At 43.1% G+C, this 281,395-nt stretch overlaps 7 protein-coding genes across 7 annotated transcripts; 5 read left to right on the forward strand and 2 right to left on the reverse strand.

The window, feature by feature from the left end:
* The first annotated feature begins 2,109 nt into the window (after positions 1-2,109).
* On the forward strand, positions 2,110-104,572 carry LOC115510160 (ubiquinol-cytochrome-c reductase complex assembly factor 1). The gene is made up of 10 exons (XM_030309717.1): positions 2,110-2,192; positions 16,758-16,856; positions 26,324-26,419; positions 27,853-27,960; positions 36,180-36,252; positions 44,209-44,266; positions 59,801-59,909; positions 92,965-93,042; positions 100,014-100,127; positions 103,062-104,572. Exons 1-10 carry the CDS (start codon positions 2,169-2,171, stop codon positions 103,194-103,196), a joined length of 894 nt encoding a protein of 297 aa, XP_030165577.1. The 5' UTR covers positions 2,110-2,168; the 3' UTR covers positions 103,197-104,572.
* Positions 104,573-116,180: 11,608 nt separating this feature from the next.
* On the forward strand, positions 116,181-123,584 carry FAM83C (family with sequence similarity 83 member C). Its single transcript, XM_030309726.1, has 4 exons — positions 116,181-116,791; positions 118,980-119,147; positions 119,356-119,480; positions 119,986-123,584. The coding sequence occupies exons 1-4, from the start codon at positions 116,279-116,281 to the stop codon at positions 121,424-121,426; spliced, it is 2,247 nt and encodes a 748-aa protein (XP_030165586.1). The 5' UTR covers positions 116,181-116,278; the 3' UTR covers positions 121,427-123,584.
* Positions 123,585-123,617: 33 nt separating this feature from the next.
* Positions 123,618-130,040, forward strand: EIF6 (eukaryotic translation initiation factor 6). Its single transcript, XM_030309720.1, has 7 exons — positions 123,618-123,728; positions 123,958-124,076; positions 124,194-124,279; positions 125,842-126,017; positions 126,569-126,745; positions 126,944-127,125; positions 129,769-130,040. The coding sequence occupies exons 2-7, from the start codon at positions 123,970-123,972 to the stop codon at positions 129,776-129,778; spliced, it is 738 nt and encodes a 245-aa protein (XP_030165580.1). The 5' UTR covers positions 123,618-123,728; positions 123,958-123,969; the 3' UTR covers positions 129,779-130,040.
* Positions 130,041-130,558: 518 nt separating this feature from the next.
* MMP24OS (MMP24 opposite strand) lies at positions 130,559-132,410 on the forward strand. Its single transcript, XM_030309724.1, has 2 exons — positions 130,559-130,752; positions 130,837-132,410. Exon 2 carries the CDS (start codon positions 130,840-130,842, stop codon positions 131,005-131,007), a length of 168 nt encoding a protein of 55 aa, XP_030165584.1. The 5' UTR covers positions 130,559-130,752; positions 130,837-130,839; the 3' UTR covers positions 131,008-132,410.
* Positions 132,411-134,069: 1,659 nt separating this feature from the next.
* MMP24 (matrix metallopeptidase 24) lies at positions 134,070-165,674 on the reverse strand. The gene is made up of 9 exons (XM_032592761.1): positions 165,546-165,674; positions 158,484-158,632; positions 154,340-154,456; positions 152,519-152,823; positions 143,124-143,285; positions 141,123-141,337; positions 138,497-138,635; positions 136,768-137,034; positions 134,070-134,407 (listed from the first exon to the last, which is right to left on the reverse strand). Exons 1-9 carry the CDS (start codon positions 165,672-165,674, stop codon positions 134,070-134,072), a joined length of 1,821 nt encoding a protein of 606 aa, XP_032448652.1.
* Positions 165,675-203,382: 37,708 nt separating this feature from the next.
* On the reverse strand, positions 203,383-209,577 carry PROCR (protein C receptor). Its single transcript, XM_032592577.1, has 4 exons — positions 209,321-209,577; positions 206,920-207,171; positions 206,205-206,483; positions 203,383-205,957 (listed from the first exon to the last, which is right to left on the reverse strand). The coding sequence occupies exons 1-4, from the start codon at positions 209,397-209,399 to the stop codon at positions 205,842-205,844; spliced, it is 726 nt and encodes a 241-aa protein (XP_032448468.1). The 5' UTR covers positions 209,400-209,577; the 3' UTR covers positions 203,383-205,841.
* A 17,657-nt stretch (positions 209,578-227,234) lies between these two features.
* On the forward strand, positions 227,235-258,709 carry EDEM2 (ER degradation enhancing alpha-mannosidase like protein 2). The gene is given in 12 exon segments (XM_030309719.1): positions 227,235-227,424; positions 227,637-227,747; positions 229,577-229,616; positions 233,216-233,321; positions 238,308-238,433; positions 241,256-241,467; positions 243,241-243,382; positions 244,905-245,029; positions 252,207-252,351; positions 255,874-255,995; positions 258,156-258,467; positions 258,469-258,709. Coding segments are annotated over 12 exon segments (1,734 nt in total). The 5' UTR covers positions 227,235-227,317; the 3' UTR covers positions 258,655-258,709.
* Positions 258,710-281,395: the final 22,686 nt, after the last annotated feature.

Here is a 281,395-nt window from a genome sequence, read left to right on the forward strand (position 1 = left end):
TATGCTGTTATATTAGTTTCAAGTGTACAACATAGTGATTTCACAACTCTACACGTTACTCGATGCTTACCATGGTAAGTGCAGTCACCATCTGTCACCATACAAAGTTACAATATTGTTTTTTTTTAAGTTTATTTATTTTGAGAGAGAGAGAGAGAGAGAGAGAGTGCGCGAAGCAGAGAGAGAATCCCAAGCAGGTTCCATGCTGTCAGTACAGAGCCTGACGTGGCGCTTGAACTCACTAACTGTGAGATCATGACCTAAGCCAAATTCAAGAGTTGGGTGCTTTAACTGAGCCACCAGGCGCCCCACAATATTATTGATTAATATGTTGTACTTTTCATCTCTGTGACTTATTTCATACCTGGAATTTGTTTAAATGTTTATTTTTGGAAGAGAGAGAGAGAGAGAGAGAGAGAGAGAGAGAGAGAGAGAATGAGCAAGGAAGGAGCAGAGAGAAAGGAGGACAGAGGATTCGAAGTGGGCTCTATGCTGATAGCAGCAAGCCTGACAGCAGTGAGCCCGATGCTGGGCTTGTACGTGTTCTGAGCCGAAGTCAGACACTCAACTGGGCCCATAACTGGGATTTTTTTAACCTCTTAATTCCCTTCACCTATTTTACCCATCCCCCCGCCCCCACTGGCAGCTACCAGTTTTCTGTATTTATGACTCTGTTTCTGCTTTCGTACTTGTTTTGTTTTTAGATTCCACATACAAGTGAAATCCTATGGTATTTGTTTTTCTCTGTCATACTATTTCACTTAACATAATACCCCCTAGCTTTATTCATGTTGTTGAAGATGGTAAGATCTCAGTCTTTTTTATGGCTGAGTAACATTTCATTGCATATACCCTACATCTTCTTTATTCATCTGTGGATAGACACTTAGGTTGCTTCCATATCTTGACTATTGTAAATAATGTTGCAATAAACATAGGGGTGCATATATCTTTTTGCATTAGTGTTTTTCTTTCTGGTAAATACCTAATTCTTTCGTTTCTTGAAATAAACCCTTATTCTTTCCTATCTCGGGACTCTTGTCCTGGAATCTTTCTTCCCTCTCTCATCCCCCAACATTTGCTGATAAAATAGCATGTTCAAAGTCACTTCCCATGGCTAGCTCCTTCTCATCCTTTGGGTCTCAACTTACATGTCACCTCCTCAGAGAGGCCTTACCTGGCCATGTTATCTAAAGTGTAGTTTCCCATATTATTCTCAAGTTTAGCTCTTTGTTTCCTTCAAAGCACTTCCCACGATTTTTAATTATTTTATTTTTTCCTTGGTTTATTAGATTTTGTGTGCCCCCTTCACCAGTCTAGAGCTCCACAAAGCCATTATACACATCTGTTTTGTGACCAGCACATAGTGAACATTCACTGGGTCTTCGTTGACTGAATGGAGAGGAAGTCTTTTAACATCCTGCCCCTCTGCTCCCAGTCAACCCCAGGAGCATCTACTGCTCTTGGGATACAGTGGAAGAGGTCCACCAGCCAAGGTGATTCTCTCCCACCTCCTCAAGAAACTCCTTGTATCCTTGATTCCTTCTTCTGTGCCTTCACCTTCACAATTATTTCCTATCAAAACTCAAAGATGTTCACATTAAACAACCAACCGGCCAGAAACCCCAAAAGTTCCTCTTCAGGCCTCGGGTCAGCATGTGACTGCCCTCTTGACTTTCAGGACTCAGCTGAACACTCTCCTGTGTTCCTCTACAACAACTTCTCATACTCGTTTTTTGGGAGCTCTTCAATATTGGGATCCCCCAAAGTCCTGTTTTTTTTTTCACCCCCCAGTGAAAAGGGGAGGTATTCCCGTGGGGGAAGAGTCTGAGAAAGAATTCTGACAACGGGGCGCTGAGGAGTGAGGCTGGGTGAGGGAGAAGTAAGTGGTTAAGGAGAGAGCTATGAAAAGCGCAAGGCTATTGGTCAAGGAGGACAGGTGCAGCGGGGAAGACGTGAGTCTCTGTGACGTGTCACAGGGGTAAGACAGGGGAGAACGGGAGGCGCGCGCCAGGTCGGGGAAAGTGCGCGCTCTTGAGCGCAGGCGCCTCTGTGCGCCTGCGCTGCCGTTGCCAGGTACCGCCGGCGAAAGGACAACTTAGACAAGGGGAGGGGGCAGCGGGGACTCCGGAAGGCCACTCTTTACCCGGAAGTGGTTGCAGAGGAACATGGCGTTGCTGGTGCGAGTCCTTGTGAGTGAGGGAGTACTTTTCTGCGGTCGCCCCCAGGGTTGGAGTCGGAAAGGGCAGGGCGGGAGAAGCTGGAGGAGAGTGCAGGAGGGGAGCTTGGGTGGCAGCGAGGCTGCGCGGTCGCCTTTCTGCGGGGAAACTGAGGCAGCTGCCCACTTTCCCCTACCCTCGGTTTGGTGGTGGCTTCCCCGTTTTTGGAGGAGGGAGAGAGTGACATCGGACCCAAATCTGGCGAAGTTTGCTTTTCCTCACTTACCTCTTGCGACCGCTCTCCCTCAGGGAGAGGCAGCACGTGGGGGCACTGATTGGAGTTTTCGGGAGGCCTGGGTTCCTGTTTCTGTTCTGTCACTGATTCCCAGTGTGACCTTGGGCAAATCACTTTCGGGTCTCAGTGTCCCGACGGGAAAAATGGGGACGTTAATCTGCAGTTCCTTCGGTTTCCGAGATTCTCTGGGTTTGTTTCCGAGACCAATCAGTAAGACGATTCTTAACTGTACAGTTAAGTGGAATACTGTTTCAGGTCATGAGATTGAAAGCTGCACGCAAACCGAGCTCATACTCTGCCGAGCACAGTGTATGGCACACCGTAGGTGTTCAATAAATGTTGAAGGAATTAACGAAGTGAGGAAGGAATTACTTGACTTCTTAGCACTCTTGTGAGAAACTACGGCCCTTGTGATTCAGCCCTGTCCTTCTAGCATACTCTGACATCTGGGAATTCAAGGAGAAAGAAAGTGGCAGCAGGAAAAGGTTAGGATGATACAGAACCTAGTTACTAATCATTGAGTGATGGGAGGGTTTATCATTTTAGCTAGTCTTTCAGAAATTGGGTCAAGGACATTGTTTTTCGTAGCAGACACTGCCCATTCCTGCCTCTGGCTATCGTGTGAGTTATTTACACTTCTGTTTCTAATCTTTTTATATATGGTTTATAAGAACTGCAATTTTATGTCTTGTATTTCTTGTCAGCCTAGCAAAGTGCGGTACTCTCTGTTCTGCTCAGTAATTGTTTGAAGAATAGCTCATATAACCTACAGAAAGATTCACTTAGTGAAGTAATTGTTGATGCCAGGGCAGAAATTGATTCAGATCTGAGAACTGCGGGAGAAATGGCAAGTAGGATGTCCTAAATTATTACACTTTTAAGATGGATATGTCAGGAAAAAGATGAAAAGTTTATTGGGCTATATACCTGAAAGGAACACCTTGATTTATCTTGGAAGTTAGGGCCTGCCTGATATATTAAATATTCTTGCCCCTGAGTGTGTGGACTGTTGCAGGTTTATTTCTTCTTAGGTGGTAGCATCCATAGACACCACCTAACTGCCCTCTATTTGTCATATTTTTTGCTATTTATTCCTTTCTGCTCATCCTTTTAGATAAAAAGCAAGTTTAGATAAGGAAAAGTCACTTTTACTTTATACTATGAATCTTTAAAAGTTTCTTATTATATAATGTGCTGTGTGACAAAGCAATGGAATCTCCCCTAATACTAGTTGAAAGTGACAGTAAACATGAAAGCAGCAGATATTTATTGATTACCTATTCTGAAGAGGCATTTGGGTTAGGTGCTGAGGAATTCACAAATATAGGGAATCTACCTTCTAGGAGTCTGAAGAGCCTTGGTTGAAAGTGTGGCTCTGTTACTTATTTTGTGTTACCTGGAGCCAGTCCCCTAACTTCTCTGAGCCTCAGATTTCCTTAACAGTAAGTTTGATAGGATTGATCTGAAAATCAGTTGATACAGGTGACATTTAAGTGCTTTTCTTCTCTTCCTTTTAGTTCAGCACCTGTTTTGAGAGTACTGCATTCTGGGAACTATCCAAGGAACTGAGGATGAAAATCATAGACCTCTGCCTGAAGTTTATAGTCTAACAGGAGAGACAGAAAAGAGAACTCCTAATACAATACTTGAAATGCTGTGATAGAAGTTTGTACCAGGTGCTATAGGAGCAGAGTAGAGACATACTAAACCAGCTTGAGGGTAAGCATCCATCAGGGAGTGATGCCTGAACTAAACGAGAGCATTAGAGAAGGGGAAAGAGAGCATATGCTATTAATGCCAGATAACCAAGAACTGTATGTGACTCTGGCTTGACTTGGGCACTTATGGTGAAATGGTAGGATTCAGGGCCTTGTGTCTCATGGTTAGGATTAGAGGTTTATCCTGAGGCACAGGGGACCCTTTGAAATGTTTTAAGCAAGGGAAGATTTATTTTTAAAGTTTTTTTTTTTCAAATAATTTTCATTTTTGGATTTTATTTTTCAAATAATTTTCAAGTTGAAACCAACCCAATCTTCATTTTAAAGTTTCTCTCCTGCCTATAGTATAAACCACTGGGGTACTTCTATAGGCTGAGACCCTGAGTCCTTCAAATGGGTTGAGGAGTTGCATCATGGGTAAACTACAAATGCACACTGAGGAGCTTTGAATAGTGTGCAACCTAACGTGAGCTGATAGCAGCTCAGTGTCTAGGCTGGTTTCCTGTGGTTGCCAGTTTGCGCCTGGCCCTGGAGACTGGGTTCTAGGACAAGGTTATGCACTCCCTGACCTTTTGGTACTTGTGCTGGATACAGACAGGTAGTCCTTGATGGCGATGTATACATATTACTTGGTGTCATCTATCATGCTGTAGATGGCATCTATGTCAAAACTTCTGTTTTTAATGCAAAAGAGTTTGTTTTTAAAGGGTTTTTTTGATATTTACTCTTTTTTCATTTAAATTTTTAAAGTTAAAGAATAATTGATGTACAGTGTTGCACTTATTTAATTATATAATTTGATAACTGTTTAAAAAATTTTTTTTAATGTTTTATTTTATTTTTGAGAGAGAGAGAGAGAGAGAGACAGAGTGCAAGCAGGGGAGGGGCAGAGAGAGAGGGAGACACAGAATCCGAAGCAGGCTCCAGGCTCTGAACTGTCAGCACGGAGCCAAATGCAGGGCTCAAACTCAGATCATGACCTGAACCGAAGTCGGACGCTTAACCCCTGATAACTGTTAACATAGGTATACACTTGAAAAGCTATCACCACAATAAAAATAATGAACATATCTGTCAGTCTCCAAAATTTCTTTGTAGTCTTTTGCAGTCCTTTTCTCCTCTTCTCTCCTGCAACCACCACTGATGAGGGGAACACTTTAGTTTCTTTCTTTCTTTTTTTTATTAAAAAAATTTAAAAATATTTATTTATTTTCGAGAGAGAGGCAGAGTGTGAGGGGGGAAGTGCAGAGAGACAGGGAGACACAGAATCTGAAACGGGCTCTAGGCTCTGAGCTTTCAGCACAGAGCCCAACACAGGGCTCAAACTCATGAACCATGAGATCATGACCTGAGGCAAAATTGGACACTTAACCAACTGAGCCACCCAGTTGCCCCTAGTTTCTTTTATCATTTTTAAATTGAAATTTACAAATTTCATTTTGAAAGTGTAAAAAAAGTAAAAAAAAAAAACATATAAACACTTACATCCACTAGGAGATTTTTGCTTTAATATATCCCTGTAGCAGTTGTGGAAGGATCAGTCAGAGTGGGCTGAGTTTCGGGTCCCAAAGTCCAGCCAGAACTATTCACGTAATCCTGGAAGAAGTAGAAGGCCTGTACTAAGAGGAGGCAGGGAAAGTGTGGTTATAGAGGAAGGGATGATTTCAACAAGTATTGAGGAAACAGAGTCTACAGGGTTTGGTGGAAGGTTAGATATTGAGGGTGAGGGAGAGGGGTGTCTAACAGTGAGTCCTAGCTCTGCCTTGGATGACTGAATTAATATAGCAGTGTCCTTCACTGAGAATATCCAGTTGGAGATGGTGGTGTTTTATTGTTTGTTTTTAAGTAGGCTTCACACCCAGCGTGGTGCTTGAAGTAACCACCCTGAGATCAAGACCTGAACTCAGATCAAGAGTTGGAGGCTTAACTGACTGAGCCATCCAGGTGCCCTAAGTGTTTTTTTTTGTTTGTTTGTTTTTTTGTTTTGTTTTGTTTTTTTAAGCAGCTGGTGAGTTGGTGTTCAGGAGAGACTAAGCAAGCAGAGATATAGGTTGTAGTTGAAATAAGATGTTGAGTTTTCCTGGGGAGTAATATGGATAGCTAACATTTATAGGGCACTTACCATGTGGTAAGCACTCTTGTATACTGTATATATACGTGAACTTAATCCTTACACTAGCCCTTTGACAAGGTAGGCACTATTATTTCCCCCATTTTAAGGTAAGAAATTTGAACCACAGAGAAGTAATATTCTTGAAACATTCTCATTAGTTTCCCCTTATTTTTTTTACTCTTTTTTCCCTTCTCCAATAATGGGTTTAAGAAGGAAGAGGAAGCTAAAACATTGCTATTGCTAAGTAGCTCCAGCAGAGGAACTGGATATTTGAGTAATACAGTGGGACTTGTTTATGGTTTATGAGCTGTCCTGGGCATTGGTGGTCATTTTTGCTTTATTTTGACAGTATTAGAAACCGCAGAAAGCCACTCTTGTGCTAGCTAGCTATTTATTTATTTATTTATTTATTTATTATTTAAAAAAAATTTTTTTTTAATGTTTATTTATTTTTGAGAAACAGACAGAGACGAAGTGTGAGTGGGGGAGAGGCAGAGAGAGAGGGAGACACAATCTGAAGCAGGCTCCAGGCTCTGAGCTGTCAGCACAGGGCCTGATGCGGGGCTTGAACTCACAAACTGTGAGATCATGACCTGAGCCGAAGCAGTCGGTCAACTGACTGAGCCACCCAAGTGCCCCCACTCTTGTGCTTTTTAAAAAAAATTGTAGTCAAATATAGATAATATAAAATGTACCATTTTAATAGTTTTTAACTATACAGTTCAGAATGGTATTAAATGTATTCACATTGTTATGCTGCCATCACACCGTCATTCACAGAACTCTTTTTATCTTGCAAAACTGAAATTCTGCCTATTAAATGATAAATCATTATGCCCCCCTCTACTTAGTCCCAAGCAGCTAGCATTCTTTCTGTCTTTATGATTTTGACTACTGTAGGTACTCATATAAGTGGAATCATAGGGTATTTGTCCTTTTGTGACTGGTGTATTTCACTCAGCATAATGTCTTCAAGGTTCTTCCATGTTGTAGCATGTGTCAGAGTTTCCTTCCTTTTTAAGGCTAAGTAATATTCCATTGTATGTATAAACCACATTTTGTTTACCCATTCTTTTGAGGATAGACACTTGGGTTGCTTCCATCTTTTGGCTATTATGAAATAGTGCTGCCACTATTTATATCTTTTCAAGTCGCTGTTTTTACTTCATTTGGGTATATATTCAGAAGTAGATCATATGGATCATATGGTAATTCTATATTTAATTTTTTGAGCATTTGCCATTTTATTTTCCACAGTGGTTGCACCAGTTTACATTCCCACCAGGAAAGCATAAGGGCTCCAGTTTCTGTACATCTTTGTTAATGCTTATTATTTTCTTTCTTTTTTTTCCTTCATAGTGGCCATCTTAATAGGTGTGAGGTGATATCTCATTGTAGTTTTGATTTGCATTTCTCTAATGATTAATGATGTTGAGCATATTTTATATGCAAGTTGGCCGTTTGTATATCTTTGGACAAATGTCTATTTGAGTCCTTTGCCCGTTTTTTAATTGAGTTGTTTGTTGTTGAGGAATTTTTTTTTTTATATTCTGGAATCAGTGCCTTATCACATCTATGATTTGCAAATACTCTGTCCCATTCCATGGGTTATCTTTTTACTTTGTTGATAGTAGTCTTTGATGCACAAAAGTTTTTAATTTTTTTTTTTTAATTTTTTTTTTTCAACGTTTATTTATTTTTTTGGGGACAGAGAGAGACAGAGCATGAACGGGGGAGGGGCAGAGAGAGAGGGAGACACAGAATCGGGAACAGGCTCCAGGCTCTGAGCCATCAGCCCAGGGCCCGACGCGGGGCTTGAACTCACGGACCGCGAGATCGTGACCTGGCTGAAGTCGGACGCTTAACCGACTGCGCCACCCAGGCGCCCCAAAAGTTTTTAATTTTGATGAAGTCCAACTTAACTATTTTTTCTTTTGTTGTCTGGGCTTTGGTGTCATAGCCAAGAAATCATCGCCAAATCTGATGTCATGAAGCTTTTCCCTTATGTTTCCTTCTAGGAGTGTCATAGTTTTAGGTCTTATGTTTAGATCTTTGATCAATTTTGAATTAATTTTTGTATATGGTATAAGGTTTTATTGTATTTTTTATTATTTTCCTTGTGTTGCTGTGGTGATAACAATTAACATCTTGATTTATAACAATCCAGTTTGAATTAATATCAACTTAATTTCAGTAATATATAAAAACTTTGGGGGTCCTGGGTGGCTCAGTTGGTTAAGTGTCTAACTTCAGCTCAGGTCATGATGTTGTGGTTCAAGCCCCACGTTGGGCTCTGCACTGACAGCACAGATGGAGCCTGATTGGGATTATCTCTGCCCCTCCCTCCTTCCTCTTGCCTCCATGCTTGCGCTTGCGCGCACACACACGCACACACACACATGTGCGCGCGCACACTCTTTCAAAAATAAATAAATAAACATTAAAAAAAAAAAACCCTGTGATTCCATTTAGCTCCATTCCTTCCTGGCTCCCTTGTGCCATTAATGTCATTCAAATTATATATTTAAACATTGTGTGCCCATCAGCATAGATTTACAATTTTTGCTTTATGCTGTTGCCTTTTAAGTTAAAAATAAAAATAGAGGAATGCCTGGGTGGCTCAACTGGTTGAGCTCTGACTTCATCTCAGGTCATGATCTCACTGTTTGTGGGTTTGAGCCCTGTGTCGGGCTCTGTGCTGACAGCTCAGAGCCTGGAGCCTGCTTCGGATTCTGTGTCTCCCTCCCTCTCTGCCCCTCCTCCTCTCACACTCTGCCTCTCTCTTATAAATAAAACATTAAAACAAATTAAAAAAATAAAAATAATTAAAAACAAAAAATATACTTATGCTGTATTTTTTTAATTTATCCAAGTAGTTGCTTTTATCTGTGCACTTTATTTCTTCATGTGGATTTGAGTTACTGTACTGTCAGAGGTCTCATTTCAGCCTGAAGTTCTCCTTTTAGTGTTTGCTGTAGAGCAGGTCTGCTGTTGGTTTTCTCAGTTTTTGTTTATCTAGAAAGTCCTAATTTTTCATCCCATTGCCTTCTGTCTTCCATGGTTTCTGAGGAGAAATCAGCTATTAATGTTATCAAAGATCTCTTGTACATGTTGAATAGCTTCTCTTGCTGCTTTCAAGATTCTGTGTTTTTGTTTTTCAACAGCTTGATTATGATGTCTTTTTTTAACACTTTATTTATTTTATTATCATATATTATTTATTTAAAAATTTTTTTTAAGTTTATTTATTTTGAGAGCAAGAGAGCTCTCAGGCAGGGAGGGGCAGAGAGAGAGTGGGAGAGACAGAATCTCAAGCAGGCTCTGTGCTGACAGCAGATGCAGGGCTTGAATTCATGAACTGTGAGATTATGACCTGAGCTGAAACCAAGAGTTGGACGTTTAACCAACTGAGACACTGATGTGCCCGTTTCATCTTATTTTTGAGAGAGAGAGAGAGAGAGCGAGCGAGCACTTGTGTGTGTACCACATGAGCTGGGGAGGGGCAGAGAGAGGGAGACAGAGGATCTGAAGCAGTCTCTGTGCTGATAGCAGAGGGCCTGATGTGGGGCTTCAACTCACGAACCGAACTGTGAGATCATGACCTGAGCTGAAGTTGGATGCTTAACCGACTGAGCCACTGAGGCACCCAACATATCTCTATTTATAGATTTCTCTGCATTTATGCTATTGGAGTTAGTTGAGTTTCTTGGATTTATAGATTGATGTTTTTCATCAAATTTAGGATATTTTCTGCCAGTATTTCTTCAAATATTTTTTGTTTCCCTTTATTTCCTCTTGTCCTTCTGAGACTCCCCTTATACATATGTTGGTACATTTGATGGTATCTCGTAGGTCTCTGAAGCTCTGTTAAAATTTTTTCATTCTTTTTTCTTTCTGTTCCTTAGTTTGGATAATCTTGGTTGATCTATTTTCACGGTCACTGATTTTCTCTTCTGCTCAAATCTGCGGTTTAACCCCTTTAGGGAAATGTTCATTTTATTTATTGTTCTTTTCAACACAAGAATTTTTTTTTTTTTTAATAATTTCTCTGTTGATATTCTCTATTTTGTGAGATAGCATTCTTATACTTTGCTGTAGTTCTTTAGAATGGTTTCCTTTAGATTATAAACATATTTAGGGGTGCCTGGGTGGCTCAGTAGGTTAAGTGTCTGACTCCTGATTTTGACTCTGGTCATGATCTCATGGTTCATGGGATTGTGCCCTGCGTTGAGCTGTGCATTGACAGCGTGGAGCCTGCTTGGGATTCTCTGTCCCTCTCCTGCTTGTGCTTCCACTCAAAATAAATAAACTTTAAATAGTTTCACAGTCTTTGTCTAGTTTATCTAACATGTGAGCTTCTTCAGGGACAGTTTCTGTAGATTTTTTTTTCCCCTTCTGTGTATGGACCATGCTTTTATGTTTCTTTACATGTTTCATACTTTTGTTTGTTTTTGTTTTTTGTTTGAAAACTGGACATTTTAAATAATATGTGGCAACTCTGGAAGTCAGGTCTGTCCTTTCCCAGAGTTTGTTATTTTATTTTTCTGTTTAGTGATATTTCTGAATTAACCCTGTAAAGTCTATATTCTTTGTTGTATGGTCTCATCTCAGTTAGCTTAGTGGTCAGGTAATGATTGGAGACTTCTTAAATACCTGGAACCAGTAAGTCTTCTGTTTTTTGCTGAAGGGCTCTGTGCACATGTTGTGGTACACCATCAACAGTCTTACAATCATTTAACATCTCTGCCTTAAATTTCACTTCCTGCTTGTGCAGAGCCTCAAGGTTAACCAGAGGTCTCAGGTCTTTCCTGTTCTTGTGCACAGCCCTGTGCATATGCGTGGCCTTCAGATTCCCAGGAATATGTCATACCTTTTCAAAGCTCATTCTCTTGCTTTTCCTTTTAAGCTTTTTTTGTTAGCCTATTGTTTTCTCCATGTATTATCCATTGCCTCAGGCAGTTATGAAGTTAAACAGTTGTTTTCAATGAGTGCTCCTGCAGAAATGTTTTTTTCAGTTTTTTCATGTTGAATGAGTTTTACATTGGATGGAGTCTTCTAAAGAGCTACTAAACAGATCAAATAATGCCATTTCTTTGCAAGTAAGGCTTTAAGGACCATCAACCCTGTTCCGAAGTCAACTTTTTTCCAGAGACCACTAGTTCTTTTTAGTGACTAGTACTATTTAGAAACCAAGTCTGGATGCTGGATGTGGTCATTGCTTCCAGGACTTATCAGGACAGGAATAGGAAGCACATGTATGTGTATACATTTACATAAACACATCTATTTCTGTATTTGTCTATACATATTAATAACCCATACCAATAACTCTAAATTCATACTAGTATCTTGGGGTTTATTGTACCTTTCTGCCTTTCTATAATAGAGATTTTAATGTACATAATAATTAATACATATATTTACTGATATGCCCAATCTTAATATATTAAATGATTTGCTCAAATCTTTCCCGGATGTAATCAATCTTTTTTTTTTATATATACATTTTTTTTCTCAACTTTTTTTTTTTTTTTTTTTTTAATTTTTGGGACAGAGAGAGACAGAGCATGAACGGGGGAGGGGCAGAGAGAGAGGGAGACACAGAATCGGAAACAGGCTCCAGGCTCTGAGCCATCAGCCCAGAGCCTGACGCGGGGCTCGAACTCCGGAACCGCAAGATCGTGACCTGGCTGAAGTCGGACGCTTAACCGACTGCGCCACCCAGGCGCCCCTATATACATTTTTTTTAATGTTTATTTTTGAGAGAGACAGAGACGGAATGCGAGTGGGTTGGGGCAGAGAGAGAGCGAGGCACAGAATCCAAAGCGGGCTCCAGGTTCCGAGCTGTCAGCACAGAGCCCGGCGCGGGGCTGGAACTCACGTGAGATCATGACCTGAGCCGAAGTCGGACGCTCAACTGACTGAGCCACCCAGGCACCCCGTAATCAATCTTTTAAAGCTCAGATTGGAACCCCCAACAAAGTGGGAGGAGGCAGAGGATTCAGTAACGATGGAAGGAATTGTTGAACATTCTCTGCTCCTCTGGTATGTCTAAGTATCCTTTTGTATAGCATGCCACTTCATAATTTGCAGGATAGTTTGCTACAATAGTGTTTATCCTCTGGATTATGGAATTAAATTAGTATCCATGGCATTCAGACTACAGGAACCAGTGAACATTTACAGAGTAGATTTGGTGACTATGGTTGATCTTCATTATTCAAGATTCTGTATTTTTGAATTCATTATACTTGCTAAGATTTATTTGTAATTCCCAAATCAATATTCATGGCACTTTTAATGATCATTTATGGATATGTGCAGAGGAGTGAAAAATTGGAGCTGCAACATGCAAGTCCTTGCTGAGGTCGATATGCTGACTTATTTCAGCTCTTATACTGTAAATAAGTATTGTTTTCACAGTCTATTTAATGCTAAAGTTTTTGTATTTTTGTGCCTTGTTGGTGATTTCCCTGTTTAATATGGCCCCTAAATGTAGTTATCTAGTGTTACTAAGTGCAAGAAGGCTGTGATATTCCTTATAGAGAAAACTTACGTGTTAGATAAGTTTTGTTCAGGAGTGAGTTACAGTGCTATTGTCCATGAGTTCAATGTTAATGAGTTAATTGTATATTTATAAATAATAAGATGTCTTTAAAGAGAAACACACAAGGTTATGTATTGATTAGTTTATGAAAATGTTGTGACCAGAGGCTTGCAGGAACCTAACCCTGTATTTTCTCTAGGAGCAATGGTTCAGTATTTGCTAACTCAGTGTTTATAGTCACTTTATAAAGCAAAACTACGGAGAATAGGAGAATGGACTTCCTGTAAAGCCTTTTCCAATTCATGAGTAAGCCAAGGAAAATACTATGTACAGTATCTTAAAAAACACATGCAGCAACAGGCTGGTCAATGGACTGATTAAAGCTGTAGTTGAAAAACTGGTCTGTCAGAATATTTTGAAATACAAATGTAAAATCACCTGCAGTTAACAATATGTACAGAAAGTAAAAACATGAAACCTGTCTTTAAGATTTTGGTTTTGAAGTGTTGGTGAGGTAAAAAGACAATAAAACCTCTTCCCACTTAATAATGGTGTATATATTAGCCTAAGTTAAGGCAGTAATTCTAACCATTGGAAATGGCTGTAAATGTTTTCCTGAACTTGGAAGTTGAGGTTTGCTAATTGTTATAGGCCTGATATGTTAGTACCTTTAAGAGGGAGCTAAGTACTTCCACAGATTTTTAAAAATATCTTCCTTTCTTTTTCTTTCTTTCTTTCTTTTCTTTCTTTCTTTCTTTCTTTCTTTCTTTCTTTCTTTCTTTCTTTCTTAGAAATTTTTAAAATTTATTTTTGAGAGAGAGGTTGAAAGAGACAGAGAGAGCAAGCAGGGGAGGGGCAGAGAGAGAGGGGGACAGAATCCGAAGCAGGCTCCGGGCTTTAAGCTGTCAGCACAGAGCCCGACACAGGGCCGAACCCACAAACTACGAGATCATGACCTGAGAGAGCCTAAGTCAGACACTTAACTGACTGAGCCACCCAGGCCCCCCCACAGATTTATATTTATAAATTAAGTACTGGGAGAAGTAGGAAGGAATATGGACCAAGTAGAGTCAGTAGAACCAGTACCTGGAGTCTGGGGAGACCTTTTTTTTTTTTTTTTTTTTTTAAAGATTATTGATTTATTTTGAGAGAGAGAGAGAGTGCAAGGTGGGAAGGGGCAGAGAGAGAGGGAGAAAGAGAATCCCAAGCAGACTCTGCACTGTCAGAACAGAGCCCAGTGCAGGGCTTGAACTCACAAACTGAGATCATGACCTGAGCTGAAACCAAGAGTTGGCCGCTTAACGTTCTGAGCCACCCAGGTGCCCCTGAGGAGACTTTTTGAAGCTAATGAACTCATGGGTTGGGGAGGAGGGAAGAAGAGAGTCCCAGAGGAACTGACTAGAAGGGAATTAGCTTGTGTGGAGAGGAGTAGTAATTCCCAAACCAGAGAATCTGAGTCAGGTTTTGGAACTGCTGAATGGAGAATACAAGGCAGGGTATGTAAATATAAAGATGAGTCTAGAGGGGTCTAGTTGGTCAAGATCAGGTGTTGATGTTTGATTAAAGAGGCACTTGGAGGCACTGCAAGCTTTTGAGAAAGGGAATTCCAGGTTAAAAACAATATTTTAAGAAAATAGTTCTTTTTTCTATGACAGTTTGCTGGTGAAAGAGAAGCTTATTTACATAATTCAGTAACAGTTGTTAATAACAGTAATGATGCTTTTGTGTGTATTTTAGTATTCTCAAGGTGCTTTTACATATGATCCTTGGAACACTCCTGTGAGGTAGCTTTTATTATTCCCACTTTACATAAGGGAAAATGGAGGTCCAGAATGTTGAGTAGCTAGTTCAGGGTCACACAGCTATTCAATAAGAATCTTGGGATTCAAATACCCTTTCTGCTACATACCCTTTCTGCTCAGTTTCAATTAAGGGTTTGAACAAGAGTTGTTATTGTAGGATTGGAGAAGGAAAGAACAGAGCTGATTGCTTCTTTCTTCTAATAAGAACTGATTTAATGTATTGGCATAAAACCAAGTAGAACCAAAATTACAGAGAAAAATTTTGTTGACGTGGGGAAAAATATGATGAAATTCTTCAGAAGATCTTCCAAAAGTTTGCATTGTTCCTACTTGTAATTTCCTCTTACTTCCCCCTGCCTCCCTTGGCTTGAATCTGCAGAAGTTTCATCTTATCCCATATTTACATTTTTAGGAAAGGAACATCTAACAGTGGATGATTCTGGCAAATGATTCAGCATTAGTAAACAAAAAGCCAGTAATGGTCTCTTATTTGAACATTATCCCAACAGATCGAACCTCAGCTGAAATAAAATATTTTGAAACTTTACTTTTCATTTGAAACATAAGGTGTTGTGAGTAGCCTATTAAAAACAGTTACACAATTTTAAAACTGTGAGACACTTTAGAAGGCCTCTCTACGTTTAAAATTCCTGCACCTTTCTCCATGTACATTATCCCTGTCACTTGTTGCCCACTCATGAGGAAATGGAGATTCAGATTCAACTTAATATTTATTGAGTTGGACATGTTACAAGGTACGTTTGTTGATTTTTCTTAAGTCCTGAGAAGTAGGGATTTTTTTCCTTTATTTTATAGAAGAGACAACAAAGGCTTGTAGCTTTCAGTGGAGCCAAGAGTCAAATCAGTGTTTTCTGATTCCAAGTACGTGGCTCTTGCCACAATACTATACTGTGTTTTAGTTGTTTCAAGACTAGTTCATAGAGTGTTAGAAGATACTTTGGAGATATTCCTTTTACCCTTTCACCCCATAAATGAGCATGGATCCTGAAGTTGGGCTGTCTGGGTTCAGATCTTAACCCTGCCATTGTATTAACTTTGTGGCCTTGGGAAATTCCTTATCCTATGTATACCTCAGTTTCTTTATCCATATAAGTGGGATAATGGCAATATTCCTAGGTCATTCGGTGATGATTGTGAGTTTTAAGTGAGTTTATATATGTAAAGTACCTAGGAAAGTACCTGTCACAGAACAAATGCTCATAAGTATTACTAATAATTGCTATAAGGAACCTGTGCATTGTAGAGGTTAAATTACTTGTAAAGATCATATTAGAATAGCTGAGTTAAAACTGGAATCCAGATCTTTGACTCCTAGTATTGTAGTTTATGTTTGGCAAAGTGTTTTTAAATAATTTTATATTCAGCCCTCATTGTGGCCCTATAAGTTTTATATAGGTCAAATGAAAGAGACCCTTGGATCCCTCAGAGTTGGTTCCTAGAATAGACATCTCCAGTCCTGTGTACACGAATGCCATTTATACAGTGTGATGTATTTCAGGTTCATAAAATAGAGTAGGCTTCTCAGGTAGCAAGATAGCTCTTCCTTTCCCCAGCCCAGCCTTTCACTTTGGCCCAGAGACCTTTTTGAGGTTGGTTAATACCCTAGGGGGAAACTGAACTTCAGTCATTAACTCTAACAGCCATTTAATCTCTCTCTTTTGTTTTGGAAATCAATTTGGCTTAGTGTTTTCCTACCCTAAAAATGTCAGCCCTAGTTTCTTCATCCTTTTGGGGATGACACTGCTTACTATAAAGGGATTCTATGAAGATCAGATAAATCAGTGTTTATGAAAAGGCATTGCAGACTCTCAATTTAAATGATAATCTAATTGTAAAATGCCTGAAGTCTGCTTATTTTGTTACTCTCCTGAGAGGGAGCCCATGTCCCCCTGCTTGAGTCAGCCTTTACTAGAGTTGCTTTAGTCCATGAATCAGGAATAGGTAGGGGTACATTTTATCCTTGGAGAGATGAGCAGGAGGAAGCTTGTTCCTGGCCCTGTTTTGGAAGTTCTCTTTTCATGTACCCTGTTCTGGCAGAATTTCTAAACTTCTACTCATGGAGTTGGATATAGATTCTTGACAGCCTTTTTTTCTTTCTCTAGAGAAACCGGATTTCCCAGTGGGTTCCAGTATGCAGCCTATTGGTACCTGTGTCCTCTACACAGGCACAGTGGGGCAGGGCTCTGTCTGGTACTTTCCAGGTAAGGTTTGTTGTTCCTTTGCTTGGTATGAAAACCTTAGTGTTTATTTTCAAATGTCATATATTTATAGATTAGCCAAACAAATTGTGTGATGGAAAAACCTCATGAGACCACTTCTGGGTCTCTGTGGTGCCAGCTCAGGACTGATTCCTACAGTATGGTGTCTAGGGCGTTGCTTCTAAATACCCCAGCAGTGGAACTTAGCCTAGGATACCATGCTACAGTCTGATGATTTTTACTGTTGGGAATGTTTCCAGATATTCATCTCAGAGTTAACTGCAGGTTTCTTTTTGTAGCCACATTGTGCCACTTTTATTTGGGGTAAGAAATGTTTCTTCCTTTCTTTTTTTTTTCTTTTTATGAACACAGAATCCAAGGAACAATTATTTGAGGCCTTTGTTTATCATTGACCACATGATTCATTACTTTGGACCCTCTTTGAGAGTTTTTTCTCCTGATTTTTGTTAATTATACAAATAATTTAGTAATAAAGGAAATAAAAGTCACCCATGACCTCAAACGTGAAAACATCTGCTGGTTTTTTTCCAGTCCTTATGTAGGACTCCAGTGTGTGCATACTAATTTTTTCCGTAGATACCTTAACAAATATCCACAGAATTTTATTTTCTGGTGCCTTTTCACTTATTGGAGCAGACATTATTCATGTTAGATAGATTGCATAATTATATTTTTTGATGGCTACATGTTATTCTATTTACTTAGACTTTGATACTAAAATTATTTGCAAAAAAATTTTTTTTTGTCGTAGGCTTTAGTGTAGTTACTATTTCTTGATAGTTTAATAAATTTTTACTTTATTAAAGATGAATTCCTAGGAGGGTATACCCTGGGTCAATGAGTATAGGCAGTTTCTCTCTCCAAAAGGTGGTTTTAGTTTATATTGCCATCAGCAATGTATATATAACTAGTTTTCATTAACTTCCTCTAAATTGGGTGTTTTAAAAAAAATTTTAACAGGGTAGAAAATGTTATCTTGTTTTGCTTTGTATTTCTTTATCTGTCAAGGTTAAACATTTTTCTGTTTACCAGTTGTATTCCAGTTTCCATATATGGAAAATCATATATGCTTATATCTTTTCTCCATTTATCTATGGGAATTTATTCATATAAACTCTTACCAATTTATATGAATTCCTTCTGTAGCCATTAACTTCTTTTTCATATGTGATGTGATTAAAATTATTTTTGATATATTATATAATTTATTCATATAAATATATTACAACTATTTAAAATATAGTGTAATTCCCCCTAATTAGTGTGTAAACCTTGCCCTTCTGAGGACATGTATTGTTTGTGCCTGTATTTCCTGAGCTCACTAACCCTGGCACGGAGTAGGCACTGAATGTATGTTGAATGAATGAAGAATATGCCTATACAGAAGAGGCATCTACTTTTTGTAGGCATGCAGGTATTTCTTTTCAGAGTGGGTGACATTCTGTTACTTTTTGTGCATGGAAAATTTTAATAGAATTATCATAGAGTTCTAAGTCATTTGTTTTTGTGTGTATATAGTTGGTGGAGGGGGGAACTCATTGTGTGAATCTCTGACTTGTGCCTCATTCTTTGAATCAATAAACATTTATTGACTACCTAATATGTATCAGGTACTATATTAGGTTCTGAGACATCATTATAGCAAAACATCCATGTAAATAACTTAGAGTGCTTTATGTCATGCTGACAGGATATAATTTTAGCCAGGGTAAATAAACGAGACATGTGCTTTATTGGCACATCTTCCCACTTCGAGGACCCCTGGTTGGAAAACTCTGATTTTCCTCAGGTACATGTCTGACTAGGAGGCGTATTTAGTTCAGAATTAAGAAGAGCTTTATGTTAATTAGAATTGTGGTGTCATGGAATGGGTGGGCTAAATTTTTACATAGTAAATTTCCTGTTACTGGAAATATTCAGGCAATAGTTGGAAGAGTGTATACTAAGGGCATGACATAAAAGAAACCTTCATTTGTTGAGTAATAGTATCACATGATCCTAAGATAATGTCCTAGGCTGTTAACCAGTTTCAAAAAGTGAGGGACGTTGTATTCTCATCTCTTTGTTTTTTTTTAAAGTATTTATTTATTTATTTATTTATTTATTTATTTAGAGAGGGAGGGGCAGAGAGAGAGAATCTTAAGCAGGCTCTCCCCGCTGGAGTCAGTGTGGAGTCCAACGCAGGTCTTGACCCCACAAACCGTGAGATTATGACCTGAGCTGAAATCAAGAGTTCAACACTTAACCAGCTGAGCCACCAGGCACCCCATCATGTCTGTCTTTCCTACATAAACTTAACATTGTGTCATATTTTGGGGTGCCTGAGTGGCTCGGTTGATTAAGCGTCTGACTTTGGCTCAGGTCGTGATCTTGGAGTTCATGAGTTTGGGTCCCAAATTGGGCTTGCTGCTGTCAGCACAGAGCCCACTTTGGATCCTTTCTCCCCCCGCCTCTCTCTCTGCTCCTCCCTCGCTGTTTCTCTCTCTCTCTCTCAAAATAAATAATAAACTTAAAGTTCTGTCATATTTTGGTGAGTGTACTCAAATTTTTTTTTATTTTGAAATAATTTACACCTACAGAAAAGTTGTAAAAACAGTAGGGTTCCCAAATACCCTTTGTCTAGCTTTCTCTAATGTTAAGTGTCTTATATAATTATAGTGTAGTTATTGAAACCAGGAAATTAACATTGATATAATGCTATTAACTAATCTATGCAACTCAGTCCAATTTTACCAGTCTTTTCTACTAATGTCCTTTTTTTGGTTCTTCAATTGGGTTTCTTATAATTAGGTCATGCATTTTTGGCAAAAGTGATATTCCCTTCTTAGTGTAAAATATCCGGGGATATATAATGCCAGTGTGTCCTATTACTGGTGACATTGACTTTAATCACTTGATTATTAAATTGGTGCCTGTCAGGTTTCCCTACTATGAAGTTACTATTTTCCCTTTTGTAATTAGTAAGTACCATGTGAGCAGATACTTAGAGACTATGCAGATATCTTGTTTCTCATCATACTTTTGCTCACTACTTTTAGCATCCATCAATAGTTCTTTTTTTTGTTGTTGTTAAGATACATAACATTAATTAATTATTTTGAAAGTTGTAGTTTAAAAAAACCCACATAACATTAAATTTACTATGTTAACCATTTGAAGTATATAGTTTAGTAGTGTGAAGTATATTCACATTGTCATACAATAGATCTCTTGAATTTTTTCATATTGCTGAACTGAAATTCTACACCTGTTACACACTAATTCCACCCCACCCTACCCTTGGCAACCACATTCTACTTTCTGTTTCTATGATTTTGACTATTTTAGATATTACATATGGGTGGAATCATATATTATTTGTCCTTTTGTGACTTATGTTGCTTAGCATATTGTCCTTAAGGTTCATCCATGTTGTAGTATGTGACAGGATTTCCTTCCTTTTTAAGGCTACATAATATTTCATTATATGTATATACCACATTTGCTTTGTCCATTTTGATGGATATTTGGGTTGCTTCCACATCTTGGCTATTGTGCATAATGCTGTATTAATATAGTGTGCAAATATCTCTTCAAGAGCCTGCTTTGAATTCTTTTGGATATATACCCAGAAGTGAGATTGCTGCATCATGTGGTAATTCTGTTGATGGTTCTTGACTGCAGTAATCATTACTCTGGTGTTTGTATAATGATCATTTTCTATTTCCATCATTACTACTATATTTATTGCTTGGAATTGTACTGTAAGGAAGAGGTGTCACTTCTCCATTTATTTATTCAACTATTTATATGAGTATGAGCTCATAGATATTTATTTCCTTCTATGAGTTATAATTTATTATGCCTATTATTTATTTTGTTGATCAGATTGTCCCAGGTTTGGCTGTTAGGAACTCCTTCAAGTTCCTTTTCTACATGCTTTCATTATTTTTGAACATTCTTTACTTCCTAGCACCACAAGATGTTTCAGGTTTATCTTGTATTTTCTTTGCTTTAGTCCTAGATTCAACAGTTTCTCCTAAGGAGCCCTGATTCCTTTAATTGGAGAATGATATTTGGAATGTTTAGAAATCCACATCTTTGTGTTAGGTGTGCATGAGCATATGTTATTGACCCCTATTTAGGTTTTTGAAAGCAGCTTGATGTAGGGGAAAAAAGATAGCTCTGAATATATGTTTAATCCCTTAATGAACTTTACTTCTTTGGGCTTAAGTGTCCTCATTTCCAAAATAGGAAAAAATACTACCAACCTTGCAAAATTGTTGTGAGATGATGCAAGTAAAACATCAAGCATATACGTCCTGGGCATATAGGAGAGCTTCAATAAATTGTAACTGCTGTTTTGTTGCTATTTGTATGTTCATTGCTACTTGGGTAAATTTCATCCTTACTGTATATACTGAAACAAACAAAAATATTGTCCTAAAACTACCTTAAGCAAGTTGCAAACTCTCCCTAGTTCTTAGTTTCCTCATCTGTGAAATGAAAAGTTTGGACTTAGATCTCAGATTTCTTCCAGCTCAAGTGTTGTTATTCTGAGTTACTCCTTAGTTCTTCAGTTGCTTTTTCTCCAAGCTAAACATTTTAGCCTTTCATTTTAATTCCTTTTAACCTTTCCACTAGGACCTTTTATTCATCTCTTTGATCACTCCTGTGGTTATTTTCTGGACTTCTCCAGATTGTCCTTCTATTTAAAAAAAAAGAAAAAAGAAGAAAATCTACCTAAGTTTTATTGAGTGCCGACTCTATGCCCAGAATGATATTGAGCAATGGGACAGAAAATAAAAGAGGTGTAAGGTAGACTGTGCCTTGGTAGAGCTTTTTAAAAGAACAGATACATACACCCACAATATTCAGTAATTGCTTGAGTCCTTCCTTCCTTTCCTTCCTTTTTTCTTTTTTCCCCTTCCTCTTCCCTTCCCTTCCCCCTTCCTCTTCCTTCCCTCCTTTCCCTTTCCTTTCCCCCTTTCCCCTTCCCTTCCCCCTTTCCTACCCTTCCCTTCCCCCTTTCCTACCCTTCCCTTTCCCCTTTCCTACCCTTCCCTTTCCCCTTCTCTCCCCTTGCCCCTTCCTTTCCCCCTTTCCTTCTCTTACCTTTCCCCTTCTCTCCCTTTTCCCCTTCCCTTCTCTCTTTCCTTTCTCCTTCTCTCCCCTTCCCCTCCCTCCTCTACCCTATCCCCTTCCTCCTTCCCTTCTCTTCCTCTTTCCCTTCTTTTCCCCCTTCCCTTCCCTTCTCTTTGCCCTCCTTCTCCTCCTCCCCTTCCCCTTCCCCCCTCCCTTCCTCTTTCAGATCAGGGAGGTCTCTACTTTTAGAATTTTTTGAAAACAAAAAATAAAAGTGAAATCTTATATTCATTTTAATGAGGGGCTGTCTGCAAAAGAGTATCTATCATTGGCGTTGTCTGGAGCAGGTCTTTGCATTTATGTTATGCATTGTAGTTTGCTTATCTTTTTCACATTGTTTTATTTGGTTCTCAAAACAAATTTATGATAGGCAGAGCTGGGGCTTCTGACTCAGTGTTTTCTCTTCTACCATACTGTGCTTTCTCAACTTTGTCTTCTCACTCACCTTCTCTATCCTGCCCACTTCTTTTTTTTTCTTTTTTTTCTTTTTTTTTTTCTTTTTTTTTTCAACGTTTATTTATTTTTGGGACAGAGACAGAGCATGAACGGGGGAGGGGCAGAGAGAGAGGGAGACACAGAATCAGAAACAGGCTCCAGGCTCTGAGCCATCAGCCCAGAGCCCAACGCGGGGCTCGAACTCACGGACTGCGAGATCGTGACCTGGCTGAAGTCGGACGCTTAACCGACTGTGCCACCCAGGCGCCCCTCTTTTTTTTTCTTAATTACTTTTTGATGTTTATTTATTTTAGACAGAGAGAGAGAGTGAGTGAGTGAGCATGAGTGGGGGAGGGGCAGAGAAAGAGGGAGACACAAAATCTGAAGCAGGCTCCAGGCTCTGAACTGTCAGCACAGAGCCCGATGCGGGGCTCAAACCCACAAACCATGAGATCATGACCTGAGTCGAAGTCGGACACCCAACCTACTGAGCCACCTAGGTGCCCCCATATCCTGCCCACTTCTTAAGGCTTCTTTGTGAAGTCTTTTTGGATGACTCTAGGTAATTCTTTTCTCCCTCCAAATTTCTGTTGTTTACACTGTTCATTACATACCTTTAATCATTTTTGTACATTTTATTGAAGTATAATAAAAATACAGAAAAAGGCATAAATCATAAGTGTACAGCTGAATTAATCATTACAAAGTGAGCTAACCAGCACCCAGATCAAGAAATAGAACCCTAGCTCCTTGATCCCCCCAGTCACCACCCATAACCAAGTTTAACCAGTCTTCACTTTGAATATCATAAAATAATTTTATCTTTTAAACATACAGTATATACTCTCTTGTGTTTGTCTGCTTTCATTCAACTTTGTTTTAGAAATTCATCAATATTGTTCTGTGTAGTTATAGTTTATTCATTCTCATTAATGTGTAGTATACTATTATAAAAATATACCATGATTCATTTATCCATTTATCCACTGATGGGTACTTGGATTATTTCCAGTTTGGGCTATTATTAATAGTGCTGCTCTGAACATTCTTGTATATGTTTTTTTGTAAACACATTTCTGTTGGGCTGTATACTTAGAAGTTGAATTGCTGAGTTTTATAGACTGTGCATACATTCAGCTTCTTTGGATACAGCCAAATAATTTTTCAGAGTGATTGTACCATTTTACACTTCCACCAGAAGTGTATGAGAGTTCTGGTTGCTCTGCAGCTTTGCTAACACTTCTGTGTGTGTGTGTGTGTGTGTGTGTGTGTGTGTGTGTGTGTGTGTTTGTGTATGATCTTTAACCATTTTAAAATATGATACTTGGTTCTGTTTCTTGTGTAGTGAGTCTTCTTTCTTTTCTCCACAAGACTATGAATTCTTCGAGGATAGGGATTGTCTGTATTCTAAAACTGGACATAAAGACTGGCATATTGTGTGCATTTAATAAAGGTTGGGTGAGTGCAGCATGTATGCATGGCATGTATGTAGATAAAGACAAGAAGGAAATAAGAATAACCATGTAAGTGGTTGAGTTTGTTCATTCAACACATGCTTGAGTGTTTCCCATATCTAACATGCTATACTTGATTCTGGTAATATACCTAGTTTCTACCAAAACTGTTTTTAGATAAAATGGTCAGAGAAGGCCTCTTTGAAAAAGTGACATTTGAATATTTCAGAGTAGTTTTTTCTTTTGCAAAAGTTATTTATTGGTATATTTTCAATTTAAATAAAGGAAAAAATTGATGTCTTTAAAGGTCAAGGGAGTCTTTTTTGAGGGGCAAGTAAGTAAATGTGTGTGTTTATATATATGTGTAGGTATGGGGAAACTAGGTGGTGTCCTTGGTGTTAGGTACTTGGGTACTTCAGTAGTTCAAATAGTGTTAAATGTTAGCTCATGAATAATGGTCAGACAGAAATACAGCAGTTGGTGAGACAGTCACATAGGGAATCCATTGGTTACTCCTGGAGCTATATAATCTATATATAGGATCATGTAATCTAGTAGAAGAGAACTTGCTAGTTGCAATTGTTGTCAATTGTGTTCTTTGGACCTGTTTTAAGTGCTTTGTGTTCTAGGTAGACCATTACGTTGATGTATGTGATGTAATGGGAGGTAGTCTGCATTTAGTCTGTTTTACAAAGCCTATTTAGTACCTATGAGTTAAAGCATAAGTATTCCTGGGACTGAACAGAAGAATCCTAACTAGTTTTTTAATATCTTTATTTGGAAAGAAAAGTAAATGGTAATTCTTGATTAGAAATTCCATCTTTCCCTCATTAGCATTAAAGAAAAAAATCATTTTCATTTCATGTGTCTCCTCTCTTCTTGGAATAAACCAGAATTAAAGGGGTGACCCTCCTTCTGCTTCCTCTCACCCCTTTTTTGGTAAAGGTAATATAATAGTATTGAGATTTTGGAAACTATATTCCTGAATTCATCCATAATTCTAATTTAACAACATAACTCTTTCATTTCTGTATGTTTCTTTCTAGAGATGCCCATATACGTTCTTGTTTTTACCTATAATTTTATACATATAAGTGTTTCCATGTTGTCAGAAATAATGAGCTTTAATGTAAACTATGGACTTTGGGTGATAATGATGTGTCAGGGTAGGTTCATCTGTTGTAACAAATGCACCACTGCTGGGAGATGGTGATAGTGGCAGATAAGTGTACAGAGAAGGGGTTTATGGGAGCTCTCTGTATTTCCTCCTCAATTTTTCTGTGAAGCTAAAGCTGTTTGAAAAAATAAAGTCTATTAAAAAATCTCAGTGACTACCTGATTTTTCCATTGAATAATTTTACTGTAATTTAATTAACCATCTTATTGGAAATCTTACTGGACTTTTTTCCCCCCCGAGTTTTCACTCTTGTGAAAAATGCTACAGTGAGGCTCTCTTACTTGAAAATTTTTTCCCTTAGGAATTTATTTTCAAAGCTATGTTTATTAGTCTTGATTTTTTTTAAATTTTTTTTAATGTTTATTTTATTTATTTTTGAGAGACAGAGAGAGACAGCATGAGCAGGAGAGGGCAGAGAGAGAGAGAGGGAGACCCAGAATATGAAGCAGGCTCCAGGCTCTGAGCTGTCAGCACAGAGCCTGACGTGGGGCTTGAACTCACAAGCCGTGAGATCGTGACCTGAGCCGAAGTCAGCTGCTCAACCGACTGAGCCACCCAGACGCCCCTATTAGTCTTGATTTTAATACCAACCTAATAGTGTTATGGTGATAATTAAATAAGGTAATACATGTAAGGCGCTTAGCATAGTACCTGGCACATGATAGTTGAAAATAATGGTTATTTTATTGCCAAAGTGCATTCAAATGCAATGTGAACATAAAAGGGAGGCAATTCTGATCTGAACAACAGTAATTTTGGTGATGATGGAAGTTTCCACTATTTATTATTTTGTGAAAGGTACTTTACATGTGTTATCTTCTTTAATCCTCCCTACAACTGAGGTTCAGTAAGTTGCTTATGGACACCCAGCTTGTAAGTGGCAGAAGCAGGTTTTAAACTTAAAATGGACTGTTAAGAGTCTTTCCCCCCCCCCATATTCCACACTGCTACTAATGTTTAGATAGGTATTTATTGCAATTCTGGTTCCTAGAATTGACTCAGATTTATTTAGTTCCAGGTTTCCAGGACAGAATCCTTTCATTTATTCATGTATCTAGGAGATGTTTATTGAGTATCTACCATGTATCAGATACCATTTTAGTGCCCATCTTGCATTCGTTTGGTGATCACATGACCAGGAGCTAGGTTAAACAAGGTTGGAAAGATACTATGGTCTTTGCTTTGAAGTAGCTCTACTCAGATTAACTAAGTGAATGCTCTCTGTTGCTTACATCTGTTTTTTTTTTTTTAATCCCTAGTGGCCTCAGATAAGCCAGTCCCTAGCGTGTGGTGGATCAGAACAGATTCCTGGGATAGATGTACAGTGGAATAGGAAGTATCATACCACAAATAAGGTGAGAATTATTAGTGCTTTCTACATTTATAGATTGTTTCCCACAGGTGTTCTTGTCTGAATCTCAGTGAAATTGTTAGCTGGATGAGGAAAGGAACTTTATTGAATGCAGAAAGTGAGGCTCAAGGAAGTGAACTGACTTGCCCAAGGTCCCAAGGATAAGTGATAGACCAACTGAATATTTGATTGAACTTAAGGCTTCTGATCCAGTGTCCTGTATTTCTTCCACTGTAGTGTCTTGCTTGGAAAACACTATTATTTTTTTAATTTTTAAAAAATGTTTACTTATTTTTGAGAGAGAGAGAGAGAGAGAGAGAGAGAGAGCGGGAGAGGCGCAAAGAGAGAGGGAGACACAGAATACAAAGCAGGCTCCAGGCTTGAGCTGTCAGCCCAGAGCCCACGGTGGGGCTTAAACTCAAAAAACCATGAGATCATGACCTGAGCTGAAGTCAGATGCTTAACTGACTGAGCCTCTCAGGTGCCCCTGGAAAACACTTTAGAGAAGAAAGTTGTTGTGGACTTTTTATGCTAAAAATAAAATAATATTTAACTTTTGCGGAATTTCTTTCTTATTTTTTTTTTAGAATTTTAATTTATTTATTTTTAGAGAGAGCAGATGTTCACAAGCAGAGAAGAAGGTAGAGGGGGAGGAGGGAGAGAGAGAGAGAAAGAGAGAGAGAAAGAAAGAAAGAAAGAAAATCTCAAGCAGACTTCATGTTCAGTGTGGAGCCCGACATGGGGCTCAATCCTGTGACCCTGGGATTATGACCTGAGCCGAAATCAAGAGTCAGATGCTCAACTAATTGAGTGAGCCACCCAGGTGCCCTCTGGAGAATTTCTTATTGATTATATAGCCTGCCTTCATTTGGAGAGGCTTAGCATTAGAATAAGTTTTTCTTGGAGTTTATTTGCAAACTATAAGACTCATATCTTCTATAGTTATTAATAAAATTTGTTATGCTAAAAAAATATGAGTTTAGAAACATTTATTCAGTGCTTGCTTTGGGTGACTATGATTTTGAATGACTTTTGACTGCTTTCAGACAGTAGTTCTCTTTCCTTTTCCTGTTATGTCAAAAACATACAACATTCTTCTCAGAATTCTTTGGGAGATGAGGGTCAAGATATCCTTTTAAAAGTATTCTTTTCCATAGAATTTTTATTCTGATAGCCCAAATCTATCATTTTCTAGACATGGGTTCATAGGCATATGGTCAGTGAGATGGCTCTGAAATTTCGAGGACACATATCAGATAGAATTCCAGATGTGTTTGCATTGAGTGATAAGATGCCCAGAAAAATGAGAATTAAAAATTCTAGGTGGAAAAAAAAATCTAAGCAATAAAAATGCGCTTGGGCCTAATGAGAAACAAAAGCATTCGTTTTAAAAAAATTATTTTGCAACTAATTTTGTCCCTTCTTTTGATTAAATAGCTTTTTACTACCAAGGATTCCCCACAGCCTGTTGAGGAGAAAGTTGGTACCTTCACAAAAATAATAGAAGCCATGGGATTTACAGGACCTTTGAAATACAGTAAATGGGTAAAAGTCTTTTTAAGTTCTCATTTTCTTTTTGGGGCTTTAGTGCTTTCTGCTCCTCATAGAAGATTTTTTAAAGCTTCTGTTTTGCTTTTGTGAAATTCATATATTATTTTGAGAACTTGAAAATGTGTTGTCTCCCTCCACCTTCCCATTCTAAATCTATGTAACATGTGGGGCTGAACTACTCCCTCATTCCTTTAGCCTGATTCCTTAGAAGTATCTCAGTGCAAGCTAAGACTGGGCTTTCCAGGATCTTGTTACATGATATGCCATACAAATGAGTTCTAAGGAAGTAGATGGGCCAAATGTTCTGAAGGGCAGCATTCTTAAGAAAATATTACTCTCTGATTAATCCATATTCATAAATCATTTTTTCACTAGGTCATTGTAGTGATTTTTGTTAAAATTTTATTAATAAGCATGTTTTATTTTATTATTTTTTTTTTAATTTTTTTTTTTTCAACGTTTATTTATTTTGGGACAGAGAGAGACAGAGCATGAACGGGGGAGGGGCAGAGAGAGAGGGAGACACAGAATCAGAAGCAGGCTCCAGGCTCTGGAGCCATCAGCCCAGAGCGTGACGCGGGGCTCGAACTCACGGACCGCGAGATCGTGACCTGGCTGAAGTCGGACGCTTAACCGACTGCGCCACCCAGGCGGCCCCAATAAGCATATTTTAAATTAACTAGTCAATTCTGCAATTTATTGTAATTCTTATTATGGAGGGTTATTTGCTAGCTGTATCATTCCTAGTCAAGCCTTGGCCTAGTACGTTATCTGTTTTATAGTAATTGCTATATATAAATGAATATCTTCTCTGCATCAGGTGCATATTGCCCGTGGGTTTTTATAACATGCCTCTAACTAATTAAATAATAAACATTAATCATTGAGTTTTTCTCAGCCCAGTTATCTCCTGATGCTGGCATTTCTCTCTATTTTTTATAGCAGAATGCCTTTTAATGCTTTTCAAGGGGTGTTAGAATATTGGATAAGCCTAATCAGTCATAAGTTCTGTATTAATCAAAGCAAATCAATGCAAAGCAGTAAGGAGGGCTTTCCTAGAAAACATAGCTTTGCCCTAAATGATCAAATAATGACAGTTATACCATTTAACAGGGTGAATTCAAATTAGAATTTGAATTTTATTACAGACTTTACCTTGTAGTTTCTTCTTGGAATGTCTGGCTCTCTTCCTAACAGTTCTCATTGCAGCAAGTATAGGCTTCTCTCTGTATCTCCTTTTTACATAAATTCTGAAAAGCAAATCGTGATTCCACAAGCATATTAAAAAATTTTTTTTTAAGTTTATTTATTTATTTTTGAGAGAGGCAGAGACAGCACAGGTGGGGAAGGGCAGATAGAGAGGGAAAGAGGGAACCCAGGCAGGCTGTGCATTGCCAGTGCAGAGCCCAGTGTGGGGCTCGAACCCATGAAACCCGAGATTATGACCTGAGCTGAAACCAAGAGTCAGATGCTCCAACCGGTGCCCCAAGCATTTTGTTTTTAAGGGCTTTGAAAAGTATAGAAGATAACACACATCAGCACCTAGGTAGCTCAGTCGGTTAAGTGTCCAACCTCGGCTCAGGTCATGATCTTGTGGTTCGTGAGTTTGAGCCCCCCCCCCACCCCCCCCGACACACACACACACACCGGGCCTCTGTACAGACAGCTCAGAGCCCAGAGCCTGCTTCGGATTCTGTGTCTCCCTCTCTCTGCCCTCTCCTACTCGTGCTCTTGCCTCTCCTGTCTCTCTTCAAAAATAATAAACATCAAAAAAATTAGAAAAAAAGATAACACATATCCGAGGTATGATGATGTTCTTGAGACCCTAAGACTATGAAGTGCCTTCTTAATCATCAGTGAAATATTATTATATTCATTAAAGTTATCTTTTTTACATCTTAATTTTTTGGCAAATGATAATCATTGGTATATTTGGTAATGTTTTTAATAAGAATCTTTTCCCTTATTAAAAAATGTTTGTGATTATGGCATTTGGATTTAAAAGCTAGTGTATTTTGTTTGAAAGTTAGAAATTAATTAAAAGAGAAGGGAAATGAGAGCAGAAAGAAAGAAAAAAAAGGGAAAAATTTACTGTTTTATTTATTTCTTGATGGTTGAGTTCCACTTGGTTGCTACCATTGCTTTGTCTAGTCTGTTTTTTTATGATTCCAGAGGGAAAGTTGGCTACCATTTGAAGGATTACTAATCATCAGGAAAATTCTTCACTGTTGTAGTTTAAGTTAGCCTTTGATTTTTGTTGGTTCCTTTGTGACCTCAACAAAGTGCTTAATATTTGCATTTTAAAGTCTTTTGTGATGTGGTAGTGTCTACTTTCTGTAACTTTTATTTTTTTTAGTTTGTGATAGAAACATCAAAGTATGACATTCTAGTAAAATATAGGTGGGAAAACATAGGTATAACTTTCCATTTTGAGAGATTGCAAGCCCTTTCAGCAAATGTTGACTCAGAAATCTATGGCTAGACCCTTGGATTGGATTGCCCTGGAAAGATTCTTTGAGTTTTGTGTTTTCGTATGTCTTTCATTAGGGAGAAAAATATCTGCTTGACGGCAATATCAACCGTCTTTCCTCCATTTTTTTTTTCCGTAACATTTTTTTTTTTTAATTTTTTTTTTTTTTAACGTTTATATATTTTTGAGACAGAGACAGAGCATGAACGGGGGAGGGTCAGAAGGAGGGAGACACAGAATCTGAAACAGGCTCCAGGCTCTGAGCTGTCAGCACAGAGCCCGACGCGGAGCTCGAACTCACGGACTGTGAGATCATGACCTGAGCCGAAGTCGGCCGCTTAACCGACTGAGCCACCCAGGCGCCCCTTCCGTAACATTTTCATGTGTAGTTTCATTTTTCTTCTAGATTCATATTTAGGAATTTAAATGTAGCTTTTCCTTACCTATTTGTCCTAAAATAAACATTCTTTCCCATTATCTTTATGTGGCAGTATCAGATAAAACAAGGACAATGTTTATCAGGTTCAGCCATATGCCATAGAATAGGCAGTTTCCAGATTAACATAAAACCAAAAATTCTTTCTGTTCAGAAGGACACTGACAAACTGGAATGTACTCAGAAGTGGGCAGTGAGTTTTGTGAACGCTTCAGAAAGTGTGTTGAATGAAGAGTGGTTGAAAGAAATAGGAATGCTTAACCTGGAAAAGAGAAGACATGATGACGGTTCTTCTCAGGTATTTGTAAAAGAGAGAGGAGAGGAGAGAGAGACTTAATCTAACTAAGGTATTCCAGTGGGCAGTGGATGTTTCATGAATGTTACATGAAGCAGATTTACATTCAACAAAACAAAAATCTAACACACAGAATTGTCCTTTCGGGGGATAGGTAACCTCACAAGGTCATTGGACTTGTTTTAACAGTGGCCCAGATGGTTGACTGTGAATCAAGAATGTTGTAGAAGGAATTCCAGTATGAAATAGAAGGTCCAAATGACTTCAAAGCCCCTCCAACTCACACAGCTGTTAGTGCAAACTTTTTACTACATTCATTTTTCATCTTGTAAGATGGTATGAGATGCCTCAGTCAGTGGGAGAGCCGATTTGCATTTCTTAAAGCTGTCTTAGGTGCTTGTGTTTTCATCAGGTACACTGATGAGGTCTTCCAAAGTTAGAATGAAATAAACATGAAGTCATCTGAGAACCAGAACAATCTGTATTAACAGGATGGAATTTAGTCTGACCTACCTCTTTAACTTAAATTACTGTGTGAATCTTGAAGAAATCCTTTCCCCAAGTTATTTCCAGTCCCTCTGTGATGGTCTTAGGGGACTTGCTTTAGACATTTGTCCAGGCTAATGGCTCACCCAAGTATAAAGGTTTGGCTTCACTGCAGGAAAAGCGAGGAACTATAAAATGCTCCTGATTGCCATATTATGAGCGCTGTGTAAATGCACTGGCCAATCTGCTGAGGTCTTCATTATTTGTGATGAAGGCTTTCTTCATGAACATGTGAGAAAACCTTCTCAAGGGATGACTTGAGTCTTGGTGGCAAATCTGCCTTTCCTCAGGCAGAATAATTAATTATGAACTTAGAGGACTTTCTGTATAAGAATCTGAAGGAAAATGCGGAGTTAAAAATCAAGAAATAGACCATTAGGAATTTTACTTAAATTGTAAATGTGTTGATATTTATATACCAGTACCCATATTTGACAGATATTAATTTTTACCATATTTGCCTTAGTTTTGTTTTTTCCAAGATAAAATTTTACAGAAAAAACTCCAGCCCATTTCTCCTTTCTTCCCTTCCATTTCTTCCCTTCTTTCTCCACCGAGATAACTACTGTTCTAAAGTTGGTTTTTTGTCATCCTCTTGTAAAATTCTGTTCTTTTGCCACTCATATATTATCCATAAACAACATATATACTATTATTTTGTGTTCATATATAAACTATATAAGTGGTATCTTTTCAACCTGTTTTTATTAGTAAACATGTTTTTGAGTGGAGACCTGATTTTTGTCATTTCAACTGCTGATTAGCTTCACACTGTATAATGAAACTACAGCTTAACTATTCCTCTACTAAAGACACTTGTTTTAGGCTTTTCATAATAATAGTACCATTTAAATTGTGCAGGAGTTTCTTGAGAAAGAGAAATAGAATTATTGGATACTAGTGTATGAACATTTTTAACAGTATTTTTTTTTTAAGATTTTATTTTTAAGTAATCTGTACACCCAACTCACAACCCCAAGATCAAGAGTCGCATGCTGCACTGATTTAGCCAGCTAGGTGCGCCATTAACTTATATTTATCAGCTGTTAAATTATACTATCAGTTGTTATATCAGTTTATATATCTGTAAGTAGGATTTAAATGTTCAATACCATTTCCATCGCTTGATACAGTCAAGCTGTTTAATGTTTACAAATTAGATGGTGTGAAATGGTATATTTTAATTTAATTTGCATTCCTTTCGTTACCAGTAAAGTTGTAGTCTTCTCTATGTTTATAGGCAAAAAAAAAAAAAAAAGAAAAAAATTATAAATGTGTCTGTAGTCGAAGTAGGCCATAAGTTTCATGAAAGCAGGAGTTTTTGACTTCTTTGTTCACTTCTGTATTCCCAATATCCAAATCCATGTCAGGCGCTGAGTTGGGTACTCAATAAATTATTTGTTGACTGAAGTGAAGAGCTAACAGATATCTTAAATGCTCTGTCTTGAGAATGGAAATAGGCCCTTCAAAGCCAAAGGATTAGGATGATCATATTAGGATATCATTAGTTTTAATGATGGTATAGACCAGTACTTCCCAAAATGTGTTCTGTGTCAAATACTCCCAAGAGCTGCAGATGTTAGCAAAGGTGAATAGGCTTCTTTTTTAGCCTGCTGATATGGTGAATTACATTGATTGCTTTGTGAATGTTGGATCAGCTTTGCGTTCCAGGGATATATCCCAGCTGGTCGTGATTTATTGCCCTTTTGAAATATTGCTGGATTAGGGTGCCTGGGTGGCTCAGTTGGTTGAGTGTCCTATACTAGATTTCAGCTCAGGTCATGATCCCAATGGTTGTGGGATTGAGCCCTGCATTGGGCTCTGCGTTGAACGTGGAGCCTACTTAGATTCTCTCTTTTCCTCTGCCCCTCTCCCCTGTTCATACTTTCTCTCTCTCTCTCTATCTCTCTCTCTCTCTCTGTCTGTCTCTGTCTCTCTCTCTCTTTCTCTCAAAAAGTATATTGCTGGATTTGGGGTACCTGGCTGGCTAAGTTGGTAGAGCATGCACCTCTTGATTTTGGGGTTGAGTTTGAACCCCATGTTGGGTGTAGAGATACTTAAAAATAAGAAATCTTAAGAAAATATTGCTGGATTTGATTTGTTAATATTTTGCCAAGGATTTTTACATCTATGTTCATGAAGGCTATGGTTCTATAATTTTATTTTCTACTGATGACTTTGGTTTTGATTTCAGGGTAATCTTGGTGTTATAGAAGAGCTAGAAAGTATTCTTCCCTCCTGTTTTCTGGAAGAGTTTATGTAGATTTAGTATCTTTTTTTTTTTTTTTAATGTTTATTTTTGAGAGAGAGAGAGACAGAGTGTGAGCAGTGGAGGGGCAGAGAGAGAGGGAGACACAGAATCTGAAGCAGACTCCAGGCTGTGAGCTGTTAGCACAGAGCCTGACATGGTGCTCGAACTCACAAACTGTGAGATAATGACCTGAGCCGAAGTCAGATGCCCAACCGACTGAGCCACCCAGGCACCCCTCTTTTAAAAAAAAAAATTTTTTTTTTTTAATGTTTATTTATTTGGAGAGAGAGACAGAGTGCAAGCAGGGGAGGGCAGAGAGAGAGGGAGACACAGAATCTGAAGCAGGCTCTGGGCTCTGTTGTGGGGCTCGAACTCTCGGGAACCTTGAATCATGACCTGAGCTGAAGTTGGACGCTAACCGACTGAGCCACCCAGGTGCCCCTCCTTTCTGATTCTTGATACTGCTAATTTTATCTTTTCTGTTTTTTCTGTCTTGATCGGTTCTACTAATGTTTTGTCAATTTATTGATATTTTCAAGGAACTAGCTTTGGCTTCTTTGATTTTCTGTGCTATTTTTCTGTTTCCAATTTATTGGTCTCTGATCTTTATTATATCTTTCTTTTTGCTTGCTTTTAGGTTAATTTGCTTTTCTTCTTTAGTTTCTACCATGGGTTTGTTTAAATTGGCTTCTAATGCTGATTTATTCCCCATGTAGGTATGTCTTTTCCAGTTGTTATATGGTTTATTGTTTCCCCCTATGTGAGCTTTACTCTGAAAGCCTTAAAAACATGACAGATATCAATTAGCAAAGAAAAAAAATCTTAATTATAATTTGAGACATAATCCTTCTTTAATTTATTCGAGGTATTTCTGCCCATCAGAGACACTGTTGTTTTGACTCTAGATTGTATAGATAAATATGACCATTATATAGTATTGGGTATAGTATATTTTTGGTGACTTTGAACCTTAAAACATAGCTTTACTAAATTCTAGATTGTTTTGTCTTCATTTGCTATTTCATTCTCAGTTTGTGTAGATTATTTAGTCTGCATATTTGCGTTTGTAATTCTCTGTCATTTTAAGAAAAAATAAGCTTCTATAAGCCTTTGTGGATGGGCTAATTTATTTAATTCACAGTCCTTAGAAATACTTCCTTACTTGAGCACTGAGTTGGTCTTCAGGCCTACAATTCACCTCATAAAATAATTTATTTTTCACTTTTAGATTTATTTTTATGAAGGCATAATGTACATACAGTAAAATATACAAATCTTAAGTATGTAACTCAGTGACTAAATTAAAACCACCACTCAGATCAAGATTCTAAGAGAATTTGGGGCACCTGTGTAGCTCAGTTGGTTAAGCATGACTCTTGATTTCAGCTCAAGTCATGGTCTCGTGGTTTGTGAGGTCAAGCTCTTCATCCGGCTGTCTGCTGTCAGCTCGGAGCTTGCTTCAGATCCTCTGTCCTCTCTCTCTCTCTCTCTGCCCCTCTCCTGCTTGTGCTGCTTGTGCTCTCTTTGTCTCTCAAAAATAAATAAACATTAAAAAACATTTTTTTTTTAAAGGTACTAAGAGAGTTCTTAGTGCTTGGGGAATAGTAAACAGTTGATCCTTTTACTGTATTTTATTTTACATTCATTAAAAACCCTTATTTGTAAGCACAGTCTTCTTAATCAGCAAACTATAAACTAGGGAAAATATAGAAAAAATGACCGCTTCCCCAAGGCATAAAAAAAAAAAAAACTTTTACAGAATGGATAGTAGTGCTTCTGAGGAAAGATTGAAGGATTGAGAGTTTTTGTTTTGTTTTTGTTTGTTTGTTTGGCTTGTTTGATTTTGGTCAGAAGAATGGGTAATTTTTCAAGTAAAGGGTTTCAGATTATAAAGTTAATGTGAATGATGCTGAACAGTGGTATAGAGGCTCAAATGTGATGAAATGAGTTGAATTAAAGGAAAGATTTCATTTAAATATTGGAAAAATCTTTTTGACATTTTGATGCTAACATAAATATAAAATTGTTTTAAGTCTGTGAATGGTTGGCTTTAAGAAAAGAAATAATTGATGTTGGTTAAGCTGTTAAATCTGCCTAGTGACAGGTTTGGACTCATCATTCTAGTTAGACAAATATAAGATTTTGTGTCCTACATCTAATAGCATTAGAATCCACTTGGTCATATCTTGAGTTTGGTTTTATTTTTTTTGTCTAGAAAATTAAGATTGCGGCCCTGCGCATGTATACTAGCTGTGTGGAGAAAACTGACTTCGAGGAATTCTTTCTAAGTAAGTTACTGTTTTTGATAGTTCTGAAAAGGAAAATGAATCTACTTTTCATGGGGTGCCTGGCTGGCTCAGTTGGTAGAGCATATGACTTTTGGTCGTGAGCCCCAAATTGGGTGTAGAGATGACTTAAAAATAAAATCTTTAAAAAAAAGATTCTACTTTTCATTTTTAGACTGTTAATATCTTCGTGGAATAGGTTTTGAGTCATTGGTAAAGCAGTTTTTTCTGCATAAAGTATATATAAAAGCTGTTTATTTTTCTCTTTTAATAGAATAAACAAAGGCCAAAGAACCCTATAGATTAGACATTTAACAAGTTTGAAAAAAAAAGAAACCTAAAAATTTGTCCGCTACTTTGACATTTTTCTACACATGTATCTTTTACGTATGAGTAGTCATAGTAAAACAAATCCTGTCTACTTTCTGGATGTTTTACTTAGCATTTTGACATGAAATGAGCTTTCTGCCGATCATTGCTATTTGTTTCTAGTTTTTAATTGTTTTGGTTAATCCTGGCATATGCCTAATGATTTTTTTTTTTTTCTGTTGAAGGATGATTAGGTCAAAAGGTACATATAATTTTATTATTTATATCCCATTGATAAATTGCTTTCCAGGGCACCTGGGTGGCTCAGTCAGTTAAGCATCTAACTCTTGATTTTGGCTCAGGTCATGATCCCGGGGTTGTGGGATCAAGCCCGTGTTGGGCTCCATGCTGAGTGTGGAGCCTGCATGAGATTTCTCTCCTCTCTCTCTCTCTCTCGATCTCTTTCTCTCTCTCTCTCTCCCCCCCCCTCCCTCCTCCCTCTGCCCTTCTCCCCTGCTGGCACTCTCTCTCTTAAAATAAAAAAAAAAAAAAAAGAAAACTTGCTTTCCAAAGAGTTTTAACTGGTTTAGACCACCATTAGCAGTTGATTATATCAATACAGTATTCATTTTGATGCTGTAAACTGTTTGTTATTAAGTTTAGTTAAAGCAGATACTTATAAAGTAATTGGTAAAGTTTAAGCTGTTTCCAGTCCTACAGATTTTGGAAAGAAATGTGTGTGCTGTGTACATAACCACCATTACCTGCAAGCCACAAACACCTACTTGATATTTTTCACAGACAGCAATTGTTCATATATAATTATGTTAATAACAAGGAAGATAGGTAGATGCAGTTTTGATTAATAACTATTTTGGATTTTTAAAACCAAATGCAAGTTGTTTTGGTGATTTTTACAATTTCAGCAGATTGATGTTAATATTAGAAACTTAAAATACCCTACTGAGTTGTAATCCTGATTAGGGTCTACCTTCTGTTCTTATTTATTGAAGTGACAAAGCTTCCCTGCTTCTTTTTAATCTCTAAAAATTTCTCATTTGGGGAGAGTTTAGTCTGAAAGAGAAAATATTTTCTCTGCTTGATGAAGAAACTATTGATATTAGAAGTTGGATTTTTCAATACTTCTTTAAAGTTTATTTATTTGAAAGAGAGAGCACGAGTGGGGGAGGGGCAGAGAGAGTTGGGAAGAGAGAAAGAATCCCAAGTAGGCTCTGCACTGTCAACACAGAGCCCAATACAGGGCTTGAACTCACAAAACTGTGAGATCATGACCTGAGCCAAAACTGAGTTGGATGTTTAACCAACTGAGACACCCAGGTGTCCCTGGATTTTTCTTAAGTGGTTTTTGGAATACAGTCCCCAATTATTTTTCATCAGATCTTTTTTTTTTAAATGTTTATTTTGAGAGAGAGAGAGAGACAGAGACAGAGAGACAGAGAGACAAGAGCCTGAGCAGAAAAGGGGCAGAAAGAGAGGGAGACACAGAATCTGAAGCAGGCTTCAGGGCACAGAGCCTGACGTGGAGCTAGAACCCACAAACTGAGAACATGACCTGAGCCAAAGTCGGATGGTTAACCAACAGCCACCCAGGCGCCACTCATCAGCTTCTTTCTTTCTTTCTTTCTTTCTTTCTTTCTTTCTTTCTTTTTCTTTCTTTCTTTCTTTCTACTTATTTATAACTGTTTAGTTTTAGAGAGAACGTGCATGCACAACGGAGGGGTAGAGAGAGAGAAGGAGAGAATCCCAAGCAGGCCCTATGCTGTTAGCACAGAGCCCAACATGGGCTTGATCCCATGAACTGTGAAACATGACCTGAGGCAAAACCAAGAGTCAGACACTGAACCAACTGAGCCACCCAACACCCCTCATCAGATCTTTTTAAAACCTCATCCTCAGATATCTATTTAATATTTGATTCATAAGTAACTCATAAATTATTTATAATTATTTTGAAGGATGTTTACTTGCTATCTGTCTTAGCCAGTCTTCATTATTGAAGATCCTTGAGTTAATATTATAGATTGCATAATGAGATTATATTAATATTTAAGGTAACATATTATGTTTCAATTTATATAATCTGTTGTAAACTATAAAAATAAAAGTTTATAAAATTATTACCATTATATTTTAATAATTCCATTTACATGATATACTTTTACATTTGTCCATTTAGAAGTTACAAAGCCTTGTAGGATAGGAAAGGCTTGTATTATTTTCATTTTTATTTTCTTTTCAGAAACAGTTGAAACTTAAAGAGACTACATGATTTCCCAAAATGCCTAGCTAAGGCTTGATCCTGTGTTGTCTAGGTTAAAGGCCAGAAATTTTTCCACTGTACATACTGCCTGTAACATACTGCCTATGAATAAATGTAATTGTAAATTATAAACTGTAATCCATCTTAATGTTTTGTATTTTATTGTTTTTAAATGAAACTCCTCCAGGAGATATTCTATTAGTATTGTAACTGATGTTTATGTATTAGAGGACAAACGCTTCATTGAGCTTTGTTCTAGCTTTGCCTTTGAATGTTACCTGGGGAGGCAGTACATTTTTTCAGTGACACCCCACTTACTTAAGTTTTTGTTTGTTTGTTTTTGGGTTTTTTGTTTTATTTTTTTTATTTTTTTTTTTTTAAAGTAGGCTCCCTGCCCAATGTGGGGCTTGAATTCATGACCCTGGATCAAGAGTCAGATGTTCTACTGACTGAGCCAGCCAGGTGCCCCTTGCTTAAGGTTTTTTGGACTCAGTTTTGAGAATTGCTTTTTTTTTTTTTCATTATTATTATTAAAGAAATTTTTTTAAATGTTTATTTACTTTTGAGAGTGAGAGACAGAGACAGAGTGTGAATGGGGGAGGAGCAGGAGATGCAGAATCTGAAGCAGGCTCCAGGCTCTGAGCTGTCAGCAACAAAGCCCGATGTGGAGCTCAAACTCATGGACTGCAAGATCATGACCTGAGCCAAAGTCGGACACTTAAACTGACTGAGCCACCCAGGCACCCATTCATTATTATTTTTAATGTTTTATTTTTGAGGGTGGAGGGAAGTGAGGGGTGGAGAGAGAGGGAGCCCAGAATCTGAAGCAGGTTCCAGGCTCCCGGCTGTCAGCACAGCACAGCACAGCACAGCACAGCACAACCCCTGATGTGGGGCTCAAACTTATGAACTGTGAGATCATGATGTGAGCTGAAGTCAGACACTCAACAGACTGAGCCACCCAGTGCCCTGAGAGTTGCCTTTTAGACTTACAGCTTGTTCATTTGTATGCGTCCATTGTGGTCCATCTTGTGTAATTTTGGTAGGTTAAATTTAAAATCAAACCATAGTGGTTCCAAACTGTGGCAAGTGAATAAAAAGGGATCCAATCTGGTAAATACCATTTTGGAGGCAGATAAATATCTATGAAACAATGAGACTGACTTTCTTGCATCTTCTTTTTAAAAAAAAAATTTTTTTTAATGTTTATTTATTTTGAGAGAGAGAGAGAGAGAGTGAGAGAGATAGAGCACCAGCAGGGAGGGCAGAGAGATAGAGACACAGAATCTGAAGCAGGATCCAGGCTCCAAGCTGTCAGCACAGAGCCTGATGTGGACTCGAACTCACAAATGAGATTATGGCCTGAGCCAAAGTCGGACGCTTAACTGACTGAGCCACCCAGGTGCCCCTTGCACTTCTATTTTAATTTGTTTTAATGTTTATTTTTTGAAAGAGAGAGAGATAGAACACGAGGATGGGCAGGAGAGAGGGAGACACAGAATCCAAAGCAGTGCTCCAGGCTCTGAGCTGTCAGCACAGAGCCTGAAGCGGGGCTCGAACTCACAAACCATGAGATCATGACCTGAGCCGAAGTCGGACGCTTACGACTGAGCCACCCAGGTGCTCCCACCCTTGCATCTTCTAAAGAAAGATTCTAAAAGTAGGCCAGATAGTTTGGGGTAAAGGAAGAGAATATATATTGGTTCCAAGATTACACCTGTATTATTATTATTTATTTATTTATTATTTATTTTCATTATTTATTTTTGAGAGACACAGAGAGACAGAGCATGAATGGGAAGGGCAGAGGAGGGAGACACAGAATCTGAAACAGGCTCCAGGCTCTGAGCTGTCAGCACAGAGCCCGATGCAGGGCTTGACTCACGACTGTGAAATCCCGAACTAAGCCGAAGTCGCGCTCAACGGACTGAGCCACCCAGCACCTCCAAGATACACCTTTAAAATGGCTGTTGCTCTCTTGACTTTTGGTATTTAAGACTTGACTTTTTTTTTTTTTTTTTTTTTTTAATTTTTTTTTTCAACGGTTATTTATTTTTTGGGACAGAGAGAGACAGAGCATGAACGGGGAGGGCAGAGAGAGAGGGAGACACAGAATCGAACAGGCTCCAGGCTCTGAGCCATCAGCCCAGAGCCCGACGCGGGGCTCGAAACTCACACGGACCGCAGATGCGACCTGGCTGAAGTCGGACGCTTAACCGACTGCGCCACCCAGGCACCCCGGACTTGACTTTTTAGAGTCCTGAGCATTCAGTAATTTTTTAAAAGGATAGAGAGGCTTAGGTAGCTCACACTATCAATCCTCACTCTTCCAACAAAGCGAAGCCAGTGTTAATTGAAGATTGTATATAATGAGTTGTTCACTAACAGTGTCTTGTGAATAAACATACGGCCTATAATAGCCTAGTGGGTATGCACCCAAGTATATAAATGCACTCTCGTCATCTCCAAGCGCCTGGTGTTCAAAGTGGGGTCTGTATCCAGAGGCCTACCATTGTGGGGTCTGACTGGTGAACCTGAGCCAGCCACCACCTGTTGTTTTCAACAGGTTCTGATGGTTATATCATTTGTGACATAAATGAGCGTACCCTCTGTGAGCATACATGGTTTGCTACTGGTCTTCTGAGATCAGTACTGTTAGAAGAGCACTTGGAGCAGAGGGGCCATCAGTAAAGTTTAATTCCATACTGCCTGAAAACTGCTTTGTTTTTAGCTCTTAAAGACTTACTACCTTGGAGAGGAGGCTCCTTAATGAGTAAGTTCTGAGTCAGTGATTGAGGTTCATCATTTTTTGACACAGTCTTAAATAGTGACCTATTTAAGATATTTTAAACCCTAGTGTTTAAATTTCACTGAGAAACAACCATAGTGAATATTTATTGAGTATGTATTAACTATTAACCATTTTGCTAAACGTTTTACAGGCCTTATCTCATTTAGTCCTCACAAATCCCTATAAGGTAGGTTCTCTTGTTCTCCCCATTTTTACAGAGAAGACAGCTGAGGCACAGAGAAGGCTAAATAACTTTACCCAGAGTCAAATAGCAAGTAAAGGTAGAGTCAAGGTTTTGAATCAGGAGTCTGACCCTAAAACCTGCATTAAACAAACAACTGTGTTAATACTGCCACTCCATAACAGCAATGAATTATTTAATTTTATCCAACTTGGTAGTGAGGAAGAAGTACATAGCCTCAGAAAATAATGCACTGAGTGTATATTGTTGCAAGAGTGTGATCATGGCAGAAGACAGTAACAGATTTTAGCTTTGAAGTGTTTAAACATAGTTCATTGAGCTAAAGATCTGCTGTGCTTTTGTGTTGCTCATGCTCAGACATTTAGTGGTCTTGTTTTTTAGGGCTTTACTCTGGGTTTTCTGTTCTGACCCCCAGTGGATACAGGGAGTCAATATGCAGCTCTTTTCCCATCCTCAGCCCTGAGCCGACCCCCAGAATGGAAAATTGTGACCCAAGTCCAGCTGCTGGCCTGTCTTTGCTTTCCAGCCCAAGAACTGATTCCCTCTCTGAGAAAATTGGAAAGGCTCCTGGAGGCTGCTGAGAAACTTTGATGTAGAGGTAGCAATTGAACAGATTGTCCTTTAGAAGCAGCCAAATTTCATTTTCCAGATTGAAAGACAGACTTCCAAGAAAACTTTTCTTTTTAATGTTTTGTTCTAGCATCCAAAAAAGACCCAACTTCAGATCTGGGCTTGAGAGTTTCTCATGGCTATTCTTGTTCTAGGTGGAGGGTGGTTGGCCCACTCTCAGATGGCATGTATCTTAATAGCTGTATGGTTGGCCAGGCCAGCCTTCACCTCCCTCCTGCTGGGTTCCAAGAGGAAGTCCACTTGACAACTGCTGGGCACCTCCAGTACACTCACCAGAGTATTTTGGTGTCACTTTGTGACGGACTTGGACTTAAACTCCTGCCCAACCGCGAGCTTGTTAATATTGTGGCTGCCCTCAAGTTACTTAGCCTTTTTGAGCCTCTAAATGAGTGTTATAATACCTCCCTTCAGGGTTAAAGTGAGGATTAAGTGAGAAAATTATTGACATGACTAGCAGTGGACCTGGCAGGAATTATGGGCCCTTAGTGAATGTTAGGTTCTGATTATAGTGTTAGAGAAGCGGTTAGTGATTAAGAACATGGTGCCTAGAATCAAGCAGATCTGAGTTTGATCCCAGGTGTTTCATTTCATGGCTGTGTGACCTTAGGCAGTTGTCATGATCTCTAGGAGTCCATTTTCTCACCTGTCAAATGAGGGTAATATTAATACCCACCTCATAGGCCTGGTAGGATTCATTGAGCTTATGCCTGTAAGCACCAATTATAATGTCACCATAGTAAGCCTATAAGGAATTACTGCTCTTTTTATTACTGGCGGTGTTAGTGTCCCACACAGAGGTCCTACCCTGTGTTTCTCTTCGAATGGCCCCTTTGTGTTATCATTTAGTACGTTGTTACTTCATTGTTTGCTGCAAGGCAGTATATCCCTTTTATCTTGAGTCATTTCTCCAAAGGACTGATTGTACCCGAAGGGCCTGCATTTCCCACTGTTACTCATTTTCTTTGTCTTCTTGCTTTTGCTTTTCTCCCTGTCATGTAACAGGGTGGGCATATTCAGCATTCAGTGGAGGACCCCTCATCTAGCCAGGGGCATTTCCTAGAGATCTGAGAATTGAGAGGTTTGGATGGCTAAGCACTGACCTGAGTTTTGGTAACTTAAAGCCCAGTTTTATCATTCCTACAGGTGATGAATGGCCTTTCATTAGATATAATCTGCTTTTTTATTCAACTACAGCTCCCTACAGCCCCATTTCTTTCTCCTGGTCATTTATTTTGGACGAGTCATTCAGCATTCCCATGTTCCTAGTACACTGGGTCACCTTAAGGAAGACAGGAAAAAGAAACTAGAACTTAGACTTAGCAGGGCTCAAGTAAAAAAAGCCTGTACTTAATTCGGGTAGGCAAAGTAGTGTCTTCCTAGCTTTCCAGAAGAATTTGAGACCAGGAAGGGAAAATAACATGTAAGTTGGAAGGAACCATAGAGATCGTCTAGGCCACATTATACAAAGTGAGAAAACAGCCTCTGAGAAGAAAAGTGATTTGCCCAAGGCCACACAGCAAAGTGGTAACAGGGCTGGAACTAGAGGGCTGGTTGTCTGACTGCATTCAATACTCTTTCAACTCGTAGTCTTATTCTGTGGTTCTCCTGGCCCTCTCTATGGTAGTATAATCACAGAGCACTATAACTGCCATATATTTAGTTGAACAGATTCCTACCAATATTTAAAATATAGGCGATATTTCTCCTCTGAACCCTCACATATTTATACTTTATTATTATTTCTAGGGTGTCAGATGCCTGATACATTCAATTCATGGTTTCTTATAACTCTGCTTCACGTCTGGTAAGTGAGCAATTTAAGTGAAGTCACCAATTTTTTTTTTTTTTTAAACACTGCTGACTTGTAAGGTATAGCCTTCAGCAGGGCTGAATATATGAAATGGCAGTTGTTCAGGCATTAAAAACTGTTCCTTTCATTTTAATAACTAATGTCTTAAAGCACATTTTTACTAAAGGTCAAAGCATAGTCCCAGAAAGAAACCTAATATTGTAGGCTTTCTCAAAGAACACCTACCCCAGTGAACATGCTATCAGTATCTCTTAGAGACTCTATGAGCTTGGATGGAAAGTTCTCTCCCTTGGCTGTTTTAGGAAAGTTCACATTTACGTAAAAGTGGTTTGAATTGTGAGAATCCGTGGTCATTTTCATTGCTGGTCATCAGAAACTTATAACAAATTATAGCACTGACATTTACGCCTGTACCTCTAAAATGTGCATACAGGTTAGATTCGTGCCAGGTTTGTTGCGTGTAAAAATATTTAACACCTTAAACAGTATATTTTTCTTCAGCTGCAAATTAAGTAGCCAAAAAAATCAATTTTTCATCTAATGTTACACAGTATTAAAGGTCAGAAGGATATAGGAGAGACGTTGAAGTGGGGGCTGGGGAATGCATTTATTGAACTGCCAGATCTCAGGAAAGTAAATTCTGGAGAACTAAGTTTACTACTTGACCATAGTGAGTATCTGAGGAACGTGGGGAATGGTTGCCCTGTCAAAAGGACCCTTGTTTGAGACTGCCTTCAGCTGAGCTTTGCATCACAGAACTGACTACTATATAAAGACTTCTTGGTTTTGATCACCTCTGAAATATTTCTCCTGAACTCACATAGTCACTGAGATTGGCTAAGGGGCATAAGGTGGCAATTTATTTTATGTTATTTTTTTTCTAAGCGAGTACTTCATTGAGTGCACACTGTGTCCTGGGCAGTTTGCTGGGAACTAGCTGTGGTTCTCAAGAAGCCCACAGTCTAGTGAGGGAGATAAGACATTTAATTTTTTTCTTTTTCAAAATTTTATTTATTTATTTTGAGAGAGAGAGAGCACGCACGCGTGCAAACACGGGGAGGGGCAGAGAAAGAAGGAGAGAGAGAATTCCAAGCAGGCTTTGCACTTTGAGCGCAGAGCCTGACGTGGGGCTCAGTCCCATGCACCATGAGATCATGACCCGAGCTGAAATCAAGAGTCAGATGTTTCATAAAAAAAAAAAAAAAAAAAAAAGAGTCAGATGTTCAACTGACTGAGCCACCCAGGAGCCTCAGGAGAGAAGATATTTAAAATAGTCCGTGACAAATTGGAGAATGGCTAAGTTCTGTAATAAATCTGAGTAAGTAGTGCCCATGGGATCACAGAGGAAGCTGCAACTATCAAAACCATTACTAGTTCTGCCTCTTCTTTGAAATGTACCATGTCTTTTAGTCACATAGCTGTGAAGGCAAACTACCTTCTGTCTGAATGGTGAAGGTTAGGAAAAGGCTTAGGGAGGGCAGCTGGGTATACTGAGAGGAAAACTACTTTTTCAAGAGGAGAGGACTGCAGAAGTGGCACTGTAGAATTACTCACTGGAAAGGTGGGAGGGTTCAGAAGAGGCGAGGCTATTCCCAGAGGAGCTCAAAGATAATATTCAGAGCTTGTATGAAAGGCTCTTTATTGCCTATATAACTAGAGGTATCAGAGTGTTAGAGGGAGTGGATGGCAAAATCAAATATATCCCTGTGACCACGTCCCAAGGTCAATCCCTAATAGTAGCCAGGAGAACCTTGAAACTACTTACAGTTCTCTCAAGATAGCCATCGTTTCCAGACATGCTTGCTGTGTCTTCCTTGCTGAGGTTGGTTTCATTTCTCAGAGGAATGGGGAGTACTACTATTACCAGTTAAGTAGGGAGGGAAGCTGTCTGCTTCAAATCTACATTTGGTCTCCCTCCACCCTTTCTCTTTAGTTCTCACGATCTGCAGTCTTCAGTGGAATGAATCAGTAGCTTTCCAGTTTGAATCAACAAACTTTTATTGGGGACCTACTGTGTGTTAAGGACTGTGGGGCTTTGGAGAGATGGGTATGACATGATGTGCATTGTCTAGCAGGTAACAGGCAGGAAGTATACTTTATGGCAACCTTTCCCACTGAATTCCTCTACAAACCTGCCCCAGACACTTCAGACAACTGGCTGTCCTCAAATACTCCCATGTCCTTGCTCATATGTCCTGGGTGTTGTTCCTGATATTCCCTAAACCTAAAATGCCCATGTTTTCTCTGATAGAAATTCTCCTCACCCTTCATGGTACATCTCAATGTCATCTCTGCCACAGAGCACTCTTTATCCAATACTGCCCCCCACGCCGCAACCACCACCAAATTTGGATTTAGTTATACTTCCTTGTACTTCCAGAGTATCTGCTTGTGCCTTGGGCACAGCACTTCTTTCACCGTCATCCATTATAGGCAACTGTACTTCCCTGCCTGAACTACAGTTTTGTAAAACTTGTGCTGTTTTGGGGCCCACTTGTGCTGTTATCCTCCAAGAAGAATTGGGGAGACTTTCTCTTCTAAGGGGTAGGGGTATTAGGAGGAGTAATCATTCCACCCAAGTCTGTGGAGAAGCTATGTTCTTCCAGCCCTGTTCTCTTAGCCTGAAGCTCCAAGAGGGTAACTGAAAGATAGCCAAGTCCAGTATTAGAAGGCCCAGTGGACTTCCTAGAGATGTATAGGGTTGAAATACCTCCTGAAGGTGGTAGTATGAGGGAGAGGTTGGGAGGCTTAGAAAGCAGTCATAAAAGTAGAAAGAATCTGCCCCATCCCCCAAAGGGGGGAAAAAACCCCTACTAAACAGAATACCCTGGCAGTGGACTTTTCAGAAAGCTTGCTTGGGTTCCCAAGTGTGATGGCTCCCTGTTGGCCTTTAGAATAGGGACAGGATTTCTCACATCCTTTTAGTTCCCCTGGAGGAGGGTTGATGATTCCCTTATTCTATCTGCCTTCTCTAGTTCCCAAGTTTTTCTGTGTATGTCCAGTTTCTAGAGGGGCCTTATCAGTTGTGTATTCACGTGAACTTGTAGCAGCTGCAATGACTGTGTGTCCTTTGTCTTTGCTGAACAAGGTTAGTATTGAATGTGGCTGCTGAAAAATTGTTGAGAGAGGTTGCTGTCTAGGCTTTCCTGCATCCAAATGTGTACTTGATAAAAGCAGGCCTCCTCCTCTGTTTACTGTCTTGGGCAATGGCACTGCAATCCATTCAGGTGTCCACACCAGAAACTGGGGAGACCTCCCTGACTCTTCCCTTACCCCCCTCATCTGGTCAGTCACCAGTCACCCCTTCAAACTTTTTTGCCCATGACCCACAGTAACAAATGAATTTTACTTTGCAACCCAGAACACACATGTCTCTGATACTACAGTTTTGTAAAACTTGTCCTTAAAATGTCAGATAATCTCTGATATTTTCTATTCCATTTGAATTCATTTTAAAGAAAAAATTTAACATGTGACCTGTTAAATTGATTTTACTGGATTATAAGAAACAGTACTTGAAAACTGGTCTTTGGCCTCCAACTTCCATCTTCACATGCCATTGATCTTCTCAATACAAATTAAATTAGCATGCATGCACATGCACACACACACACACTCTCCCTAATGTTCTCCATTATTCTCAGGACAAAGTATTTCTTAGCATGGCATTCAGATTCCACCAAATATGCCACCCCTGCTACTCTCATATGGTACTATTCTAGGTACTGCTATCCCCACCACTCCCTCCTCTGCAAGATAAAACAATATTATATAATAGAAATACCAAGTTTTCTTCTGTCCAGAAAGCCCTTCTCTCTCCTCTTTACCTGACAAAACTCCTGTTTTTTCATTCAGTATCTAACTCAGGTATCACTTCTGTTTGAAACCTTCCCTTTCCTTTGAAAGCGAGAGTTAGTTCCTCTTCTGTGTTTACTTAGTATTTTAGGGACCTCTATCATAGCACTCACCATGTAACATTTTATGTTTTATCGTATCAGTCTTCTTTGTGGATGGTGACTTTATTGAGAGCAAGAATTATTTTTATTTTTGGAAAGATATGAAAATGAGATATTACTTCTCACAGTTCTGTGTATTACTCTTAATTTGTATCAATAAATGTTCATCAAGTAATTGATGTTCTCAGATCTAACTTGACTCGCACGGCATTTGGAAGGGTCCTGGCACTGTCTTTTGGTTGGGTGAGAGTGGCAAAGCTCTGCTCCTGCTTAAGTTTCTCTGGGTTGTTACATGTATGTAGCTGGAATTTATGTTGGCGTTACAAGTGTTAATAGAGTTGTAGAGACTCCTCTCAAATTTGTCATGGAAACACTAGTACCTTCTAAATGCAGAAGTTAATTTTAGAAGATGGAATTGGATAAATAAAATTAGAGTATGCCTATGATGGAGATGGAATGTGGAGGGAGTAAAATGCAGTTTGTATTTTAATTTTAATTTTTTATTTTTTAAATTAAAAAAAAATTTTTAATGTTTATTTTTAAGAGAGAGAGTGTGAGTGGGCCGAGGGGCAGAGGAGAGAGAGGGAGAGTCCCAAGCAGGCTCCGGCTCCAAGGTGTCAGCACAGAGCCCGATGTGGGGCTCAAACTCACAAACCATGGAGATCATGATCTGAGCTGAAGTCAGACAATTAACCGACTGAGCCACCCAGGCGTCCTGCAGTTTGGATTTTTAAAAATTATTTTAGGGGCGACTGGGTAGCTCATCAGTTAAGCGTCCAACTTCAGCTCAGGTCATGATCTCACGGCTTGTGAGTTCGGGCCCCTCATCGGGCTCTGTGCTGTCAGCTCAGAGCCTGGAGCCTGCTTCAGATTCTGTCTCTGTCTCTCTCTACCCACCCCTCTGCTCACACACTGTCCTGTCTGTCTGTCTCTCTCATATATAGATAAACATTTTTAAAAAATCTTAAAAAAATTATTTTAAAGTCAGGTGTGTCATAAATATAATTACCAAGCCCTTTACATATGTTATCTTTTATTTATTTACATGTATTATCTCATTCATTATACAACTACTTTATTCTTGTTTTATATGAGGGATCAGAGGTTTATATATGAGGGATCAGAGGTTTAGAGAAGTCAAGAACTTGTCCAAAGAACTAGTTAGTACATGGTGGAGAGAAAATTCTAAGTGTGGATCTGGCTACTCAACAGTGTTAAGTGCTTTCCTCATTGGTAATTAAAACTACCAAAGTAATTAAATAATTGCTGATTGATACTAATACTATTTAATATTTATTAATACTATTTATATTTAAAGTACCTGCTTATTCTTTTTTTTAAGTTTATTTAGAGAGAGAGTAAGCAAGTGGGACAGGGGCAGAAAGACAGGGAGAGAGAGAATTCCAAGCAGGCTCCGAACTGTCTTGAATTCATGAATCTTGAGATCATGACCTGAGCCGAAATCAAGAGTTTGATGCTTAACTGACTGGCGCCCCAGTACCAGCTCATTATTAAACATAAATCCATAAAATTTTAGGGGCACCTGGCTGGCTCAGTCTCTGGAGCATGCAACTCTTGATCTCAGGGTTGTGGGTTCTAGTCCTCCATAGGGTGTAGAGAATACTTTAAAAAGGGAGGAGGAGGATGCTGCCTGGGTGGCTCAGTTGGTTAAGCGTCCAACTCTAGATTTCATCTCAGGTCATGATCCCATGGTTCATGAGTTCAAGTCCTGAGTTGGGCTCTGCACTGACAATGTGGAGCCTGCTTGGGATTCTCTCTCCCTCTCTGTCCTTCCTCCATCACACAAGCTTGCACTTTCTCTCTCAAAATAAATAAATAAACATTAAAAGCATCTTAAATCCATAAAATTATTACATCTGTTCTCCAGTTGAACCTGTCCTCACAGGGCCAGAGTGTGGGAGAGAGATATTAAATCATTAATAGAATACAGCTGAAATAGCATGATGAGAGGAAATGGCAGGGAGAAGAGGGTACATAATTTAGATGGGGGATGGGTCATTCAGGGAGGGCTTCACTGAAGAATGACATCTAAACTGATTGAGTAGAAGTTAGCAAGTCAAAAGGTGCATGAAAAGCATTGCAAGTAAAGAGATCTAGTGGTTCAATCCTTTTACCAGCTGGGCCCTTTTTAAATACGAAATTTTATACCCAGTCACCATATATGCATAGATAAAGAATTGCTGTTTGGGTTGAGGAAGTGAGAATGACCTGTTCACTCAGGTCTTCACAATGTATGCACTGGTAAGGGACTCTTATGTAGCTCTGTGGAAACTCAGACCACAGTTTAAAAACCACAGATCCAGTTCAACCCTCTCATGATTACAATGGGGAGACGATTTTGGCAATTTTAAGGAATTTGTTCACAGGCCTCTTCATCTGTAATGGAGGACCTGAGATCCAAATCTGAAGCTAACTGCTCCTTCTCCATTCAATACTTGGCTTCCTGCTTGAGTGTTCCCCTTTAGTGGTCATGGAGATGGGGGTTTCTTCCCGTGAATATGAACAGCATGGCACTGATCGCCAATGATACGAAATTGTTTCTTGGTACTCACTCTCTTTGTCCTGGGAGAGGCCACAAGTAAAGTAGACCTGAGAACAGTTCAGAGTGATAAGCTCTGTGTATAGCAGACCCACAGATCTTATGGGAACACAGGGGAAGGGGGACTGCCTGGGGATTGTCAAGACAAGCAGTTGCATTGGCCTCCTGGGATCTAGAACCAGAGGACATGGGATCTTAAGGAGTTATTAGGAGATTAAGAAGTAATTGTAAGCTACTTTTTAAGATACTCCAGGTGATTAAGATTGATAATCACTGATTGATAATCAGAAACAGGACAGAAGGGAAACATTTTGTTATTTGTTTTTTACTCTTATTTTGTTTGAGAGAGAGAGAGAGCATAAGTGGGGGAAGGATAATGGTGGAGCAGGGAGAGAGAGAGAAAGAGAGAGAGAATTTTAAGCAGACTCCATGCCCAGCGAGGAGCCCAACTTGGGGCTCGATCCCTCAACTGTGAGATCATGACTGAGCTGAAATCAAGAGTTGGACGCTCAACTGACTGAGCCACGTAGGTGTCCCTGTTTTATTTTTTAATTTAAGATGGGGAAATACTGGAACATTTTTATAAAGTCTGGGGGAAGAAGCCTCTGACAAAGAAGACAAGGAAATAAATTGTGCAGGTGGGAAGGGGTTGGAAAACAGACTGGTCCCAGTCTCAGTCCAGCCAGAGAACTGCCCTTGGCAGACACTCCCAGCCTTTGTAAGAGGGCTCTTCAAAATCGCCACAGCAGTTTTGATGCAGCTGTAGGGCTTTCAAGCTCATGCTGGATTCTAGCAACTTCAGATCTGCTATATATGGTGAGCCCTGGCCATGTGCACATCCTTTCTCTCCCTCCCCCAGCCAGTCATTCTGTTCAAACACACAAGTAGCTTTTGCCCAAACCAAAGGCCTATGCAGCATCATTTTGTCAACACCGCATAAACTAAAAGCACTGGTACCTGCTACCCAGGAGCTTGGTCTCTTGGGTCCGACAGGCAGGCCACAGGCCGGGTGTAGTTTTTGGAGGAGGCTCACTGTCAGGTGAGATGGCTTCAGGAAGTGCCTCACCCCACTTGTCTGTTTGCCCACAGACGGTCCTGTGGCCCCCATGCTCCCCACATAAAGGTTAAGCTTCATTGGGAGGGAGTTTAGGAAACCAGGTGGAGATAGCCATGTACACAGCCCCGGGAAAGGGTAAGCATGCCAGCTCACAAATAAATAAACTCATTCATTAGCACACTGCTGAGGCTTGAGTGTGGGCATGTAGGCTCTGCTTCCTTGGCCTCGGCTGATGGCAGAATAAGGGAAACAAGCTATGTGAAAGTCCCCTTTGGGATTCCTTCATTAGCAGCCAGAGTGACAGACCTGTCTTGAATGCCCACCAGTCTTCATTGAATTCCAAATCAGATCCACTCTGAGCAGCTTATAAACTACCATGAGGGAGAAAGAAGGCCAAACACAACTGGTATTGTCAGAAGGCCCAAACAGAGCAAGTGGGACGGGATACTCGGAGCTGCCAATACATGGCAGGAGGTCAGTGTCAAGAATAACAAGAATTCTTCCCTCCCAGATTTAGGTAGAGAGGAGGAAAGCATGGCTAGGACTGTTGTTCCTTCGAACTCTGCAGGCAGTGTCGCTGCCTTCTTCCTTGTCTGATCTAGCAGGGAGAGGCTCTTGGAACTGTGCTGTCACAGAATGGGGGAAATAGCTGATAGGGACACTGACCTGGGAGACACTGTGGCTTAGGGGAAAGCAGAAGTTCAGGCTTCATTCTAGCTCTGCTCTTTTAAGTACTTAAGTAATTATAAAATACATTTTAAGACTTTCCAAGGATTAAGAAAGGTGATCACTAAAGGGAGAAACAGGATGGAAGGGAAACTTTCTAAAAATTTTTTATTTTAAGATAGGGAAACACTGAACATTTTATAAGTCTAGAGGTAGAAGCCTTTTTAAAAAAATTTTATTTAAAAAATGTTTTTTGGTGTTTATTCACTTTAGAGAGAGAGAGAGAGAGAGAGGGAGAAAACGAGTAGGAGAGGAGTAGAGAGAGAGGGGGACACAATCCGGAGCAGGCTCCAGCTCTGAGCTGTCAGCACAGACCCCGATGTGGGGCTTGAACCCACAAACCATGAGATCATGACCTGAGCCGAAGTTGAACACTAACTGACTGAACCACCCAGGCACCCCAAGGAAGAAGCCTTTTTACTTCCTTCTCTGCTTTCCTCAGAGCATGAGTGTTCTTTTTTGTGAAATGAGAACCGTTAAACTAGGTTGAAAGAGTGAATGCAAATGCATTTTTGAGTGACAAGTCTGATATTAGAGGGCGCCATCAGTGACAGTAATCATTAGTATTATTTGCCTTAAGGTAAAATTTTATCTTAGCCCTTTGTCTTTTGAAACTCCTAGTGAGTGAGTCTTTTTCCCCTTTTCCCCTGTCTCTGTGCTTACCTTTCAGTGATAGTTGGGAGTCAGGACTAGGGCTTGACCACTCCTTTTTTTCTTTACTTTGCTAGCTGAGTTATTTGCTTTCCTTATGTGTAAAAGATATCAGTATTATTTATGAGCCACTGGGATCACTGAGAGACAAGGATGTACTGTGAAGCTCAAAACCTCAATAATAAGTTGTGGGTTTAAGAACATCATCAAACTTGGGAGGGGTAACTGGAATTGCTCCTAAACAGAGAGTAGTTTATATACAGACTAAGTCCACACTCAGGGTAGGTGCTTAGTAGATACTTGTTAAATAAATGATTAAATTATTTATTTAATAACAAGAATGTTTTTATTACTAGAGTCTCTCTTTGTAAAAAGATTTTTAAAAGTAATCTATTTTTGGTCACCTGGGTGGTAGAATTGGTTAAGCATCTGACTTTGGCTCAGCTCATGATCTCATGGGTACATGAGTTTGAGCCCTGCATTGGGCTCTCTGCTGTCAGAGCAGAGCCTGCTTTGGATCCTCTGTCCCCGCCCTCTCTCCCCCTCCCCTGTGTGTGTGAGCTCTTTCTTTTTCAGAAACATAAAAAAAAAAAGTTTATAAAAGGTAAAAATAAAAAAAATCTATTCTTTAATTTTTTTAATGTTTATTTATATTTCAGAGAGAGAGAGAGAATGCATGCACGCACTCGTGAGCTGGGGAGGGGCAGAGAGAGACAGAGACAAAATCTGAAGGAGGCTCCGGACTCTAACCCACGAGCCATGAGATCATGACTTGAGCTGAAGTTGGATGCTTACCACCCAGCTGCCCCTAAAAATAATTTCTTTTTTGAGGAGTTTTAGGTTTGAGCAGAAGGTTATCTCTCTTTAAAGTTTATTTTGCATTCTTTAAATTTTTTTTTTTTCAACGTTTATTTATTTTTTGGGACAGAGAGAGACAGAGCATGAACGGGGGAGGGGCAGAGAGAGAGGGAGACACAGAATCGGAAACAGGCTCCAGGCTCTGAGCCGTCAGCCCAGAGCCTGACGCGGGGCTCGAACTCACGGACCGCGAGATCGTGACCTGGCTGAAGTCGGACGCTTAACCGACTGCGCCACCCAGGCGCCCCATTAAGAGCAATTTTTATTATGTTTTATTTAGCAGGGAGGTGTCTCCCCCTCCCCCGCCCCACTTTCTTCTCCACTTTCCCTAGAACAGAGCTCTGAAATTATGAAGTTGAATCAGTAGTAAAATGTAATTTGGCTTCTCAACATTTAATTTAAACATTTATTATGAGGAATGTATCCATGATGGAAATTGAAATAGAGCTATCCTGTTCTGTTACTTAAACCTAGTGTTCTCAGTTGTTGTGGAATGTAGTTTCCTTAGTGACTCAGACTTAACTGTTGTACAGTCAGAGCCTGTGACGGGTGCTGGCTTTGTTTTGTGGTGGGCACCAGGGTCATCATGTCTTTTTCGTGTTTGTTTGCCATTTTGGATTTGCTTCATTCATTGTCTTTTCACCTGCCAGTGTACTTTAACCTTTTCTGGATGATTTGGGGGGGTCCTGGTAATGCTTAACTGTAATTTGCCAGACTGTCTTTGAGTTGCGCTGGGTTGTTGAACCTCAGTTGCTGTGCTATTGTGTGTGTGTGTGTGTGTGTGTGTGTGTGTTTGTTTTCAATATATTTTTGGTTTCTTTCTTTCCTTTTAGGCTGCCAATAGTTACTTTTTGTTGTTGTAGGTATTCTTGCCTCAAGTTAGCCAGTCTTCCTCTTCTGATAGGCTTTTTTTTTTTTTTTTTTTTTTATTTTTTATTTTTTTTTTTTTTTTAATTTTTTTTTTTCAACGTTTATTTATTTTTGGGACAGAGAGAGACAGAGCATGAACGGGGGAGGGGCAGAGAGAGAGGGAGACACAGAATCGGAAACAGGCTCCAGGCTCTGAGCCATCAGCCCAGAGCCTGACGCGGGGCTCGAACTCACGGACCGCGAGATCGTGACCTGGCTGAAGTCGGAAGCTTAACCGACTGCGCCACCCAGGCGTGATACTAGTTTTGAAACTATAACTGCCCTTGTGAAAATTAAATGAAAGAAAAAGAGAGTAAATGGATTCTAAGATATGTACTAGTCATTAGAGGCGGCAGAAAAACAGTACAACTCTGGGACAAGATTATCAGGGTTCAGATCTCACCTATAAATCTAGTGGTTTGTAACTCTGGACAAGTTACTTCTCAAAGACTCAGTTTCCTCATTTAAAAAGTCGGGACAGTAGGAAGACCAGCCTTGGACTACACCAAAAGAAAAATCTTTTGCATAGTGAAGGAAACCATTAACAAAATAAAAAGGCAACCTTCTGAATGGGAGGGAGAAGATATTGACAAATGATCTATATGATAAGAGGTTAATGTCCAAAGTCTATAAAGAACTTCTATGACTCAGCATTCCACCACAAATAAATAATCCAATTAAAAATGGGCAGAGGACCCAAATAGACATTTTGCCAAAAAAGACATGTAGATGGCCAACAGACACATGGAGAGATGTTCAGCCTCACTCATCATCAGGGCAGTGCAAATCAAAACTACAGTGAGATAACACTTTACAGCTGTGAGAATGGCTAGCATCAAAAAGACAAGAAATAACAAGTGTTGGCGAGGCTGTGGAGAAAAGGAACCCTCATGTACTGTTGGCAGGAATGTAAATTGTATAGCCACTGTGGAAAACAGTATGGAGCTTCCTCAAAAAAATTGAAAACAGAAATCCCATATGGTCCAGGAATTCCACTACTGGGTATTTACCCAAAAAATGAAACACAAATTTGAAAATATATATGCACCTCTGTGTTTATTGCAGTATTATCTACAATAGCCAATATATGGAAGCAGCTGAAGTGTCCATTCGTAGATGAATGGATAAAGAAGATGTGGTGTGTGTATATATATATATATATATATATATATATATATATGCAATGGAATATTACTCAGCCATAAAAAGGATGAGATCTTGCCAGTTTCCACAACAAGGATGGACCTAGAGGGTATATGCTAAGTGAAATAAGTCAGAAAAATACAAATACCGTATGACTTCACTTATGTATGGAATCTAAAAAAACCAAATGAATAAACAAATAAAAAGCAGAAATAGCTTCATAAGTACACCGAACAAACTGATGGTTGCCAGAGGGGAGAGAGGTTGGGGGATGGGCAAAATGGCTGAGGGAGGAGTAGGAGATACAGGCTTCCAGTTTATGGAATGAATAAGTCATGGAGATAAAGGATACATCATAGAGAATATAGTCAAAATGGTATCGTAATAGGGTTGGATAGTGACAGATGGTAGCTACACTTGTGAACATAGCATAATGTATACTTTATGGTCTGAGAAAATCTGTGCCTTTTAAACCTCAGAAGGCAGGTGTATTAACAAACTACAGAATTTTCAAATAAATGAAGAATTCCATTACCTCACTATTGCTGTTGATGAATTAACCTCTGACGACACTTAAGCATCAAAACACAGTGTCTTTTCAGGTGAGAGGCTGACATGAGTGATTTGATTAAGAAAATTTTATGGAAAAGGACTATTGAACTTTCCCTGGTTTGTTTCTGCTTTGGAATACATTCTGTATCATGTGAAGAAGCCAAGTCTTTTTCCATGACCTGTTTTTATTGTTATAAAGTATTATTTCTTAGGCACTAACTGGGTTCAGAGGTTACAAATTTAAAATCACAGCATAAGCCAATCTCCTGGTTGGAAGGGATATTAAAGATCATGTAGTCAACTTGTCAGATAGCTGAGTTCTCACAAAGCATTTATTCACTCTTCAGAAGTAGGCACGTTCTGTGTCTTGGGCTTATTCATTCCATCATTCAAATCTCCAGAAACTTCTGCTAGAAAGTTATTGTTTTCAGTGCTCAGTGTTGAGTGATTCTTTCTTCCCCTGTGGCTTACCCTTTGATTCTGACTCTTAACTCTTGGACAAATAGTCTAATTGCTTTCCTACAATATTTAAGGCAACTCACCTGTTTTTCTCCAGGTTATAGATCTTCTGATCTTTCATCTCTTCCTTTTGTCTCTTAAAATATAATATTCAGGGGCACCTAGGTAGCTCAGTCAGTATCGCTTCTCGGCCTTTTGGCTAAGATCAAGTGTAGGTAGCTCAGTCAGTAGAGCATCCAACTTTGGCTCAGGTCATGATCTCGCAGTTCATGGGTTCAAGCCCCACATCAGGCTCACTGCTGTCAGCCTATCAGTGCAGAGCCTGCTTCAGATCCTCTGTTCCCCTCTCTCTGCCCCTACCTGCTTGCACTCTACCACCCAAAATAAGTAAATATTAAAAAATAGATATGTATATATAAAATGATATTCAAAACTCTGGGCAGTATTTCAAGCAGAGTGACCTGTGCTGAATGGAACAAAAATGTCACTTTGCACATCGAAGATATTGTATTTCCATTACTGTATCTAAAATCACATTTATTTGGGGGGTAACCTCATCATTACCTTGACATCCTTTGAAGTCAGTTGTCAACTTAAGCCTATAAGGCTTTTTCACATGTAAATGGGCATGACTCACCTATCTTGTACCTACAGTTCTTTTAGACCCAAGGGCAGGACCTTAGGTTTATCACTGTTCAAATTCATTCTGTTAGATTCAGCCCATTGAAACGGTCTCTTGGAGTATTTTTGGTTCATGGTAGGGTCATCCAACATATTTGTCTTCCTGCCCAGCCCCTTGTCATCTGCAAATTTGGTAAGTATGTTTTCTTTTCTACATCTTTAGTTGTTAACAGAGATGTTGACACAGGCCAGGCTGGAATCATTCCATTGTGCCATACGATTGCTAGTAGATTTTAATGGGCAAGATTTTTTTTTTTTTTTAACGTTTATTATTTTTGAGACAGAGAGAGACAGAGCATGAATGGGGGAGGGTCAGAGAGAGGGAGACACAGAATCCGAAACACAGCTGTCAGCACAGAGCCCGACGCGGGGCTCGAACTCACGGACCGTGAGATCATGACCTGAGCCGAAGTCGTCCGCTTAACCGACTGAGCCACCCAGGCGCCCCTAATGGGCAGGATTAATTGTCAGTTTAGATTGACTATTCCATAACTATAGCAGGAATTATCTTTTGGTGAGTAGCCCAGTTGTAGCTGCTTAAAAATTTAAATAAGAGATAATATGGGGCGCCCGGGTGGTTCAGTTGGTTTAGTGTCTGACTTTGGCTCAGGTCATGATCTCACGGTTCGTGGGTTCGTGCCCTGCATTGGGCTCTGTGCTGACGGCTCAGAGCCTGGAGCCTGCTTCAGATTCTGTGTCTCCCTCTCTCTCTCTGCCCTTCCCTTGCTCGCGCTGTCTCTCTCTCTCTCCCTCAAAAATAAAGATTAAAAAAAAATTTTTTTTAATTTAAGTAAGAGATAATAGAAATAGGGATGTTCATTGAGATTAGGAACTAGTTTGGAAAGTTGATGACCCTGTTTATATTCTTATATATAATTAAGTATAATATTATATTTACTATTTAATAAAATAAAATATAATTCTTATATTCTTATGGAAAGTCTTAAGAAGAGAGCTTTATGGGCTAATTAGAGGCAATGTGGTATAGGAGAAGCCCTAAACTTTGCCCTGAGATGTTTTATTCACTTACTTATTTAGCAAATAATTACTAAGTGCCTACTATACTTAAGCCCTGGATATAGAATGGTTAAAAATAAAAAAAAATTCAGGCTTCATCTTTGCCTTCAGTGGAACTTATATTCTCATGGGGGAAATGATTTGATAATTACATAGGTAAAATCATCATACTTTCTGTGATCTGTGTTCTAGGTAGGTGCCATGCCTAGACACACACCTTGTGTGTATTGTGTATGACAAACAACACAAGTCATATATTTAATTTAAACACTTCTAGTAGCTCCATTTTAAAAAGTAAAAAGAAATATTCTGAAATTAAGTTTAATAGAAGGTTTCATTTAACTCAGTTATATTTAACTCCACTTATATGAAATAATATGTAAGCATGTAAGCAGTATAAAAAATTTGAGATATTGTAGTCTTTTTGTTGAACTAGATCTTCAATCTTAAACTTATACCACATGTTAGTTGGAACCAGTCACATTTAAAGTGCCTAATAGCCACACGTAGCTAGTAGCTTCTGTGTTGGACAACACAGCATTATACCCATCTTTACAGACTACTCTATGGTATTGGGCAAATTACTTTCCATCTTTAGGACTCCTGTTTTCATTCAGTAAAATGACGGATTTTGACTTGCTTATCTTCTAACAATTAAATGTGTGTCCTTTTCATGTATGAGAGTGCCTTCTGAGGTACTGTAAATAATCTCTCTCTTGATCTGGGTGTTGCTTACATGGCTATATATAACATGTAAACATCCATCAAGCTATATACTTAAGATTTGTGTGCTGTTTACAGTATCTGTGTTATACCTCAATAAAAGTGTTGTCGTTTTTTTTAATAAGATCATTTCCAGTTTTCTTGATTCTGTGTTCTTTGCTGAAGTTACCCATTACACATGTGTGATATAAAAAATGCAAACAACCAGTTACTCTTTATGTCTTTTTCCCATCCAGGATGTGTCTAGTCCGAATGAAACAGGAAGGCCGGAGTGGGAAATACATGTGTCGTATCATAGTTCATTTCATGTGGGAGGATGTTGAGCAGCGTGGCAGAGTCATGGGGGTAAGTAAATGCTATCAGATTCTGGTCCCGGACAACTCCAATGAGGGATTGCCTGACTTGAGTTGAAGTTTTATCTGTGGTAGAAGGGCTTTGCTTTTAGATTTCTGTGTAATGCTGCCTAATGTCAAGTGGTAATTCAGCTAGAGTTGCTTCTGCTTCTGTGGAGACTGACATGCCGTGGACACTTTATGTGTTTGCACACATTATTATGGTTTGTCAATGTGAGGACATCCTGTGCATGGAAATGAAATTGTTAAGCCCAAATAATGGTGGTAGGAGGGAAGGGATGGGTTTGTTGAATGGAGGAAATCAAATAATAATTGAATTTTAGGACACTATGCCTTTGACACCAATTCAGTGTTTGAACCAGTTCTCCTCTAAATTAGTTTTGATGGAAATACCCTGGCATTGGGCCTACACTGTCCTCAGGAACTGAAAAACAAGTCCTTCATCGCTTAACCTAGGCTAATTCAGCATCGTATCTGCTGAAAATGTACATTAGTACATTTAATAATTAACCTGAGAAAGGAGAATATATAGCATATATATAACATAGAAGGTAATGATAATAGAAACATGACACCAAAACATTAGAATACAGTTGGTTATACAAAGAGTAATCTTTTCCTTTGTATATTATGTGTTTTTGTGTCTAGACCATATTTTAATAGATTGTAATCCTTGTTTTTTTCCCATTTCATTGCCTCCCAGTTGGGACCATCTAAAGCAGAACCATCAGAAGGGGTCATGAAATGGGTTAATTTATTTTTTGTTTTTGTTTTTGGTTTTTTTTTTTTTTTTTTCATTACAAAGTTCTCCCTATGGGCTGAGGAGTAAACAAAGTTTATGTATGTATTATACAACTCATACATATTCATAGAATAAAAATCAAAGAGTAACAAGCGTTTAATGTAGAAACAAGTATCTCTTACCCAGGCGAGCTCCCCCAGAGTAACCTTTGTTAATAGTTGATGTGTATCCTTCTGGTTGTTTTCTATACAAATGCAAAGGTATAAATGTATATTCTTTTAACACAACACAGATGGGCTTCTACTACACACAGTTTTGCATCTTGGCTTTTTAACTTAATATATATTAGATATGTTTTTACTTTACAATTATTTTTAAAATTCAAAATATTTTAACTGAGATTGAAATCTCCATACTCCTCAATCTCATTCCTGGCCAGTTATCTCCTTTCAAGAAGTAGTTACTGATCCATTTTAGTGTATATCTTTTAAGGCTTTTTTCTGTGTAATTTTCTTACAGAAAATATGTAGTATTGGTTTTGTGTTTATATGTTTTATTATACATGATATCATCCTCTATGTGCTAATGTGTAATAAATATGTACTTAGTTTTTTCACTCAACAATATGTCTTGGAGGTTTTTCCATGTTGCATAGGAGTTAAGTGGGAGGTTGTCCCCCATGTTTTATTTATAGTAATTATTTTCACACACTCCTATGTTATTGTCTGATGGTATCATGTGCTTACTCTTTGTAAAATTGTGGTCTTTGAGACTAAATCATGGAAATGATGGTTGCCCATTGAGAGCGTATTTCCAAATTCTCATGTCTTTGGAGGAACTGCATATATAGGAAGCACAGAGGACATGGGTTTGTTTTTAGTTGTCTTCAATAACATTTACATGCCTTTCTCTGGGACAATAGAACGTTGGCATTTATGTTCATTCTAAGATGATAGCATATGTCAGAGTTTTATCTGCTATCATCATCATCATCATTTGTTTTGGAGATAGTGTGGATTGACTGTCTTTGTAATTGTGTTCTTTGGTTCCTTGTTCATGTGACTAAACTTTCTGCTGTCTTTGCTGCCCAGAATGGATCGTCAGCCTTTAAGCTATATGTGCAGCTTGGTGTTCTGCATGCCCTCAAGTACTTACTGTCCAACGCTGTGGCAGCACACAGTGGACATGGGTGGTGCTGCCAGTTTCAGATCACTTAATGGTAACCAGTGACACCCCTGGCCAGCCAAAGCCTTGGCTGTCTGACGTACAGTGACACAGTAGCTCTTCTATTAGTTAGCTTGTTTTTCTTATCACTATTGACTAAACCCTGCTGGACATTGGACTGCTGGAGCCATGTGGGCCACAGCTGTCTACAACGTGAATAGCTTCATGAACCATAGGTACTGACTTTTGAACTATGGAAACCTCTTAGTTATTACCCTTCCACCATGAATTTCCTTTGGACCTCCATATATATCTCCATCACAATCTCCAACACTTTGAACCTTCTTCTGTGTTACTTTATAATGTCACTTTTACTTGACTGCATGCTTAATGAAGGCAGGAGACCTGTCTTAATACTTTTTTGCTTACATAGTAAACATCAGATGAATAAATACTTGTTGAATGAATGAATTGAACTTAAGCCTCTGGAATTCTATTTTAAAGCCAACTTATCAGATAGATGATACTTGATTTATTTGTTTCTAGTCCACATATACATCAGTGCAGTCCTGCAGGAATTAGTTTTTCCTCTGCACCCCCCTTCCCATTTTATCCAACCATTCTTCTTTCTGAATTGTTCTAGATATGGTGCTGCCCTACAGAGAAGTGTGTTAGATCAGTGTCTCACTTTTTATGTGCCTGTAGTCCACCTGGGGATCTTGTTAAAATACAGATTCTGATTCTGTAGGTTGGGGTGGAGCCAGAGACAGAGAGTCTACATTTCTAGAGAGCTTCAAGTGATGCCAGTGCCACAGGTGGAGCAGGGTGAGAATGGGGCAACCACACTTTGAATAGTAAAGTTTTCGATGATCCATAACACTCTCACAAGTTACAGACTTGTGAGTTCACCTGCATGAAGAGAAATGCCAAGCCCCAGTTTAGTTACAAAGACTATAAATAAAAGATGGTGGTTTAAAAATAACAGAGGTTTGGAAGAGTTGGGAAATTACTATTATTGCTTTTCTGTTTTAATTGACTTGATCCTCCCCCACCCAACTCATGGTATAAACAGGCAGACTCCCTTTATGCAGGCAAGAAAATTGTTAACTACTTCTCTGTTGTGAGTGTGATTGTATGTATAGAGGGGGTCTCAGACTTCTGTGTGCGTACAGCCTACAGAAATGGGAAAGTTAGGGACATGTGGCTGGAGAAAGTAGTAGGGAGCCAGTGTGGCTTTGTTCTGACCCTGGCTGCCAAGTCTTTCCTCTTCTGTGCTTCAATTTCCTTAAAAAAAATGTGGATTATTGGGGTGCTTTGAAAATCTGTGATTTGAAGGTGGTAATTTGTAAATCTTTCTCTGTGTAATTTGACATCCCAGGTGTACATCTTTAAGAAAACTCATATAAAAAGTAGAATTCATAAGACTGATCAACGAAGTGGTGATTTTTTACATGCCAAATAATTCTTAGAGGCTATTACTTTGAGTGGAGCCATTTGCAATTAATGATGAATCAGAAATTTGAATCAAGAACTCCCTTGAAATTAGAATTGCAGTCTCATTTAGTGAGGACATTTTCATTTAAAACATTTTTGCTTTTTATCGGCTTTTAGGAGCCCAACTATTGTGAAAAACAAGGCAGACTCATATATCATTAGTGAAGTCGGTATAAAATATAAGTGTTAAATTTGAGGTTACAAAAATCACATCAATAATTTAGAGCGTTCTAACTAAAAAAAAATTATTTGGGATTTAAACATATAAATTAGCTGTGGAAATAAAGTTCATTATATCACCTCATCTGGTCTTGTTTTATTTCATTAACTGGTTCTTAAAAACCTTTGTGAGCTGAGTTGCAGCTGAAGAGGTTGGAGACCATTTTTCCTTGGGCCCTTGCCTCACTCCTGAGTGTTGGTAAGAGTAGAGAACTAAGACTTGACGCAGCTGTAAAAACAGACAGCGCCTTTGGCCTCAGCACTTTCTCCTGGTGCAGGCACATTTCAGATGTAAATTTCACTTTCTGCCTCTCCTACTAATGAAGTAAGTTTCTTTTGCTGGGTTTGCAGCCAGGTGTGTCCAGTCTTGTGGCTAACCGGGGCGCTTTAGTTAATTTTTCCATTTGTGACATTTCAACCAAACTTAAAAAACAAACATAAAAATTAGCTCAAGGCAGTGGCTCAAAGTGTTAATGGTAACCTTAGGCTGGCTAAACGACTTCCTCTCAGTTCTGCCCTGCCAGACATCTCCACCTTGTGGCTTACAATGAGCAGGTTTAAGCTTTCCAAGCTTTGGAGACGGGTGGGAAGGAGTAGGTAAGAAATTCCAAGTTTATCCTTATCAGTGGTCCCTGGCATGCCAGGTGTCTCCTCTGGACTTCAGATGATTTCTTGCTAGCACCTTTCCAGAATAAGGATGAACCTCTCATCACTTCAAGGTCTTCTGTTCTCTTCTGTAACAGAGCTGCTTCATGGGGTGGTGCAAAGGGCCTAGAAAGAGGTGGAGGAGCTGTGGGCTGAACTGGACTCCTTTGTAAAATTCTACTTTGCTTTTTAGAACCAGCATTTTGCTTTGCAAGGTCCTCTGTGATCATATTCCAGACTACCTTTCCAAACTCATTTCCTCTAGCTCTTGGTGAACTGTAAATATGTGAAACCTTCTAGCACATGTGCCTGGCACATAGGAAGCACTCAATGAGCATCACATTCCATCCTTGCTTCACATACTCTTCACCCCAGCCAAGCTGAATGCCTTGGTCTTCCTGTCTTGTGTCTTTCCCCGTGCGGTACTACTCTAGGTTGCCTAAACACCATAGCCCCAATTCCTTTACATCCGTCCACCCCATACTAGAAGACAATCCCAGCTGTCCCTAGCTGGAAGTACCTTAGTAATTTATATGTGCCCTTCTTCTGGCTCTTACTATTTTGTATCATTGTTACTAGTGTGTATTGACCGTCATCCAGGTGAATTGCCTGGGGGCTGCATCAGTTGTATCCTTTGTATTCTCCAAAGTGCTTGTCATTGCCCCTTGGCTGAATGCTTGCCCAGTAAATAACTGATAACAGAAGACCATTCTGGAAGCCCACTGGATGTATTGGAAAAAGTGTGGTGGAGAGGTATCCTTTTTCATTTTGAACATATGTGTTTGCTCTGTTAGTCTTAAATATTGGAAGAAAAAGAAATGAGAAATTGTTTCCTTTACCCTCAGTTTTTTTTCTTTTTCTTTTTCCATGCTTTCTGATCTTCTAATAGATTTGACTTAAAAAACAATTTATACATGAGGCATTTTATGTTTTTAAACTAACAAAGATTTTAAATCTATAAAGGATGGTAAAAATAAGAATTACACATACTTTAGTTTTTCTGGAAATTTTCTTCCAGGCTGCTGTAATTCCATTCCCTTCTCCTTCCTACCTCCCCACAAAAATCTTCAAACTTCTGTTTTATTACCAGGAGGTAAAAATTTTGCTATCCTTTGCATCTCTAGGTCAGAATTAAAACTCGCTGCCAAAGGTATTGTTTAAAAGGCAAGGACCACTTTTTGCTGCCAATGATATGAATAGTGGAGTGTAAATACAGAGCAATTCTTAGGGCTTGAGGCCTTTAAAATAAGACATGTTTGGGGCACCTGGGTGACTCAGTCGTTTAAGCGTCCGACTTTGGCTCAGGACATGATCTCACAGTTTGTGAGTTCGAGCCCTGCGTCTGTGCTGACAGCTCAGAGCCTGGAGCGTGCATCGGATTCTGTGTCACTCTCTGTCTCTGCCCCTCCCCCGCTTGTGCTCTGTCTCTCTCTCTCAAAAATAAATGAACATTAAAAAAAAAAAATGTAGGGGCGCCTGGGTGGGTCAGTCGGTTGGGCGGCCGACTTCGGCTCGGGTCATGATCTCGTGGTCCGTGAGTTCGAGCCCCGCGTTGGGCTCTGCTGACAGCTCAGAGCCTGGAGCCTGTTTCGGATTCTGTTTCTCCCTCTCTCTGACCCTCCCCCGTTCATGCTCTGTCTCTCTCTGTCTCAAAAATAAATAAATGTTTAAAAAAATTTTTTTTAATAAAAAAAAATTATATTTATTTATTTATTTATTTATTTATTTAAATATATGAAATTTATTGTCAAATTGGTTTCCATACAACACCCAGTGCTCATCCCAAAAGATACTCTCTTCAATACCCATCACCCACCCTCCCCTCCCTCCCACCCTCCATCAGCCTCAGTTTGTTCTCAGTTTTTAAGAGTCTGTTATGCTTTGGCTCTCTCCCACTCTAACCTCTCTTTTAATTAGCAATAATTGCGCCTTGGATAAACCTCATTGGCTACGATACTGCCACTGCGCAAAAGCTTCTAACCTCTCTTTTAAAATTTTTTTTTAAATAAGACATGTTCTCAGAAATCAGTCCTTCTTTTGGGAAGTTTTTGTTTTTGTTTTTAAATATCCTAAGCTGGGGGGATACCTGGGTGGCTAGTCTTTTAGGTGTTGGATTCTTGATTTCTGCTCAGATCATGATCCCAGAGTCCATAAGGCTCTGCGCTGGGTGTGGAGCCTGCTTGGTATTCTCTCTCTCTCCCTCTGTCCCTTCCCCACTCACAAGTGCATGGACACTCATGTGCACGCGCTCTCTCTCTCAAAAAAAAAAAAAAAAAAATTAAATGTCCTAAGCTGTTGGAGTGGATATTTGTTTATTAGGTGAGAGAAGCCTAAATTCTTAGAAGGCAGAGCAATTTCATTTTGGGATTGGCTCATGAACTTTAGCAGGGTCCAACTGAGATGTATCTTTAGTAGATGCATTCTTTTTTTTTTTTTTTTTAATTTTTTTTTCAACGTTTATTTATTTTTGGGACAGAGAGAGACAGAGCATGAACGGGGGAGGGGCAGAGAGAGAGGGAGACACAGAATCGGAAACAGGCTCCAGGCTCTGAGCCATCAGCCCAGAGCCTGACGCGGGGCTCGAACTCACGGACCGCGAGATCGTGACCTGGCTGAAGTCGGACGCTTAACCGACTGTGCCACCCAGGCGCCCCAGTAGATGCATTCTTTACACAAGTTTCCTAACCTCAGGTCTTAAGAGGTAGCAAGAGTGCTTGGAGTACATGCTTTAGGCAGTTTTGTCACTGATCAGATGCCTGGGAGCACACATTCGGAATGCCAGTCTGATGGCTTGGTTGGCCTGTCCTTCTGGGTTGCATATTGGACTCACTTTATTTCAGGGATTGTCCCTGAAAAAGAAGTTATAAACCTTTCTGAATTGAATTTAAATTGAATCTAATTCTATCTATGCACACGATCATTTATCTCTCTCATGGCTGTTTTTACATCCAGTTATAGATTGTGAATTAACTGAGGTCTGATTCATATTTGTTTATCTTTGTATTCCTATGGTACCTAAAATGGAGCTTTATACTCAGTAGGCATTAAGTAAATGTTTCTTGACTGAGTAAATCGGTAAGTGAATATGATCCCCTTTGTTATCTTCTGTTTCCCTCATGGAATTTCTGTAGGAGAAAGACAGTGAACTAATTCCATTTTGAAAGCCCTGGCTGCCTTGGTGCATGGACACCTAGGATACACTTCTTAAATACTCTTCATACTCCCAATTCAGTTCATCATTTCAGAACTGTTTACCTCTCCAATCTATCGTATATATATATATATATACACACACACACACACGATATATATATATATATATATATATATATATATGTATGGATATATATATGTATATATATATATGTGTGTATATATATATATTCATTCATTCATTCATTTATTGTCTCCAGTCTCTCTAGGTGCCCAGTTCCCTTTGACATCTTTTGTACCATAGATTCTAATACTGCTTAGACCTGTGTGTACTGAGCACCCCGCCATTTTCCACATCTCCCTTTCAGGGGTTAATGGTTCTTCTAAATAAATCTCTGGGAGCTCCTGGGTGGCTCAGTCAGTTAAGCATTTGACTTTAATTCAGGTCATGATCTCACGGTTCATGGGCAGCATTGGGCTCTGTGCTGACTGCTCAGAGCCTGGAGCCTGCTTCAGGTTCTGTGTCTCCCTCTCACTCTGCCCCTCCCCTGCTCGTGGTCTTCTCTCTCTGTCTCTCAAAAAGAAAAACAAAACATTAAAAATAAATAAACACATCTCCCTCAGGAGACGGGATAAATAGCTCCATGAACCTGTTCTTCCTAGGTTTCTTGTCTTGCTTCTGCTGTCATCTCTATCAATCCAGCACCCCCCCCCCCACTGGAATTCGTAGTCTTCCTCAACCCCTGCCTCATCCTCTGCACCCAAATTGTCCTGTCACTTTTCTGCCGAAAATATCTTTGGATTTTATCCTCCCTTCTGTTCCATTGCTTATATCCACCCTCATCATCTCTCCTTTATTGCACATGGCCTCCTAACTAGTTCCTGGACTTTCTCTACTCTAGTGAACCCTGTCACCACATAAACCACCAGAGGTTTTTCCAATTTCTACATCTGATTGGATCCCTCCTCTGTCTAGAAATCTGAGGAACAAAATTCAAACATCTTAGCAATGGTATGTAGAACTCTTCATAGTTATATAGGAAAATGTTCTTAGAAGATACAATATTTAGGATTGAAATGTTTTGATATTTTCACATAGTTCAGCAAAAGAAAAAAGGGTGTGTGTGTGTGTGTATGTGTGTGTGTGTGTGTGTGTGTGTGCGTGCACAGAGAGAGACATGAAGCAAATATTACAAAATATTAACAATTGTGAATCTAAAAATCATACAAATTTTTGTTTTCCTACTCTTACATTTTTTAAGTTTGATTTTCAAAGTGAAAAACGGGACGGGGGGGGAAGAAATCTTCATATTCTAGACCCCGCCTACCTCTTTAGTCTGATTGCCAACAAACCCCTAATACACAAATGTTCATGCTCAAGTGCGTCTACACGCACACATACATGCCAGATTGTCACTGATGCTATAGTATGCATTTGGATAGTACCTCTTACACGCAGCTTTTCCCAGCATTCCCTCCCCCACCATAATGATTGGTATATTTGGCCACTCCCTTCTCTCTATTGCTGTAGCACTTTGCACAAACTTCTGAGAGAGGACTTACCATGATCTACTGTAATTGTGGGTTTGTGTAGGTCATGCCCATTAGATGGGATGAGGATCCTAGGATTCTTGGTGTCTTACACAGAATGCCTGACACAGTCACCCCTCAGATACCTGTTGAGTGAACACACGTCCTTGCTTCTATTATTAGTGACTGGGCAGCACTATCTTTCAAATACTGACTTAATGAATGGTCTCTTATCACACCTCGATTCAATTTCTCTGACCACCCTCTCCCCGAAAAGAGTTTCATTTTTCTCTCCCTGACCTCCCTCCTGGGTTCCTTGGCTCTCTCATCATTTATATTTCTAATTCACTTTATAGGATAAATGAACCTTAGGATGTTAGATGGAGTGCCTCAGATATCTCTCATTCAATGGTTCTCAATCTGAAGGGGCTCAGATGTGGTTATTTTGAAACATCTCCCCAGAAAATTTCTGATGTACATCTCAGGGTGAGGACTATAGATCTGGTCCCACTGTTTTAATTTATGTGGTGAGAAAATGCGGTCCCAGAGAAGTTAATTGATTTGCCCGAGGTCTTGCAGCTAGAAAATAGCAGAATGAGTACCCAAACTAGGGGATGCTGGTTCCCAGTCCAGTATCCACTTTATTATACTGTGATCCCTCACCGGGGGTGTGGGCGGGGGATCAGTTTCATGGTAGTTTCCTTCTCCCTGGTCTTCTTACCAAGGACTTCCAAAGGCCAAGAGGACAGCTTTTCTCGAATCTCGAGGCATTCCATTTCTTCAGCACAGTCCCCAGGCTGAGGCCCCTTTTATTCAGACTTTCTAATCCAATACGGCAGAGGTTTCCTACTCAACAGGACTAATAGAGATTAAGGGGAAAAAAGGACAGGTGAGAATGCTAACAATGTTCTGAATTTGTTTCTTTTTCCAGCATTTAGAGTCTGAACGTCTCCACATAGTCTGAATTTGCCTTAGTTGATTTTACAATTATTTTTCAGAGACTCCTTGGTTGTGTTTTTTTAAGAGTAGAGGAACACGGAGACTGAACACTGTGCTAGGAGAAGCTGGGCTAGGAGACTAACAAAGGCGGTATTATACTGTGCGCTGCCGACCCAATAAATGAATTCAGGAGACACCTAGATGTGTTTCTCGTGGAGGGCGTGAGGGGGAGGGGTCTGGTGAAAAGGCAGAAAGGTGGGATTAAAATAAATTAAAATGGGGCCAGCATGCTGGATAAGGGGACAGCCTCTTCCTGTTCCCACTGTTGCTTAAGATTTTTCATTCTGTTTAGTTCAAAAGTTAAAACTAGTCTTTAACCATGTACTTCATACTCTCCCATCCCCCACTTTCTTAACATCAGAAAAGAATTTAGTTGTAAAACTATTTCAGTCTGATACAGCAGTGTTTATTGTTTGAATGCTACATCTATTGGATGTCTTAGACTATTGAAACTGGAAAGGAACCTGAAATAAACTAGTCCAGAGAGTTTCAAAGTGTGGTCCTCAGACCAGCAGTCTCAACATCATTTAGGAACTTGTTAAAAATGCAAGTTTAGGGCTCCACCCTGGATCTGCTGAATCAGAAACTCCGGTGGTAGGGCCCAACAATCTGTTTTTTGGGTTTTTTTTAAACGTTTATTTTGAGAGAGAGAGAGCACGCACACAGGGGAGGGGCAGAGAAAGAGGGAGAGAGAGAATTCCAAGCAGGCTCTGCACTGTCATGTTGAGCCTGACGCAGGGCTCAATCTCACAAATTGTGAGATCATGACCTGAGCTGAAATCAAGAGTCAGACACTTAAATGACTGAGCCACCCAGGGGTCCCACTAGCAGTCTGTTTTAACAGACTCCCCAGTTAGAGGGCCACTGCTCTAGTCTCATCCTGTCATTTAACTGATGGAGAAACTGGCTCAAGGAGAGCTGGATAAATTTAAGTTAGAAATCAACTAAAGAGAGGAGCTCAAGTCTCCTGAGTGCCAGCTCTTACTGTTCTCCCTGCTGAGGGGAGCAGGGTCTGGGCATGGGCAGGTGCCCTGTGAAAGAGGATTTCAGCATAATACAGAAACGTAGTAGCTAACGTTTACCTAAAACTTTCTCTTTGTTGTGCACTTTATAAATACCATATGAGTTTTACATTTACCACAATCTTTCCTGTGAGGTCATATATCTATCCTTGTTTTATAGATGAAGACACTAGAATCAGAGGTTAGTTATTAGTTTCCTGTAGCTGCTGTAACAACTTACCACAAACTTGGTGGCTTAAAACAACACAAATTTATTCTCCATAGTTCTGGAGGCCAGAAATCAGCTTCACTGGGCCAAAATCAAGGTATTAGCAGGGCTGTGCTCCTTCTGGAGGCTTTAGGGGAGACTCTGTTCTTTGCCCTCTCCAGCTTCTGGTGGCTGCTGGCATTCTTTGGCTTATGGCCACATCACTCCCTCTGTGGTCATGTTGCCTTCTCCTCTGCTATCTGGGTCTAGGGGACTTCTGCCTCCCTCTTATATGGGTACATGTAATTATATTCAGGGCCCACCTGAATAATTCAGGGTAACCTCCGTATCTGAAGACCCTTAATCTAATCATAACAACAAAGTCCTTTTCCCCCATATAAGGTACATTCCCAGGTTCCAGGAATTAGAATGTAGATCTCTTGGGAGACCATTATTCCACCTACCAGTAAGGTAACTTAACCAGTCTTACACAGTAAATATGAGCCTGGATTGGAACCCAAATCTGCCAGACTCGAGAGACCATGCTCTTAATCACTACCCTGTACTGCCTGAAAAGGTCATCATCACTAGGAACTATGGCTCTAACATAAGCATTGAGATTTTTAACCCAAGTGTTGTTTCCTTCTTCCTCTATCTTGTATAACATTACTTGTCACATAACACTGAAGTATGCCTGTATGTTGGTCTGGACTCCTTCAGTTAAATTGTTAGCTCCTAGAGGGTAGAGATTGTATCTTTTTTCTTCCATTTAAAAAAAATGGAGTTATAATTCATCTACCATAAAATCCACCATTTTTAGTATATATATATATTTTTTTAATTTAATTTTTTAAGTAAATTCACAGTGTTATGCAACCATCACTGTCTTATTCCAGAACATTTTCATCATCTCAAAAAGAAACTCTGTGCCCATTAGCAGACACTCCCCATTCCTTTTTTCCCTCAGCCCCTGACAACCCCTACTCTACTTTCTGTCTCCATAGATTTACCTATAATGAGGCATTTCATATAAATGGAACCATGTAATATGTGGCCTTTTCTATCTGTCTTTCACCTAGCATAATGTTTTCAAGGTGTATCCATGTTGTGGTGTGTGTCAGTACGCCATTCCTTTTTTTTTTTTTTTTAAATGTTTATTTATTTTGAGAGAGAGAGAGAGAGAGAGAGAGTGTGTGTATGAGTGTACAAGGCAAGCCGGGGAGGGGCAGAGAGAGAGGGAGAGAGAGAATCCCAAGCTGACAGTGCAGAACCTGCCTTGGGACTCAGTCTCACGAACCTTGAGATCATGACCTGAGCCGAAATCAAGAGTCAGACGCTCAACTGACTGAGCCACCTGGGCGCCCCAGTTCTTCATTCCTTTCTATGGGGTAGTCTATTGTATGGATATGCCACATTTGATTATCCATTTATCAATTGATGGACATTTGGGTAGTTTTCTATTTTTTGGCTTTTATGAATAATGCTGCTGTGAAATTCATGTAAAGGTTTTTGTCTGAACATAGGTTTTCAGTTCTCTTGGGTATATTACTTAGGGGTGGAATTGCTGGGACATACAGTGATGCTAGTTTAACTTTTTGAGCAACTCCGGTATTGCATTTTGTATCAAGTTATTTGAATTTCAGTGTGACATCTATTGTTATTTGTTTGTAACAAATAGCATTCTCATAATATGTAGTCTTAATCATATTTCTCATCTTACTGCCAAAAAATTTTTATACCTGTAACTATTTACAGTAAAGAGAATGGATGGTATGGTATAACGGAGGGAGTTCTGGCCAGCATGACCACTCTCTGGGTGAGCTCAAGTAAGTCAAATCACCTCACCTCTCTGGGGAGGAGAGCTAGATGATTTCTAAATTCTCTTCCAGACTTAACATTCCGCAACTCTGTGAGAGTCTGAAAAGCTAGCCTTGTGTTAAATCCCAGAGCTTGTGTTCTGTTTTTTTAGCAGTTCATCATTCTCTGTCTGATTTCTGTTCCCAGACACAAACAAGGTTTTACCCATCTATCCATCCATTTTATTGTGGCCTGCTAGCTTCCATGTACTCTGCTAGGCACTGGAGATACACAGATGATGAAGATACTGTCCCTGGCTCCCCAGTCTAGTAGGAAAAGACAAACATATAAGCAGGTGATTACAGTATTAAGAGATTGTGATATTTAAAAATTGCTGAGAAGGCCCAGAGGAGAGAAGCTTGGAGTAGATGACATTTGGGTTGTATCTTTTCAGATAAGTGTTTGACAGATGAGAGGAACCTTCCAGGCAGAGGAATAGTATAGGTAGAGGCAGGATTGTGTGAGGACAAAGCATGTTTGCCTTTGTATGGTGACTTTTGTCCTTTTCCTGCAGTGCTGAAATCAGACTCTCTTTATACAGACTAGCTCCATTTTGAGATCATTTTGGGTGTCCAGTATTCAGAGACTCCTTGACTCAAAGGTCTGCAAAATAACATATTTTGTCTAAGTCCTGGCCACCTATAGAATTTCTTCCTCCCCCCCCCCCCCTTTTTAAGGGCACTTCAGACTCAATTTCAGAGTAATGAAGTTCCCTAAGTGGCTAAGGAGCCTTGATCAAGATTTGGGTTTTTTCTTAACTTAAGCTTAGTTTGGGCTCTTGCAAATGCCCTCTGGTCTCCCTGAGGGTTTTAGTTACATAAAAATATTAGCAACATAAAATTTTACAATATGATCAGCACAGCACAAACTAAATTTCTAACCTTTGACTAGAAACATATATGGAAGGCTTTGTGTTTTAAACTGCCCCCTTCCCAGCCTCCTAGCCTTCATGAGAGGTCATTGTACAGCTCTTTCCATGGTCACTGTTCTCTTCCCTTTTACTGGAGGGCAAAACTAGGGCAGAGAAATAATTTTTATTCACTTCTGAAAGGTTACAGTAATAAAGAAACTCTTGTTAACATCAGAGAACGTTGCAGCCAAGAGTTTTCACAGTCTGGCATTGTTTATTTTACATGTAATTTGGAACCTTCTGCACTCTTAAAATATTGGCACAAAAATGTTTTAACTGTTGAAGTACTTCATTGCAAGCAGCAGTAGTGTGGTGTCAGAGGGGCAGCAGGGCTCTGGAGAGCCATTTGCCCTGTTCCTGTTGGAGAGAAAAACGGTGTAAGCGTGCGTGTGTGTGTATGTGTGTGCACATACACGTTCACTCAAGTATACATGAACCTTTTTGCATTTAGAAACAAGAACTTTCTCTGTCTTGATGAACTTATATGCATACCTTTACTTAACAATGAGAGTGGTAGAACAATCCTGTTTTCCTGTTGCCAGGGCTACCAGAAAGTACAGAGCTTCCCTTATTTAGGTATTTGATATAATTTTTCATTATCCTCTCTCTCTCACACAGACACTTTATTACTTAACTCTTTTCTCTTACTTTTTTTTTTCTTTTCTTCTTTTGGTTGAGATGTATACTGTGGGCCAGATTCTGGCAGACATTTTACAGATACCGTCTCAATCACAAATTGCCTGGTTAGAGAGGTGAGTGTACCCATTTTGTAGCTGAGGAGAACTGAGGGGCAGAAAAGTTGAAGAACTTGGCTGTGGCCACCACAAGAAGTCACAAGCCCAGATCTGACTGACTTTCAAACTTTCGCTCTTTTGGCCATACCACATACCTTTTGTTATAAGCCAACTTGAACTTTTTTTGGAAGTAGGTAGAATATAAGAACAAGTGAATGAACTCATGACTAACCTATCCATTGATAGGAGTAAAGTCAGTTGTGTTGATTGAGATAGTAATAGAAGTACCTGGCTCCATCAAAGGGCTGTTGTTATTGTTGATGTTGTTTTGTTAGGTTGAAATTAAGATTTGAAAATAATTACAGAAGGATCCCATTATTAAATGGGAAGAATACTGGCATGGTGATTGGGCATCTATAGTTCCAGGCTCAACTTTGCTCCTAGAATTTGGAGGATCTTCTCTTTTCCCCCATCTGTTTCATGTCCTGAGGTCTTAAAATAGAGCTATTTATATTAACCTAGCCTTGCTCAGATCCAGGGATTCCCCAAGGCTGATCATGCTCTCTCTAACCTATCTGGTCTGTGAACAGTGGCCTCATAAGCTCTTCTTCCTCCAGATCTTTCTTCCTTGGCCTCCAAAGTGGAGCCTTGGCAAAAGAGGCAGAGGTTACCCCCACCAGGTGAGCTCTGTGAGCTCTGTAGAGGTATCACCAAGCCAGGCCCTTCTCTAGCCAGGGATCTCTAGCAGGGGGCTCCTTCCCCTATAGGAGTTCTATCTGGCTCTGAGAAAAGGATGCTCTGCTGTCATATATGTATGTGTGTAACTTCCCAAGCACTTACCTCTCATCACATGGGCTTTGGAGCCAGACAGACCTGGGTTCTAATCCATGCTGTGCCATAACCTTGAGATCCTAGGCAACTCTCTTTACCTTTCATTGTCTACATTTCTTTCTCTATAAGATAAGTCACACATAGCATGTGACTTAAAAAATATGATGCTAGTAATGACTTAGTACAGTGCTTGGCACATTTTAGTCACTTGATAAAATAGGCACTGTTTGGAACCTTTCTATGGCACCTAGCGTAGGCTGCCTTATTTGAAGATTTATGTATACATCTGTTATGCCTCACTGGATTCTGACTTTCTGGAGGACAGAGATCATATCTTTCATCTTTGTCTCGCTTATTCTGCCTGGCATAGGTCATGTGCCTTGCAGGCACTCAGTCGAAGTTGGCTAAATCTGTTAGGATGACTTGGACAGAGCAGGGTGGGCATGAATATTTTAGTTTCTCCACCTGAACTTGGGGAAATAGTAACTCCTTATTTTGGAGCCTTTGAGGACAATTTAAAACGATATGTGTGAAGTGTTTGGAGCCCTTTGAAAGGAGGGTACTGGGGAAATTAATGGTGTTTTTGCTTTTCTTGGGAAAGCCCTTTGTGGTTCCTAGTGAATAAATTACTTGGAGTGAGTTTTCTAACACCTCCTACTCTGCCTTTTTTTTTTTTTTTTTTTTTTTTTTTTAAATAACTGTCTGCTGTACTGCTTCTTTTGCTCTGACTTACAAAGATATATATTTTTGGTTTTGGACTTTTGACCTCTTTCTGCTCCCAGGAGAGAAATTTCTATCAGAATAATAAAAGGTGTAAACTGTGTGTGTTGCCCCTTTTGTGGGCCTTGGGTAGTTCAGCTGCTAGGGTTAAGAATCAGCAGGCTTGTGGTTTGTGCCTGGTTATGGGGGAAGTAGGAGACGGTTCCCATTAAGCACTCCGTGGCATTCTCTGTGTCTCCCACACTACTCCTTTCATCCCTGTCCTATGCCCTTTTGCTGAGATTCTTTGGATTTCAAATGAATTCTAGTGTCTATGGTATTTTGAGTACAGATAATTTATGACTATGCTTCTTCTCTTTCAAAGACAGAAGGTGTTTATCATCTGCTGTGCTTTGGGTCCCAAGCTGAGTTGCCTGCCAAAGAGGATCCTCCTTCCGGAGGAAGGAGAGGATGGGAGAGTTGAAAAACCACTCACTAGTCTTGGAGTCAAAAGAGTAGGGAATTAAACTTAGTTCCACCATTAACCAGCAGCTTCAGGTTGAAGAGACTAGACCAGATTATTTCTAAGAGCCCTTCCAACTTGAAAAAAATCTGAGTTAAGAGTTTTCCAATCCAGGGTAGTATTCAAAGTAGGGGAACAGCAGTTTACCAGACTTCCTACTTATTCTGTAAGCTTCTTTTGCTCTCTAGCCCTGAAAGAACTGGCCCTTTTCCTATTATCCTCAGCTCAGAGGCCCAGAAGAGACTTGAGTGGATTTGGGGACCAATTTGGGGTTTGTAACATGCTGGAGTTGTGGTCTGAAGCCGTGGGTAGACATGGATGGCAGAAGAATTCCGCTTGGTGGTGACGGCCAGGAACTGTGTAAAGGAAGTCCAGACTGCTCTGGCTGATGACAGGAAGCCCCATTCAGGGCTAGCCCTCACTGGTCAGAATTGCAAAGCAGTCAGTTTATATTTTGTGTCACTTCAATGGCCGGCAATCTCCTAGAAGTTTGATAGGCACAAAGATGATCCTCATTTAATCTTTTCAATTGAGGACACTTAGTCCTGGCAAGAAAAAAATGGCTTGTTTGGAGTCCTATATTAGTAGTAGAGCAGAGATTAAAACTTACCGCTGATTGATTTCTTTTCTTTTCTTTTCTTTTCTTTTCTTTTCTTTTCTTTTCTTTTCTTTTCTTTTCTTATTTTAAGTTTATTTATTTATTTTGAGAGAGAGAAACAGCCTGCAAGCGAGGGAGGGGCAGAGAGAGAGGGAGAGAGATTCCCAAGTAGGCTCCACACTGCCAGTGCAGAGCCCGACGCAGTGCTCAAACCTATAGACCGTGAGATTATGACCTAAGCCAAAATCTAGAGTCAGACACTTAACTGACTGAGCCACCGAGTCAGCCCCAACTCTGTTCTTTTCATTACATCATATTATTACCTTTGCCATTCCCTGGAGCTCCCATATATACCCTCCATTTACCTTCTTGTGATACAGATCTCTTTTGATCCTTTTCTCTTTAGGTCAGTGTTCTAGTGTCTAGCACAGTGTTTAGTACATAATAGGCCTTTATCAAGTGTTAGTGGTTGAGTGAGTGAAATCACAAAGTCTATTCCTAACTCATTATCAGAATGAGAATCAGCGGGCTCCCATCCTATCCCCACATCAGGACACCATACACAGCACTGGGCAGTATTCATATTATGAGCCTTGAATGACAGGATTAGGGCAATAGCACTAAAATTATTATCTAACATTCTATGTATTTTATTTTGCCTATTGCCTATGTATTTTATTTTGCCTATTTGGCCTATTGCCTATTTCACAACAGGCAAGTACATTCTACTTCCTAGAATGTAAGCTCCAGGAGTTCAAGTATTGTCTCTCTCTCTCTCTCTCTCTCTCTCTCTTTTTTTTAAGATTAAAAAAAAATTTCTTTTTAATGTTTATTTTTGAGAGAGAGAGACAGAGACAGAGTGCGAGCAGGGGAGGGCAGAGAGAAAGGGAGACACAAGATCCGAAGCAGGCTCCAGGCTCCAGGCTCTGAGCTGTTAGCACAGAGCCCGATCCAGAGCTTGAACCCACAAACCGTGAGATCATGACCTGAGCCGAAGTCGGACACTTAGCTGACAGAGCCACCTAGGCACCCCTTAAGATTTTATTTTTAAGTAATCTCTACACCCATTGTGGGGCTTGAACTCACAACCCCAAGATCAAGAATTGCACACTCTACAGACTGAGCCTGCCGAGCAGCCCTGTATTGTCTCATATTTATTGCTATAGCTTCAACTCCTAGAACACTGTTTGGGGGATGGTTAACACTGAATATACATTTGTTGATGATGAAGGCACTATTGAATTTCTTTTTCCCTTCAGGTTCAGCATCATTATTAATTTTATGGGTCTATTAAGGATTGTTTTATTCACTTATTTAGGGAACATTTTTAAAAATTTTTTTTAGTGTTTATTTATTTTTGAGGAGAGAGGCAGAGTGCGAGTCAGGGAGGGACAGAAAGAAAGAGGGAGACACAGAATCTGAAGCAGGCTCCAGGCTCTGAGCTGTCAGCACAGAGCCTGATGCGAGGCTCGAACCCACGAACCACGAGATCACGACCTGAGCCGAAGTCGGACTCCCAACTGACTGAACCGCCCAGGTGCCCCATATTTAGAGAACATTTAGGGAACATCCTCACTGTGTGCTAATCGGCAAATGCTGTTGGTAGAGAGTGCACCAGAGAGATCTTACAGGGCTTACAGTCTCTAGCCTATACCAAAAAGAGAAATGAAGTTGAATTTTTCCTGGGTTAGGTTCTAAACGAAATAGATAAACAAGTAAGATTTGAGTTCACCTGTTTTTTTGCTTGTTTTGTTGTATTTTTGCTGCAGCCTTCTGGAGAAGCTGGCCCAGCCCAGGGCTGAGTGTGATGGTGAGATGGTACTGGAAACTAGGCAGCCCTCAGAGGCTGAAGAGAGGGATGGAGACTGGCAGCCCTGGCTCCAGTGGAGGAGTGGGTTGGGTTTGTAACTTGCTTTCTAAGGCAGAATCAGTGGTTGAGAGCCCTCGGGCACCAAAGCCAGACTGGGCTCAGATGCCATCCCAGCCGTGTGACCTTGGGTAAGGTCCTTAGTCTCTGTGCCTCCATTTTTTTTCTCTGTAAAATAGGGATAGCTATAGTACCTACCTCACCTTAGAGCATTATGGAGGTTTAAGAGAGTTATCACGTGTGAGAATTTTTGAACAGTGCCTGGGGACCAGGCAGATGTTTGCAGATACTCATTTTGTTACTTATTGTTAAGTATTTTTATGTCACATGGTAATGTAGAAAGAAAAAATAAAGGCAGTTTTACATAATTTAGATGGAAAAACTGAGTTTCAGAGATTTGTCTTTGAGAGTCACAAGGTGGCAAAATGGAGCTGACTGAGCCCAGAATTTACTTAGATTTCAAAGCATTTCTAAGGTCTGAGTGGGACTTGTTGAAGACAAATCACTAGAGAGAGCAACTCTTTAACAGATACAGCATTCCAACTGAGGCTTTCTTTTTTCTTTGGATAAAATGTTTACCCTTTTAGTAACCTTTTACTGAAAAAAGAGGCCAAAAAGAATTAGCTTATAGAGACAAGTGTCCATTCCATTTCCTGGGAATCTGAACGTTACTGTTTGTCTCACCATTGACCGCCTCATTACTTGTGCAAGAGTACCTCTACTAGAATTCAGGCTCAGCCATTCCCAGGATACTTCAGCAGGATTCTATCAGGTGGATGGCAGTTCTGTTTGAGCCTTAAGACAAAAAGAATGTTGGACTAAGAATCAGATGACATTGTTTCTCTGAACATCTTGACCGTCTATGAGCTGGGTGATAATTGGTAAGTCACCTTTCTGACTCATTTCTCTCCCTCTACTCTCTCCCCCTGCTCATATGCATTTCTACATTTCTACAGCAGGGAACAGCCTCTTTCTCAGGTTACCACAGGATCAGTGTTTTGGAAATTGTATGGTTCTGAGCAATAAACAGTAAGGAAACAGCAGTGAAAGACCAGCATTCTTTATGACCTGTAGAGAACAATGGAAATGTCCACCTTACTGTTTGGAGCTGTATGTAGACTTGGTCTGACCTGTTTGGGGCTGTAGACTTTGGTCTGACCTCCTCTCCTCAGCTGGAGTCACTAGTTAACATGTGTGATTCAGTTGATTAGGGTGGCCCATCTCTTTTGCTCCCCATTACTGCAGAGAAGGAGAAGACAGGACTGTTTTGTAAAAAATGCTAGAAATCTCAAGATTGGGAAGGGCATAGATCCTCAGGAAATGTTTTCCAGGCAACATGATGTCTGTCTTGGAATTGCTGAGTGGGAAAGGATTGTGGCTGGAGTCATTGAGCTCAGTGTTGCCTTCAGGTCTTCTGGGATATTTAGATCTTCAGTACACAGGACAAGTGACAGTGCCCAGGCTCCATTAGCAAAGAACTTACTAATTTGTTAATTATCCATTTTAATCTGTTTCGTTTATAAGTCTGTGCTTTTGAGATGGCTGGTTATTGATGGGGAACAAGCATCCTGTAGTGTTCTACAGTCCCCAGTCTGCCTAAATTTAATAAAAAGTCATTTAGGGGTGCCTGGGCGGCTCGGTCTGGACTTCGGCTCAGATCATGATCTCGTGGTCCGGGGTTCAAGCCCCACGTTGGGCTCTGTGCAGGCATCTCAGCTCAGAGCCTGGAGCTGCTTCAGATTCTGAGTCTCCCTCTAACTTTGCCCCTCCCCACTCATGCTTTGTCTCTCTCTCTCTCTCTCTCTCTCTCTTTCTCTTTCTCTCTCAAAAATGAATAAACATTAAAACTTTTTTAAAAAAATCATTTAAAAAGCAACATCATGCCTGCAGCTTTTCTGCACTTGTAAGTGCAGTCATGAGGTCCATGGTGCATTTGGGAGCCCGCAAGTGTCTCTGGAAACCTAAGGTGTGTCAGCATCCTGCTGACAGTAATCAGACCTCATGACTGCAGGTAGAATGCAGAGGCCCCAGAGGGATGATATCCCTTGACTGGTAGTGAACAGATTACTGGGAACGGGGATCAGCTCTAGGCCCTGATGTTCTGTACTCCTGCGCCGCTGGAGACGCCTGCCGGGCTCTAGCTAAGTACACATCTTGCTCATATTACATCTTGTTCAAGTAAGATTTTCCATTACCACAACACAGGAGACATTGAGGGCACTGTGATTGCTAAAACCCTACAAGACTGGTTGTCTGCCCTTAGTGCTACCAGGGTCAGAAAGTCATCAGCTTATGATTACATATAACTGTTATATTCTTTTTTCAGCTAGCATTCAGTGAGGTCTGATTATGTGCAAGTTATGGCCTCCTCACCTTTTCCCCTCCACGCCCACTGCTGATCCTGCTATAGACATTTCTCTTAAAAGCATTCCTTCCTCTTTATTCCTGTTGCCATTTATGCTAATTCAGTTCCTTACCAACTCTCACACCATTGCTGCAGCCTCCTCTAGTATTCCTTTTTTTTGAGAGAAAGAGAGCACGTGCATGTGCACAAGAGTGCACGTGAGCAGGGGGAGAGGGGCAGAAGGAGAGAGAATCTCAAGCAGGCTCCATGCTCAGTGTGGAGCCCGACATGGGGCTCAATCCCACAACCCTGGGATCATGACTGGAGCCGAAATCAAGAGTCATATGCTCAACTGAATCACCCAGGCACCCTATCTCTTCTGGTGTTCCTGCCTCCGGTCTTTCCCCCAACTTTGTGGTCTGTACTTTATACTTCTAGGGTTAATTTTCAGGAACAAATCCGTCGATGCAACTTCCCTGTGCTTAGACCTCTTCATGTGGCATTCAGGGCCATTTCCAGTCAAACATATACTGACTGCCTTTCTCCAGTTCTGCCTTCTGCTTCTTCCCATCATGGCATCTCTGTTACAGATTTTTCTCTGAAAATGCAGTATTTGTTCACCTCTCTGTGGCTTTGCACATACCATTCTTTCAGTCTGAAAAGTAATAATCCCTGTTCACCCTTTAATATCTAATATAATAAATGTTGCTTCATCTCTGAAGCCTCTTAGCCCTGAGACTCACCATTGCCATTTTTTACAGTGTGCTAGGTGTTATAATCATTTGTGTGTGGAATCTCTTTCACATGAGACCACAGACTTCTTCAGGATAGGTACTATGTTTCATTCATCCTTCATGTCTACTGCATACCGTAATCCCTTGAATATAGTAGGCACTCAGTATATCCTTATTGAACATGTACAAGGCAGTGTAGAATTCTGCACCCAGACAGCTTACAGTCTAGCAAGGAATATAAGTTACATCATGAAACTACTGCTCAGAATGGGATAGGTATTGTAAGAGAGGCTTTAATGTATGTACATGGTTAAGTCACAGATTGAAATTCTTGTGTGAGAAGAATCATTTATAATTGAAATTTTCTTTTTTCTTATTGTAGTAAAATATACATGACATAGTATTTGTCATTTTAACCATTCATAAGTGTACAATTTGGTGGCATTAAGTGTATTCACAATATTATGTAGCCATCACCTGTCTATCCCAATTTTTTTATCATCCCCAACAAAAATTCCCTCATTTCCACTTCCGCCAATGCCTTGTAGCCTCTATGCCTATCCTAGGTACTTCATATAAGGGGAAATCATACAACATTTGTCCTCTGTCTGAGTTATTTCATCAAGTGTAATATTTTCTTTTTTTTTCTTTTTTTTTTCTTTTTTTAAAAAATTCTTTTTTAACGTTTATTTATTTTTGAGACAGAGAGACAGAGCATGAATGGGGGAGGGGCAGAGAGAGAGGGAGACACAGAATCGGAAGCAGGCTCCAGGCTCTGAGCCATCAGCCCAGAGCCCAACGCGGGGCTCGAACTCACGGGCCGCGAGATCGCGACCTGAGTTGAAGTCGGACGCCTAACCGACTGAGCCACCCAGGCGCCCCTCAAATGTAATATTTTCAAGGTACATCTATGTTGTAGCATACATCCATTTCATTCCTCTTTAGGGCTGAATAGTATTCCATTGCATGTAGATACTACATTTTGTGTATCCGTTCATCTGTTGATGTATGCGTAGGTTGTTTCCACCCTTTGGCTATTGTAAATTATGCCGTTATGAACATTGGTGTACAAATATCTGTTTCAGTCTCAGCCTCGATTCTTTGGGATATATACTTAGGAGTGGAATTGCTAGGTCATAGGGTCATTCTGTGTTTAACTTTATGAAAAATCATCAAACTATTTTTCACAACACTGTACTATGTGACATTCTCACCAGCAATGCATGAGAGTTCCAGTTTTTCTACATCCTCCCTAACACATGCTATTTTCCTTTTTTTTTTAATTATAGCCATACTAGTAGGTGTGAATGGAATTGTCCTTTGCTTATACTTCAGGTAATTGTCTTACAGATTGGTTCTACCTTGATTTGGGTCATAAATGACCATTAATAAATTAAAGTGTTTTCACTTCCCAAATCTTGTATTTAACAACAGGAAACCAAATCCCGATCAAAACTTTCATGTACTGGCACTTGTTAGCAGAGCATAAGCCGTTTCTTAAACTTGGAAGTATAGCAGAAGGGCACTTCTTAGAAAGTTTCCTAGTTAGTCTTCCATAGCGCTTGTTACAGAGCAGGCAGGGATCAAAGGTCTGGTAAAGTTTAGCCTGTTCACCTGAGAGACACTACTATCTCGTTAGAATGTTCAGTGAGAGGGGCACGTGGGTAGCTCAGTCAGTAAAGCATCTGACTTCAGCTCAGGTCATAATCTCACAGTTGGTGAATTCGAACCCGCATTGGGCTCTCTGCTGTCAGCACTGGGCCTGCTTCAGATCCTGTCATCCCCTCTCTCTTTGCCCCTAACCCGCGCTCTCTCTCTCTCTCACAAATAAATACACATTAAAAAAAAAAAAAAAAAGAATGATCAGCGAGAGAGGAAAAACTCAATTGCCCACTTTGTGTTTTCTTACCCTGACAATCATGAAGTTCTTTCTCTGTTCAATCAGAAGCTCTCCTCCTTACTTCAAACTTCTATATAAGTATTTTGACTTCAAGTCTAGAATGCTAGCAGATGGTAGTCATGGAACTAGAGGTGGTCTTGAAATATTCCAGTGGAAGAGACTGCTCTGAGAGAGGTGTGGGATTTTAGAGGCCATGTGAGGACACACTGAAAGGATGGGAGTTGGGCCTCTTCAGGCTACAGTAGTGTTTGGAAACCATGAAAACAGCAGCAGCAAGTACACAAATCTGCTCAACCCTTCCCCAAACCCTTGTACTCAATCTTTGTATTCAAGGGAGCTTTCCTGAAATTTGTAAAGGTGGATGGACGTCACTAATACAAGAGGTAATTATGAGGAATTACCATATTGTGTAATTATGGAGGAATTATGAGGAAATACAAGAGGTCATTAAGAGGAAATACTGTATTGATTCATTCTGCAGACATGTGCTGAGCAGTGCACCATCTTTGCCATCAAGGAGCTCACAGTCTAATGCAGTGAGGGAGCGTGGGGGGCAAACTATAAACAGATTAGGAAAATAGTACAATATGCCTTCCTGGTGGAAATATTAAAAACCACGTGAATGAAAAAGCAACAAGCTTTAGGGAACTTGAAAGGCTTCACAGAAAATAAGGTAATGCCTCTTGTGTAAAATGAGGACAATTGTACCCTCTTTTAAGATTGAAAGCTTTTAATACAGTTGCTGGCACATGGTTGGCATTCAACAAATGTTAGCTAATGTTGTTATTATATTATTATGGAGAGGTTATATTGAATTGATGAATGACAATATATCCATTGATTGCAAGCAACAGAAACTGACTTCAGCTAATTTAAGCAAACAAAGGCATTTATTGGAGGCTAACTAGTGCTCACAGAATGGAAAGGAGAGTTTAACAACGGGCCTCGGGAAGCTCAGGGATTGTAGTATTAACTGACAGGAACTTAGTACAGTCTCTTTGGGATGATCCAACTTTAGCTGCCTTTTATCTTTGGTTATCTCTGCTCAGAAGTAAGAGTCAGATTAGGTTAGCTGGGGCTCCTCTGCCCATCTCTGTGATGAAGGGACAGGTTTCCAGGGTCAGCAGCCTGCCGACTCTTAAGAAGTTGGGGAGGGGTAGATCTGGGCCCTAAGAAAGGGATGCCCAGAGTGAGTGATACTCACCTCAGGCAGTATTAGAGTAGTACTTCCAAGATCTGCCGATCCATTGAGACTGATGATGGAAGCAAACAGGCCAAGTCATGGTACAGCCTCTGGGTGTTTCTTTCATCTGTAGAATCATGAATGTCCTGGCTTGTGACCAGTGGTAACCCAGTGTGACCATACCTGTCTGATACGCTTCATTGAAATTTCTCTGGTTTCTCCTTGTTTATTCTTAAGTATGGTAGCTAAAACAAAGACTCTTGACTATTACAGTGATAGAGGAAAGAAAAGTTTTTGACCTTTGTACATGGAATTTCTTTTCATATGTCCACGTTACTTTAAAATTTTCTCATTTGTCAGTTCATGATCAGAGATCTGCTCTGGGACTTTATTATAACTACATATGTAGTCAAACCCTTCCTTCATCCTGTGATTTATTATTATTTTGGCCTAGACATGCCACTGTGTATTTGACCTTGTTGAATCTCTTCTTGTTTCTAGGATAACTTTTCAATAATTCATAGTTCTTTGCATTTTACTCTTGTTTTTCAAAGTACCAAAATTAGCAGTTTTAACTTTTTTGCTTGTGTGATTTCTCCATTTCGGATATGATTCATCAGAAGCAGAAATGTATGACATTTTAGGGAAGACACTAGATTTAGGGTCCAGCTGTCTGAGATAAAAGTCCTAGCACTGTCAAAAGCAGGGTGTGACTTTGGGGAAAGTCATTTAACATTTTTGAACTTTTGTTTTCTTGTTTATAGAATCAAGACAACAGTAGCAGTTAGGCTGTGAACTCCTAGAAGGGCAAGGTTATGATTGTGAGGCACAAATAAGATTGTATATGAACTCATTATCAAATCAAATGTGATATGTGATATGTGTTCATGTTACCACTACCACTATCGTAATTATTATCAGCACACATTTTCAGTGGAGACCCCAGAGTTATTTCCTTTAGAATTTGGTGCTGTGCTGTCAGTGCTGTTGTTAAAAGTGACTCTTTGAAGTCTATGTTAATATAACCCCTATAACTGGAGTATGCATGAGACTTGTCATGTGGGATGCAATCAAAAATTTCAGAAATCAGAGTAGATTATAGCTGTTACCCTCCTCTTATCTGTATGTTCTGACATAGAAGCAAATTCAATTGGTGTGGGTAGTTTGATCTTCCCAGGACCATAAGGTCCCTCATCAGCTCTTTTCAGCATAGTTACAGACTTACTGAGGTGTTTGAATGCCTTGTCAAGTGGGTAAATGACTGTAATTTTCAAGGATGGCTGGCTCTTGCTTTGCTGTTTTCCAAGCCTGAGGAAAAGGCTCCTGTACTTTATAACCATCAGAAATTAAAGCCAGTGGTTCAGCAGGTATGCCTGCCAAACCACGTACCTCATTTTTTATGACACGATCAGGCTATACAAATTTTGAATATGCAGATTCCAAGCTGCTAGGCTGGGATTTTTTAAATAAGTAAGTAAATAAATAATGTATGGATGTATATATGTATTTGGAGACAGCGTGCGAGAACGGGGAAGGGGCAGAGAGGGAGAGAGAATCTTAAGCAGGCTCCACACTCAGCACGGAGCCCAACGCGGGGCTTGATCCTAATAAGGGGCTTGATCCCATGACTTTGGGATCATGACCTGAGCTGAAATCAATAGTCGACTGCTCAGCCAACTGAGCCACCCAGGTGTCCCAATAAATAAATAATTGAAAAAAGGCATTTCAGTGTAGTAAGCTTCTCTGTGCCATTAAAAGTTGGAAATCATTTATTAAAATGAGATGTAAGGATTATCTCCTGTTTTAGGTTGGCTTTTCATCACAGCTGAAATATGCTTTACTCAGATGTTCACATCATTTTCTAAAGAGGGAGGAAGACATTGAAACTGTCCATCTTTTCATGTTTTATTATTTTTCCTTTTCTTCTTGGTATTAATACAGTTTCCTCTGGATCTGCCTAACACACACATACACACAGCAGACACACAGAATTTTATGCGTTGTATTTTGCAGTCATTGCTAAAAGAGCCTCGGTAAATCATTTAGTCATAATGCAAGTGAGTTATCTGCACCCATGTATTTGGTCTCTCCATATACCCTTTCTCTCTTTCTTTCTCCTCTCACCCGTTTCTGTGTGTTTCACATAATATTCTACAGTGAGCTCATTTCTAAAATTAAGTTTAATAGACTCGTTGATGATCAATGCACATTAGCCTATTGCCATGCAATCAGTGTGGCCCATGGTGTTGACGCTGGAAAGCATTGCTGATGCCATTTCTGACTGCTAGAAAGACCTGACCTGCAATCTTTTGTACTGTGTTGTAGCTTTATGATGAATTTGGTATATTTCTTATGCTTTAGTCAACAACTCTAGCCCCATTTTATCATTTGTTCATTTCAACAAATTCTGTTTTTGTTTTTGTTTTTGTTTTTTAAAGATTTTGTTTTTTAAGTAACCTCTACGGCCCAGTGTGGATCTCGAACTCACAACCCCCAAGATCAGGAGTCACATGCTCCGCCATGCTCCACCAGCCAGGTGCCCAGATTCCAACGAATTCTTATTAACTTGTTACTGTTAGCAACTTTGCCTCAAGCCAGTGGCTGCAAAGCTTCTTCTTACCTTTCATGTGCATCAGTTGTGTTGTCCATACCAGCCTTCTTCCATTCTGTCCTCTCACATCACAGTCACACCATTGCTCCCTCCCCTACACCTCCACCCCCGGCCCAGTTTTCCCAGAAATGAGGCTTAGCTTACTAGCGATGTCTGATAGATATCAGTAATTGGCCACTGATGACCCATCGGGTGACCCATCTCTAGCCACCATTGGAATTGGGAATCTCTGAGTTGTGTTTACCCAAGACTCTATTAGCTGTTCTTAGTCCTGCCTCTACAGATCACCTAAGTTGTAGGTACATGAAGGGTGGCCACATTATTTATTGTGTTTGTTTCACCATAGATAGCATTGGAGTCAGACTGCTCTGTGTTCTGATTTTGACCCACTGTTTCCTAGCTTCTCAAATGTCAGTTTCCTCTTCTCTAAAGTGGGGATAGTAACAGTACCTGTCTCACAGAGTTAGTCATTGGGAAGGATTAAGTGAGCTCGCATGCTTGGAGCTTTTTGCATGGTTCTTGGCACATGGTAAACAGTGAGCAATGGGACCTGTTTCTGGAATTTTTGTGGCACCATAGACTGAGGAGAGAGGAGGCTTTGCAGAAGGTATAATTTATAAACTATGTCTTAGAGGATAAGAAGGAGTTAGCATCCCAGTAGATAACGAAGGCAGAAAGATTGCCAGCAACAATATGCTTAAGAGAGCAAGGCGTATTTGTGGAAGTAGCACATAGTTTGCTCTGACTGAAGAGTCAGCCGAAAGTGGGGAGGTGGGAGGAGGTGAGGCAGGAAAGATGACCAAGAACCAGATCACAAAGAACCTTGTAGAGCTCATGGAGGAGTTTAAACCTGATCCTCCGTCATTCCCTCCATCCACATAATCTGGTTCCTCTGTTAAGCAGTCACATAAACGTCTTTAAGAGCAGCAACAGCAAAAAGGGGAAAGAGGGCAGCGAATTGGCCTCAAATGAACTGGCGTGTCTTTAAAGCTAATATTCCTCCTTGCGAATACGATATTAATTAAACATGTGCCTTGCAAGATTCATTATTGTTTTGCTTGTGTTCCCTGTTGGTTGTCTCATTCATTAATCTGCTGATTAGTAACCCTGAACTCTTGCATCTCCCCACCCCCTTTTTGGCATTCCCTTTTTAATATACTATGCTGTTCCCCCTGGGACGTAAACTCCAGGACCCGTCCCTGGCCTGCTCGTGTTTGTTTTCTTTGCCCCTTGTGCCTGCCTCTGCTATAACATTTGTAGTATGTGTTAAGTAATCCTTAAGGTAACATTTTTATTATGTCATAAAAAGTGCATGGCAAATATATTATAACTCATGGACTTTGTTTAAAAATGAACGGATAATTTATTGAGTGTGTTACATGAGCCTTGCTCCCCTCCCCATTTCAGCTGAGACGCTGCTCATTTAGCCTCGCCTCCTATTGAGTGCTCCCACCCTGTGACATGCTGGGAAAGCAGACCCATGGTTGGCTAGAAATGACATCATAGTTTATGTACTCAATAAAAATTTAATTAAGTCATTACAGGAATTGCAGTCATCATTTAACCCTCTGATTTCTTCTGTTTAGTTTATTATTAAACATTCAGTAATACCAGTCACCAAATCCTGATGGCTTATAAAATATCTGCATGAATTTTAATAGCTTAAATAAATGGGAAAATATGAGTAACTGATATAAAAGGAACCTTTTCCTTGTGGTGGTACTGTATGTATGGGTTTTTTATGAAAAGCAAAGCATTATGAAAAGGATAAGAGTTTACTAGGAGAACAGCCCAATGCTATCTGGGAGGAGTTTCTCATTTGGTTTGTCCCATCTGTGTATTCATGGGCAGGGCGCTCCCTACAGAATCATCTGGCAGTGGGGACACAGAACCTGCACACCAACAAACAAAAGCTTCAGTGAGGAAATAAAATCCCAACAGAGGTTCACTGGAGGGAATATCCAGCTCCCTGCCTGTAGCTGCTGGACTGGCTAGAAAGGCCCCTTTGGGATGAGTCCAGTAGTTCAGGAAGCTGTTCTCACTCACCCTCACCTGTTGCCTGCAGATCATGTGTCTGCACTGATCGAGCTTCCACCCTCTTCCAGGAAGGGCCCTTTTCATGATCTAATCCAGCCTGGTGATGATATCTGAAAGCCATTCCTAGCTGTGGCTGCTTGCCATCTCAGTTAGAGAGGAGAGGGAGAGGCAACTGGAGTTAGAATATGGGACTGGAGGTCCCATACATACAGGTCACTGGAGTTAGAATATGGGACTGGAGGTAGCTGGAGCCTTGCTAATAGGGAATTCTTGTCCCGCTGTCCATTCTTCCTGGGTCATAGCCAGCCAGAATGCAGGTGCATCCCAAGAGGAGAAAGTGTGTATGTATGTATGTAACTGGACCTTGCTGAAAACTGAGGTTTGCAGATTAATGTGTTGGTGATCGCTGGAAATGCCCTACAGATGGTGAAATAGGTAAAGCATTCATCTAGAAATCAGGTTCTAATCCTGGCTCTGACATTAACTTTATGTGTGACCTCAGACAAGTGCCTACCCCTTTTTGGGTGCCAGTTCACTATTTCCTCAGAGGAATCGAGCTAGGTGATCTCTGAAGGGCCTTCCAGCTCTACAGCTCACTAGTTAGATGCAACACATAAACCAGTTCTGCTGAGCAGGTTCAGTGAATGTTTGCCTCAGAGAGATTTGCCTTTGTGTTTGACATCCCTGACGTCTGTCGGTGGCTCTGATTTTTCTTGCACGATTAGGAGAATAACTTGTATGGGAGTAGGGAGAGCTCCAAAATGGGTATCAGCAGGTGTGGGTTGTAGTCCCATCCTCATATTTCAGAAGGAACGAACTCTAGCTCTGGCTTGTTTCTGGACTCTTCCTTTCGCCTCAGCCCATTCTGGAAGATGGTGTAAGAAGTTAGGCAGTATATATTTTTGAAATTTCAGAAACATGCAGGGTACTCAAGCAGCAAAAAAGGGGAAACAAAAGGGTGTCATTGGACAAAACATGCTATGCTTGGCGCTCAGACCCTGGTAAGGATGCAGTCATCCACCTGCCAGTCTTAAACCCTGCTCTGGGCCAGGCCCTGGACTAGGTGTCAAGGGTGCCAAGGTTAATCAGACAGAGTTTGTTATGACCCTTGAGTAGCTCACAGACTAGTGGGAGAAACAGGTACATAAGCAACTCTAAACCATATTGTGCATCCAGAGGAAGAGTGTGGACAGAGCTCTGGGAACATGAAGGCTGGAGGTCTGATTTGGCTTGGGTTGAATGTAGGAGGGAAAGGTCATGGATTGTACTACCAGCTGCATCCAGTCTCACAGTTTCCAGTCTTGAGTGTCACCATTCTCTCTTCCTTTTGAAAATTATCCCTGACTATTGGAACTGGTTTTAGTTTTTGTAAATAAACCAGAAGGTATTACTCATAATTCATTGCATTGGCAGAGCACTTTACAGCTTACTGAGGCTTTCGGCATACATTGTTGAATTAATGAATGAATACGTGCTCATTCACTTGCTATTTAAACCAGCGATATGTGCAGGGCGTTCGAAAGGCAAGGAAATAGACTCAGAAAGGTTATTGGATTTGCCCAAGATCGTCACATCCTGTGAATATAGCGGAATTAGAACTTCAGCCCAGGTTTTCTGACTAAATCCAGGTCCTTTCACTACTTCTTTCTGCTCTTCTTCAGAGACCAGTTATGAACCACAGGATTAAATCAATCAGTCTTTGGTTTTTTGATCCAAAATAAAATCATCTTCCTGAAGGCAGGAACCTGATGAAATATAAGCACATGGACTTTGGATTCAAAGTGACTGGATACTCATCTCAGCTTTATCATTAATTTGCTGTGGCACCTTGGGCCAGTCACTTTACCTGCTTTAGGCCCAGTTTTCTTTGTCCATAAAAATGTGACTATAGCACATCTACCACCTGAGTTCCAGTGTCAGTTAGAGGAGATGATGTCCATAAAGCACGTGGCGCATACCAGCTGCTCAGTAAATGGTCAGGATTGTTAACCACAAATCTTACTCTCCATGTAAAGTTCCATATAACTTTTGGCTGTTTCTAAAACCTGTCAGTTTAAATACTCAGTGCTTATTGCACATTACACCAGGCTTTCTGCTCTGCCCCAGCGAGGAATGAAACAGAGACCCTGCTCAAGCATATTCCTAGAGGTCCGGAGGTCAGAGTTTTGACCCTACTGAAGACATTTGGTGAGGGCCCACCTGGCCGTTCTCTGAGATGAGTTCCTCCATGGTGTCAATGGTCTCACTGCAATTGTATTTGAAAGCAGTCTCTCAAGATTAACAGCCTTACTGCTTCAGCCCAACTTGTTCTCTTCTCCTCTGCATAGCCTCAGGGGCTCTCCTTTCTCCTCCTGTCTCCTGGTCCTGCCTCTCTCCCTCCTCTTTGCACCTCTGACAACTTCCTTCTTTCACCACCACAGGCTCCCTTCAGTAGCCCTTCGACATTTCCTAACCTGGTTCCACCATACCTTTCCAGTTTCTTCCCATTTGCCTTCCCTGGCACTTCCCAAATATTTTCTTCCCTGCCTCTGCACCTTGGCACACCATGTTCCCTCTGTCTAGAATATCCTCTCTCCTTCATGGTCCACGTAAGTCTTACCTCCAGGAGAACTCTTTCCCTGCTCCCAGAGCAGAGATCATTTGTACTAAAATTCCTCTATTGCTCACCACTTCTGGAATAGAATTTGAGGTAACATACTGCAGTTTGTTTTTTACATACCTGTTTTCCCATACTAGACGGTTTGCTCCTTCAGCTGAGAAACATTTCTTACACTTTGTGTTCATAGGGTCTAGCAAAAAGCCTGACACATACCTGTGGCTCAGTTCACTAAAGTGACTTACTGATTTGTGTAATTTAGGATCAAAACCTAAAAGAAACTGTCAAATGGGGGAGGGGGAGAATCCAGACAGATCAGGGAAATGAGGGTGGACTAGCAGTTCGCTCTGTTAGGGGCCTTCTCTCTTTGTTCTACTAAGAGTCTATGATAGTTAAGAGGCAAAAATCATATTTTTTGTTTCTTTCCCCTTTTTTCATACTTTTGTTTTTGTCATTTTGTTTCTGTAGGTTAATTCTTATATCCTGAAGAAGAATATGATCCTTATGACAAACAATTTCTATGCAGCCATCTTGGGATATGATGAGGTAAGGTCATTTGCCAAGCCTTAAGCAGAACATGGGCTTCCCCCAACAAAAGACTTTTTTGATGAGAAACTCTGAGGAAACCTTCAAGGGGACATCGTCACTCACTACCCACTATTATGGCTTGGTATTTATTTCCTCATCTTCATTGACTTGGCAACAGGAATGACTCTGCCCAGAAGTTTGCCTAGTGCTTGGGAAAGAAAGCACTATAGAATATGGTCAAATCATTCAACTAGAAGCATTTCTTGAGTCCTTGTCAGGTGCTGGATGTAGCGACAAAGGCAAATCAGTCATTCTCTTGGCCCCAGGTGCCACCAGAGACAGGAAGACACACACATGTAAACAGCATGGTCTGCCAGACAAATCACACAGTCTTTTAACTTTAATTATAAAAGCAATCTGTAGGGGTGCCTGGGTGGCTCAGTCGGTAAAGCGACCGACTTTGGCTCGGGCCATGATCTCATGACTAATGAGTTCGAGCCCTGCATCGGGCTCTGTGCTGACAGCTTAGAGCCTGGAACCTGCTTTGGATTCTATGTCTACCTCTCTTTCACTCCCTCTTTCACTCCCGCTCACGTTCTTTCTCTCTCTCAAAAGTAAATAATACATTTAAATAATTTTAAAAATGAAATAAAAGCAATATATACTCATCAGAAACTCATAAAACTGTACATAAGTGGTTGAAGTAGAAAATAGAAGGCCCCTTTCTCTCCTGCCCAATTCCCTGCCCCAGAGGAAAACTTTGTTAATAGTTTACTGGGTGTCCTGCCAGACATTACCTTTGCATGCACAAGCACTTATATATTTATTTTCTTTACACAAATGGAAGTTACACTACATACACTATCCTGTACCTTGCCTTTTTCAGTGAACAATGTATCTTTGACATCCATCCATGTCAGAACATTTAGATCTGTCTCATCCAATTTACCATTTAAAAAAAATTTTTAATGTTTATTTATTTTTGAGAGAGAGGGAGAAGGAGACACAGAATCCGAAGCAGGCTCTAGGCTCTGAACTGTCAGCACAGAGCCTGATGTGGCGCTTGAACCCACAACCTATGAGATCATGACCTGAGCCGAAGTCGGATGCTTAACTGACTGAGCCACCCAGATGCCCTTCAAATTTACCATTTTTAAGTGCACATGTCAGTGGCCTTAAGTACATTCACATTGTTGAGCAACAGTCACCACCATGTGTTTCCAGAACTTTTCCATCTTCCCAAACTGAAGCTCTGTCCCCCTTAAAACCCTTACTCTTCCCTCAGCCTCCTCCCAGGCCCTAGGAACCACCACCACCTACTTTCTGTCTCTATGAATTTGAATACTCTTGAGTGCCTCATGTTAGTGGAATCATACAGGTTTTATTCTTTTGCTCCTGGCTTACTTCACTTACTGTAATGCCCTCAAGCTTCATCCATGTTAGAACATGTGTCTCATCTTTTCCCCCTAGCTGTTACTACAGAAATTTCAAACACATCGAAAAGTTGAAAGAATGGTGTAATGAACACCTATATGTGCACTGCCAGTATTCATCATACCTCATCTATTTAACAAAACATGTGCTTTTATGCTCATTTTGTGGTGACCTCCAGATTGAATGCAAGCATCACCCCTTCTGGGAAACAGGCCTGGATCCGCCCTAGGCTCAGTTCCTTCCACCTTCCCTGGACTCCACTTGCTACATTAGTGTTAACTGTCATCCTGGCTGGGTGGGGACTCCTTCTGGGTAGTGGCAGTCTCTACTGTGTTTGCATTTCTACTGCCTAGTAGCATGATACTTGGCGTGTGGTAGGGGAAGAATGAGGAAGGGAGAAAATGCACAAAGGATGAAAATAGGAAACTGGAGTTCAGGCTGGGGGAAGTGTCATCAGCCTGAAGATAATAATTAAAGCCAGGAGATAAGCTTACAAAAAAATTAAGGGATTTGGTTAGGATCTTGATTCTCAGTCTGCCAGATATCTTCAGTTACCGGAGAGCAATTTAGATAGCATACCACACATTGAACCATAGCCTACCACACATAACATTGATTGAACATGAGCCTTGCAAGAGTGGGATGGGAGTTGAGAAAAACTGCTTAGATCTACACATTGTTTTTTTTTTTTTTTTAATGTTTATTTATTTTTTGAGAGAGAAAGACAGCATGTGAGTGGGAGAGGTGCAGAAAGAGAGGGTGACACAGAATCCGAAGCAAGTTCCAGGCTCCGAGCTGTCAGCACAGAGCCCAACACAGGGCTCAAACCCACAAACTATGAGATCATGACCTGAGCTAAAGTAAGACACTTAAGTGACTGAGCCATCCAGGCACCCCTACACGTTAATTGTTAAATTAGTTGCATTCTGACTTCAGAAAGCTTACAGTGTATAGAAGAATGAGACTTAGAATTGAAGAAATATAACTATTAGTTAGCATTTTTTTTGAGTTCTTTATTGCATATGGCTCAGTTGATTCCTTTCACCAATATTAATAAAGGTGTTCTGAATTGTGTCTCTTTTCTGTCCCTCCTATCCCAGTCCATCCTGGCAGAGCCATCTTATAGACATGCCTGATCACAAGAGTCACCTGGGGAGCTCTTCAAATCAAATTCTTGAGTACCTCCCTGAAGGTTCTGGTTCAATAGGAGTGAGGCCTGGTATTTTAGCAAGCACCCCAGGTGACTGTTTAGAGTGGGAAAGTTTGGGAAATATACTAATTACCTGGGGCACTTTTTAGAAATACCATTGTTTGGCCCCTATCTCCCAAAAGTTCTAATTTAACTGCTCTAGGTGGGCATCTGTTGTGAAAGTTGCCCAGGTAATTTTAATGTGCATACAAATCACCTAGGTAAAACACAGATTCTGACTCAGCAAGTCTGGAGTGAGGCCTGAGATTCTGCATGGCAGACAAGCCGCAGGTGACATGGTGCAGCCATCTGCAGACCACACTGCGAGTCATGGGTTCGAGAGCTGTCCTAAGACTAGTCACATGCAGCTATTTTGATTTAAATTCCTTAAATAAAATTGAAAATTCAGTCCCACTGGCTACATTTCAGGTGCTCAATAACTTTATGTGGCTGGTGGCTGCTCTACTGGACAGAACATTTCCATCGTTACAGAAAGTTCCATTGGACGGTGCTGTTCTACAGCACCCTTTTCCTAGAATGTTGCTTGGGTTGTGCCCTGACAATGGCCACTTTTGGAACTTTCCTGTTTGCTACTCCGTTAGGTTCAAATTCCTCCATGGAATTTCCAAGCCTTCTGTCAGTGGTCCCCAGTGTGACCTATCCACTGATATCTCCCATTGTTTCCTAGTGTGTAACCTTTCCAAAGTGAGGCCATTTGCCCCACTGCCCCACAGACATGCTGTGACTGTCTGTGCCTGACTGAGACTCTCCTGGACAACTAGGTATGGAGGGCAGTAGCCAAGTCTGTCAGCTTTGGGCCTGAATCAGGCCTTGTAGATACTCTTTCTGTAAATGTTCAGTGAATTAATATATTCTCTCTTGCTTAGAATATCCTGTAGCTCTCCAAATATTCTCTATTCTCTAAGGCCTCCTTCTCCACAAAGCTTTCCCTGACCTCTCTAGATCTGTATTTGTTTACTCTGAATTTCAATATCATCTATCCATCCATCCATTAACAGGTATATATTAAATGCCTACCATGTGGGATGCACTGGGAATGTATTGGTGAATAAAACAAACATGGTCTGGTTCTTTCCTACTGGAGCTTACCTTCTAATGGGGAGACAGGTAGTAAACAAGTAAACAAGCAAATAAATATCTAATTTCAAATAGAGTGTCCTGGAAGCTAAGACTGAATAATGAGGAGCCAACCATGTACAGAGTATACATTGGAGTCACCCTATACAGATTGGCAGTTGTTCATTCTCTAGGATTTGATCCTGTGCTTCTATTTAATGTGCACTAGCTTTGTCCCTTCAACTAGATTGCAAGCTGCCTGCGGGCTGAGACCATTTTGCTGTGATACTGTGTTCTCAGCATCATGCTTAAGCACATAGTGGTGTCACAAGTCAGTCTTCTCTGAGTGAGACTGCCATTCCAAACCCTTAATCATGGGGCGCCTGGGTGGCGCAGTCGGTTAAGCGTCCGACTTCAGCCAGGTCACGATCTCGCGGTCCGTGAGTTCGAGCCCCGCGTCGGGCTCTGGGCTGATGGCTCAGAGCCTGGAGCCTGCTTCCGATTCTGTGTCTCCCTCTCTCTCTGCCCCTCCCCCGTTCATGCTCTGTCTCTCTCTGTCCCAAAAATAAATAAACGTTGAAAAAAAAAAATTAAAAAAAAAAAAAAAAAAAAAAACCAAACCCTTAATCATAACCAGGACCTTCGAGCCACAGGCTTCCTCTCAATTACTCTAGGCCTAGGTTTCTTAATCTCTGAAGGATGCTGCTTTTTTGTGTTGTGAGGCAAAATAAGTAGGCCCCTAGTAGATTGTGGGAAGATTACTCTGCAAACTAATATTTGGCTGCCAAGTACCCTTTTTCCTTTCCTGCTTTCTCTCTGACTTACTGCTGGTTTGGTGGAAAGAAAGCTAAAGTTGGGTTTATTGATTTATTCAGCCAGTTTCATTGCACTCCCACTCTGTGCAGGTACTGTGTCCTAACCAGAGTTAGTCAGGCACCATCCCTTGACTTCACAAGTGTGTTCTGGTCCTAAGTCTACCACCATTTAGCTAGATAACCTCTAAGCCTCTGTGTACTTATCTTTCTTTCTTTCTTTTTTTTTTTTCAACGTTTATTTATTTTTGGGACAGAGAGAGACAGAGCATGAACGGGGGAGGGGCAGAGAGAGAGGGAGACACAGAATCGGAAACAGGCTCCAGGCTCTGAGCCATCAGCCCAGATCCTGACGCGGGGCTCGAACTCACGGACCGCGAGATCGTGACCTGGCTGAAGTCGGACGCTTAACCGACTGCGCCACCCAGGCGCCCCTGTGTACTTATCTTTCAAATGGGGATAATAGTATCTGTTCTTCTCAATATACATAGGCATTAGGAGCCAGGTATGTGAAGGTACTCTGACAGCGTGGAATAGTCAGGTTGTTATCACTGTTAATCTGAGTCCTGAGTCATCCTTTTCTTTCTGACTGATTATGGACTTGCCCCTTCCCAACCATCTCACCCACTGCCAAGGGTGCCTGTTTACAGCAGGCCATGGCTCCCAGGGCTTTCACTGTCCTGTGCTCTGTGCTCATACTCTTAAGTCCTCACGACACCTGTTCTCACGCCTGTTCCTTCCCATGTAGCACATGTAGGTCGCTTCCAGCAGCACTCTGGCATGTGCCCAGGGCTCTGTGGACACAGGCAGGCTGTTGGGTTAGCAAATAACTTGGAGAATGGTGATGTGCCTGAGCTTGTCCTTGGGCCCTGTCCCCATCTGCCAGAAGAAGCTGGTTCTCCTGACTCAGCCATTGTGCCAGCACAGTCTCTTAAGCTGTGGAATTGTAGGGGTGTTTAGCAGGGAGCATTTGGAACAGGTAGAATGTTTTTCCACCAAACTGTCAGCACCCTATCCTAGACTTGGCCCTTCCTGGCAGCAGGCCTGAAGTCAGACCTCATATGCTGCCCTGTCCCAGAGACCAGTCCACAGCATCACATTGAATACACGATCTGGGGTCTTTGTGCAGTGATTTGCCATTTACAGAGCCTTTCATGGCCATCATCTCCAAATTCTCACAACAATGCTGTGGGCTTGGTCTTACTGTGTTTGTTCAGCTCATGAGAAGCTGAGACTCAGGAAGGGCTGGCTTTCAAAGGGCCACACAACTATCAAGTGACAGAGCTGCTGTTTGAACCTAGGTGGTCTGATCCCTAGATCTCACTGTTGTTTCAACCATATCCACAGCTGCCTGCCAAAGCAAGCTCCTGGTCTTTGTATCTGACTGTACTCCACTTAACAGAGTACCTTTACATGATCTCACTTTCATAATGCAAAGATGCCGTATGTAGGGAAAGCATTTTCATCTCCGTTTAATAGAGGAGCAAGTTGAGACTCAGGTGTATTGAATTGCCCACCATCTCTGAGCTTCGTAGTAGCAGAGCCAGGACTTGATCCAACCTTATGACTTGTAAATCCCAGCCAGTGCTTTGTCTGGTTCCACATTACCTTGGCACCTGGACAGAGCAACTTCTTGGGGCCTTTCCCTTCAGTCACCCTCACCCCAGGAAGCAGGAACCTCCCCTCTCCTTCCCTTAGAGATCCAAACTAGTAAATGGCCCTAGTCCATGGCCCAAGTGCCGATTAGTCTCTGATATTTGGACTTCCCAACAGAGCCCCTGTCTCTGCTGGGAAGGACAATGTTAGGCACACATGCACACAGTGTCTGAGCATGCCCTCTGTGGCCCATGACAGTGAGCCTGTTCCTCTACTTGAGGAGAGGCAGGACAAGCCATGGCCAACCCAGAGATGGGTGACAGTGAGGTCATGGTGCCTGGTTTCCTTCCCCGGAGAGCCGGCTGCCTTGCATATGTGTCCATGCACTAGAAGATAAGGTGCAGTGTATTCCCACCTCTGTTTCTGGGGGGAAATACCCCCTCAGAATACTCTGTGCCTGTTCCTTGTGGACGGTGGTGGGAGCAATGTGCCACTGTTTCTCTTCTTAGCTTCACAGGTATCGCTGGGTCGAGTACAGTGCAGGAGAGTAGAGGGAACTGTAGCCTGGGAAGGCGACCAGACATAAACCCCATCTCTGCATCAATCTTAGCCAGGCACTTGGCCCCTCTGGATTCCGTGTCCTTCCTTTGTATGAAATGAAAGGGTTGGATCAGATGCTCTCTGAAGACCTCTTCCAGTTCTATTGTGTAGCTGCCCTGTTCCTTCTTGTGGTGTATATAAGGTCCACAAGGCCTTTTTGTGGTATCTGTAAGGTCCTTCCAAGCCAATGCGGTGCTTGCCATTATGTTTACAATAGTCCCAGCTTTTGTATTGTGGCTCTGCCATGGTCCCCAGGAGACCAGTTGTCTTCTGTGTTCCAGGGAATCCTTTCAGATGACCATGGGCTAGCTGCTGCGCTCTGGAGAACCTTCTTCAACCAGAAATGTGAAGATCCTCGACAGCTTGAGTTATTGGTGGAGTATGTGAGGAAACAGGTGAGCAGCCCTACACCTCTTCCAGAGGCTCATGGAAAGCAGGTCCTTCCTGAGGTCTGTGGATGCTGGACTTTCAGAGGATCATGAGAGGTTGAGTTCCCAGAGGCCAGTCTGAGGGAATTCTGACCACATCATGTCCACACCAGGCACTGATAGAGAACAGCTTCTCTGTATCCAGCCATGAGCTAGGCAGGGGGTGGGGAATGGGATAGAAGAAGAAGAGGCGCTGAGTAATCTCCTGCTTTCAAACACTTTTAGGCGTTCATTCACTACACATTTGATTGTCTGTTGTGTGCCCAGTGCAGTGGGAGACCCTGGTGTGCATAGTACTGTAGGATATGGGAATGGGGTACAGTGCAGTCGCCCACTGTAGCCCTCTCTGTGCTCACATTGAAGCTTCAAGGTTCATGTTTCCTGTTTCTGATTTCTAGCAGGACTGGGCTCCAGGTAGAATTCCACAAAAAACCCTCAAGCCTCTGCCCACTGAATGCTATCCACAATCAAACAGCGTCCTCCTACTTCATTCCCCATCCCCCTGGTCCCCCAGGGCTCCCTAAAACCAGAGCTTCTAAGAGAAAACTCCAGAGTGAGGACTGCTTCACTACATAGTTTTTCTTGAAACCATGGCTACTTCACCTCTTGATCTCTCTGCTCCTTGATCCTGTATTGATGGGAAATCCATACTTTATAGACGAGTGAGCTGAATGGCAAGGAAGAGGAACATAGAGGCTTTTCCAGGGTCTCCCAGTGAGTCAGCCTGCACAGCTGGCCTAGAACCCCAAGCTGGTGATTCATGTAGCCACTAGAAGCCTTAGCTGCTCCAGACAGCTCATCAGCTCAGGCTGTCCCATGAGTCACATCTCTGCTTCATGGGCTTGGCCTCTGGAGCTGAAGGGGCCTCACCCCACAGTTATTCTCTTATTCACCTGTGTCCATAGCCTTTAAGCCTTCAACAGCCAGGGATGGGAAGGCCAGGCCCTGGCTCTTGGGTAGAAGCCAGCAGGAACAGCTTGTTGATGGCTGGAAAAACCACACAGTGGGGCTTTTCAGACCCAGAGGGTAGAGAACCCCAGAAGCCAGGACTTCTGTTTGACCATTCTTCAAATCTGCTAGAGCTGGAAGAAGGCACTGTGGCCAGGGGGCTCCACCCACACAAAACTCTTGAGACTCACTGTTGACTGGACTCGCTGTCAGACAGAAGTAGCAACTGGCAAAGCAAATGCTGTGTTTTTTTGAGAGACCAGCCCAGCTTTTCCATCTGCCATGGTGGGCTTGTGGCAGAGGCCACAACAAGGGCACAGCTGGGACCTCTCTGAGGGCCCTAAAAGAAAGAGTTACCACACCAGTGCCTCTAGAAAAAATTCCATATTGTCTAGTGAGAGGCAGGCAATAGAAAAACAGTGATAGGGCACTTAGGGAAGCAGGGAGCTTTCATGGGACCCAGTGGTATCAGCAAAACTTCTGAGTACCTGCTGTGCCAGGCACTCTCCTGAGAAAGCAGAGATTCACAGGACCCAGACCTACCCGCGAGCCAACTTATGGTTTGGTGAGGAAGCCAGTCAGGCACAAGCTAACCCTGGAATAAATCAGTCTGTGATGTGATACAGGGTAGAAACAAAGGCTGTGAAAGGCCAAAGACAGGCAAGACTCAGTGTAAGTTAGCAGCTCAGGAAAGACCAGGAGGGGCCCTGAACAGATTAGTCCTGTGCCATGATCCTGGTTGGTCTGGTGGGTAGCCCAAGACCCAGTCAGAGGTTATGTTGAGATTTTCAATGCTGAAGATGGGCAGAGTGGCTGCATTAGGCATAGAAATGGAGTTGTTGGAAAGAGGAGTGTATTTTAGGGGAGATAATGGGTCAGTTGCTCTCCTTGCACCGGAAGACAGCATGATGTATAGAAATCTAGACCTGAGGTATATGTGAGAGACTGAGGTTAGGTTTCAGGGTCAGCAGCCTGAAGGTGAAACAACAGGAATGGGAATTCTTGGAAGAGGAGGATGATCCAAAGCCTAAGATGGGGCCTCTGGACTTCCATCCCTTCTCCTTTTCTCCCAAATGCCTTCTCACCCCACAGTGGAGTCTCAGCTTTCTGAATACAATGCTTACTCCTGATGTGATCCAGCTCCCACTGTAAATTTTGCCTGTCCCCTTGAAAGCATTTCTCATTCCTCTGTTCTCCTTACTAGCAGCAGCGAAGGTAATTCTCCCAGAGACCACTTTTACCTCCTGAGACTTGGCTTCTCATTAGATCACCTGCTTCTTGTGGAACTGCCCAACCTCACCTTCCCTGAAGCTGCGCCCATTGTCCATCACAGTTGTCCCTTCTCCACATTTCTCTCAGAGAAACTGCCAGTCGTCATGGTGGGTGAAGCTGGGCCCACTGGCAAGCATGGCGGCCCACTAATCATGTGGTCAAGGCCCCAGAAAAAGTTCCAGCGACTAGCAGTTACAAGCATTTAATCTTTTCGTGAGTCCTGTGGGGGTACACGTTACTATTCCCTGTTTTCACACAAGGAGACTTAAACCTCAGAGAAGGGAATTGGCTCACTTTGAGTAACATCACTACCCTGAACGGACAGATAAACTTACACACACATGCACACATCCCAAGGACATGTCTCCCCCAATACATCCTCCCTGAAAAGTTCTTGCAGTCCAGAAAGTCAGGGCTTGTGTGTCTGTTTTGGTTATTAGAGGTATGATGGGGGAATTCTCTAAAGCTTTCCCAGTGAACTTTCCCAGTGATTAGTTTCTCCCAACCCTCTCTAAGGAAATAATCTGGAAGATCAGAGACCTGCTGACTGGGAGCTGGTATTGTCAGAACCCCCCACAAACTCCCTCCCCATCCTCTCCATTGGAAGACTGATTCCTTCTGCCATCTCATGTCTGTCCTGCCCTTGTCCCTGCCCTCTGTTTCTTGCTGTCCCTGTTGCAGATGCAGTACCTGGACTCCATGAATGGGGAGGATCTGCTTCTGACAGGGGAGGTGAGCTGGCGCCCTCTAGTGGAGAAGAATCCTCAGAGTGTCCTGAAGCCCCATTCCCCAACTTATAACGACGAGGGTCTTTGATGGACTGGTCCCTCTGAACAGCTGGCCAGCTGGCTTTGAAGAACTGCCAGGAGAGAGGTGCTTGTTTGGCCCAGAACCCTGCAGAAAGTGGCCTGAACTGACCTTTGAACAGCATCTGTCAAATACCTGGCCCCATTTGTGTTGATTTTCCTTTTAATATGCCCAAGAGCCTGATCTGGTGGGGTACAGTGCTGGGAGAACCCTTAGTTCTTCTGAGATATCCTCTCCCTCAAGAGAAGCCCTGAGCAAGAGCTCCCCAGCACACACTCCCCTAATCCCCTCCAGTAACTATGTGATTGACAGCTTTTCCCAAAGGCTGCAGAGGGATGGTGGTAAGTTAGAAACGGTACACTTCCACCAAGGGCCCACCATGGCAAAGGAGCAGTTTGGAATGCTGCTGAGTCAAGACGGGTAACCACACTCTGTCCTCTGGTTTTGAGCCATGGGGTTGAGTTGGCCATTAAAAGACACAGAGACATATCTCTGCAATGACTCTTTATTCTAGGGTTTTTTAGAAACTTATCTGAGATGGCATTTGCCATAAGCTGAGGAGCATCACCCAGCTCAGAGACAGGATGGGGAGAGGGTCAAGAGGATCTCTGCTGCTGTTCTTGCCTCCAGTTCATGGAGATGTCACTGTTGTGGCCAAGGCATAGCCTGCCAGGCTCCGTCCTCTGGGATCCAGGAGGCTTCTGATGGCCAAGGGGCTTGTCACATCCTGAGTTGTTTGGAAAGAAGACCCAAGAACATAGGCCTCTTTGTCACTTCCCTATTGAATGGGGTGAGGGACATGCTGTCTTTTCCTCTCTTGACTCCTTTATGTGAGATACTGGGGCAAAGAGAATATTTTTTTCTGGCTTAGTTGTACCATCCCAGGGCCCAACCCCATGCCCAGCTTTCTAGCTCCTTCCTAACTTCTAGAGCGTGTGCTACAGAGCCACCTCGGTCTGTGCTCTTGAGGGTCAGTTGCCTCCTCCCTGAGTATGGGTCATCTCTTGGGGGATTTTCTTTGCATTGAAGGAAGGGGGCGGGGAACCATATTGCCCCTCCTTCCCCCATCAAACTTCCTTCATTTAACTTGCTATAAAATGAGTCATATAAAGAAATTCTATATGGGTGAGGTATATCCCACTTCTGTGAAAACATTACAAATCAGACCGCCTTCTCTGAGTTTATTTAAGATGCTTTTGTTGCAAGCGGAGTTCTAGAGTGAAGCCTCCTCTGTGTGTGTGAGATAATAACACCTTGTAACTCATTACAGCTGGGCACTATTTACATAAACCAGAGCTGAGCCAGGCAGGAATTTGCTGATTAATTTATTTTTAATGGAGTGAAGTATACCATGCACCAAAATAAACTTTACTGTGTGTACCTAACTGCTCCTGGAATGGATGGAAAAATTAATGGAACAGATTTTGGCTCCCAACTCCACACATTAATTCATATATAAAAGTTACTTGAGCCTTAACCCATTTGCTGCCCAGGGCAGCTCCCCAGCCGCAGATCCCAGCCCACAGCACCAGTTCAGCTACTGGGCTTGCATGAGAATCACAGAATTGCAGATTTAGAAGAAACTTTAGAGGTCTCTTAGTCCAACCCTGGTCCAGAACTTGACTCCCTTTCTCAGCATCCCAGTTGGCCTATGTTCATACAGGCCGTTTATGAATGTCTCCAGCAGCAGATGGTCCTGCCTGCAGAGCCAAGTCCTGTCTCCATAAGATGAGTAATCATCAAACACTGCAACTTGTAATACGGAGCTGTGTTTTAAAGAGCCAAATTGGATCTGTCATGTTGGGGATGTCCCAAAGCCCTCACTTCCTGCCTGCCGGCATCTTTCACCGAGTACATGACCCCCTCCCCTTCAAGATAAAATCGAGGCTCCTCGAGGCTGCAAGGCTCTTCTTAATTTGACCTGTGCTTGTTTCTGAGTCTCTAACTCATTTCTTCTCCGAGGAAACTGAACTATTTGGGGTTACCTGAAGAGACCACCCTGTATGTTTCCTCTACCTGGAATCCTTGTTTCCTCTTCAGACTAGAGAAATCCTGTGTGTCCTCAAATACCCACTCCCCATCCTACCTTGACTGTCCCAGGTGGAAACTAGTTTTTACATACACACCCTTCATCCTGCACCATTAGCTCCCTCAGAGTGGGCACTGTGAAGTCAGTCACCTTTGTTTTTCTAGTGTCCCAGGAGTGCCTGACTCATGGTAGGCATCAGAATAAGCTTTGCTAAATGACAGAAGGAATGAATGACTAGATCATCAGTCATTATTTGTACAAGCCCAACAAAAAAAAGTCCCTTTCTGGATCATTCTCTGACCCACAGTTCAGCTTATTTTAACAATTCAGTACAAAGTACCTCCGTTGGCTTTTGCATAGGAATGAGAGCTAAATGTTCTTTCTGTAGCTACATGTTTTTCTTTCTTTCTTTCTTTTTTAAGTAATCTCTACAATGTGGGGCTCGAATTCATGACCCCCAAGACCAAGAGTCAACACTGTACGGACTGGGCCAGCCAGGCATCCCTAGCTACATGTTTTTCTACTGTAAATTGTTGTTATACAAAACAAATGAAGGATGTTTCTTGCCCTCAGGGAGAATACTCTCTAGAAATAATTTTGTCATTTATTTGTACTCTGTGTACTTCCTGAAAGGATCACAGCAAATTAAGAGACACAGTTACAATAAAACTGCAAAATGATTAGAACAAAGGTTAAAAGATAAGGTGCAAATATTGGGAGGCGGGGAAGGGAAATAATCATGTTAGAAAACCTGTGCTGCTAAGGTGGCTCAGTTGGTTGAGCATCAGTCTCTTGATTTTGGCTCAGGCCTTGATCCTGGGGCTGGGGATTGACCCCTGAGTCCGGCTCCACCCTGAATGTGGAGCCAGTTTAAGATTCTCTCTCCCTCTCTGCCTCTCTCCCCTCACTCAACGCTGGCTCTCTCTCTAAAATAAAAATTAATAGGGGGGCGCCTGGGTGGCGCAGTCGGTTAAGCGTCCGACTTCAGCCAGGTCACGATCTCGCGGTCCGTGAGTTCGAGCCCCGCGTCGGGCTCTGGGCTGATGGCTCAGAGCCTGGAGCCTGTTTCCGATTCTGTGTCTCCCTCTCTCTGCCCCTCCCCCGTTCATGCTCTGTCTCTCTCTGTCCCAAAAATAAATAAACGTTGAAAAAAAAATTAAAAAAAAAAAATAATAAATAAAAAAAATTAATGGGGCGCCTGGGAGGCTCAGTTGGTTAAGTGTTCAACTTTGACTTAGGTCATGATCTTGTGGTTCATGAGTTCGAGCTCTGCATCGGGCTCTGTGCTGACAGCTTGGGGCCTGGCGCCTGCTTCAGATTCTGTGTCTCCCTCTCTGCCTCTCCCTCGCTCATGCTGTGTCTCCAAAAGAAACATTTAAAAAATAAAAATAATAAGAAATAAATTTTAAAAGTTAAAAAAAAAAGAAAAAGAATGGGGTGGCTGGGTGGCTTACTCAGTTAGACATTCAACTTCGGCTCAGGTCATGATCTGGCGGTCTGTGAGTTTGAGCCCCGTGTCAGGCTCTGTGCTGACAGCGCAGAGCCTGGAACCTGCTTCAGATTCTGTGTCTCCCTGTCTCTGCCCGTCCCCCTCAAAAATATTAAATAAAAAGAAAGAAAGAACCTGTGCTGCTAATAACCAACTTTCATAGGATTTTTGGGGTAATTTATGAAGTGGTTTTAATGCATTTTCTCACAGCAGTCCTGTAAAATAGGTATCCTCATCATTCTTATCCCCTTTGCACAGGTGAAGGGACCAAGGGTCACAGAGACCTGGAGGCTCATCCAGACAGAGGAAGAAGGGACCCAGGGTGCCCTGGTCCACATCTTCCAACCCCCGGGTCGTTGTTCTTTCTCCATCCCACACTGCCTCCCACAGGTTAGCAAAGAAATCTGCAACAATATAAAACCGTGCTCTGAGATTCCTGGCAGCCAAAAGCAGAAATGGGAGTCAACGTTATATAGGTCCCATTGTCACATAAAAGGAAGTACACTTCTTCATCAGAAGAAATAAATTGTTTCTTTTCAGAGAAGAACATACATACTGTATGGGTTATAAATGAGAAACACTGAACAACGTGAATAGTACCTCTTAAGATTTCAGTTTTGCCTAAAAGTTTGAGAACCATAAATAATTGCTGTTTCTTACAACAAGCTGAGATTAAAGCCAAGGCCACAATTCAGCCAGTATCTTTTCCATTTCTGTTTTTGTCTCAGACACTGCTTGGTATTTTCACTTGTTACCACTTTTAATCCTCAGTGACAAATCTGTGAGGTAAGTGTTACTAAACTCCTGTTACCATTGAGGGAAACTGCATGAAGCTCAGGGGGACCCAGATTTACTCTGCATGCAGACTCAGGTGGTTCTGTGACCCGAGTCCAATGCGTTTGGTTTTAGAAAAGGAATACCAGATGGGGAAAGGAGCAGTTATTGCTACAATTAAAAAAAGTAAAAAGAAACATGCGATATTCCAGCCATGTGGGTTTATGTAGACACATACACACACTAACAGGAAATGTCAGAACAAGGGGGTTAGACATCAGAAAAGCCTTGAAGGGAGTTGGGACATAAGGATGGGCAAAGTTTAGGTAGGTGGAAAGTGAAACAGGAAATGAGCTGCCCAGGAAAAGGCCCAGAATAGGAAGCCCTTCAGATTCACGTGGTCCAGCTGAGTGGTTTGCTAAGGGAAGAAAAGGTTGCAGAGAGCCAGGTGGGGCCACAAATGGGGGTAGCCTGGGTAATACAGCATCTGGCAGGCATTCTCAGTAAGGGCTGTGTGACCTGATGGGAGTGGAGATGTTCGGTGGTGTGCAAGGTGGATTGGCTCAGTCAGGAACTAGCCAACTAGGTTTGAGGGCCTGGAGGGTGATTGTAGGAATTCAAAGGGAAGTTGAGGGGCTCCTGGGTGGTTCAGTCGGTTGAGCGTCCGACTCCTGGTTTCAGCTCAGGTCATGATCTCACAGTTCATGGCATCGAGCCCCATATCCGGCTCCATGCTGACAGCATAGAGCCTGCTTGGGATTCTCTCTCTGCCCTCTCCTGCTCACACTCATTCTCTCTCAAAATAAATTAATAAAATTGAAAAATTAAAGGGAAATTCAAACTCCAGAAACATTTTTGAAGAAATCATCGGGACTTGATGCCTCCCTGCTCTTGGAGCCTGAAGAAAGCACCCTGGAGCTCTCCTGGGAGCCAAGAGATGGCAATGTTGGGCAGAAGAGGGAAACTCAAAAAGAAGAATCTTCTGTATTGTGTTTTTTCCAAGTGCTAATTACATTATCCTATGGGATAGAGCAGGGATTATTGCCCACATCGTATAGTAGGGGAACAGGTTCGCTGAGAAGAAGCCACTAATTGGTGCAAAGTGACTCTGTAGCAAAGCTGAACAGTCTCCTGTCTTTTGAGCCCTAACCCATTGCTTTTGGTGTGTGTTGGTTATGTCTGTATGGGGGCAGGTCTGGTGGAAGGTGCCCCAGGGAGAGCAAGGGCATAGAGAGGGGCTGAACCTTGGGAGATGATTAGGATAGAGGGACTAAGGACTTTGGACTTGTCTTGGGTATAGAAGGACACTTGAAATCATGAAAATGGATGAGCTCCCAGAGGTAAAATGTAGAGGGTTGACCAGGAAGTGGGGTCAGTGTGGGAGAAAGCATCGGGGGGGGGGGGGGGGGGGGGGGGTTGGGTAGGAAGAGCAAGAACCAGCATAGGAAGTAGAGGCTGAGGTAGAAGCCAGGGGAGAGAACTTCCAGAAGGAGGAGGTTTTTAATGATGCATGCTGCAGAGTAGGGGCCAGGGAGTAAGTGAATGAGGCTTAAGGGTTTTAGACTATTCCAGGAACAAGATTTTTGAGAGAATACAGATATTGCAAAGGATTAAGAAGGCAGGGTATCTTGATAAGTGCCTAGCTGAAAAGAAATGGAGGAAAATTGGGCAGGAGTTAGGAGAGCACGGTAAGAACTAAGGTATTTAAAGCACAGAAAAATGATGTGCATGGGCGGGTGAGGAGGAGTCTGAGTAAATGTAAAGCACCCAATGGAGTAGGAAACTTCCCGTTAAGTGTTAGGAATTATGAGATCCTTCTGAAAGTGGAAGCCTGGTCTTGAGAACAAGGGCCTGGCTTTGGAGGGGAGGAGGGAACTTTTCCTGTGACCAGAGATTGGAGTACAAATGGGGCACAAGGGATTTCTGAGGTGAGGAGGCTGAGAGGGAAAGGGCAAGCTCATGCTGGTCTCCAGGGAACCTGGAGTTTACCGGTCATTGGGGTGAAGGGGAAAGGAAAGGGAGCTAGTGGGTTTTTGGAGAGTCCGAAGTGTTTGAACTCTTCCTTTGGGAGCAGCCCTCCTGTAGTTGTTGCCCTGGTTCTGCCTATTTCTAGCCTTCCCACAGAATCCCACTATGGCTTGTCCACTGCACCACTGGTTTGGCCTTAGGCAGGGGTAAGCCAGACCCTGGGGCCCTGACCATGATCGTCTACCCACGCACTCCTGTCCCAGTGTTAACCAGCCATCACAAATCATCTGTGGCTTCCAGGAGACTTCCCTTGAGCTATGCTGATGAGCCTAGGACCTACACCCTTCCCAGGTCAAGGGCCTCTCCCCCCCCCCCCCCACATCTACCATCCATCTATTGAGGGGAGAAAAGGTCCTAGAGATCCTGAATGGAGAATTCCTAGAAAGGGAGTCTTCAAGTACTGACCTGTAATGTCAAACAGTGATGGGGGGTGGGGGGGTGGGGGTGGGGTGGAGTGATGGAATATGTAAGTGCTAGAAGAGAACTGGAGACTTCCAACCCCACCTTCTTACTTCACACATGGGAGGCTGAGGTCCTGAGAAATTCAAGTTTTTGCCATTGGGAACCAGAACCATAGGCCTCTGCTGGCTTGTTTCTTCCCTAATTTTATCTCCCCCTGTCCAGAAATGGCTCCTTAACCTCCCAGTCACCATGTGAGAAAAAGCCTGCCACAGGGCTGTACCCTAGTTGGGGATGGGGGGTGGAGACCTGGTTCCTCTAAGGTTGCAGAATGGGTCATGAGCTGTAAACCCCCAAAGCATTTCATTTATACCTTGGTTTAACCTGTGGCTTATAATTATTTATGAGTCTGCCTTCCCCACTAAACTATGAATTCCTCCAAGGCAGAGACCAAGTCTTACTCATCTTTGAGCCCACAGTGCTGGCTTAAAGGATGCATTAAATACATGTTGGGTGAACTGGATGGACAGAGGGAGAGGAGGTGATGGGATAAGACGGGGAGGGTGAGGTGGCTAGACCAACAATGCTGGGGGCTTAAGAGGTCATTAGATAATATCTCTTTCTTCCTCTCCCAAGTTCAAAACGAATTGAGAAATAAGACCTAAGAGACAGGGGCACCTGGGTGGCTCAGTCGGTTAAACGTCCGACTTTGGCTCAGGTCATGATCTCATGGTTTGTGAATTCAGTCCCCATATCGAACTCGGTGTTGTCAATCAGAGCCCGCATCAGATCCTCTGTCCCCTCACCTGCTCATGCTCCCTATCTCTCTCTCTCTCAAAAATAAACATTTAAAAATAAAATAAAAAAAAAAAAAGACCTAAGAGATATGAAAACAGTGGTTATACCAGTATTTCTGACAAAGCTGATTGGAGAATGTAGCTTTCACTCTCTGGCCAAATGGACTTGTTAATATCCTAAAACTAAACTTACTCACCTCTACCCCCAGAAAGAGCAGACCTCTTCCTCCCCATTACAGGGGCAGAACCTCCTCTGGAAGTTTGCCATGCAGGTGAATAAAGAATATGCTACCTTTGCCTACCGCAGAACCAAAGAAAGAGAGAGGGAGGGACGGAGGGAGGGTGGGGGCAGGGCAAAAGATTGGAGTCCAGCTCCTTCTAAGCCACCAATCAGACTAGCCATTCCTTCCTTGGAGAGGAAGAGTGAGTGAAGAGAAGAGAGGGGGCAGTCCTCTCCTACTTCTTCTCCTGGAAAGTAGAGTAGAAATTCCCTCCCCTTACAGAAACAGTGAGAACAAGTCTACAACTGGATGGGATAAGGTGGATGAGTGGGTTGTGGGAAGTTGAGGGAAGGGAGACACCATCATCACAGTGTCTGTAGTCTAGACCCCAGACTCGGCCACCTTTACAAAATAGAATGCCCAAATTCTCGTTCTTGTGATCTGCCTGCCAGAATGCTTATCTGTGTATGAAGGGTGAAGAGAGGACCTTGTCTCCTGTGAGCTGGAATAAGAGGCCAAATCTCAGAGCCACACTCCACTGACGTGGCCAGAGGGCCATGTTCACATTCAGAGCCAGCCTTTGGTCTAGAAGGGGTCTGAGACAGACCAAAGTAGCTCCTCCAGTGGCTGCTTCAGGCCTCTTTTGTCTTCAGGCCTCTACTTGAGCCCCTGCCCTTTCATGGCCTGAGAAAGCTCTAGAATCCAGCATGTACTAAACTACTATTCCTTCTCTTGGTCAGGCACTTGCCATAAAATAGCCCATTTATGGGGGGCCTGGGTAGCTCAGTTGGTTAAGCGTCTGACTCTTGGTTTTTGCTCAGGTCATGATCTCACAGCTTCATGGGTTTGAGCCCCACATTGGGCTCTGCGCTGGCAGTGTGGAACCTGCTTGGAATTCTCTCTCTCTCCCTCTCTCTCTGCCCCTCCCCCACTTGCACTGTCTCACTTATTCCTCACAAAAACCTGGTGAAGGAGGTGATGTTGGTCCCATTTTACAGATTAAACCACTGTGGCTCAGAATTGTGATTGTTCCATTTGCTCATTAAGTGCCAGAGCGAGTGGGACCTCCTGAAGGCCCGTGTGGTGCTCAAGAACAGTGAACCACACCCATGTGGGTTGTTCCTGTGAGTCTGGTGCTTCACTCTAGAAATCTTGCCAACCTTTCACCATCGTCTGGACAATGAGAGCCAGCAGTTCAGCAAGGCCCTCTTCAGAGTGTGGCTCCAGAGGCCTTTCTGGCAGCCCTTTCCCTGCACCACAGCCCCCCATCTTCCTTCAGTAGCCATGCCCATGCCCCTCTAGCCCTCCAGCCCGGAATGTCATTCTGCACATCTTGGAGTCTTTCTCACCTTTTTATATCTTCACCGCTTGTTCCTGTGTCTCTAGCTCTTAGGTCACTTTGCCTTGATGCAAGGGATTTGGGCACAGCCTGGCTCTCCTACTTTCTGCTCCTCCCAGGAATACTGTCACCCCCCACCCAGAAGTGCCACATAAAAGGTACGCGGCAGTGCTGGCATCCGAGCAGCCTGCATCTAATGGGCTCCAACCATCCCCACACGACAGTCATCTGCCCAGGCGCCACCTGGCTTATAAAAGACCACAGACAAGGTGAAGTGGCCCCCAGGATGGCAGAATGATGCCAGGCAGGCGCCTGACACGTCCCCGGGACAGGAAAATATTTTTCTTCCCTTTAATAACGGTTATTAAGGGGCCTGTGCCAGCACGCTGCCGCCAGGGTCCAGGCTTTGCTATCCGTACGGCTCCTACCACTCTGGGTCTCCAGCCCAGGCCCAGCCCTGAGGCCAGGATATACCTGTCTACCCTCTGGTTGCCCTCTACCCATTCAATCCAATGGGAGGGGCTAGTCTTGCCACCTAGGGGATTTGATTTGACTTACACGCTTTCATTATCAGCGTGTCAGGGATACCTTGGAGCCCTTTTCACTTCAATTCATTGTCTTCCTGTCTCTGCCCCGCTCACTTGACCTCCCTGTGCATGCACCCAGTACCACACTGCAGAGTTAGGGTCAAAGACCTACCCCGCTGCACAGTCACTCATGCACACAAACAGATCTTCACCCAAACATCACACAAATATACATACACACATGCAGACACAGGTAAATGCACACTGACATATGGCTAGATATTTAAAGACAGCCAAGCAGACATACAAACAAAGCAGATAGCATGTACATGTACATTACATGCACAGGTACAGCTATGCATGGGCATGTGTATATATATTGAGTTGAACCATATGAAATTACTGATATTCAGTGTTGGGTTTTTTTTGTTTTTTGTTTTTTTTTTTAATTACAGAAATAGAATCGTGCCTTGTTGGCTCAGTCTAAAAGCACATTACTCCTGATCTCAGGGTTGCAAGATCAAGCCCCATGTTGAGCATACTGATTTCACTCGTTTTATCTGGTCTGTGATCATGTTCAGGCCAGACACAGGTCCTTCTATGTCCACAAAACTTCACACAGGGCCTAACACATTCGTGGCAGGGGGCAGAGGGATTTAGGGGTTCCCATGTCGAGCTGGGCCCTGGGACCCAAGATGAATGGGGCTGGGTTTAAAAAAAAAAAAAAAGAATCTCACACAAACATCAGCATGGAGGGAAATATACAAAACTCTAGAGCCAAATTTATACACCTGTGTTTAAAGAGCATTATTCACAATAGCCAAAAGGTGGAAACAACCCAAGTATCCATCAGTGGTTGGATGGATAAACAACGTGGTATATACACACAGTGGACTATTATTCAGCCTTAAAAAGGAAGGAAATTCTGACATGTGCTACAACATGGATGAACCTTGAGGACTTTATGCTAAGTGAAATATGCCAGTCACAAAAGGACAAATCCTGTTTGATTCCACTGAGATGACATGCTTAGAGTAGTCATATTCATTGAGTCAGAAAGTAGGGTGGTGGTGGGGCACCTGGGTGACTCAGCTAAGTGTCCAACTTTGGCTCAGGTCATGATCTCACAGTTCGTGGGTTTGAATCCCACATTGGGCCCTCTGCTGTCAGCACAGAGTCTGCTTGGGATCCTCTAGTCCCCCTCTCTCTGCTCCTCCCCTGCTCACTCTCTCTCTTTCTCTCTCAAAAATAACATTTAAAAAAGGAAAAGAAAAGAAATAGTGGTGGTTACCAGAGGCTGGAGGAGAGGAGGGAATGGGGAGTTGGTGTTTAATTAAGGGTACAGAGTTTCAACTGGGGAAGATGAAAAAGTTCTGGAGATGGATGGTGGTGATTGTTGCACAACAGCATGAATGTACTTAATGCCACTGAACTGTATACTTAAAAATGGTTAAGATGGTAAACTTTATAAGTCTTTTTCCACAATTAAAAATAGTTTTTATAAAAATAGCCAACAATATGTATCATCAGATAGATGTGTAAACATTGAGGGATAAACACAGGAACCCAGCAACACAGAAACACCCTGTCTCCCCTCTCAGGAACAGTTCTCCAGCCCAGATAAGGGCCCACTTCTATCCGCAAACAAATCTGGAGATAAGGCCCTAATGAGGGCCCTGCCTCCCGGATACCCCTACAGCTCATTACCCTCCCACGGTCTGGCTCTGTTTACCCAATCTCTTACCCTTCATGTAATCCCCCACCCCCACCCCCGGTGAAGGACCTCCTTAGAGCATCTGGTGTTCCAGTGTCTGCCCCTGCCTCTGGAATGGGATGGAATGGCCCAGCATCTCACCTCTTGGCCTTACCCTGACCCCTGGGCCCCTCACTTCTAGGATCCTCAAAGACCAAGCCCCAGTCCCATTCATCTTGGGTCCCAGGGCCCAGCTCGACATGGGAACCCCTAGATCCCTCTGCTCCCTGCCATGAATGTGTTAGGCCCTGTGTGAAGCCTCGTGGACATAGAAGGACCTGTGTCTGGTCTGAACATGATCACAGACTAGATAAAGCAAGTGAAATCAGTATTATACTGGGTTGTGAGACGTGATGTTAGGTCTCCTGTTGTCCAGGCCATCCTCATTGGACCTCATCCCACCTTAGAAGGGTAGCACCGTGAGTTGGCACTGTGCACTGTTGTGACCACTTCTGCCTGGCCTGCCTCCCTAACTAACTGCCATCTACTGACCCCTCTTCTCCAGAGCAAAGCCTCTTACTCATGCTACTGAGGACTCTGGGACTGTGGCCCTTGTTAGGGGCAGAGAACAGAAACTTGCCTACTCTGTTTGCCTCCTGACCTTGCAGTGTGCCCCCATTCCTCTAAAACAACCTTTCTTATGAGCCATTTAATACGCAGCCCCTGAGGTGGGGAGGAAGAATGTGGTGTGGCCCATGCCAGGCCAAGCCATGTGGAACATTTCTCAGGGGTGGGCCTGGGTCCACCGTCCCAGGTGCATCGGGGTACTTGTAAAAAAGCAGGCTTCAGAGGTTTACTCAGATTTTCTGGATTTGAATCTCAGATGGGTGAATCCTGGGGATCTGCATTTTAACACTCCCCAGCTGTTCCTGGGGACTAGGATAAAAGCCACTGCTGGAGATCCTTGGAGGATGGACTCAGAGCCAGGGTGGGGGGTGGGCAGCGGACTGTGAGTGTCACACTTAGGGAGGTAGAGAGCGGCAGAGCCATCATGGGAGCAGATGGGCCCAGACGGGGGACAGATAGGTACTGATGTCCTTGACAGCTCTGTGTGACGCCCTGTTCAGTTATTTAGGGCCTGTATGCAAGGTGTGCCAAGGCTTGTGATATCCACCGTGGTATGTTTAGGGTTATGGCTTGTCTCTGAATTAACATTTGGGTCAGTTCACATGGGTTTGATCGAAACGTATGGTCTGCATATGACATGTCAGCCTATCTACTTGTGTGTTCACGTCTTTATCTCGGTATCTTGAGTCATTTATCCACCCTGGTGCGTGTGTGCGCGCGCGAGTGTATGTGTGTGTGTTGTGCATGTGTGTGTCTGAACAGGACTGGGCCCCTCTGGACCATAATCCAACCTCTATGGGGGCTCTGGAAGGTCAGGGTTTGGAGGAAACTTGCTGGGAGCCTGGTGGGGCTGGGGCAGGTGAAGGTGGGGTGGTGCCAGGGTGGGGGTGGGCAGGAGTGCGTGCTAAGGGCCTGGCACTGCCATTTCCCTGAGCGGGCGAGTCTCAACAGCAGGCAGACAGGTGAGGCTGACCCGACAGGTTCCAGAGGCCAGGGGCAATGGGGCGGAGCATGGCTCTGATTTAGGGTGGCAACGTGTTGGGGGCCCTGGCACATACGGGGCGGGCAGGCAGGAGGTGGTTCTATTGGTATCTTCTTCCTGCTGCAGCCGGCCCAGGGTGCAGGCCATGGAGCCTACTGGAGGGTGAGGGCAGCCAGGTGGGCAGGAATGTTTGGAGGCCTAGGGCCTGGGGACTTGGGGGCCCAGGGCATGGCGGGACCCCTGCGGGGCCGGGTGGAGGAGCTGAAGCGGCCGTGGTGGCGGGAGTCCTCACCGCTGGTGCTCCAGCACAGTGAGGCTGCCCGGCTGGCGGCCGACGCCCTCCTGGAGCGGGGCGAGGCCGCCTACCTGCGGGTCATCTCCGAGGAGCGGGAGCTGCCCTTCCTGAGTGCTCTGGACGTGGACTACATGACCAGCCATGTGCATGGGGGCCCTGAGCTCATCGAGGCCCAGGGACTGGAGGCCTCAGGGCCTGACCGCCTCAGCTTGCTCTCTGAAATCACCTCAGGCACTTACTTCCCCATGGCCTCTGACATAGACCCCCCGGACCTGGACTTGGGCTGGCCTGAGGTTCCGCAGGCCACAGGCTTCAGCCCCACCCAGGCTGTGGTCCACTTCCAGCGGGACAAGGCCAAGAACATCAAGGACCTTCTGCGTTTTCTCATCAGCCAGGCCCGCACGGTAAGGGCCTTATATCTTCAGACATTCATTCCACAGATGTGTAAACTGAGACCCAGGGAGGGAAAGGGACCAACCCAAGGCCATATAAAGCAGCTTAGGGGCAGTACTGGGACTAGAACCTCTGGTCTCTATCAGATCACCAGCTCCTAGAGGGTGGGCATGTGTTTTATTTACCTTGGTAATCCCTTGACACTCAAGAGCATTACTCACCAGACACCCTAAAAATGCAGGCAAAATTGGGCATATTGCTAGGAGGGATCCTCTCTGCATCTTTCTTGGGAGAGAGTCCATGGCCTTCATCAGATTCTTGGAGAGTTTATGCTCCCAAACTAAGAAGTCCAACCTTGATGAACATTTGAGTCACCCCCTTGACTTATGGAGGAGGAAACTGAGGCCAGAGAGGGGCTGGCACTTGCTCAGGAAGGTCCAGTCAGTTGGTGAAATAGAGCTCAGGGGGAGAGAAAGGGGCCCTGACTCAGGCCCTGGACCCAGGCTTGGCCCTGCCTCCTGGTGCACATCCCCAGCTGCACCTCACCCCTCGTATACTGTATCTCCAGCTGGGCCTGAAACAGGGAAGAAGGCACTGGTGCCTGGGCCTCAGCATGGCATTTGAGGGCCAGGATGATAGTTCTGCACCAAAAGGGAAGAGGGGTGGGGGCTTCTGGGCTCAGAGATGGGGAGCTGGGGCTCAGGAGAAAGAAGAGGGGGAGGAGAGCAGGTCCCATGGTCAGTATCTGGGAAGGCTCCAGCCACAGACTAACATAGCTTCATTCCTGAGCCCTGACCTCCGACTCAGGAGGCAGGGGAATGGATCAGATGACCCCACAAAGGATTTGAGGTGGGTTAGACTCAGTGTCTTTGTCTGGGGGAGCAGCCTGCTGCAGAGATCAGGAGCCAGCAAGCTGGAATCTCCCAGGTGCCTCCAGAGCCTCCTTGGCAAACCTGCCTGTGCCCGAGGCAGGGGAGGGCCAGGCCTGATTAGCACTGGGAATGGGGTTATTAGTGAGGTGGCTGCTGTTTTCACCCCCGGCCCTTTGATCTTTCTTACCTGACCTTGTTCCCCCCACCCTCAGCCAGGCCTGTGCCGTGGACTAGGGCACCCTCCAGCACTTGCCTCCTCATCCTCATCTAGACCCTCCACCTCTGGGCCAGGAGCCAGGCTTCCACTCTGGGCTGTCACTGACTCTCAGAGTGACCTTGGGAAGGGCTTCCTTTTCCTGTGGGCCAATGTCCTTGTTTGTTAAGCAGGCAGCAGGAAAGGAACATTTATTGAGCTTCTGTTGTGTGTTGAGTATTTTCACATTGAATTCCTCATAACTATGAGATGTAGCTATCATTATCTTCATTTAACAGACGAGGAAATTGAGGCTCGCAGAGGTGAAGAAACTTGCCCAAGGCTGTATCACTAGAAGTAGCAGAGTGCAGATTTGAACCCGGTTCTGTCCGGCTCCAGAGCTGCAGTGCTTTGCACCTCTTGCCTCAGCCTGGACGACAAAGGTGGTTCTCACAGCAGATATATGCAAAGGGAAGAAGGGGCAGTTGGGGGCTTGATGGTGTGAGGGGGTTTTCAGGGCTTCTGTGAGGCAGTCCATTAGATGAGGAGACCACAAGCCCCAGTCCCTCAACTGAGCAGAAAACTTGGTCTCACTTGGCGTGGGTGGAAGTGACGGAGTCTGTGGGTATAAGATACCACACTAGACCTCTGTAGCTTTGTAGGGAAACTGAGGCAGGTCTGGCCAATGGCTCAAAGCCCCCAATAACTGGCCTGCAGCTCTAATTCTTGAGGAGGGAAACTTTGACAGCGCTAGGGCTGGAGCTAGTGGGAGAGCATGAGGGCCTGCACTGGGAATTGGGGTCTAGTATCTGCTCCTGACTCCTTCCCTACTCTTGGCCTAGGTCTCCTCACAGACATCTTTGAGAAGCCCATGACAGATAAACCCTCTGTCCCCAGAAATATGCACACCGAAGCTTTCAAACGTATTTTGGGCATTCAAGACAGTGGAACGCCCTCTGAGTCTAAGTTAAGAACCTCTGAGCTAGGTTGTTGCTAAAAGCCCTTCCAGTCGATGTTCTCAAAGGCTCTGGCCTCCTGCTTTTAAGCCCAGTTCTCTTTTCCTGGGACCTCAGCCCCCACCCCTGGGCTGGGCAATATCCCAGGCAGGGCTGAAATTCTCCCTATGTCTTCCAGGTGGTAGCTGTCGTGATGGATATATTCACGGACATGGAGCTTCTGTGTGACCTCATGGAGGCCTCGAGCCGGCGTGGTGTCCCTGTCTACCTGCTTTTGGCTCAGGAGCACCTAAGGCACTTCCTGGAGATGTGCTACAAGATGGACCTCAACGGGGGGCACCTGCCGGTCAGTGAGGGACAGGGCGGTAACCAGGGGGTGGGGTGGGGAGTCAGGGAGGGCAGAAGGGTCAGTAAGCATGTGGGGGGTGGTCAATGGGAGTGGGCAACCTGACTTTCCTTAGCTGCTTAAGGTTAGAGACTGCAAGGGATTTAGATGTGGCTTGAGCCCCATTCTCTCAAGGTCACCACCCAACCTACCTCCCTCCTTGGCCCAGAACATGCGTGTGCGGAGCACATGTGGGGACACATACTGCAGCAAGGCCGGCCGCCGCTTCACAGGGCAGGCCCTGGAGAAGTTTGTTATCATCGACTGTGAGCAGGTGGTGGCAGGCAGCTACAGGTGAGCACAGGAACAGGGGAGAGAGGGGCGGGGGGCTGTGCCACCGGCTGGTGAGGGCACCTGGGATCTGGCAGCTTGAATTTACCTTCATCCACCCAACCTTGCAACATGGACTTGACGGCTACCAAGTGCCAGACACTGTGCAGGCCTCAGGGCATAGTGGGGGGGAAAGACAGCCCCCCACTGGGCCCTGGAGGAGCTCACTCTGTGGAAGGATTACTTTAATGCCTTTGGCATATTGCACCTCAGAACTGGAGGGACTCCAGGGACTCTCGTCCCCAGTCCATTTTACAGATGGGGAAGTTGAGACCCTGAGATGGGAAACCATGTGCCCAAGTCCTCTAAGCTGAGTTAGGACTAGCACAGACTCTGAAGTCAGAGCTCTGTCGCCTCACGTGGGTCCTAATGGTGGTGGAGTTGTCTTGGTATGTTCACCTGGTTATGACTCCCCCCCCAGCCCCAGGCTCCTGCACTTTGCCTTCTGACCTTGACCCTCTGTTCCCAGCTTCACCTGGCTTTGCAGCCAGGCCCACACTAGCATGGTGCTGCAGCTGAGGGGCCGCATCGTGGAAGACTTTGACCGGGAGTTCCGCTGTCTGTATGCCGAGTCTCGGCCTGTGGAGGGCTTCTGCGGTGGTGAGGGTCCCGTATCTCCCAGGGCACTGTGTCCTCCCACAGTGGCCCTGGGCTTCCGGCCCAGTGTGTTGAGCCCTGCATCCTCCTCACCCTCCAGCACCAGCCTTAGCAGCATCAAACGCTCACCTCTAATGGACCACTCCTCTTACCTCAGTCCACCAGGAGGCGGTGGCTGCAGTGACACGGGTATGGGGTCCTCATCCCTGGGCCCTGCCTGCCGCGGGGCCAGTGGCCAGCCCTCTCTGAAGCGCCAGCTGTCTGACCCTAACCATGGCTCCCTGCCAGGGCCCTACAGGTCCAATCTAGGCAAGTTGGGGGTGTCCCCATGGTCCCAGTCCTCCCCTGCCCTCAACCACAATGGTGCCAGCCCCTTGACCCTGGCAGTGGGGTCACCTATGCTTGCCCGCCAACGCCCCCTCCTCCCCTTCCCCCAGGGTGTTTCAGCCCTATCCCGGCTCCCAGAGAATGGGCTCCTGAGAAGCCAGGAGTCTAGTCCCCAACGAAGTCGCTGGGTACCTAGCACAGCCCTGGAGACAGTGGAGGAGAAGAAGGTGTCTCTGAATCAGAGCCATGGCCAGTTGGATCTCCTTGTCCCCTTCCCCAGAGCCAGAGAAGCTGGAGGCCCTGATTCTGGGGTTGACCCCAGCTTGGGCTCCTTCTGGCCTGGAGAGCAGGCTCCAGAGGACAGGCGGTTGTCCCCAAACCAGAGATATAACCAGCTGGATCTCCTGCCTCAGACCCAGGGTGCTGGGGGTACCCCTGAGTCAGGTTCCCCCAGACCTGGCAATCAAATTCCAGAAGACAAGAGGCTGTCCTCAAACCACAGCCACAGCCAATTGGACCTCCTGGTACAGTACCCCAAGGCTGGGGGCTCCAGAGTGTCCCCTGAAGCCAACTCCTCAGCCAGGGCTGACAAGCAAAGTCTTGATGAGCGACGACAGACCCTGGGCCACAGCCAGCTGGACCTCATCACAAAGTTTGGCCCATTCCGGGGTGAGGGGCCTGGGCCCAGTGGTCTCCCCAGACCAAGCCCTGCTCGAAAGGCTGGAGTGGGCTCTGGGGATGAGAATAGGCTGACCCTGGGCCACAGCAAGCTGGACCTCATTACCAAGTATCATCAATTGCAGGGCACCAGGCAAGGACCTGACCCTGGCCTCCCTGAGGGCCCCACAGGTGGCCATCACAATGGCAGTAGCAATGGCCTGTCAGGGGATGAGAAGCGGCTGACCTTGGGCCACAGCAAACTGGACCTCATCACTAAGTACAACAAGTCCAAGTTCAAACTTCTCCGAAGCCGCTTTGAGTCCTAGTTCTGCTCCCAGCAAGGACATGTCCTTCCTCCATCTACTTGGATTCTAGATTTACTCAGGTTCCAGACTCTGGGGTTCTCCAGCAGGGCTGCATGAGGAGCAGAGGGTGTCTAGAAGCTCAAGTCAGATACTCACTGAATTCAGAATTCTTGTTTACACACACACACACACACACACACACACACACACACGAAAATAGAAACCACAGTACCTGCCATTTGCCACTGTGCTGGGTACCTTACACAGGTTAATTCTCATCCTTCATCCTCACAACATTCTACAAGATAGACCTCTAGCAGGTATACATTTCTAGGATCATAGGTACTATCTTCCCTATTTTATAAATGTGGAAGCTGAGGCCCAGAGAGTTTGATGACTTGCTTGGAATCAGATCCAAGTGGAACCAGTAGCAGAGCTGGGGCCCAAACCCATGTCCCTAATGCTTAAGATTGTGTTTTTGCACAGACATGACACACCATTATCAACAGTTCACATGTCCCCATGCACACAAAACACACACATCACAGAGATGCCCCAAATGCCTGTACAACACACACAACACCCTGACAGGGTTCATACCCACAAACTGAATACCCATTGACACTCAGTAAGTAAACAAAGGTCCATGTGATAAACCCAAACACTCAGAATTCTAGTTACAGGTACTCAATAAATGTAATATGGCTAAATGAGTAGCGAAACAAAATATATGCATTCAGTGCACACTGTAGACCCCTCAGGATCCACAGACAATAAATATGCACATAACCACATACACACACCATACACACACACATAGGTATGCACACAGCAACCAGTATCTTCTTTGGCCTAAGCTGTGTACCTACCACAGGGCTGACAAGTGAGTCAGACTCAGGCCCTGGGAGATAAGGATAAATACATAAACCAATGGCAGGCAAGACAGAGCTGTATCTAACTCAAGGAATCAGTGGCAGGGGGTGGTGACAGTGGAGTGGTGAGGAAAGTTTCAAAGGAGGCAGACTTTGAGTCAGCCCTTGAAGGATGGGGAGGATTGGACAGATGGAGGAGAAAAGGAATTCCTGGTAGAGGGAAGCAGGTGAAGAGAGGCCAAGGACAGGACAGGATGAGTGGGTCTGAGATGAACTGGGGAGGATATAGAGGGTGTGGATACTCAGACTCTGACACACACACACACACACACACACACACACACACACACACACACACAGAAGCATAGGCTCCGATAGGTTTTTCGTCTTTTCCTGAGCTCACCACCAGCCTGGGACAGTTTACACAATACAAGTCAATAAAGGCAGACATGCTATGACCCAGCAGCAGCCTGGTGTGTCCTGAGAAAGGTGGAGTTGTGGAACTTCACGTTGAGGGCTGGGGAAGAGCCAATTGACCATTCAGGCCAATTGTGGAGGGCTCCCTGAGGGAGACGGATGTTTGCAGAAGGGCTGAGGGGAGGACAGGGCTCCAAGCCCCCTCTACCCTCATTGTGACATTCTGAGAGGCCTTGGGGCTTGTGTAGACTCTACAAAATGTAGATCAAGTTCATCTCATCCATGAGAGCAGGTCCCTTGAGTGCTACCATCTATCTCGAGGACATAGTGGCTCCTGAGTGAGTGACCAAGGACATGCATAGTGGAAGCCAGTCAGCATCCACACCACTGCCCATCTGGACCCTCCTAAGACCCGGTTTCATCCATCCTTCCCTCTCTCCAATACCTTCTTCAGACTGGTTTCTTCTACTTCTTGGCCACGTCTCCTTCTCCGACCTTTGTCCTGGTCTCATTTCTCCCTACTGGACGCCTCCGTGGGTGACTCATCCACCCCAGGTTTCAGCCCCAAATCTCAGCCCTTCACTCTTCCCTGGGCTCCAGATTTGGCCTGGACGTCTGTCCCAAACCTAACGCTCGGCATGTCACTTTCCCCACACCTACTCTTTCTCCTTAGGCTTTACTTCAGTAAATACTTCCATCATCAACTTGCCTTCTTCGAGACATCGCTGGCTCCTCCTCTCTTATGCCTCGCATCCAACCAGCCACAGGTCTCGGTCAATGGTACCTCCTAAAAAGCGCCTGAATAAATGAATGAAGGAATGATTGGATGAGAGCATGCGTGGGGCGGGGCCACGTGGGGTCCAGACCGGAACACTTGCAATCATAGACTCCTCCCAGAGGGTGGAGCTACGGTGGCCGCCTGCATAAGCGGGGCACTCGGCTTTCCCGGAAGTCTCTCTGGGCCGAGGCGGAAACGGAAACCTACCTAGGGCCGAGTGGAAGCTGTTGAAGCGTGCGGGGGTTGCTGTCGTTTGGTGAGCGGGTGTGGAGGGACGCCGGAAGGGACAGTTCTGGGCTCCCCGCGTCTTGAGTGGTAGTCGGAGGATTCCGGGCTAGACAGTCTAGAGGGGTCCAGTGGGCGGGACCTGAGATTTGAGGGGCCAAGAGGGGCGCGGTCGCGGCGGGCCCTGAAGGGCTGAGGCCGGGAGACCCGGACCCACGGCCGGGAGAGGATTCGTTGGCCCTGAACTCCCGGTCCCGCAGCCCTTAGGCCTCATGGCGGTCCGAGCGTCTTTCGAGAACAACTGTGAGATCGGCTGCTTTGCCAAACTCACCAACACCTACTGCCTGGTGGCCATCGGAGGGTCGGAGAACTTCTACAGGTGCGGTGGGAGCTCCGGTGTCTGCTGGCAGTGGGGTGGCTGGATGGCTGAGAGGGTGCTGGGAGTCGGGGACTCAGACCCCTCAGCTCCTTAACCACTGAATCCACATCCCTACAGTGTGTTCGAGGGCGAGCTCGCCGATACCATCCCCGTGGTGCACGCGTCCATCGCTGGCTGTCGCATCATCGGGCGCATGTGTGTGGGTAAGCCAGACGCTGAGCGAGGGAGTGGATCCTCCCAGAGCCTTTAATTGTAACCTTGGAGGGGACTTCTAGTGACCCTTGGATTTTCCGGCTTTCATCCATTATCTCCAGAAACTAGAGAATCTCTCTGGCCTGTGCCGGACCCTGTTTTTAAGTGCTTTCAGATCAGGGACTATCACTGGCAAAAGCTTCTGGATCATAGGAAAACAAATAACATTAAGTGCTTTCACTCTTAAACTTGATTTCAATCCTTCTTCACGAAGACCCTGGCAGGCAGGCCTTATTGGCCTAATCTGACTAATGATGAAGCCAAGATTCAAGGAACCCAAGTGACTCACCAAGTACCACACCTTCCCTCCACACCTGGGAGGGAAGATGGAAATGTCCTCTCTCCCTTGCCACTGACTCTGGGCAAGTTGCTTCCTCTTTCTGAGGATCCAGTTCTGCCTCTACAAAATGACAAGCTAAGATTCTGGGTCATCTTGTTCATTATCCATTTAAGTCTTATATTGGCTTTACCATGTCTCTGAGTGGCATCCCTATCCCACTCCCCTACTTCTCAGCACTGTTGAGTCTGGCCATTGGTCCTTTATTTGAGCTGGATCTGTCTCCCTTTACTGTGACCCCTTACTTCTAGTTCTGTTCATTGGGGTCATATGGGAGTTTTTTTTTGTTTGTTTGTTTTGCTTTTCTTAAATCATAAGCCTGATGACCTTAGCCTCTGAGTATTTTCTTATTCAGGCCAAACACTCTTTGGCCCTAACTATGACCTTTGGACTTGTCGCTTGGTGTTTTGTTTTGTTTTTTTTTTAATATATAATGGGTGTAACTCAGAGTTTAGAAGTTCAAGAGTTGTGTTCTTGTGGAGGCAGGCAGAGGTTTAGTTATTGTTGTCACAATATAATTGTAGTTTGTTCATTCGTATTGTGTTTTGTGTAAATATACCACATTATATTCATCCATTTTGTTGACAGTGGGCATTAGGGTAGTTTTCAGTTCTAATATGAATAGGGTTGCTATGTCTTTTAGTGAACACATGTACATGTTTCTGTTGGATGTGTAATACCTAGGAGAGGACTGGTTGGGCACAGGGTATGCGGATATTCTATATAGTAGGTGATGCCAGATAATAATCTGAAGTGGTTGACCAATTTACACTCCTATTGGTTGTTCCATGTATCTTTGCCAGCATTTGGTATTGGCATTCTTTTAAACATTTTAGCCATTCTGATAGGTGTGTAGTGTTACCTCAGTTTTCAAGTAGCAAAATATATAGCTAACGCCAAGAGCTCCTCTTGTTAGTCCTGGTCCCCCCTGGTTGATGATGGCAAAATGGGCAGGGTGTGTTGGAACAAATTCCTGGGCTGTCTCTGGCCTGCCCAATGGGACTCCTGGTCCCCTGGGTGTTGTATGGATCAATGGGTTAGCGGGCTGGGGTCTGGGCCTAAAGCTTTCCTGGGGACACTGACTGGGCTGGATTGTATCTAAAACCCCCAAAGCTTAGCAGGCTACTTGTGTATTTGTGGTCCATTCTTGCCCCACCCCCTAATTTGGATCTCTAGGGAACAGACATGGTCTCCTGGTGCCCAACAACACCACTGACCAGGAGCTACAGCACATTCGCAACTGCCTCCCAGACTCAGTGCAGATCCGGCGGGTGGAGGAGCGGCTCTCAGCCCTGGGCAATGTCACCACTTGCAACGACTACGTGGCCTTGGTCCACCCAGACCTGGACAGGGTAAGGTAGCCCAATTTCGCCCAAGAGTCACAGGACCCGCCTAGTCAGTGGTCAGTCATTGTTCTTGCCTGTCAGGCAGGACTTAGGGGTGTCTCTTGTGGTTTCTCTTTATACTTGGGCTCTCAGATTTCAGGCACTCATTGGAATAGTGATAATAGTGATAATAGAGGTGTGACCAGTGCCAGAAAGAAGCTGAGGAGGGTATTAATCCTCCAAAATCAGGGAGACTGCTCCGTCCCATCCTGCAACCAGGACCAGGAGAGATGATTGACAATTGAACTCTTGAGTGTGGGTTAGAGGGAAGAGGGTGATGTGGAGACCAGCCCCTGCCTCCTCAGGGCATGCACAGCTATTAGGGACTCCATAGCTGGTCTAGACTCTGCTCCAACCTGTATTTCCTGGTTTTTCTGCATGAAGCTTCCATATGCAGCTAGGTAGCAGAGGGATGAGGGGCTTAGGGAGCCAAGCCCTGGGTGGTTCTGGGTGTGGAGGGCCCCTGGTTCCTTGACCTGGAAGTTCTGGGCCCTGAGTACAGTGCCTTTGGCTAACAGGAAACAGAAGAAATCTTGGCTGATGTGCTCAAGGTGGAAGTCTTCAGACAGACAGTGGCTGACCAGGTGCTAGTAGGAAGCTACTCTGTCTTCAGCAATCAGGGAGGACTGGTACATCCCAAGACTTCAATTGAAGACCAAGATGAGCTGTCTTCTCTTCTTCAGGTCCCCCTTGTGGTAAGCATTCCTTTCTCTGATCTCTGTCTCCTCCTGAGGCAAATCCTTTGCCTAGCATTAAGGATCTGAGTTATTATCTGTCACAGTTTGCGATTGGGGATGCAGGTCAAGGAGCGGGGTTTGGGGATAGTCCTCGCCAGGGAGTGGCAGGACTGTGGCTTTTGGTGCCATGATCCACACTGAGCTCTCCCTTGGCAGGCAGGCACTGTGAACCGAGGCAGCGAGGTAATTGCCGCTGGGATGGTGGTGAATGACTGGTGTGCCTTCTGTGGCCTGGACACAACCAGCACAGAGCTGTCAGTGGTGGAGAGTGTCTTCAAGCTGAACGAAGCCCAGCCTAGCACCATTGCGACCAGCATGCGGGATTCCCTCATTGACAGGTATCTGGGTCTCTCTTCTGCCTTTGGAGGGTAGAGGAGGGAGATGCCACCTAGGATGGGTCCACACTGCATTCATACTGGTAGGTCCTTGTGTGTGAGGGCACACCTGTGCATTGCTGAGCAGTCACAAGGTACAGCCAGTGAGCATTGCCTGAGTATCTGCTCATCCCCATCTTTGAAGACTCAGCTCAGTGTCCCCTCTCTGGGCAAAGCTTCCCTCTGGTCTGTCTTATTTTCTCACTGACCACATTGTTTTGTAGTTTGTGTGTGCTTGTGTGTCGGTGTCCCCAGCCAGCAGCCCAGAGCCTGAGACCAAAAAGAGCTGTTTGCAGAGGGAAGGAGGGGAAGTTGCTCTTAGAAACTAAGGAGACCCTAAAGGACTTGTTGGGGGTGGTGATTGCATCAAAATCACAATCGTCTGGATTTTTGTGGGTTTAAGAAAAAAGTGGGATCTTGGGCCTAACCCTGGAGGTTCTGGGGTATGAGGCTCTGGAATCTCTTTTTCCTTTGGAGGAGCAGCAGGTGCTGATATTTACCTTTTCCCATTGAGGATTCTTCTCAAGGCATGCCACACCCAAGTATCCCAGCAATCTTTATGAGGATAGAAACCCCATATGCCCATAGTAGAGCAAGTACCCAGTGACAGACCCCCTACTTTACAACAGGCAAAATTACCCTTCATTCTCCCTTCTTCATTCATTTGTTCATCTGATGTTCACTGAGCCCTGTCGATAGGGCTCCATGTAGGATAGGCAGGCAACTTAGCCCTGTGTCCTGCCTCTAGGAGCTCACAGTGTAGCCGAGAAGTTGTAGAGGCCACACATAACTCTTCACTGCCTTCAAAGAAGAGATAAAAGGTGCCTTAGGTGGCTCAGGAAGCTCCAGTGAAACACTCTGGTATCCCGGAAGGTTTTGTCGGGGGCAAATCATTTAGTCTGGGCCCAGGGGAATGAGTAGACATTTGAATATGCAGAGATGGAGTAGGAAAGCACTTCAGACAGACCCAGAGGTGGGAAAGTATGGAGAGTGTGAAAGGGCAAGGTAATATTGTCAGAGTGTCAAAGACCCTCAATTCCCATGTCAAGAAGTTTTGACTGTAGGCCTGTGATTTTGACCTTTAGTCTATGTTGGGATGCTTGTTAATATAGATTCCTGGCATCACCCCCCAGTTACCAATTCACTCTGGAGTGAGACCCAACCATGTTTGGTTTATTTTAATAAGTTTCTCTGGGTAATTCTGATGGGGAATCAGAATTGAGAGAATAGTTGAAAGGGTCTGAACAGGAAAGTGGTACAGTAGTTCTGTCATTTGTTCAGTAACTTTTTTTTGAACGTGCCAGAAAATTGTGATTTGGTGAATAAGATATACCCACCCTGCCCTTGTGGAACATAGAATCTTACAAAGAAGGCAGTACATACACAATCATTTAATTAAAGGACAAAACAACAACAACAACACCTTTTAGCCTAAGAACAGAAAGAAATTTTTGCAATCTGATAATTGGTACCTACCAAGAAAACTACAGCAAATGTTGTATTTAATGGTAAAACTTCAGAAATTGCTCTTAAAGTCAGGCAGAATTGCCCACAGTGACCAGTACTGGTCAGTATTTTGGTGGTTCTTGCTTATGCAGTTAGGTAAGGAACAGAAATGGATACTGGAAAGGAAGAGCCAAAACTCATTATCCTTCTTTGGTTTTGAACCTGTTGAGTTTGAGGTGCCCATGAGAGCTGATAATGAAGGTGTCAGGTAGTTGATTAGAAGTATGTACTTTAGGGGCGCCTGGGTGGCTCAGTTGGTTAAGTGTCCGACTTCAACTCAGGTCACGATCTCGCGGTCTGTGAGTTCGAGCCCCACGTCGGGCTCTGGGCTGATGGCTCAGAGCCTGGAGCCTGCTTCCGATTCTATGTCTCCCTCTCTGTCTGTCCCTCCCCCGTTCGTGCTCTGTCTCAAAAATAAATAAATGTTACAAAAAAAAATTTTTTTTTAAAGTATGCACTTTAGTTTTATAATTGTACATGTATTTTATATCTCCTGTAATTTTTCTTTTGTTAAATGTTTATTTTTGAGAGAGAGTGAGAGACAGAACATGAGCAGGGGAGGGGCAGAGAGGGGGACACACAGATTCCGAAGCAGTCTCCAGGCTCTGAGCTGTCAGCCCAGAGCTCTATGCAGGGCACAAACTCACAAACCATGAGATCATGACCTGAGCTGAAGTCAGACACTTAACTGACTGAGCCACCGAGGCTCCCCTGTATACGTACTTATTACCTCCAGAAAGAATGTTCTGGCCTCATCCCTGCCACTGAGGGATTTGTGGTCTGGGCACATCCCTTCTCTTGTGAATCCCCTTACTCCCTTCTCTGATGTTTGCTGGACTTGAGTTCTGAGGCTCTGGTTTGTGATTGATAACAGTGAACAAATTGAGTTGAGTGGGGAAGGAGTTACTGTTAGTTTTTAAGCATTGAGAGTTCTGACTGGATTGTGACTCAAGGAAGCAGTGTAATCTGGAAAGGGCTCTGAATGTGGCTCTTCAGGGCTGAGCTGGAACAAAGGGGTGAGGGTGGAGGCAAGCATCTTAAGAATAAAGGGTGGGGTATGCTCTGAGAAGCACCTACTGACAGTGTTCCTTCTCTCTCTAGCCTCACCTGAGTTACCTTCCATTGCTGTTCTGCGGGTTCCTGCCTCTGGACTTTGGCTCCCTCTGCCCCACCCAGCCAGGCAGCCAGTTGGCAGAGAACTGACTGGGAGTGAGTGGCTGAATGCCCAGCTCTTCACCTGTGCCCATCTCCTGAATCTACAGTTACTTCAAACATCTGCCATGTTGTGCTGTCTGTCAGGCCTTAACGGCTCCTGACTGACCACTCTCTTTCCTGTACCACCCCCATTAAAAGGCAGCCTGGCTATTCTTGAATGTGTTGTTTGGGGGCCTCCACCTGCAACCCTCCTTCCCTAGCATTGTTCTGGGGGAAAGTGGGTAGGACACACACACACACACACACACCCCTCCCACCCACCCACCCCCACCCCCCCAGTCTCACAATTTCCCACCCTCCTCCCGGGATCATCAGGATGGGGGTTGATGATTGTCCCAGGGCAAGAGGAGGAAGCACTCTCTACTGTAGTTCTAGCCTTTTCCATGCGACTTCAGTCTCCTACTTCTGGGGTTGAAGAGATGAGAATGTTCCAGCTCTCCTCTAGGCCCGAATGAGGACCTGTAAGGGGTCTGGAACACCTGGCTTCAGGGCAGTCTTGTCTTCTTTGACCAAAGTGGATGGAGATTGCTGGCCTGGCTGCCAGGTGCCATGGAGATTCTCAGAAAACTGGCAGGCGCCTTCCCTTAGCTACAGTGCCTGTGGAGCCAGGAAGCGTCTGGATGAGTCCTTTGTGGCTTGCGGGGGCGGCTCCTTCAGTCTCTTGCTGTGTGCGGGGCGGGGCCCCGCGATGTTGGAGCAGCATTGGCCAGTTACTGGTGGGTGGGGTCGGGTACGCAACCCCGCAGCAGCGGCTAGGGGGCGGGGCCTGCGTGCGGTGAGGTCACGACGCCGGCTCCTCCCAGCGCAAGTACGCAGGCCAGCGGAGTGCAGTCGCCGGCTCTGGGACCTTGGAGACCCGTGGCTCGCGCGGTGAGAGAGGAGGGTCGGGCCGGGGCGTGGCGGGACGACCGGGTCGCGTGCAGCTGACCCGCATCTAACGGCTTCTCTTTGCAGACGATGGGTGCTCGGCTGAGCGGCGGCCAGGGCGCCCCAGAGCCCGTGCAGGCCCAGCCCCAGCCCCAACCCGGGGCGCCCGAGGCCCCTGATCGGCCCCAGCCTGAACCCAGTCCCTGGGGGCCACTGGACGATGTGCGCTTCCTCATCACCTGCACCTCCTGGTACTGACTCGACACCCTCCGCAGTTACTGCCAGCTGCCAACTGTCGTTGTGCTGTTATGTTCCTCTGTTGTCCTTTTCCAACCCCGGCGCCCAGGACAGGCTCGGAGAGTCGAGGAGATAGATCACGGAGGACTGGAAGGAGGTCTCGGCAGGGCCTCTTCGGCAGCCTCGCCATGGGGCACCGGCTCGCCTCTAGTTCCTTCCGAATTTGTTCGCTTCTTAGCCTGCACCCAAACCAGCTTAAACCTTCGTGCTCACCCCCACCCTACAGCTTCTCCAGCCGTCTGGGTTCTGGGGCAGCCCTCCCTGGCCCTGGCTTCCAGAACCAGGCCAGGACTCCTGGTAAGACCCCAAGACTGCTGACCTCACCTCCTCTCGTCTGTTCCTTATTGCTAAGAACCGGGCTGTTGCTTTTGTCCCTGGTTATGGCACCATGTGCCTTGGCTTCGGAGAAGACCTTGCCACCCACAGTGACCCTCCCTGTACTTCTCCTGGGGGGGGGCTTGCTCTGCCATCCTGGATCCCAGTGAGGCATTATCAGGTTGTGTTCCAGGAACCCCAGTAACACTGGGCCTCTGGGGCCAGCCTTTTTGAGAGAGGGGACATTTGATTGCTGGGCTGGTAGATGAGATGCATGGGACAGTTCCCAGACACCCCAAAGCACCCTGTTCCCCCTCTCCTAGAAGTTTCTTAAGGCCACTCCCAGAACCTGATCCTTGTTCCTATATCCCAAGAAAACAACACACTCTGTATTTTTGTTTTATTTAGAAATGATTTAAAAAACATTATACAAAGGCTGATCAGTTTAAAATGTGACCGACACTGAAATGCTGTGATATTCCCCGGGCCGAGGGGAAGCTGGGCTCTGGGGTCCCCAGTGCAGTGCCCCTTTGTCTGTCTGCCCTGTCCTGGGGTGATGGACAAACAGATGACCACAAGACAGGAGAATCTGAGATTGGAAGCCTCCAGGCTGAGCCCTCTCTGGGCCTGGCCCTGCATCCCTCACATCTGCAGCCTGAGCTGCCTGCCTCCATCTCCTGCTCTTTCTCAGCTGGCCTTGGTAGTACCAGGAGCCAATGGGGAGCCTGGGGAGCCTAGAGCTTTCAAAAAGAGAGAGCACCAACCTGAGGAGTGGAGAGGGACCGGGAAGGGGAGAAGGGAGGCCAGGAAAAGATGGATAAAAGAGACACTTCTCATCTCATCTTGGACCCTAGAGGGGTCCATAGGTGGGGACCCAAGGCCCAGCCAGCCCACCCGATGGCCTGGGCAAGAAACAATCTCTCTGTGCTTCATTTGAGGGCACGGTGAGAGTTACCCTAGGCTTCCCAGGGCCTGCACGAGTTTCATGTGAGTGGACAGGTATGAGCTAATAAAGTGCTTTGCAAAGTATAAAACACTATACAAACCTATGAATCACTAATATCTCTGCAGTTGTTCCCCACCCACCCTAGGGAGCCCGCCCTTGGTCAAAATGAGAAAAGACAGAAGGATGATGCCCGGGAACATAGTGGACCCACATAGGTGCCTCTGGGACAAGAGAGATTTTGCTCAAGACAGCTCCCAGGGCAATAGTAGTCCCTGTCTGCTACAGGTTAAGCCAACCCAAAGCCCAGAGGCCACAGGGTAGGGGCGAGACCCATGCAGGCCCAGAGGGCCAGAGTGGCATCGGAGACTCTGCCAGCACCCTGAAGATGTACCACCTTTTGGCTTTGGCAGAGAGCCAGTGGGCATCACTGAACCCATTAGTCTTGCCTAGGGCTCTTCAGTGACAAACAGGGCTGCCTCCACTGGGTTGGAGTGAGGCAAGCTGAGCCCTAGGAATTCCAGAGACTGTGAAGGATGGGCCCCTAGGATTGGGACTGCAATGCAGGCAGATGGGCCCAGTGAGCAGGGTTAGCAAGGGCCAAGCTTGTATAAACACTGCTTCCAAGCTGAGAGATTGAGTTGGCCTCAGGGTAACTGGGGGTGTGGGCTCTGAACACTTGAGAAGGCTGCCCTGGGCCCATTACCCCCAAAGCCATGAGAATGTTGGCCTGGAGCCATTTCTGCCTCACCTAGCTAGTCAGGCTGAGCCCCAGGCCATAAGCAACAGGGCTGGGGACTGGGAGAATGGGGAGAGGGACAGAGAAGTGGAGGATAGTCAGAACTCAGATCAGCCTCCAGAGATGGGATCAGCTCCTGCCCCAGACCTTTAGCCTCATGAGCAGGTCCAGCTCCTGGGGTGTCTAGGCGCTAAAGTGGCCTTAGCAGCACCTTGGTCCTTGTCTCCTGGGGAAGGGCTGGCCACGCTGGCCTCATCACCAAGATAGTCACCTCTAATTCACCTAACGCCTCAAACAGCCTTTGCAGAATGGGACTTTTAAAACAGTAGTAACAGGACATTTAAATATTCACGACATGACAGCTGGGTCCTTGTCAGACCCCGCTGGGCCACAGCACTGCCTGCAACATGTGACCCTAAATCCTAGATCTCAAAGGAGACCCTGATGTGGAGCAGGTTTCCTGAGGGATCTGCTGTATGCCAGCAGCGGAAACCCGGGCTTGTTGCCCGCCATGTTGGCAGCAGGGGTCTTGTAGCCTTGGAGGACAGTGGGGTGGGGGCAGGGGGACATCTGACCAGCAGGTGTTGGCAAAGGGGGACCAGGATTGGTGGCATCTCCCAGAGGGGGCTGAGAGTGCTAGTGCTGGCTTCCACAGAAGGTGCTGGGTCCAGCCAGGAACAGAGCTGTGGTGCCTCATTGATAACCACAGGATGCAGTGACCACAGGGCCTCCTCCTGGCATGGTCCCTGCCTCCTGATGGGGCCTGGCCTATTCCCTTGCGTAGGGAGCAGTTCACCCAGGACAGAAGGCTGGCAACTGGCTGCCAGACACCCACCCTGGGGCACAGCCACCATCACTCCCTGCCTCATGCTCAGCCTAGGCCAATGTACCTACCACTTCAGCTGCACGACCCCTGGCCTAGGGCCCTTCTGGCCCCGGTGGGCAGTGGCCAGAGCTGCCCCTGAGACCCTGATGAGGAAGGGCCTGGCTGGCCAGACCGAGTGGACAGAGAGGGCTCTGGGCTGCTCACACCCACTCCTGGACTGGCCGCTTATAGTAGGTGACAGGCTGAGGGCCTGCCTTGTTCTTGAACTGGAAGATGGTGTAGACCAGCACCAGGATGCAGAGGGACAAGATGCAGGGGATGACCACAGCCACGGCATTCACAGAGCCTGGTACATCATTGATGGTCACCATGATGTCCACATCGTCCTGGGGCAGCCGCCGCTCCTTCCGCCGTTCCACCTCCTTCTGGTTGCAGCCCATCCAGTCACGTAGGATGTTGCGTGGATAACCTGGCTCCACACTCAGTTTCTGGTTGTCAAACTTCCAGTAGTCCCGGCCCTTGTAGAAGTAGGTGTAATCTGCAGAAACATGGTCCAGCATCACTACTCCCAGGTACTGCCCTGCACCTGCTCTGGGCCAGAGTGAGAGGGCATAGGGTGCTGTGGCAGTGTGGAAGAAGGACGCCTCTCCCACCCTGGCGTCCCAGAGGAGCTTTGAAGGAGGGGTGGGCATATGAAGTGGTGGGAGCAGCGTGTTGGGTCGCTTGCAGGTGGGGGGAGGGCAGTGTGTAGCACACTCTGCCAACAGTGTGACAGGGTCTCGGAGTGTGACCTGCACGGTTGCAAAGAGGTGCGCCCAGGACCTGGAGCAGCCTGGCCTGTCATCTCACAGGTGCCAGGAAGCCACTGAGGGGCTTTAAGTAGAATTGATAAGTTCAATTTGTGCCTCCCTACCTTATAACCCTCCCCTCCACCCGCCCATGTTGGTGAGATCAAGTTCCCAACTATGGCTTGGACAGCACTGCCTTCATAGCTCTAGAGCCTCAGTCTAGCTTCTGTTTGAGGCAAGGGAGGCAGGGAGCCAGGTTTCTCCTTTGGTTGACAGCGGACACCACCTTTTCACAGTTGTGGCTTTTCTTTGGCTTGCATCACAACACAGATGCAAGGTCTCTGGGACACTGCTGGGGAAGAGGCTAGAAAGAAAGGAGGTGGAGACTGGGGCACCTGGGTGGCTCAGTCAGTGAAACATCTGACTCTTGGTTTCGGCTCAGGTCATCATCTCACAATTCATGAGTTTGAGCCCCTTATCGGGCTCTGTGCTGATAGCCTGGATCTTGCTTGGGATTCTCTCTCTCTCCCTCTCTCTTTGCCCCTCCCCTACTCACACTGTCTCTATATCTCTCAAAATAAATAAACTTGAAGAAGAAGAAGGAGGAAGAGGAGGAGGGGGAGGAGAAGGAGAAGGAGAGGGAGAAGAAGGAAGAGAAGAAGAAGAAGGAAAAGAAGAAGGAGGAGGAGGAGGAGAAGGAGAGGGAGAAGAAGGAGGAGAAGAAGAAGGAAAAGAAGAAGGGGGGGGGGGAGGAGGAGGAGGAGGAGGAGAAGGAGAAGGAGAAAGGAGGTGGAGGGGCTGGGCAGCCACACCAGGCTCCCAGCAACAGCCTTCATGGCCCAGACAGTGTACAGACAGCAAAGCAACTCAGACTCTCCTATTGGTTGGCTCCCCACTCTGGGACTTTCATTGGCCAAAGTCCTTGATGTCACTTGTCTCTGAGGCTCCCAGAAAGCAAGACCATGTGTGTAAAGCATCAGGTACACAGGAGAGCCATCAGTAGCAGCTCTTCCCCCGAGACTTTTGGCTTTCTTACCAGTGACATCTCCTTAGAGAGCCCTTCCTGACGAACCCTCTCTAATGGGCCCTCCCCAGCACCCCCCACCCCCACCCCCACCATAGCTCTTCGGCTGCATTTCTTTCCCTTAGAACATTTGCTGCCACCTTAGTTGTTTTCTGCCTCTAGAATGGGAGCCAGGGATGCAATGCAAGTCTTATTCTCTGCTCCTTCCCCAGCTCTCCCACAAAACTTGGCTCTCAGTAATCATTGTGGAGGGAATGGATGACACCTGTCATTCTACAAAAACTAAAACACACCAACAAGATGATGATGATGATGATAGCAGCTAACTCTCACTTGGCATGGATCATGTGCTAGGCATTGGTCTAAGTGCTCTACTTAATTTACCTTAGTCTTACAAATCCCAATGAGGTAGGTACCATTATTATCCCCATCTGATAGATGAAGACATAGAAAACTTAAATGGTTTGCTCAAACTCATAGTAAGTGGTGGAGGCGGGATGTGAAGTCAGCCAGCCTCCAGAGTCTGTATTTTTGACCAGATCATGGGAAATGTATTTAACAAACATTCATGGATTCCTGCACCTGGCAACACCCAGCCCCTCTTCTTGAGAAGCTTCTAGTCTGCTGGGAAGCTCCCAGCCTGGCCTCCAGGAGGAGCTTAGAAAATGTCTCATAAATAAAAAAGGCTTCTCTTTCCATCTTCCTGCCCTCAAGCCTTGTTTAAAAAAAAAAAAAAAAAAAAAGCACCTTTGAAAGCACCTGTATCCATCATTGATTTTCAGATTTGATAACTCGAGGAAGCCCTAGAGTACATCTGAGGTCCACTATTTGAGAAATGCTGTCTGAAAGAGTGAAGTCAGTCTATGAAAACATCTCTCAAATGTGAGTCATGTCTGCAGATGAGAGCCTGGCTTGGTAGCTGGTAAGAGAATTAATTTACTGTGTGAACATGGGTAGATGTGAGGCAGTTGTCCTTACCATTAGACACCGTTTCTCAAACTTGGATACCCTGAGAGTATGCCCATGGGCCCTGTTGGGACCTACATAAAATCGGGCTACTCCCCACCCAGCCAGGCCCTTACGTACATCCTTCCTTGCTGATGAAGGCCCCCTGGGGAGCCTGTGGGATGCCCTTCCACACAGTGATGGGCTTGGGGTAGCCAGGGTCCGTGGCCCGCCGCTCCTCGCTGTAGCGCCAGTACCGTTCGCCTTTGAAAAAGTAGGTCTTGCCCACAGGTTCCCAGCGCAGAGCTGTGTCAATGCCTTCTCGGGGCAGACAGCTCCCCAGCTCCCCCAGGCTGTGGGGGTACCCAGGCTCCACCGTCACCTCCTTAAATACCCAGTACTTGTCACCTGTAGCCAAGAGAAACCCAGGATCAGCCTTTCCCAGTCACTCAATGCCAGAGGTTGTGGCTGGTGCCACTTGTCCATCTTTTGCTAGGACTGAAGTCATTCACAGAGCCACAGTGTCGGGGGAAACAGTGCAAGGCCTGATTGACAGCCTCTCTGGGAGACTGAGGCTCCTTGGCCCTGGCAGAGCATGGGGGCAAGAAGCCAGAAGCCAGTCACTGCAGATCTTGGGCAACCGGCCCCATGCTGCCCAGCCTCCGTGCCGCACCCTCTGTTCGTTCATGTGAATTTCTCCTTAACTCTCTCTCAGGCGTCCTCAGCCACTCCTGTGGCTTTGCATGCCTTAGTACACCCCACCTTCCACCAGTGACACCCAACTCTGAGGGCTCACAGCCACTCCCACTGGACCTGAGCCCCAGACCCAGGAGCCCTGACCCAGTGTACACCAGCCTCTGGACATTTCCAGGTCTGCTTTCTGGAATTCGTCACTGCCTCCACAGTGTGCTCCCTCCCTCCTCACCTTTCTGCCCCCCGGTTCCCCAGCAAGAAACCTGGCATCACTTTTGACCCTCTCTTTCCTTCTCCCCTCCATGTTCAGCCTCTCAGGAAGCCTTTTGCATCTTTTAGCTGTCCATCTCTGGCCTCACTGGTCCTCCCTGGTGTGGGCCTTGTTGACTTGCTCCCTCCCCTCCAGTAACCGACTCCGAAATGGCCTCCCCACCTCTGCTCTATTGGATTGCTGCCTGCCCTCTGGCTCTCTGCTGCTCACAAACACCCAGTGGACACCAGTGTTTCTCTAATGGGTCAAGACTGCATTCTGGCCTGGCAACCAAGGCTCCTTAGGACTCTCCCTCACTCTCCCTTCTAGGCCACTGCTCACCGCTCTCCAAGGTGGGCCTCCATGGCTGTCCAGTGGGTCTTCTAAGCTTTTCCAACGTACATGCATATCCCCACACTACTCTATTACCCATGCTTTCCCTTCCTCTTGGACTGCCTTCCTCACTTCTCACTAATTATCTGTATCTTACCCTTCTGAGGCTGGGCCCATCTCAAGATAATTGAAGCGAAGCAACCCAGCCCTGGGTGGGCATGCCATACATGCTAGCTCCCCTGGCTCCTTCCCTGACCTCTCCAGCCAGTGTGACCTCCTCCCAACCAACTCTTACAGAACTGATGGGATGGCCTTCCATGGAGCACTGTACCTGGACGTGGGTGAGCCTTGTCGTCCCACCAACCTGGGAACATACAGACCCTCAACAATTACTTCATGACTTGATTCCCCTGGACTGTGCTTGGCCTGCCTGCAGGGATTAGTCCTGTCAGAAGTCAGTGTCTCTGGTAGGGCTAGAGGGGCTCTTGGAGGGCATCTGCTTCTCACCCTGCCACTTCCAGTGTACAGATGGGGAAAGGGGGTCCCAGAAAGGGCAGGGAACTGTCACAGTTCTCTTAGCACAGGCTATATTACCTTTGAAGAAGACAAATCTTCCATCAGCCCTTTCATAGGCTGCATCTATGCGGGCAGGCAGGCCTTTCCAGAACTGCTCAATCTGCATGGGGTAGCCCTCTTGTACCCGGTTATTGCGCAGGCGCCAGAACCAGCGATCCTGGGGGGTAAGGGGAGGAGAAAGAAGCATGGCAGGCCCTGCCTTAACTTAGGATCTCAGCCTTGGGGCTCAAGCCCAAATAACCCAAAAGCTTCCCCTGGGCCCAGCCTTGCAACCCTCCGTGATGTCTGTCTATCACATCTAGCTTCCAATGCCCTGAGGAAGACAGGATGCCCATTAACTCTCTTCATATAAGCCTCCTGAAGGTTCTTGCTGTCCAAGGGGCTATGAGACAGACAGCAGACTGGCCTGGTGCAGGGATGAGGTGGGGAGGAGCTGGAAGGGATGGTGCCAGGGGCCTGTAGTGGCCACATGAGGGCAGCAGAGAGTCACTGACATCAGTGAGCCACTCACAAGGCTGGCCACCGAACCTGAGCAGAATGCCCTCCTCACCCTCTGGCTCCATCCAGCAGGGCGAGAACCCTGGGAAGCAAGCTGTGGGAATCCCTCGAGACCTGGGTGTGAATTTACTTCACTTAGCACTGCATGACCGTGGGCACAGTACTGCAAGCACCTCACCTACAAATGGGGGTAATGTTGGGGATCAGAGGAGAGGTAATAGGTAAAGTACCTAGAACAGCACAGGGCACATGGTTGATGTTAAATAAATGGCAGCTCAGTAGGTCAAGAATCTGATGAAAGCCCTCTTCTTCAAACTAGTGTCTTGTGCCAGTACAGCCCTTGGCTGGTAGGCAATCTGTGCAAGGCCTGTAACCTACCAGGACCCTCAGTGTAAATGGGGATGATAAAAGGGGCACCTGGATGGCTCAGTCGTTTGAGCATCCGACTCTTGATTTGACTTAGGTCATGATCCCAGGGTCATGGAACCGAGTCCCACATGGGGCTCCATGCTGAGCACAGAGCCTGCTTGGGATTCTCACTCTCCCTCTGCCCCTTTCCCCTGCTCATGTGCGCTCTCTCTCTCTCTCTCTCTCAAATTAAAAAACTAAAATAAAATAAATGGAGATGATAAAACCCAGACTTGCCTAGGAACCGTTGAGTGGGGGGATCAGAATGAATGTGATTTGTAAAAGATGGTACAAAAACTAGAAATGTTTTTTTCAAGGTGTTTTACAAAGCACTTTCATGTTGTTTTTAAAACTTTAGTTTGACTTGCACAAGTCTATGAAGTAGATTTGATATATACAGAGTCTTTTTTTTTTTTTTTTTGAAAGTGAGAGACAGAGACAGACCACAAACAGGGGAGGGACAGAGAGAGAGGGATACACAGAATCTGAAGCAGGCTCCAGGCTCTGTGCTATAAGCCTGATGCCAGGCTCGAACCCACGAGCCACAAGACCACGACCTGAGCCAAAGTTGGATGCTTAACCAACTGAGCCACCCAGGCATCCCAAGATATACAGAATCTTGAGTAAGGCCAGTGACTTTCCTAGAGCCACTCTGTGAGAGGCAGGATCAGTGCTGACCCGTGTCACCTGATTCTTGCTCAGTCCTCAAAACTTGCTGGGAGAGCTCCCTGAGGGGAATGGAGCAGCCCCGCACAGCCACCCAGTGTGATGGAGACACCCTGACCAGACCCCTTTCCGTGGAGGGCTTGTTGCCCTGGCGGCCCGCAATGTGGTCAGCAGGCTGTTTTCAACTGCAGGCCTCTCTGGGGATGGCCTCGGCTTCAGCAAGCTCCCCCAAGGTCATGCCCCTTCTCATCCAATGACTGAATGAAGCAGGAGGTACAAAGTGCCAGCTATTTGGGGCCCTGTGTGGGATGACTCTGATGGGCCATGCTAGCTATAAAACTCCCTGTAGGGGTAGGCCACTCTGCAATGGTCCTAGTTGCTGCTTATATTCTCCTTCTGCCCAGTCTTACTTCCTTCCCTCCTACCCACAGATGTTGATCCCAAAGGTACTTTTTAATCAAAATCCTGCATTCTCAACACTGTCTCAGAGTCCACTTCCCTGGTAACCCAACCTGTAGCATACCAACCAAACGTGCTGCCACCCAGTCAGCCCGTGGCCAATGTGATAGGACCAGGACAAGTGACAAGATGTAGCCTGGCCAGCTTTCTATCAGGCATCCCTCAGTCCCAGCTTCTCAGCCCTGGCAGGATCTGGAGACAGACTCTGCCATTGCCATGTCAGCCCCTACTCCAAGCTGCTATCTTCATGGCCATGCACTCATTTAGTCTTCATACACCCTTCATTAAGGGAATGACCCCACTTTCAGATGGAGACACTGAGGTCCAGAGAAGGGAGACGACTTGCTCAAAGTCGCTGACCAGCAGGTCTCCAGCACTTTCCCCCAGCATTAACCCCTGGGAAGGTATAAGATCACCAGTCTACCCACCTCCTCTTAGAAACAAGTCAATTCGCCCGGCAGCACCAGAAAGGGACCCCAAGTCCTGGCCACTGGGCCAACTCCTGTCCAGGCCCAAAGCGGGCCTAATCCCAGAGCAGCAGCCTTCTCCTGCTCCACAGAGGGGGAGCAAGTGGGAGAGGACCATCTGGGTGTCACCAGTTGACTGGCCCTACCTTAAACACAAACATCTCGCCTCGGAAGAGTGCCACTGTGTTGAAGTTGCCATCACAGATGTTGGGTTTGGCGCCCGGTGTGGACGGCCGGTCCCCGAGGGGCGGCCGAGGTGGCCTGGGCTGGCGCTCATGTTTCCTCTCACTTGGTGAGTGGATCCTGCGGACGGGGAGCGTGGGGAGGGGTCTGGTGGGCTCCAGGGGCTCAGCTGGGGGTCCTGCAGAGAGGGGCTGTATCTTAGACAGGGTCAGCCATTCCCTGCCTCCCGCTGTCATTGCTTCATCATCACCCTGGCAGCTGAGGTCTGTCACCCTCCAGCCTCCTGTTCCCTCTCCCACTTTTTACTTCCCAATCTTTGAGAAAACAGATGAAAATAGTCATTAAATGGGAACTCTCATCTTTCCACCCCCGAATCTGATATCTTCTCTTCTTCTCTCCTGTTATAAGAGAGAACATGTCCTTTCTTGGGCTCAGTGTCCCATACCATCATTCTCTGCTCCCTCTACACATGCCAGCCTCACTTTCTCCCCTTCGTTCCTTATCCCACTCCAGGACAGCCTCTGCCCTGTCATCTACTGAAGCTGCTCTGTCAAGATCTCCAATGACCTTCATGTTGCCAAACCCCAGGGTTACCGACTCAAACTTTGATGTGCATATCAAGATCCAGGGATCTTAATAAAATGGGGATTATGACTCAGAGGGTCTGGGCGGGGGGTGGGGGTGGGGCGGCTTGCAATTCTGCATTTCTTCAGGCTGTTAGGTGATGCCAGTGTTCCTGGTCTGAGGCCCACACTTTGAGTAGCAAGATCATAGGAGCACTTTTCCAGGCCCCTGTTCTGTCTTGGTTTTCCTTCTACTTTATGGGCTGTTCCTTCTCCACTTCCTTTGCTGGCAGCCTTTCCTCACCCACCCTACCCTAAAGGTTGGAGTGCTCCTGGGTGTTCTCTCTATTTTTGTCCCTATGTCAGTTTTCTCCCTTGGGTTGCATATTAGGGTCACTGGGAGAGCTTTTAAAACTCATGATGCTCAGAAGACACCCCAGACCAAAGAGAAGCCAATCTCTGACAATGAGAGCATTTTTAAAATGGAAATTCCAAGGTAATTCCAATGAGCCCCCTAGTCACAGATCACTACCTTAAGTGATCTTGATTCCCTGTAGAGAGGGGAGTGGGGAGGTGCCCAGGTTCATGGCTTTAAAGACCCTCTATGTTGGAGCTGTCCAATAGGATGTTCTGTGATGACAGAAATGTTCTATATTAGCACTGTCCAATACAGTAGCCTCCAGCCATTTGTGGCTGCTGAGCACTTGAAATGCGTGACTAGTTGTTAGTGTGACAGAGGAACTGAAATTTTAATTTTATTTAATTCTAATTAATATAAATTCAAATTTCAATAGTCACATGTGGCCAGTGGCTATAGATTGGACACCTAAGATTCCAAATCAATATCCCAGCCCAGCTCTCTGAGCAACAGACTGGTAAATCCTATTGCCCCACAATTAGAAAAGCCAGAAATCTTGGTGTTGTCCTTGACCCTCACCCCCATGTTGGATCTATCAGCAAATCCTGTCCATTCTACTTTCAAAACACCTTGGTCCCTACCTCCCCTGTCCAGTCCTCCACTGCCTCACTTATGGAGATCCCGCCCATCCTCCAGGGTTCTGGTTGGGGCCATCTGCTCTCTGAGGTCATCAAGGCCTCCAGAAGTGGCCCTCCTCCTGTGCTTCATAGCCCAGGGGCTGAGGCGGCCTGGGCTATGCTGACATACATTTGCTCAAGCAAACTGGTCTTCCCATCTCAACTGACTTGACCAAAACAAGGCCTTTGCATTACCAGTGTGAACAGAGAACTGGGAGGGAGGCATGGTAGCAGGCCTTTTATATCTTATCAAAATATCAGCATAGCCTCTCCTTTTTTCTTGCTTAAGAAAACAACCCACTCAGGCAGCTAGTCACAGCCCAGCCCTTAAGAAGGAGCAGCAGCCCCCTCTCCCCTGCCACACACCGTAGATCTTCTGGATGCCCTGGAGATCATCCTGAGGCAGTTTGAAGTTGTGTGTCTCCATGTACTGGTAGAAGGGCGCCATGATGGCGCTGGGGTCGTTGGAGTGCTCCAGTCCTAGCGCATGGCCCAGCTCGTGCACAGCCACCAGGAAGAGGTCATTCCCTGTGGAGAGGGGAGTGGGGAGGTGCCCAGGGCACCCACTTAGGTATCAGTCAACCCATTGCTTCAGCCAACACTGAGCATAGGCTTTGTGCCAGACCCTGTGCTGGAGAAATCATACACAGTCCTGCCTTTCAGAACTCTCGGTATAGTGGGGGATTTGGAGAGAGAAACAAAATAAGTGAGATTAATGTTCCAGGTGCTTTAATAGAAGTCTGTAAGGGTGGAGTGAGGATTCTGAGAAGGGAGGAGTGATTTAAACTTGAAGGAAGATGTGCAGGGAAAGCTTCATAATGGTGAAGTTTACCTCAAGTCTTGAAAGATAAGAAGTTAGTCAGGAGAATGGATTCAGAGGGTAGGAGAGGGAGGGGTGGGGGTGGCATTCCTGACAGAGGGAACGCTAAAAACAAGATCCAGGGACAAGCAGGCTCATTCCACTTGGCTCTGGAACAAAGCAGGAGGGGAGGGCAGAGAGAGATGAGGTCAGCCAGGCTGGCAAGTGGGGTTCTGTGATGCCACGCAAAGGAATTTGGATTGGCTTCTTGGCCAGTGGGGGGTTTAGGGCAGGAGTGGGGGTGGTGACATGATGAGTCACTCTGGCTGCTCCGCGCTGAGGAGGGCTGAGAGGGGAAGGAGACCAGAAGCAGGGCTTCCGTGCGCTTTTGGGAAGAAGGTAGAAGGGTCTGGGTGAGAGATGAAAAGGGCAAAGCCAGGGCAGGGAGTACGATGAGCAGAGGGGAGGTCTGGGGGTGGCAGGCTGGCAGTCAGTGTCAGGAGGTCCAGGGGCAGGCAGGGCCCTGATCGTGAGGTGGCTCTCAGTCCAGCAAGACCTTAGTTCTGAAAGAACTGAACCTCGGCCAAGATCAAGGCAGGGACTCAAATGCGAGTGAAAACAACAAAGTCCAGGTGCCGAAAGTGGGACACGGGATTCCGAGCGCGAAGCTGAGGCAGCAACATGGCACAGTGGTCATGAGCGTGGGCCCCTGAGCCAGATAGACCTCCTTCGTTTCCAGCTTTGTGAACTTGGCCAGAAGGTCTACCTTCTAATCTTCAATATCTTCATTTGTAAAACGGGGAGATCGTACCCCTTTCATAGGGTTATGTGAGGATTGGATGAGGTAATATGTGTGAAGGGTGTGGCACTGCACAGGAGCTGTTGTTACCAGACATCAGATGGAAGCTTGGTGCCTGGAACAAGCCCATCGACCAGAAAGGAAGCATAAGGCCAGTGGGGTTCCAGCTACCAGATTTTCTTAAGCCAACTCCTCTGAGCCTCTGGATTGGGCCTGGGACAGAGCAAGGCCTGACTTTGGGGGGATTAAGTAACCCCAGCTTTGGGAAAGAAACACAAGAGACAGGGAGTTGGGCAGGCTGTCATACTGATAGTCCTGACCTGTCTGTCCATTTGAAAACTCTTGCTTGCCTTGACCTTTGGCATTTGAGCTCTGCCTCTCATTGCCCTGCCCTAAGGCATGTTACAGCTCATTCCTGTCGGTTCCGAGTGCAGGGGAGGCTACCAGGGACCCAGGAGGTGGTCAGGAGTCCTAGTGCCTACTTTGGCTCTGGTGTCACTGGCAAAGTTGCCCAGCCCAGCCCAACTGAGGGACCCATGAGAATCAGATGGGACTGAGGATTGTCTCTGGCCATTTTGGCTACGGTCTCGGAAGAGAGAAGAGCCTTATGGGGCAGACCCCGACGCAAGCATGCCTGCCGCTCTGCTGACACCACCCGTGTCTTCAGCAAAATGGGGATGGGCAAGATCAGTGCAAGGTTGGCCAAGAGCCTGGGGCTGGCCTTCTGCTGGGGAAGGGCAAGCTGGCAGGAGGAGGCCAGGCCGCCCCCAGTTCCTTCCTCGGGTCCTGGTTCCTCTGGCACCGGGGAAGGGTGAGCTCATCTCTCAGCTCTATCCCAAACAAAGGCGGCTGCTAGAGCCAGCGGAAGGCAGCTCCGCTTCCTGGGGGCTGGTCCTGCCTAGCTCTGCCTCCTGGCCTATTCTTCCACCTTCACAAGCTGTTCGGGCCTCTCGTCTGCTGACCAGGCTCTTCCTCAGGGGGCATCCACAGGGATCTCCACTGGGAACCAGGGAGCAGCGCTCTGAGTACTTGGCAAGAGTCTAAACCTTTGTCCTCAGCCTGTGTCTGTTACTCTGTAGCCTCTGTGCCTGGGTCCCTGCAGAGAATAGGAGTAAGCCCTTGAAGGAAAAGGGACTGTGGGTTTATTCCAGGGACCAAAAAGCAGAAAAGAACTGGGGGAACTGGCATCCTGTTGCACAGAAGCCCAAGAGACCTGCTAAGTGGGGGCTGCTCTGGGGAGATGGAAGGACAGGGACGGGCAGAAGAACTCCCTGGAGCTAGAGAGGGCAGAATGCTAGGAAGGCAGAAGGATGGAGAATATCCCAGTGCTTAATAGGCAGGTGGCTGTTAGGGTCTTCACTCTCCAAGAGGGTGAGAAACAAGGAAGCGGAGTAGTCAGAAGTGCGGTCTGAGGGAGCCAGAAGGCCATGAATCCCAGCTCTGCCATGTTGCAGCAGTGTGACATTTTAAATCTCTTCTTCTGTAAAATGCAGGGAATAACGGTACCTGCATTCTAAGAATGGGGGTGAAATTAATGGGGCAAGGTAGGCAAAGTGCTCACATCTGCCTCCTGGCACAGAACTACAGATCACTATTAATTAGCAGGGTCACATTGAGGTATGTGAGGGGACCAGCATCCCCAATAGGGAGTGTTCCTGTGGGCTGGGAGCTCAAGTCCCAGCAGGGGTCTCCTAGCAGGTACCCAAAACTCTTACTCAACTATCTTTGCTTCATTTCCTTCCTGTGGAACCTCCATACTTGATCAGTCCCATCTCATCAAGCCCTCCAGCCCCCCAAAGGCTATAACATTTCCTTTTGCCTCCATTCTTTTGCCAGTGCTGTCCCCTCTACCCAGAATAGCCTTACTCCTTCAAAGTTCAGCTCAGTGCCACATTTTCCAGAAAGACTTCCTTGATTTCCCCCACTGGCAGTGAGTGATTCCTCCTCTACCCTCCCAGCAGTTTATCTGAACCATCTTTATGGCACTGATCACTTTCCACCATACGTTACAGCCACCAGCACACTCTCTCTTCCGCTCCAGGGGTGTGAGCTCCTCGAGGGCAAGCTTTGTGCAGCCAGGATGGAACAGTGCCAAACATTCAGTATTTTTCCAGGTGTGGTTCTTGGACCACCTGCAGCATAACCACCTGGGGCGATTACTAAAAATTCAGAGTCCTGGGTACATACCTGGCTCTGCCACTTACTATGTGAGTTTTTATAACCACATGGAACTTTACATTCCTCATCTGTTAAAGGGATATTATGATCCCTGCCTGGTCTAGCTCCCAGGGTCGGGGGAGAGTCACAGAAGTGATTGCAGAAGAACTCTACTCTGTGAAGGGCTGGTCTCAATGATGCTTCCTGTCTTGTCACCTTTCTCAGGGCTGGGCTTCCTTCTCATCAGAGCTTAGTGAACTCAGACATCACTGTTGGACTCCTTGAAAAGAGATGAGGACAGAAGGTGCCTGGAAGCAGCCCCTGAAGCCAGCTGGAAGGTATGGTGGGCCAGACTGCCCTTCACACAGACTCCAATGACGTGGAGAATCAGGATCACCCTTACACCCTTATAATGCAGTGGTTCTCTAGGAGAGCCTTTTAAACACATAGGTGGAGGAGCTTCTGATTCAGGAGTTTTGGGTTAGGACTTAGGCAACATTTTTTGTTTTTTAAATTAAGTTCCCTCAAGTGAATTTTATAGTGATTGGCTCAGGCTGACACACCTGAGCCAAGCACTCACCCTCAGCATCACTAACAGTGGGACAGCCTATATCATACGTGCTTTCTAACGTGATGCAGAAGGGAGGACCCAACCACTCCAGAAGCTCTTGCCAAAATGTGAATTTAGTCAGGTCTATAGGACTAATTACCAATATTCAGGATATATGAGGAAGGGAGATGTGTTAAAAGTGAATCTGAATTTCATCAAGCCAAATGAGTGTACTGTGGACAAGTGACAGTTTTTTCAACAAATATTGGCGGGGTTGGGGGTGGGGAAGCGAGCTGACTATTGTAAGTGAAAACAGCGTAAGAAACATGTCACCCATGCAGGATGTGTGGATATTGTCTGGATCCTGATGCAAGCAAACAGCTGGAAGGGACATTTTTGAGGCGATTTTGGGAAATGAATACAAACAGGAATTGGATTTTAAGAAATTATTGTTAATTTTGTTGGGTTTGATAATGGTTTTGTGGTTGTGTTAAAAATAATCTATTTGGGGTGCCTGGGTGACTCAGTTGGCCGAGTGTCTAACTCTTGATTTTGGCTTAGGTCATGATCCCAGGGTTGTGGGATCAATCCCTGTGTCAGGCTCCTCGCTGAACATGGAGCCTGCTTAAGATTCTCTCTCTCTCTCTCTCTCTCTCTCTCTCTCTCTCTCTCTTTCTGCCCCTCTCCCCTGCTTGTGCTCTCTGTCTCTCTAAAATATATAAAAAGAATTTTTTGAAAGAAAATAATCTATGAGAAGATTTGAAGGAGTAAATGCACCCTGATGTTTATAGCAGCACTATCAATAATAGCCAAACTATGGAAAGAGCCTAAGTATCCACCCACTGAAGAATGGATAAAGAAGATGTAGTGTGTATATATGTGTGTGTGTGTGTATGTATGTATGTGTATATATGTATGTATATACATATATATGTGTATGTATATGTATATATGTGTGTATATATGTATATATGTGTGTATGTGTATGTGTGTGTGTGTATATATATAATACACATACATATACATATATACATATATAATTATGTATATAATACATATATATACACACACACACACACACATGCAGTGGAATATTACTCAGCCATCAAAGAGAATGAAAGCTTGCCATTTGCAACAATGTGGATGGAGCTAGAGTATATTATGCTAAGCGAAATAAGTCAGTAAGAGAAAGACAAATACCATGTTTTCACTCATAGGTATAATTTAGGAAACAAAACAGATGAACATATGGGAAGGGGAAGAGAGAGAGAGAGAAGCAAACCATAAGAGACTCTTAATGATAGAGAACAGACTAAGGGTTAATGGAGGGAGAGGGGCTAGATAGGTGATGGGCATTATGGAGGGCACTTGTTGTGATGAGCACTGGGTGTTGTGTGTAAGTGATGAATCACTAAATTCTACTTCTGAAACCAATATTACACTGTATGTTAACCAACTAGAATTTAGATAAAAATTTGGAAGAAAAAAAATAATCTGTTAGGGCTATGTCCTAAAGTATTTACAGATGAAATGATATTGTGCCAAGGATTTTCTTTAAAATACATCAGCCAAAAAATACAAGTGGCAGGGGGAGAGTAGATGAAATAGCAGTGACATCATGTTGGTAATTGCCGAAGCAAGGGGATGGGTGCCTGGGGGTTCATATTATCATTTTCTCTTCTTTTGTGAGTTTGAAGTTTTCCATAATGGAAATTTAGAAGAGAGAAGAGAGCCAATAAACACAAAGTTCCCAGGAGGCTCCATCCACTCCCTCAGTGAATTTATGTGAAAATTACACGAGATAATATACAGGTGCTCCATAAATCTTGGTTCCTTTCATCTCCTTCCAGAAACCATCCTAGGGCAACCTGCTGCATCAGGGGGTCTATTGCCATAGTTAGGAACTACATCTGAACAGTTCATGCTCAGTTTTCCAGAGCATAGAAAAGTCCCAACTCTTGTCCAAAGAAGACATTGGCCGTCTTGGACTCTCTATCAGAATTGGCAGATGTTCATTGGGATGGGATAGGACTGGGAGGATGCTGGGATTGTGCCTATCCACAGGTCCCAGCTCCTTCCCACATGCACTCCCAGAAGTTCTTGGGACTTTGAGACTGGGCCCAAGGTCTCCAACAGCAAGGAGTGCTTTCGGGCAGAACAAACCTCAGAGCTGGGAAGGGGAGGGCCGGGTTGTTAAGAGTATCTTCCCAGTGCCTCCTTTGGCCAAGATTCCTTTAAGAATTCATTTGTCTCTATCAGGGCTATAACTAAAATCTTGCCAGCTAACAGTCCCTGCCTGGCACGTAACAGGGCTCAAAAATGTTAGTTTCTTTTCCTCACACTTTATCAGTTAGCACAGCCAGCCATTCGTTGACACCGATTCAAGAATAAGCATGGGAGAAAGAAGAGGTGTTCAGAAAGCCAGGAAACACATTCAGGACATAAGGAAAGGGATACCAGGGCAGAGGAAATGGAGCTGGATAGGAAAGAGGACCAACATTTGAAGAGGGCAAGGGACAAAGAGAAATACGACAGTTGCGTATCTTTGCAGAGGCTGAGCCTTGGCCAAAACACTTCCTGAACCATCCTTTCACAGATGAGCCAAGGGTTGCCGATCCTTGATTCATGCATGCAATGATATGAAATGTTCTCAAGGAGGCTGTCCTCATCCAAAGACACCAGACTCAGCCTCTGAGGAGACAGGCCTATACGAGTGTGCTCTCAGCCTGAAGCATAGCCTAAGTAAAAGAATGCCCTGTGTTTCCCAAACTTGCCTACGCTTAAGAATCAGAGTGTCCAGGGGTAGGGCTTGGGAATCTATATATATGACAAGAAACCCGGGTGATTCTTATGATCAGGCAAGTTAAGGAAACTCTGAGGATAAAGACAGTGTTTCTCAAGGGGGGATGGAACACGTATATCAGAAGTGCCTGGAGAATTTATTACACCAAGTGCAGATTCCCAGGCCTGACCCCAGAATCAGAGAATCAGAATAGCAAGAGGTTAAGGGCCTAGAACCTGGCCCCTAACCTGGAATGTGCTTTTTTAAACATATATTTTTTTTAATTTTTAAAAATGTTTATTCATTTTTGAGAGAGAGAGAGAGAGAGAGAGAGAGCAAGCAGGGGAGGAGCAGAGAGAGAGAGGGACACAGAATCTGAGGCAGGCTCCAGGCTCTGAGCTCTCAGCACAGAGCCTGATGTGGAGCTTGAACTCACAAACCGTGAGATCATGACCTGAGCAGAAGTCGGACACTTAACCAACTGAGCCACCCAGGAGCCCCTAAAAAGATTTCTGGGTGATTCTGGTGTGCCCTGCAATTTGAGAACCATGAAAGTTTAGCTTGGTAGCTGAGAGTATGTGCTTCAGGGGTGTCTGGCTAGTTCAGTCAGTAGAGCATGCAACTCTTGATCTCAGGATTGGGAGTCTGAGCCCCAGGTTGGGTGCATAGGTTACTCAAAAAAAAAAAAAAAAAAAAAAAAAGAGTATGTGTTCCGGAGTCATAATACCCAGGTTCAAAGCCTTACTTTCACCAACTATGGGACTGTAGATAGACTACTTAATGTTTCTACATACCTCAGTTTACCTATCTATAAAATGGAGGTCATAATAATAAATACATACTACATAGTATGTGGAAAGCACTTGACATGGATCTTAGAATATCATCAACATGCTAATCATTATCTGTTCTCCCTAAAAGCCAGAATCCTCTATCCCTTTCTCCTCCGCACTCATCTCCGCATTTTCTTGGTATTTTTGCTACAAGCTTCAGTACAGTCTGCTTTGTGACAGGGTTACTTATATACACACTGTCCCCCCCCCCCCCCACTTAGCTGTGGACTACTAGAGGGCAGAGAGCATGTCTTTTTTAAAATGTTTGGAGCCACCCCCCCACCCCCCACCCCCCAGGCCACCAGGCTGTGTATCATGTTACACTAGGGTTGGAAGGGAGCTTAGAGATCACCTAGTCCAGTCCCTCATTTTTATCTAGCTAGCTAGCTAGCTAGGTAGCTATTTTTAAAGAGAGATGTTATTTTTTTTAATGTTTATTAATTTTTAGGGGGAGAGGAATAGAGAGCCAGTGGAGGAAGGGGCAGAGAGAGAGGGAGACAGAGAATCCCAAGCAGGTTCGGCTCAGTGAGTGCAGAGCCCGGTGTGGGGCTTGAACCCATGAACCGCGAGATCATGACCTGAGCCAAAATCAAGAGTTGGATGCTTAACCGACTGAGCCACCCAGGCACCCTCAGTCCCTCATTTTTTATATGAGGAGATTGAGGGTGAATCATTTGCCCGGAGTCACACAGCCAGGTTGTTGAGCAGTGGTTTGAGCCCTAACTACCCACTTCCAGCTTTGCCATTCCAGCCCGAAGCCTTTCATCTTAAAAATGGACATAATGAGGGGCGCCTGGGTGGCGCAGTCGGTTAAGCGTCCGACTTCAGCCAGGTCACGATCTCGCGGTCAGTGAGTTCGAGCCCCGCGTCAGACTCTGGGCTGATGGCTCAGAGCCTGGAGCCTGTTTCCGATTCTGTGTCTCCCTCTCTCTCTGCCCCTCCCCCGTTCATGCTCTGTCTCTCTCTGTCCCAAAAATAAATAAACGTTGAAAAAAAAAAATTAAAAAAAAAAATGGACATAATGAGGGGCATCTGGGTGGCTCAGTTGGTTGAGCGTCTGACTTTGGCTCAGGTCATGATCTCACGGTTTGTGGGTTCAAGCCCTGCATTGGGCTCTCTGCTGTCAGTACTGACCCTGCTTCAGATTCTCTGTCCCCCTCTTCCTGTCCCTCCCCCACTTGTACTCTCTCTCTCAAAAATAAATAAACATTAAAAAACATTTTTTTAATGTAAAAATGGGCATAATGATGTATATTTGCCTGCTTACTAAGCAAGTGCTTTAGGAGTAAACACTGATGGAGAATGCTTTTGCAACCTGAAGAGTATTGTTACTATTACTGTACAATACTGACTCTGGTTCCATATAATACTCATTGAGTCACAGTGGTGAGGAGCAAGTTAACCAAGGATGTTAGAGTAACTATGGGGCCTGTTATTCACCCATGAGGTTGATATAAGGGAAAGAGAGTAATGGTATCTCTTAAGATGGCCTTTGAAGCCACTATCAGGCCAGAGCCTACCACTTTCACACCCCACTTTCAGCTTTAATGGCTTTTTTTACCTTTTTCTCAAGCCTCTGATCCATTACTTTATCTTCTTATTCATGGCCTGACCCCTCCCTCTTGACTCAGCCCCCTTAGACCATTTACTAAGTGATCTGGCTCAACTCCGGGGCCCTGGTCCTGAGGGACCAGAGACCTCAGTTCCCACCCTCCTAGGTTCTTAGTTCTTGGACATGAAGTTACAGGGCAGGAAGCTTATCTATGGCATCCCAAGTTCTTCCTCAGGACTTCTTTCCCTGAAAATCCAGGACTGACCCCCTGTCCCCCTCATGGCCTTACCATCATGGTTGGCATTTCCTAGTGTCCATGGCTCATCTGAATCAAAGTGAGTGTCTCCTCCAATCCCTGGGCCAGGAAAGTAGGCATGGGCCAGGAATCCCCCTTCTCCATCAAATGGGGAGCTGTCGCCATGGAAACCAGAAGCAAAGAAGATCATGATGTCTGCCTCCTTCCGGTCACTTTTGATCTCATGATATGGCACCTCTTCAAAGGTCAGCGGGGTCACCTTCTGCCACACATCAAAAGCCTGGCGAATTGCTTTCCGTGTGTCTAGCTCCCCCACCTTTGGGGTGTAGTTGTGAATGCTGGTAAGAGAAGAAAGGATCATTAGGGAGGAACAGTCAGAGTCAGAGGCTTGCCGAGCTAAAAGGGACAGCAGAGACCACAGGGACCAGTAATCTTCACATTTTGAACCCTAGAATTCTGCTGAGGTATCCCAAGGGTTGAAGAAGAGGCTAGGTGGGCAAGGCTCTGGGTCCCCACCCCTGCCTCAGTCAGAGCAGCTTTGCTGTGATCAATGTTTTGTATCTGCACTCTCACAAAGTTTGTGTTGAAAACAGAATTCCACTTGAGCTTGCAGAAAAAAAAAAATTAAGTTCGTGGATAGCATTTTCTAAGTTTTAAGTTTTTCTCCGAATACACAAAGCATATGTATAGAACATTTAAAAAGGTATAGAAATACTGAAGCAGTGGAGGGTTTAAGTGAAACATCCCTTTTAAAAATGTTTGGCACCAACTACTTGTCTACTGCTTGTCTACCTAGGATATTGGTATAGAGTGGTATCTGATTTCGTCAGTTATAGATTTAGCTATTGAAGGTTACAGCAGCCATATTGAATGGTTCTCCATAGCAGAACGTCATTACTCCTGGGTGCTCTGCCTCCTGAACACCTGGGCAAGGATTATTCACCCATTCTATAGGTAAGAAAACTGAGGCCAGAGAGGTTGAGTAATAGAAGTTAAGGTTAGAAGCCAGTTCTTTCTCTTGATTCATTTTACCACTTCAGGAGACCTTAAGATCTATCCAGTTTCTAACCCAGATTCTTCTTGGGTTTCCTTCTTTTGTCAGAATTCTAGAAAAAGCCTGTTCTGGTTTCTATAGCTCATCAGCAGGAGAGCCCTTCATTCTTCAGCTTTCAGGATCTCTGTCTTAGATCCTACCCCTGAACCCAAGGCATCCACTGAGATGGAATCAGAGCCTTGAGAGGTGCCAGCCAGAGCCCAGCTGAGCCTGCCCTATGCCTGGCCTTTCCTGCAGCCCTACTCTGAATTCTGCTGTCTGAGTCTGCTGTGATGGGCTCCGCCATCCCTGTCCTTGGTCACTGGTCTGACTTGGAGGCTGATCCTCTTCAGCCCTTGGTTTCCCCAGACACTTCAGGAGTGAGTCTGCTAACAACTAGAGCTCTGCTGGGAAGTTTGGGTGAAGTCTGTCAGGCTAAGTGGAGAAGGGATCCAGATAAAAGGAAGTGGGGTTTGGCAAGCAGTGATAGGGAGAGTGAGTTCAGCCATGGCTCTTTATCACAGCTGAGAGTTGCTGAACAATCCCTATCCCACTTTCTCAAAACCGTAGGACTCTAAACAGGACACAGCTAATGAGCCCCCAAAGGACCAAATAAACCTGAAGTTCGAGATACGGCATCCTCTGGAAGCCACAAGGGGCACAAAGTGATAGGCTTTCAGCACCTGGTCCTGATGCCCGCATACTTGGCTCTCACCCCGATCACAGACCCACCTACAGCGTGAGCCTCTGAAACTCAGGCCAGGACAAAACTGAGTGTGGGTGGAGCCAAAGCCACGGAAGAGGAGAGGTAGTCAAAGCACCTGTAGGTGATGTGTTTTTGTCTCCACTTCTGTCCAGTCAGGGCATAGCGCTTGTTCCTCCGCCTACGGCTTAAGTGGGGGTGATCAGGGACACCACAGCGGGGTTTCTTCATCCACCTGGGCAGAGAGAGGACACACACACACACACACACACACACACACACGTGTTGTGGTCACTGGACACTCTAGGAAGGCATTGCAGTCTAAATAGCAGTGTGCATCCTGATGCTAGACTCTGGGGCCCTGGCTCTGAGGGGTTCCCCCACAGGAACACAATAGACTGATTACTTAATTCATTCATTTACAATTGATTATGCTGACACAGGGCTGAATTAGAGCCTGGGAGTCAGAGACACAGGCTTGATGGTTCTAGCTCCACCACTAATTGCAGGAGCCCAAGCAAACGATCATTGTGAACTTCAGTTTCCTCCTCTGCCACACGAGAATCACAGCTCTCACTGTTCTTAGGTTATAGAAAGCCTCAAGGAGGGGGTATATGTGGAAATACTCTGTAAATGGAATTAGATCACATCACTCCCTGGTTTAAAACCCTTCAATGATTTCCCCCAAACACCTAGAATAAGATCCAAACTCCTCACATTGGTCCACAGGGATGCACACAATCAAGCTCCTGTCTACACGTCAGACGACATCTTCACCCTCCTTCCCCCTCATAGACTCTGCTCCAGCCACAATGGCCTTCTTGCTGTGTCTTGCACATGCTAAGATTATTCCCACTTCAGGGCCTTTGTTCCCTCTGCTTTGCGATGCTCTTCTTCTTCACATGGTTTGCTTTTCATTAAGGTCTCTGCTCAAACGTTCCCCTTTAGAGAGGACTTCCCTGCCCACCCTATCTGAAATAGCTTCCTCCTCCCATCCTGCCGCTATCTGCTTATCCTGCTTCATTTTTCTTCATAGCATTAGTCATTGCCTGAAATGATATAATATATTCACTTTTTTGTTTAGTCTTTGTCTCTCTCTTAGCAGATTCTAAGTTCCATGAGGATAGGAACCTTGCCTGTACAGTGGCTGACACAGAAGATGTTCAATAATGATTTGTTGAATGAATGAATGAATGAATGAATGAATCAGAACTACCCAAAAGTAGAATGGCATAGCTTGTAAGACAGCAAATTCCTTTTTGCTATAGATGTTCAAAATGTGTAGGATTGTAGGACTGTAAGACTTAGAATTCTCTGCAGCATTTAGTGTGCTGTATTGTGATTTTAAATCTATTAGTCCATTACCTTTAATAAATGGGAAATTCTCTGAGGACTGGAATGTTATTATATTCATCATTGTGTCCCCAGAAGCTAGTCCAGTGCCTGGAACTAAGTAAATCCTGATAACTGTTTGTTGTCAGGTTAAGTTACATTTCGGGAATAGTGAGTCTGGGACATCGTTAAAAAAAAAAAAAAAAGGCCAGGGTAGGATATTTTAAAAGATCATGGCTGATTGGAGGAGCCCAGGTCATCCTTGCATTTTATTTCCCTGTGCTGGCCCAACGACCAACTCTAGCTTGAGATTGCTGGAGGGGAAAACAGTCTACCTCATATACGGTTGTTGAAAGCAGTTGTCATTGGCAATATAGAGACTATTCTAACCAAATAGTTTTTTAAAAGCCCCCTGAGGGACTTAATCAGGTCTTACTCATCTTTGCATGCTTCATATTGCCTAGAGTGCCTGTACTCAGAAATGAATAATAAAAGACATAATAATAACAATATCATGTATTTGTATAAACATTTCTAATTGTTACAGTGTCTGTGTTCTTTTAAAGAAATGTTTTGATTCTTGAAACAACTCTGTGAGGTAGCCAGAAACTATTTATCCTCAATTTTGCAGATGAGGGAAAAGACACACAGATAAATCAAGTAACTTGCAAAATATAGCTTTGAGGCAGGACTGGAACTTAGTTGAATGAATAAATGAACTAGTAATGAATGCAATTTAACAAACAAAAGCAAACAAACAAAAGCCTCTGCTTAGCACAGGTTTGGGTTACAGGATATGTTGAATGAAGGAATGAATGAGTGGTGAACAATGTGTAACATTTCCCAAGGTAGGCACTCAAAAATTAGTACTTTAAAACGCTACTCTCGCTTTCTTTCACTGACAGTCCTTGGGAAGAATGGGGAGCTACCTCTGCTACAGGAAGGCTGAGCTAGACCTGGAAGGGCCCCCAGGGAGGAAAGAGGCCCAGAGAAAGGCAGTGACTGCCCAAGGTCACAGAGCTGGAAGGGAAACTAAGGTCTCTAAACTCTACCCCCAAACAGCCTCCCCACTCAGGTCTGGGATTAAGCATGAGCGCCTCCTCCCTTCTCGTGCCTCCCAAACAGCGTTCCCCCCCCCGTCTTCCTACAAAAAAGTGGGGGCAGAAATGCAAGTGGGAAATGCCATCCTCCTCCCTCAGATCACTCCGTCCACCTGCCACTCTCTGAACCCTGTCCAACAGGCCTGGGGCTTTCTGGAACAGAGTAAAACCCAAGGCCAGGTGGTGCCTCAGCAGAGACATCAGTGCTCCTGCCCCAGGATGCACTGCCATGAAGCCTGCACAAAGCCCTCAAAATAACCTCCACTTTGAAAGGCGGCCGGGCTGTCTTCAACCAACTCACTCACGAGGCCACACAAGGCCACAGGGCCAAGGCTTCCACTGTCCTCACGATACCATAGCAGCGGTCAAACATATTGTCTCAGAAGTTCACAATCTTGCAGTCAGAGAATCCGAGGAATAGAAAATGTTCCTACAGAATTATAGGATCGTAAAACCCCAGACTCACCAAATGTTAACAGCTTAGAATAATGGGATCTAGAATCTGAGAGTCGTAATCCAACACCCCCCTTTGTAACTGAACAAGCTGGGACCCAGAGAGATGAATCTTTCAAGGAGTGAGTGACTCACCCTCCGGGGGCGGGGGGAGGATTGATCCTGGATCCACAATCAGCTGGATTCTCTGTTCCCCACCCACCACCTCCCCACACCCCCTCATGGGGCCCTGCTCCCTGCTTCCACCTCTGCTCGGGACCCCACCACTCACCGCCTTCTTGGGAAGCTCCCCCCGGGCTCTCAGCCATGCCCTCACTGCAGCAATGGGCAATGGCTTTCCTTCAGCTGCTTTAATGACTTTTATGGCTATTTCCTAAACAAATGTGAGGATACTTAAGTCTCTCTGATCTTCAAACAAACAAAAATTCACCCACCTCCAGCTACCTTCTATTTGTCCTTCACTGATAGGCTTCTAGAAAGTCTTGCCTACACTTGCCATCTCTACTCATCATCTCCCCTTCCGCCCCCTGCAGTCTGACCCTGCAAGGGCTTCCTGGCTGCTAAACTCGGCTGACACTTTTGGATCTCCTAAGTGATCATTCTACAGCAGCCGGCCCGCTCACCATCCCCGCTTCTCTACCGTGACACATAGCCCCTGGCTTCCTCCACTGCTCTGGCCGCTCCTCTTCAGCTTGCATCATGAGGATTCCATTCTCGGCACCCGTCCCTTCCTCTTCTTCATGCTCCCCCCCCCCCCGAGTAAATGTGACCGTCCCCATGGTCTGGCTCATTTTGTTATTACTTCCTAAGTATCTCCCTGAAAACAAGTGTTTCCTCCTGAGTTCCAGACTGGTGCAGCTAGATGATTGTACTTTTCACGATGCAGTGAGCCTCTTGAGGGGAGAGATCGTAGGATCCTGTCCAGTGCCTGGCACACGTAGGCATTTAGCAAATATTTGATAAATGGAAAAAGTGGAACAAGAGCTACCAGCTCATGATCATTCAAGAGCTCTTTGTATCAGGTGAGATGTGTACATCTCAGGGAATGCCAGAGGGGTGATTCATAAATCCAAAAGTTATTAGAGTCAGAGGAGGTTTAAGACCATCTCCAACCAAACCTCTTATTGTGCTCAAAAGGAAACTGAGGTCCAGCAGGGATAAGACACTTGTTCAAGATCACACAGCAAATTTTGGGCAGAGTACCTCCCCAGCTCACATAGGAAGGGGCACTTTGGGGTATTCCCTCCCAGGATGATCCTGCAGGAGTGAAAGATAGGAAGGTAGGATGGGCATGGTACATACGTGGGGCCATGACAAATGTGAACTCAAATGTATGTCTGGAAAGTTCGAAGGCATAATGCCCTACGCGAATCTTACTCGATTGTTGTCTGATCCAACACACCGGTGACTGGGATCCCATAAAACTGCTGCATAGTGGAGACTGCTGACTGTAAGACCTTCCCTGAGTGCAGCGCGGGTGCCCGTGAGTCATAGGGAAGCAGATAGCCATATGACTTTAACCAGTTCTGAAAGACACATGAAAGAGAAGGATGCATTATGCTGGAGAAGGCTCTGTTCCACCTAGGTGGAGATTTGCCCTTGAAACTAGGGATCATTTTACGGAAGGGACCTATGGACTCATGCTCCGATTGCTTCCCCCTTCATTCCTTCCTGCACACACTGGCAAATAATCTCCAGAAAACCCAGCTCTTGTTGGCTTTCTCCCTTGCTATAAAGCTTTCATTGGATCTCTACTGGCTACAGAATAAAGATCAAATTTGCATTCAAGGCTTTCCAGGACCCTGCCTCTTTACTCATTTATACAGTGGCTTCCACTGATAGGTGACTAGACATGCAAGAACACAAGAATGGTTCCTTCTCTGAAGCTGAGTGACCTGGTAAAATGGGCCACCCAGAAACCATCGTGTCTAAAGTCAGAGCCTGCTGAGGAATCATGCTGTAGAATATTTACTGACATGAGATTATATACAGTCTATTGCTAACTCCTCCAAAAGAGCAAGCCATTATAAGTATATATAAACAATGCATTACTTAATTTAAATATAAGTACATAAATGTATGCATAGAAAAAAGCATAGAAGGGCACACATGGAAATAAAAAAAATAATAGTATGGTTATGTAAAAGAATTTCTTGTTTTTAGAAAATATACACTGAGGTGTTTTGGCTTATATAATGGTGCACAATGCCTGCAACTTTTTCTTAAACATATTCAGAAAAGAGAGAGAGATGGAGAGGGAGAGGAGAGAGGTGAGAGAGAAGAAACAAATGTAGTAAAATGTTAGGAACTGGGGAATACAGGTGAGGAGTGTTCAGGAATTCTTTGTCCCATTCTTGAAAACTTTTCTGAAAGTCTGAAGTGATGTCAAAATATTTTTTTAATAAAAAAATAATTAACCATGAATAGCCTTTGTTATAGTATCATGGGGGAGAATTTCTGTTTTCTAAGTTTTACGCATGGAGTCATTTAAAAAAGGGAGGAAACTTTTCAAAAGGCAAGAGCATCTGAAAGTAGTTTGGATGAAAAAGCTCACACAGACAACGGCTCTGAAGGACAGCAAAGTAGAGATGATTATTCCCACTGATAAGCATGAGGGAAGCCTAAAGAAACCAGAGCATGAGGAAATATATGTGGAATCAATTGGAAAATGAAGAAAACCTCCATGGGTCTACTGAACCCACAAGCATTTACAGAAACACTCCTACATGCTGGTCTCTGAGCCAGATAGAAGCTGTGGCCCATCCTCAGAGGATTATCCCGAACACCAAGTGATTTAATGAAGGAGAAAGAACTTAGTAAGCGATATTATTCCCTTTGTAATTTTTGCTTGTTTCTATATGAACAAGTCTTATTGTGGATGTGTCTGTTATTACAAGTCAAAGCAAACCATTTTGGGAAGGAAGTAGACCAGAAACTATAAATAAGTTATTATTTATTTCATCTAAGGTGACTAACATCTTTACTGCCTTGTGATAAAATGCATTTGACTGATTAAAAATAAAACACAACACTAAAGCCTTAACATCTACAGCAGCGCGACAACTTAATGTCTTTCATATTGAAATCTAGAACATGTTTTTTGCTCCAAATTATGGCAAAGGATATAAGTACTTCTTGCACTTTTCCTTTTTTTTTTTTAATTTTTTTTAACGTTTATTTATTTTTGAGACAGAGAGAGACACAGCATGAACGGGGGAGGGGCAGAGAGAGAGGGAGACACAGAATCGGAAGCAGGCTCCAGGCTCCGAGCCATCAGCCCAGAGCCCGACGCGGGGCTCGAACTCGCGGACCGCGAGATCGTGACCTGAGCCGAAGTCGGACGCTCAACCGACTGAGCCACACAGGCGCCCCAACTTCTTGCACTTTTCCAAACACTGAATCTCTTTTATGCTTTTGTGCGTTTTTCCCCTGTCCCTGGGATACTCCTCAGGCAAAAATCTTTTCATTGTTTTAAGGTTCAGCTCATAAGTGACCACTTCTAGAAGACTTCCATCACTCTCCAAACTAAGCTATTTTCTTCCTCTTTTGTGCTCCCTAAGTCCCCTATTATAGATAGTATAGATCTTACAATGTTGGGCTCTAATCATGACTTCACGTGCCAGACTCTGAGTGCCTCAAGGGAAGGGTCTGTGTTCTACCCATCTCTCTATATCCAGTGCCCAGAAGTGTGTGACACACAGTAGCTGCTCATTATGTCTGTTCAATAAACACTGTTGGGCACTTCCTACACCCTAGGCACCTTGCAAGGCTCTGGGGATATAAAGATGCATTAGTTGCTCACAGACCAGCAAGTAAATCCACCATGAAAACGTAGCTCTAAAAGTCAGGTATGTACAGGGCTTTATGGGAGAACAAAGGGGAGGTGCCTTCTCCACATGGGGTGGGGATAGGGAGAGAGGGGAACTCAGGGAAGGCTTCCGGGTGGAGAGGGATCTGAGAAGTGTTGAGGGATAAAGCATGTGCAATGGCAGGAGGTGTCAGGAGCACGGCACATCCTGATTTGTGTTTCAAATGACGGGAATTGGGGGGAGGGGAGCGTGGTGATGAGAGGGCTGGAAAGTAGAGACATGGAGGGAGGCGGTATGCAATGATCTGTTTATAAAGTGGGCAAATTACAGAGAATCACTTGTGAGTTGACTGTGGCCTAGGATCAGCCAAAAAGCTCAAATACATCATCTAGAAATGGACATGAAAGGGCAGCTAAGTTACCCATTGATCATCCAGGTCTCAGCTTCTACTCCCAGATTAAATTATGTCATCAAAGCATTACATTCCTGCACCACATCCTCCCGGCCAGAATGTCATGTTATGTTCCCTGTCTTTATGGAAACCCCAATTAAGTATTATTGGGCTAAGCATCCAACTCTCTTGGCTCGGGTCATGATCTCGTGGTTGGTTCCTGAGATCGAGCCCCAAGTCAGGTTCTGCCATGGCTGCACAGAGCCTGCTTGGGATTCTCTCTCTCTCTCTCTCTCTCTCTCTCTCTCTCTCTGTCTCTCAAAATAAATAAACTTAAAAAGACATGAATTATTGGGTTGAATAAATAGGGCATATAGTGGGAAAGAGGCACCTAGTTCTGAGATCGAACAGGTAAACTGAACATCAATTTCCTTGTTTGTAAAATGTAAACAATAATTCCTCCTCCACAGGATTGTTATTAAGGTAAAATGAACAAATGCACTTGACACATAATCATGCAAAGGTGTTTGCTATTGCTGGGGATGGTGTCTCTATTATCTTTTGTAAAATCGAGGTAGAAAACTTGGTCTTTGACTCCTTTGCCTTTTGAAATCTAGTCACTACACCCTCCCACATTCTCCCTGGGCCGAGAGCCAGTCCTGATGGTCCTATGGAGGGCAGTGTGTCTGTCATGGTCCAGTCTGCTTGCTGTTAGGTGGCCTATGGATATGACCATCTCTCACACAGCACCGGGAGCACCGCGAGTACCGCAGGCGGAGGACTGACAGCTGACATGAACTGTGTACTCTTCACCCTCACTTGGCTTTCTTAGGTGCAAACACAGCTCTTCCTGTCAAGCTTTAGCTTTAGGAAAATGTTTTCCCTGTGGAGATTCTTTTTTTTTTTTTTTTAATTTTTAATGTTTATTTTTGAGAGAGACAGAGTATGAGTAGGGGAGGGGCAGAGAGAGAGGGAGACACAGAATCTGAAACAGGCTCCAGGCTGTCAGCTGTCAAACAGAGCCCAACGCAGGGCTTGAACTCAGGAATGGCGAGATCATGACCTAGGCTGAAGTCAGACGCTTAACCGACTGAGCCACCCACGAGCCCCTTCCCTATGGAGATTCTGTATGCTTTCTGGTTTCAGAAAGTGGACACTGTGTCACCCAGTGGTTTCCCCTCTTGGCCTTTTCCCCAAAGAATCTTTCAACCAAAAGTATGGCTTAAATATGGAACATGGCTATGCTTGGAAGTAACTTACTTTCTTAATCTTTTTCACCACAAGTTTTATTTCGTCCTTAAAAGTCTTACTTAAAAACCTTGTTTCAACCTGTACACTGTCTCAAACCCTTTCAGAAAGAGGTGTGGTACAAATCTAAAATAAATCAAATTCCTTCTTATCTGTGGAGTCTATTCTCTAGAAATCCAACTAAAATGAATTATGGCATTTGGGAAATGCGTGGGAATTTTTGGACAGATACTGCTGAGAAACCAAGCAGCCAACTGAGGATTTTTTTGAGCACCCACCTCTGAACTAGCACAGGAATTAAGAATCTTCTCCCCTCCTGCTCTCATTACTGTTTATGGCCAGAGATAAGGAACAGGAAACTTTTGGCATAAACCTACTCTTAAGCCTTTGAACACTTTGGGGAATTGAAAGTAGCTCCTCTTCGGTAAAGGGCAACCTGGTTTACCCAGCTCCTTTTCTGGGATACACAAGCAAGGAGTGGCTCAGAGCCAAACAGGATGCGCTATGAAGGTCACAGAGTTAAGCTCTGCAGCATCAGGAGATGGGATCTAAGGACTCTGGTCCCAGGCAAATGTCCGGGTCAGGACCAAACACTAGAATGGATCAGCCTTCTCTAAGTTCTGCTTCCCTCCCAGGTTCACTGGGAACAATCCTCAGAGCTCAGGGGCAGACCACTAAGAAGGGAAATGGGAGAGGGAGGGGCTGGTCATTGACAGCTCTAAGCCAGGGAACAGAGCATTGAGACTGGACCTGCATGTACATGGGAAAGAGGCTAAGGCCAGGGACCAGACAAGTCAAACTTCTGCCACTGAACCCAGTCTTTGCAATGAACTCACTTGCTCTGTGACCCAGGAAGTCCTCTCGCTTCTCTGGGCAGAAGCCCCTGATGTTGATGCAAGTCTTCTATACTCCAGTCATACCAGTTCCAAAACATTCCCTGCCCTTGCATACTCTCAAGCTGTTCCTGCTGCCTACAAAAACCATTCTCTTTATGCACGTTAGCAAACCCATCCTTCAAAGTCTAGCTGAAATGTTACTTCCATTGGTAAACCTTCCTTAGCTCTTTGCAGAACTAGTGGGTACCATCCTTACTCCTGCACTGTTTCACTTCTCTGCCACTCTAAATGCAGCTACCACAGTGCACCCTACCTGTTGGTTGATATGTTTTCCCCACTAGATTGAGTTCCTGAGGAGCAGAGACTGTCATGTTTATTCCTGTATTTGCTACAGTACTTAGAACAGTGCCTGGCACAACAGATCATCACTGGATGAATGAATGAACCAACAAATGAACAAACAGTGGGTCCAGGAGGCATTGCCTGGGTACCAAGGAAGGGATTTCATCCTGGGAAGGCTTAATGAGTAATACACATGAAAACACCAAGCACAATTCTTGGTGTCTGTTAGAGGCTGAGAAAAACATTTGCTGAAATTCAGTCTATTGTGGTTTGACTTCTTTGCTTGATGAGGCAATAGGGCTCCATTGTCCTATCTGAAAAAAAAAAGATAAAATCCACAAAAAGAAAAAAGCCCCATTCTGTTTTAAATACAATGACCTACCTTCCATCTTTTGACACCTAGATCCATTAGCCAATCACCAGCTGTGTCAGAAGTCTGACCTTTATAGCTCAGTTAACCAACTCTAAGATGTCTATCACCCTTTAAGTGCTGAAAGAGGTGTAAACCCAGAGGAAAGTGAGAAAAATCTCAGAGTGCGAGCAGGGACCAAAATAGCTGGGCTGAACCAAAAATGTAGAGATGGCAGACAATATGTGTGATTGGTTTGCTGGCCAGAAGGCGGGAGTTTGGTTCCTGAGAAGCCAAAGTTGAGATATTCAGTAGTGGCAGGCAAAGGAGAGAGCAGAAAATAACAAGGAGAAAAAATGTGGCCCGAAGAGGGAAGAGAGCGGCAGACAGCAGAGGCGGTGGTGACATTAGAAGAGGCATTGGAGGCAGCAAGCAGCAGATCAGCTGGCAGTGCTGCTGTTCACTCTTGGAAAACAGATAGCAGTGGGGGAGGAGAGAGAGATGGATCTGTTAAGCAGCATGGCCTTCTGGGGGTATTCAGGAGCATCGCACCTGTTCGGGTGTGAGGCCAACCCAGACCAGTCTCCAGGTCTGGAGAACGAATGGGAGAATGATTAGAATCAGATGTCGGATCAGGACTGCAGTGGGCTAGAAGGTATTATGAGAAAGGCCAGAGGGGAAGTCCACAAAGAAGGACCAGGAAAGAGGTGTCAGCTTTGGAAGCATGGGCTAGAATGAGGAAGAAAGAATAAAAGACTCTGATCAAAGAGTTTGGGCGGCTGAGGTCATAATTTAGGGTGATGATGTAACAGGAACAAGGCATGACCTCCACACTTACAGAAGGTCCAAGTCCAGTTCTGGACATTGTATATGCAGAGGGACAGTGACAAACAGGAACACGACTAAGGGAGAGGGCTGGGAGAATGAAGGAAGCACTCATATGAACCATGTCCTGTTTGGGAAGATGAGGATATTTAGGTTGGAGAATGGGGAGCTGCAGGGGACATGCCAGTCTTCCTAAAGCCAACAGCTATGGAAGGAGAATTATTCTGGCTAACACAGAGGGCAAAATTAAGACTAGCACAGGAGATTATAGCACGTAGAACTTGACTCATTATAGGAAAGAACTTTTAAACAGAGATGTTCTGATTATAGCAACAACAATAATGCTGTTATAAGAACACCAACTATGTACCTGGCATTGTGCTAGGCATTCTAGAATGCAATGGCCCCATGAGATAGGAAGCCCCCCTCTCCCCACCCCTACCTCCAATTTGCAGAGGAGGAAACAGGTTCAGAGAAGTTAAGTAATCATTCAGAATCACGGAGCTAATAAGTGGCGGGATTCAGACGCAGATATGTTTGAAACCGAGCATTCCGTATTGTCAGACAACCAGAGAGGCATTCCTTTCCCCTCCCAGGATGGCCTACACCACACTCCTAAAAAGTGATGCCCTATCTCACATCATAGTAAACTCCATACCCTTCTGCCATGACCCCTATGCCGTGGGGTACACCACCGTGTACCCAGTTATCCAACAGAAGCCTCATATGACCCATGACTCCACCCTCTCCTTCACAGCCCACGTCCATCTTCTACCAAAGAACTACTGGTTCTACTTCCTAAACATCAGATGTATTTGTTTGTTTCTTTGTTCATTCGTTCATTCATTCATTCATTCACTCAGTATTTGAGGACCTATTTTACTATGTACCAGGCACTGTGTACTAGGCTCTGGGATGTGACAGCAAACAAAAACACTCTTGTTCCTTTCTAGTTACAGTCTAGTGGAAGAACCATCTGGCAATAAGTGCTATGAAAAATAAAGCAGGTGGAGGAGCTAAGAGGGATGGGACAACTGTTTTATAAAGGATGAAGGGACGGTGGCCCTGTAGAAGTGACATTTGAGCGGGAGACCTGAAGGAGGTGAGGGCGTTCCAGGAAGAGGGCATGGAAAGTGCCATTCCCCGCAAGGCTTCAAGGACTTTCCATCAAGAGCTTTCAAGGGCAGGGAAACCAGAGATCTTTGTCAAAGGGGACAAAGTTTCAGATACGCAAGATTAATAAATCCTAGAGATCTGTACAGCATACTGCCTATAGTTAACAATACTGTACTGTATACTTTAAACATTTGCTAAGAGGGCAGATCTTGTGTTCTTAGCACAAAATAATAATAATAAATAATGAGGGCAGGAGGAAATCTCTGGAGGGGATGGGTTTGTTTATGGCATAGATTGTGGTGATGGTTTCACAGGTATGTATTTATCTCCAAACTCATAAGCTGCGTATATTAAATATGTACGGCTTTGGGGTGTCGATTATACCTCAGTAAAGCAGTTTTAAAAAACAAAGAGCTTTTATGACTTGGCCGCTGACTACCTCTGCAACCTCTTTTACCATTCCCCACCTAGCACTCTGTGTTCCAGCGTGTTCCGATCCTTCTCTGGAAATGTTGTTTCTTCTATCTGGATCATGCTCCTCTCTCTGGGGAGGCCTTCCATGACCTCTGAACTTATCACATTTCTTATCACACAGTGTTGTAACCACATGTTGTGACTTGTGTCCTTTTCTTGATTATGTAGTGCCTGAGGGCAGGGCCCATAGTCGGTCTTCTCCACTGCTGTTCCCTGACACCTAGCACAAGGCCTGGTTTGGAGACATCTTTATTGAATGAAAATGAGTGGAAGTGTTCAGGGAGAGGGAAAGTCATCTGGTCAGAACTTGCTGTAGAACAGGGTTCCACAAACTCAGCACTGTTGATAATTTGGGCCAGACAATTCTTTGTTGGGGGGGGGGGCATCCTGTGCTCTGTAGGATGATTAGCAGAATCCCCAGTTCCTTCAAATAGAATACTAGTAGCACCACCTCCTCGGCTGTGACAAACAGATGTCTCCAGACATTTCTGAATGTCTCCCTGAGGGGGGCAAAATTGCCCCAGATTGAGAACCACTATTATAAAGATTCCCATAGGGGCACCTGGGTGGCTCAGTTGGTTAAGTGGCCAACTTCAGCTCAGGTCATGATCTCACTGCTTTGTGAGTTCGAGCCCTGCATCGGGCTCTGTGCTGACAGCTCAGAGCCTGGAGCCTGCTTCAGATTCTGTGTCTCCCTCTCTATGCCCCTCCCCCACTCATTCTCTCTCTCTCTCTCTCTCTCTCTCTCTCTCAAAAACAAATAAAAACATTTTTAAAAAGTGCATATTCCCAAACCTGAACCTAGACCCTACTAAATCAGACTATGTGTGGCTTGAAACTGGGAATCTGAATTTTTGAAAAATGAGCACTTAGGGTGGTTCGGTTGCCTGCTAAAGTTTAGAACCACTGCAGTAAGGACCCATCACTGTCAGGAGTGATGACCCTGTGCCATGAAAGAATGGGTATGCTGTGTGCACTATCACCTCTAGTGTAATAAGGCAGGAAGTATGTCACCCATTTAGAAAAGCCTTCTATTAAAATTAGCTCAATAGCCAGCTGCTGCTCTCTGTGCCTCAGTGCTGCCATCATCTCTGGGTCCTTCACCTGCCCATCTCGTTGGCTAACCTTAACTTCAGGGTTCATCAGCACCTCAGCATTGAGATTCCATTGTGTTGTTGTAGATTGGCATCAAGAGTGGTCTAAGATCAGGGTGCCTGGGTGGCCCAGTCAGTTAAGCGTCTGACTTTGGCTCAGGTCATGATCAATTTCATGGTTTGTGGATTTGGGCCCTGCATTGGGCTCTCTTCTCTCAACACAGAACTGGCTTAGGATCCTCTGTCTCCCTCTCTCTCTGCCCCTCCCGCACATATTCTCTCTCTCTCTCTGTCCTTGGGCAAATGACCTAACTTCCTTAAGGTTGATTTTCTTCATTTGTTAAACAGAGGATAATGAAAGAAGGGTTGTGAGGAGGATTCAGTGAGATGATACACTGGCAGGTAAAATAATGGCCCTGCAAAGATGGCTACATCCTAATCCCTGGACCTCATGACTATGTGACCTCACATGGCATGGCAAAGAAGTCTTTACAGATGTAATGAAGTTAAGGATCTTCAGGTGGGGAGATTATCCTAGGTTATTTAAGTGGGCTCAATGTAATCACAGGGTTCCTTGTAAGAGGGAGGCAGGAGGGTCAGAGTCAGAGAAGGAGAGGTGACAACAGAAGCAGGTGTCAGAGTGGTGCCATGCTGGAAGTGGCTGCAAGCCAAGGAACGTGAGCAGTCTCTAGAGGCTGGAAAAGGCCAGGTAGGAATTCTCCCTAGAGCCTCCAGAAGGAAGCCAGCCCTACAGAAACCTTGCTTTTAGTCCTGGTAAGTCCTGTTTCAGACTTGTGACCTCCAGAACTCTAAGATGAGAAGTCTTTGTTGTCAACCACTAAGTTTGGTGGTAATTTGTTCCCGCCGCAATAGGAAACTAATACATGCCTGCGAAGCATTTAGCAGATTCTGGCAGATAGTAAGCATCCTCACAATGGTGTTGTCTGTGTTCTTGCTCCCACACTCTCTTGCAAGAGATTGGCTACCATCTTTGGTCACTGCTGACAGCCCAGATCATGGGGTGGTGATGCCTCAGAGATGAGCCCTACCATCGTGTCAGTTCCCCCCAGCTCCTGTCTCACCAGAGCCCTGCTTCCTCCTTCACCCACACTGCTGAGCTCCCAGCCCTGCTGCGGAGCCCACCTCAGTTGTAACTAATTTTTTAAATTTTCAAAATTGAAGGTTTAACCATTCAGGTATCTAGAAAATGCACTGGTCAACATACTCTGAAACCATCTGATTTAATATGCTTGTTTTGCAGAAGAGAAAAATAAAATCTGAAGGGAGAAATGACTTCAAAATCACAGAGCAAGTTGATAGAGGAAATGGAGCCTAGAGTCCCTGCCTCCTAGGGAGGGTTCTCTCTGTCATGCTACACCCTCCACGCTAACTCTGGTTTGCCTCCAAGCACTCTTTTTTTTTTTTTTCACTTACAGCCAGTCTAAAAAGGGCTATCAGGATCGCCCACAATGCCCAGCTTAGCTTCTTGACAAACACCTTAGTGGCGTGCGTTGCCTCTTGGCTGCCACCAGCTCTTGAGTGGGTGGTAAGTGCAGTAGCGGGAACTCCCTGGCGCTCTGCTCCGTGTCCTTGGCCCATTCCCAGGAGGCCACCACAAGCCAGACAATCACCATACCCAGGGAGATGACACATTTGGGGTTTTGGGTCAGCACTGGGATATCCAAGTTTTCCAATTCTGGAGAGGCCTCCTCCCCAGGCCAGGACAGGGACCACACTCTTATTCACTCTCTAAGAAGGGAGGAGGCTTCATCATCCTCACCCTTTCCAGAGCCTTCCTGCCACCCTGCCACAGTTTTCTGTCCCCCGGGGTTTGACGTACTGATAAGTTAAGAAAATGGAAGAGGGAATATAAAGAGCGTGGTCAGGCCTCAGTTTTTCAGCTGTAACAGGTAGATGACTGAAGTAGATTGCCGCTAAGTCATTATATAAAGTATGAAATACATAATAATTTTAGCTTGACTGGATTGAGTGGGGGAGCCTGTCTTCTGGCTCCTTGCTGCCAGTTTTAAATCCAAGCTCCTTAGCATGGCACCCAATATGCTTCACAATCTGACCCAATGCACCTTTCTACCCTTTTCTTCTGTCAGGCATGTCCTACCCTTTTACTGCCCACCCCAAGGGTACCTACTGTAGCTACTGACCTACTTGTGTTGACTGCATACATCCTGCAGTTTCCTCTCTCTGTGCCTTCCCTCTGCCCTCTGTAGAATGCCTTTCCCACACGGCCTGTCCATGATGAGCTATTAAATATCCACCAAACTGCAACTTGAATGCCACTTCACTGGGGAGGGCTATCCAAGGGTGACTGGACTTCTTCTGGCTCTCCCAATGGCATTCTATGTACCACTCACTCACAGCATCTTTCACATTACATTATAAATACTGTTTTATGTTCCTGTCACCCCCCCCCATTCACCCCAGAACTCTGCAGCTTACACCCTGGTGGGGGAGTCAGACAAGGAAGACTAGATGTTTCACTGACTGGAATGAAGGAAAGGGAGAAGGCGCTGTGAATGTGTTTGACAGGAGATACAGACTGTGATGTCAGGGATGGCTCTTCCCTGAGTATCTGGCATCTCTGTGGAGATCTGTGTTTGGGTAGAAGAAGACTGGGTGAAGGTGGAAGAATGAGCATCCCCAGAGAAAGAATATTTTACTGAATTCCTGAGATGGGAAGGAGCCTGCACATTAGAGAAAGAGAAAGAAGGCCAGGGTGGCCAGAGTTTATAAGAAGATGGTCTAGATAGAAGGAAGCTAGAGAGGTGGGAAGGACTCAGTCATGCAGGTCCTCAGAGGTCTTATTAAGCAGCCTGGTGGGTGCTGGATACAAGGGAGTTCATAATACTGTTCGTTCTACTTTCATATGTATTTGAGATTTTCCATAATAAGAATCAAAAGGAAAAAGGGATAGTAGAGTACTAATAGTACTTTAAAACCCTTCACCCTAAAAGCCATTTGAAGCAAGGTGAGTGTGGGAGGAGCATGATCAGATTTTTTGTTTAAAAATTTTTTTATTATTGAATATTTCCAGCACTCAGAGAGGGATAAAAATAATAAAAACAAACCATGGATAATCGCCACCCAGCTTTGTTAAATCTTAGCTTTGGCCATATTTGCTTCAGATAGAACTGACCCCTGTGTAGATTTATTTTTAAAAGGTCGTTCTGGCTGCCATTTGAAGAAGGATTAGAGGCAGGCAAGAGAGGCTGAGCAGGTGGGAAATTTCTGAAGTCCAGACGAGGTATAACAGAAGTTCAGACATGAAGGAGGCAGTGGAGGTGGGGAGCAGTGGACACACAGAGGATCTACTTGGGAGGAGGAATCACTGGGGCTTGGGGATTGATTCTGTTGAGGCAGGTGAGGCAAGAAAGAGTTGACAGATGACCCCCATCTTTGTGGCCCAGCACTTTTGGGGCACAGAGAACAGTGTGCCCATGAGTGTGTGTGGTATAGAATTGAGTTTTAAAATTATTATGGCTAACAAAAGTTGTTAATCGACCTTGTTTTTCTCTACCTACTTGGTTATAACAACATGTATGATCTTTGAGAGAAAATGTTGCCTTTTATATATATGGCTTTGCCATTCTCCTATATGTCATTAAAGCCTAGTTCAAAGTTGCCTTTCAAAACAAATGCATGAGATAATGATGAAGGAAAACTGGCAAAGGATGTGAATGGAATCAATCCCAAGGTCCAGAGAAACCAAAGCTTTTGTTCCAAAATCCCTTAGCCAGGGAGGGCTGGAGCTGGGATTCGCAACTTTTATCCACACACGATTCCCTAAAACGGGTACACAGATCTGAGTTATGTTAGGAAAAAGCTAAAGGCATCTGGGCTAGAGCCAGCTCCCAGCTGGCTCAGGAACAGGCCCCAGTCCCTCCACCTCTCAACCCGGCTCTGAGCAGGTCACTTCTCTGCTCACAGACCTTTAATGACTCCCCTCAGCCTTTGGACAAAAGCCAGTTTCACAATCTGCTTTCAGCCTCCCTCTGTCCAGCCTCTTCTCATACACTCTTACTGGAAATAGTGAGTAACTCGATGCCTCAGGCACATCTAGTTATCTGCTGTTTCCCAAACATGCCAAGTGCTTTTGTGGAGCCTTAGTTCCTGGTTTTCCTTCTGTCTGGACTGCCCCCTCACTGTTGTCTGTCCTTCTCCTCCCTCAAAGGTTCATCTTTAATACCAACCTCTTTCTAAAACATTCTCTCTGCGAGCCTCATCTCCTTCCCATTTTGTGGTCCCCAGCCCTTATTTATTCCTCTGGCATGTATTCATTTATTCTTCACAAAAAGGTACTGACTTTTGTGTACCAAGCATTATTGAGAAGCTGGTGGGGGGGGGGTTGGGGCACAGACAATAATATCAATTTAAAAATACTTAGAACGTGCCAAGAATTATTCTAGACACTGGCTGCAATCTATTAAGAACAGGTTCCTCTCATTTTGAGTCAAACTATACCATATTATAAGGCTAGGCATGTCCTAAGATCAATCAACTTACTTTCCTTTGCTCCAAAACCTCTTTCAAGGATTGGAGTGGGACAAGCCTGAAAGTGGAAAAGATTGGCTTAAAGGCTATTGTGGTAATCTAGAACAAGAACTCAGACCAAGGACAGAAAATCAGGCTTCTAGTCCTAGCCTTACTGTTTATTAGCTACATGTGGGTCCCTCAACAAGATGTATACAGGTCACACCATTTCTCTTAGTTTCCCTCTGCTCATCTATAAAATGAGGACAAGATTTTCCCTAACTCATCCATGGTGTTGTTGCCAGGATCAAGTGGGACCACACACATGACAGCATCTGGAAAGTGCAAAGCACCTTTCAGATAAGAGACCGTTAAAGTAATAGGAAAAGCCACAGTAATAATAAGAAAATGAATAAAAAATTCGGCAGACTAGATTCAGATTAGGTAAAAGGAAGAACTTCCTAACAGTGAGAATTTTTTTTTTTTTACAGATAAAAATGAAGATAAACTGGGAGGCTGTGATCATATTGGAAGAAATTTTTGGTTTGGGAATGTGTTAGTGCTTCTTAATAGGCCTGCCCCACCACTAGCCTCATCCAGGGCTCTGACATTCATTGACTATATGTGTAAACCAAAGAATGCTTTCCATCCACCCAGAGTGGATCCCTCAAAGCTGATCTAGAGGGCAGAAGTCCATTATGCCTTAGATCCAGGCATCACACTTTGTTACTTGTGTGGACCATGCTGATCAGCTTGTCTCTTTCTGTCTGCACTGACCTTCCTCAGAATCAAACTGGAAAGTAGGAGGGCCAAAACATTATTTGTAGGGTATTCTACTCAGCTAATAATAAGAGAAAGAGATGCTTTAAATAAACCAAACACAGGAAGGCAATTAGAGAATCAGAGGGATCCCCTGATGTGCAAAATACAAAAGAAAAACTCAAGAATGCAAAGGAGGAAACAGACTGAATGAGGTGTTTTTTTTTTTTCATTTTGTCTTTTGGTAATGAAAGATCAGAGATATGAAATCAAAAGTCAAAGGTAGTGAAAATGCTTTCAACTAAGAAGTCAGGAGACCAGGTCAAATTCTGAGTTCTGAATCATCTACTATCAGAGTCTGTGTCCTTGGGCAACTCAGAGCAATTCAATAAGTGTCCATGAAGTACTAGTATGTGCTTATTTGGTGATGTCTAACATCACAGCCACCTTTCCATGCCTCTCTATTGTATGTCACTACCATTAGATGACAGCCTACTGAGCAGGTTATGAAAGAACCCAAGGGTGAAATTGTGGGACCACCTGCCAAAAGGAATAACCTCTATTTCCAATGAAGGAAGGACAGGTGGGCAATGAGTCCTGTCCCTAAGAAGCATTTTAGAAGGGACCTTGAGACCTACCTGTCCATAAGCATCTATTTCAGATCCATGTAACTCTTTTGGCACAAGGGATAGAGTAGAATCACTGACTGAGTAACTGAGTAATTAATGATGACCATTGGGCGGTGTATTAAATCTAAAAACATAAAGCATTTTTAGGCCCTGCCTAAGAACTGCAACTTTTCCTCCCAAGTAACGTTTAAATATTTTAAAAAATTTTAAATGGGTGTTGCCCTGAAAAGAGATAACTAAATAACTAGAGAAGTCAGAGAGTTTCCTGAAGAAGCAGGGCTTGCTGAAACTTTATTTATTTATTTATTTATTTATTATTTATTTATTTATTTTTGAGAGAGTGCGTGCAAGTAGGGGAGGGGCAGAGAGACGGAGACAGAATCTGAAGCGGGCTCCAGGCTCTTAGCTGTCAGCACAGAGCCTGATGTGGGGCTTGAACTCATGAACCAAGAGATCATGACCTGAGCCAAAGTTGGATACTTAACCAACTGAGCCACTCAGGTGTTTTGTTTTGTTTTGTTTTGTTTTTTTCGGGGGGGGGGGGCTGAAACTTTAAGGAGAGGTCACGGATGAGTGGAGATACAGATGCAAACAGCATGTGCAGATGTGCAGAGAAACATAGGTAGTCTGTCTTAGGATAAAAGAGAGACAAGCTTGTCTGGATTAAGGATGTATACTGATGAGCAGTGGGAAAGGCAGCTTTCTAGTGAGGAGGTAGTGTGGGGTCAGACTCCAGAGGCTTTAAAAAACAGAAAGAGGAGTTAAACATTATATGCTGGGTGAAAAGCAACTGTATTTCTGTAAGGTTTCAATCATGTGACCTACTAGTGTTCAACGAAGGAATAATTAGGTACAAATTGTTGAGAGAAGCAGTGAATGTAATTCCTCTATCTTTTAGAAACTTCTGGACAATATATTAGACATTGAAAATGGAATCATCATGGAATTAAGGGTAGTGGGTGTTTGTTTGTTTTTAATCAGGGCCTGAGAAGTCACTTAAAGATAGGAAACAATAGATAGAAATAAAGGGTCACTTCTTGGAATGAAAGGAAATTAAGAGTTCAGGGGGCCCCAGGAGACCATGCTGGGACTTGTCTGTTTTAAATTTTTTATAAGTGATCCAGAAGTAGAGCAAAGTGAAAATTTTAAGACTGCAGATCATCTTAAACCCTTTCAGGCAGGGAAACGCTCTGCCAAAGGAGAGAGAGCTGAAGGAAGGTACCGAGTGGGATGCAAAATGGCAGATAAACGTCAATGTGAGGAAATGTAAGGTAATGCACTCTGATAAAAATAATCCACGTACAGGGTGTTGGGTTCCAGGCTATCACTTTTGACCCAGGAAAGGGATCAGGGAACTACTGCAGATTGTTTCCTAAAGGCATTGTCCTAACGTGTCCAGGTCAGGAAGGCTGGCAAACGGATAGGCAGAAGCAGGAATGGACCTGAAAACCAAAGAAGAAATCATCCTTCCTTTGTGCAAGACTAAAGAGTCCCACATTTGGGACAGTGGTCAGGTTCACATCTATTGAAAACTAGGGCCCAAGGATATCTAAAAAAAGGCAACTACAATGACCCAGAGGATGAATGTGGCTGTTCTATGGATGGCTGGTCATAAGGGGGAAGCTTAAGCATGAAAAGACAAAGGCTAAGAGAGGTGGAATAATAAAAGCCTATAAAGCTGATAAGGATAAGGTGTGAGTACACATAACCTTTCCTCCAAATCCTGACATATTTAAGAAAATAGTCTCCTCTTAATGCTTGAAATATCACAGGAATAAAAGAGTTTCAGAGTTGAGATCATCTAGCCCTATCTCTTTATATTAGAGATGGCAAAATTCAAGCCTAGAGAGGGCAAGGAAACGGCCCAAGGTAAGAAGCCACCAGGGGCCAAGGTTAGATTAAAGCCCAGGCCTCCTAAATCCCAGGCCAGGGTCTTCCCACCTCACCCTTTGCATTCAGGAAGACTAAGGGGATCCTACTTTTTTAGAGGGCATAAACAAATTTATGAAATGCATTACTTTGAGATGTAATAAAGCTGAAAACACAAACAGGCTAGGGAAAGTTTCCACTAAAAGTCAACCAGCAATAACAAGATCTTTGAAACACAACTACCAACTGTGGCAAAAGAGACTTTTTACACACCCTAATTTTTTGGAATCATGTACCCCTTTGACAGTATGAAGAAATCTAGGGATTCTCTCCCAGAACAATACATTTGCATGCACAAACACAATATTGCACAAAATTTCAGGCCCCCTGAGTCCTATGCCTAATTAAGAATCCCTGTTCCAGCACATTCTTCTGAACAGACTTCTTGCTTCAACAAACACACTCCATATCTCAGGCTAAATGAGGCAATCACTCTAATTTTCCTCAGCAAAGAACTACTGTCTTAAATTATTACTTATCACTTATTAGAACTGCAGACCTCCAGGATGGAAGATACCAGAGAATTTACCTAATCCAACTGCTCCCCACCTCCTCTGTGATATAGAATAGTGTCATGGTTAAATATGTAGGGACTAGAGTCAGCCTGCCTAGGTTAGAATTCCAGCACCATCACTAGATAGCTGTGTGACCTTGGGCAAGTTACTGAAGCTCCCTGAGTTAGTATCCTCATCTGTAAAACGGCGGGGGGTGGGGGGGGTGTAATAATTACAACTATCTTATACAGTAGTTATGAGGATATAAATCATAGCTCCAGGCCTGGCCCCTAGTGAGTGCTCAGTAAATGCTAGTTGGCATTATTATTATTATGCATGTATCCATCCAATCTCCTCATGGAGCTTTTGCTTGCACATGTCAGTGATGAGCGGCTCGCCGCCTCCTAAGCTGGTTGAGCAGCTCTGATTGTTACAAACTTCTTCTAATATTGAGCTGAAATTTGTCTTCTTGCAGCCCCTACCCCCACCCCTGTTGACCCTAATTCTGCCCTGTGGGGCCACGCAGAGCAAGTCTATCCTTCCTCCACGTGACAGCCCTTCAGAAACGAAGACAGTGATCGAGTCTTTTCCCCGCCCTCGAGTCTTTTCCCCGCCCCCCACCCCCCCATCCTCTCTTCTCCAGCTTGAACATCCTTGGTTTCTTCTCCCAACCCACAACATACTGGCTGCGCTTACTATTTACTCCGAGGCGTTGTACGGTTTCCCTCACACATAGTCATGCAGGCCACACACCCCACCGCCACCACAACAATCCCGACCCTCCCGCTCCGCCCCCGCCCGCTGCCCCTGTCCGCGGTGCTGAAGCGCCTCCCGGCCCCGCGGCCCTTCCCGGCCCCTGCCCTGGGTCCCCCCTACCCCACTCCCGGCCCAGCCCCGGGCGCGGAACCCCGCGCGCCACCTCCGCGCCCCCAGAGACAAGAGTCGCCCGACCCTGGCCCGGCCCCGGCGCCGCCCCCCGCCCTGCCCGGAGGCCCCGAGCCCGCGCCCCGGCCCGGCGCGCCAGCCCCACCTGCCCGGCGAAGGGCGCCTCCGCCTCGGCCGCCCGCGCCGCCGCCGCCGCCGCCGCCGCCCGCGCGGCGCCGGGGAGGCAGCAGAGCGCGGGCAGCAGCAGCAGCAGCCGCCCGGGGACCCGCCAGCGGCTCCAGCGCGGGGCCCGGCCCGGCGGCGGCGGCGGCGGCCCCGGCACGGCGCGGCCGCCCCGGCTCCTCGGCATCCCCGCGGCGGGGCCCGGCCGCCCGGCTGCGATGGCGGCGGCGGCGGCGGCGGCGGCTCCGGCCGGGTCTTCCCGCTGCAGCCGCTGCGGAGCCGCCGAGGTCACGGCGCCGCGGACACGCGCCCGGCCCGCCTGTCTTCGCCGCCGCCGCCGCCGCCGCCTCGGCCGCCAGCGCGCCCCCGCCTCCGCGCGCCCCGCCCCGGCGGGGGGCGGCCAGGGGCACCAGGGCAGCACCCGGGCTGGACCGCGGGGACGGCGGCTCCGGGCCACCCCTGGGGCACTGGCCGGGGAGCGGCGCCAGGGAGGGGTCTCAGCGGCCAGAAGAACAGCTCTGGAGGGAGGGTCCAAAGGGATGGAACTGAAGGCGGGGGTCTAGGGGCAGCTCTGAGGGAGCGGGGAGAGGCTAAATAAATAGTCCCAGAGATACAACCACGCGATAGCGATGGCTCTGGGGAAGATATACTGGGTTGGGGGTCCGAAGCCAAAAGACTAACCCTGAGGGACAGAGTTTGAGGGGGTGGCACTGGAGAAGGGGAGTCTGGGAGACAGCCATGGGGGAGGGGACTGAGGAGATGGCCTGGGGTGACGGCGGGGGTGGCCCTGGAGGAGAAGGTCTGAGAGGGTGGCCCGGGAGAAGGGAGGGGTGGGAGGGTGAGAAACCGAGGAATAGATTTGAGGAGTGTTTTGGGGAGCAGCCCTGGGAGACATTAGATGAAATTAAGGTGAAGTTCATTTCCTCACTGCCAACGTTTCCCCCTCCCACCCGCCCTAGCCCCAAGTTGGAGAGAGATCAACCAGTTGAGAAGATCATCTTTCATCCAAAATAACCTATATGTATTGAACACCATATATATATATATATATGTACACACACATATATGTATATGTATATATACCCACATATATGTGTGTGTGTATATATGTGTATGTATATATATGTACGTATGTACATATGTACATGTGTACGTATGTGTGTATATGTGTATATATGTATATGTATATATGTATATATGTGTGTATATATATACACACACATATAAATGTGTGTATATGTGTGTGTGTGTGTATATATATATGGCTTTGGACTACTTGGGACTTAAAGAGAGAGAGAGAGGAGAGGTGGACTCCCTGAAGTGTAGAGGTTTACAGTCTGGTGAGAAAACCTAAGTGCAAAGAAAAGGCAGCAAACACCAAGTGTTAAAAAGGATACAGGCAGGTGCTCCAAGGGTCAGGAGAGACTTGATGGGGGACAGAAGTCAGGAAAGGTGTTATGGAAGGGTGGGACTCCAGGCCTTGAAGGAAAGGCTGGATTTAAATAAAGGGAGGGGAATGGAGAGGAGGGCATGTCAGGTAGGAAGGTCAAAGTGTTTAGGATGTGGTTGGGGTGGTAGAGGTAGATGCTTTCTCTGGAGCACAGGGTTCCTATAGGAAAGTGCCGGGGAGGTGAGGGAAGTAGAAGACTGACTCCCAGGACAATGAATTTGGGAAGTGAAATGGGGGGGGGGGCGGTGATTGAAGGCTTTTTTTAAACAGGATGGTGTGTGGAAAATGGTGTTTTATGGTTACGTGGTAATTTGGAGGTGTGGAAAGGGAACAAGCTTTAGAATCAGACCTATGTTCAAATATCAGCCCTTCCGTTTTTATAAAATAATGTTGATATTACTGCACAAGATTGCTCTGAAGATGATGTGCTTGGTACTTAATAAATGGTCCATATTAGTTCCCCTTCCAGTGTACAGAATAATGACCAGAGGAAGCAGAGAAATTAGTTGGGGACAACTGCACTAGTCTAGGCATAAAGAAATAATGATGAAAATAATAATTAACATTTATTAAATGCCTAGTATGTATTAAACATTGGGCTAAGCCCTTTACTAGATTATATCTCATTTAATCCTCATAAATAAATTCTATGAAATAGACACTATTCATTATTTTTATTATTCACTATTATTATTACCCCCAACTTAGAATGAGGAAGTGGAAGCTCTGAATAAGTTTGCCAATTTTATTTTATTTTCTTGAGTTTGCCAATTTTGTATGATCGTAAGTGGCAGAGGGGAAGCCTGACCTCAGAACACTTTTTTTTTCCCCTAGGATAGGGTTGGGGGAAGAGTTAAGAGACATTGGGCCAAAAACGAAGGAAAGGGGTTTGGAGTAATGACAAGTCCAGGGAGATGAATGGTAGTGTCTTCACAGAAATAGAGGTGTCAGAAGGAGAAAGATGCCAAAGGGTTTTAGGCATGCAGAGACTGAGGCAGCCACCAGATCCCTGAGAGGGTATAGGAATGAGTTTGGACGACAGTGGGGAATGGATATTTTAGAAACCCCAAGGTCAATATGATAGTAGAAACTGAAAGATTGGAGTAGAAAAACCAAAAAGCTGTGGACCCTGTGTTGAGACATACATATTCAGTCTAAAGAGTGCTCAAAAGATTAAGCACTCACAGTTGTGGAGTATATGGGAAAAGGGAGGAGCATTTCAAGGAGAGGAGGAGGAGTTGGCAGAATCAGGGAGATCACAGAGATTGAAGACTGCATGCACACCATTGAATTTCCTGCTCACAGTCTTGCAGGGAGATAGAGACATAACAAGTCATGTGGTTTCATGCTAAATTATGACAGAGATAGGGAACAGAGTGTTATGGAAACATTGAGGAAAGAGCAACAAATTACTCAACGTTGGAAGCTTTGGGAGAAGGTGCATTCCAGAAGGAAGAAATAGTACATTCAAGCCAGACACCAGGGATGGTAGACATAGGTGACAGTAGGTAGTTTATGATAAAAAGGGAAGAGATTGGTATAAACGAATGGATGCTTATAAAATATAACCCTAAGGTAGGTCCCTAGTAGAGAAGGTCTGGAGACCATTCTGAAGCCAGCCCAAGAAGAGGTTTGGAGGTTTCAGAGTAATACCATCAGATGGAATCACCAGGGCACTGACTTCTCTTTTCCCTTTTTTTCATGGAAAAGACACAGGACTTAGACGGTTCAATATTGGCTGACCCTAATTTGTAGTGCACCTTTGGGCAAGTCATTTCATCTCTTTGAGCCTCCATTTCCTTATTTGTAAAGTAAAACTAATGACCCTGCCCTCTCTGCTTCATGAAGAGAGACCACATGAAGGGTTCGGATTCACTTTGTAAACTATATAGTCAACTGAGCAGATATTAGGAGAAACGTAGATATTGCTAATCTTATCAGGAAGTATCTGTACCAGAGCTCACCATAGGGAAACTAGATTCCTTTCTCCCTTCACCTCCTCTCTTATTTCTTTATTCGACGAATACTTATTATCTTTTGGGTGCTAGCTGGTCTGAGGATACAAAGAAGATTAGCTTCCAGTTGCCTCCTTTAGAAAGATAGTCATCTGGGGAGATAGACATAAACATAGCAAGAAGTTAGCATAATATGTGCTATAAGAGAAAAGAAAAATATTATGAAAGTAGAGAGAAAGGAATAGCTAACTGTCAGAGATGGCAGGAGGTGAGAGGGGCCTTGAATGACCAGCAGGAATTTGCTGTATAGAGTGCAAAAGGAACTGTATATCCAAAGGCACAGATATATACGAATGCCACGCTAAGGATTTTGGACTTTATGCTCTAGGCCAGCAATTCTCAGAGTGTGATTGAGACCCTTTCAGGGGGTCTGTGATATCAAAACTATTTTCATAACAATACTAAGCATTGTTTGTCTTTTTTAACTCTCGTTCCTCATGAGTGGACTGTGTGATCTTTCAGAGGCTTTCATAACAGATTGCAGAAGTAGATGTGAGAATACAACTATCTTCCATTAAGTCACACATTAAACAGGTTTTCAAAAATGTAAAGCAATCCCACTCTTCTCACTAACTTTTTTTTTGTTTTGGAAATCATAGCTATTTTTCATAAAAGCATTACTTAAGTTGACAGGTTTGTTATTATAAGTGAATTAATATGTAAATCTTTTAAAATTTCTCAGCTTTGATTTCTAGTGTGGTGATGATCAATAGATACAATCCACATAAACAAAAGCTCTTTGGAGTCCTCAATAGTTTTTAAGAGTATAAAGGGGATCCTGAGATTAAAAGCTTTGAGAACCCTGTTATAGACAGCAGATCCTCACTGAAGGGTTTTTTTTTTTTTTTTAAATTTTTTTTTTCAACGTTTATTTATTTTTGGGACAGAGAGAGACAGAGCATGAACGGGGGAGGGGCAGAGAGAGAGGGAGACACAGAATCGGAAACAGGCTCCAGGCTCCGAGCCATCAGCCCAGAGCCTGACGCGGGGCTCGAACTCACGGACCGCGAGATCGTGACCTGGCTGAAGTCGGACGCTTAACCGACTGCGCCACCCAGGCGCCCCATGAAGGGTTTTGAATAAAGGAGAGACATGATAACATTTCAACAAATTGTTCAACAATTAATTTATTAAACATCTCGATGTGCCTGGCATGATTCGAGGTGCTGGGATAGAGCAGTAAACAAACCAAATCAAACTCCCTGTTTTCACAGAACTTACATTATACTGGTGTGACAGGCAATAAACACAAATAATTAATATATATAGTATTTTAGATAGGAATAGCTGTTGAGAAAAGCAGGGAACTAGGATATGAAAGCTGAAAGGTATGTGTGTGCATGTGCATGTGTGTGTAATTGTGTAATTTTGGATAGGGTGGACAGGGAAGATCTCAGTAAGAAAGTGGGTTTTCAGTAAAGACCTGAAGGAACAAGGGAGTGGACCATGCAGGTTTCTGGGAGAAATGAATTCAGGCAGAGGGAACAGCAAGGGGAAAAGTTCTGAAGCAAGAGCCTGCCTGGCAAGTTGGAGGAACAAAATGGAGACCAGTGTGGTTGGAGTGGAAGAAAAGTGAGAGTATTAGGAGATGAAGGTTATGGAAGGGGAGCACAATACCTGAGATAAAAAGGCCAATGGAAGATTTTGAGAATAGAAGAGACATCTTCTGGCTTACCTTTAACAGAACCGCGTTGGTTGCTGCACTGAGAGCAGGTTGAAAGGCTAAAAGCAGAAAGGTTAGCTCGGCGGCCATTGCAATAATCCCGATGCAGGACGATGGTGGCTTGGACCAGAGTCCAAGTGGGGATGGGAGATATAGTTGGATTCTTGATAGATTTTGAAAGTAGAGTTGACAGAATGTGACAATGGATGAATATGAGGTATGAGAAAAAAAAAGAAGAATGAGGTGACACCAAACATTTGAGTAACTAGAAGAATGGGATTGTTACTATCTGACACAAAGAAGCCTGCAGGAAGGACAGGTTTGAAGAGAACTATTGAGAGCTTGGTTTTGGACATATTAAGTGGAAGATGTCTATTAAACACCCAAGCGGATGTGGCAAGTAGATGGTTTCATATGTGGGTCTGACTTCAGAAAGGAGGTCTAGACTGGAATTATGAATTTGGGGTTTCTCAGAATAAAGATAATATTTAAAAGCTGAGGGATCAGAAGCAATTACTCAGGAAATGAGTGTAGGTAGAGAAGAGTTGTGATGACTCAATCCTGGGGGAAATCTAATATTTAAAGGTTGGGAAAATGAAGAAGAATCAAAAAGACACTGAGAAGGAATAGGCAGAAGAAGAAAACCAGGATTGTGAGAAATCCTGGAGACCAAATGAAGAAAGTGTTTTTTTTTTTAATTTTTTTAACGTTTATTTATTTTTGAGACAGAGAGAGACAGAGCATGAACGGGGGAGGGTCAGAGAGAGAGGGAGACACAGAATCTGAAACAGGCTCCAGGCTCTGAGCGGTCGGCACAGAGCCCGATGCAGGGCTCAAACTCATGGACCGCCAAGATCGTGACCTGAGCCAAAGTCGGACGCCTAACCGACTGAGCCACCCAGGCACCCCATGAAGAAAGTGTTTTAAAGAAAAGGGAGTAATCAACTGTGCTAAATGCTGCTTACAGATCAAATCATATGAAGATTAAGAAGTGGTCATTGGATTGACCAATGTGGAGCTGTTGGTGATCTTGAGAAGAGCAGTTTTGGTGGCTTGTAGGGGTCAAAAATCTGATTGGGAGTAAATTCAAGAGGGTGGTGCAGTAGAGGAATTGAAAATGTTGAGTACATATACCCTTTCCAAGGAATTTTGCTACAAAGGGAAGAATATGTGGCAGCTGGAGGAGAAAGTAGAGTCGAAAGAGGGTTGTTTTTGTTTGTTTTCATCATGGGAGAAATCATGTTGAAACACTGACCGAGAATGATCCCCTGAGAGGGGGAAATTGATGCTGCAGGGGAGAGGAGAAGATGGCAGAAGCGATGTCCATGAGTACGCAGGCACACAAGTGGAGAGGTTGACTATGTGTTAGGAGAATTCATCCACAGTAAGAGGGAAGAAGCGAGCCTTTAGCAGTGTAAAGTTGGTACCAGTGCAGAGAAGAGATTAGAGGGGAATTTGCAATTATTGGTTACTTACTTTTTGTCCAGCTTGTGGAGGATGCTTTCCTCACAACAGTCCTCATGTACGAGGGAGGTGAATGATAAGGCTGTTGCAACAAGGCAACATAAGTCAAGAACGGAACCAAAACTCCTGAAGCTCCAAGACACTGTGGAACTTTGTCTGTTTCTAGATCACACTGGCTTCTTGTTACCAATATCAGAATGCCTTCCGTTCAATGACAAAGATTCTTTGCTTGACCAGACTTTAGTCAGGGTTCTAAACCTTCTCCTGGGCCCATCTATGCACTTCCTTGTAAAAATCTAGTTTTAGCAAGAACCCTGCTAAGTCAATTTAACTAGAACCCCTCCCCCTTTGATACCTGATCACCTTGATATGTGATCAGGTCTTTCGTCCTCCACCGTCTCCCAGATAATGTCTGGTCACCCTGGCTTGTCTTCAGCAAAAATCCTGTTAGGTCTCTTTAACCAGAATCTCCCTTACCCCTGATGTTTCTTCTTAGTAATTTTCCATCACTTGACCCTCATCCTGCTCCTTGACTATATATCCCCCTTTTGCCCATGCTGTATTCAGAGTAGAGTCTAATTTCTCTCCTCCACTGCAAAATTCCATTGCAGTGGAACCTATACCTATGGTGATACCCCCCTTTTCACAAATAATGTGAAATAATTCCCTACCATGATTGAACAAGTATCATTGAATATTTTCTTCCTTAATGTAGGTTAGGAGGAAACTGACCTGCTATCTCAACTCTCTATCTCTAGGGTAGAGACACTTGCTTCTCCTAGAGGCAGGTAACAGTTGAGTGGTCACAAGTCTGCAGCACTGGACAGCCCTTGGTGCTGGAGTGCCCTATGCCTGAAGCCAGACAAATTTACTCAAAAGATAAAGCCAAAAAGAAAATATAGGAATAGAGAAAAGTGATGTCCTCATTTGGGATCTGAAAGGAAATAGAGACAGGAGGCTGGAGAGCACCATCCAGATCAGGAAATCGCCTTGACCCCTCTCCTTCCTCTGAATTCCCACTGTGGCATCTGACACATAATGAGGGCTTATATGTGCAACACAATTTATCTACATTACCTCACTTAATCCTCACAACCATCCTATGAGGTAGATTCTAAGGAAAGGGTGAGAAGAAGAGTGATTTAGCCAATAACACACTAGAAAAGAGCAAAATCAAAAAAAAAAAAACAAAAACAAAACCCAAGTGTCTGACACACTTAAGTCCTTAACTCCTTACACCTTTGCCCATTCATTAATTACCTCAAGAATTCTATAAACATTACTAAGCAGCCATTCTGGAAGGTACTGTGGTGAATGAGATAATGTTCAGGTAAAAGAGCTGAGACTTGAGCACATATAACCACAAAGATGGTGACAAATAACCATGACACTTTACAACATCCTATAGGATTTCAGAAGGGGGCAAGGTCACTCTGGCTGGGGAAAATTGCAGAGCTCAAGGAAGGCTTCAAAAAGTGGCATTTGAGATGAACTTATGTAAACAGATCGTGTCTTTTAAACTAATTGTTTTATCTGCAATATATGCTGCACATTACCACGCATAAGCAATAAAGACTGTGAAGTTTTAACTGGCAGAGATGGGAAGGTGAAAGCATGGAGGAAGGAAAAGTTCTGATTGTTCAGGATGTAGGGGAGGCCCAGTTCAACTCCTCGCCTCTGTCTCACATCCACCCTCAAAACAAATGACTTAGGGGTATTTTCCACTTATGAATGTATTCAGAGTGATGACAGCCAATGAAACCCTATGAGGCTATTTAAAAAGTGAATTATTATTTTTTTAGTTTTTAAAAAATGTTTTATTTATTTTTGAGAGAGAAAGAATTAGCGGGAGATGGGCAGAGAGAGGGAGAATCTGAAGCAGTTTCCAGGCTCTGAGCTGGAACTCTGAGCTGGGTTCCAGCACAGAGCCCGACATGGGGCTTGAACCCATGAACTGTGAGATCATGATCTGAGCCAAAGTTGGACGCTTAACCGACTGAGCCAACCAGGCACCCCCAAAAATGAATTACTTTATGAACTAATAGGAAATTATTTCCAAAATGCAATGTTAAATAAAAAAAAAGCAAGGTTCAGAATACAGGCTAGAGTATGCTACTATTTGTGTGAGAGTGGGGAACAAATGTGTGTGTGTGTGTGTGTGTGTGTGTGTGTGCACTTGCTTGTTTACACATAAAATATGGAAGGATACCCAGGGCGCTGATAACAGTAATTGTCTTCCAGGAAGGGAACTATGTGGCTGGGGAACAGGATGACAGGGAAATTTTCCACTGCCTACATTTTTGTGTCCTTTAACTTTTTAACTATGTGGATGTGTTATCTATTCAAAAAATAAGCAAATACAAGTTGAACTTTTAAAAACTAAGTGTAATAGTCTCCAAAGGCCTTTCCCTGAAAAGAGGGCATATATTGTAATATAGTAGAAAGGAAAAGCAGTTCATTTAGGTGGGCAGTTTCAAAACTTCAGGCCTTAATCTGTATGGCAAAAAATTTATAAATATATATATATATATATATATATATATATATATACACACACACACACATATATATAAAGTTACTATATGGTAATTACTATAATGTATTACTATATATAAAAATATAACTATATATAATTACTATACATAGTAATAAAGTATATAAATAAACAATAAACTAGGTAATATATTTACTATTAATTTTCTTAACATAAGACATCTTTTAGAAACCAGTAAGAAGGGGTGCCTGGGTGGCTCAGTTGGTTGAACATCTGACTCTTAATTTCAGCTCAGGTCATGATTTCAAGGTTTGGTTCGTGAGTTTGAGCCCCACGTTAGGCTCTGTGCTGAGAGCACAGAATCTGCTTGGGATTCTCTCTCTCTCTCTCTCTCTCTCTCTCTCACTCTCTCTCTCTTTCTCTGCCCTTCCCCCCACTCATGTGCACACACTCTCTCTCAAAATAAATAAACATTAAAAAAAAAAAGGGAACCAATAAGAAAAGGACCCTATAACCCAGTTCAAAATTGGCAAAGGACAAAATGTGCTTCATGTGAACAGAAATGTAAATGAAATTATAATCTACTGTATAAAAAATAACCAACCTCATTTTTTCTTTGAGAGAGAGAGGGCACAAGTGAGCAAGGGGCAGAGAGAGAGTGAGAGAAGTGGGGCTCACCCAGGGCTCGTGTTTTACCGGAAGCAGGGTTCACATTCACCCATTCACCAGAAACAGGGCTTGAGCTCCCCCGAAAGGTGGCTCAAACTCACCCGATGTGGGACTGGAGCTCAGGAACTGTGAGATCATGACCTGAGCCAAAGTCAGATGCTTAATGACTGAGCCACCCAGGCACCCATAATCAACCCAACCTCATTTGTAATTAAAGAAAGGCAAATTAGAACAATGAGCTCTTGCTTTCTCACTGACAAGACTGCAAATATCAAAAAGTTGGATGTTACAGAGTGTTAATGAAGGTATAATAAAAGTACTGTTGGAAGGGATATAAACTGGTATCCTTTCTTTGGAGCACAAATTAGCAATGCCTGTCAAGCTTGAAAACGAGCATACCTTTGGCTCATCAATTCTAATTTTGAGAATTTATCCTAGATAGATAATATTTATACATGAACAAAGACAAATGTACAAAATTATTCATTCCAGCAGTCTTTGTAATTACAAAAGATCAAAATCAACCTAAATATTTTCTAATCAGAGATACTGCTACATCTAAACAGAGGAACACGAGGTAGGTGTTGAAAAGAACAACGTGGATCTGTATTGCTGTTGTGACAAGATCTTAATTTAGCCCCTCATTATCTCTTACTTGGACGACAGGAATAGCTTCTCGACAGGTCTCCCTGCTTTCGTCTTGTCCCCTTGCAGGACCTACTGCATAATTGGTGGGACCCAGTGCAAAATGAAAATGCAGGGCCTTTGGTTAAAAAAATATTAAGAATCCCAAGATAGTGACAGCAGAGCATTGGAACATGGGTGGGAGCCTTTCTAAGAGCGAGTCCCTGGGTGACTGCTGAGGTCGAGTGCTTCCTTCACACTGGCTCTGAGAATGGCATGTTGCTCCTTCCGCATGAGCCACCTTTCCACCATCATCTCTTTTTCTTTCCTTTTTAAAAAATTTTTTATTACATTTATTTATTTTTGAGAGATAGAGTGAGACATAGTGAGAGTGGGGGAGGGGCAGAGAGAGAGGGAGACACAGAACCCGAAGCAGGCTCCAGGCTCTGAGCTGTCAGCACAGAGCCTGATGCGGGGCTCGAACTCACAAACCGTGAGATCATGACCTGAGCCGAAGTCAAATGCTCAACCGATGGAGCCACCCAGGCGCCCCTCTTTTTCTATCTTGATGCGCTACGTGCCTATCAAGAAATAACTCAAATGTGATCTGCTTTGGGAAATTTTCCTTGAACGCTTTCACTCAAGACATTCTTTCTTCAGTGCTCCCCCAGCTCTTGCACAGAACCTTATTCACTCTTCCTTACAGTGTATTACAACTATTTGTTTACAAGTCTCTCTCCCTGAGGGGAGCCTGGCTGGCTCAGTAGATGGAGCGAGTGACTCTTGATCATGAGGTTGTGGGTTGGAGCACCACATAGGGTGTAGAGATTATTTAAAAATAAAATCTCTTTTTGGGGGGCGGCTAGGTGGCTCAGATGGTTAAGCATCTGACTCTTGGTTTTAGCTCAGGTCACGGTCTCGTGGTTCGTGAGTTAGAGCCCCACATCGGGCTCTGTACTGACAGCTTGGGATTCTCTCTCTCTCTCTCTCTCTCTTTCTCCCTGCCTCTCCCCTGGTTGTGTTCTCTCTCTCTCTCTCAAAATAAACAAATAAACTCAAAAAAAATCTTTTTAAAAAATGTTGATTTATTTTCAGGGAGGAGGGACAGAGAGAGAGGGAGAGAGAGGACCCCAAGCAGACTCCATGCCCAGCAGAGTGTGAGATCATGACCTGAGCCGAAACCAAGAGTTACACACCTAACCAACTGAGCCACCCAGGTGCTCCTAAAAACTAAAATCTTAAAATAATAATAATAATAATAATAATAATAATAATAATAATAATATTGTGTCTCTCCCTGAGCTTCTCCAGTGCTTGACCTCTGGCTTATGATTTTTTTTGGTAACACTAGCGCCTCACTCATTGCCTAGCACATGTGATTTGAGAGAATGAATGAGTTGGAGTGGATAAGTTTGGGTGGGTGTGCTAATTAGTCATATTGCTTCACAGTTACACCTTATCTTTGTGTTGCTAAATCTGGCTGGACTCAATGCATAGAGGCCAGCAGGCCCTGATGGCTGGCTCTTGCTTCTGAGAGCCATGATATAGCTTCAGATGATCCCTTGGAGTGGTGGAATATGCCTGAGCCTGAAAGCACTTGAAGGATTCCCCCCAAACTGCCCACATGTATCTCTGAAGCATAAATGCCTTATAAACTTTAGGCATTTAAAATGGAGGTCTGGGGGCGCCTGGGTGGCGCAGTCGGTTAAGCGTCCGACTTCAGCCAGGTCACGATCTCACGGTCCATGAGTTCGAGCCCCGCGTCAGGCTCTGGGCTGATGGCTCGGAGCCTGGAGCCTGTTTCCGATTCTGTGTCTCCCTCTCTCTGTGCCCCTCCCCCGTTCATGCTCTGTCTCTCTCTGTCCCAAAAATAAATAAAAAACGTTGAAAAAAAAATTTTAAAAAGAAAATAAAAAAAATAAAAAAAAATAAAATGGAGGTCTGTAGGGGCACGTGGGTGGCTCAGTAGGTTGTGTCCGACTTTGGCTCAGGTCATGATCTCACCATTTGTGGGTTTGAGCCCCACCTCGAGCTCTGTGCTGACAGCTCAGAGCCTGGAGCCTGTTTCAGATTCTGTGTCTCTCTTTCTCTCCGCCCCTCCCCTGCCTGTACTCTGTGTGTGTCTCTCTCAAAAATAAATAAACATTAAAAAAAATTAAAAATAAAATAGGGGTCTGTAAACGAAAATATAAGCAAAATAAAAAATGAAATGAAATGAAATGAAGTAAAATAAAATAAAATAAAATAAAATAGGGTTCTGATTTCATCAGGGCCAGCTGGCTCCAACAGTCAGTTCCAGATTCCAAGTACCTGATAATAGTTTTAGATTGTCCCTAATCCTTTGCAAATCTGGCTTTCAAATGGAGGTATGCAATACCCCTATGATACACAAAGATTTCCCAAGAGATAGACATGCAGTCTTGTCAGTGAGAAAGCAAGAGCTCATTGTTCTAATTTGCCTGTCTTTAATTACAAATGAGGTTGGGTTGATAGTTTTAAGGGAATTAGTTTCTATACCCTCAACTTCCTTATGTACTCTACCTGAGAAAGTTCCTGAGGATGAGGCTCTGAGCCAGCTTTTCCTCCTTAATTGTAGTTCTGCTAGTTTTCGTAAGAAAGCTGTATCTCTGGCCCACCCTGAATCTTACTAATGTACGTCGACTGGGGTAATAAAAAGAATCTTGGAGGCGACAAAGGGACAATTAAAAATATCAGTTTCAGGGAAAACATCTTTTAATTACAGGGTGACACCATTTATCAAAATTATTTTGGGTGGTATGTACAAAAAAGAGTATGAGGACCACCGCTCTAAAGCAACACACTACGGTGGCCTCTGGAGGATTTTCTAGGAGAACCTGGCCTGGTTCTCTCAGACCCCAGGCCTCTGAAACCGGGCCTCAATTTCACCAGGCCAGACAGGTAAATAACTTCTGCTTGATTTTTTCATAACCTCTACCACAGTGGACAGTCTCCCTCTTGAAACACACACTCCCCTTGCTTTGGCACTATCACGCTCTCCTGATTTTCTTTTCCTTCCTGCCTCTCTGGCTCTTTATCCCAAGTTTCCTGGTCTTGTTCCATCTCCTCCAACTGGACTTAAAAACTTTTTTTTTTTTTTAATTTGAGAGAGAGAGAGAGAGAGAGAGAATGTATGTGAATGGGGGAGATGGGGCAGAGGGAGAGAGAATCCCAAGCAGGTTCCACACTCAGCGTGCAGCCTGATGCAGGGCTCGATCCCACAAGCCTAAGCCAAAATCAATAGTCAGATGCTCAACCAACTGAGCCACCCAGGTGCCCCAATATATTTATTGTAGTTTTTTTTATTTTTTATTTTTTTAAGTAGGCCTCACGCCCAGCATGGAGCCCCATAGGTGCTTGAACTCAAGACCCTGAGATCAAGATCTGAGCTGAGGTCAAGAGTCAGATGCTTAACTGACTGAGCCACCCAGGTTCCCCTAGCAACAGGACTTTTAAATCTACGAGTCTGTCACAGTAGTCATAAGCCCTTTTATCTTTCTGTTCTTTTCTTACCAAGAGTTTTCATCCATTACCACAATTTCAAATACCATTTGCTTATTCCACATCTATACCTGAATGTCTCACAGGGTTTCCAAACTGCAAAAGGCCAAAGCCAAGTTCACGTTCTTTCCATGCAAAATCCCACCTTTCTCTAGGCTTCCCCAACTTAGTAACTGCCCATCTCATGCCATCTGCCCAGCTCGTGCCAGAGACCTGAGAGGCACCTGCAATACCTCCTCCATAGCCAATGAATAATCTACTCCTACGGATTACACTTCATGCAAGATTTCCCTGATCCTCCCACTAGGCTACACACTGCTATACGCTGCTACGGCACCTTGTACTTCATAGTACTCATCCAAATTGTAATTACGTAATTATTTGTGTAATTCCATCTCCCTGTCTATATCATAAGCTCCACATGCACAGGAACCATGTCTGTCTTTTTTTCTGGCACATGGTAAGATCTCAATAAATATCTGTTAAGTTAACAAATGTAAACTCTCAGATTATGACAACTGTGTGTTGTGTGTCCTTGCAATTTAAGCATCTAATGCTGTGTGCACGGTAGGGGGCAGCAGAGTATAGATAATGGAGAGAGTCCAGGCCTCTGTAGGAAAAAACTAACTGGGTAAAAATCACTTAACCTTTCTGAGGCTTTATTTCCTTCTCGGAAATCAGAGCTAATTCTCCTTTTCTTGGATCAAAAGAGATAAGTGGTTATAAAAGGGCTTTAGTGCCAAATAGGAGGGAGTGTTGTCAGACTCAGTTATGATAATTGTCTGTTGAATAAGAGGCAAAGGAAGAGGATCTTGTTTACACTATGGGACAGATGTGAGCAGAGACTTGACAGGATCAGAAGAGAAAAAATGAAAGCTCAGGGAAGACACTGGATTAAGTCCAGAGCCAGCCGGAGGCAAAACTGTGAAGTCAGCACAGTGTGTCCCTGGCATGCTCTCATCTCTTCTCCCTGATCGCTACCCTCCCGCCCCCAGCTGCAGCCTTTAGTGCCCTGTGGCTGTGCTATGCTGCAGACCTTTCTTTCCCTTTCCTCCTATGAGAACACATCTGTCCTGTGTCCTGGCCCCTCGGAGGCCTGCTCACTGCCAGCCACAATGACAGCTAGTTAGCCCAATGAATGGATCCCTGCTAACGTGCCAATGACAGGTAGTGTGTTATTTTTCCACTCCCAATAATAGGAGCTGGACCTTCTTGAGACAGAAACCTAGTCAAAAAGAATAAATTGACAATGATGAAATTTCAGGTTCTATGGAATAAGAGGAAATGAAAAGTTAACATGGATTATGGCAGTCCTAATCTTGAGCTCCAAGAAAAATAATTGTATAAATACAGAATCTGTTAGATGTGACTTGATACTAATTTGAGGAGAAAAATGAAAAACTTTTTTTAAATTCATATATAGATAGATAGATATTTATGTAACTTAATTGTAATTTACATTAGTAAAATTCACTTTCTGGTGTAGAGTTCGATGAGTTTTGAGAAGTACACAGTCATATAAACATCACAATCAAAATACGGAATAGTATGTCCTTCCCTAAAAATGTCCATGTGGTGGTACCGCTTTCTGGTCAAAATCTTCTCCCCAACTTAGGTAAGTCCTGCAACACTGATGTGTTCTCTGTCCCTACAATCAAATTTATCAAGTATTCCTTTTATGAATTTCACTTTAATGTTGCATTTAAGAATTCTCTCTAACCTAAGGTGACAATGATTTTTCTCCTTTGCTTTCTTCTAAAAGTTCCATAGGTTTCCACTTAGGTCTATGATCCATTTCAACTGAATTTCTAAAATAAAAAGTGTAAGGTATAGGCCGAGGTTTACATTTTTGCAACTGTACAATTACTCTAGTTGAAAAGATCTTTCCCCATTGCACTTTGGTAAAAAATTCATTGGGCACATTTGTGTCAATCTCTTTCTGGACTTTCTATTCTGTTCCATCCATCCATGTCTCTATCCTTTTGCCAACACCACACTGCTTTTATTAGTATATAATGGTAGTAAGTCTTGAAATCAAATAGTGTGAGTTCTCCAACATTGTTCTACTTTTCCAAAATTGTTTTAGCTCTCCAGTCCTTTTGGCTTTCCATATAAATATTAGAATCAACTTATTGATATCTATAAAAAATCCGGGCTGGGGCACCTGGGTGGCTCAGTCAGTTAAGCGTCCGACTTCGGCTCAGGTCATGATCTCATGGTTCATGAGTTCAAGCCCTGCATCAGGCTCTGTGCTGACAGCTTGGAGCCTGGAGCCAGGCTGTTCCAGATTCTGTGTCTCCCTCTCTCTCTGCCCCCCTGCCTCGCTTGCACTCCGTCTGTCTGTCGGTCTCTCTCTCTCAAAAATAAACGTTAAAAAAAAAAAAAAATCCCTGCTGGGATTTTGATTGGGATTATATTGAATCTGTGTTTCAGTTTGGGGAAAATTGACACTCTAACAGAACTAAGCCTTCTAATCAGTGAACATGATCTATTGCTCCATTTATTTAGGTCTTCTTTGATTTCCTTCATTGGTATTTTATAGTTTGCAGCATAAAGATCTGTCATATATTTTGTTCTACTTATCCCTACATATTTCATTACTTTGGTGCAATCATAAATTATATTGTTTGTTTATTTTATGTGCTTTTTTTCAAATGTTTACTTATTTATTTTTGAGAGAGAAAGATAGAGAGAGAGTGTGAGCATGAGCAGGGGAGAGGCAGAGAGAAAGAATTCCAAGCAGGCTCCTCACTGCCAGCATGGATTCTGATGTGGGGCTCGAATTCAAGAACCATGAGATCGTGACCCCAGCAGAAATCAAGAGTGGGATGTTTAACCAACTGAACCCAGGCACCCCTATATTGTTTATTTAATTTTGTTTTACCATTGCTTGTTGCCAAGATACAGAAACACAATTGACTTTTATTTTTTTTTTATTTTTTTTTTTATTTAAAAAAAAAATTTTTTTTTTCAACGTTTATTTATTTTTGGGACAGAGAGAGACAGAGCATGAACGGGGGAGGGGCAGAGAGAGAGGGAGACACAGCATCGGAAACAGGCTCCAGGCTCTGAGCCATCAGCCCAGAGCCCGACGCGGGGCTCGAACTCACGGACCGCGAGATCGTGACCTGGCTGAAGTCGGACGCTCAACCGACTGCGCCACCCAGGCGCCCCACACAATTGACTTTTATATTATGACTTTGTATCCTGTGACTTTGCCAAACTCATTAACTAGTTCTAGGAGGGTTTTTTTGTTTTTTGTTTTTTGTTTTTTTTAGTTTATTTATTTATTTTGAGAGAGAGAGAGAGAGGGACAGAGAGAATCCCCAGCTGTCAGCGCAGAGCTCAACTCAGGGCTTAAACCCACAAACCATGAGATCATGACCTGAACCAAATCAAGAGCTGGGCGCTCAACTGACAGCCACCCATCCACCTCTCTAGGAGTTTTTTTTTTGTGTGTGTTTTTTTTTTTTTTTTGCAGATTAAATAGAATTTTCTACATAGACAATCATTTTTGGCTACTAATAGAAACAATTTTATTTTTTCCTTTGGCTACTAATGGAGATAATTTTGTTTCTTCCTTTCCAATTCATATGTCTTTTTCATTCCCTGCCTGGCCTTGTTGCATTAGTCAGAACTTTCTGATAATATTGAATAGGAGTGGCAAGAGTGAACATCCTTTTGTGTTCCCAATTTTGGGAGAAAACATTCAGGCTTTTACTATTAGGTATGATGCCTTTTTTGTAAATGCTCTTTTCCCCCCCTGAGGTGAGAGAAGTTTCCTTCTGTTCCTAATTGTGGAGAGATTTTATCATGAATAGACGTTGAATTCTGTTAATGCATTTTCTTCATCAATTGAAATTATCAAGTTTTTTTTCTTCTTTTCGTCTGTCAATATGGTGAATTACATTCATTGATTTTTGAATGTTGCAGATTTGGGGCCAGCAAACTAGGGTAAAACCACAGGCAAGTCAGGAGAACAAAGGAGGGAATGTTACTTTATACAGAAAAAGGATGAAGTTGTGAGAGATTGCTTTGAAGTAAAGTCCATTTGAGGAAAATGAGAGTTCAGGGTGGTGATGGTTTCTCATTGGCTGAGTTGCGGCAGTTTCTCACTGGCTGAACTATTGCTGGGCCAGGAGAAAATCTTCCTTCCTCTTGCTGGAGTAGTAAAGCAGGCTTCCTCCTGCTGGGAATGCATGGTATGTCTCTTCAGGTTGAGGTCTGCAATTGACAATGAGTCGGTAAGGGGTGAGAGCTCCCCCTGCTGGTCTCCTGGCTCCTTATTTATTTATTTTTAAATTTTATTTCATTATTTTTTTAAGTATAATTTATTGTCAAATTGGTTTCCATACAACACCCAGTGCTCATCCAAACAGGTGCCCTCCTCAATGCCCATCACCCACTTTCCCTTCTCTCCCACACCCCATCAACCATCAGTTTGTTCTCAGTATTTAAGAGTCTCTTATGGTTTGCCTCCCTCCTTCTCTGTAACTGTTTTTTCCCCCTTCTCCCCATAGTCTTCTGTTAAGTTTCTCAGGATCCACATATGAGTGAAAACATATGGTATCTGTCTTTCTCTGCCTGACTTATTTCACTTAGCATAATACTCTCCAGTTCCATCCACGTTGCTACAAATGGCCAGATTTCATTCTTTCTCATTGCCAAGTAGTATTCCATTGTATATATATATAAACCACATCTTCTTTATCCATTCATCAGTTGATGGACATTTAGGCTCTTTCCATAATTTGGCTATTGTTGAAAGTGCTGCTATAAACATTGGGGTACAAGTGCCCCTATGCATCAGCACTCCTGTATCCCTTGGGTAAATTCCTAGCAGTGTATATCCCTTGGGTCATATGGTAGATCTATTTTTAATTTTTTGAGGAACCTCCACACTGTTTTCCAGAGCGGCTGTACCAGTTTGCATTCCCACCAACAGTGCAAGAGGGTTCCTGTTTCTCCACATCCTCTCCAGCATCTATAGTCTCCTGATTTGTTCATTTGAGCCACTCTGACTGGTGTGAGGTGGAATCTCAGTGTGGTTTTGATTTGTATTTCCCTGATGAGGAGCGACGTTGAGCATCTTTTCACGTGTCTGTTGGCCATCTGGATGTCTTCTTTAGAAAAGTGTCTATTCATGTCTTCTGCCCATTTCTTCACTGGATTATTTGTTTTTCAGGTGTGGAGTTTGGTGAGTTCTTTATAGATTTTGGATACTAGCCCTTTATCTGATATGCCATGTGCAAATATCTTTTCCCATTCCATCAGTTGCCTTTTAGTTTTGTTGATTGTTTCCTTTGCAGTGCAGAAGCTTTTTATTTTGATGAGGTCCCAATAGTTCATTTTCACTTTTAATTCCCTTGCCTTTGGAGATGTGTCGAGTAAGAAATTTCTGCGGCTGAGATCAGAGAGGTTTTTTTTCTGCTTTCTCCTCTAGGGTTTTGATGGTTTCCTGTCTCACATTCAGGTCCTTTATCCATTTTGAGTTTATTTTTGTCAATGGTGTAAGAAAGTGGTCTAGTTTCGTTCTTCCGCATGTTGCTGTCCAGTTGTCCCATCACCATTTGTTAAAGAGACTGTCTTTTTTCCATTGGATATTCTTTCCTGCTTTGTCAAAGATTAGTTGGCCATACATTTGTGGGTCCAATTCTGGAGTCTCTATTCTATCCCATTGGTCTATGTGTCTGTTTTTGTGCCGATACCATACTGCCTTGATGATTACAGCTTTCCTGGCTCCATTTTAAATGAGGTTTCATTCAGTTTCACAAGATGGACCAGGAAATGAGAATAATATCTGCCTTCTTTCCTAATAAACGTGTTGGGTGGATCAATACATTTTTTAATGAGATAATAGAATAAAAGTGTGTCTGTAACTATAAAATTGTATATAAAGTGAAGGATTAGTAATAGTAGTAGTAAACTGAGATTGGATGAAATAGCATCCTTTCTCAAAAATCTTGAATTCAGTCATTCTTCCAACCATTTATTGTCTATCTTCTAAATCCCTGTCACCGTTCTAGATATTAAGGATAGGAAGATAAACGAGGGCAGTGTTTCCCTACAGGAAATAGTTAACCTATATAGTTAGCCTATAGAATTAAGTATAACTTCTTAGCATGCCATTCTTAATCTGGTACCCAAATGTCTCATTTCATCTCCCACATTTCCTTATATAAACTTAACTTAGAGCAGCCATATCAGACCATTTATCATCCCCAAACATATGGTGCACTTTCACCCCTTTGCCTTTGTGCTGTTATATCAGTCCAGAATCCACTCATTATTCACTTATTGAACAAATATGTACTGGGCTCTTTCCTTATGTTAGGTATTATGCTCAATGTCAGGAACATGTTGATATATATTATTCTTCCCTCAAAGATCTTAGCCTAAGAGGGGAGAAACATCTTTCCCCTTTTCACCTAGTAAAATTTTCTTTCTTCAAGGCTCAGATGAAATATATGGCCTCTGTATAGCTTTCCCTGATCCATTTTCCTCAGTACATAGCTTATAGCTACATTGTACTTTTCTCATTCCTTCTGTGTTAAAATGACATGGTTTGTATGCCTCTTCCTCTGGACTATGAGCTCCTGGGCGGGGATCATGTTTTACCCCTTTCTGCATCCCTGAGAGCAGTTAGCACAATGTCTTGCATCCATCACATAGGCCTCAGCAACAGTTGGCTGAATTGGGTACAAAAGCCTAAACCTCAGGACACCTGGCAAGAAGTACAAAATCAAGAGATACACATTGAACTAAATTCAAAGGTGGCGGAGTACAGTAAGCCAAGCCACCCAGAAGGAGATTTTTAGATTACACTGGGGAGCCACTTGTTTAGATTTATTCCAGATTTGTTTATTTCTTGTGTAAACTCCAACATGACCTCCAGTAGTCTGTCTGTCAGGGGATAGGCTTAAGCCAAATATTCTGAGGTCATTCCAGGAAGAAGAAGGGCACTTCTAGGACACTTACAGTTGCCCAAATGCCAGCTGTCTGGACTTAGGAACTTAGAATCCTAGTTATCAGAGCTGGAAGGTATTGTAGAAATTACAAATTCCTGGGGCACCTGGGCGGTTCAGTTGGTTAAGCTTCCAAGTCTTGATTTTGACTCAGGTCCTGATCTCTCAGTTCCATGAGATTGAGCCCCACATTGGGCTCCGTGCTGACAGTATGGAGCCTGCTCGGGATTCTCTCTCTCCCTCTCTCTCTCTGCCCCCTCCCCCCAAATAAATAAATGAATCTAAAAAAAATTACAAATTCCCTTTCAGAGAGGGGCACTGACTTATCATCCAAGGTCACACAGCTATGAACCAATATTTATATGTATAAGCATGGGCAGATGAACTTTTCATTCTCTATTTGGTTGTACAATGTCCTGGAAATGAGGATCACACCTCTTGCCCTAAAAGGTCAAGAGTTACTCATCCCACTGTTTTCCTGACTCTTTACCTCTCCTGCTTTTGGACGTGGACATGAACTTTTCAGAGAATCCTGGCAAGTAATCCTGTTACCCCTACAACCTATGACTCTCGCCCCCTCCCAGAGCGTGGTATTGCAGCAATAGCTCAGGAACAAAAGTCAGAAGACTCGAGCTCTAGTTCCAGTTATTATTTTTTTTAATGTTTATTTATTTTTAAGAGAGAGAGAGAGAGAGAGAGAGAGAGACAGAGTGCGAGTGCGGGAGGGGCAGAGAGCGAGGGAAACACAGAATCTGGGGCAGGCTCCAGGCTCTGAGCTGTCAGCACAGAGCTCAATGCGGGGCCAAACTCAAGAACTGTGAGATCATGACCTGAGCCGAAGTTGGACACTTAACCGACTGAGCCACCCAGGTGCCCCTCTAGTTCCAGTTCTTATACCAGCTAACTGTGGAACCTTGGACAAGCTGCTTAGTCTTTCCCAGCTTCAGTTTCACCATCAGTATAAGAGTGTTCAGGTCTAATATCTTATAAGTTTACCTCCTTATTCTCCCTGTGGACACAGTGGAAGATTAATTGGACTATGGACTGAGAAAGCACAAAGAGGGAATTAACCGACCCCAACCTAACTCCAGAGACTTTTTTTTAAATAATTATTAACATTTTTTGATGGTTACTGATTTCAGCAGCTTTGCTTTCTTCATATTCAAGATGGTTTTACTGTTATCACCTTGTAACATCTTTGAGATATAATTCACATACTGTAAAATTTATCCATTTAAAATATGCAATTCAGCGTTTTAAAAACTATATTCAGAACCATGTATCCATCATAATATGTTTAGAATATTTTCATCACCCCAAAAGGAAACCCTGTGCCCTTTAGCAGACACTGTCTGTCATCACTCGCCCTTTAGCAGACACTGTCATCACTCCATACCTCCAGCATGAGGCATCGCTAATCTGCTTTCTATATCTATGGATTGCCTATTCTGGACATTTCATGTAAGTGGAATCTTACAAGATGTGGTTTGTTGTGACTGGCTTCTTCTTTCACTTACAATATTTTCAAGGCTCGTCCATGTTGTAGCATATATCAGTACTTCATTCATTTTGGGGCTACATAATATTCCATTGTATGAATGTACCACGTTTTGTTTATCTATTCATCAACTGATAGACATTTGCAGTGTTTCCATATTTTGGCTGTTATGAATAATGCTGCTATGAACATTCACGTACAAGTATTTGTGTAGACATATGTTTTCCATTCTCTTGAGTATGTAACAAGAGTGGAATTGCTGAGTCTTATACTAGCTCTATGTTGAATTTTTTAGGAACTGTCAAATGTATTCCAAAATGGCTATACCATTTTACATTCCCACCAGCAATGTATGAGGGTCACTTTCTGCACATTTTTGCCAACACTTATTATTGTCTATCTTTTTTATTATAGACATTCTTGATGGTGTGAATTAGTACCTCATTATAGTTTTGATTTGCATGTAATGATGTTGAGCATCTTTTCATGTGCTTATTGGTCACTGGTATATCTTGAGAAGTGCCAATTCAAATCCTTTGCCTATTTTTAAATTGGGTTATTTGTCTTTTTATTGTTGTGTTGTAAGAGTTCTTTATATATTCTGGGTATTAGATCTTTATCAGATATATGATTTAAAATATTCTCTTCTATTCTGTGGGATATCTTTTCTGTATATTCTGTGAACCACAAAAGTACTTTTATTTTGGTGAAGTCCAATTTATCTATTTTTCTCTTTTGTTGTTTGTGCTATTTGTATCAGAGCTAAGAAACCATTGCTTAATCTAAGACAAATGTTTACAACTATGTTTCTCTTTAAGAGTTTATGCCTTCTTCTTCAAAAAGATTTTATTTTTTAAATTTCTTTTAAAAAATGTTTAAAAAAATTTTTTATTTTTGAGAGACACGCACAGAGAGAGAGAGAGAGAGAGAGGAAGGCAGAGACAGAGACAGACTGCGAGTGGGGGAGGAACAGAGAGGGAGACACAGAATCCGAAGCAGGGCTCGAATTCACCAAGCACAAGTTCATGACCTGATCTGAAGTCGGATGCTTAACCGACTGAGCCACCCAGGTGCCCCCCAAAATACTTTATTTTTAAGTAATCTCTACACTCAGCATGGAGCTCAAACTCACAACCCCAAGATCAAGAGTTGCATGCTCCACTGGCTGAGCTAGCCAGGTGTCCCAAGAGTTTTATGGATTTAGATCATATATTTAGGTCTTTGATCCATTTTGAATTGGGATTCTAACTTCCATCTTTTGCATGGTGATAACTAGTTGTTCCAGCAACACCTAGATGATTCCTTCTCCATCAAATTGTCTTAGCATCTTGTAGAAAAATCAGTTGACCACAAATGTAAGGGTTTATTTCTGGAGTCTTAGTCCTATTCCATTGATCTATATGTTTGTCTTTATGCCAGTAGAACACTGTGTTGATCACTGTAACTATGTAGTAAATTTTAGAATCAATAAGTATGAGTCCTCAGATTTTTTGTTTGTTTGTTTTCTTCAAGACTTCTTTGGGATCTATTCTGGATCCCTTGCACTTCCATATGAACTTCAGGATCAGCTTATCGATTTCTGCAAAAAAAGGCAGCTGGGATTTTAATAGAATTTGCAATGAATCTGTAGATTAGTTTGGGAAGAATTGCTGTCTTAACATATTAAGCCTATGGTCAATAAGTACAGGATATTTTTCCATTTATTTATCTTTAATTTCTTTCAATAAGTATTTGTATTCAGTGTACACATCTTACACTTCTTTTGTTAAATTTATTCTCAAGTTTATAATATTTTCATGTTATTGTAAATGGAATTCTTTTACATTTCATTATTGGATTGTTCAGTGCTAATGAATAGAAATACAATTGATTTTTATGTATAGATATTGTATCCTGCAACCTTACTAAACTTTTTTATCAGATCTAACAGGTTTGTTTTTGTTTTTGTTTTCGTAGATTCTTTAGGATTTTCTATATACAAAATCATGTCATTTCTGAATGGGTATACCTTTACTATTTTTTTTCCAATTCAGATGGCTTTTATTTCTTTTTCTTGCCCGAGTGCTCAGGCTACAATCTCTAATATAGTACATGTCGAAATCAAGTAGAAAGAGCAGAAATCCTTGTCTTGTTTCTGATTCTAGGGGGAATGTTTCAATATGATGTTAGTTGTGGGGTTTTAGATAACCTTTATCAGGTTGAACAAGTTCCTCTGTATCCCTAGTTTGTTGAGTATTATCATCATGATAGGGTATTGAATTTTATCAAATGTTTTTTCTGCATCTATTAAGATGATCATATGGGTTTTGTCCTTTATTTTATTGATATGGTGTGTTCTATTCATTGACTTTCATATGTTGAACCAACTTGGCCTCCCTGGGATAAATCTCACATGATTACAGTGTTTAATACCTTTCATTTATTGCTGGATTCAAATTGCTAGCATTTTGTTAAGGATTTTTGTGTCTATGTTCATGAGATATTTGTGGCTGTCTTCTGATGTCTCTATAGGGTTTGGTGTCAAGGTAATACTGGCCTCATAGAATGTCCTGGAAAGTGTTCCCTCCTTTTTTTATTTTTTGAAAGACTTTATCAAAGATTGATGTTAATTCTTCTTGAAATGTGATGGAATTCACCAGTGAGGTAATTTGGGCCTGGGTTTTTCTTTGCAGAAGTTCTAAAATTACTAATTCAGTATCTTTATTTGTTGCACGTCTACTTAGATTTTCTATTTCTTCTGCATCTGTGTCTTTCTAGGAACTTGTCCATTTCATCTAAGTTATCTAATTTGTTGCCATATAATTTTTTGTAGTATTCCTTATAATCATTTTTATTCTCTAAGGTAATTTCTGTAATATTTTTGTAATTTGATCTTCTCACTTTTTTATTGGTAAGTCTAGCTAAAGTTTTGCCAATTTTATTGATCTTTCAACAAAAGAGGTTTTGTTGATTTTCTTTATTGTTTTTCTGGACTCTAGTTTATTTATTTGCTCTAATACTTATTATTTCCCTTCTTGATTTAGGTTTAGATCATTCCTCTTTTTCTACCTTCTTTAGGTGGAAGGATAGGTTATTGATTTGAGATATTTCTTCTTTTTAATATAGGCACTTACAGCTATTCCCCCTAATGTTGCTACATCTCATAAAGTTTCCCTTTTCCCCTCTTGCAGCTAAGGCAAAGTCTTGATCATTTGGACATTCCCACCAGGACGTTGAGTCTTGAACAAATAGTGTAAAAACAAAACAAAACAAAACAAAAACAAACAGGGGACAGAGTAGAATTCACTTAAGATGGCGGCATGCAAGGGTGATGTAGTGGTTCCAGCTGTGGTATACTTAACTAGACCATTCCTCTGTTGTGACTTTGGTTGAGATTCCTGGTTCTATTTTCTGAGCTTAATTAGCTGGCCTTCCTATCAAACTGAGGATTACTTGACGACCTTCCAATATATTTATTTCCTCCTTAAGTTGGTAGAGTTGGTTTCTGTTGCTTGAAACTAAGAATCTTGGCATACCATTTAGGTAAGGGTTGGGGAGAAGGAGAAAACAGAGGTCTTTCATTTTTCTCTTTGTCAAACTTTCTTTGTAAATCTCTGTGTTGCTAGTATTGTTGTATTACTTCTGTCATTTAAGGGGAGCCTGGGTGGCTCAGTCGGTTAAGCATCTGACTCTTGGTTTCCTTTCAGGTCATGATCTTATGGTTGTGAGATCCAGCCACATGTTGCACTCTATACTGACAATGTGGAGCTTGCTTGGGATTCTCTCTCAACCTTTCTTTCTGCCCCTCCCCTGCTTGTTCTCGCTCTTTCTCTCTCAAAATACATAAATAAACATTTTTTAAAATATATGCTTTTAGGGGTGCCTGGGTGGCTCAGTTGGTTGAGCATCCAACTTCGGCTTGGGTCTTGATCTCATGGTTCTTGAGTTCGAGCCCCACATGGGGCTCTCTGCTTTCAGTACATAGCCCACTTTCGATCCTCTGTCTCTGTCTCTCTGTCTCTCTTTCTGCCACCCACCCCCCCCCAAAAATAAATAAAAACATTTAAAATATATATATGTTTTTAAAATTGATAATCTAAAGCACAGTTGGATGAAGAGAAGTGGTGGGATATACAATTTGAAAATTAGGATAAGACCAGATTATACAAGGCCTTGAATGCCATTTTGAGGATTCTGAAGTTAGCTCAGTAAGTATTGGGAATTTACAAAGTGGAACAATGATGACATGATCAGATCTATGTTTGCTTTTTTAAATTATTATTATTTTTTATTTCCATGTAGATGAATTAGAACTCAGAGAAATTAGAAACCAGGAGAATAGTTAGGAGGAGGCTACTGCTTTGGTCCAGATATAAGATTGAGAAAATTTCTCAATCTGGAGAGAGAAAAAAAAAAGACAGAAGACGAAAAGAAAGGAAGATTGTCTGTCACAGTTTGGATTTTCTGGAAGCAGATGCTGAGATAGTATGAGGTGGAAGATATTAACTAGGGAAAGGAAGGGGGATTGAATAGAAGGAGAAGTCAAACTTCAGTGTAGATCTGACAGATACCCAGCCAACCTGGCAAGGAGCTCTGGAGTGAATACTGTTTATCAGAATTGCCCTGCAGTAGGTGGGACTGGCTGAGCCTTTATACCCCTGCTTTGCTCAGTCACCAGATGAGGACAGCCCCAAGAGGAACATGACCTCATGCAGGACTGTTCTCTACAGGTAAGGCAGACACTGAAGGAACTGAAGCCGCTCGTGGCTATCTGCTGCCTAAGCGCCCTGTAGCTAAACACCCAGTAGAACTGGGCGGCACACCTCGTACCTACCCCAGAGAAAGAGCTGAATTACCATATCTTACAAAAAAAAGCAAGAGAGTGGAAAAGAAGGATTTGATTCTACAGATACTATATTTTGTAGGTGGGGGATGAAGAAGGAGTAAATAAAGGTCAACACTTAAGTTTCTACACTGATGTGGTTTGATAGTAATTCTGTTTAACTGATAGCAAACAACAAAGGAGAGAGAACAGGTTTGGGGAGAAAGATAAGGAAGTTGACTTAGAACATGTTGACTCAGAAATGTCTGCAAAATATTAAGGTGGAGATGATTTTCAAAAATCAATGCAAATGTGGGGTCTGGAGGTCAGCAGCAAGTGCTATATTTATTGGGTGTACATATATATATTTATATAATACTCATAATGCCTCTATGAGGTAGGTGTCTTTTTTATTATACCTTTTTTGTACATGTTATTATACCTTTCTTTATGAAGAAACTGAGACTTCAAGGAGTTAAATGCCTGGCTTAAAGAAGTAAAACTCAAATCTATTTGATGGCAAAACACCTGCTTCCAAAGACAAGATTATATTGTTTCCCCATGGAAAAGACCACACATAGATGACATATGAATACATCCACAAAGGGTACAGTTTAAATGGGACCAAAAAACCAAAACATGGAAGTCTAAAAAAGCCATGATTTCAAGGTGAGTTGAGTAGGATGACAAAGGCAAAGGGATTGACTGAGTGGCCGGAACAGTTTCTAAAAATTAGAAGTATGGAATCTCAGGGGTTAGGGTAAAAAGAGAATTCTAGTCCACAAAGGAAAATGTTGCAGATATCATGTGGAATGGAGATTTCACAATTAGAGGTCATTGATGATCTTAGAGTAGTTTATAGGGAAGTCAGACTGCAGTGATTTAGGAGTGGGAAAGGAGGGAGTAGAAGCAAAAGGTATAGTCTACGGGATCCCTGGGTGGATCAGTCGGTTAAGCGTCCGACTTCAGTTCGGGTCATGATCTCACAGTCCGTGGGTTCAAGCCCCACATCGGGATCTGTGCTGACAGCTCAGAGCCTGGAGCCTGCTTCAGATTCTGTGTCTCCCTCTCTCTCTGTCCCCTCCCCTGCTCACACTCTCTCTCTCTCAAAATAAAATAAAGACAAAAGATATGGTCTACTTTTCCAGAAGTTTTGTAGAGGAAAAAATGATGCCATCTACATAAGTAAGGAATTTATTAATAATATTATTAATTAACTAATAGCTCTTTGCTCCCATATTTTAGTTTATACTCCCACCATTTCTCTGATTATTTCTTTCTACCTCTACTATATCAGCATCTTTTCCCAAATCTGATGTGCCTGGGAGCATCGAGTGGTGTTTATTCTGGTTGATGGACTTCTTGTATTTGTTAGGTGTTTTGAATGCCTTGGGTGATTCTGTCTTTGGAGGACATGCCATAGACACCCTCTACCCCCACCCAACTCCATCATCTGTTTTCCACAAAGATAGATAAGCACTCACTTCTCAGACCAATTCAGGAAAGCATGCAAGTTCTTAGGTGCTTAGCAAACCAAGAACTCTGTCTACTTAGCTTCCTCCTTCCCTTTCCCTCCCCCAAACTCTTGGTGGGCAGATCAGGGAGAAGAAAGGAGCTGCCACTCCAAACCTTCTGGGATATAATGTCCCAGATGGGGAATCTGTGTGGTTTTGCAGTGAGCTGAGATCTTCCCTCATCAGCCCCCATCAGTCCAGCCCTTTTTCAGAGGGGTCTGGAGAGCAATCAACACCGCCGTCCACCTGTGTACAGGAAGATGCCTACAGCCACACCAGCAATGATGAAACTGCCCACCAGGACACCCAGGACCAGCGAGGTGTAGGAGCGGCCTGTTTGGCTCCCTGCAGAACATGCACAGAATTAGCCTGAAGAACATACCTCCAAGAAGTCCATGGTTTAAATCAAACACTAAGGGACTTCTACCCCAAAGGAAGGGGGCTACTTCACCAAGTGACATAAGCTGTGTATACTCTGTCCCAACCCCCCAGCCCTGAGACTTCCGTTGCTCAAGGTATGCATCCTTCAGGTCTACCCATTTGCCTGGAACCCACCCAACAGCACACAGGCCCATCCCCGATCCCATCATACCTTTCGAGTTGTTCACAGTGGTGTGTTCTTGCACATACTGCACACAGGTGTCCTGCAGGAATTCTCGCAGTTCGTACCGAGTACGATTGTAGGCGTTGAGCTGCTGCAGGGTGTAGGTGACCACCCTGGAGGGTGCCTGGGGCCCTGCCACCCATAAAGCTGTCTCTGGCTGGAAATGCACAAAGGAGCTCCCATTCACAGACACTTCGAAGAAGACACGTGCTGTAGAACCCTCAGGAGGCAGCTCACAGCCCAGGAAGCAGCGAATGATCAGAGGAACTGTGGATGAGGGAGGGTGAGAGGGCTGTATGGAGAGGATGCCAGCTGTGGGAGAATGTCCACCGGGGGAACATGAACTTTCGGGGTTTCGGGTGGATCAAGGACAGGGCATCCCAACAGGGTCAGCCCCGAGGTCATGCCAGCAAAAAGAGGGCCTGACGGAGGGCCCGCAACTAGGACACCCAGTCCTCTTCAGGCTCAAGCTCCCAACCAGCAATCAGCAACGGCAGGTGCCCTGGTACCACTGGGCTGCTCAGAGCAGCCGGCTCACACAAGACCAAGCCATCCACAAGACCCCTCCAAGAACGCCGTCCCTCCATGAGGCTCCGCCCCGTTCCCCCACAGGCCCACCCCACCAAATCCCGCCCACAGGCCGCGCCTCCCGCCTGGACGCGCCACCGCCGCCGCCGCGCGTAGGGGCGCGCGCACCACGCACAGGTCAAGCGCCGCTCATGGTGTACCAGCAGTACCAAGCTGTTGAACTGGTGCAGATAGGTCTTCAGGCTGTCTTCCGTGTGCATCCAGCTCTCAGGCTCCTGCAAGGGCTGCAACTGGCGGATCGTGACGTTGCTGCCTAGGCCTTCCAGCACGTGCGTCGTTAGCCCCCCCAGCGACGCGTTGCCCCGGTGCCACACTTGATAGGGGTCGCGAAAGTAGGAGATCTGGAGCATGTGGAGGTTCCGAAGGCCTGCCGGGCAGTGTCAGCGCGTCAGGCCTTGGCCGGCGTGGCAGGGCTTGGCGTGTAGCTGGAGGTAATAACCCCCTACCTAAAGGCCGGCCGCCCACCTTCTCGGCCGTTCATAAACTACAAAGTGTTCTCCCACTCTTCCTCCCATAACCCTGTCAGGAGGGCAGGAGAGGGATTATTAACTTCGTTTTACAGATAAGGAAACTGAGGCTGGAAAGAGCAGAAGCCACTTGCCTCAGGGTAATCCAGTCAGTGGAAGAGCCACTCCCATCTTTCTGCCTCTCACCCTGTAACTACCCCCACTTCCAGTTGGTCAACAAATCCTGGCTTCCAGTAAAATCCTATTCCATCTCCTGTTCCCTGCCACTGCCCTACTTTAGGCCTCATCGGTTCTCATCTGGACTCGGGTGGTAATGTCCTTCCTCTTCCCCGTCCCCTCATTTTTCAGTTTCACTCCTTCTAATCTGACCTCTCTCTGACCCAGAAATAAGATTATTCTCTCCTGCTTAAAATCCTCCAGTGACACACTCCCCTATCAAAATCATTAATAATAATAATAATAATAATAACAATAATAATGGCTATTATTGTTACTCTGACCTAAGCACTGTACCTTACACATATTATTATCTTATTTGCGCCTTCCTCCCATTAGCTAAATGCAGTAGCTACTGTGATTAATCTCAGTCCATAAGAGACACAGCCTAGAATGGTGTAGCAGAACTAAGATTTGAGTGCAGGCGGTGTGATTCCAGCACTTTTAACCATCCAGCCATACTGCCTCCCCATAGGATATCTGTCCACAGAATGAAGTCCAAAGTCTTTAGCTTGGCATTCAAGGCTGCCAGAGACCAGGCCCCAACTGCCTTATTTAACCTCTTCTAGTACTTATATATAGTAAACTACTTGGAGTTTCTCATGCTGCCTTTTGGCTGACATGAATAGCATGTTGGGGTGTCTCTGCCTCTAGGCAAACTTCTATTCATGCTTCAAGACTCAGCTCTGTTGCTCTCTTGGAGGAGTTTTCCTGATGCCTCTCCTCTTTACCCTCCCGGACACAGCAGGTCTGTTTCAATGATCCCAGATTCCACGTAACTGTCTCCAAACACACAGACTCTACTGGGCTCCCTTAGGCTATAGAATCATGTCTGGTTATCTCTGTCTCCTACACCTATTAAGGCCCTGGCACAGGGTTGATGCCCAGAGAATGTGTGAGGGGGGAATGAGTCTGGGGTTGTAAATTTCTGTGCATGGATTGTCTTGTCCACCTTTGCATTTGAAAAGCTGTGCTCTGTGTCTGTAGGTGTGAATAGGTATATCTGTGTGGATAGCCCTAGATAAGGTTCCTAACTGCCCTGTGCCCGGTCTCCTCCCCTGTAAAAGAGAGATAATCATATTGCCTGCCTTGTAGAGATATTACGGGAGTCAGATGTGTTAGTGCACGTATTAACCATAGTGAGCGCTCCTTGAATACTGGTGATTTGCTCCCTCAGAGAGAGACCGAGGCTACAGAGACTGTGGGAAAGGGGAGGAGAGGCACCTGTGTGGTCACCATGCAGGGCAATAACACCTTTCTCTGCTTAAACAGCCACTTCAGGCAGCCTGACCCCCTGAGTTTTCCCAATGACCACAGCTTCTTCTTCCCCCGACTTTCCCCCAAGCTTCCATCCATCTTACACCTTCTCCAGTCTCCTTTTCTGCCTCACTTATCTCAGTCCCAGTCTCTCCAGTGGCTTTCCATTCCTTCCATCTCTCACGTCTTCCTGTCTTCCTTGGTCTTACCCCCAACCACGATCACCCTCAGCTCTCCCCCTCCAGATTCACCCCCTCTCCGGGGGGCTAATTCCCTTACCCTTTCTACCCATCCCTTTCCATTTTTCCAGTTCTGTTTCACACCCCCTTCCCCTCCCATCCCCCACTCTCCACCCCCTGCCTCCTCCATCTCCCCCTTCCCTGGGGACAGACTGTACTTCCTCACCTTGGCTTTGGGACACAAATCAGTCCCCAGCACCCTGCCTACCCTACAGAGAGACCTGGCTCGCTGCAGGCACAGACGCTGTGGGATAAGGTCTCCTCTGGTTTCTCCCATGTACCCAGACAGGCTGAGAGTCTCCAGAACCATCCCGGGGCAGATGTGCCCCTGACTCACCATCTGAGGCTTCATGGCTACAAAAGGCCCAGCCGGGCAGGAGCAGTAGACACAGCAGTGGCAGCAATGTTGTCAACATCCTGGGGCTGAGGTTCTTACCCCACCTGGGCTCCTTCCTGGCTCTGGCAGGCAGAGGGCTCAAGCTGGCTGCAGCCTAGGGGGAAAAGAAGTAAGGACTGTCTGGAAGGAGAGGAGACTGCACAGAGGAGGCTGGAAGGTGGCCAGGGGATAGGAGGAGGATGAGAGCGTCAGGCTTATTAAGTGTTATTCCTACCCTGTCTCATTTCCTACTAGGGGGCTGGCCTCCCTCTTGCCCTTCCCCTGCCCCGCCCTGCATTGGGCCCTCTGGCCCAGACCTGCCTTTTCCCTTTTCCCTGGGCCTCTTCCAAACAGGGAGCGGAAAAAGGGGGAGTTGGGATCAGAGAGAAGTTCTGCCCTCGCTGAGTCAGGGGGTGGGGCTCTGCTTTCAATTTAGAGCAGACTCGGGTGTAGAGATCAACAGGTTACTGGTGGGGAAATTGAGGCCCACAGAGGTACAGGGACTTGCCCAACAGAAGTTTGTATATCACAGTAACACATTGGGGGTTAGAATTTGATTTTCCAATGCGCTGGCTACATTTTATCAGAATTTTAAGTAAATAGTAATTACACAATCAGGAATCTTGCTCTCAGAAACACATGGTTACAAAATGAGTATAAAACAGCTCACTGCAGCTGTTCCTAACCAGAGAGATTTATGAACAATCTAATCTCATTAAAGGATTGGTCATTTAAAGCAATATTTTTCAAACTGAGGTCACAATTTACTAGTGGATAATGAAAACAATTTAGCAGTCATGATTAGCAGAGGTTTTTTTTTCTTGTTGTTTTTGTTATTTTTATGAAATAGAACAAAATAAAAATTTTCAGTGCATCCTCCTGGGTCAGGGTAGACATTATTTTATGAAATATTTGTTTCGTTGTATATGTGTATCTTTCAGTTTTGTGTAGTATGTTTCTGTGATGGGTTTTGAATAGCAGTTTAAAATGTATTTCTTGGGGCACCTGTGTGGCTCAGCCAGGTAAGTGTCCGATTTTAGCTCACATCGTGATCTCGCAGTCTGTGAGTTCGAGCCCCAACTTGGGCGCTGTGCTGACAGCTTAGAGCCTGCTTCAGATTCTGTGTCTCCAGCTCTCTCTGCCCCTCCCCTGCTCATACTCTCTCTCTCTCTCTCTCTCTCAAAAATAAATTTAAAAAACATTAACAATTTTTTAAATAAAAAAATAAATAAAATGTATTTCTTACTGTAAGAAGCAAGTAGAAAAATTTGGAAGTCACTCCCCCAAACTATGGTAATCCAAACTGTGGAATACTATGTAGTAGTTAAAAAAAAACCCTCCCCTGCCTAATCCCCTGTTTTCATATTACTTAGCACTACCTGAAATTATATTACTTATTCATTTACATGTTTATTGTCTGAATGTCCCCCAAGAGGCTGTCCATCTTGTTTGCTATTGTGCCTGGAATGGTGCACATAATAAACAATATAATAAATAATAAATGTTAGCTAACAGATAACTGAATAAGATAGTTACGATATGCACAAATCTCCAAGAGTAAGTTGCAGAATATTAGGGACACTTTAGAACCATTTCTGTGTCAGCCACACAGATGACATCTAAGCAGCCTATTTTTTTTATGGGAACAAATGAATCCAGAAGGATGTATATCAAATATAGCAGTGACTTATCTCCACTGTTTAATTATCAGGGAGGAGCCTAAGGTTAAAAGCATATGTGTGTTTTTGTGTAGGGGTGTGTTTGTGTGTGTGTGTGTGTATGTGTGTGTGTGTGTATGCACGTGTGGGTGTGTATATGGATGTGTATGTGTGTATGCATGTGAATATGTGCGGTGTGTGTATACATTGTGTGTATGCATGTGTATGTGGTGTGTGTGTGTTTGTGTGTGTGTGTTATGGGTGGCAATCTTGTGAAAGGCCTTTTCAGTCTATTTTGTGATGGGTTTTATCAATCTGTAATGTTTGAAAATTTTGCACCTAAAATGTGATCATATATCTTCTGTTGAATTAAAAATAAAAGTTTAAAGGGCACCTGGGTGGCTCAGTTGGTTGAGTGTCTGACTCTTGATTTCTGCTCAGGTCATGGTCTCAGGGTCGTGGAATCCAGCCCCACATTGGGCTCTGCGTTGAGCATGGAGCCTGCTTGAGATTCTCTCTCTCTCTTTCTCTCTCTCCCTCTGCCCCTCTCCCCTGCTCATGCTCTCTCTCTCTCTAAAATAAAACAAAAAAAAAATTTTTTTAAAGTTTAAGTAATAGATTATGGTAGAAGAGGGTGGCAGATCATATGAGTGGATGTACTGACATGAGATATTAATAAGTGAGAAAGGGAAATGTGGAACAATACATACAGTATAATTCCATTGAATTTTAGTTAAAATTTTTACTTCTATCCAAGTAATACATATAATTCCATTTTCATATTTAAAAAAATTATGTGTGTATATGTATATTTGTATATACATAGGAAGAATGCCAGAAGGCGGCTGTCAATAGAGATTACCTTTGGGAAATGGGATCAGATAAAGGGCTAAAGTGGCAGTGTTAGCTTCTTTATTTTATATACTATTCCTTGGAGGGAAAGCTGATGTCCTAGTGGAATTGGGGCAAACCCCAGACATCTACCAGGCTCGCGTCCCCTGAACTGAATATATGCTCACCTCTCAATTGTCGTAGATTAGCTTAGAAATAACCCAGCAGTTTTCCAGCTCGTCAAGATGGTCTAGTCAGAAGGAGAATGGGAGCCTTGTTTTCCTGGACTGGGACTTAGGAAGAGTGGAAGGTCTTAAATCACTGCCAGTTGTACTGTCTTGGCTTTATAAAAACTTATTATGAAGTATTCCACATTTGAAGAATTTTTTCATGCCTGAAGAATTTCATTACAAACATACTTGTCCTCACTACCCAATGTAAGAAATAAAATATTACCGATATAATTGAAGACCCTGTTTGTGCCTTTCCCCTCCCTGATTGTGTCTTTCTCCCCCTGCCCCATCACCAAAGTAACCACTAATCAGAATTTGCTATTTTTCATTTCCTCATTTCTGAAGATATAACTACATATGCACTTATCCCTAAGGGATATGTATTGGCGGTTTGCATATTTTGAGCTTTGTATAAGTAGTATTTTTTTGAGAGGCGGGAAGGGGCAGAGGGAGAGGGAGAGAGAGAATCTTAAGCAGGCTCTACGCCCAGCATGGAATCCCACTCAAGGCTCAACTGTGAGATCATGACCTGAGCTGAAATCAAGAGTTGGAAACTCAACCTGCTGAGCCACCCAGGTGCTCCAAGCTTTCTATAAAGAGTATGGAAGTGCATCTATTCCTCTGCAACTTACTTTTTTCCCCTAACACACTGATAAGATTCATTCACCTTGTTATGTGTAGGTCCATTAATTTCCCCTGCTTTGTAATATGCCATCTTATGAATATACCACAATTTATTTATCCATTCTCCTGTTCAAGCTTTTTTTTTTTCTTTTCCAGTTTTCTGCTGTTACAAAGTGCTGGTATGACTTTCTTGTACATGTTTTCTTGTGCAGGCTTGGGAGAGTTTTCGTAGGTGCAAACATGGGAATGGAATGGCTGAGTCATAGGTATAGGCATCTTCAATTTTACTAAAAATTGCCAAACTGTTTTTACAAAATGTTTGGGCCAATTTACATTCCCAACAGCGCCTGAGTGTTCCCTCGCTCCATATCCTTGCCAACCCTTGGCACGGTCAGATGGTTGGGTGTAAAATGGCACTTCATTTTGGTTTTACTTTGCTTTATCTGATTCCTAGTACGTTTGTGCATATTTTTGCTTTGCCTTTTTTTACTCCCTCGAGGGCTTGCAAGGTGCCTTGGGCTGGAGGGTAATAAAGTATATGATTGAACCAATTTGAAATTGAGAGCTGTCAGTCTTTGATCTCCGCAGATAGGGCCTGCCTCACAGGGGTTAAAGTGGTCCACACCATCTTCCACAGGGCTAATCACAGAGAGGTCTTTCTCACCAAGCTAAGATCTGTCAGAGAGAGAGAGCTGACACAGCAACAGCTGCTTCCCAAGCATCCTCCTCACACACCAGTGGGCTGAAAATCAATAGCAGAGACAACAATTATTATTATAGCTAACATTTATAGTCAGCCAGGGGCAGTGTTAAGCTCTTTACATAAATAATCTCACTTTATCCATATGCCAGCCCTTCTAGGGGGGTTTCATTAACATCACCATTTTACTAATAAACTGAGGCTCTGAGAAGATAAGTGACTTACCTAAGGGTCCACAGCAAAAACTGTAAGTTGAACCCATGCCTCCCTGACGCCAAAGTTTGTGAATTTAATCACCACATAGTATCTCAAAAGCTTTGGGGGGATCACTCTCCATCAATACATTTTTGAACACATAGTTCTAACACTCTTGAGTATTTATGTTATATATAATACAAGACATGCCCCAAATTCATGCTGTGTGCTAGGCCTTTACCATTTTCTCTGGGGAAGACAGTGTCCATGTTGCAGATGAGATAACTCAAGCCCAGAAAGGCTAAGTAATGTGCCCAAGATCACATACCATGGAAGTGCTGAGCAGGGATTTGAAATAAAAAATGAGGGGTATGGGTTTGGGTATAGGGAGCATGAAGAGAGTATTGGGGATAGGGAAGCTGGTGAGTGGGGGCAGCTTGAGGGGCATCCCCTTTTCCCCTTCTAAACTCAGGGTTGGGATGGGGAAGACAAGGCATGTGGTGGCTGGAACCAGAGCTTACACTGCATCTGGCTTAGGTGGGCAAGGGGCAGAAAATCACAGAGTGGGCATCGGGCCAGCAGAGACCTAAAGAATGACAGTCCTGGGGCACCTGGGTGGCGTAGTCTGACTTCAGCTCAGGTCATGATCTTGTAGTCTGTGAGTTTGAGCCCCAAGTCAGGCTCTGAGCTGCTTCGGATTCTGTGTCTCCCTCTCTCTCTGCCCCTCCCCTGCTTGCACTCTGTCTCTCTCTCTCTCTCTCAAAAATAAATCAACATTAAAGAAATTTTTAAAGAATGAAGGTCCTATTGAGCAGAGGGATGTGAAGGAAGCTGGTGGTAGCATTTCCCACTCCAGAGAGCACATGCCAGGGGAAGATAAGGGAGACAGGAAGCTGAGTGGGGGCCAGTGCTGGCGCAGCCCCAGTGGGTGAGGAGAGGCTGGGCTGAGCCAGGACTGGCGGTGTGCCCAGCTGGACTTCAGAAGCCTGGGCCTCTCCCTCCCCTGTTAGCTACTGAAGGCAGGCACAGTTTAACCAACCAAACCAACTCAGATAACGAGTGTGGTCCCTTCGGAGATCACCTCCTGCTTAGGATGTGGAGTAGTCACATGTGCTGGGCACTGTATTAAGTTAGCAGAGTGCATGCGTTTTATTCTCACTGGTGCCCTATGAAAAGTATAAAGAAACAGCCATTATTCTTATTTTATAGAAGAGGACACAGAGGCAGAGCACAGTGAACAGACTGGCCCAGAACATGCTTTCTTAACGATTAGACTGTCCTATGAGGATAAATGAGATAACTCGTATAAAGTGCCAGAACACAGCGTGTATCCAGTAGGTGGGAGAGATAAGAAAGAGGCTTGGCTTCAGGGGGCCAGCAAACAGAAGTGACCTTGCAGCAGGAAAAATGGAGGGTTGACATTAAGTATAATCCTGAAGGGGAGGCAAGGAACAGATATGAATCTTACTCACAGTTTTCCCGTTTAGACACCAACACACCCCAACGTAGGGAAGATAAAGAGAAGCCCCATAAAGTCAGACTGATTCCAGCCCTTGCCTGCCCAGCAAGTGGTAGGAGCCTGGTAGTCCTGGCTCAGCTCCTGCCTATCTTTCCAGCCTTATCTTTCCATGTATTCCAGTCTCCGCCAAGTCTGCTCTTCCTGGTTTCCTGAACACAGAGCACACAAATATTATCTTTGCTCTTTCTTTATCATGTTTTTAGATAAACAGAAGTTCCTAATTTTAAGATACTTAACTTTATAAATCTTTTCCATTAGTTCATGCTTCTTGTGCCTTGTTTAAGAAATCCATCCCTGCCCTGGGATCATAAAAACGTTCTCCAGTTTATCTTCAAAAGCTTTATAGTTTTGTCTTTTACCTTTAGGTGTATGGTGTGAAGTACAAGTCAAACTTAGTTTCTTTTATGTGGATGTCCAATTTTCCCAGCACCACTTATTAGAACTCTGCCCTTCCTCACTGATCTGCAGTGTTATCTCTGACTTACAGTAAATGTGTTTATTCTGTTTCAATAGCCATTTTTTACTCCCTGTCCCAATGCCTTGTTATCTTAATTAGTATGGTTTTGTAATAATACCTTTTCATATCTTGCAAATCAAGTCTTCCTGCTTTGTTCCTCAAGAATGCCTTGGCTATATTTGAACTTCTATACATAAATTTTAGAATCACTTTATCAGGTTGGTAGGATTTTGGTTAATTCAATGTGTTAATGATTTGGGGGAGAATAGACATCTTCCCAATACTGAATCATCCAATGCAAGATAGAGTGTATCTCTTCATTTATTTATATCTCCTTTGGTGCCCCCCTCAGAGTTTTATAAGTTTATCTCTAACATCCCACTCACCCTTTGATAGAGTTTTTCCCCTGGGCCTCTCATATTTTAAACTGTTATTGAAATGGCATTTAAGGGGTGCCTGGGTGGCTCAGTCGTTTGAGTGTCCGACTTCGGCTCAGGTCACGATCTCACAGTCCCTGAGTTCGAGCCCCGTGTTGGGCTCTGTGCTGACAGCTCAGAGCCTGGAGCCTGCTTCGGATTCTGTCTCCCTCTCTCTCTGCCCCTCCCCACCTCATGCTCTGTCTCTCTCTGTCTCAGAAATAAACATTAAAAAAAATTAAAAAAAAAAAAAAAGAAATGGCATTTAAAAGAAATGTCGTGTTCTCACAGCTTTTGCTGGTATAGAAATATAATTTTGTTGCACTGATTTTATATCTAGAAACCTTAAAAAACTCTTTTATTTATTCCAATAATTAAATTTAAATTCTTCTGAATTTTATATATCCATATTCATTTCAGTTGATAGTGACTTTTATTTCTTCCTTTCTAATTTTTATAGTTTATTTTTCTTAAGAAAACATACTGGCTGAAACCTCTAGTACAGTGTGAATAGAAATGGTTTTTAAAAAGTATTCTTGGGGCGCCTGGGTGGCGCAGTCGGTTAAGCGTCCGACTTCAGCCAGGTCACGATCTCGCGGTCCGTGAGTTCGAGCCCCGCGTCGGGCTCTGGGCTGATGGCTCAGAGCCTGGAGCCTGTTTCCGATTCTGTGTCTCCCTCTCTCTCTGCCCCTCCCCCGTTCATGCTCTGTCTCTCTCTGTCCCAAAAATAAATAAACGTTGAAAAAAAAAATAAAAAAAAATAAAAAAAAAAAAAAAAAGAAAAAGTATTCTTGTAGTTTTCCTGATTTAAAAAGGAAAGTCTTTGGGGCACCTGGGTGGCTCAGTCAGTTAAGCATCCAACCCTTGATTTCAGCTCAGGTCCGTGTCTGGCTCTGCACTGACAGCATGGAGCTTGCTTGGGATACTCTGTGTGTGTGTGTGTGTGTGTCCCTCCTTCATTTGTGGGCATGCTCTCTCTCCTTCTCTCTCTCTCTCTCTCTCTCTCTCAAAATAAATAAATAAATAAACATTCTTTAGGGGTGCCTGGGTGGCTCAGTTGGTCCGACTCTTGATCTCAGTTCAGGTCATGTCTCACTATTCATAGGTTCAAGACCCGCGTCAGGCTCTGGGATTCTATCTCTGCCTCTCTCTCTCTCTCTCTCGCAAAATAAATAAACTTAAAACAAATTTTAAATAAACATTAAAAAAATAAAAATAAAAAAGAAAGCTTTCACCTTTTTATCAATAAATATGATGTTTGCTGTATTTTTTAATAGATACCCTTTATTGGATTAAAATTCCTTTTATTTCTAGCTTACTGAGTTTTTAATTTCTTTAATGTTTTTATTTATTTTTGACAGAGAGCAACAGAGTGTGAGCAGGGCAAGGGCAAAGAGAGGGAGACACAGAATATGAAGCAGGCTCCAGGCTCCCAGTTGTCAGCACAGAGCCCGACACGGGGCTTGAACTCACAAACAGTGGGATCATGACCTGAGCTGAAGTTGGACACTTAACTGACTGAGCCACCCAGGTGCCCCTAGTTTACTGAGTTTTTAGCATAAATGTTTTGAGTTTTTCATAATCTAATGAAATGATCATACAAGTTTCCATCTTTAACTTGTTAATGTGGCAAGTGCATTAATTAAGTTTCTAGTGTTAAACTAACCTTGCGTTACTGAGATGAAACAACTTCTTATAAAGTATTATCCAGTCTACGTATATCTTACTCTTGGGCTATTTGTCTCTGGACTTCTCCAAATCCTCCCCACTCCTTCAAAACCCTGACACCACCTCCTTCTGAAAGCCTTCTCAGATGCTATAAATGACCTCTTTCTTACTCTTCTTACAAAACCGAAAGAACTTTACCTCCCATTGTAGTTACATTGTCACATTCTATCCCTTGTCTTCTCTCCTGGACTCTAAACTCCTGGAGAGCATCTTTGTGCTCTTTTCTCAGCCCACTCCCTCCTTCTAGGACCCAGAGCAGACATATAATGGAGTGTGACATAGGATGAGAACATGGGCTCAGGTAAAGTTGCCTGAGTTCACATCTCAGTTCTGCCACTTGCTAGCTGTTAGATTGAAGACACGCCATTTGGCCTCTCTGAGACCATCATTAAAATAGGAAGAATAATAGTTGTCGTGAGAAGGAAATGAACTAGTATAAGTGAATTTCTTAATACAGCTCTAGGCACATATTATTTCTGTTAGCTCAGTCCGTAGTTGTTGCTACTTCTCTCTGTGCTCCGGGTACTCTGAGCTGCTCACAAGTTATTTCTTCTTCTTTTTTTAATATTTATTTTGAGAAAGAGAGAGAGAGAGAATATGAGCAGGGGATGGGGCAGAGAGAGAGAGAGAGAGTGAGAAAAGGAGAGAGATAGAATCCCAAGCAGGCTCCATGCTGTCAGCACAGAGCCTGACACAGGGCTCGATCTCACAACTGCAAGATCATGGCCTGAGCTGATGTCAAGAGTCACATGTTTAACCGACTGAGCCACCCAGCAGCCCCTGACAAGTTATTTCTAAAAGTTTCTGTGAGCCATCTTCTCTTCTTCCTTTATTTCCTCTAACGTGGTTCACATGCTGCTTCATTCTTTTATTCAGTGGGCATTTATTGAGCACTTACAGTGTGCTAGGACCTGAAATAGACAAGATCTCCACTTAGGAAGAGACAATCGAGTAGGGGAGAGAGACATACAAATAAATAATGATAATACAATAGGATAAGTACTAAGAGGGCCAGGGAGGTGGAGACTGGGGCTGAGAAGTATGGGGGTCATCTAAGTTATGAGAGTAGAGTCCTCTGATTTAGTCTGGGGTCAGAGAAGACTTTTCTTAGAGGAAGCGATACCCAAGCTGGTCCTGCAGAACAAGTGAGCGGTGGGAGTGGGGATAGGGCAGAAGGTGTGGGGAAAAGGTGTTTCATATAGAGGGAGAAGAAAGTGCAAAATAATATATGAAAGGAGAAGTAATACAACATGCTCGAGACATTAGCAGTACTTAAGGATGGCCAAAACAGAACAGTGGTAGGGAGGGAGATGTGACATGAAGAGGTAGGCAGGAGTCTGATGAAGAGTTTGTCCTCTAATCTAAGGAATTGAGACTTTATCTTGAGGTGATTCTCACCTCTTTCTTTGGTCTCCCTACCACCTATCAGAGTAGGTGCCACCTACTCCAGGAAGCTTTCCCTGACTTCATACCCACAGTTTGAGTTGAATATTCTTTCTGTTCTACTATAGCCCTTTCTTTGCCCTCGTCATAGCCCTTAATTCTTTCCATGATAATTGTCTGCTTAAGCATCTGCCCCACACACCAAAAGCTATAAGGTGGCAGGGAATGTATTTTAGCATTTTTGTATCACCAGGCTACAAGAGTACTTGGCACACAGTAAGTGCTCAATAGATATTTATTGGATGAATGAACAAATAAATAGGACATCCAGGGTAGGAGAGAAAACTGTGACTCACAAAATAATTGGCCCTTAAAAATTATCTAATCTTTTTCGTGCCTCAGATTTCTCATCTGGAAAATGGGGATAGAATAGAAATTTCTCTCAAAGGGGTTTCATGGGTCTGTGAATTGCTTAACCCCAGATCTTATATTTAGTGTCAAGGAGAATTCTCAACATGCAAAAAACATCATTCTCATACAAATAGACAGGGAGCATGGGTTAAAGTTTCATTTAGCTCGTTAATAAAGGGACTAGCAGGATGACAAAGCCAGTTCAAAATAGAATATAAAAACTGAAGCTTTTATAGTCAATGAAAAAGAAAAAAATGTTGAAAAAAATGAGACTGATAAATTATGTACAAAATGGATTAATGTCTTACAGGGTAATAAAACCATAATCTTTGGGATTGTCTTTTCTACAGACAAAAAGGAAATCATCATGCTTTATTGCTTTACAGAACTATACGCTGTCTGTGCCCTAACCGATTGTGTAAATAATGTAGCATTGAAGATGACTCTTAAATAGACTTGACATTCAAGACTTTATTATGACATTAAAAGGTCACATAATCATCTTTTTATTTTAGTAACACGTTTCAGATGGTTTTTCTTAACACTGGTAAGTTTAATTTAATAGTTGCTGTTATTATTATAACGTCAGTAAATGTTTGCTGGGAGCACTTGGGTGGCTGAGTTGGTTAAGCATCCGACTCTTGGTTTCAGCTCAGGTCATGATCTCGTGGTTTCGTGAGTTTGAGCCCCTAGTTGGGCTCTGTGCTGGCAATACGGAGCCTGCTTGGGATTCTCTCTCCCTCTCTCTCTGCTCCCCCTCCACTTGCACTGTCTCTGTCCCTCTCAAAACAAACAAACAAACAAACAAACAAACAAACAAATACAATGTCAATAAATGTTTGCTGAAAGGATTTTCATTGGATTAGACTTTTTCTTTTTCTCCAGCAGCAGAGTTTGGGGCCTACAGGGCAGATTGGCCGAAGGGTGATCCCTGCAGGATATCTATATTCTTCCCTCCCTCAAGCTGGGGTGGTATCTGGCTAATTCTGTATCACCAAATAGGCAGAGAGAAGTATCTGGTTTGGACATCAGCAGAGGAGGTACCCCCACCCCCATACGGACATATTTTCTTTGAAAGAAATGGATATTTCCAAAGAGCAGTGAAGTAGACCATGGAAAAGCCAGAAATGTATTAGACCATATCCATTTATTTTTTCCATTGTTTTAATTAAAAAATTGTGGTAAAATACATATAACATAAAATCTACTATTTAACCATTTTAAGTGCACAGTTCAGTGGTGTTAAGTATAGTCATGTTGTGCAACCATTACCATCATCCATCTCCAGAACTCTTCATCTTGCAGAACTAAAATTCTATACCTATTGAACAATAATCCATTTCCCTCATCCCAAGTCCCTGGAAACTACCCTTCTTCTACTTTCTGTCTCTATGAATTTGATTACTCTAGATGCCTCATATAGGTGGTATCTTGCAATATTTGTTCTTTTGTGGTTGGCTTATTTAACTTAGCATAACGTCCTCAAGGTTCATCCATGTCGTTGCACATAGAACTTCCTTCCTTTTAAACGGTGAATAATATTCCATTGTATTTATATCACATGTTGTTTATCCATTTGTGCATCAGTGGACACTTGCACCACTCCCACTTTTTGCCTATTGCTTCCATTTATTTTATAGTATAGAATTATTATTGTTTTGAATTGCACATCAAGGATGGACACCATTTTCAAGGCTTGAGATCTCAAAGATTGTAATCTGGCCCAGGGCCTGGGACTGGCCGAACTATGACACCACCTGTGGTCACTTCTTGACTCTGTACTTTTGCCTAAATACACCCAGGATGGTTAGGTTTCTCTAGGCAAATTTAGCCATGGGTCTGAGTTCACTCGGAACACGAGCATTGTAAAACATGTACCTAGGGCTCTGACTGAGGAATCAGTGTTCTAAATGCATGGACATGCTGGAGACAGTGGAAATCCAAACATTTCTACAAAGCAACAGATGGAAAGTTTCCCAGGAATAAAACTAGTTATTTCTTGGCAGACCCAAAGTACGTAGTGCACAAGCTTTTTGCTGGGAGTTGGGAGAATCTGCTTGAACCACATGGCCCCAGATGCTAGAAAAGGAATTCTCAGTGCTTGCTTTGGCAGCACATATACTAAAATAGAAAAGGAATTCCCAGAGACTTTCTTGCTAAAAGTAGTCAAGAGAACCGGGTCAAAAGAGAACTAAAGTGTCTTGACTTCCAGCTTCAGGGAGTTGAACTCTTTTACTCTCACTTTCCAACAAAAAGGAAAGGAATGTTGAATGTAGAATCATATGAAGCTAAGGCAGAAGGGCATTGTAGAAGTCAATCAAATCTCTACTTTTCTATTCTGTGTTGGCCTTTTATCTATGCCTTTGTGATTAATTTCATCAAGGTAGGATAGACTGGGTCCAAATCTTGCCTCTACCACTTATTCAGTGTGAGGTGGTTGTTACTAAATCTCTCTCCAGTTTTTAAAATCTGTGCTTTTATTTTTTAAAATCTGTAAATGGTGATAATAATACTGTCTCAGAGGGTTGTGGTGATGATTAGTGGTGTTGATACATGTAAAGTACTAAGAACAGTGCCTGAAACATAGTAAATTGCTCTATAAGTGATTTCTATTATCAATATATTTTTAAATATAATTTATTGTCAAATTGGTTTCCATACAACACCCAGTGCTCATCCCAACAAGTGCACTCCTCAATGCCCATCACCTACTTTCCTCTCCCTCCCACCCCCCCATCAACCCTCAGTTTATTCTCAGCTTTTAAGAGTCTCTTATGGTTTGCCTCCCTCTCTCTCTGTAACTCTTTTTTCCCCTCCCCCTCCCCCATGGTCTTCTGTTAAGTTTCTCAAGATCCACATATGAGTGAAAACATATGGTATCTGTATTTCTCTGATTGACTTATTTCACTTAGCATAATACCCTCCGGTTCCATCCACGTTGCTGCAAATGGCAGGATTTCATTCTTTCTCATTGCCAAGTAGTATCCCATTGTATATATAAACCACATCTTCTTTACCGATTCATCAGTTGATGGACATTTAGGCTCTTTTCATAATTTGGCTATTGTTGAAAGTGCTGCTATAAATATTGGGGTACATGTGCTCCTAGGCATCAGCACTCTTGTATCCCTTGGACAAATTCCTAGCAGTGCTATTGCTTGCTCTGGAAAACAGTGTGGAGGTTCCTCAAAAAATTAAAAATAGAACTCCCCTCCCTATTATCAATATATTTTGGGCATTTTCTTATTAGCATTATTCTGGTTATTATTCAGTTGGAAAATAGTCAAATGCCATTTGGAGTGTTGTCCTACAGTTTTACTCTGCTTTATGATTGTTTCTGGAAGAAAATTCTGCAGTTGACGCATGTGGAATTCTGTTTCCCAACTTTTTTTTTTACAGTAACTCTGCATGAATCTGTTAATATTTTCCTTAGGCTGAGAGGCAGCCTCATTCTCTAATTTTTCAGATATGAAAACTGAATCCCCACAAGGGAGAACTACTTGCTCAAGATCACACAGAAATGATGGCTAAACCATACAGAACCAAGGGCTTCTGACCACTAGTCCAAAGCCTATTCTGCTTGGCACAGAGACCAAGAGCATTCACCTTGGGAACTGATACAATCTGAGCATCCTCAAACTCTATTCACCCACAGGAAGACGTGAACACTCTATAATTCCAAATATTCTCCAATAGACACCTTTCCTTTTTACCCAAATTGCAAGCACTTCAAAAGAAAGGATTGTGGCTTGACTACTTTGGACTTTTCATTGTATGCCACACATTGTCCTTCAAGTTCTTAAGGGCAGAAATTATTGCCTATAACACCTTGGATTAATAAGGGTAGGGGTGCCGGGTGGCTCAGGTCATGATCTCATGGTTCGTGAGTTTGAGCCCCATGTGGGGCTCTGTGCTGACAGCTCAGAGCCTGGAGCCTTCTTCGGATTCTGTGTCTTCCTCTCTCTCTTACCCTCTCACTCGTGCTCTCTCTCTCTCTCTCTCTGTCTCTCTCAAAAAATGAATAAACATAAAAAAGGGGGGGCAGATGCTCTGATACTATAAACCTGAACGACTCCACCAAAAAAAAAACCCTGCTAGAACTGATAAACAAATTCAGTAAAGTCTCAGGATACAAAATCATTGTACAGAAATCTGTTGAATTTTTATACACCAATATTGACGTCGCAGAGAGAAAAATTAAGGAATCAAATCCATTTACAATTGCATCCAAAATAGTAAGATACTTAGGAATAAACCTAACCAAAGAGGCGAAAGGCCTGTACTTTGAAAACTATAAGACACGGATGAAAGAAATTGAAGATGACACAAAGAAATGGAAAGACATTCCATGCTCATGGATCAGAAGAACAAATATTGTTAAAATGTCTATGTTACCCAAAGCAATCTACACATTTAATGCAATCCTTATCAAAATACCAACAGCATTTTTTACAGAGCTAGAACAAACAGTCCTAAAATGTACATGGAACCACAAAAGACCCCGAGTAGCAAAAGCAACCTTGAAAAAGAAAAGCAAAGCTGGAGGCATCACAGTTCTAGACTTCAAGTTATATTACAAAGCTGTAGTAATCAAAACAGTATGGTACTGACACAAAAACAGACACATAGGTCAATGGAACAGAATGAAAAACCCAGAAATGAACCCACAAATGTGTAGTCAATTAATCTGCAACAAAGCAGTATAGAATATCCAATGGAAAAAAGAATTTCTCCTCCACAAATGGCATTGGAAAAACTGGACAGCAACATGCAAACGAATGAAACTGGACCACTTTCTTACACCATACACAAAAATAAACTCAAAATGGATTAAAGACCTAAATGTGAGACCTGAAACTATAAAAATCCTCGAAGAGAACGCAGGCAGTAACTTTCTTTTTTTTTAAAGTAGACTCTATGCCCAATGTGAGGCTTAAACTCATGGCTCCAAGAACAAGAGTCACATGCTCTACCGACTGAGCCAGTCAGGTGCTCCAGGCAGTGATACTCGCCATAGCAGCTTCTTTCTAGGTATGTCTCCTGAGGCAAGGGAAACAAAAGCAAAAATAAGCTATTGGGAAAAATAAACTACATCAAAATCAAAAGCTTCTGGGGTGCCTGGCTGGCTCAGTGTTGGGAGTTTGAGCCCCACCATTGGGTGTAGAGATCATTTAAATAAATAAAACTAAATAAAATAAAACAAAAAAGTTCTGCACAGCGAAGGAAATAATCAACAAAACTAAAAGGCAACCTATAGAATAAGAGAAGATATTTGCAAATGACATATGTGGTAAAGGCTTAGTATCCAAAATATATAAGGAACTTATAAAACTCAACACCCCAAAAATGAATAATCAAATTTAAAAATGAGCAAAAGACACGAATAGACATTTTTCCAAAGAAGATATACAGATGGCTGACACATGAAAAGATGTTCAACATCACTCATCATCAGGGAAATGCAAATCAAAACTACAATGAGCTGTCACCTCACACCTGTCAGAATGGCTAGAATCAACAACACAAGAAACAAAAGGCATTGGCAAGGATGTGGAGGAAGAGGAATCTTCTTGCACTGTTGGGGGGAATGCAAACTGGTGCAGCCACTTTGAAAAAAGAGTATGGAGTTTACTCAAAAAGTTACCTTGTATTACTCAAGTGGAACCTAAATGCAATCACAAGTGTCCTTATAGGAGACAAGTGGAGGGAGTAGTGAGACACACCCACAGAGAAGGAGACGGTGATGTGAAGACAGAGGCAGAAATTGGGGTGATATGGTCACAGGCCAAAGAATGCCAGCAACTTTCTCTTCTCCAGGAGAAGCTGGAGAGGTAGGGCTCCCCTTGAGCCTCCAGAGGGAATGTGGCCCTGCCAACATCTTGATTTTGGCTCAGTAAAACTGATTTCAGACTTCTGGCCTCCAGAACTGAGAGAGAATCAATTTCTGTTGCTTTCAGTCACCAAGTTTGTGGTAATTTGTTACAGTAGTCACAGGAAACTAATAGAGTGCCCTTGTGCTGTTATCCAAGTCTCAGTTTACTGTTGTCTCCTTTCCCTACCATCTGGCCCTTCCAAGAAGAATTGCCAAAAACATCCTAATTTTTTTTTTTTTTTTTTTTTTTTTTTTTTTAGTGTTTCCTCTTCCCGGCACTATGACAAGCACTTTAGCTCCCTGAATCCTTATAATCCTGTTGGGGGTGGAGGTACTAATATTATTCCTATTTTACAAATGAGTAAAATGAGGCTCAAAAGACAAAATGATGGGACCACACTCCTAATAGGTGATGGAGCTAGTAGTAACTCCAAGTCAGGTTTGTTCAATCTAAAGCCCACAGTTTAAACCTCTATACTGTACTACTTCAAGCTGTCTCCGTGAAGTCAGAGTTTTAATTTTATTTTTTTAATGTTTATTTATCTTTGAAAGAGAAACAGAGCACGAGTGGGGAGGAGCAGAGAGAGGGAGACATAGAATCTGAAGCAGGGTCCAGGCTCTGAGCTGTCAGCATAGAGCCTGGTGTGTGGCTCGAGCTCACAAACCATGAGATCGTGACCTGAGCTGAAGTTGGACCCTTACGTTACTGAGCCACCCAGGTGCCCCCAGAGTTTTACTTTTCATATCGACTGATGGCATTTGGGGACATCTATCTGAGGGATATTTTTAAGGATGATGGACCAAAGGAGAACAAACTCGCCTTCATTCCAACTCAAAGGAACTTAGCTGCCACTTCTATCTGGCTTTTCAGCAAACAGCATGGCCATCCTAGCATCACAGACAGCTCAAGTTAAAATGATCTCATATATCCATTTGCCCAAACTCCTCATTTTTTAGATGAGAAAGCTGGGTCCAGATAAGGGGACAGGCTTGCCCGGGATTACATAGAGGCTGTAAGTGGTAAAGTTGAAATTGAAGTCCAGATCTCACTTCAAATCCAGGACTGATTCTACTGCACATCACACTGCCCAAACTCATGGGTGTTGCTATAAACTAACCATAGTCTGGGAACTGACCAAAATCTGGGATATTGCCAAAAGGCAAATGGAAAAATTGGTCTCAAACCTCTCAAAGCTATAGCGCCCCAGGGTCTTCATTCTCATCTGGGATGCCCTAAATGCCTGCTACCACTGAGATGATCCAGGGGTTTGGGAGAGGGAAGCTTCTGAGTTGGGATGGAGACTGAAGAGACCATACTTATGTGACCTCATCCGAAATGGGAGGAAAGAAATGACAAGAATTCGTCAATTCGTAGAACTTAAAGGGATTTCTGGAAATATTGAGTAGCAGCTTTGGACAAATAAATGGAAGTAAGTTGTACCTCACACAATCATCAGGGAACTGCCTTGGGAAACTCAATATGCCTAATAATGGTAATGTCTGAACATTATTCATCCATTCTTTATATACGTCCACTCAACATTGAGTCCCTGTTGTCCTGTCTTTATGTCTATAAGGAGGTTGAAAAAAAAATAATGTATTTAAAGTATTCAATACAGTCTTAGTACACAATAAGCGCTTAACAAATGCTGTTACTAAAACATTAATTAATTATAGTATCTGTAGTAGCCACTGTTTTTCAGCCACGTTGATTTCCACTTCGGAGACTGTCCCAAGATACTCTTTGCCGACGTTCCGCCTCCCATTGTATTCTGGGACTTGTAGTCCGGAAGTGGGTGACTTTTTTTTTTTTTTTTCCCGGCGCGCAGGCGCAGTGGCGCGGATTCCCGGAACACCCCGCAGAGGCTCCCAGGATGAGCGGGTGGCGGTGGCTGCTACCGCGGCGGCGGCGCTGACAGGACACGGGCTCTATGCCTTTCCGGCTGCTTGTCCCGCTCGGCCTCCTGTGCGCGCTGCTGCCCCTGCACCATGGTGCGCCAGGTCCAGGTGGCACCGCGCCCGACCCCGCCCACTACAGGTGAAAGGGGTCAGGCTCCTATCCCTTACAGAGTTGGGGAAGGGGAAGCGCAGACCCGGTCCCTTTCCTTTCCCAACGTTCTAGGACTCCCCCGCCCCTCCCCTCCGACACCCCGACCTGCTCAGACCCCGCCACTGGGCTCAGGTGGTGATTCCCATTTTCCGCCCTATTCTTGTCCTTTCCCCTGCCTCATTTTTCATACCCCGCACCAGGGAGCGAGTCAAGGCCATGTTCTACCACGCCTACGACAGCTACCTCGAGAATGCCTTTCCCTACGACGAGCTGCGACCTCTCACCTGTGACGGGCACGACACCTGGGGCAGGTAGTGCGAGTGGAGGAGCAAGGGGGCGGCTGGGGTCTGGCAGTACGGTTCCTAGGCGGGCGGGTCACCTGGGGCCGGTGGCTTCACGGTCTCCTCGCCAATTCCAGAAAAGCTAGCGAGGGTGAGGCTACGTTCCCTCCAATCCACCAGGATCCACCCAGCCTCCTGGAAAGTTGGATCCCACTGTGGAAAAAGCCTGGGTTAGCCTGGTGGACTGGACCTTTGAGCTCCAACCATGACAGTACCAGGCACCAGCCTGGGGACTTGGACAAACCTCTGGAGTCCTAGGCTGTCGAGGAAGGTTTCCAAGAAATCAAAAGACCCAACCCCTTCATTTTGTAATTGGTTAAACTGGCCCAGGAGGGGATGTAACTCTTCAGAGCATTTGTTAGTGTAACTGAAACACACTTCCCCCATTACCCTCACATTACTGACTGCTTCTTGAGATTTCAGCTCAAAATGGCACCTAAATATTAGCTCCCTTAACTACCCACCCCCTACAGGTCACTCTCACAAATCACCCCTTTTATTTTATTTTATTTTATTTTATTTTTTTATTTATTAGCACTTCTCACTCTCTGATGCTATCATTTTCACTTGCTACTAGTTTGTTTTTCTTACTTCCACTAGAATAAAAACTTATGAGGTGGAATTCTCTGTCTTGTTCCTTGCTGAGTGAAAGATCATTGCGTTTAGCTGAGGCTGACATTGATTAAACACTGTGCTAAGCATTTTACTTGTGTCTTCTCATTTAATTCTCTCAACACCCCTAGGGGTTAAGTGTTGTTTTGTACATTTTACAAATGAGTATGCTAAGGATTGGAGAAGTTAAGTAATCAACAAAATGTGTGTTAGTTTTCTTTCCTTTTTTTTTTCTTTTTAGTTGGAAAATATATATAAGCAAAAGGCAAATTCAAACAGTAAAAAATCATATACAATAAAGTAAGTCTCTTACATACCCTAGAACTCCAACCACTATTAACTTTCTTGTGTATCCTCCCCAAAATATTTTTGGTTTCTACCATCATATGTGTATGTGTATCTTTTTAAATTAACTCTTTAAAGTCGTAACTTACATGTAATAAAATGTGCCCATTTGAAGCATCTAGTAACCACTATCACAGTCAAGATAGAGAACATTTCTGTCTTCCTAAAAGTTCTCTGTGCTGCTTTGTAGTTCATTCCTCCGCCACCACTGGCCCAAACAACTGCTAATCTGCTTTTTGTCTATATATCTCTTTTTGAAAATGCAGATAGAAACATACCTCACTGCCTATTCTATCCTTCGTCTTTTTTCATTTAACAATATAATTTGAATATTTTAATATTAGCCCATAGAACAATAGATAACAATTTTTTGTTACAACTTCATAGTTTTGCTCTGTTTAAATGTACTACAATTTAATCACTCTTCAACTGGTATATGTTTGTGTTATTTCTAGCTTTTTGCTTTTCTAAACAGTACAGCCATGAGCATTCTCAAGCATACAGCTCTGTGCACATTGAGATAAATTCCTAGATGTGGAAAAGCCTGTGCTCTTAGCCACAATCTTATACTGCCTCCCCATGGCAGAGAAGAACGCCAGTGAATATAGGTGATATGTTTAACCACAGTTGAGCTACATCAGCCCATCCTCCCAAGTGCATTAAATGGGTCAGAGCTTCTTGGTAATTTTCACTAGGGTTTCTCTGTTGTGACTGGAAACTGGGACGGGAAGAGTCATCACTGTGCCTCACTTACTAGTTTTGGGGGTATCTGATCTGGGGCAACCTTCATAGCTTGTGTTTGATTTTCTTACTAAGCAGCTGGAATTTCTGTCCTTTTACAGTTTTTCTCTGACGCTAATTGATGCCCTGGACACCTTGCTGGTAAGTGTCTTGATTGTTCCTTTACCTCACCATGGTTGTGCAACCAATATCCTTCCTCTTTTGGCAGCTTGACTGTGGGCGAAAAACAAGTTCTTCACTTGGGCCTTTTATTTTCATCTCCGTATTCCAAAGCTTCAGATTCTGGTCGCCCAGCTAGATAGAGGGAAATGATGAATTCCAAATGTATTCAGGGTCATTTATTTAGCAGATGTTTACAGAACACCTGTCATGAACACAGAACTGTGATAGGCCTGTATAACTCTCTGGGGTATACAGAGACTTTGAGACCCTCCTTGTTTTCAGAGGCTTACATTCTAAACATAAATGTGGTGGGGTTTTTTTTTTTTAAGTTTATTTATTTTAGAGAGAGTGAGTGAGTGAGTGTGTGCATGCATGCTCAGGGGAGGGGCTGAGGGAGAGAGAGAATCCTAAGCAGGCACCACACTGTCAGCGCGGAGCCCACTGCAGGGCTTGATTTCACGAACTCTGAGATCATGACCTGAGCTGAGATCAAGATCCAGGTGCTTAACTGACTGAGCCACCCAGGTGCCCCTTCAGAGGCTTACATTCTAATTGGACATGTTCAGTGATAAAAATAGCAGTAACTAGTTAGTGTGTTATGTGTAGGGCTTGTGCTAAGCACTTTGTGTGTATTATCTTGTTTAACCCTTCTAACAACCCCATAAGGTACATCCTTTACTCCTTCTTCGAGTCAGGAAATCTATTGCTTAGAAAGGTTAAATGGCAGGGGCGCCTGGGTATCTTTGTCGGTTAAGAGTCTGACTCTTGGTTTCGGCTCAGGTCATGATCTCGGTTTCGTGGGTTTGAGCCCCACATTGGACTCAGCACTGACATTGCAGAGCCTGCTTGGGATTCTCTGTCTTCCTCTTTCTCTGCTCTTTCCCCACGCATGCTGTCTCTGCCTCTCTCAAAATAAATTTTGAGGGGCGCCTGGGTGGCGCAGTCGGTTAAGCGTCCGACTTCAGCCAGGTCACGATCTCGCGGTCCGTGAGTTCGAGCCCCGCGTCCGGCTCTGGGCTGATGGCTCGGAGCCTGGAGCCTGTTTCCGATTCTGTGTCTCCCTCTCTCTCTGCCCCTCCCCCGTTCATGCTCTGTCTCTCTCTGTCCCAAAATAAATAAAAAACGTTGAAAAAAAAAAATAAATTTTGAGAAGAGGTAAAATGGCTTGGCCAGGGTCCACAGCTATGAAGTGGCAGAGCTAGGACTTGAGTTTAATTCTGTAGGACTCCAAGTCTTAATCATCCTCCTTAAAAAGGCCACAAGAGAGGATTTAACAACTTTATCCATATTTCACTATTTCTGGTCTGTCACCCCTTCTCCTTTTTATATATTAATAGTATTTACATGATTATGATCACCTTGAAGATATAATTTTTCTTTTTTTATTTTTTCTTAAGTTAATTTATTTTGAGAGAGAGAGAGAGTGAGAGTAGGGGAGGGGCAGAGAGAGAAGGGAGAGAGAATGACACTTAAGTTGGGATCTGAAAGAGAAGCAAGTGTCAACTAGGGAAGTGAGGGAGGACAGAGTGTTCCAGGCAGAGGGAACAGCCTGTACAGCCTGTACAAGGGCCTTATGGCAGGAGAGAGTGTGGCAAAGGCAGTGAATTGAAGCGGGGCCATTATGTCTGGGAGGTGGAGAAGGAAATTCAGGAAGAAAAGTGGAGCCGGGGGTCTGGTTGGGGACCAGATGATGGATGCCCTTGTTCACTGTGTTAAGGATTTTGATTTCTAATTTAACAGCAATGGAAAGCCACTGAAATATTTGAAGTAGAGGGCAGGAAATGCTCAGATTTCTGTTTTGAGAAGATTACTAACTGCACTGTGGAAAAAGATTCATGTAATCATTCAGTAAACATTGAGTAATTGCTTCATGGGCTGCGCTTGGCACCCTGGGGGAATGCAGGAAAGAATGAGGCTCCTTCCCAGGCAAGATTCTCTTCATGTGGAAAGAAATAGGTGCCCTAAGAGTTGTGTGGATAAAGTTACTGGAGTCTTTTAACGGGCGAAGAGGGTTCCTTTTAGCTGGAGGGATCAAAGGCTTCCTAGAGACATGACATTTAGACAGTCAAAGGTAGATTGGATTTGGAAATGGGCAGACATAGGATGGAGGGATTTCTGGTAAAGGAAAGAGCATGTCTGAAGGCAAGAAAGTGGAAAATAGTGGTTATAGTTTTCCTGAAGTAGATGAAGATAGGTTAGATGAAGATGAACGGCGAGAGACATGGTCAGAAAGGTAGTTTGAGTCCAAACATCGAGGGCCTTGAATGCTGAGACAGGATTGTTTTGGTTCCTTGTTCAAACCAATATAGACAAAGAAGGGAATTTACTGAGTCAGATAACTAAAAAGTCCAGGTAAAGGCTGGCCTCAGAATCAGTTGGATCCAGGCATATGAACAAGTCTTCATGAATCTTTCCGTCTCCTATCTCTGCCTTCTTTGTTAGCTGTGTTCTCAGGCGCTCCTTATGCTGGCAGAGTAGCCATCAGTAGTTCCAAACTTACTTCCCACTCAGTCAGGAACCTGTGTGTGGGGGAGGAATCAGCCCTTTTGAATTAATTCCCGAAGTTGAGTCTCATTGATCTGGCTTGGGTTACACACTCATTCCTGAACCAGTCACTGGCCAAGGGATACAGTCCGGTGGTCCAGATCAAGTACCCATTCTTGCTACTGAAGGACTGGAGTCAGCCTCTCCCAAACTGCAAGAGTGACTGTGGAAAAAGAGTGATATCTCAAGTTGAGGCACTACTATCAGAATAAAAGATATCAGATTTGCATTTGGCTGATGGTTTAAATGAAAAGGGTTTAATTTTCTCGAGTGAAAGAAAGTCTGGAGGTAATTTCTAGCATTGGGTTGGCTGTTCAGTGATGCCGTCAGAGACCCAAGCTCTTTGTATCTTTCCATTCTACTATCATTAGGGTATTGGCTTTCATTCTGATGCTTAGTACCTCATGGTCTAAAATGGCTGCCACAGCTCTAGAAGTAAAGTCTGCTTTCAAGGCAGAAAGAAGAGTAAACAACATGCCAGCGGTATCTGTCCCTTTTTATTAGGGAAACAGAATCTTTCCCCAGAAGTGCCCCCAGTAGACTTCTCAAGGCTTAGCATTGGCTGGGTAACACATTCACCTCTAGCAGCAAAGAAGGCTGAGAAAGCAAGTATCTGGATTTTCAGCCACCACATTGGGAACCTACCAGGGTAAAGGAGATTGGGAATCTGTGTTGGGCCAACCAACCTGCAGTGTTTTCCACAAGGATGAATGTGACCAGAGAAGTTTAAAAACAACAGATATCTGCTGCAAATGTCAAAACTATGCAGTCTACAGTCTCTCTTGTTTCCACTAAATGGGTACATAAGGACTCTTGAATTGGTAACTAAGAATTGACTTAACCAGTCTCTTGGTATTGGGTCTCCGTGGTTTCTAGATCTCACTGTTTCGTTCTCCTGTCACCAGTACTAGAACAGAAACTATAGATCTTAGTTGAATAAGTGATGGCCACACCAGCATAGGATCCCAGACTCTCGATCTTCAGTGCCTTCAAGCCTCAGAGAGCCTCACTATCAAGACCTTCTTCTCTTCCAGATTTTGGGGAATGTCTCAGAATTCCAAAGAGTGGTTGAAGTGCTCCAGGACAACGTAGACTTTGATATTGATGTGAATGCCTCCGTGTTTGAAACCAACATCCGAGGTGAGGGCTGCCTGCTGGGGTTTTGGAAGAAAAGAGTGTGGAGTTTTTGCCTCTGTGTAAACCAAGAGGTGGTAAATAGAACCTTAAGGGTCAACCCTGCCAGGGCACTTGGCCAAAACCCGTGACTGAAGAGAGATCTTTTTTCCTCCTAGAGGGTGGGGTGTGGAGGTCTCAGGATCCCCCATCAGCTTCAGACATGAGCAGGGGACAGAGAAGAGACTGGAAAGAGATGTGCCAGAATTACTCACATATTTAACATGTATTTGGTGCTAGGCATACAGCCATGAACAAGAAAGATGTAATCCTCGCCTTCTTGGAACTTATTGCCTAAGAAGCGCTACCCAATAGAACTTTCTGTGATGACGGAAATATTTTATGTCTGTGTTGTCCAGTGTTGTAGCCAGTAGCTGCACCTGGCTAGTGAACATTTGAAATGTGTCTACTGAAACTGAGGAACTGAATATTTAATTTCATTTAATTTTAACAAATTTAAATTTAAATAGTGACGTGGTTCACGGTTCATGATTATATTATGTAGTGCAAGTCTAGGGCATTAGTTTCCAAAACTTGCTGCCCATCAGAACTATTTGGGACCTTTTAAAAAGTTGAATTGTGGGGCACCTGGGTGGCTCAGTTGGTTGAGCATCTGACTTTGGCTTAGGTCATGATCTCACAGCTTGTGAGTTCGAGCCCCACGTCGGGCTCTGTGCTGACAGCTCAGAGTCTGGAGCCTGTTTCTGCTTCTGTGTCTCCCTCTCTCTCTGCCCTTAACCCACTTGCATTCTATCTCTGTCTCTCTCAAAAATAAATAAAATTTAAAATAAATAAATAAATAAATAAATAAATAAATAAATAAATAAATAAAAGTTGAATTGTCTAGGTTTCAGTCTAAACCTAATGAATTTGGATTTCTGGGTTGGGTCCTAGAATCAATATTTTTAGCAGGTTTCCAGTGATTCTCATAAAGCTACTACAACCCTTATTTGTAGTGAACTCCTAGACCACCAGTGGCTTAACAAACTGTCACTTCTGGAGGCTGTTATTTTTTGCTCCCTCATTTTGCTCATCTTTATTTTGTACGTATTTTGCAATGAAACTTGTATTACAGACATGTGATAACAGTTTTTTAAAAAATTAAAGAACAGGGGCACCTGGGTGGCGCAGTCGGTTAAGCATCCGACTTCAGCCAGGTCACAATCTCGCGGTCCGTGAGTTCGAGCCCCGCGTCGGGCTCTGGGCTGATGGCTCAGAGCCTGGAGCCTGTTTCCGATTCTGTGTCTCCCTCTCTCTCTGCCCCTCCCCCGTTCATGCTCTGTCTCTCTCTGTCCCAAAAATAAATAAACGCTGAAAAAAAAAATTAAAAAAAAAAAATTAAAGAACAAAGACAGCATGATATAAAATCCTGGTTTAGGGATCAGATGGGAGTTTGCGGCCATGCTCACTGCCGGCCTCAAATTTTCTTCAGAGCCCAATTTATCTTCTGTAAGCTAAGATTGCCTTATACCTTTGTTATACCTTATACCTTTGTTGCTGATATGAATATTTCTTTATTGCTGATATGAATATACCAGCATATGTACATATATACATATATATATGCTGGTATATTCATATCATATGTATATAATTATATATATTTATATAATTATACCAGCTTTCTTTTGGTTGGCATTTGACTGGTATCTTTTTCTACTCTTTTACTTTCAATCTTTCTGTATTTTTATGATCAGATATATCTTTTATAAATTATATATTATATTTTGTTTGTTTACCCATTCTGACGATCTTTTAACTCAAGCATTTAATCCATTTACATTTACTATAATAACTTAGGTATTTGCATTCATTTCTGTGGTTTTATTTTGTGCTATTTGTCCCATCTTCTCTGTGTTCTTTTCATCCTCTTTTGTGTGTGTGTGTGTGTGTGTGTGTGTGTGTGCCTTCTTTAGGTTGACTTTTCTCCCCCTTATCCATTTTCCTCTTGTTAATGACTATGCTCAGTATCTGACTTTTTAAATAGTTTCCTGGAAAACTTAACAAACATTACGAATTTAACAAACATTACAGAATTAATGAAAATCTTTATTTTCCTGAATAGTACAAAACCTGGCTCTGAGAATATCCTGACCCACATGCTATAGATTATGTATTTTAGTTTTTTGTCTTAAGCCCTCCATACATTATTGCTGTTCTATACATTTGACGTTTTAGATTTATTTCTATATTTACTTGTAAATTTCTATATTTATTTCTTTGGCCATCTTTCCTACCTGTGTCTCAGACTTTACATCTGTGATCCCTTTCCTTCTATCTGAAGTACTTCCTTTAGAATGTCCTCTAGTGCACGTGTGTTCTTGGAAGATTTTCTCAGCTTTTGTTTGTATAAAATGTCTTTTTTTTTTTTAAGCTTATTTACTTATTTTGAGAGGGGGCCGTGGGGAAGAGAGGTACAGAGAGGGAGGGAGAGAGAATCGCAAGCAGGCTCTGAGCTGATGTGAGGTTCCATCTCACAAACCATGAGATCATGACCTGAACCTACATCAAGAATTGGACACTTAACCGACTGAGCCACCCAGGAGCCCCTATATAAAATGTCTTTATCTCACTGCCTTTGTTTGGTCTTTGAGGGATAACGTTGCAGGACATATGGTTCTAACTTGATAGTATTTTCTCTTAGCACACTGAAGAAATCTTTCCATTGTCTTCTCATTTCATTGTCATTATTAAGAAGTAATCTGTCAATCTAATTGTTACATTGCAGATGATTGGTTTTATTTATGCTGGCTGTTCCTTCATTTTAAAAACTTTTATTATGGAAGTTTTAAAAAAATATATAAAAGTAGAGAAAATATATATAATTAACTGGGTTACCCACCACTTAGCCTTAACAATCATTATTACACAGACTCTGCTTTTGAAATCTTTTTTTTCTTTGGTGTTCTGCAGTTTTACTGTGATGTGCATAAATGTGGATTTCTTTTTATTATCTTGCTTGGGATTCCTGCATCTAAGAATTTGTGTCATTCGTTTTCAAAAGTTCGTAACTATTTTCTCTTCAGGTATTGCCTCTCCCCATTTCCTCCCTCTTCTCTTTTTAGAACTCCAGCCAGATATTTGTTATACCTTCTTACTATATCCTCCAAATCTCTTTGGTATGTTTTAAAAATAAATTTGTTTCTCTGTGTTGCATTCTGGGTAATTTTTTGAAATCTGTTTTCAAGTCCACTAATTCTCTCTTCAGATATATTTTATTTGCTAATAAACCTATCTATGTAGAAATGCCCTACTGGCTCAGAAGAGTGTGTGACTCTTGATCTCGGGGTCATGAGTTTGAGCTCCATGTTGGGTGTAGACATTACTTTAAAAAAAAAGTAAACTTGGGGTGCCTGAGTGGCTTAGTCGGTTAAATGTCCAACTTCGGCTCAGGTCATGGTCTTACTGTCCGTGAGTTTGAGCCCTGCATCGGGCTTTGTGCTGACAGCTCAGAGCCTGGAGCCTGCTTCGGATTCTGTGTCTCCCTCTATCTCTGCCCCTCCTGCTCACACTCTGTCTCTCTCTCTCAAAAATAAAAAAAAAAATTAAAATTTTTTTTAAAAAATGAGTAAACTTAAAAAGAAAAACATGCCTATGTAATTAAAAAAAATTTTTTTTTAACATTTATTCATTTTTTGAGAGAGTGAGACACAGAGTATGACCTGAGCCAAAGTCAGATGCTTAACTGACTGAGCCACCCAGGCAGCCCTAGGCTTGGTCATTTTTATAATTTCTTGCTACTTACTCATCTATTCCAAGCCTTTCTTTTATTTCTTTAAACATTTCTACATAATTATTTTGTATTCTGTGTCTGATAGTTCCAGTATTTGATGTGTTGGTAAGTCTTGTTCTACTGTCATTTTTGCTGGCTCGTACTCCTAATGCTTTGTTTCTTCGTATGTCTTGTGATTTATTTAGATTTTAATGTGCACTCATTCCCTAGACTTTATCCCTGGGCTTCTTTGAGGCCTAGATTGAAGGTGAATTCTTTCAGCTAGAGTTTTTGTTTACTTCTTCCATGTGGCTGGAGGCATTGTCTACCAAAAACTGACTTATGCTAAAGGTTTGAGTTTTCCTGGACTACTTAGTTGGTATGAATTCAGGTTGTAAACCTTAGTACCATCCTGTAGTTACTAATTCTTAGTGGAGATTTGTTTGTTTGTTTTTCTTCCCTTTATTTGGCATCAAGATTTGAGGCCTGCAGTTTTCCTTAACTGTATACTAGGGGAGGTGGGTAGGGTTTATTCTGATCCATCCTTACACAGAGTATATAATTCTTTCAGATCCCAACTTTATGGAGGTTATCTTTTATCAGACTCTCCACTTTGGTAGGTCCTGCCTTTGTCTCTTGTTCCCCCTCTGCCAAGAGGAGGGGAAAGCTGAAGCTCAAGGTCACAAGATTTTTTTTGCAATGAGAGGGCCATTCAGGATATCTATTTAGCCATATTTCCAGATACAGAACATTTATGGCTTTTTACAAGTCCTAAGTATTGTGTAATAAATTCAAATAGGTTAATTAATACAATGAAGGTAATAACTACTCTGCCCCTCACCCCGGGTCTTAGGGGGATTGGGAGACAGAGTGACTGAGTGGAATGAGCACAGGCTTTGTAGTCAGACAGACCTGGCCCTACCACTTACTAGATGGATGACCCAGGGCAAGTCACTTTACCTCTCTGAACCTCAGTATCTTCATTTGAAGAGACAGTAGTACCTAGTGCTTGGTATACAGTAGGGACTTTAAAAAAAAGTGATAGCCATTGTTTTTGTGACCCACCAAGAAGAGAATTTGTGAACTTAACACTGCACCAATATGTGGGATTAAGGGATTCTTTCACTAGGTGGCTCTAGCCCCTTCCCAGCAAGCCGCTCAACAGAGTATGTAGGTTTAATTGACACAAGAGAAAAACTGGTCCTTGGGACTCTGACACTTGTGTTTTGTGCCATCTGTAGTGGTAGGAGGGCTTCTGTCTGCTCACCTGCTATCAAAGAAGGCTGGAGTGGAAGTAGAGGCCGGATGGCCCTGCTCTGGACCTCTCCTGAGGATGGCTGAGGAGGCAGCCCGAAAACTCCTCCCAGGTAAGACCCACACTGACATGCGGGAGAAATGCAGTCCACTGGATCCTGCTTCTCTTGCTGGAGACAAGAGTGGCAATGCCGAGCTATTTTCTTCTGTTCCTCATCCAAACAGTTAGTATTTCTACCTCTGGCCACCCACCATGGAAGTCAGGAGAGTCCTGGGCATTTTGAGGGCTTGTCAGACCATGGCCCAGGATGGATGAGCTGACCTCATTACTGTTTGCAGGAGAGGGCTGAAGGCCGGCCTGGTGGGTGGAAGATTCTTGTTCCTATTTGAGTGAGCCCTTTTGCCCCCGCTCAGGCCCACACACTGCTGGAATAAAAGGGTTCCAGAGAAAAGCCTTGAGCTGCACATTAGGAGCCCCCAGTTCTGAACTAGCCAATGTCTTGACCAAGCCATTCTTCTCTCCTTGGCTCAGTTTTCCCATCTCTGAAAAGGGATTCATAATTCCTGCTTGCATGCCACATTGGCTTTTTGGGAGGCAGAAAATGAGGTCAGAAAGGAGAAAGTGCCTGGAGAACCTCAAACGCCACTGAAATGGGAGGGACACGTTTTGGAGCTAAGCTGTGTCCAGGGCAGCAGGTCAAGCCTCAGTGTGTTTGTCTGGTGGGGCAGCAGCTGGGCTCGATAGCATCAGCTGGACACTGTGTTCTCTTCAGGGCGTGGTGGAGACTCTGGGGCTGTTCACACCCAAACACATCACTCTGTGCTTTCACCAGCCTCTGGGCCATCACTGTTCTCCCTTTCTGGAGACGAGTGGAGGACAGTGAGTGAGCTGGGTTCAGATCCACTCACGGCTCACGGCTCATGGCCTGAGTGTCTCCTTCCAAACATCATATCCTGTGTGAGTCATCCATAGAGCACACTGCTTAGTTGCTCCTTTTTTTTTTTTTTTTTTTTTGAATCATTAAAAAACATTTTGTATTGAGAAATGTACATACTGGAAAGTACATATTGGAGCAAGCCCCAGGGTATCTGCCATTCAGGTAAAGAAATAGGATTTTGTCACTCCCCCTCCTTTTTTTTTTTTTTTTAACTTTTTTTTCCCTGTTTGTTTATTTTTGAGAGAGACAGAGACAGAGCATGAGTGGGGGAGGGGCAGAGAGAGAGGGAGACACAGAATCTGAAGCAGGCTCCAGACTCTGAGCTGTCAGCACAGAGCCTGACGTGGGGCTCAAACCCACAAACCGTGAGATTATGACCTGAGCTGAAGTCGGATGTTTAACCGACTGGGCCACCCAGGCGCCCCTGTCACTCCCCCTTTTTTTAACACTGCCTGACTTTTCTGAAATATTCTTTGAGCCCTTCTTGGTTGTGACTTGCATTCTCCTTCCTTGCCATTGGTGCCTGCCACTCAGCAAATTTATCACTTACGAGAGTAGCCAGACCTTACAGTTCTTGGAAGTTTTGATAACTTTGTTCACAGTTTGGTGACGCACAGGCTGCTCTGGGGTTATTTGACCTTTTGGTCTAGAGAGGAAATCTCTGTCTTTGGCTGTTTGTCCAGTTCCTTGCCTTGAATCAGAAGGCACCAGGGTGGGATGGGCAGAGCATAAAGGAGTGGGCGCATGGCAGGCATTCCCATTCCAGCTCTGTTTGACTCTTTCTGTATGACCTTTGAGTCACTTCTTACAGGCATGACTTTTCCTACCTGTAAACTGAGGATTGGACCACATCAGTAGTTTAGTGATTTATATTCTTAAAAAAAATAATAATAATAATTTACCCCCTAAACTATTTGTTTGTTTATTTTTTAATGTTTATTTTTGAGAGAGAGAGACAGCATGAGCAGGGGTGGGGCAGAGAGAGAGGGAGACACAGAATCAGAAGCAGGCTCCAGGCTCCGAGCTGTCAGCATAGAGCCTGATGCAGGGCTCGAACTCACGAACCGTGAGATCATGACCTGAGCTGATGTCAGACGCTCAATCAACTGAGCCACCCAGGTGCCCCTCCTCCTAAACTATTTAGAGCAGGGACCCCGAACTGGCTCTTCTGGGGCTGTTTAGGGTCTGCAGATAGGTTTCATTTGGTTATAATTGCACTTGGAAAAGTATATGAGGGGAAATTGGATCAAAGTGGTCAAAAGATACATTCCAGTAATAAGTAAGTACCGGGGCTGTAACATGCAACATGATGACTATAGCTAACAGTGCCATGTGATATATTTGAAAGTTGCGAGGAGAGTAAATCCTAAAAGTTCTCATTGCAAGGAAAAAACTGAAGTTTTTCTTTTTGTATCTATACGAGGTAATGGATATTAACTCACTATGTTCATCATCTCGCAATATAGGTTAAGTCAGGTCTTTATGCCATACCCCTTAAACTCACACTGTGCTATATGACAATCATATCTCAATAAAACTCAAAAAAAAAAAAACCAAAACAGAAAAGTGTACGAATGGATTCTAATGGAACATGCTCTTCAGTGTGCCACAGCCCTGTCACTTCCTGTGGCTTCAACCCCACCTGCTTCACACTGAGTTACCTGGCTGGCCTCTGAGAGCATGGTGTGAATTAAATAAAAGTAGAGCTACTCTAGCTAAAGTGAACGTGCGTGGGTGTGGCAGCCGGGAGCATAGCCCACTGCTTTTCTCCTCATCATAGGCTAGAGGGTCATGTCGAGCAGTGCTTGATAACACCTGGGTTAGGTAGCCACTAAGGACCCTCCAGTCATGACCTGTATCCTTCTCTGGCTCAGTCTCTAGCAGATCATCCAGGAGATAAAGAGGGAAGTGCTGGCTCAGGCCTCAGGCTTGGGTCTGTGTTGAACCATCCCTGTGTCCCTGCTCCTGTCTGGGATCATAATTTTGTGATTGTTCAGCATTTCAGACCCCCACTGGCATGCCGTATGGAACGGTGAACCTGCTTCATGGCGTGAACCCGGGAGAAACCCCTGTCACCTGTACAGCAGGGATCGGGACCTTCATTGTAGAATTTGCCACCCTGAGCAGCCTCACTGGTGACCCCGTGTTCGAAGATGTGGCCAGAGTGGCCCTCATGCGCCTCTGGGAGAGCCGGTCAGATATTGGGCTGGTAGGTCGGCTGCCACCCTTTCCATCTGAGTCAAGTCGGCCACCTGAGCCCCTGCTTGTAAGATTTGGGGCTCTGAGCAACAAGTTGCAGCCCAGCCAAGAGACACTTAGGGTGACCTCAGCAGTGGTCTAGGACTTAGCATCAGGACACTGAAAGTTAACCAAGCCTCTAATTCAAGTTTCGGACAGGGGAAGAGAGCATGAGAGAGAGCACATCCTCTGGCAGGGAAAGGGAGCTGTGTTGTAGAGGTTAGGTTCCATGAACTTCTCTGACTTCTAGGAAGCAGGTTGTAGGCTTCATGCCCCTGACTCACATGGCAACCTTAGATCGCCAGCCCATCTGACCCTCATTTTCATGGTCTATTTGTTTTTGTTAAACTGTGTTTCTTAGAACACCAGTGCCGAGACATGTTGAATGGTGGGCCATTGTATGAAAAGGTAATTCCTGGTCAGTTAAGTCTGAGGAATACTAAATATACAGTTGACCCTTGAGAAACACGTTTGTGAACTGCATGGGCCCACTCACACACAGATTTTTTACAGTACAATTCTATAAACATATTCTCTCTTCTATATGATTTTTTTCAAAACATTTTCTTTTTTCTAGCTTACTTTATTGTAAGAATACGGTATATAATATATATAACATACAAAATATGTGTTAGTTGACTTTTATATTATCAGTAAAGTTTCCACTCGAGCAGGCCATTAGTAGTTAAATTTTTAGACTGTCCAAAGTTATACGCACATTTTCAACTGTGTGGGGCTCAGCACTCCCGACACTTGCATTGTTAAAGGGTCAACTGTTGCATCCTTTTTTTGGAGAATCATAACGAACACAAACAGGTGAAAGGTTATTGTGAAATCCTACAGTAAGTAAAATCTATTTAACTTTGCTTAACTCAACGTTTTCTAAGCTTATTTGAACCCAGAGCTTCCCTTTCTTCTCTAATACCTATTAACCTATGGAAATTGAACATGCTTTGGGCCAGATGATCTCTAAAGTTGGTTTCAGCTCTTAAATCAGATAATCCAGTGAAACTAACAGTAATGGAGCCAAAGCTGTCCAGGAAATAGCACTAGATTTAGTCAGAATTGGTTTTGACCCCAGGCCTTGCTACATCGAAACTATGTGACCCTGGACAAGTCACTCAACCTCTCTGATCGTCAGTTTACTTTAGCAGTAATGTTGATGTATTAATACTTCCTCCGGTGAGTCATTATGACTTGCAAAGACTGAGTTGTCTGAAAGTATTCAGATAGAGACATGGTTTGTGCAAGTCTGGTTCTAAGCTTGAAAGTGAAACTTATATGGGGAATTCTTGAAAATCCCTTAAGAAGATGCCACTCTGGAGACCTACGGTAACTCCTTTAGTAAGTCCAACACAAGCAGGTTTTTCTTCAGCACTGGAACCATAGTGGACCCCATATCCTCTCAACCCCTACCATTTCTCTGTGCACACTAGCCTGTCTTCTGACAGTGTCTCTTTCCCTATGGGCCTTCTCTGGCCTGGAGCCTGCTCTGCATGCCTTTAGCTGGAAGTTCCAAGATGTAATGCTACCTGGAGCAGTTCTCAATCAGTGACTGATACTGATAAGAGTTTGTGGTCTTCCAACCCCACACCCCAATAGCCTGCATGTCTCCCGAGAGCACTGGGGTGCCTGCCTTGCATCTGACTGGCCAGTCAGGGGTATGGAGAGATCCTTGTTTGGTCTTGAGCCCTCTTTTGGGACTAAGTTTCTCTCTCTGTCTCTGTCTCTGTCTCTCTCTCAGGTTGGCAACCATATTGATGTGCTCACTGGAAAGTGGGTGGCCCAGGACTCGGGCATTGGGGCTGGCGTGGATTCCTACTTTGAGTACCTGGTGAAAGGAGCCATCCTACTTCAGGATAAGAAGCTCATGGCCATGTTCCTAGGTAAAAAGGGCGGGGTAAGGAGGCCTTTGCCATGATTTTTCCCATTGTCATGTGTATAAACTTTCAGTTGCTCCCAAGTGCCTACAGAACCAGTTCTGAGTATATGAGTCTGCGTTCAGAGCCACCATGGACTTCTTTTTTTTTTTTTAATTTTTTTTTAATGTTTATTCATTTTTTGAGAGACAGAGACAGATCATGAGGCGGGGAGGGGTGGAGAGAGAGGGAGACACAGAATCCGAAGCAGGCTCCAGGCTCGAAACCAACAGCACAGAGCCCGACGCGGGGCTTGAACCCACAAACTGTGAGATCATGACCTGAGCCGAAGTCGGATGCTTAACCGACTGAGCCACCCGGGCGCCCCTACCACCATGGACTTGTACTGCCTACTTGAGGCCCACTATACCTCTTCAGGCCTTCCTGCAAGAGCCAAGTGAACTATGCTGCATTCTCCATGTGTGACCCTGGATTTCTTATTTCCAGGCCATTGCACATGTGTTTCCTTTGTCAAGAATACCTTTTTCCTGTCTTGATGTGTCCAAATGTTATTCACCCTTCAAGGCCCAGCTGAAATGTCACCTTGCCCACAAAGTAGCTTGATCCTCCTTCAGAATGTAGGACCTTCAGCACCTTTTGCGCAGTCAGCTGTCATCCACAGTTATAGCTCTTCCTACCGAGCACAGTGTCTATGCCTTATTCATCTTTCTGCTTCCCACAATGCTTTGGACGAGGTAGGTAGTTGATTCATGCCCATCAAATAAAAGCATTTTACCCTCTAGGCCCTTGGACACTAATAATAATGATATTGAGGAATTGTTGGGCACCTACCTAATAATAATTATTACAGCAACCACTCATTTATTCAGCAGATATTTATTGAATACCATTATGTGAAGTGCTGTGCCAAGCACCAAACATGGACTTTTTAATTTAATTCTTACAACACTATTTGAGATTGTCTCATTTATTTGCATGTGTATTTGGTACTTTGTTAAGATAATAATTTATTGTGCATATTTATTATGCAGTATCCTAGTGCTGGGGATTCTACAATAAACAAAACGAAGTCCTGGCCTTCATGGATTTACATTCTAAGGGAAGGTAAAAGTTCAAGTTCCCACTAGAATGTAAATGCCCTGAGGGCTGGATTTTGTCTTGTTTGCCACCCGTAGGTGCCTGTACCTAGTAGATGTGCAGTGAGTATTGTTGAGTGAATGGGATTGAGCAATCCTGTGAGGTGTGTATCATTACTCTCCCCACCTTAGAGATAATGAGACTGAGACGTTAGAAGGAAGACTTTGCCCAAGGTCACAGCTAGCAAGTGGTAAAGCTGGAGCTGGAATTTGAGTCTGGACGTTTGGCTCCAGAACCCATGCTCCTTCCTCTGTGCCTTCTTGCATCCTAGGGTGCTTTGAAGCTACACCAAAATATGGTCTTGCAAAAAGTGTAAGGCCGTGCTTCTGTTGTCAAGACCTGCCTTTCATCTCCCTCACCACCGACGTGTCTTCTTGCATCTCCTTTGCAGAATACAACAAAGCCATTCGGAATTACACCCGCTTCGATGACTGGTACCTGTGGGTGCAGATGTACAAGGGGACTGTGTCCATGCCGGTCTTCCAGTCCCTAGAGGCCTACTGGCCTGGTCTTCAGGTAGGAATGATCAGAGAGGTGGCCATTTTTCTCTGGAACTGGCAAAGCAAGCTCATTCTGAGGTATAAGTCAAATAAGGTACTTCAGTTGCTGGAGTATTTGTTTTCTAAGGGTGGGGTGGAGAGACAAGAGAGACTTAGAGTGAATGAGACAAACTTCAGATTCTGCCAAGCTGAATTTTCCAAGGGGAGTGTTAAGGTATCGGGTACTGAGCTTCCAATTTGCTGTGAAATGTTATACTACTTAAAGTGGAGAGTGTCTTTCCAGGCTGTGTGGTAATAGCCATTGGCAACAACTGTTTCTCCACTGGACATTTCTGTCACATCTCCTCATTCTTGACAGCAGGCCTGAGAAAGGGTGTGAAAGCAGCTGGGGCTGCTGTGCGTGCCATCGTTATTGTTTTCCATTACATGATCTGATGGAGTTGCAGTGGGAAAGGCAGGATCTTGGAGTCCATTTAACCAGCATAACATATGCATGTTTACGTCCACCTTTTTTCTTTACACAGATAGAAATATGCCATGTACCTTTTCACTGAATATGCCTTAGAGATCATTCCTTGTTGATACATCTAGATTACTTTTACTTTTTTAACAAATGCATATATTGTATTAAATTGATACAATTCATTTAACTAGTGCAATTCATTTAACTAGTCCCCCATTATGCACTTTTAGCCAACCTTCTTATTTTACAGGTTTACTTTTATTTTTTTAATGTTTATTTTTATTTTTGAGAGAGAGAGAGAGAGAGAGAGAGAGAGAGAGAATGGGGTAGGGGCAGAGAGAGAGAGGGAGACACAGAATCTGAAGTAGGCTCCAGGCTCTGAGCTGATAGTGTAGAGCGGGATGCGGGCCTCGAACTCACAAACCGTGGGATCATGACCCGAGCCAAAGTTGGATGCTTAACCAACTGAGCCACCCAGGTGCCCCTAATCTTACGAGTTTGAATAGTCACATACCATTCCTTTTTCTCTTTGAACTCCTATTTTCATTCTTCTCCCACAACAGAATTTTATCCTAGTTGTTACATTTTTATGCTGGATAAATTTTATTTATACCCTATTATATGTCTCTGTAATAAAATTTCTGTATACATAGAGATTTAAAAGACTTTTAAATTTCCTGTGTGACCATAGGCTCTGAGTATTAAATTTGTTTTCTTCTTGACTTAGTTATCATTAGTACATAAATGATTAAAGCCACATTAAGAGCTTACGGTTTTTGATAAATAATTGTAAAACATAAAGACAATTTAATCAGAAATACATTTCTTAATGAGAGTTTGGGGCCTTTTTATTTTTTATTTATTTATTTATTTATTTATTTTATTTATTTATTTTTTTCAACGTTTATTTATTTTTGGGACAGAGAGAGACAGAGCATGAACGGGGGAGGGGCAGAGAGAGAGGGAGACACAGAATCGGAAACAGGCTCCAGGCTCTGAGCCATCAGCCCAGAGCCTGACGCGGGGCTCGAACTCACAGACCGCGAGATCGTGACCTGGCTGAAGTCGGACGCTTAACCGACTGCGCCACCCAGGCGCCCCTTATTTTTTATTTTTAAATAAAAAAATTTTTAAAAAATTTTTATTTTAGAAAGACAGCATGAGTGAAGGAGAAGAGTCAGAGAGAGAGAGAGAGAGAGAGAGAGAATCTTAAGCAGGTTTCATGCTCAGCGTGGAGCCCAACATGGGGCTCCATCCCTTGACCCTGGGATGATGACCTGAGTCAGTCACCCAACTGACTGAGCCACCCAGGCGCCCCATGAGGGTTTTTTTATTTTAAGTAGTTTGTGTATTTGTGTGTGAATAATACATATTGCTGAAGTGGGACATGGTTGTGTATCAAAAGTTTCATTCATTCCTATTTTCATTTTTGTAGATGTAAGTGCTGAGGAGCCTATACACATAAATAATTAGATGGAAATGGAAGGAGTTTGATTACTGCATTATCATTCAGTTCTTTGTAGTCATTGAGTAAATAGATTGAACCATATAAAACTACCAGTATTCAACCATTCAAAACTGGCAATATTATGTGGTTCTTTCTTTATATGATAAAAATAATCATTTAATCTGTCATCAAAAATCATTTTTAATGATCTCTCTGCTGACAATTTGACCAGTTCCTCTTTCAGTTTTTTGCAGGCAGAGAATTGGAAACCCTCTGATATGCAAAAGACTTTGTTACACAGTGTTCAGGGCCTTCCTTTTTTTCAACACCTACACCGATCTTTTATTTTATTTATTTTTTAATATAATTTATTGTCAAATTGGTTTACATACAACACCCAGTGCTCATCCCAACAAGTGCCCTCCTCAGTGCCCATCACCCATTTTCTCCTCTCCCCCAGACTCCCACCCACCCTCAGTTTGTTCTCTGTATTTAAAGAGTCTCTTGTGGTTTGCCTCCCTCCCTCTCTGAAACTATTTTTTTCTCCTTCCCCTCCCCCATGGTCTTCTGTTAAGTTTCCCAAGGTCCACATATGAGTGAAAACATGATATCTGTCCTTCTCTGACTGACTTATTTCATTCAGCATACCTTCCAGCTCCATCCACATTGCTGCAAATGGCATGATTTCATTCTTTCTCATTGCCAAGTAGTATTCCATTGTATATGTAAACCATATCTTCTTTGTCCATTCATCAGTTGATGAACATTTAGGCTCTTTCCGTAATTTGGCTGTGGTTGAAAGCGCTGCTATAAACATTGGGACGCATGTGCCCCTATTCATTAGCACTCCTATATCCCTTGGGTAAATTCCTAGCAGTGCTATTGCTGTGTCATAGAGTAGTTCTATTTTTAATTTTTTGAGGAACCTCCACACTGTTTTCCAGTGCAGCTACACCAGTTTGCATTCCCACCAACAGTGCAAGAGGGTTCCTGTTTCTCCACATCCTTTCCAGCATCTGTTGTTTCCTGAGTTGTTAATTTTAGCCCCTCTGACTGGTGTGAGGTGGTATCTCAGTGTGGCTTTGATTTGTATTTCCCTGATAGGGAGTGACGTTGAGCATTGTTTCATGTGTCTGTTGGCCATCTGGATGTCTTCTTTGGAAAAGTGTCTATTCATGTCTTCTGCCCATTTCTTCACTGGATTATTTGGGTTTTTTGGGTGTGGAGTTTGGTGAATTCTTTATAGATTTTGGATACTAGCCCTTTATCTGATATGTCGTGTGCAAATATCTTTTCCCATTCCGTCGGTTGCCTTTTAGTATTGTCGTTTTTTTGCTTTGCAGCGCAGAAGCTTTTTATCTTGATGAGGTCCCAATAGTTCATCTTTGCTTTTAATTCCCTTGCCTTTGGAGATATGTTGAGTAAGAAATTGCTGCAGCTAAGGTAAAGAGGTTGTTGCCTGCTTTCTCCTCTAGGGTTTTGATGGTTTCCTGTCTCACATTTAGGTCTTTCATCCATTTTGAGTTTATTTCTGTGTATGGTATGAGAAAGTGGCCTAGTTTTATTCTGCTGCATGTTGCTGTCCACTTCTCCCAGCACCATTTGCTAAAGAGACTGTCTTTTTTCCATTGGATACTCTTTCCTGCTTTGTCAAAGATTAGTTGGCTATACATTTGTGGGTCCAATTCTGGGGTCTCTATTTTATTCCATTCGTCTGTGTCTGTTTTTGTGCCAATACCATGCTGTCTTGATGATTACAGCTTTGTAGTAGAGGCTAAAGTCTGGGATTGTGATGCCTCCCACTTTGGTTTTCTTCTTCAATATTACTTTGGCTATTCGGGGTCTTTTGTGGTTCCATACACATTTTAGGATTGTTTATGCTAGCTTTGAGAAGAATGCCATACACCGATATTTTAAATTTAACCTAGTTTGGTGCTCAGGAAATCTTTATTCCCCAGGACAGTGTGCAATAGGAAGGTTAGAGGTTGCTGGTAGGTCCATCTTGGCTTTTGTCAAATGGCAGAAGGATAACTGCGAAGGAAACAGTGATAATAGATAGCCTGCCTTTGTGTTACAAGTATCTTTTCAGGCAGATCCATTTTAGGAAAGCAGAGGATCTGGAAATCTATTGCCTTAAAACTATTTGTGACTACATTCCTCTTGGGAATCCTTCTTGTGCAACCCAGGCATATCACAGATCACACCCTTTGACTTCCATTTCTGTGGATGTTCCCCAAGAAAATAATTCAAAAGGGAAAAGATGCATACAGATATTCCTAACAGCAAAGTTCATGACAAAGAAAACTTAGAAATGATCCAGTACCCTATAATGGAGGAACAAATAAATGATTGTATCTTAATGGAATGGGTCATTATACAACTTTAATTTAAAAATGTATATATAAATTCCTATGTTACGTGAAGAGGTAGTGAACAAGAATTAAGAAAACACGAAGGAATGAAATGTACTATTAGGCTATAGTGAGAAATTAGGAGTGATAATTAAATTTTTAAAAAATTTGATTCTTTAGATTTAACAATAACAAAAAAAATACACAAGAAGGCATTATATTAAGTATACTCTGATTACAACTCTATAGAATTCTGTTTTTGTGTGTTAAGAAAGAGAAGACAAAGATGCAAACGGCAGGTACTGTAAGATTAAGAGGATAATTATCTTTTTATTCCTCTCTGTTTTTTTTTTTTTTTTAATATTTATATAACTCTGAATAGAATACATATTGGAGGGGCGCCTGGGTGGCTCAGTCAGTTAAGTGTCCAACTCTTGATTTCTGCTCAGGTCATGATCTCACATGATCGAGCCCTGTGTCATCTGTGCTATCAGCACAGAGCCTAGTTGGGATTCTCTCTCCCCTTCTCTCTGTGCCTTTCCCCTGCTCACACATGCTCTCTCTCTCAAAATAAATAAACTTTAAAAAAATGAATACAAAGTGGAAAGGTAGATATCAAAACTATTCTGTGTGGTGAGGTTAAAGGTGATCTCTTTATACCTTTCTTTTTCTTTTTCTTTTATTTTGAGAGAGAGGGGGCAAGTGAGTAAGGGACAGAGAGAGGGAGGGAGAGAGAGAGAGAATCCCATGAGGGGCAGGGAGGGCGAGAGAGAAGTGGGGCTCATCCGAAGTGGGGCTCGGGCTTACCCGATGTGGGGCTTGAGCTTACCCAGTGCGGGACTCGGACTCATGAACCACAAGATCATGACCTGAACCAAAGTCTGATGCTTAACTGACTGAGCCACCCAGGCACCCCAATATACCTTTATTTTTCAAATTTCCTAAAATAAAAATTAATAAAAGAGAGGGTTTGATAAGGAAAGAGTTTCATGTCTGTTTGTATGGTGGTTTTCCTGGCCTGAGCAGGGATCATGGGTTCTTTCTCTGTGAGATTATAATCATACTAATAATCAACATTTACTGAACATCTAATCAGTGCCTGGTAATCTGTCTGACACATGAGGGTGATAAATTAAATATTTACGAGAGAACGATTTATGTGCCAGGCATTTTACCAGAATTAAAACCCACTGAGGCAAATGTTTCTTTATAGATGAAGAAAGGAGGCTTAGATATGTTCAATTTGTTAATTCATTTATTCACCAGTATTTGAATGCTTGCTGTGTTCCAGGCCCTGTCCTCATGTAGTTTGTAGAGGGTAAGACACAACAGAAAAAAATAAAACAGACAAACACATAAGTTACAATGAAGGAAACAGATGAGCGGCTGAGAGAGAATGTTGGATGGGGACCTCACTTGAGAGAAGAAGGCCTCTCAGAGGTGTGATACTAGAGCTGATACTTCAAGAATCAGATGTGGGCGACGATGTTCTAGACAGAGGAAATATCATGTGTGAAGGTCCCAAGACAGGAAGGAGTTGGGTGTTTATCAGAAACAAAGAAAAGCGGTATGGCTACAGTCCAGAGGGGGGAAGGGTGGGGGGGGAGGGGCAGAGATCAATCAATGGAGGTCAGCACTACCAAGATCATGCAAGGCTTTCAGAGCTACAAGGAGGTGTCTTGACTTCATGCCGAGCCCATGGGAAGCCCTGAGGTCTGGTATATGCAGTAAGACAGTTACTTTGGCTGCATGGGGAGAGTGGCGTGAGGGCAAGTGGTTGGAGCAGTGAGAAGACTGTGAAAGTCATCCCAGTATAAGATGCTGGTGACCAGACCAAGTGGTGTCACTAGAGATAAAGCAAGATAAATCTTGATGTTTTGGAAAATGGAACTGACAGGAGTTGTTGACAGAATGGATGTGGGGGTAGGGGGGAGGGAAAGGGAGGAGTCAAGGATGACTGCCATTTGCTAAGTGCCATGTACTAAGAAGGGAGAGATGATGGTAGGGAGGCAACTTTGTGGGAAAGTGAGGGAACCAAGAATCCTGTTGGGGAAATGTTAAATTTGTTCTATCTGTGAGGCATCCTTAGGATATGTCAAAAAGGCCAGCTGTTTCCCTGCAAGCTTGTGTTAATAGCTACTTCGCAACAGCTAGTAAAATTACAAATGCATGTATTTTTGGAACCAGCAATCCTAATTCTGGACATTTGTCTTACAGGTGACAGGTAAACTTTGCAGGTTTGAGGTGACATATGTACAATGCTATTTACTACACTATTACTTGTTACAGCAAATAACAAAACATTGGAACCAATCCAACCAGCTGTTAATAGGGAACTAGTTAACTTATGGTCCAAGCAGTGGAATACTATGCAACTATGTAATAAGAGGAAGGAGACTTTTTATGTGCTTACATGGAAAAATCAAGATCTATTGTTAAATGAATGAAAGAAAGTGCAGAACAGTATATTTAATAAGCTATTTTTTATGTGGGAAAAATAATATATACTCACACATATTTATGTTTATAAACTAATACAAATTGATTTGGGGTATAGGGTAAGAGTGAGACTTAGTAAAATCAATTTCCTGTTCTTAAAATTCTGAACCAGATGGCTGTTTAAAAACCATAGTGGCCAGCATTGACTGAGCAGGGACTTGGAATACAACCTCTCTCCCTCCCAATAATTTAACAAGAAAGACACTTTGTATTTTGCATCAGATGGATGCGGCTCAGAGAAGGTAAGTGTCTGGCCCAAGGCCACACAATGAATAAATGGCCAACTCAGGTTTGATTGCAGGCTTTTTTGGCTCCAGAGCTGTTGATCTCTCTTCCCTGAGGTTGTATGTGAGGTTTGGTATGCGGAGTTTCTTTTGTATGTGGGTTTTTATGCCTGGTGGCTATCTGCCTGACAACTACTTGTCTCCTGTAGAGCCTCATTGGGGACATTGACAATGCCATGAGGACCTTCCTCAACTATTACACTGTATGGAAGCAGTTTGGGGGGCTCCCGGAATTCTACAACATTCCTCAGGGATACACAGTGGAGAAGCGAGAGGGCTACCCTCTTCGGCCAGGTAAGCAGTATCTCTGACCTATCATGACCTGCAGGCTCTTGTTCTCTGAACCACAAGCCCTCATTTGTATGAGCCTCCATGCCTCACAAGTGCTCACAAGTTCATTTTTCCTCTTATGCTTCCAGTGGCTCTTGGTGGTTTTCCTAGTAGGAATTATTTATCCACATATTTATCCCCAGATAAGGAAACTGAAACCTAGTGGGCTGAACTGACTTGCCCAGGGCTAAGCGTAGGAGATAGGACTGGAACGCAGGCCTCTTAACTAAATCTTAGGCTCCTTCAAACTTGGGCAAGTGAGTGCAAAAGGGAGAGCCAATTTGACTCCCTTTGAGTTCCTGCCATCAGGATTTCAGAAGTGTAGACAAACTTCCTAAGTCACTGGGTCAGGTGAATTGTGCTTTTATGGTATGGAGTATTAGAACTCTGGAATGGACCTTAGGAATGAATCATCTGATCTCGTCCACCACCTCATCTGCAGCTCAGAAATCAAGGCGCAGAGAAGGAAGGTATTACACACTAGATAACTGTCTTAAAGTTCCTTTCCAGCCCTGATCCTCTGATTCACTAGAGGAAAGTTAAACACTGTGAGGAGGAGAAGGGAAAGGGGGCCAGAGGAAGGAAGTTTAGTCAGCACACACAGTCATCCCCCACCCCAAAGTGGGTTACATTTCCATTGTTAGACTCTTCCCATCTTCCCACCTGAATGCCTTTGAGCTGTGGGAGGCCTTCTGGTGGCTACTGCCCATTCTGCCCACCACCCCCCCCCCAACCCCATTTCCTTCCTTCTCTAGCTCAAGAGATTGTTGTGGGAGTTGAGGAAGGGGGAACAGAAGAAGATGTAAAACAGTGACTGAAAAGAATAAATTAGTCACTTCAATTCCTAGAGGCTGCTGTTATTGGTATTTCTCATGTGTTTATTATCCTAGCTTTTTTGTTTTTGTTTTTTTAATTTTTTAATGTTTATTTTTGAGAGAGAGACAGAGACAGAGCATGGAAAGACCAGAGGAGGGGGGAGGAGCAGAGAGAGAGGGAGACACAGAATCCGAAAAAGGCTCCAGGCTCTGAGCTGTCAGCACAGAGCCTGACCATAGGGCCCAAACTCAAGAACAGCGAGATCATGACCTGAGCTGAAATGGGCTGCCCAACCCACTGAGCCACCCAGGTGCCCCCGTTTTTGTTTTGTTCTATTTTGTTTTGTTTTGTTTTTAAGAGAAAACTCTCAGAAGGTATTATACCCAGTGTTACCAACAGATAAAATGAAGACAGTTTGGGACTAAATGTAGGACGTAGGCTTGTGCATTCTCAGAGTTAGAGGGAAACTGAGAGGACTTCTAACTGGGATCGCCCTGTCATTGCCCTGGCAAGTGGTTTTCTAGTCTTTGTTGAGTTAGCACCATGACAGGGAGCTCACTACTTACAGAGGCACCCTGTTCCATTTGCAGGATAGGGTGGCAGGAAGGCATCAATGGAAAGTAAGGCACCACAGCCAGGAATCCAATAATGCCTTAGTCCAGTCACCCTTCCTACCTAAGACAAAAGCGAATGGGAGATAAGGTGCTTCTCTTTCATTAGATTGGCCAGTGTGTTACGCTCTGGTACATGTATCTGATCGGCAGTAATGAAGCACAGAACCTAGTCTAAAGGTCTCAGAGGGCTTTTACCTCCCCCTAAATCCAAATCTAAGCCTGAGTTGTCACCTTGTTCTAGAGAGTTGGCCAATATACAAGAAATTAAAGCAGTGATAGCATACATAGGCCTATGTGTGAGGAAGAGAAAACAAGATGGCTGGCTTTGGGTGCGCTGAGCCAGCCAGCTCCGAACAACAGAAGAGGCTTCCGGGAGCACTGTCTTTTCTTTCTTTGAATTTAATTTTTTTTTTAAGGGTTATTTCTTTTTGAGAGAGAGAGAGAGAGAGAGACAGAGCGTGAGCAGGGGAGGGGCAAAGAGAGAGGGAGACACAGAATCTGAAGCAGGCTTCAGGTTCTGAGCTATGAGCACAGAGCCCGACACAGGGCTTGAACTCCCAGACCACAAGATCATGACCTGAGCCGAAGTCAGATGCTTAAATGACTGAGCCACCCAGGTGCCCCTCTTTTCTTTCTTTGAACACACACAGTGTGTTCACTTATAAGTAAATGTACCCCAATCTGTGTCTTAGAATATGAGCAGTTAGATCAGTAATTGTCTATAGACCTGTGGGGTAAAGGGAGGGAGAGGTGGGAGAGAACTGGGAGACAGGCAGAGATCTTTTTTCTTAAAGGAAGAAATAGAACTTGCAATAATAAATCAAAAGGGAGACAAGTGCTGGTCAAGGCCCAGGAGGAAACAGGGAAGGAGATTGGGAGGAGAGATTGGTCTATGGAGGGGAGAGTTCTCTCCTCTCTGAGAAAAGACAGGTGAAAAAATAGAAACGTCTGTTGAGCTGTAGCTTCCACCCACTGGGACCACCCTAGAAGTTGAATCTTTCTTTTCCATACTAGCTCTTCAGATATTTGAAAGCAGTAAACACAGGTTCCTAGGTTTTCTTTTCTCCAGAATAAACTTTCTCTTCAGGACAAACTCCTTTTGGCTAATATTCGTCTGAAAATGGGGCCTATACCTGTCAAATTCCAGTTGTGGTTATAGAATAGGGTAAGACTATTGCCTTGTTCTGGGCCCAGTGAAATGGTAGCTGTTCCTTTGTTAGATTGAAGATTGGCTCTTGAATATCTTAACCTTCATCTTTTTGTCCATCCCATCTCAGAAAGGGCCTCATAATGATAGGCCTATACTCTTAAACTTTAGGATTAAGTTAGGCTGTTAGTGACAGAAAATGAGTAGTGCTTAATTAAGATAGATATTTCGGAGTGCCTGGGTGGCTCAGTCAGTTAAGTGCCCGGCATCCGCTCAGGTCATGATCTCATGGTCCGTGGGTTTGAGCCCTGCATCAGGCTCTGTGCTGACAGCTCAGAGCCTGGAGCCTGCTTCAGATTCTGTCTCCCTCTCTCTCTGACCCTCCCCCGTTCATGCTCTGTCTCTCTCTGTCTCAAGAATAAATAAACGTTAAAAGAACATTTTTCTGAATAAATAAATAAAATAAGATAGACATTTCTTTCTCACTTTTGGCCTCATATGGCTCTCTGTGTTGTCAGGGACCTTAATCCCACACCTGGCTGCTGGGAATAGTTGTCAGTCTAAGCAGTTGCATGCTTGGCTATAGTTAAGGATTCTGTTACTAAGGAAGAAGGAAGGGACAAATATGGGGAGACATGGAGCAGCCTCCGCCACCTCTCCATCCCAGAGCCTAGCTGGCTGTCTTTCCCTTGGGGTGGGAGTCCATGGTCAGTTTTAATGCTGATCTCCACTAAGCTTCAGGCTTTGGGTATGTTGGCTCTGAAAACTCAGCATTGAGTTGTCCTGTGTTCTTCCTGGTTGGGGCCCTGTGGACAAGGTAGGGAAGGAAGGAGTCTCACCCCCTGAGGTGGGCCCCGAGCCTTCTCTGCTCAGCCCCTGGATGAGAATGGTCTGCCTTGGACTTTACAGAACTCATTGAGAGCGCAATGTACCTCTACCGTGCCACGGGGGATCCCACCCTCTTAGAACTTGGAAGAGATGCCGTGGAATCCATCGAAAAAATCAGCAAGGTGGAGTGTGGATTTGCAACAGTAAGTGTTTCCATTGGCCCAAGAGTTGAGAAATGTCTCCCCCTGCTGATAAAGAGACTCTGGAATATTAACATTGAAGGTACCTTAGAAATGTACATATGCCTTTATTTTATAGATGGCATGACTGAAGAACAGAGAAGCCAAGAGTCTTGCTAAAGGTCACAAAGCTAGTAGAGGTAGAACTAAGGGTTCATTCTCAGGGATTTGACTCTATGCTCTTGTCATTGTCTCTGCATCAGGGGTCCTCAAACTGTCTCATAAGCTACTGTACAAGGGTGAATTTTGTGAGAAGTTTTGTGGAAAGTCTTGTTAGGTGGATTTTAGAAGGGAGATATAAAGTCCCATGGCCTTATATTCACACCACAGAGTCCTTAATGAAACTGTCCTAGTAGTTTCACAGATGTTTATTGAATGTCTTTTATGCATCAGGCACCATGCTAGGCTAATGGTTCTAGCAATGAACAAAGACCAAGCCCCTGAGCTGGCATTTTAGTAAGAAAAACAACGAACGTGTATCTAGGAGACAGAAAGAAGACCAGTATGGCTGGAGTAACATGAACATGGAGGAAAGGGGAAGAGATAATGTCCCAGAAGGAGGCAGAGGTTATATCATGTAGAGCTTTGTATAAGCTGTGGGAAAGAATTTGCATTTTGTTCTACTTAGAACGAGAAGCCTTGGTAGGATTGACAGCAGAGCAGTGACCTGATCTGATCTGTATTTTAGAAAGATCACTCTGGCTGCTCTGTGGAAAGGGGATTGAAACGGTCAAGGGGAAGAGCCATGTCACATCCTTAGAGGATCCAAGCAGGCAAGATGTAAATAAATGATCATTACAGATACGTAAAAAACAGATGTGTAAGAAAATTTTCTGGAAGAAAATTCACCAAAAAGTCTACAGAGGAATTTTAGGGTACGGGATTAAAAACAGAACAAAAAAAAAATCCCTCTGTCTAAAAATTATGTGTTATGGTTATATTCTGTAAGGAGAATATATATACATCTATTTAAAGAAAAGACCTATATATGTAGAGGGAAAATAAAGCAGTGATCTGTTTTAGTTTCTAAATATGTTGTATTTTGTGAAAAGCCAAAGTGGTTAAGTCCATTGGGGCCTTCTTATGAACATTTGACTGATTTCCATGAAAATGAAAGCCTTCTGGAGGTCTTCCAAGGCAAATGATGGGAATAGGCGTCAGACTCCTCGGCCTTTGACAAAGAAGGCAAGAAAATAATAATTCTTGGCACATCAAGTCCATATTTTAGTCATTTTTTTGTGTGAAAAATAGATGCCACTGAGAATTAGTTTTAAGAAAATATATCTCAAATTCTGAGAGGATAAAATAAATGTAGGAAGTAAACTTACTCATCCATGACTGTAAACTTAGTATGAATTTTTCTTCATAAAGACTTCTAATTAGTTATTATAGTAGCAAAAACTTGGATTAGCTAAGTAAATGATGCTACATTTTTACAATGTCATTAAAGGGGATGATTAGATGTGTATGTGTATGGTCACAATAAAGGCAGGTTAATGGAGATAGGAATTGTCTTGTCCCTAGGGAGGTTAGGGAAGACCCTGTGATCAGGCAGTATTTGAGCAGAGACCCGAAGGCAGTGAGGGAGCAAGCGGTAGGAAGGGTGAGTGATCCAGGTAGAAGCAATGCAGAACCAGTGGAGTGCAATGCAGAAAGAACAAGCATTGCAGAGAACCAGTGGCGTGCACACATTTGCTCACAGAAGAGGAAGGCCATTCGTCAGACCCACGAGAACAAGGGAGAGCATGTAAGAGAGGTCAGGGAGAGAGCAGGGGCCAGGCTGTGAGGACCTGTTAAGCCATGATAAGGACTTTGGTTTTTAGTCTGCCATGAAGTGGGATGTCAACAGAGGGTTTTCAGTGGAGGAGTGACAGCTAAGACTTACCCTATAAATAAGCTCTAGGGTTAAGAATGGAAGTGGGAAGCCCTGTTGGAAGTTGTGCCAATCCGGGTGAGAGTCAGTGGTCCAGGCTTGGGAAAAGGTGAAACTCTGAAACGTAAAGTGATTTTCCCAAAGGCCCTTAGCTGCTCGGTGGCAGGGCAGGAATTCCTAACATGGTCCCCTGGCCCTCTCTGCTGCCCTGTGATACCACTTCTGACTTGCTGCCTTCTTCCTCGTGGCAGATCAAAGATCTGCGAGACCACAAGCTTGACAACCGTATGGAGTCTTTCTTTCTGGCCGAGACTGTGAAATACCTCTACCTTCTGTTTGACCCAACCAACTTCATTCACAACAATGGCTCCACCTTTGACGCGGTGATAACCCCTTATGGGGAGTGCATCCTGGGGGCTGGGGGTTACATCTTCAACACAGAAGCGCACCCCATCGACCCCGCTGCCCTGCACTGTTGCCAGAGGCTGAAGGAAGAGCAGTGGGAAGTGGAAGACTTGATGAGGGAATTCTACTCTCTCAAACGGAACAGGTCAAGATTTCAGAAAAAAAACGATGAGCTCGGGGCCATGGCAACCTCCAGCAGGGCCGGGAACAACGTCCTCTGAAAACCAAGACGGGACAAGGGAAAAGAGGCCTACCAAGCAGAAAATCCCACTCCTCAGCTGCCCAAGTCAGCCCTTTACCTCCAAGCTGGCATTACTGGGACAGGTTTTCCTGGACTCCTCGTAACCACTGGATGACTTTTTTGTTTTGTGTTTGATATAAAATATGACAGTAACTCTGCTTTTGACTGTCATGGTTTTCTATTTTACATATTGGGTTGTCTCAGGAGATTTCATTCAAAGAAAGTATTCATGGCTTAAAAAAAAAAAATGTGAGTCTAATTTATTTTTCTCATACAGTTGAAGGAACAGCTGAACCCGTAATCAGCCGGCTCCATAGACCCCAGGGGTTGATGGTTGAATCTTCCTTCCTTTGAAGGCTCCCTTCTTCCAGTATCTCCAGGGAGAGTGTTGTTAGGAATGTGTTCATCATGTCTTGCCCCTGCCTGTGCTTCTGCCCTTGAAGGTACCCACCTGTCTGTCCACACAACACAGACTGATGAAGCACCTTTGTGTGCCAGCCTCAGCCTTAGTGTTCAGCGTGGACAAGGCAGTTTTTATTCTCGGGAAAACAAAATTCTAGCGGAGAGAAATAAACTACTAGATACATAAGATAGCATTGTGGGAAGTGCCATAAAGATAATGGGATGTATGCTAGAAAATAAAGGGGACAAGAAATCTACCTTAGACAGGGTGGTCAGGAAAGGCCTATAGGGAAGTGAGTTTTTAAACATTTAATTATGGAAAATTGACAATAAACAGAAGTGAGGAGAACAGGATAATAATCCCCCTATGTGCTCATCACCCAACTCTAGCAAACCCAGCTTCAAAGATGGTCATCTCATAGTCCTCTTTATTTCATTTATATCCGCACTAGATCATTTAGAATGACGTGGTCATTCTAAATCCCAAATATCATTTCATAAGTATTTCAGAATATACCTCCAAACACACCTATGAAAATCAATAATTCTTCCTTGGAGATTATAATCTCCAAGTCTTTAATTATGTTCAACATTTTTATTGCTTTATAAATATAGTTTGTTTGAATCAGGATCCAAATAGGGTACATGTGTTTGCAATTAGTTGATCTGTCTCTGAAGTCTTCTAGTCTATAGATGTTCTCTATTTTTTTAATTTTCTAAAATTTATTTATTTTGAGAGACAGAGCACATGCTCGTGTGAGTAGGGGAGGGGCAGAGAGGGAGAGGGAGGGAGGGAGGGAGGGAGGGAGAGAGAGAGAGAGAGAGAGAGAGAGAGAGAGAGAGAGAATCCTGAGCAGATTCCAGACACTGTCAGCACCGAACCTGATGTGGGGCTTGAACCCACCACCAAACCATCAGATCGTGACCTGAGCCAAAACCAAGAGTTGGACATTTAACCAACTGAGCCACCCAGGCTCTTTATTTTTTTTTTTTTAATCAATTTTGTTGAGATATGATTTACATACAATAAACTGTACCCACTTCATACATTTTCATAAGTTTTGGCAAACTTAGTCACCTGTGTAAACACCACAATCAAGATACAGAACAGTGCTCTCTGATAGAACTTTCTGGGATGATGGAATGTTCTAATAGAACTATTTATTTTTTTTTCAACGTTTATTTATTTTTCTTGGGACAGAGAGAGACAGAGCATGAACGGGGGAGGGGCAGAGAGAGAGGGAGACACAGAATCGGAAACAGGCTCCAGGCTCTGAGCCATCAGCCCAGAGCCCGACGCAGGGCTCGAACTCACAGACCGCGAGATCGTGACCTGGCTGAAGTCGGACGCTTAACCGACTGCGCCACCCAGGCGCCCCTAATAAAACTATTTAAATGATTGCAGTGTCCCACTGAGTAGCAACTACATGTGGCTGCTGTTAACCCCCCAAAACATGGCTCTGTGACTAAGGAACTGAATTTATTAATTTTTAGTAGACTTTATATTTTAGTTTAATTTTTTTTTTCAACTTTTTTTTTTTATTTATTTTTGGGACAGAGAGAGACAGAGTATGAACGGGGGAGGGGCAGAGAGAGAGGGAGACACAGAATCGGAAACAGGCTCCAGGCTCCGAGCCATCAGCCCAGAGCCTGACGCGGGGCTCGAACTCACGGACCGCGAGATCGTGACCTGGCTGAAGTCGGACGCTTAACCGACTGCGCCACCCAGGCGCCCCAGTAGACTTTATATTTTAGAAGAGATTTAGGTTCGCACCAGTCTTGAGCAGAATGTACAGAGATTTCCCATATACCCCCTGCTCCCACACCCCTATAGCCTTCCCCCATTACCAACACCCCCTACCAAAGTGGAACATTGTTACAATTGAGATACTACATTGACACATTGTTATCATGGAGTCCACAGTTTACATTGAGGTTCACTCTTGGTGGTGTACATTCTCTGGGTTTTGACAAATGTGTAATGACATGTATTAACCATTATAGTTTCATACAGAGTAGTTTCCCTGCCCTAAATTCCTTTGTGTTCTGTTCATCCCTTTCTCCCCACAACTCTGGCAACCAGAGATTTTTTACTGTTTCCATAGTTTTGCCTTTTCCAGAATATCGTATCCAGATTAGCTTCTTTCACTTAGTAATATGCATTTAGGTTTCCTCCATGTCTTTTCATTGTTGACAGCTCTTTTCTTTTTAGTAGATTCTCTGGATGTACCAGTTTATTGAACCATTCACCTACTGAAGCATCTTGGTTATTTCTTTTTTTTTTTAATTTTTAAAAATCTTTATTTATTTGAGAGCAGGGGAGGGGGTGAAGAAAGAGAGGCAGAGTGCGAGCGGGGGAGGAACAGAGACAGAGGGAGACACAGAATCCAAAGTAGGCTCCGAGCTGTGAGCACAGAACCCAACACAGGACTCAAACTCACGAACTGTGAGTTCGTGGCCTGGGCCGAAGTTGGACGCTTAACCGACTGAGCCACCCTGGTGCCCCTTGGTTATTTCTAAGTTTTGGTGAATTATGAATAAACCTGCCATAAACATCTGTGTGTGAGTATTTGTGTGGATATAAGTTTTCAACTCCTGTGGGTGATTATTAAGGAGCATAATTGCTGCATCATATGGTAAGAGTATGTTTAGTTTTTTTTTTTTATTAACTTGTTTTATTTTTTATATTTTTAAATTTACATCCAAATTAGTTAGCATATAATGCAACAATGATTTCAGGAGTAGATTCCTTAGTGCTCCTTACCCATTTAGCTCATCCCCCCTCCCACAATCCCTCCTGTAACCCTCAGTTTGTTCTCCATATTTATGAGTCTCTTCTGTTTTGTCCCCCTCCCTGTGTTTATATTATTTTTGTTTCTCTTCCCTTATGTTCATCTCTTAAAGTCCTCATATGAGTGAAGTCACAAGATTTTTGTCTTTCTCTGACTAATTTCACTTAGCATAATACCCTCCAGTTCCATCCATGTAGTTGCAAATGGCAAGATTTCATTCTTTTTGATTGCTGAGTAATACTCCATTGTATAGATATACCACATCTTCTTTATCCATTCATCCATCGATGGACATTTGGCTCTTTCCATACTTTGGCTATTGTTAATAGTGCTGCTATAAACACGGGGGTGCCTGTGTCCCTTTGAAACAGCACACTGTATCCCATGGATAAATGCCTAGTAGTGCAATTGCTTAGTCATTGGGTAGTTCTATTTTTAGTTTTTTGAGGAACCTCCATACTGTTTTCCAGAGTGGCTGCACCAGCTTGCATTCCCAAGAGTATGTTTAGTTTTGTAAGAAACCCCCAGACTGTCTTCCAAAGGGGCTGTGCCATTTTTCATTCCCACTGATAATGTATGACAGCATTCCTGTTGCTCCATACACCAGCATTCTCACCAGCATTTGTTATTGTTAGTGTTTTAAATTTTGGCCATTCTGATAGGTATGTGGTGGTATTTCATTATTGTTTTAGTTTACATTTCCCTGATAACATATTATGTGGAGCATCTTTTGATATGCTTTTTGCCATCTGTGCATCTTCTTTGGTGAGGTGTCTGTTAAGGTCTTTGGCATTTTATAATCAAGTTTTGCTGTTGTTGTTCAGCTTTATGTGTTCTTTATATATTCTGGATAAAAGTTCCTTATCATATATGTCTTGCATATATTTTCTCCCAGTCTGTGGCTTGTCTTTTCATTCTCTTGAACTCTTGCTTTCATTGAAATTTGTTTGTTGAAGAAACTGCATTGTTAGTCTTACAGAATTTCTGATATAATGAGTTTTGCTAATTTCACCCCTGTGGTATTATTTAATATATATCTGCTTTTTTTTTTTTTTTTTTGTAAATTGGTACTAAGATTTAGAGGCTTCATCAGATTCAGATTTTTTAATTTTGTTTTTCTTTTCCAACAATGGTTCGTAAGTGGTGTTGTGTACTTCAGTCAGAAGACATGTATGTTTAGTTGTCTTTATAACAGCCACTAGTTTTTTGTTTTTGTTTTACTTTTTTTATTCAAGCATAATTACCATACAGTGTTACATTAGTTTCAGGTGTACAATATAATGATTCAACAATTCTGTACATTTCTCAGTGTTCAAGATAAGTGTACTCATTTTTTTATTAATTTTGTATCTTAATTACAGTATGATTAGCATACATGTTATATTAGTTTTGGGTGCACAATATAGCAATTCAACCATTCTATACATTACTCAGTGCTCATCACGATAAGTATACTACTCTTTAATCCCCATCATCTATTTTATCCATCCCCTACCCACCTCCCCTCTGATAATCGTCAGTTTTCTTTTTTTGTTTTAATTTTTTTAAATGTTTATTTATTTTTGAGAGAGACAGAGACAGAATGCGAGTGGGTTAGAGGCAGAGAGAGAGGGAGACACAGAATCCAAAGCAGGCTCCAGGTTCTGAGCTGTCAGCACAGAGTCCGACAGGGGACTCGAACTCACAAGTTGTGAGATCATGACCTGAGCCGAAGTCGGACACTCAACTGACTGAGCCACCTAGGTGCCCTTGTCTTCTTCTTCTTTTTTTTTTAATGTTTATTTATTTTTGAGAAAGAGAGAGACAGAGACAGAGCACAAGCAGGGAAGGGGTAGAGAGGGAGACACAGAATCTGAAGCAGGTTCCAGGCTGTGAGCTGTCAGCACACAGGGCTCAAACTTACGAACTGCAAGATCATGACCTGAGCTGAAGTTGGATGCTTAACTGACTGAGCCACACAGGCGCCCCACTATCAGTTTGTTTTGTATAGTTAAGAGTATGGGGGCACCTGGGTGGCTTATTCGGTTGAGTGTCCAACTCTTAGTTTCTGCTCGGGTCATGATCTCACTGTTCATGAGTTCGAGCCCCACATCAGGTTCTGTGCTGACAGCATGGAGCCTGCTTAAAATTCTCCCTCTCTCTCTCTCTGTCTCTCTCTCTCTCTCTCTCTCAATAAATAAATAAATAAATAAATAAATAAATAAATAAATAATTTAAGAGTCTATCTCCTGGTTTGTCTTTGTGTGTGTGTGTGTGTCTGTTTTGTTCATTTGTTTTTAAATTTCATTTATGCATGAAATCATATGGTATTTGTCTTTCTCTGCCTTACTTCACTTGGCATTACACTCTCTAATTCTGTCCATCTTGTTGCACGTGGCAAGATCTAACTTTTTTGTAGCCAAATAATATTCTGTTGTGTATACATACCACACCTTCCTTATACATTCATCTATCAGTGGAAACTTGGACTGCTTCCGTAATTTGGCTGTGGTAAATAATGGTGCAATAAACATTGGGGGGAATTAGTATTTTTGTATTTTGGGGGTAAATACCCAGTAGTGCAATTATTGGATTGCAGGGTAGTTTTGTTTTTAAGTTTCTGAGGAAGCTCCCTGCAATTTTCTGTAGCGGCTGCACCAGTTTGCGTTTCCACCAACAGAGCATGAGGGTTCCTTTTTCTCCACCTCTTTGCCAACATTTGTTGTTTCTTGTACTTTTGATTTTAGCCATTCTGACAGGTGTGAGGTGATATCTCACTGTGGTTTTGATTTGCACTTTCCTGATGACAAATCAGGATCAAATGATGTTGAGCATCTTTTCATGTGTCTGTTGGCCATCTGTGTATTTTCTTTGGAGAGATGTCTGTTCATGTCTTTTGCCATTTTTTAATTGGATTATTTGGGCGGTTTTGGCATTGAGTTGTATAAGTTCTTTATGTATTTTGGATATTAACCCTTTATCAGATATGTCATTTGCAAATACTCTCTCCCATTCAGTATGTTGTCTTTAAGTTTTGTTGATTGTTTCCTTTGCTGTGCAGAAGCTTTTTATTTTGATGTAGTCCTAAAAATTTATTTTTGCCCCGTTTCCCTGCCTCTGTAGACATATCTAGAAAGATGTTGCTATGGTTGATGCCAGAGAAATTACTGACTGTACTCTCTTCTAGGATTTTTATGGTTTCATGTCACAGATTTAGGTCCTTAATCCATTTTGAGTCCATTTTTGTGGATGGTATAAGAAATCAATCCAGTTTCTTTTGCATGTAGCTGTCTAGTTTCCCCAACATCATTTGTTGAAGACACTGTCTTTTTCCCATTGCATATTATTTCTTCCTTTGTTGAAGATTAATTAACCATATAATTGTGGGTTTGTTTCTTGGTTTTCTATTCTGTTCCATTGACCTTTGTGTCTGTTTTTGTGCCAGTGCCATACTGTTTTGATTACTACAGCTTTGTAATAAAAGTCAGGAATTGTGATGCCTCCAGTCTTATTTTTCAAGATTGCCTTAGCTATTTGGAGTCTTTTGTGGTTCCATACACATTTTAGGATTATTGTTCTATGCCCATGAAAAATGATCTTGGTGTTTTGATAGGGATTGCATTAACTGTGTAGATTGCTTTGTGTAGTATAGACATTTTAACAATATTAACAGTCCATGAATATGTGATGTCTTTCCATATCTTTGTGTCATCTTCAATTTCTTTCATCAGTGTTTTATAGTTTTCAGAGTAGAGCTCTTTCATCTCCTTGGTTAAGTTTATTCCTAGGTATTTTATTCTTTTTGATGCAGTTGCAAATGGGGATTGCTTTCTTAATTTCTTTCTCCCCACTTTATTGTTTTTTCTTCTCTTTTTTTCTCTATCCCAGTATCTACCAACATCTGGAATTCTGATAGATATTTTATAGTTTTCACAATATAGGCATTTCACTTCTTAAGTTTATTCCTAGGTATTTTATTATTTTTGATGCAGTTGTAAATGGGATTGTTTTCTTAATTTCTCTTCCTGCTGTTTCATTATTAGTGTACAGAAACACAACAGATTTCTGTACATTGATTTTGTATCCTATGACTTTACTGAATTTATTATCAGTTCTAGTAGTTTTTTGGTGGAGTCTTTATGGTTTTCTGTATACAGTATCATGTCATCTGCAAATAGTGAAAGTTCTACTTCTGTCTTACCAATTTGAATGTCTTTTATTTCTCTGTGTCACCTAATTGCTGTGGCTAGGACTTCCAGTACTATATTGAATAAAAGCGTTGGGAGTGAACATCCTTGTCTTGTTCCTGACCTAAGGGGAAAATCTCTCAGTTTTTCACCATTGAGTATGATGTTAGCTGGGTTTTTCATATAAGGTCTTTATTATGTTGAGGTGTGTTCCCTTAAACTTACTTTGTTGAGAGTTTTTATCATGAACTGATGTTGTACTTTGTCAAATGCCTTTTCTGCATCTATTGAAATGATCATAAGGTTTTCATCCTTTCTTTTATTGATGTGATGTATCATGTTGGTTGATACACAAATTTGAAGCACTCTTGCATCCTAAGAACAAATCCTACTTGATCATGGTAAATGATTTTTTTTTTTTAATGTATCATTGGATTTGGTTTGCTAGTATTTTGTTGACGATTTTTGCATCTATGTTCATCAGAGACATTGGCCTGTAGTTCTTTCTTTTTGTGGTGTCTATCTGGTTTTGGTACCAGAGTAATTCTGGCCTCATAGAATGAATTTGGAGGTTTTCCTTCATTTTCTATTTTTTGGAATAGTTCGAGAAGAATGGGTTATTTTTTTTAAAGATTTTATTTTTAAGTAATCTCTACATCCAACATGGGACTTGAACTCACAATCCCAAGATCAAGATTCTTATGCTCTACCAACTGTGGCAACCAGGAGTGCAAGAAGAATAGGTATGAACTCTTCTTTATGTTTGGTAGAATTTGCTTGTGAAGCTCTCTGGTCCTGGACTTTTGTTTGTTGGGAGTTTTTTGATTACTGAATAAATTTCATTGCTGGTAATTGGTATGTTCAAATTTCTATTTCTTTCTGCTTTAGTTTTAGTAGGTTGTATGTTTCTAGGAGTTAATCAATTTCTTCTGTTGTCTAATTTTTTGACAATATAGGTTTTCATAATATGCTGTTACAATTGTTTGCATTTCTGTGGTATTGGTTGTTTCCTCTCCATTTATGATTTTGTTTATTTGGGTTTCTCTCTCTCTCTCTACCTTCCTCCCTTCCTCCCTCCCTCCATCCCTCCCTTCTTCCCTCTTTTGATGAGTATTTTCTTTTCTTCTTTTGATGAGTCTTGCCAGAGGTTTATCAATTTTGTTAATCTTTTCAAAGAACTAGCTCCTGTTTTCATAGATCTGTTCTATTGTTTTTTAGTTTCTATATTATTTATTTTTGCTCTAATATTTATTATTTCCTTCCTTTTGCTGGGTTTGTGTTTTATTCTTCTTTTTCTAGCTCCTTTAGATGTAAGGTTAGGTCATTTATTTGAAATTTTGCTTGCATCTTGAAGCAGGCCTGTATTGTTATAAACTTTCCTCTTAGAACCACTTTGGCCACATCCCCCAAATTTTGGACCACTGTATTTTAATTTTTATTTGTTTCCATGTACTTTTTGGTTTTTTCTTTGATTTCTTGCTTGACCCATTGATTGTTATTTAACCTCCTTGTGTTCGTGCTTTTTCCAGATTTTTTCATATGGTTGATTTCTAGTTTCATAGCATTGTGGTCAGAAAAGATGCATGGTATGACTTTGATGTTTTTACATTTGTTGAGACTTGTTTTGTGGCCTAATATGTGATCTATTCTGGAGAATGTCCCATGTGCACTTGAAAAGAATGTGTATTCTGCTGTTTTAGGATGAAATGTTCTGAATATATCTGTTAAATATATCTGGTCCAGTGTGTCATTCGAAGCCAGCTTCCTTGCTGATTTTCTGTTTGGATGATCTGTCCATTGATGCAAGTGAGTATTGAAGTCCCCTACTATTATTGTATTACTATTGATTATTTCCTTTATGTTTGTTATTAACTGCTTTATGTATTTGGGTGCTTTCACATTGGGTGCATAAATATTTACAATTGTTATATATTCTTGTTGGATTATCCTTTTTACTGTAATACAGTGTCCCTCTTTGTCACTTGTTACAGTCTTTGTTTTAAAGCCTATTTTTTCTAATATAAATATTGCTACCCTGGCTTTCTTTGGCATCCATTTGCATAATAAATATTTCTCCATCCCCTCATTTTCAATGTTTGTTTATTTTTGAGAGACAGAGAGATAGGGCGCAAGCAGGGGAGGGGCAGAGAGAGGGAAACACAGAATCTGAAACACACTCCATGCTCTGTCTGAGCTGTCAGCACAGAGCCCAAGGAGGGGCTCAAACTCATGAACTGTGAGATCATGACCTGAGCCAAAGTCAGATACTTAACCGACTGAGCCACCCAAGCACCCCTCCATCCCCTCATTTTCAATCTGCCAGTGTCTTTTGGTCTGATTTGAGTCTCAAATCAGTATATAGATGGCTTTTGGTTTTTTATTCATTCTGTCACCCTATGATTTTTTTTATTGGAGTGTTTAGTCCATTTACATTCAAAGTAATTATTGATAGATATGTATTTATTGCCATTTTCTTACTTATTTTCTGGTTATTCCTATAGATTTTCTCTGATCCTTTCTTCTCTTGCTCTCTTTCATGGTTTGTTGGCTTTCTTTAGTGGAATACTGGGATTCCTTTCTTTTTATTCTGTGCATATGTTTTTGATTTGTGGTTACCATTAGGTTTGTATATGACATCTTCTGCATTAGCAGTCTATATTAAGTTGATGGTTTGCTTAAGTTTAAGCCCATTCTTACTCCTCTCCCTGCCACGGGTTAGGTATACAGTGTCATATCCCTTTTATTTTATGATTCCTTTGACTGATTTTTACAGAAATATTTATTTTTACTGCTTTTGTATTTTTTACTTTTCATATTCTCACTTATTATGGTCTTCCCTTTCCACTCAAAGAGTCCCCTTTAATATTTTTTTTGTAGGGCTGTTTTAGTGGTCATAAACTCCTTTAGTTTTCGTTTGTTTTGTTTATCTCTTCTTCTATTCTGAATGGTAGTCTTCCTGGATAGAGTATTCTTGGCTGCAGGTTTTTTCCCTTTCAACACTTTGATTATATCATGCCACTTCCTTTGACTTGCAAAGTTTCTGCTGAAAAATCCACTGATAGCTTTATGAGGTTTCCTTTGTATGTAACTGTTTTCTTTTCTCTTGCTGCCTAAAAAATTTTTTTCAAGGTGCCTGGGTGGCTCAGTCGGTTAAGCATCTGACTTCAGCTCAGGTCATAATCTCATGGTTCATGGGTTCGAGCCCTGCATCAGGCTGTGTGCTGACAGCTCAGAGCCTGCAGCCTGCTTTGGATTCTGTGTCTCCCTCTCTCTCTGCCCCTTCCCTGCTCATTCTCTCTCTCTCTCTCTCTCTCTCTCTCAAAAATAAACATTAAAAAACTTTTTTTAAAATAATTTTTTTTTCTTCATCACTACTTTTTGCCATTTTAATTACTATGTCTTGGTGTAGACCTCCTTGGGTTGAATTTTTAGGGGGTTCTCTATGCCTTCTGGATCTGGATACCTGTGTCCTTCCCCAGATGAGGGAAATTTTCAGCTATTAATTCTTCAAATTTTCTGTCCCCTTTTCTCTCTCTTCTTCTGAGATCCGTATAATGTGAATGTTATGCTTGATGGAGTCACTGAGTTCCTTAAGAACAGTTATCAATTTGCATAATTTTCTCTCCTCTCCTTTGCTCAGCTTGGATAATTTCCATTACTGTCTTCCGTGTTGTTAATTTTTTTTCTCTGCTTCCTCTAGTCTGCTATTATTCCATCAAGTGTATAATAAATTTCATTTATTGTGTTCTTCATCTCTAATCGGTTCCTTTTTATCTCTGTGTTAAAGGTCTCACTGATGTCTGCCACTCTTTTCTCAAGTCCAGTGAGTATCGTTATGATCATTAAATTCTCTATGGGGCGCCTGGGTGGCTCAGTCGGTTAAGCGGCCGACTTCGGCTCAGATCATGATCTCGCAGTCCGTGAGTTCCAGCCCCGCATCGGGCTCTGTGCTGACAGCTCAGAACCTGGAGCCTGTTTCGGATTCTGTGTCTCCCTCTCTCTGACCCTCCCCGGTTCATGCTCTGTCTCTCTCTCTCTCAAAAATAAATAAACGTTAAAAAAAAAATTTTATAAAAAAATAATAAAAAAATGAATTCTCTATCAGGCATATTACTTATATTTGTTTTGCTTTGATCTCTTGTTGTGTTATGATGCTATTCTTTCATTTGGGAGATATTTCTTTGTCTCCTCATTTTGTCTTTCTGTGTCTGTTTCTCTATGTTAAAAAAGTTAGCTATTTATCTTGGTCTTAACAATAATAGCCTTATGAAGAACAGTACAGTTTCCCCTGTTTCCCAGGGCCTGGCACTTCAGGGAGTGTCTCCTATGTATGTTGCATGTGCTTAGCTATTGAGTCTTGGCTTCTTTTTCCTTCAGTCCAGTTGTCTGCAGAGGCTCTTTTTACCTATTGTGGGCAGCGTTTGGTCCCCAGCATAAGCGAGGCATGTTTTTTTAAGTAGACTCCATGCCTAGTGCAGAGCCCAAGACGGGGCTGAACTCATGTCCCTGAGATCAAGACTTGAACTGAGATCAAGAGTCAGATGCTTAACCTACTGAGCCACCCAGGCACTCAGGAGCATGTTTTAACAAGTTGTGTGGTGGTCAGCTTGAGAAATGAGACCTTCCCTGACTGCTGCAGGAACTGTGATCCCACAAAATGTGCATGTTGGGAGATGTGGTGTTGGTAGAGTTTGCCCTGGTCTTCTGGGTGAGGGGCTCACAGTGTGAGACTAAGGCAAGTGTGACTGGGAGGGACAGATCCACTATAGTGTGGGTAGGTGGGGCTTGGTGTAAGCAAGTTAGGTAGCCAGTGCCTGTGTTGGCCTGGTTCCCGCAGGTGGCTATTGTTTGTGCTGGGGGGCAGGGAGGGGAAATGGTGCCTGCCAGGTCCTTTGTTCATGGACAGGTCTTCTCATGACCCCTGTCTCTCTGGGGCACGTTCTGAGATGAACAAATCACTCTCCCTGCCATCTGATCCTAGCATTTTTCAAACTGCTGGTTCTGCACTGTGTCTGCATGGGTTGTTTGTCCTACTATCTCTTTAAGAGCAAAGACTCTGTTTCCTAAGGCCTCCTGACTCTCCCAGAGCCATGGGTAGATTTTTAAGATTCCAGGCTTTCAGTCCAAAGGTTGTAGGAACTCAAGCTTTCAAAGGCAAATGTTATGGGGATTTGTCCTCCCTGTTTTCCACCCTTCTTCATGCCGCTGTGGATGGCCCCAGTCCATTTTGCTCCCAGACTGCATCTCTGCCCTTCCCACCTTCTTCACTGTGGCCTCCTCTTTATCATTTAGTTGTGGGTTTCATTCTGCCAGTCATCAGGTCACTTTCTGGGTTATTTATGCTGATGTGAGTGTTATCTAGTTGTATCCCTGGGATAAGGAGAGCTTAGGGACCTCCTACTCCACCATCTTCTCAGCTGACCCTTATTATTATTTTTTTCAAGAACGAACTTTTGACTTGGTTATTGCTGTCAGTTATATGTTTTTTTTCTGTTGTCCTACATTGGGCTTTTATTTTATTATTTCCTCCCTTCTACTTTCTTAGAGTGATTCTGATGAAGTTGCTGTTACTCTGGCATAACCTAGTGTGTAGGGTATCTTCCATTTGCCCCTCTAGATGTACTGTCCACCCTCTTCCCCCCAAGAGGGTGAATTGTTCTCTATTCCTGCAGTCCTGTATGAATTACATCAATGGGCTCACTTGCTCTCTGGCTTCCAACCAGTTTCAGCCAGTGGGGTGTCCAGACAGGAGATTGGAGGGAGAGAGTAGAGTGTGGTCAAGACATTTATTCCCCTGGCTCCTTTCTGGCAGGGTTACTTCAGACTGGCTAGTTTCTCAGTTGAAGATCTTTTCTCTCAACTCTTTCTTTTCTTGTAATGATCACCTTTCTAATTCCTTTGTTCCCTCAGCTTAGGGATGGTAATGGCCGTGCTATTTATTACTAGCCCCAGATTACTGAGTTATCCCTTGTGGTTCTCCTACACTCTGCCCATACCTTTGTATATAGTCTTTTTTATTAAACCCTTCTCTAAACTTCCTAATTTGAATGAGCTCTCTGTTTTCTCTCAGGTGCTTGACTGATACACCTGGAGACCATTATAACTAGTGTATGTTATTAATTTAAAGTCTAAAGTTAATCATTAACTTCACATTCTCCTAAATGAGAGAAAACATTAGATCAAGGTTTCAGGATACACAAGATCAATACACAAAAATCAGTTTATTTCTGTACAATTGCAATTAACAATCCAGAAATGAAATCAAGAAAACTGTTGCATTTACAATAGCATAAAAAAGAGTAAATTACTTGGGGATAAATTTAACAAAAGTATGAGAAAATTTATACATAGAATACTATGAAGAATTGTTAAAAGAAAATTTTAAAAACCTAAATAAATGGAAAAAATATTTCTATGTCCATGGATTAGAAGACACAGTATTGTTTTGTTTTTAATGTTTATTTATTCTGAGAGAAATAAAGCTCCATCACTCCAATCTCTTCCTGGGAGCTCTAAAAGGCCCTGCTGATCCATGACGGCTCCCACCTGGTCAGACTGGAGGAACTGGCTCAGCAAGCGATAGATGCACGAATTCAAGCTCGGTTCAGAGCTCTCATCAGAGCTGAGGAAGATGTATACAATATTGCCTCAGTCCATTCGGGCTGCTATAATAAACTACCACCAACTAATAGCTTACAAACAACAGAAAGGTACTTCTCACAGTTCTGAAGGCTCTGCCTATCAGGTCATTTTACTGCCAACAGACCCTCCTCTAGAGAGTTATTTAGCATCTGTTTGTATTTCAAGCCATCAAGCACTCACACTGGCTGAGAGTCAGGCCTTCTCATTTTTCTACTGCTCCAGTTGTTCCAACTGTCCTTAAGTTGAAGCAAAACCTGTGTGTCTGTTAGTTTAGTGCCACTACTGCTTTTTTGGAACGACAAAAATAAGTATATTTTTTTCTTCTATGGGACTGCCCTTCAAAAATGCATAGCTCCATTTATTCTTTTCCAATATAAACTCCCTAAATCCACCTATTTTCTTGAACCATTGAACCAAGGAAAATTTACATTTCTCCTGTGTTGGATAACTTGGTATTTAGATCCAAAGGCAGTTTTTAGTGGAGGTTTAAGTTTTTTTTTTTTAAGTAAAATCATGCATTTTTGAGACTAAATATAGTACCTTTGTACTGACATGTAGAAAAAAATGTGTCTTTTAGATAAATTTATACTGTAAAATAAAGGTATACAAGGGCCTTCTTTGATTATCTAATATCTAGATTATTATTTTCTAGAATTTCTGAACTCTCCATTATTTCTAAATTATTAGGTAACTCCTACCTAAAATTTCTGCTTTGCGTTGTTAAATGTTTTACAAGGGCATTTCATTTTCTCTTCTGGTTTTATTTTGCTGAATTAAAGCTGTTAGAAAGGGGAAAGAAAAATAAATAAATAAGAATGTTAAAATAATAAAGAAAACAAAAGACATTATCAATAATGTGAAAAAGATAACCTATAGAGTGGGAGAAAATATTTGCAAATAAAAATATCTGATGAGGGTCTAGTATCCACAATATGTAAAGAGCTCTTACAAATTACAAAAAAAAGACAACCCAATCAAAAAATAAGCAAAGGTGATAGACGGTTCTCCAAAGAAGTATGCAGATAGCCCAAAAGCACATGAAAAGATGCTCAACATAACTAGTAATTAGAGAAATGCAAATCAAGACCAAATGAGGTACCACTTCATACCTACTAGGATGGCACCTTATTCTGCTTGGGCTGCTATAACAAAATAGCATAAACAGAATGGCTTATAAACAACAGAAATTTATTTCTCACAGTTCTGGAGGCTGGAAAGTCCAAGACCAAAGTGTTGACAGATTTCATGTCTGGGAAGAGCCTGCTGCCTAGATGGCCATCTTTTCACTGCAACCTCACATGTCAGAAGCAGTGAGAGATGTTTCTGGCACCTCTTTTATTAGGGCATTTATCCCGTTGATGAGATCTTTGCCCTCATGACCTAGTCATCTCCCAGAGGGTCTGCCTCTTAATACCATCACCTTGGGGGTTAAGATTTCAACATTCAAATTTTGGGAGGACACAAACAATCAGTCCACTACAGATGGCTATAATAAACAATATGGACAAACAAATGTTATCAAGGGTGAAGAATTTGGAACCTTCATGCATTGGTGGGAATGTAAAATGGGGCAGCTGGTTTGGAAAACAGTTTGGCAGTTCCTCAAAAAGTTAAACCCATAGCTTAACCATATGACCCACCAATTTCACTCTTGAGATATTATGCCCAAGAGAAATAAAAACATATGTCCACATGAAAGCTTGTACACCAGGGCTCCCGGGTGGCTAGTTGGTTAATCATCACACTTCAGCTTGGGTCATGACCTCACGGTTCATGAGTTTAAGCCCCCTATCAGGCTCTGTGCTGACAGTGCAGAGCCTGCTTGGGATTCTGTCTCTCTCTCTCTCTCTCTCTCTCTCTCTTTCTCTTCCTCCCTCCCTCCCTCCTTCTCTCTCTCTCTCTGCTCCCCCAAGCTGCACACACATGTGCTGTCTCTCTTTCTCTTTCTCTCTCTCAAAATAAATAAACAAACTTCAAAAAAATTAAAAAAAAAAAAAAGAAAGAAAACTTGTACACCAAAGGTGAAAAAAACCCTAATGGCCATCAACTGACCCATGAGGAAACAAAATGTGGTGTGTCCATATAATGAAATATTATTCAGCTGCAAAAAGAAATGAAGTGCTGATAAATATGGCAACATAGATAAACCTTGAAAATATATGTTAAGTGGAAGAAGCCAGACACAAAAGGCCACATATTGTATTATTCCTCTTATATGAAGCCTCCAGCAAAGACCAATCCATAGAAATGGAAAGTAAATTGGTAGTTGCCAGGGACCATGGGGAGGGGAATGAGGATTTACTCCTAGTGGGATAGGTGGGGGTTTTTTGGTGGGAAATAAAAAGGTAATAGAATTAGATAGTGATGATTGTTACAGAGCTTTGTGAATATACTAAAAAACACTGAATTGTACACTTAACTATATTTGATCTTAGCCAAAAGGCCAAGAAGCGATTGAATTGTACACTTTAATAGGGGGAGTTTTATGCAATGAATATCTTAATTTTTTTTTTAAATTTTTTTTTCAACGTTTATTTATTTTTGGGACAGAGAGAGACAGAGCATGAACAGGGGAGGGGCAGAGAGAGAGGGAGACACAGAATCGGAAACAGGCTCCAGGCTCTGAGCCATCAGCCCAGAGCCCGACGCGGGGCTCGAACTCACGGACCGCGAGATCGTGACCTGGCTGAAGTCGGACGCTTAACCGACTGCGCCACCCAGGCGCCCCTCTTAATTTTTAAAAAGACAAAAAAAGAGGAAAAAATAAAGAACATACACACTTCCCCTTACAAAGCGGCAGCAGTTTGCAAACACAATGTGGTCTAAATACATACTTGGAAAAAAAATGTTTTTAAAAAACACCAAAAAACCATTCTGCATGCAGAAAGGCAAGCCATTGTTTATATATATTTAAGACAAATTTTCTTGCTACATTAACAGGCTAGAGCGTTAGAGCAGTGTTTTTGAGACTTGGCTTATGACCCTTTAGTAGGTCAAGAAATAAATGTTAATGTGTCAACTAACTTTTAAAGTAATGAAATTGTGGCGCCTGGGTGGCTCAGTTGGTTAAGCGTCTGACTTCAACTCAGGTCATGATCTCATGGTTCATGGGTTCGAGCCCTGCATCGGGCTCTGTGCTGACAGCTCAGAGCCTGGAGCCTGCTTGAGATTCTGTCTCCCTCTGCCCCTCCCCAGCTCCCACTCTGTCTTTCTTTGTCTTTCTCTCAAAAATAAATAAACATTAAAAATTTGTTTTCAATAATGAAATAGGAAGCATTGGAAAGTATTAGAGTACATCACATTGGTCCTTGACAAGAACCAAGGACATTGGCACAATACTAAGGCTAACTGCTTCATGTTGTGGGAGAGAGACAGAGAGGAGATGTGAAACATATACACACTGGCTCAAAGCAGTTTGTTTTATTCAACACACTGGCATCTAATTTGATTTTCTGGTATATGATTGTATATGACCATCACCCAATAATGGGAGAATTAAGCCTTCTTAAATTTTACATCATAATTTGAAAATTAGTTGTGAACTGAAGTGTGGGAGAATTTTATTCATTTTTGACAACATTGTCGTGACTTTCAACTGATTCTGGTTAGGAATTTACAGTGTGGTTCTTCAGAAAGTGCATAATCTGGAAAATGTTGAATGTGTCACAAATGCAGCATTTTAATTGAATTAGTCCAAATTGCCCTTTAGTGGGTTGTTTTAATGCTGCAAAAAAACGAGAATGAGAAGGTGAAAAATATGGGATGAGTGAATAAGGATATTAGGGAAAGTATTGATGTTAATCAGCAGCATTTGCGCATCATTTAAAAAGAGTCAGGGGCGCCTGGGTGGCGCAGTCGGTTAAGCATCCGACTTCAGCCAGGTCACAATCTCGCGGTCTGGGAGTTCGAGCCCCGCGTCAGGCTCTGGGCTGATGGCTCAGAGCCTGGAGCCTGTTTCCGATTCTGTGTCTCCCTCTCTCTCTGCCCCTCCCCCGTTCATGCTCTGTCTCTCTCTGTCCCAAAAATAAATAAACGTTGAAAAAAAAAATTAAAAAAAAAAAAGTCAATGTAAGACCACTTTTAAAAAATACAGTTTTGTCAAGTGTGCAGATCAACAAAATGACATATACGAATGCATTATTTGTAATCATATTTTTTTAAAGATTTTTTTATTTTTGTTCAGTTTTATTGATATGTAATTGACTTATAACGTTGTATAAGTTTAAGGCTTACAATTAATGATTTGATATATGTATATCTTGTGCAATTATTACCATAATAAGTGAAACGCCCAGAGTCTAAGAGACCCCCAAAAACGAACCACCAGAATCCAGAGTCAAAGCTAAGCAGCAAGGGTCATTTATTGCAGGTTCGAACCTGGGCCTCTGCGCCCTCGTTGCCGGTGACGCCGAGAGGTCCTGAGAGAGGTTTTTACACCCCTTTTATAGACAAGTACAAACAAGTCATGGGAAAATCAGGAATACACGGATGTGCCAAGCAATAATGATTGATCAGAAATACACGGATGTGCCAAGTAACAATGGTTGATCAAGAATATACGGTTGTGCCAGGCAACTATGATTGATCAGAAATACACGGGCGCGCCAAGCAATTGTACAGAAGCGGAACAAGCTGGTTAAGCTTGGTTAGGTTTCAGTTTCCCGTAACTGAAGCTTTTAAGTTTTAATTTTCTCAGGCCTTTCATAAGTTTAGTTAATGTTCATCACCTCCTATAGTTCCAAATATTTTTCCTTGTAATGGGAACACTTAATATCTACTATTTTAGCAACTTTATTTATTTTATTTTATTTTTTTATTTTTAAAAATTTACATCTAAATTAGCATATAATGCAACAATGATTTCAGGAGTAGATTCTTTAGTGCCCCTTACCCATTTAGCCCATCCCCCCCTCCCACAATCTCTCCAGTAACCCTCAGTTTGTTCTCCATATTTATGAGTCTCTTTTGTCTTGGCCCCTCCCTGTTTTTATATTATTTTTGTTTCCCTTCCCTTATGTTCATCTGTTTTGTCTCTTAAAGTCCTCATATGAGTGAAGTCACATGATTTTTGTCTTTCTCTGACTGACTAATTTCACTTAGCATAATACCCTCCACTTCCATCCATGTAATTACAAATGGCAAGATTTCATTCTGTTTGATTGCTGAGTAATACTCCATTGTATATATATACCACATCTTCTTTATCCATTCATCCATCGATGGACATTTGGGCTCTTTCCATACTTTGGCTATTGACGATAGTGCTGCTATAAACATGGGGGTGCCTGTGTCCCTTTGAAACAGCACACTGTATCCCGTGGATAAATGCCTAGTAGTGCAATTGCTGGGTTGTAGGGTAGTTCTATTTTTAGTTTTTTGAGGAACCTCCATACTGTTTTCCAGAGTGGCTGCACCAGCTTGCATTCCCATAATGATTTTTAATGTTTATTTATTTTTGTGGAAGAGAGAGACAGAGCCCGAGCAGGGGAAGGTCAGAGAGAGAGGGGGAAACACAGAATCCGAAGCAGGCTCCAGGCTCTGAGCTGTCAGCACAGAGCCCAACAGGGGGCTCAAACCCACAAACCAGGAGATCATGACCTGAGCCAAAGTTGGATGCTCAACCAACTGAGCCACCCAGGCGCCCCTTGTAATAATATTCTTGAAAATGAAAGCTTAATGCCATCAAAATCAAAAAAGATACTTGGGTGGGGAGAGGGTTGGTGGTGCCTAGGGGGCTCAGTTAGTCTTGATCTCAAGGTCATGAGTTTAATCCCCTTGATGGGCTCCACACTGGGTGTGAAGCCTACTTAAAAAAAGAAAAAAAAAAAAAAAGGACTCACTTTGGTACTTCAGATTCTGATCTCAAGGTCATGAGTTTAATCCCCTTGATGGGCTCCACACTGGGTGTGAAGCCTACTTAAAAAAAGAAAAAAAAAAAAAGGACTCACTTTGGTACTTCAGATTCTGGGTCTCCCTCTCTCTCTGTTCCTCCCCCTCTCCCACTCTTGCTCTATCTCTCTCTCAAAAAATAAACATTAAAAATATTTTTTTTAAAAGATACTGGGAAACATGACATACTGAATCAGTGCCTTCAATATCTTCAAAAAAAGAAAAAATACATACAATGTGATGGGCACATTTTCTGAGCCATGATGTAACTGTCAATGAGAAAGCCTCATTATCACTGTATTGGGTTATGTAATTCATGCCAAAGGAGAAAATTGCTCAAAGGGCTCCTGAAAAAAAAAAAAAAATTATCCTTCTGGCAGGCATTTTGGTGTGTACAGTTTTTATGGTAAATCAATCGATAAAAATATGTCTTAGAAATAATCTCTCCTTGAATCTGTGCTGTTGCAGAATTTTAGAAATAATGCTTATTATGTTGTTATGATGTGGTATGGATTTTGTCAGCCAAAAAAACTTGAGAAAGACAAGTTGAAACTTGCACAACACTTAGTTGTGCCTGAGATGACTTTGGGTAAGGCTATGTTAAGGAGGGTCTTGTTATGTTTAGTTAACCTCCTCACACAAACTGGATGAAAAATATTTGCAAAATTGAAAAGTGCAAGTTGGTCACTGTAAATCAACTTGCAAAAATGAAACTGTAATGAAATTATTTAAAAATTGTTTACAAGTTGAGGCGCCTGGGCGGCTCAGTCGGTTAAACTTCTGACTTTGGCTCAGGTCTTGATCTCATGGGTGGTGGGTTCAAGCCCGGCTTGGGGCTCTGTGCTGACAGCTCAGAGCCTGGTGCCTGCTTTGGATTCTGTGTCTCCCTCTCTCTCTCTGCCCCTTCCCCACTCATGCTCTGTCTGTCTCTCTCTCAAAAATAAATAAACGTTAAAAAAATAAATAAATAAATAAATAAATAAATAAAATATTGTTTAGAAGCATCTAAAATCAGTGTTACTTGGCACACTCTTATATGTTGTAAATCTTTGGACAACAAAGAGATTCTGCTGAAATTCACGTACATATTAAAAAAAAACAGTGGAGGTTGTTAATTTTACTAAAAGAAGCTGAAAAAAAAATAGACAATTCCTTGAAAAACAAAAACAACTTGTTCAAGAGTTAGAGCTGACCACACCATTAAGTTTATCATGTAAAAGTTAGTTAGTTGGTTGTCTTAAAGGAAAGTCGAAAGCACGTTAAGAGAATACAATAATGAAATCCCTATTTTTCTAGCTGAAAAGTGATCTCATTTGGAAAATCTTTCCAAAGTTGTTTTTTGAGTAACAATGTGGGCCTATTTAACTGAGTTTTTTAAAACGTTCTTAGAAAATTCAGTAGAGTGCTCATGGGAAAGTTGTTCCAGTATTTGAAGGCTTTCCAAGCTTTCCAAATGACATTACTACTGTGGCGAGCAAGGTTTCAATACATATGCCACTGGCCTCATGGTTCTCAAATGTGGTCCCTGGAGTAGAAGCAGCTGCAGCATTTGCCAGAGAACTTGCTACAAATGCAAACTCTTGGGCCCCGCCCCAGACCTTCTGAATCAGAAACTCTGGGGGTGGGAGGCATAATATGTGTTTTTAAAAGACTTCCAGGTCAAAAAAAAAAAAAAAAAAGAGCCTTCTAGGTAACTCAGATATAAACTCAAATATAGGAATTAGGGTACTAGATGTTCCCAACATCATGGCAACAAATTGATGAGACTTTATTAATGAAAGCAGTTTGAATTAAATGAAATAAAATTAGAGATTTTTGTTGCATCTCACCTCCTGTGTCAGTATTTGTGTGCTGTTTGTCTCTCAATGTCAGTAGGAGAATGTTACCTCTTTTTCCAGTCTTTGGAAGAAATTGTGTATTGTTGGTATCATGTCTTCCTTAAAAATTTGGTAGATTTGGGGGCACCTGAGTGGCTCAGTCCGTTAAGTGTCTGACTCTTGATTTTGGCTCAGATCATGATCTCATGATTCATGGGATCGAGCACCGCATTGGGCCTGCGCTGATGGCATGGACCCTGCTTGAGATTTTCTCTCTCCCTTTCTCTCTGCCATTCCCCCACTGGTGTGTGTGTGTGTGTGTGTGTGTGCACTCTCTCTCTCTCTCAAAATAAATAAGTAGTGAAAACATTTTGAAAATTAAAAAAAAAGAAATCTTTAAATTTTTAAAAACAGTTTGGTAGATTTCACAGCCATTTGCAACTGGAATTTTCTTTTGTGAGATGGTTTCAACATTATAGATTCAATTTCTTTAATAGTTATATACGATTGTTCCAATTTTCGATTATTTCTTTAGGTGTGTCTTTTTCTTCTAGAAATTTATCAATTCCATCTAAATTTTCAAATGTATAGACATAAAATTATTTATATCCTCTTCTGCACCTTCTTAATGGTAAAGAATCTGAAATGATGTTCCCTTTTACTACTTTTGATGTTAATTCCTGGTTGGAATCTATTCTTTTTTTTATTTTAAGTTTTTTTTTTTTGATATTTATTTATTTTTGAGAGAGAGAGAGACAGAGTGCGAGCAGGGGAGGGGCAGAGAGAGAGGGAGACACAGCATCTGAAGCAGGCTCCAGGCTCTGAGCTGTCAGCACAAAGCCCAACGCGAGGCCTGAACCCACAAACTGTGAGATCATGACCTGAGCTGAAGTCCGACTGAGCCACCCAGGTGCCCCTGGAATCTATTCTTTTTTTTTTTTTTTTTTTTTTCTTCATAAGGTCTGTTCTAAGTGGATTGATTTCTTTCTAGGACTGCCGCGCAACAGTCAATCTGAAATTTCTTTTCATGTACTGCAACTTAAAGAACAAAACAAAAACGACGGTTATATAAAATGTTAATATTAGGGGAAGCCAGGTGAAGTGTGTAAGAGAACTGTCTGTACTCTCTTTGCAACT

Source organism: Lynx canadensis, chromosome A3, assembly GCF_007474595.2.
Source record: "Lynx canadensis isolate LIC74 chromosome A3, mLynCan4.pri.v2, whole genome shotgun sequence".
NCBI classification, from domain to species: domain Eukaryota; kingdom Metazoa; phylum Chordata; class Mammalia; order Carnivora; family Felidae; genus Lynx; species Lynx canadensis.

Coding starts and splice junctions, on each gene's coding strand:
- LOC115510160 (XM_030309717.1), top strand. CDS start 2,169: ATGGCGTTGCTGGTGCGAGTCCTT. Junction 26,420..27,852: donor AGTATCATACCACAAATAAG/GTGAGAATTATT, acceptor TTGATTAAATAG/CTTTTTACTACCAAGGATTC. Junction 36,253..44,208: donor CTTCGAGGAATTCTTTCTAA/GTAAGTTACTGT, acceptor TATTATTTCTAG/GGTGTCAGATGCCTGATACA.
- FAM83C (XM_030309726.1), top strand. CDS start 116,279: ATGTTTGGAGGCCTAGGGCCTGGGGACTTGGGGGCCCAGGGCATGGCG. Junction 119,148..119,355: donor TCAACGGGGGGCACCTGCCG/GTCAGTGAGGGA, acceptor TCCTTGGCCCAG/AACATGCGTGTGCGGAGCAC. Junction 119,481..119,985: donor GTGGTGGCAGGCAGCTACAG/GTGAGCACAGGA, acceptor CTCTGTTCCCAG/CTTCACCTGGCTTTGCAGCC.
- EIF6 (XM_030309720.1), top strand. CDS start 123,970: ATGGCGGTCCGAGCGTCTTTCGAGAACAACTGTGAGATCGGCTGCTTT. Junction 126,018..126,568: donor TCCACCCAGACCTGGACAGG/GTAAGGTAGCCC, acceptor TTTGGCTAACAG/GAAACAGAAGAAATCTTGGC. Junction 126,746..126,943: donor TTCTTCAGGTCCCCCTTGTG/GTAAGCATTCCT, acceptor CTCCCTTGGCAG/GCAGGCACTGTGAACCGAGG.
- MMP24OS (XM_030309724.1), top strand. CDS start 130,840: ATGGGTGCTCGGCTGAGCGGCGGCCAGGGCGCCCCAGAGCCCGTGCAG.
- MMP24 (XM_032592761.1), bottom strand. CDS start 165,674: ATGGACGTGGGCTGTGAAGGAGAGGGTGGAGTCATGGGTCATATGAGG. Junction 154,457..158,483: donor TTGGATCAGACAACAATCGA/GTAAGATTCGCG, acceptor CTCTCTGCCCAG/GTGGATGAAGAAACCCCGCT. Junction 143,286..152,518: donor AGGAAATGCCAACCATGATG/GTAAGGCCATGA, acceptor CCCTCTCCACAG/GGAATGACCTCTTCCTGGTG.
- PROCR (XM_032592577.1), bottom strand. CDS start 209,399: ATGTTGACAACATTGCTGCCACTGCTGTGTCTACTGCTCCTGCCCGGC. Junction 206,484..206,919: donor CCATGAGCGGCGCTTGACCT/GTGCGTGGTGCG, acceptor CCTCATCCACAG/TTCCTCTGATCATTCGCTGC. Junction 205,958..206,204: donor CACTGTGAACAACTCGAAAG/GTATGATGGGAT, acceptor CATGTTCTGCAG/GGAGCCAAACAGGCCGCTCC.